Genomic DNA, 286,900 nt, shown 5'->3' with positions numbered 1-286,900 from the left:
AAGAAAGCACACTGCTGAACACATCACAATAAAACACTTGTTACATTGTGTGAGGAGCTTCACACAGATACACACAGATACATACGCAGCCTCACAAGGACACAAACAGAAACACAATACAGATGAATTATATGTGAAGATGGCTGCAGTGTGAAAATAATAGGTTGGATCCAATCCCAGGCTTTACAGTACAGCTGACAGCTGCTGATCTCTCACTACAACTGAAGGAGGAAGAGTGTGACTGTGTCCATTATAGTTAGAGACAGGAGTTTTTCCTGACAATGGGATTACGACCTGATCTCCATGATGTGCAGGCCTTTGTTTTATCCCAGCCCGAACACACTGGTTAAAGAAAGGAAAAGAGGAGCAAAACATGGCTTGCTGATTAGTTGGCTTGATGTATCAGGTGTGTTAGTACTGGGCTGGAACAAAAACCTGCACACCCAGTGGCTCTCCAATGTAACTCCTCCAGCCCTGCTCTGTCATCTCCACCTAGTGAGCCTGTTCCTGTTCCTCTGTAGACAGTGACCATGTTCCTCTATAAACAGTGACCCTGTTCCTGGTCCTCTATAAACAGTGACCCTGTTCCTCTTTAGACAGTGAACCTGTTCCTCTATAGACAGTGACCCTGTTCCTCTATAGACAGTGACCCTGTTCCTCTATAAACAGTGACCCTGTTCCTCTGTAAACAGTGACCATGTTCCTCTGTAAACAGTGACCCTGTTCCTCTATAGACAGTGAACCTGTTCCTCTATAGACAGTGACCCTGTTCCTCTATAGACAGTGACCCTGTTCCTCTATAAACAGTGACCCTGTTCCTCTGTAAACAGTGACCCTGTTCTTCTATAGACAGTGACCCTATTCCTCTATAGACAGTGACCATGGTCCTCTATAGACAGTGACCCTGTTCCTCTTTTGACAGTGACCCTGTTCCTATTTTGACAGTGACCCTGTTCCTCTTTAGACAGTGACCCTGTTCCTCTTTAGACAGTGACCCTGTTCCTCTATAGACAGTGACCCTGTTCCTCTATAGACAGTGACCCTGTTCCTCTATAGACAGTGACCCTGTTCCTCTATAAACAGTGACCCTGTTCCTCTGTAAACAGTGACCCTGTTCTTCTATAGACAGTGACCCTATTCCTCTATAGACAGTGACCATGGTCCTCTATAGACAGTGACCCTGTTCCTCTTTTGACAGTGACCCTGTTCCTCTTTTGACAGTGACCCTGTTCCTCTGTAGACAGTGACCCTGTTCCTCTATAGACAGTGACCCTATTCCTCTATAGACAGTGACCCTGTTCCTCTATAGACAGTGACCCTGTTCCTCTATAGACAGTGACCCTGTTCCTCTATAGACAGTGGGCTGAAAAGGAATTCATCGTGAGGTCAACACTCTTCCGCTAGAGCAGCCTTTCCTCTCTCTTGATCTTTCTCTCTGACCCTAACTCTCGCTTTATCCTCAGCCTCCCTGGTCTCTGTCTTATCTGTCTGCCTCAATTCAGTTTCAATTCAAGGGGCTTTATTGGCATGGGAAACATAGGTTTACATTGCCAAAGCAAGGGAAATAGATCATTTAAAAAAGTTAAATCATTTACAGTAAACTTTACACTTACAAAAGTTAAAGTACAATGGAGAAAATAAATACACATAAATATAGGTTGTATTTACAATGGTGTTTGTTCTTCACTGGTTGCCCTTTTCTTGTGGCAACAGGTCACAAATCTTGCTGCTGTGATGGCACACTGTGGTATTTCACCCAATAGATATGGGAGTTTATCAAAATTTGTTTTCAAATTCTTTGTGGGTCTGTGTAATCTAAGGGAAATATGTGTCTCTAATATGGTCATACATTTGGCAGGAGGTTAGGAAGTACAGCTCAGTTTCCACCTCATTCTGTGGGCATTGTGCACATAGCCTGTCTTCTCTTGAGAGCCAGGTCTGCCTTCGGCAGCCTTTATTAATAGCAAGGCAATGCTCACGGAGTCTGTACATAGTCAAAGATTTCCTTAAGTTTGGGTCAGTCACAGTGGTCAGGTATTCTGCCACTGTGTACTCTCTTTTTAGGGCCAAATAGCATTCTAGTTGCTCTGTTTTTTTGTAAATTCTTTCCAATGTGTCAAGTAATTATCTTTTTGTCTTCTCATGATTTGGTTGGATCTAATTGTGTTGCTGTCCTGGGGCTCTGTGGAGTGTGTTTGTGTTTGTGAACAGAGTCCCAGGACCAGCTTTCTTAGGGGACTCTTCTCCAGGTTCATCTATCTGTAGGTGATGGCTTTGTTATGGAAGGTTTGAGAATCATTTTCCTTTTAGGTGGTTGTAGAATAGAAAGTCTATTTTCTGAATTTTGATAATCAGTGGTATCGGCCTAATTCTGCTCTGCATGCATTATTTGGTGTTCTACGTTGTACACTGAGGATATATTTGCAGATTTCTTCATGGAGTCTCAATTTGGTGTTTGTCCTATTTTTGTGAATTCTTGGTTGGTGAGCAAACCCCAGACCTCACAACCATGAAGGGCAATGAATCCTATAACTGATTCAAGTATTTTTTAGCCAGATCCTAATTGGTATGTCACATTTTATGTTCCTTTTGATGGCATAAAAGGCCCTTCTTGCCTTGTCTCTCAGCTCGTTCACAGCTTTGTGGAAGTTACCTGTGGTGCTGATGTTTAGGCCGGAGTATGTATAGTTTTTTGTTTGCTCTAGGGCAACGGTGTCTCGATGGAATTTGTATTTGTGGTCCTGGAAACTGGACCTTTTCTGGAACACCACTATGTTTTCTCTATCTGATGATAAACCAGAGGAGGCCATGAAAACAGATCCCAGCATGCTTGTCCCAGTCTGCAGAACACACACACAATTACACTCAACTCACACACACACACACCGCTGCCTCAGTAACACACACACACACCGCTGCCTCAGTAACACACACACACACCGCTGCCTCAGTAACACACACACACACACACCGTTGCCTCAGTAACACAGGGGATTATTACGTAATACAGCCAGTGGGAAAAACAATTAGCTGCCTGACCTCTGTCTCTCCTTTCCTTTCTCCGTCTTCATCTTCATCCTCTCTCTCTCTCTTTCTCTTTCTCTTTCTCCCTCCCCTCTGAGCAACGGGAGACCTGTGTGTGACAGAAACACACACACATTCTCTAATTTAGGGTGCAGAACTTCTGAGCACAGAGTCTCAGGGACACAGCAATTGCGTTATTTCAGACTGGCCTTACCAAACTATTTTCATTATGATGACTAGTTTTGTTTAGACCCATGACTATAGTTACACATAATGTCATGTTAATGCATAGCCTCACAGATATGAATAGACTTTGTGTTGTGGTTCTCCTGTAATTACTTTTAACACCTAATGAGATTGTGTCTGATTTTGAAAACTCCAAACTGTTGACCTGTTGATGACCTCTTATCTGACCCTTTACCTGAGGGCCACGCCCCCAAGGTGAGAACCGGCGATGTCAGTTAAACTGGCCGTGTTGGTTACACTACTGTCACCATGACAATACCTTGTACTCATGACATCAGCAATGTGCTACTGCTGAGGGCACATTCACTCTGTGATGATTTGTTAGCCGTGATGTCACTAGGGGTTGTAGCGTGTTCTGTACTATTCTGTGCAGTTAGTGTCTTTACAGAAAATGTTACAACCCTTTCTCCAGTTGTACTTGAGGAGGAATACTTGCCATGGAAAGTGCAATGACAAGCTTGACTTTCAGGAATGACCTTAGGAAAACTCATATGACATTTTTGGTATTTTTATGGCCTAAAGGTGAGTGTGCGAGGCGTCTGTGTGATTTATTTTACAATGCATGGTTTTGAATTATAATGACCTAACCGAAGCCGGAAGGGCGGGTTGTCCGCTTTGATGCCTCACTCAATTACAACGTATCTCACTTTTTTGAACTGGAAGAGGTAGCTAAGTGTTGAGCCTTTACCATACATGGTACATTAGACCAATTCATCCACTAATGGAAACACAACATCACTATGAGATATGGACTATCCTGCTAGCATACAGCCTGTCCTTTCCACCCGCCTCGCTCTGTCAGCCCGCCCGCTTCTGGGCTGTTTTCCACTTTAGTCGAATGTTTCCATATACAGTATGTGTGTATCACAGGTGGCTACTTAGGGGAGGACGTCTCATAGTAAAACCATGTGCTTGATCTGTCAGATACCATTCCATTCATTCCGTTCCAGCCATTACTATGAGCCCAATGAAGGTGTTTATGATTTTCAGGACACACTGCATACACTAACCTTTAGGGCTCATAAGAAATGTGATCCTCTTCTCCAGAGGATATTGGGTTAGCATTAATCCCCTAATGGAAATCATACAGCTGAATACTTCGATGACAACACACACACACATTAGGGATTCCCCTACTAGGTTACAGATAAAGCATCACCACATGCACGCAGACACACACACACACACACTCTTGTAAAACTAACCTTGTGGGGACACCCAATTCAGTCCCATTCAATATCCTATTTTTCCTTACACCTAAACCTAACCCTTACCCTAACATTAACCCGATAACCTAACCTTAACCCCAAAACTAACCCTAGCTCCTAACCCTAAACTAACCCTAGCTCCTAACCCTAAAAAACTAACCCTAGCTCCTAACCCAAACCCCAAAACTAACCCTAGCTCTGAACCCTAACTAACCCTAGCTCCTAACCCAAACCCCAAAACTAACCCTAGCTCCTAACCCAAACCCCAAAACTAACCCTAGCTCCTAACCCTAAAACTAACCCTAGCTCCTAACCCGAACTAACCCTAGCTCCTAACCCAAACCCCAAAACGAACCCTAGCTCCGAACCCTAAAACTAACCCTAGCTCCTAACACAAACCCCAAAACTAACCCTAGCTCCTAACCCAAACCCCAAAACTAACCCTAGCTCTGAACCCTAACTAACCCTAGCTCCTAACCCAAACCCCAAAACTAACCCTAGCTCTGAACCCTAACTAACCCTAGCTCCTAACCCAAACCCCAAAACGAACCCTAGCTCCGAACCCTAAAACTAACCCTAGCTCCTAACCCAAACCCCAAAACTAACCCTAGCTCCTAACCCAAACCCCAAAACTAACCCTAGCTCCTAACCCTAAAACTAACCCTAGCTCCTAACCCCAAAACTAACCCTAGCTCCTAACCCCAAAACTAACCCTAGCTCCTAACCCTAAAACTAACCCTAGCTCCTAACCCTAGCTCCTAACCCTAACCCCAAAACAAATCCTAACCCTAAAACTAACCCTAGCTCCTAACCCTAAAACTAACCCTAGCTTCTAACCCTAAAACTAACCCTAGCTCCTAACCCTAACCCTAAAACTAACCCTAGCTCCTAACCTTAAAACTAACCCTAGCTCCTAACCCTAACCCCAAAACTAATCCTAACCCTAAAACTAACCCTAGCTCCTAACCCTAGCTCTTAACCGCAAACCTAATTCTAACCCTAACACTAATTCTAACCTTAACTCCCTAGAAATAGCATTTGACCTTTTGGGGACCAACAAACTGTCCCCAGTTGGTCAAATTAGTTTACTATTCTTGTGGGGGACTTCTGGTTCTTCTTCTGGTCCCCACAAGTATAGTTAAACACGTCCACACACACACACTTATAATACACCACATTCACACACATTCACTTCACACACACACACTGGCTGGCACAGTCCTGAGTAGTAGTACTAGACAGAGAGTCAATGATCCTTGGTAGTGACAGGGTTAACAGTGGTCATGATCCAACTATCCCAGCAGTCTCTTAGTGAATAATTCAACAACAGCACCGATCTCATTTCATCAACCACAAACACACGTACACAGCCAGTGGTCACATTTGAGAAAACACACACACACATTGACACATGCTCCATCATAATCTTACTCACACACACACACCACATACTGTACAGACACACACACACGCTGTACAGACACACACTCAGGGCAGGTTGACGTTTATTGGGATGAGTCTTGTCCTTGAGGCAGGACTGGGGGCCTCATACAGAGACACACACATCACACAGGCAGGCAGGCAGGCCTAGGCAGGAAAGCATACCAGGGCCTAGTTCTGTTCTAATACCAGGGCCTAGTTCTGTTCTAATACCAGGGCCTAGTTCTGTTCTAATACCAGGACCTAGTTCTATTCTAATACCAGGGCCTAGTTCTGTTCTAATACCAGAGCCTAGTTCTGTTCTAATACCAGGGCCTAGTTCTGTTCTAATACCAGGGCCTAGTTCTGTTCTAATACCAGGGCCTAGTTCTGTTCTAATACCAGGGCCTAGTTCTATTCTAATACCAGGACCTAGTTCTATTCTAATACCTTGGCCTAGTTCTATTCTAATACCAGGGCCTAGTTCTATTCTAATACCAGGGCCTAGTTCTATTCTAATACCAGGGCCTAGTTCTATTATAATACCAGGACCTAGTTATATTCTAATATCAGGACCTAGTTCTATTCTAATATCAGGGCCTAGTTCTATCCTAATACCAGGGCCTTGAGTTGTTCCTGGTCAGGTCATGTGGTCAGGAAAAACTCCTGACCCTACTTACAGTGCATACTGTTTCCTGACAATGTGACTTGACCAGGAAAAGCCCTGCACTCAGCCTGACTGTGTTGTATGGATATCATGGAGGAGGAAAACATTCTGTTTGGATTTTCCTTTAGGAATCATTAGGATTTATGCCTGTTAGTTTCCAATGGCCGTGTTCAGAACAGAAACGTAGCTCACACATATTGGAATGGGAGTGGAGAATGTCATTCTGTACAGAGTTCCTTAACAGAGCACTTGATTTTCCAAAACAAGGTTTGAGTTCTCACCCTGAAGTTATTTCCTGATTATAGGCTTGTTTGCCGACAGAAGGGAAAAAGCAAAAACTCGATTTTGTTCTGTTTCTCATCAAAATATCTAAATGCCACTGACCCATTAGACACTGACCCATTTTTTTTCATTATTCTAACATGGATCAAGCCAAGTCTTTTCTACAGTGATAGCGTTGGAATAGTCCATTTTTCCCTCATAAATAGGGGTGGAGGTTGAAATCTGCCTAACCCCACCTGAAAAAGAACTAATGAAACTACCACATGAACACTGGCTTTATATCCATCCAGAATTACAGATATCATCATTAACCTAGATAGGAAATACCTCTTATTCTTGTTCCCAGTTGGCTCCAAAACTCCCACACTGTTGCCAAGTGGAGTTGGAGGAGTGAAGCCTGGAGGGCGGCCATATTTGGCAGTGTTGTGATTTATATTCTCTATCTCTGCTGGCTGTCAGCTCAACTAACCAGTCCTTCCACACCCGCCACAGGTGTGAGAGTGACTAGAACTGAAAGATGTTGTAACACCAAGCTCAGTGCAGTACACCACATGTAACAACCACTTCTTTAATGTGTGTATAAGGTACATCGTCTCATAATGATCGTGTCATAACATACATCGTCTCATAATGATCGTGTCATAACATCGTCTCATAATGATCGTGTCATAACATCGTCTCATAATGATCGTGTCATAACATCGTCTCATAATGATTGTGTCATAACATACTTCGTCTCATAATGATCGTGTCATCATGTCATAACATTGATTATTTTTCTTTGTTTATTTCTCCTCTGTTTTTCCTCCTTTCCTTTAATATATGTTATCTTGCCCTTCAGAAACAGGAGAAAACAATGACATGAACAACTGGCTTGCAGAAACAGAGAAATCCCATTTAGATATACAGTATTGTCAGAGTTGTTATGACCACTTGGATTGGACAGATCCTCAAAAGGCTTCTCAAATCTTCCAAGTCCCTTCTTGTTAACTGATGCATTGTTTTTCCTCCAAGCCAATCACCACTCTTTAATAAGATGTCTCCTGTTTCGCTGCACCTCAGCCTAGATTGGCCCTCACAGATGGTGCTGGCTAAGGTAGAGCGAAGAGGGCCTTTGGCACAGAAAGAGGAAGACACACACACGTACAGAGGGACGATGACATGGGCCACCCTCCAGGGGGTGATTAGTGCTGTGTGGACAGGCATCTAGAGGCAGTCAGAGGTTGGGTTGGCAGGGACGGCCGTCTACCCTCGCTAATGTCTACCAGCAGGGCTGTTCACACTGTTTATCTTACTCTCAGACCTTCCAGAACTCACTCACTCTATTTCAACTCTCTCGTTTCTTCTTTCTCTTTCATACACACACAACCTCTCTCTTTATATCCTCTCTTTCTCTCAATCTCGTTTTCCCCCTCCTCCATCTCTCTCTATGTGGATCCAGGACAGATCCCTGGGTGCTAATAGCTAAGTGACCTCTCTGTATTAAGCCCCACCCCTTCCTCCTGGCCTTGCGGTCACTTCCTGCTTCTCCGCCAATAAGAATTCATTTGAATGAAATCAGTCTGAATCATTCCATTGTACTCCACATCAGGCCTGGATGACTTTCTTAGGGCATCCTTCCCGGAACGCTGTTGGTTTAAGCAATTTTATGGAATTCTGTCCATGAAATGGGCCATGTTTTATATTTTGGTGTTGAGGAGAGAGAGATTTAGTAAGTATTAAAACAGATTTTCCCTCCCCTATTAGATATCTACCTCGTAATACTTCTAAAAGTGACATCCATACATCTGCGTACTCCTTCCATCCTACACCCATCCCTCCCTCTATGCCCAGCGAATGGCCGACCATTGTTGTCGTCCCCCCATATGAGCCAACATAGTGCACCACACCCTGTGTGTCTGTCTGCTAAAAATACCTTGTCAGGACTGGATGTATTGTCTGATGACAGGCGATGTATAATGCAGATATTGTGTGATAGTACACACACACACCACACACACACACTGATAGCGTGCTGCAGGTATGTGTTCTTCATTGGGTGTTTGAGGGATAGGGTCCCATATGGGGGTTAGCCCAGACCCCCTACACCCCCTTTACCACTCCTTATCACCCCACAGTGGAGGTGAGGTTACACCATGTCATTAAGAAGTCGTGACACTAGATGCTCAATGTGGCGTTTTACACAGATACTCAACACAATATTTAGTCCGATTCAGATGTACAGTGTAGTCTACAGTCTTAGAAAAAGGTGCTATCTAGAACCTAAAAGGGTTCTTCAGCTAGAATCGTTTTAGTTCCAGGTTCCTTTCCACCAGGGGCTCTACATCAAACACAAAAGGGTTCTACCTGGAACCAAAACGGGTTATCCTGGAACCAAATCGGGTTATCCTGGAACCAAAAAGGGTTATCCTGGAACCAAAAGGGGTTATCCTGGAACCAAAAGGGGTTATCCTGGAACCAAAAGGGGTTATCCTGGAACCAAAAGGGTTATCCTATGGGGACAGCTGAAGAACTTGTTTGAAACCCTTTTATCTCAGATTGCATATCACTTTCCTGATAATCAGTTATGTGTGGCTGTGGTTGAGGTGAGTGTTATGATGTGGTGTTGAGATGAGTTAGTTTTATACAAGGGGAAGGTCTTTGAGTTGGAGATTGTCTTTCTATACCTAAAGTCCAAATCATTGACATTACAACTATAGACTCAGTATAGAGCAGCTGCTGAGTGTTTTTTCCACTGATAGGCTAGCAGTGTTAAGGAGATACAGGCCTACATACAGTATGGGCATTCCTGTGGTGTGATAACTATTTGATTTCTTTGACAGTCATCTTACTGTAATAACATCAGGATGATCTGTCACGGAGGATTTCTCTCTCTGCTCATATGGCCTTAGTACATGTGCTGGTGTTGTACATAATATGTGTGGGTATCTTCAATCTGTTCTGCTTCTCTGACTCAAGTTAAACAGAATATACAGTAGATAGGTAGGGGTTGGGATCAAACAGAAGACACATTTCATTTCCCTGTGATAATGAACAACAAATTAAACACATTAGTGGTGTTTGTTTGGTATAGACCACAAACAAGCAATAAAGACTATTGGAGGGATCCAAACTTCTTCCTTCTGCACTTACATCTGACAGGACTTCTTTGAGTACTCAGTAGTGTATATGACTCAACTGTAGATGATATTGTGTATCTTTCTCTCTGTTCACTACAGGAGGCTCTTGCCCATGTTAATGCCCATGCCCAGGTGGCGCGGCCACCAGTGGACCCATCGGAGCTGTTCCCCAGGCGGTGCCACCTGGTGCGGGCCGAGACTGGCTACGGCTTCAACCTGCACAGTGAGAAGTCCCGGCCGGGCCAGTACATCCGCTCCCTGGACCCTGGGTCTCCAGCCGACCACGCCGGGCTCAGACCACAGGACAGACTCATAGAGGTGAGGAGAGAGGGGATGGGTGAAGGAGGGGAGAGGAGAGGGGGATGGGTGAAGGAGGGGAGAGGAGAGGGGGATGGGTGGAGGAGGGGAGAGAAGAGGGGGATGGGTGGAGGAGGGGAGGATTGGTGTTGAAAGAGGGCAAGTGGTTAGAGACTGAAGAAGATGGGTGGGGGACTGTGGAGCTCCATGAAGGGGTTTATTTTTCATGAAGGTGAGGAGGATAGGTGTTTGAGGAGGAGGCTGGGAAGAGGGGCTAGTCCAGGAGGAGGATAGGTGTTTGAGGAGGAGGCTGGGAAGAGGGGCTAGTCCAGGAGGAGGATAGGTGTTTGAGGAGGAGGCTGGGAAGAGGGGCTAGTCCAGGAGGAGGATAGGTGTTTGAGGAGGAGGCTGGGAAGAGGGGCTAGTCCAGGAGGAGGATAGAGGTGCAGGGGATTGGTGGGAGAGGGAGGAGGGAGTCAGATGTATTAATAATCACGGAACTATGGACCAGTAGAGGCTTGGTTTGTAAACTTTAGACAAGTGGTGAGAGAGAAGGAGACAGGCTCCAATCAGCTAGTTTACATTGGTCCTAATGAGACCCTAATGAGGTGGGCTTTGAGAAATGGGGTTGGAACACCCTAATTAGGGGGGTTTATAGAACAGAGAGAGAGAGAGGGGGAGTGGGGTGATTGAACATGTGTCTGAGATAAGGGATACAGAGTGAAACCCCAAGAGGCATTTTACTCCCCTATGTACATGCAAATGTATGTGTGCTTGCTTGTGAATGTTTGGGTTTATCAGTGTGTGTGTACACAGGTGTGACCTCGTGTGGCAGAAGTCTCAATGCTCATCCTTCATGCGTGTGCAGGGCCACATGTGCCTGGTTTAACCCCTCTAACGATACCACTGCTATAACACGGCCTGGACCCCAGCCTCATCTCACACATGTTTTAGTTGAGATTAAGGAGGACAGGCTGATAGGGGGGAGAGGTTGTTCATCAGTCTGAAAGCAGGATACAGACGAGAGAGAAACATATGAGACCTGAATGTGTGGGAGAAAGAAGGGATGGTGGGATAGCAGAGGGTCAGAGATAGAGGGATAGAAGGAGACACAGGGGAGAAGCAGACGTGTGAATCATACTGATCCTGCTCACCATACACCCTCTCAATCAGACCCCCAGACACATTCCCATGAGCCCTGACCCCAGAGCAGTACATCAGGGCCTAAGAAGGCCGCACAGGGCCAAAACAGGGTCAAATACAGGGTTAGACAGGGCCAAATACAGGGTCAGACAGGGCCAAATACAGGGTCAGACAGGGCCAAATACAGGGTCAGACAGGGCCAAATACAGGGTCAGACAGGGCCAAATACAGGGTCAGACAGGGCCAAATACAGGGTCAGACAGGGCCAAATACAGGGTCAGACAGGGCCAAATACAGGGTCAGGCCAGATGTAAAATACACTGCATCAAAAACACAGGGTCAAATGAAAGTCACACAGAGCCAAACAGAATCTAGCTTGGTTTAACTAAAGCTAACCTGGCTCGTAGCGTTACTTTGACGTTATCATGGTGTTGTGGTGAAAACACAATGCTAGAAACAGTAAAAACAGTGTAATATGGCAGGCAGAGCAGTTGGATACAGTAGACCCCAACAGGGTCAAAGAGAGACTCACACACACACATGCACGGCTATACCATTCCAGTCCTGCCCATACAGTATGAGTAACACGGACGGCTGCACACACACTGGCACTAGAGGGAGGAGTTGCTTTCAATGCTTTGATGTGCCTCTGTCTGTCCAGCAACAGGAAACAGGGAGAGTGATCTGTAGCTATGGGAGCTAGCTTCCTGTGTCTATTAGATGACAATAACAGGCAAGGTCACTCCCTGTCTATGTGCTCTATGGTCCATAAATAGGTTTTATCATGTTTATATAGAGACTAAAGAGTCCCTGCCCTGCAACCGAAGACACACATCCAGAGAGAGAGACAGAGAGACCTCGATCTTCTGCACAGATTCTGTCAGACCTGGGCCCTGACAGTAAATCTCAGTAAGACAAAAATACTGGTGTTGCAACAAAGGTCCAGTTCCTAATAAAGCCCCTTAAATTGAAATGTAATTGACAGAGATGACAGAGATACCCTTCCCTGAACCTGAATACACACACGCCCAGGGAGAGAGACAGAGATACCCTTCCCTGAACCTGAATAGACACGCCCAGGGAGAGAGACAGAGATACCCTGAACCTGAATACACACGCCCAGAGAGAGAGAGACAGAGACAGATGACTACACAGGACAGTAAATACAATGGGCTCCATTGGGTTAATACAGGGTATAGTTCAATGCAGTACTGTAGGACATTCCACTGACTCCCCTCCACACTGCTTAGATACTGTAAGCACTCAGAGAGGCCAAATACTTGAGACAATACAGTACTCTCTGTCTCTACTGTGCTCTTCAATTCATAACAATAGAATCTCATTCTACGTCTATGCATTACCTTCCCCAATATGTCTGCAAAGCAACATTCAGCAACCAGCTGTGACATTCCACCACGTCATATTCAAGAAGGTATTTGTAGATCAAGAACCTGTATTGGTGTCCTCCTCAGAACACAACAGTTAAACGACTTGGCCTTCTTCTTTCCTGTATGAATGGGGCTCAACAGTATCAGCTGTGTTTTGACAGGACCGAGTGAAAGGGATTTCTAATGAACACAGTCTGGGTGTACAGTTTCAGCTCAGAGTGGTTCGTCTATAGTCATTGAAACCCTGTCTGTGTTAGCTAGATTAGCGCTAAGTGAAGTTACTCCCTACCCACTGATTCAGGGTCCCTATAATCAGTGGTGGAAAAAGTACCCAATTGTCATACTTGAATTAAATTAAAGATACCTTGATAGAAAATAACTAATGTAAAACTGAAAGTCACCCAGTAAAATACTTGAGTTAAAGTTTTAAAAAACGATTTGGTTTTAAATATACTTAAGTATCAAAGGTAAAAGTATAAATCATTTCACATTCCTTATATTAAGCAAACCAGATGGCACAAGTTTCTTGTTTTTAAATGTACGGATAACCAGGGGCACACTCCAACACTCAGACATAATTTACAAACGAAGCACGTGTGTTTAGTGAGTCGGCCCAGATCAGAGGCAGTAGGGATGACCAGGGATGCTCTCTTGATAAGTGCGTGGACCATTTTCCTGTCCTGCTAAGCATTGAAAATGTAATGACTACTTTTGGGTGTCAGGGAAAATGTATTAAGTAAAAGGTACATCGTTTTCTTTAGGACTACAGGGGAGGAACATTTAAAGTTGTCAAAAATAGAAATAGTATAGTACAGATACACCAAAAAAACTACTTAAGTAGTACTTTAAAGTATTTTTACTTAATTACACCATATATACAAAAGTATGTGGACACCCCTTCAAATTAGTGGATTTGGCTATTTTAGCCACACCCGTTGCTGACAGGTGTATAAAATCGAGCTCACCGCCATGAAATCTCCCTAGACAAACATTGGCAGTAAGAATGGCTTTATTTGAGAGCTCAGTGACTTTCAACGTGGCAGCATCATAGGATGCAACCTTTCCAACAAGTCGGTTTGTCAAATTTCTTCCCTGCTAGAGCTGCCCCACTCAACTGTAAGTTCTGTTATTGTAAAGTGGAAACGTCTAGGAGCAACGACAGCTCAGCCACATAAGCTCACAGAATGGGACCGCCGAGTGCTGAAGTGTGTGGTGCGTTAAAATCATCTATCATCGGTTGCAACACTCACTACTGAGTTCTAAACTGCCTCTGGAAGCAACATCAGCACAATAACTGTTCGTCGGGAGCTTCGTAAAAATGGGTTTCCATGGCCGAGCAGTCGCACACAAGCCTAAGATCACCATGAGCAATACCAAGCGTCAGCTGGAATGGTCTAAAGCTTGGACTCTGGAGCAGTGGAAACGCGTTCTCTGGAGTGATGAATCATGCTTCGCCAACTGGCAGTCTGACGGACGAATCTGGGTTTGGCGGATGGCAGGAAAACACTACCTGCCCCAATGCATAGTGCCAACGGTAAAGTTTGGTGGAGGGGGAATAATGGTCTGGGGCTGTTTTTCATGGTTTGGGCTGGGCCCCTTATTCTAGATGATTCTGGGCTTCCAACTTTGTGGCAACAGTTTGGGGAAGGCCCTTTGCTGTTTCACCATGGCAATGCCCCAGTGCATAAAGCGAGGTCCATACAGAAATGGTTTGTCAAGATCAGTGTGGAAGAACTTGACCGGCCTGTACAGAGCCCTGACCTCAACTCCACCGAACACCTTCGGGATGAATTGGAGTGCCGACTGGAAGCCAGGCCTAATCGCCCAACATCAGTGTGCAACCTCACTAATGCTCTTGTGGCTGAATGGAAGCAAGTCCACACAGCAATGTTCCAACATCTAGTGGAGAGCCTTCCCAGAAGAGTGGAGGCTGTTATAGCAGCAATGTTCCAACATCTAGTGGAAAGCCTTCCCAGAAGAGTGGAGGCTGTTATAGCAGCAATGTTCCAACATCTAGTGGAAAGCCTTCCCAGAAGAGTGGAGGCTGTTATAGCAGCAAAGGGGGGACCAACTCCATATCAATGCGCATGATTTTGGAATGAGATGTACAGTGAGCAGGTGTCCACATACTTTTGGTCACTTAGTGTACTTTACATCACTGCCTATAATCATTTAGGTTAGGATCAGGAGTAGGCTGATCTGGTCCTAGATCTGGGGTTAAGGACTACTTTTACCTTATGCAGTTTCCCCTATACAGGTCAGTGTCAGTAAACTGTAGTCAGTGAAGCCCTGTTTCAATCAGTCATTGGTTTTAATGCTGTGTCTGTTCGTTCTAGCTGGATTAGTGCTAAGTGGCTAGGTCACTGTACCTGCTGAAACTGCAGGCAGAGCCCCGGGGGTTTGGCCTAGGTAACCCCAGGCAGGTATGTGGGCTCAGCGGTTGACTAGAGGATGATTATGTGTGTGTTATTCTCTGTGGCTAATGGAGGATGTCTCTGACCAAGCAACTGTGTGGCACGGTGCACTGCTTGGTCCATCGTCAGCAGCTCGTTAGCAAGGTGAAGACCCATTCTCTCTCACACACACACACACACACAAAGGTAAACCAATGGAAACATTCCAGGGTGTACAACCTAAACAAACACTGACGATTATGATTGTACCTTGAAAACGACTGCTCTGTAAAGCATTCAAACAGCACTGTATTCCAATGAAAAACAGCTTTGGCCCACTGGCACTACACTGACTGTTGTATTGTGTGGGAGTCGCCTAACGAACAAGGGCCCTATTAATTAGCTTGAGTGGGCTGGATTGTTTTGTTGGATTGTGAAGGATTGCTGCTGCTATGAAACATGACACAACACCTGCTCCCCTATCCCAACACAAAGGGGGCTTGTTCCTCCTCATACACTAGGGCTGGTATGATGAGACGATTCTCTACCAATTAGTGTGTGATGACTCCACTGAGCCTTATGTTCTGACACCTACTCTAATGGCGAGAGGGAGAGAGACAGAGAGAGAGAGACAGAGCGAGAGGGATAGACAGAGAGGGAGAGCGAGAGAAAGAATAGATAGAGATGTGTTTCTGATAGTGAAGGTGTCCGCACCATAACAGTTATCACTGCTTAACTCTCACTCTCGCTTTCTTTCATGCTCTTTCTTTTTTCTCTTTTTCTCTCTCACACACACAATACACACAACTTCTCTTGGTTTTACACATTCTTTCCTCCCTTTCTCTCTCTCTTTCCCTCCTTCTCCTAGTCTCTCCCTAGCCTTAACAGGCACTCACTAGACTTTTACATTTCCTATGTAACAGTTAGTTATGAGATAGTAGGAGGGTATCTAGCCATGCTGTTACAGTGTATTAGACCAGTCTGGTACCTAGCCGTGTTGTTCCAGTGTATTAGACCAGTCTGGTATCTAGCCGTGTTGTTACAGTGTATTAGACCAGTCTGGTATCTAGCCGTGTTGTTAGTGTATTAGACCAGTCTGGTATCTAGCCGTGTTGTTACAGTGTATTAGACCAGTCTGGTATCTAGCCGTGTTGTTACAGTGTATTAGACCAGTCTGGTATCTAGCCGTGCTGTTACAGTGTATTAGACCAGTCTGGTATCTAGCCGTGTTGTTACAGTGTATTAGACCAGTCTGGTATCTAGCCGTGTTGTTACAGTGTATTAGACCAGTCTGGTATCTAGCCGTGTTGTTACAGTGTATTAGACCAGTCTGGTATCTAGCCGTGCTGTTACAGTGTATTAGACCAGTCTGGTATCTAACCGTGCTGTTACAGTGTATTAGAATAGTCTGGTACCTAGCCGTGCTGTTACAGTGTATTAGACCAGTCTGGTATCTAACCGTGCTGTTACAGTGTATTAGACCAGTCTGGTATCTAACCGTGCTGTTACAGTGTATTAGACGAGTCTGGTATCTAGCCGTGTTACAGTGTATTAGACCAGTCTGGTATCTAGCCGTGTTGTTACAGTGTATTAGAACAGTCTGGTATCTAGCCGTGCTGTTACAGTGTATTAGACCAGTCTGGTACCTAGCCGTGCTGTTACAGTGTATTAGACCAGTCTGGTATCTAACCGTGCTGTTACAGTGTATTAGACCAGTCTGGTATCTAGCCGTGTTGTTACAGTGTATTAGACCAGTCTGGTATCTAGCCGTGTTGTTACAGTGTATTAGACCAGTCTGGTATCTAGCCGTGTTGTTACAGTGTATTAGACCAGTCTGGTATCTAGCCGTGCTGTTACAGTGTATTAGACCAGTCTGGTATCTAGCCGTGCTGTTACAGTGTATTAGACCAGTCTGGTATCTAACCGTGCTGTTACAGTGTATTAGACTAGTCTGGTACCTAGCCGTGCTGTTACAGTGTATTAGACCAGTCTGGTATCTAACCGTGCTGTTACAGTGTATTAGACTAGTCTGGTACCTAGCCGTGCTGTTACAGTGTATTAGACCAGTCTGGTATCTAACCGTGCTGTTACAGTGTATTAGACGAGTCTGGTATCTAGCCGTGTTACAGTGTATTAGACCAGTCTGGTATCTAACCGTGCTGTTACAGTGTATTAGACCAGTCTGGTATCTAGCCGTGTTGTTACAGTGTATTAGACCAGTCTGGTATCTAGCCGTGTTGTTACAGTGTATTAGACCAGTCTGGTATCTAGCCGTGTTGTTACAGTGTATTAGACCAGTCTGGTATCTAGCCGTGTTGTTACAGTGTATTAGACCAGTCTGGTATCTAACCGTGCTGTTACAGTGTATTAGACCAGTCTGGTATCTAGCCGTGCTGTTACAGTGTATTAGACCAGTCTGGTATCTTTGTTACAGTGTATTAGACCAGTCTGGTATCTAACCGTGCTGTTACAGTGTATTAGACCAGTCTGGTATCTAACCGTGCTGTTACAGTGTATTAGACGAGTCTGGTATCTAGCCGTGTTACAGTGTATTAGACCAGTCTGTTATCTAACCGTGCTGTTAGTGTATTAGACCAGTCTGGTATCTAGCCATGTTGTTACAGTGTATTAGACCAGTCTGGTATCTAGCCGTGTTGTTACAGTGTATTAGACCAGTCTGGTATGTAGCCGTGCTGTTACAGTGTATTAGACCAGTCTGGTACCTAGCCGTGCTGTTACAGTGTATTAGACTAGTCTGGTACCTAGCCGTGCTGTTACAGTGTATTAGACCAGTCTGGTATCTAACCGTGCTGTTACAGTGTATTAGACGAGTCTGGTATCTAGCCGTGTTACAGTGTATTAGACCAGTCTGGTATCTAACCGTGCTGTTACAGTGTATTAGACCAGTCTGGTATCTAGCCGTGTTGTTACAGTGTATTAGACCAGTCTGGTATCTAGCCGTGTTGTTACAGTGTATTAGACCAGTCTGGTATCTAGCCGTGTTGTTACAGTGTATTAGACCAGTCTGGTATCTAACCGTGCTGTTACAGTGTATTAGACCAGTCTGGTATCTAGCCGTGCTGTTACAGTGTATTAGACCAGTCTGGTATCTTTGTTACAGTGTATTAGACCAGTCTGGTATCTAACCGTGCTGTTACAGTGTATTAGACCAGTCTGGTATCTAACCGTGCTGTTACAGTGTATTAGACGAGTCTGGTATCTAGCCGTGTTACAGTGTATTAGACCAGTCTGTTATCTAACCGTGCTGTTAGTGTATTAGACCAGTCTGGTATCTAGCCATGTTGTTACAGTGTATTAGACCAGTCTGGTATCTAGCCGTGTTGTTACAGTGTATTAGACCAGTCTGGTATGTAGCCGTGCTGTTACAGTGTATTAGACCAGTCTGGTACCTAGCCGTGCTGTTACAGTGTATTAGACCAGTCTGGTATCTAACCGTGCTGTTACAGTGTATTAGACCAGTCTGGTATCTAGCCGTGTTGTTACAGTGTATTAGACCAGTCTGGTATGTAGCCGTGCTGTTACAGTGTATTAGACCAGTCTGTGTCACAACCAACTCCTACTGCCCTCACTTCATAAGCAGCAGCGTTACTGAATTTTAAAACAAAATCCCCCTCAGGACACTGATACCTGAAACCCACACTATTGGTTCAGCAGAAGCTAGGCATCAATATTTGATGGTGTACCAACGTTAAGGCAGGCAGCATCGTGCAAAGCTACAGTACTCGCTGAATAGAGTTAATGGAATATACAGGAGTCTGTGGAAAGTCACAGGGAGAAACTCTCCAACAGAAACTTGCTGATGTGTTAGTGACTGGGGTGGAGGTGTGAGGGCTTCTTCTTACCTTTCAGACACTCTCTCGCTCCCCTCACACACTCCCCCTTCACTCTTTTCCAGCTGAATTCACAAGTTGCCGAACCAATTAAAGAGGGTTTACTATGACCAAAGAGAGAGAGAAAAAGTGTTTGAAAAGGAAACAAATAAACTATGTTCTACTGTTAGAGCCCATTAGCTTACATGCTCGTTCCATCCTTGTTGTAATGGGGTATGGAATGTAAAGGTATTCTGTTCAGTTTGTACGTCATTAAGGAAGGAATGCAGAATATTCTCTCTATGCACCATCTTGCAAAAATGTGTGTCTGATTCCTCACAGGTTTTGTCCTCACTCTTCATTGAGTCCGGTGGAAAATGATTGTTTTGGTGCATAGTACCCTCTACTGTTTGGATCACGTAACGGTTTGCATACTCAGTTGATCCTTGTCTGAATAAATAAGTATTTTAGTTTAGGCTATACCATGGTTCTGGACAGTTGTGAATGTGTTCTCTAAAATGCTGGGTCAGGTAAAGAGAATGTTGTTGGATTGAGACTGGTGACCTGCTGCACTGGTCCAATGTGGACGAATCAGAAATCAACTGTAAGTCAATCAGTGTAAAGTCTGCACACCAGTAATGACAGACGACCGACCAACCAACATCACTAGTGTGCTTTTTTTAGAACTTGTTTTGGATACTTAGTTGTTCCTGTCTGAACCAGCAGCAGGATCTACAGTTCACTCTTTCTTTCCTACTGTATCCATATTCACAACCAGACAGCCTTGAACGTCTGTCAGGCATTGAAACATTGAGACAGTGAGGAGGCCAGATCACAGAGTCACAGACAACAGTATAGATGGAGACATGTAACATCACTCACCCATAACACCCTTTCTTCCCCTCTCTCTCCCTTCAGGTGAATGGGGTGAACGTGGAGGGCATGCGTCATGCGGAGGTCGTGGCCTTCATAAAGAGAGGAGGAGATGAGACCAGGCTGCTGGTGGTGGACCCTGACACAGACCATCACTTTAAGAAGATGGGCGTCACCCCATTGGCCAGCCACGTTAAAGGTAGGCCTACACCCCTGTTTATCTGTTAAACAGAATATTCATTTCAAGTGTACTCTTATAAACCACGCAAGTCTCTAGTCTAATTGTACATCTACATTTAACATATTACATAATATTACATAATATTGCATAATATTGCATATTGAGAAGGCAGTAATGGTGTTGATGATCCTAATCTATAGTGAAATGTTACGGTGTTGTTCATCAAAACCAGCATCAGATTACTGACCTCCAAATCTGAGCCTGTAATTCTGGGTGAAGTTGCCCGTAGGGTGGATCAGTTTTGCATTTCCTCCACTAATGGTTCAGGTTAGGATTGGGGGGGAGGAAAGGGTAGAGAAGCTGATCCTAGATCTGTACGTAGAGCGTAATTCTGACCCTTCTTTCCCAGACTTTGACGGTCCGTCCATATCCAACGGCTCCCCCAGTCCTCAGATCAACGGCAGCTTCACCAGCAGCTCCATCCAGTCACACCACTCTGACCTGAGCAGTCCAGACAACAGCCTGCAGGTGAGACGTGTGTGTGTGTGTGTGTGTGTAGTGTGTAGTGTGTGTAGTGTGTACAAACATTCAAGAAAGCATGCAAGGTGTGAGTATATGTGTGTCTGCATGCGTGTGTAGACTATATTGGAGTGTACAGTATATAACCTCTTGTTATTTCATATAACACATGTATCACATTAACACAGATATTATCAGAATTACACATCAGGGTTCTATTTCAATTCATTACATTCAGGAAGTAAACTGAGGTCTACCAATTTTACCATTCACACATTTGACCAATTCCAAATCATTGAGCAAATTAGAAGAATTGGAATTCCTGTTTACTTCCTGAATTGACTGAATTGAAATTGAATTGACCTCAACCCTGCCATGCGTGTGATTGTCATCCACACTATAACTACCAAGTAGTCTCTTCTCTGATCTGATCTGATCTGATCTGATCTGATCTGATCTGATCTGTCTGTCTGTCTGTCTGTCTGTCTGTCTGTCTGTATCTAGCTGGGAGAGGACGAGGCGAGCCGTCTGATGGACCCGTTTGCTGAGATCGGCCTGCTCCTGAGTCCCACAGCGGCTGAGGCCAAAGAGAAGGCCCACGCCAAGAGAGCCAAGAAGAGAGCCCCTCAGATGGACTGGGACAAAAAACACCAGCTCTTCAGCAACTTCTGAACTTTTCTGCCACCCAATGAGAGAAGCAGAAAGACTGTCGAATTTGACATTTCTGAAACTTACCTTCAACATTCCTACCCGTTACCCCACCACCACTACCACCCAATCCAACAGAAGAGAATATGCAGATAGAATGTTGTTCTTTGAACGTTGGCCATCCAACACCCACTCCCCCCTGCTTCCAAAATGGACTGGATGGAATGATGGACATCTCATCCTTTACCCCTCCTTCAATCCTCCCTTCTTCCACCCTTCTCTATACCCTCATCCCACCCAGAGAGAGCTTGTCTGCTGGACTGGACTGGAATAAGAGACTCAAGATTACCAGCTTCTTCTGAATCCTCCCGTCATCATCAGTCTTTCCCTAAACCATCCAATGGCCCTCCTCTTCTACCACTAACTCCCACCTCCTCTGAGGACTGCTCTGGAGAGAGGAGGCACTTATTTTTGTATTCAGAAAGTAGAAAAGCACCATGATAGGTGTTAGCCAGCCCAGCTATAAGGAGTATGGGGAATATGGACTATGTGAGATGTTTGTGAACACTGTGACCTGATCTTAAACATTGGGGTTTGTTTTGACCCTGTAAGAGAAGGAACGTACGCCCAAAGATGGATAAAACTTTTCCTCCCATGATCCTCCTGTGATTTTATTGTGTGATCGATGCGCCTCAGACTTCACGGATTCACTCACCAGGAAAAGCACAAACTGGAGGCTGAATAGCATTGCTTCTGTATCATCTCTGTTTGTATTTGTATCAAAGCATCTGTTTTCTCACAATGTCATAACATTTCCACTTTGCTCCCTATGTTGGATATGAACTGGTATTCATAGATGGTGTTAACAATGCATAGACAATCAAAAGCCTTACTCCACCCATCCCTCCCTCTCAATATGATAGCATTTAAGATACATGCATTTAGTCAATGTATGCGTGCACACACACACAAGCCCCCTATGATTCTCTAGACTATAGGCCTGCTTCACTCATTCTAAGGCAGTTTTAGTTTATTTAAGGGACCCTTATCTTTATGACATCAATGACATCCTCTCCACCATTTCATATCCCAATGTCCCCGACATAGAAATAGAATTACTAGAATGGGAATTCCTCAATCAAGTTAAGAGTGAATAGATCAAGCGTTGAGTTTTTTTTACACTGCCTGTCTAGTACACCAGGGGGTGCTAATAAGACACACAGCAACATGAAGCCACTCCAGTACACTGCTCAGAGATGTATGAGGATTGGGACATGAAAGTACCATAGCAGGAGAAGATAGTCTGGGGATGATATGACCACTTTAAAGATGTATGAGATCTATGTAACACCTTGTAACATTTACATAAAGCCTGCAGGTATGTGTTATTACTAGTTATGAGTATCTATCATGCTTTACCTGTTATAAGCAAATATAATGCTGCATTACTTGTTATGAGCATGTATAATGCTATATTACTTATGAGCATCTATGTTTTATTACTTGCTATGAGCATTGATAATGCTGTATTACTTGTTATGAGCATCTATGTTTTATTACTTGCTATGAGCATTGATAATGCTGTATTACTTGTTATGAGCATCTATAATGCTGCATTACTTGTTATGAACATCATCTATGAGCCGAACACCTTTATATGCAAAAGTATAGATACAAATAATGTATGAAATAACAAGATGGATATTGTACGGGATTGAAAGTGAGCCCAGCGTATCAAAGAAAGCTTACATCATTCAGTGTTGATGTGATGTTGTGGTAATGTTCTGCTCATGTTGTGGTACAGTGATGACAGACTGACATAGTGCTTGTATCAGCTACTCCAGACTGGGCTGTCTTTCTGTTTCACTTCAGAAGGGAAGGACACAGTTATTTTTGTACAACATGCCTGAATGCTGTGGATTGTGGATCGGCTGTGGTATCAGGGGCTTTGGTATGTGAGTATAGCCTGGTCGCAGATCTATTTGTGCGATATTGCCAACTCCTATGGTTATTATCAAGAGGCGTCACACAACAATAGCCATAGGAGTTGGTAAGACAGCACAAACTGATCTCGGACCAGGCTATTCTGAGCTATGGGGCTAGGGGCTCTGATCAGTGGGCCTGCCCAGTGGGGGCTGGGGTGGTGGGGCAGTGGGGTGTGTGGGAGAGGCCTATCCTGGAGGTCAGACTCAGAGATGCTCTAATGAATGAGACCAGGGGAGCCACAGGACTTATAGGAGATTAGTCCTAGCATAGGAAAGCATGGGGACAGCTGTCCTGCACACAGACACAGACACACCCCAGACCAAACCACTGTCACGCCTCATAAGGGGGGTGAAGGTTATCTTACTGTGTGTGTGTCATCCACTGTTACGGATAGTAATCTCAGGTCCCCCCGGTCATTCATATTGTGGTAGGATCTACACAAAGAGAACACTCCCCAGACCAAACCACTGCTACATCTCATACGGGGGTGAAGGGAGATAGAAGGGAAAGTTTGTCTCTGTGTCATCCATTGTTACTATTCACCCAGGGTCAATATAGTGCTGATCTAGGATCAGTTTTGCCTTTTAGATCATAATTAATAAGATTATATGGACAGGAGGGACCTGATACTAGTTCAGCACTCCTACTCTGAGACGCTTTCTGAATACGGGCCCAGGTCCCCCCTGGAGGTTCATATTGTGGTAGGGTCTGAAATGCGGGTCCCTGGTTGGGCTCGGTCTGAGGTACAGGCCAGGGTCAGCTGTGCTATGCGGCGCCGACACCACACTTAGGACGGAGAGAAATGTCTGATCTGTTTTCATTTATTGCACAATTTATTTTTGTTAATACGCATATTGTCATTACTATTACTCATAATAGTACAGATAAAACCGTTTTTATTTCTCTGGTTTCCATTTGTGATCTAGCACCAATGTGTTTGCATAAGGGTTTTTACTATTGGTCCATATGATAAGCTGACCGTTAAACCCTGAGCAGAATGGTATATGACCCATGTATATTGACATTTTAGTCATTTGGCAGACGCTGTTATCCAAAGCGGCTTAAAGGAGCAATTTGGGGTTAAGTGCCTTGCTCAAAAGTTTGTTGACAGATTTTTCACCTAGTTGGTTTGGAGATTCCAACCAGTGACCTATCGGTTACTGGCCCAATGCTCTTAACCACTAGGCTGCCTGCCTCCCTACAGTATATATACGGCAGGTTGTATTTTTTCAATAAAGTGTGACAATCTCCTTCTGGTCTATATGACATCATCTCAGTGTCATCCCTTCTTCTTCTGTAAGTCTGTTGTCTTGTCTCTGATACTAGTGGGGGAGGGGGGGTCATCTGTTCAATGAGCTAATCTTCCCACAGCTGTGATCCAGGAGTTCTCAGAGATACTCCTCCTCTTCTCTCTCAAGGTCTATCTCCCTCCCTCACTATTGTCCCGGTCCTCCTCCTTGCTTGCGCTCTCTATATCTCTCTCTCTCTCTCTCTCTTCCCCCCTCGATCCCTAAGGATTATGTGAGTGTTGGCATACAGTTTCACTCTGTTTCAAGAATTCTCTCGTGCCTCCAGCTGCCATGAGTACTCAGGCCCGTTAGAGGTCACGCAGAGGTCCAGAGTGTGTGTGTGTGTGTGTGTCTGTCTTGTTCCGCCGGTTGGGTTTCTTCATGTTGACATCCGTTTGCGCCAAACCCGGCGAGATTGACATTTCTGTTTTTTTACCACCTTTTCTCCCCAATTTCGTGGGATCCAATTGTTAGTAGTTACTATCTTGTCTCATCGCTATAACTCCCGTACTGGCTCAGGAGAGACGAAGGTCGAAAGCCATGCGTGAGATTGACATTTCTACGTTATATAGGCTGCGCATCAGCCGCCTTCCTTCCGACCGGAGGCCTTACTTACTCCCCACAATGCAACACACTTGTGGTATTCAAAGTTCCCATACAACTCCTCATATCTAGCTTTAACCCAGCCTTGGTTGAATGAGACGATGTTTGGCGTAATCAGCAGACTTCCCTACTAACGGGCCCTTCGGTACGCTCCATATCGGTGATGGAAGGCGGGGTACACTGTACTTCAATGGGTCCCTTGACCCAGACTGTACTCCTTGGAGCTAACCGCGTTTGAGACGGTGTACGGCGGCCAGGAGCAAAAACTCCCTATTAGTCTGGCCCAATGGAGAAACCCTGGGAGGACCAGGCTCCTTGGAGTGGCCATTCCTCTGAGGCTGTACTGAGTCAAGATAAGAAGATTTCACCAGTGGAACCCAACCCACTGGCGGCACCTTTTTTTGGCTGTCAGGAGGTGCATCCTGTGTTACATAGCTCACGTCGCAACCTGCTTCACTTAGTTATCCGCTCAAGGTCGCATTTAATTGGGCATATATCTGTGTGCGTGTGGTCAGTCAAGTGTGAAAGAGTCTCATTATAGAATGTGTGTCCTTTGTCTGCTACGGTTCTTCAGCAGACTGGCATTCAGAGCTTCCCAGCCTGTTTGTCCCAGACTCAGCAGTCTGGCATTCAGAGCTTCCCAGCCTGTTTGTCCTAGACTCAGCAGACTGGCATTCAGAGCTTCCCAGTCTGTTTGTACTAGACTCAGCAGCGTCAGCAGTCTGGCATACAGAGCTTCCCAGCCTGTTTGTCCTAGACTCAGCAGTCTGGTTTTCAGAGCTTCCCAACCTGTTTGTCCTAGACTCAGCAGTCTGGTTTTCAGAGCTTCCCAGCCTGTTTGTCCTAGACTCAGCAGACTGGCATTCAGAGCTTCCCAGCCTGTTTGTACTAGACTCAGCAGTCTGGCATTCAGAGCTTCCCAGCCTGTTTGTACTAGACTCAGCAGTCTGGCATTCAGAGCTTCCCAGCCTGTTTGTACTAGACTCAGCAGTCTGGCATTCAGAGCTTCCCAGCCTGTTTGTACTAGACTCAGCAGTCTGGCATTCAGAGCTTCCCAGCCTGTTTGTACTAGACTCAGCAGTCTGGCTTTCAGAGCTTCCCAGCCTGTTTGTACTAGACTCAGCAGAGACACTGACTGGTGCCTAGTGTCTGTGTGTCCTCCTACGCTTTCCCAGAAAGCCAGTCATGCATAGGTCAGAGGTCTGCGACTGGTCAAGTTAACGGTCAGACAGTGAGAACACAGTGATGACATGGTTACATGGGTCGTATTCATTAGGGCACACAGTAGCAGAATATTTTGAAATTGTCATTTAGCAGACACGCTTATCCAGAGTGACTTACAGAAGCAATTAGAGTTAAGTGCCTTGCTCAAGGGCACATCAACAGATTTTTCACCTAGTCGTCTCTGGGATTCGAACCAGCGACCTTTTGGTTAATTGCCCAGTGCTCTTAACCGCTGGGTTACCTGCTGCCCCTCCATTTGGTCCCTGGTGAATACGGCCCTGTTGTGGGAGCACAGTGATGACATGTACACATACCTATTGTGTCATTGTTGAGGCTGTGTCTGAAGTGGAGGTGGTGAGGTCTTTCCAGAGTCAGGTCAACAAATAGACAAGACGTGGGCTGTCTAAGAGATTACTAAAATGTTATGTTGACTTTGTAAATCCTAATCTCAAGAAATAGGCAGCATTTTCAAAACATCCCTATATCAGCAGAACCATCGGAGTTACAGACATTGAAACCACCAGAAATCACTAAAATACTTTCTCTGGCCACATACAACTGTACACTAACTGTAAAAACTGTCAAAATAACTGTACAGTAACACTCAGAAAGACAACAATACACATTCAGTTAGCTAGGTGGAGCAATGGCAACAGTGCAAACTAGGCTGTGTGTGTGTGTGTGTGTACACGCATGCATGCTTGCCTTGTCTGCCAACATGTATGTTTGCGTGTGTGTGTGTGTGTGTGTGTGTGTGGAGCCCGGTACACCCAGTGCCATACCTGGTCTTTGTGGTAATGTGATGCCACACGAGGACAAATTAAGCCCCCCAGAGGTGCTGGTGGAGACTGACTACGTTCTAGATGTGAAGCCAGGCAACATCAAAGGATGGACAAGTTCAAAGCAGGCAGCAATTTATCAGAGCAGTAAAAACGGATAAAGGATCCACAGGTGATCATTTCTATTCAGTCTGTCTATACAGGCATGTTTAGCCTCTCCTATTCAGTCTGTCCTTGTCTATGCAGGCATGTTTAAACTCTCATTGTTGTTGGGTTTGATGGGGTATTGCGCTCTCTTTCCCTGTGTCTGTCTGTCCTTTTCTTTCTCTCTCTGTCTCTGTGCTCTCACGCACTCGCTCTCTCTCTCTCTCTTCAAGAACATCACTCTCCCGACTTGCTCACTCTTTGCCTCTCTATTTCTCTCTCTCCCCCATTCCTCCATTTATCCCTCCCTTCCTCCCTCCCTTCCTCTCCTGCCCTGCCCAGGTTGGAGTAGGGCCCCAGTAGGGCAGCTGTGCCCAAGAGGAGAAACCGGAGCCGAGCCACGGAAGCACACGGGTAGAGGAGGGGGAGAGTAAGGGGGGAAGAGGAGGCGGGAGTCTCCGTAGCCATGGTGACTGTGTGTTTTTGTTAGCGGCGCGTGAGTCAGCCGAGCGATGAGTCACAGTCAGGAGGAAACACACACAGAGGCACTACAGACACACTCACATGCACTCCCACTCACTGTGGAGCCAAACAAGGACAACTACACTAACATGCACACAGAGAGAGTAGAAGGAGAGAGAGGAGAGTAGAGAAGGAGAAAGGAGCATGAATGAAGAGAAGGAGAGGGAATAAGTCAATCTGACTATGAAAAAGAAAGAGAAGCGCTGAACAATTAAAAATAGAGAGACATGCAGAGAAAAATACAAAATAAGGGAGTAGAGAGAAGAGAGAAAGAGAGAGTGGAACCACAAGCAGACAAATGTGGATGGAGGGAGGAGAGGTTGGAAGAGGGCACATACCTACCTCTTCCCAGGGGCACACTTTATGAGGGAGTCAGGGCGGAAATGAACACACCCTGTTAGTGCACACCTTGGCTTAGCTGACTAATCCTACAGTTGACTTAGGCAGTGATTCCCAACTCCAGTCCTCCAGTACCCCCAACAGTGCACATTTGTTTGTAGCCTCAGACAAGCACACCTGATCCATCTTGTCAACTAATCATCAAGCCCTCAACGAGTTGAATCAGGTGAGTTTGTCCGAGGCTACAACAAAAATATGTACTGTTGGGGATACTGGAGGACTGGAGTTGGGAAACGCTGCCTTTAGGGATTGTCCTATATGCCTACACATATACAGTTCCCTCCTGAATTATTGGCACCCTAGGTAAATATTAACAAAAATGGCTGTGAAAAAATGTCATTGTTTGTCAGCTTGATCTTACACTCAAAATATAATATGCATCTAACCTTTGCTTAAAGAAAAAAATATATATATATTTTTAAACTTTATTCAAAAACATGCATGTCACAGTTACTGACACCCCTAGAAATGATTATGAACCAAATCTAATTGATGTATATTCCGATTAAGATTTTACTTTTTAAAGTTTATCTGATTCTATGGGAACTCTCAAGTGGTCATCCATGACTTCCTGTTTCACTGGGGAATAAATATGCGGTGACACACAGAGTAAACTCCCTTAGTCATCCTTCAACATTGGAAAGGCCAGAGAACACACAAATTAAATTATACAAAAGGTTGCTGACCTTCACAAATCAGGCAATGCCTATAAAAAGATAGCTACACACCTGAAAATACCCATCTCCACTATTAGGGCAATAATGAAGAAATGTTAAACAACTGGAGCTGTGATGAACCTGCCTGGAAGAGAACACAAGTGTGTTTTGCCAACACGAACAGTGAGAAGGATGGTTCATATTTGGAGAATTGCAGAAGTTGGTTACATCTTGGGGTCACCAAGTCTCCAAAACTACAATTAGACGCCACCTCCATGCCACCAAGTTATTTGGAAGGGTTGTCAGAAGAAAGCCTCTGCTGTCACCAAACCACAAGCGTAAGCGCCTGGAGTTTGTTAAATGTCATTGGAACTTTGATTGGAACCAGGTTCTATGGTCTGATGAGACTAAAATAGAGCGTTTTGGCAACAAACACCAGAGGTGGGTTTGGTGTAAAAAAAGATCCATGGTCATGCAGCAAAGAACCTAGTCCCCACTGTGAAGTATTGGGGTGGATAAGTGATGTTGTGGGGCTGTTTTACTTCCAAAGGCCCTGGAAACCTTGTTAGGATACCTGGCATCATGGACTCTTCAAGTACCAGGAGATTTTAGACCAAAACCTGTCTGCCTCTACCAGGAGGCTAAAACTGTGTCGTCGCTGGATCTTCCAGCAGGACAACGATCCAACACATTACCTCCAAATCCACATTAAAATGGTTCACTGACCATAGAATCAAGATTTTGCAATGCCAGCCCAGTCCCCTGATCTAAACCCCATTGAAAACCTGTGGGGGGTGAGCTGAAGAGGAGAGTCCACAAGCAAGGACCAAGGACTCTGAATGATCTGGAGAGTTACTGTATGGAGAGATGGTCTCAAATACCTTCCTATGTGTTCTCCCACCTCATCTAACATTATAGGAGACGACTTAGAGCTGTTATCTTGGCAGAGGGAGGGTGTGTTCTCCCACCCCATCTAACATTATAGGAAATGACTCAGAGCTGTTATCTTGGCAGAGGGAGGGTTCTCCCACCTCGTCTAACATTATAGGAGATGACTCAGAGCTGTTATCTTGGCAAAGGGAGGGTGTGTTCTCCCACCTCATCTAACATTATAGGAGATTACTCAGAACTGTTATCTTGGCAGAGGGTGTGTTCTCCCACCTCATCTAATATTATAGGAGATGACTCAGAACTGTTATCTTGGCAGAGGGAGGGTGTGTTCTCCCACCTCATCTAACATTATAGGAAATGACTCAGAACTGTTATCTTGGCAGAGGGAGGGTGTGTTCTCCCACCTCATCTAACATTATAGGAGATGACTCAGAACTGTTATCTTGGCAGAGGGTGTGTTCTCCCACCTCATCTAACATTATAGGAGATGACTCAGAGCTGTTATCTTGGCAAAGGGAGGGTGTGTTCTCCCACCTCATCTAACATTATAGGAGATGACTCAGAGCTGTTATCTTGGCAGAGGGAGGGTGTGTTCTCCCACCTCATCTAACATTATAGGAGATGACTCAGAACTGTTATCTTGGCAGAGGGAGGGTGTGTTCTCCCACCTCATCTAACATTATAGGAGATGACTCAGAGCTGTTATCTTGGCAGAGGGAGGGTGTGTTCTCCCATCTCATCTAACATTATAGGAGACGACTCAGAACTGTTATCTTGGCAGAGGGTGTGTTCTCCCACCTCATCTAATATTATAGGAGATGACTCAGAACTGTTATCTTGGCAGAGGGAGGGTGTGTTCTCCCACCTCATCTAACATTATAGGAAATGACTCAGAACTGTTTTCTTGGCAGAGGGAGGGTGTGTTCTCCCACCTCATCTAACATTATAGGAGATGACTCAGAACTGTTATCTTGGCAGAGGGTGTGTTCTCCCACCTCATCTAACATTATAGGAGATGACTCAGAGCTGTTATCTTGGCAAAGGGAGGGTGTGTTCTCCCACCTCATCTAACATTATAGGAGATGACTCAGAGCTGTTATCTTGGCAGAGGGAGGGTGTGTTCTCCCACCTCATCTAACATTATAGGAGATGACTCAGAACTGTTATCTTGGCAGAGGGAGGGTGTGTTCTCCCACCTCATCTAACATTATAGGAGATGACTCAGAGCTGTTATCTTGGCAGAGGGAGGGTGTGTTCTCCCATCTCATCTAACATTATAGGAGACGACTCAGAACTGTTATCTTGGCAGAGGGAGGGTGTGTTCTCCCACCTCATCTAACATTAGAGGAGATGATTCAGAACTGTTCTCTTGGCAGAGGGAGGGTGTGTTCTCCCACCTCATCTAACATTATAGGAAATGACTCAGAGCTGTTATCTTGGCAGAGGGAGGGTTCACAGTACTACATGTACTAAAAGCAGGGGTGGTAATCATTGTGACATTTGTTTTCAAATAAAATAATGATTTTTTAAACTAAATTAAAGGTTCAATGCAAATTATATTTTGAGTTTAAGATCAACCTGATAAACAACAATTACATGTATTTTTTCACAGTGTTTTTTGTTCATATTTACCTATCCTAATCTCTATAATAGAGTGGTATCTGCTTTTGTAATCATATAGGCAGTGTTTCATCCTAGTTAGGGATAGTCCTACACCTACACACCAAGAGATGAACACCATCATCTCTATAACAGACAGGTTTCTGCTTTTATCCTATAGACCCATCAAACTCAACTCTGGACCTCCAAGGCAGTTACACTCCTTATTTTCATTGTTCCCCTCTAATCAGGGACTGATTTAGACCTGGGACACCAGGTGTGTGCAATTAATTATCAGGTAGAACAGGAAACCAGACGGCTCCAGCCCTCATAGTTAAGAGTTGAATGCCATTGCTGTATAGACAGTGCTTCATCATATAGACAGTGCCACGCCTACACACCTATACAGAGATGTACACCATAATCTATGTGATAGATCTTTTAAACGTTCTACTCTATGAAGGGCTGTGTGGTAAGAGTGGTAGAGTTAAAGAGAGGCATTAGACACTGTCATTTTTATATCCTTGGTTCTTTTTGGATGTGTTTCTTTTCCCACGGCGTGTTGTTTGAGCAGAGGAGCCCGGCGCGCACACACACACACACACACATACACATAAACATCATCATCTCTTGTGTTTATTCTGAAGGGCTTGTGTAGGCTGAGGTTTATACATAAGGCCTATGGAGAGCAGAGCTGGCCCGGCGAGACAGAGTTGAATGTGTGTTTTGGCTGCTGTACCTCTGGAAGAGTGGCTCAGTACATACATCTCAGGGGGAAAGAGAGTGTTTCACATGTCTATGAGAGAGAGTGGAGATTGTGATGGAGGCCACACGGTACTACCATTTAATACATTTCATCTATTATACACACACAGTACATTAGCCCCTAGGCTTGGGAAGTATACCGTATATACCGTATACAGGGGTATTTTGAATTTCAGACAGTATGATTTTAAGTACTGATTTCTTTTCACAAAAATGTAATTGAGCCACATGGTATGTTAGTTTACAAAGAGCACATGGTATGTTAGTTTACAAAGAGCACACGGTATGTTAGTTTACAAAGAGCACATGGTATGTTAGTTTACAAAGAGCACATGGTATGTTAGTTTACAAAGAGCACATGGTATGTTAGTTTACAAAGAGCACATGGTATGTTAGTTTACAAAGAGCACATGGTATGTTAGTTTACAAAGAGCACATGGTATGTTAGTTTACAAAGAGCACATGGTATGTTAGTTTACAAAGAGCACATGGTATGTTAGTTTACAAAGAGCACATGGTATGTTAGTTTACAAAGAGCACATGGTATGTTAGTTTACAAAGAGCACACGGTATGTTAGTTTACAAAGAGCACATGGTATGTTAGTTTACAAAGAGCACATGGTATGTTAGTTTACAAAGAGCACACGGTATGTTAGTTTACAAAGAGCACATGGTATGTTAGTTTACAAAGAGCACATGGTATGTTAGTTTACAAAGAGCACATGGTATGTTAGTTTACAAAGAGCACACGGTATGTTAGTTTACAAAGAGCACATGGTATGTTAGTTTACAAAGAGCACATGGTGTTAGTTTACAAAGAGCACATGGTATGTTAGTTTACAAAGAGCACATGGTATGTTAGTTTACAAAGAGCACATGGTATGTTAGTTTACAAAGAGCACATGGTATGTTAGTTTACAAAGAGCACATGGTATGTTAGTTTACAAAGAGCACATGGTATGTTAGTTTACAAAGAGCACATGGTATGTTAGTTTACAAAGAGCACATGGTATGTTAGTTTACAAAGAGCACATGGCATGTTAGTTTACAAAGAGCACATGGTATGTTAGTTTACAAAGAGCACATGGTATGTTAGTTTACAAAGAGCACATGGTATGTTAGTTTACAAAGAGCACATGGTATGTTAGTTTACAAAGAGCACATGGTATGTTAGTTTACAAAGAGCACATGGCATGTTAGTTTACAAAGAGCACATGGTATGTTAGTTTACAAAGAGCACATGGTATGTTAGTTTACAAAGAGCACATGGTATGTTAGTTTACAAAGAGCACATGGTATGTTAGTTTACAAAGAGCACATGGTATGTTAGTTTACAAAGAGCACATGGTATGTTAGTTTACAAGGAGCACATGGAGCAAACGGACTGATGATCCCCCGTTGAGCAGCAGAAAGTTGATCAAGTTACACGTGAGATTCTCTTGTAATGTTTGCCAGCTAACTACAGAGCCTTCAGAAAGTATTCACTCCTCTTAACTTTTACCACATGTTGTTGTGTTACAGTCTGAATTTAAAATAGATTCAGTTGAGATGCTGTGTCACTGGCCTACACAAAATACCCCATAATATCAAAGTGGAATTATGTTTTTTACAAATTATTTTAATATGAAAAGCTGAAATGCCTAACTAAGTTCAGGAAAAAAGAATGTGCTTAACAAGTCACATAAGTTGCATGGACTCTCTGTGTGCAATAGTAGTGTTTAACATGATGTTTGAATGACTACCTCATCTCTGTACCCCACACATACAATTATCTGTAAGGTCCCTCAGTCGAGCAGTGAATTTCAAACACAGATTCCACAACCACAAAGACCAGGGATGTTTTCCAATGCCTTGTGAAGAAGGGCACCTATTGGTAGATGGGTAATGTTTTCCAATGCCTCGTGAAGAAGGGCACCTATTGGTAGATGGGTAATGTTTTCCAATGCCTCGTGAAGAAGGGCACCTATTGGTAGATGGGTAATGTTTTCCAATGCCTCGTGAAGAAGGGCACCTATTGGTAGATGGGTAATGTTTTCCAATGCCTCGTGAAGAAGGGCACCTATTGGTAGATGAGTAATGTTTTCCAATGCCTCGTGAAGAAGGGCACCTATTGGTAGATGGGTAATGTTTTCCAATGCCTCGTGAAGAAGGGCACCTATTGGTAGATGGGTAATGTTTTCCAATGCCTCGTGAAGAAGGGCACCTATTGGTAGATGGGTAATGTTTTCCAATGCCTCGTGAAGAAGTGCACCTATTGGTAGATGGGTAATGTTTTCCAATGCCTCGTGAAGAAGGGCACCTATTGGTAGATGGGTAAAACAAAACAAAAACAGACATTGAATATTCCTTTGAGCATGTTGAAGTTATTAATTACACTTTGGATGGTGTAGTACTACACCCAGTCACTACAAAGATGCAGGCAGATACAGAAAGAAAAGAAGGAAGCCTGTAAAGAATCAAAATATTCCAGAACATGCATTGGAATAAGGCACTAAAGTAAAACTGAAAACAATGTGGCAAAGTAATTCACTTTAAGTCCCCCTTTGTTTTTACACTGCTGCTACTCGCTGTTTATTATCTATGCATAGTCACCTTACCCATACCTACATGTACAAATGACCTTGACTAACCTGTAACCCCGCACATTGACTCGGTACCAGTACCCCCAGTATTTCCTTTTTTATTATTATTTTTTTACTGTAGTTTATTTAGTAAATATTTTCTTAACTCTATTTTTTAAAAACTGCATTGTTGGTTAAGGGCTTGTAAGTAAGCATTTCACAGTATTGTGAAAAAAACTTTTGATTTGATTTGAATACAAATCATTATTTTTGGGTCAAATCAAACTCAACACATCATACTTGCATCATGTTATGGGTATGTTTGTCATCAGCAAGGACTAGTGAGTTTTTTAGGATGAAAATAAAATGAATATAGAGCTAAGCACTGGCAAAATCCTAAAGAAAAACCTGGTTAAGTCTGCTTTCCAACAGACATTGGGAGACAAATTCACCTTTCAGCAGGACAATCATCTAAAACACAAGGCCAAATATTGCTTACCAAGATGACATTGAATGTTCCTGAGTAAACTAGTTACTGTTTTGACTTAAATTGTCTTGAAAATCTGTGACAAGGCTTGAAAAGGGCTGTCTAGCAACGATAAACAAATAAACTTGACAGAGCTTGAATACTTTTTTAAATAATAATGAGCAAATAATATATACAATCCAGGTGTGCAAAGCTCTTAGGGAATTACCCAGAAAGTCTCACAGCTGTAATCCCTGCCAAAGGTGATTCTAACATTCTAACTCAGGGGTGTGAATAGTTATGTAAATGAGCTATTTTGTATTTCATTATCAATACATTTTCAAAAATGTCTAAAAACATGTTCACGCATTTTGTGTAGTTGGGTGAAAAAAAGTGTTTTATCCATTTTGATATCAGGCTGTAAAATAAAATAAAAATGAATTAAGTCAAGGCTTATGAATACTTTATGAAGGCACTGTATCTTAGTTAACTATCTAAGATGTACCAAATACATTTTCTCCAGCTCAGGGCTCCAGCTATGCATTTGGTTTGCTAACTTGCTCGCTATAGGTGGCTAGCTTGCAAGATCAAGCTTCTTGTTTACAGCAGAGACAATCAATCCCTTGCAGGATCAGGTGTGAGTAGCCTTTTGAGATACTGTAGTTGTATAACTTTATGAGCTGGGTTGTCTATCCATGTATTAAATCAAATCAAATCAAATGTTTATTTATATAGCCCTTCATACATCAGCTGATATCTCAAAGTGCTGTACAGAAACCCAGCCTAAAACCCAAAACAGCAAGCAATGCAGGTGTAGAAGCACGGTGGCTAGGAACAACTCCCTAGAAAGGCCAAAACCTAGGAAGAAACCTAGAGAGGAACCAGGCTATGTGGGGTGGCCAGTCCTCTTCTGGCTGTGCCGGGTGGAGATTATAACAGAACATGGCCAAGATGTTCAAATGTTCATAAATGACCAGCATGGTCAAATAATAATAATCACAGGCAGAACAGTTGAAACTGGAGCAGCAGCACGGCCAGGTGGACTGGGGACAGCAAGGAGTCATCATGTCAGGTAGTCCTGAGGCATGGTCCTATGTATTTAGTTCATGTCTGCTTGCGCTAGTTAGCATTTAGCTAGCGTCATCTATAGCAATTCACTAGTAATTTGATAGCATTTGTTAGCATAAAAAAAAACGTTTGGAAAGAAATAGAGCCCATTTTTATGTTTGGAAAGAAATGGTGCCCCTTGTGTGCACTGCCGGTAATACTGTATACCACAGTATGGTACAGGAATGGTATGGAAATCTGGATACTGCTCAGCCCTAGTAAGCCCTGCTCTGTTCTGTCCTGTTCCCTCCAGTGACATACATCTCCTGTTTTTACACTATCATAAAAGCAGTGATACACTCAAGTACTCAACACTGAACATCATACATTTTTTCTCAGAGTGGCCCCGACTCCCCAACTGATGCTAAGATATGCTATACAACTGCTTTGCAGGACAGCCAATGAGATAGCAAGCTATAAGTCTTTACTATTTTCTGACCATGTGACCTGACCACCAAAAACTCCTATTAAGGCCCTATAAATAGTCTTCTAGCCCAGTCAGTATGGCATCGACAAGATGGCATTACATGTTCTACCGTATGGTCCATTAGATCAGAAGGCTAATTGAAATGTAAATATGTCATACAGAGTGTGCAACTGTTTGTTCTGTGTGGCCTGCCATCCATCTGTTGAATGTCATGGTCATGGTAAATCAGACAACTCTATTAATATGGGGTTGTCCATGCAGGACTGACATTGTTACAACGAAGACTTCTGACTGGAGTGGGAGGTCAGTGGGCAATGAGGAATAATACATGGATTTTAACACAGAGAGAGGTGGGGGCGGAGCAAGAATGTGACAGAGATCATGAGAGAAAACATTGTGTGTGAGGGACTTAGAGAGATAAGTGTGTGTGCCTATTTACTTGCATATATGCCTGCGTATGAGTGCGCCCGTTGTGTGGCACGCTCGTGTGTGTGTGTGTGTGTGTGATAGAGAGACCTTGCAAGAGCTATTTGATTAATGAACAAGAGGAAGTCACTGGACTTGTGTCATTACAGATGACCTCAGACAGTTGAATGGAGGAACAGAACACAGACTCCCCCCCCCCCCCCCCCCCCCCCCCCCTTACCTCAACAGTTTACTCACGCCCACACAGTTTAACAATTAACTCAGTCAGTTCACTAGGATACCACTGCAATACATTCAATACAACACATTTCACTTCCTTCCTTTTCATTACCGTCACTGCTGTTTCACCACGGCTTGCAACACTCCAATTGTGGGTTTGATTCTCGTAGGGTCATGGATATGGTTTCCACAAATAATAAAATACTTGTTGTTTGAAAAGAAACACAATAACTTTATATAAAGTCTTCAGCTAAATGACCATATCATCACCATCACTATCATGATCATCATTATAGTTGTCATTATCATCATCATTATCACCCTCTCTTCCCAGTGTTGTTCAGCTCTGCTGGAGTAGTCGACATAGAAATAGAATAAATAGACTAGACAGAGAATAGCTTCTCTAATCATTCCCAAAATTACCTCATCTCTGGAACATCCACACCACAGTGTCTCTATTAGTGAGCTGACATTAGTCTGTGCAGTGTTCATAACATGCAGTGTGTGTGTGTGTCTCGGGACTGGGTGGAAAAGCCTTTATCAGAGGGACAGGAGTCAATATCATTTAATTACAGATATTAACTAAGTAGAGAAGGAGACAGAGAGAAGGTGAGGGATACATGAGAGAGGAGAGGGGGAGCAGGATAGAGAGAGAAAGAGAAATATAACAAAGGCGAGGAGAAAGAGGGAGGAAGGACAGAGAGAGGGGAGAGGGGGAGGCAGAGAGAGGAGGGAGAAGAAGTAGAGGGGGGAGGGGGAGGCAGAGAGAGGAGGGAGAAGAAGGAGGGAGGAGGGGGAGGGAGAAGAAGGAGGGAGGAGGGGGAGGCAGAGAGAGGAGAGGGGGAAGAAGGAGAGAGGAGAGGGGAGAGGGAGAGTGGGAGGCAGAGAGAGGAGGGAGAAGAAGGAGGGAGGAGGTGGGGGGGAGGAGAGAGGAGAGGGGAGAGGGAGAGTCGGAGGCAGAGAGAGGAGGGAGAAGAAGGAGAGATGAGGGGGGGAAGAAGGAGAGAGGAGAGGGGAGAGGGAGAGTCGGAGGCAGAGAGTGGAGGTAGAAGAAGGAGAGGGGAGAGGGGAGAGGGAGAGTCGGAGGCAGAGAGAGGAGGGAGAAGAAGGAGAGAGGGAGGCAGAGAGAGGAGAGGGGGAAGGAGGAGAGAGAAGAGGGGAGAAGGAAAGGAGGAGAGAGGAGAGGGGAAGGAGGATGGAGGGGAAGAGATGAAAGGAGAGAGGGCAGAAGGATTGAGAGAGGGAGAGAAAAGGGGGACGAGGGAGAGAAAAGGGGGATAAGGGAGAGAAAAGGGGAATGAGGGAGAGAAAAGTGGTTATGGCAGGATATATTTAGCCAGTGAAGGGGTAGAGGGCGGTCTCTTCTCAAGGGGTTTTCCAGGGTATATTTAGGCTAGGCCTCCGCTAAAAGAGAAAGAAAAGGAATGATGTGCTTACAGTACAGAAGGACCACCAGTCTGATGTAACACTGTGCAATAAGGGACACGCCCCACTTTTCATCAGGGACACATGCTTTTGCTAACAAGTTAACAACACAAGACAGATTTTAGACTGCCAAATAACACAAGGCAACTGTGGACCCCATTTTATTTCAATATTAAAACTGCTTGAGACTTTTCAACACGTCCACCGACACTCAACTCCCAGACACCACAAACGGAGTGGACAGGGGGTACCGTCAGGAGCCAGTCCACAAGTCTGTTTTCCCCACACAAATGTAGCTAACGTGGTGAAAATGAGAGTAAGACAGACACAGCTGAAAAGTCATGCTAATAATAATGAGGCCAAAACTGTGCGGTCTCAGTAGCGATAATAGCATGCGTACTGGCCGGGGAGCGGTGAGTGGAGAGCGAGCACCGAGCCGCAGTGACGTCATTGTGGTTCCACAGCACTTCCTGTCTCTGCTCTGCTGCAATGTTTGTGTGTCTTGTCTCCATGGCGACTGCCAACACATAAATACCAGAGCGAGAGTAGACAAAAAGAGGGAGAGAGAGAGGGGGGGAGAGAGAAATGAGAAAGAAAGAGGGGGAAAGAGGTAAAGAAAGAAAGTATGAGCGAAAGAGGGCGAGGGAGAGGGAAAGAAAGAGAGCGAGGGAGAGAATAGGAAAGAGTGTGAAGGGAGAGAAATAAAGTGAGTGAAAGAAACGAAAAGAGACAGAAAATGAGGACAACCTCATTACCTACAAAAGTCAAGTGGACCCAATCTGGCCCTCAGTGACTGGTTAACTGGACCCAATCTGGCCCTCAGTGACTGGCTAACTGGACTCAATCTGGCCCTCATTGACTGGCTAACTAGACCCAATCTGGACCTCAGTGACTGGCTGAGTGGACCCAATCTGGACCTCAGTGACTGGCTGAGTGGACCCAATCTGTGTCCCTCAGTGACTGGCTGAGGGAGGCATGATGGTCTTGACTTTACTACCCTGCACTGAGCCTGGACAGCATTCTGTTGACGTAGTACCAAGAGAACAGAGACTGTGACCCCAAGTGCCCAGGTCTGGGTCTGTTCTGGGTCTGGTCTGGGTCTATACAGTGCCTTAGGAAAGTATTCAGACCCCTTGACTTTTTCCACATTTTGTTACGCTACAACCTTATTCAAAAAAAAATCCTCATCAATCTACACACAATACCCCATAATGACAAAGCAAAAACAGGTTTTTAGAAATTTGTGCTAATTTATTAAGAATAAAAAACTGAAATATCACATTTACATAAATATTTAGAACCTTTACGCTGTACTTTTTTGAAACACCTTTCGCAGCGATCACAACATCTCTCAACAAGTCTGGGCTCTGGCTGGGCCACTCAATGACATTCAGAGACTTGTCCCAAAGCCACTTCTGCATTGTCTTGGCTGTGTGCTTAGGGTCATTGTCCTGAAGGTGAACCTTCATCCCCATTCTGAGGTCCTGAGCGCTCTGGAGCAGGTTTTCGTCAAGAATCTCACTCTGTACTTTGCTCCGTTCATCTTTGCCTTGAACCTGACTAGTCTCCCAGTCCCTGCCGCTGAAAAACATCTCCACAGCATGATGCTGCCACCACCATGCTTCACCGTAGGGATGGTGTAAGGTTTCCTACAGACGTGATGCCTGGCATCCAGGCAAAATGGTTCAGTATTGGTTTCCTCAGACCAGAGAATCTTGTTTTCCATGGTTTGAGAGTCTATAGGTGCCTTTTGGCAAACTCCAAGCGGGCTGTCATGTGCCTTTTACTGAGGAGTGACTTCCGTCTGGCCACTCTACCATAAAGGCTTGATTGGTGGAGTGCTGCAGAGTTGGTTGTCCTTCTGGAAGGTTCTCCCATCTCCACAGAGGAACTCTGGAGCTCTGTTAAAGTGACCAAGGCCCTTCTCGCCCAATTGCTCAGTTTGGACGGGTGGCCAGCTCTAGGAAGAGTCTTGGTTGTTCCAAACTTCTTCCATTTAAGAATGATGGAGGCCACTGTGTGGGCTTTAGCCATTTAGTCCTCTGCATGACAACGGTAGTCAGAGGAAGTTGGTGAAAGCATGCATTCAGATCTGGGACCAGTCTAACAAAACCTTCAGAAGTTTGCTGAAACACATACAGATCTGGGTCCCATCCTCACTGAGTCTCAGTGTATTCCCAGTGTAGAGGGAGTGAGAGATGAGGGAGTGGAGTCAGGTTGTAGTTCGGTCCAGTGGAGGGACGGTCTCTCTCCACTCTCCCAGAGGAAGACCTATTTCCTCTCTGGAATGCTTGTATAATTAGATCCCTGCTGTCATGACAACCAAACGGGATCTTTTTTTTCGTATCCCGGGGCTGAGTTTAGAGTCACTTATAGTTGTGTGACTCACTGTCTGAGACACACTGACTCTGACACTTCACATGACTACCTCACACACACACACACACACGCACGCACACACACACACACACACACACACACACACACACACACACACACACACACACACACACACACACACACACACACACACACACACACACACACACACACACACACACACACACACACACACACACACACACACACTTACTCTCACATTCATTTTGAAGTCAGATTCGAAAAGATAAGTATTTTAATTTTGGAAAGTACTTGGAAATACACTTGGAAAGTATTGGAATGCATTTGAAAATACTAAAATACCCATGCATTTAACCCAGGTATTTGAAAATAGCACTTAAAATAAGTAACCTATTTATAGGAAATTATTTTAAAATACTATAAAATACTTCCAATAGAAGAAGTTGATTCGGGCCACATTATAAAAAAATGCTCAAATACACAGAAAATTTGTATTTAACTAACAAATAATCGAATACACATTTTAACCCAGGTCTGACACACACACACACACACACACACACATACACACACACACACGAAGAGTCATGTGTTACACATTTCTCTCAATAAACTGAGCTGAAGGTGCAAACTGACCCAGCGTGAACATGTACAGTAACATAACGTCCACATTCATTTCACTGCACTACGACCCCTACATGTTGCAAAACAGGCATTCCATTATGACCCCCCTACCCCTTACACACATACACACCACAGACACACACACTGACACACACATTGAGCACACAATCCCATGCATGCACCTTGCACTGTGAACCTGGACCCTCAAGGACACACTCACACTCTACTTGAGCTTTGTTCTAGATTATAGCTCGGCATTCTATATTAGGACTCACATGATTACTTTTTCTGTCTAGACCATGACATTTCATATGCTACGACAGAGGAGCCTTCTTAGTGCTGAGACACACCACTGATTCAGTATCAGGGAGACAATACAGACAAATACAGCCCATCTGACCCTGACACACTCACGCACGCAACAAGTTTTTTTTCAGACAGGTCTTACACACATACACTCACACACGTACACACACACACACACACACACACACACACACACACACACACACACACACACACACACACACACACACACACACACACACACACACGCACACACACACACGCACACACACACGCACGCACGTACGCACGCACGCACACACACACATTATTACTGACATACAGTGGGGCAAAAAAGTATTTAGTCAGCCACCAATTGTGCAAGTTCTCCCACTTAAAAAGATGAGAGAAGCCTGTAATTTTCATCATAGGTACACTTCAACTATGACAGACAAAATGAGAAAAAAAATCCAGAAAATCACATTGTAGGATTTTTAATGAATTTATTTGCAAATTATGGTGGAAAATAAGTATTTGGTCACCTACAAACAAGCGAGATGTCTGGCTCTCACAGACCTGTAACTTCTTCTTAAGGAGGCTCCTCTGTCCTCCATTCGTTACCTGTATTAATGGCACCTGTTTGAACTTGTTATCAGTATAAAAGACGCCTGTCCACAACCTCAAACAGTCACACTCCAAACTCCACTATGGCCAAGACCAAAGAGCTGTCAAAGGACACCAGAAACAAAATTGTAGACCTGCACCAGGCTGGGAAGACTGAATCTGCAATGGGTAAGCAGCTTGGTTTGAAGAAATCAAATGTGGGAGAAATTATTAGGAAATGGAAGACATACAAGACCACTGATAATCTCCCTCGATCTGGGGCTCCACGCAAGATCTCACCCCGTGGGGTCAAAATGATCAGAAGAAGGGTGAGCAAAAATCCCAGAACCACACAGGGGTACCTTGTGAATGACCTGCAGAGAGCTGGGACCAAAGTAACAAAGCCTACCATCAGGGACTCAAATCCTGTAGTGCCAGACGTGTCCCCCTGCTTAAGCCAGTACATGTCCAGGCCCGTCTGAAGTTAGCTAGAGAGCATTTGGACGATCCAGAAGAAGATTGGGAGAATGTCATATGGTCAGATGAAACCAAAATATAACTTTTTGGTAAAAACTCAACTCGTCGTGTTTGGAGGACAAAGAATGCTGAGTTGCATCCAAAGAACACCATACCTACTGTGAAGCATGGGGGTGGAAACATCATGCTTTGGGGCTGTTTTTCTGCAAAGGGACCAGGACGACTGATCCGTGTAAAGGAAAGAATGAATGGGGCCATGTATCGTGAGATTTTGAGTGAAAACCTCCTTCCATCAGCAAGGGCATTGAAGATGAAACGTGGCTGGGTCTTTCAGCATGACAATGATCCCAAACACACCGCCCGGGCAACGAAGGAGTGGCTTCGTAAGAAGCATTTCAAGGTCCTGGAGTGGCCTAGCCAGTCTCCAGATCTCAACCCCATAGAAAATCTTTGGAGGGAGTTGAAAGTCCGTGTTGCCCAGCAACAGCCCCAAAACATCACTGCTCTAGAGGAGATCTGCATGGAGGAATGGGCCAAAATACCAGCAACAGTGTGTGAAAACCTTGTGAAGACTTACAGAAAACTTTTGACCTCTGTCATTACCAACAAAGGGTATATAACAAAGTATTGAGATAAACTTTTGTTATTGACCAAATACTTATTTTCCACCATAATTTGCAAATAAATTCATTAAAAATCCTACAATGTGATTTTTTGGATATTTTTTTTTCTCATTTTGTCTGTCATAGTTGAAGTGTACCTATGATGAAAATTACAGGCCTCTCTCATCTTTTTAAGTGGGAGAACTTGCACAATTGGTGGCTGACTAAATACTTTTTTGCCCCACTGTACACAGACAATACATGCTTCCCACAATTCAAAAGTTCTATGACAACATAACAAATCCACACAAATACATGAACACTATCAAATTTATCAGCTGTAATGTCATCCAAAAGACCCATTTCAAGACAAATATATCTCGTTTATCATCTGCCTTACGGTAAGAATCATTACATATGCCTTTGTTAGTGTTGCTTAGAAACAACCCATGTGTGTGTATATGTGTGTGTATATGTGTGTGAGGAATGTGTAACGTACACACTGTGCTTACTGGGGCGTGGTCATCTAAGTAAGGCTCTTTCCTCACACAGTACCCAGCCTGAGACTTGTGGCGGTAGGGGAGGAGTGGATGGAGGGAGTAAGGAAAGTCGTAAAGTCTCTAATAGCCTCTCTCAGAGGCTCGTCTTACCCGGGGGTGAGGAGAGGAAGGAGCAGGCAGGGAGGGAGGCTGTGTGGACCAAACCACACAGGCCCTCTCCTTCCCTCCCCGCCCCCCCAAGAGTTACCAACCACTGAGCCTCACAGAGCCATGAGGACTCATAAAGATAGTGGTCCCTAAAAAAATCTAAACGAGCACCTGTTGCTTCACAACAAAAACAGAAAGTGAAAACACATTATACTTAATTGGACAGCTTTAAAATAACAGAAAGAAGGGCCTCCTGAGTGTCGCAGTGGTCTAAGGCACTGCAGCGCTAGCTATGCCACTAGAGATTCTGGGTTCAAGTCCAGGCTCTGTCACAGCTGGCTGTGACTGGGAGACTCATGGGGCGGTGCACAAGTTGTCCAGGTTAGGGGAGGGCTTGGCCGGCAGGGATGTCTTTGTCCCATTGCACACCTCTGTGGTGGGCCGGGCACAATGCACTCTGACATGTTCACCAGGTGTACAGTGTTTCCTCCAAACACATTGGTGCTTCTGGGTTAAGTGGGCATTGTGTCTAGAAGCAGTGCAGCTTGGTTGGGTGGTGTTTTGGAGGACGCACGGCTCTCGACCTTCGCCTCTCCCGAGTCCATACTGGAGTAGAAGCGATGAGACAAGACCGTAACTACCAATTGGATACCACGAAATTGGGGAGGAAAAAGGTGTACGTTTTTAAAATAATAAATAAAAACAACAAAAAAGACAAAAATACGAGGCTTATTGAATTTGTGGACTTTGGTTCATAGTTTTCCACCTCGAGCATAATCTGTTACTGATGCAGTAACACAAAATGAAGAGCATAATCTGTTACTGATGCAGTAACACAAAATGAAGAGCATAATCTGTTACTGATGCAGTAACACAAAATGAAGAGCATAATCTGTTACTGATGCAGTAACACAAAATGAAGAGCATAATCTGTTACTGATGCAGTAACACAAAATGAAGAGCATAATCTGTTACTGATGCAGTAACACAAAATGAAGAGCATAATCTGTTACTGATGCAGTAACACAAAATGAAGAGCATAATCTGTTACTGATGCAGTAACACAAAATGAAGAGCATAATCTGTTACTGATGCAGTAACACAAAATGAAGAGCATAATCTGTTACTGATGCAGTAACACAAAATGAAGAGCATAATCTGTTACTGATGCAGTAACACAAAATGAAGAGCATAATCTGTTACTGATGCAGTAACACAAAATGAAGAGCATAATCTGTTACTGATGCAGTAACACAAAATGAAGAGCATAAGTCAGTGATTTCCATTGCAAAGAAAACAGGTCAACCTAAAACAGTAAAGTATGTTAAGCATGGTCCAAGACATTACACAATAACACCCCATAAAATGTTATCAGTCTCGGTGAAATAGCATTGCCCCTTTATTACCAGCATTACAGCTAATTGCCTCCCTGCCCCCTTTCCTGTGTGTTACAGCGATGTGGGGAAGGGGTGGACCCAAGCTTTGACGTTTACAAAAAGGAATCCCCTCAATGGCTGGGGCTGGGCTGCCCGACTCACTCAACCCGTCTGGCTCCCAGACACACACGCACTCACACACTGTCTGTTCTGGGAGAGAGACAGAACAGAGAGAGAGAGAGAATGAGAGACACTACAACCTTGAAGTTCAACTCAGTCTCTGGGAGAGAGAGAGAGTAAGAGAGTGAGAGAGAGGCAAACAGTCTCCTCTCAGGTATGTAACACTTCTATCTTCTATCACATAGGATGTTCTTTTTTTCACCATTGTCCCAGATAATGGTCTTATTGGATTATTGACGACTTTAGCTTTGTTTTGTTTTTTAAGTGAGGATATAGGCCTAGGTGTATGTTCCAAACAGGGGAGGGAACCACTTCACTTTTCACCAGCTGTTTGTACAACAACCTGTGGATCAGGCTTTTTACTTTCTCTAGTGAACAGTGGATATCTTTATCTGGATCTGCTACTCAAGTGTCGTTTGGATATGCGACATATCGCCCTGATCTAAGAGTAATCTCTGCCGCCAATGTGAACATCCACCCAAAGGTCATGCTGTAAATAGTTTCATTGTCTGTGACAGTCTGTCTAGTCTGTCCGTATGTCTGTCCGTCTATCTATCTGTCCGTCCGTATATCTGTTAGTCTGTCCGTCTGTCTGTCCGTCTATCTATCTGTCCGTCCGTATATCTGTTAGTCTGTCTCTCGCTCTCTCTTGTTGTAAGCCTGTCTGCCTATCTGTCCGTCTGTCTGTCTTCGTCTGTCAACCAGGCCTGAGTTAGTTGGGGGCTGAGAGACAGAGCACAGCGGATGTCATAAAAAGTTTGTTGGAAAAGCAGGCGAGAGAAGGACGTGGAGCAGAGAGAGAGAGGGAGAGAGAGGGGGAGAGAGAGGAGAGCTCTGAACATTCCTGTCATTGTTCAGAAGTCCTGTAAGTCTGCTACAGCGGCCCAGAGAGGAGAGAACCTCCATGAAAGGGAATTATACAGATCACGGTTCTAGTCAAGGGTTTAACCAGCCAGGATGTCTGTCTCTGTCTCTCATTGCTTGGGTCTCTACTGGGCCTCCAGTCCTAGACCTCCAGGCAGAGGGAGTGGTGGGGGGGTGATCATTTATCCTCTCACACTGTGCTCATTAAGACTGCAAGTGTCACCGGACATTGGGGAGAGGGGTGGAGGAGCGGAGAGGTGGGAAGGTGGAAGGGCGGATGGTGACAAAGAGGAGAAAAATAGATGGAAGGAAGGGAGAGAGAGAAGAGGGAGGTGGAAGAGGGCAAGGAGAAGGAGAAGAGGTGCCGGACAGGAAGGTGGAAGAGGGCGAAGAGAAGGAGGAGAAGTAGAAGAAGTACTTTGGGGCATCTGCGTGTGCGCGTGCGTTTGTGTGTAAGGCGGCGTGGGCGTCCGTGGCTTGGTACGGTGGTGGTGGGGTTTGGCAGGGGATAAGGCCCAGGGTAGGGTTACAGCCGCTGGGCTGAAGGGAGAGAAGGATTGGCCGTGCTGAGCTGGGCTGGGTTCTGGGCTGGTACGGCCATCAAGCTTTTTGTCTGGAAATACTTTTTATTTTCATGCTAGTGTACCATTTGTGACGTGTTCCCTTGGTTGTTGGTTCGACTTCCAGGGAACTTTGAACTTTGATTCTGTTACCGCTGTTAAACATAACAATGACATTGACATCTTTCTGTGAATGTCATTGAATGTCACGGAATCAGCACTAACTATGCCCTCACGCATGCAAACACACACACACACTTACTAGGAGGAAATGGAGGCAAGCACACACAAAGGAACGGGTGTGGTAGTGTATCAAGGTGTGTAGGTCTACAGAACTAGGTTAAAGCGAGTGTGCCACACAGTGATTCTGCTGTGTCACACACACTACTTCAGCTCTCTTGATTGAAGGACTGATTGAAAGGCTTAAGAGGATTCATAGTAAATTACGGTAGGCCTCATCCAGTTTGTGACGATGTCATCTTAGCAACACCCCTGATCCCTGCTTATTTACAGTATTGAGCATCATGTAGATCATGGCAATACAGTAGTTTTCCATAGTAACACATAGAAATATAACTAAACTAGACATTATGTTCCAGTCTATATTCATCTGTCTATGTACAGCAGTGGAGGCTGTTGAGGGGAGGACGGAGCATTCACTCCATTCCAGACATTATTATGAGCCGTCCGTCCTCCCCTCAGCAGCCTCCACCGATGTACAGTATGCTGTAGTCTGTAAAAACACAGTATTACACTTAATGGTACGGTTGGTCCAGTTGGTTCTGTATTAGGCTATGGGAGCCAGTCCACACCACCAAGTTGAGTATGATGTCAGGCTGCTACAGTATCGCTTTGGATTCTGTTCTCCTTTTATGAGTCGCTAAGGTCAGAGTGCTGCTAACACCTCACTGTGTTTTCTCTAAAGGACATTGTGAAAAAATGCTGTTTGTATATTGATTATATGCATACTGTGTGTGCATTGTACTCTGAAGTGTACTCAGCAGCGACTGTGTGTGTGTGTGTGTGTGTGTGTGTGTGTGTGTGTGTGTGTGAGATAGGCTGATTGGATAGGCACATAGGGAGAAGATATGTTTAGAGACAACACACATTGAGATCCAGCTGTCTTCACAGAGTGTTTTCCACTTAGCGTTATGCCCTTGTGTAAATGGCTGTGTAAATGCTACTGCTCAACTCACACACACTACCCAAATATCTGAGAACAGAGAGATTGGTGGCAGGAGGAGTCCACGTCTACACATAGAGAAACACAGACACACACACACACACACACACACACCCTATACTCTCTTTTCCATAGAACACACACACACAGCTTGTCATTGCTAAGATACATCTGCTTCTGAACATCACTCAGTCAGTGATGACATTTTCCTCCAATTCTCCGCTTCGCTCGGGATTCACAAATTACCAAATTATGATTAGTTGAGAATTAGCCAAAAACTCGTTGACTCAGAAGGAATGAGAGGGGGAAAGCAGTGAGAGATAATAGCCGTCTATCCCTTGAATAAGTGTTTGAGGTGAGGCGGCAGGGCGGCGTGCGTCACCAGCCATGCTGTCATTAAGAGGGGAAGAGGGAAGGAATGAGCTCATAGGTACTAACGGCTGGGGGTTAGAATGGGGAAAAGAAGGCCATAATGGGGGGGGGGGGGGAGAGAGAGAGAGAGAGAGAGAGAGAGAGATAGAGATGAAAGTACATATGGGTACACAGTGTAACTGACTGATATGCTGCCAGAGAAGAGGTTCAGTTATGGTCTTTCTTATAAGGGCGCTGACTTTGAATGACCTTCTGTCTCCAGGAGACTAAAGCTTTAGTAAATGTTATGAACATGAAACTGTCTTGACGGCAAAGTTATTCATATGTAACTCATACAGTTAGAAGCATAGATGCAATAAAAGACATCAGATACAACTCAATGATAAAAGGCTAGACATACTGTAGCCTAAACTGTGAAGAAATGTTTGTATTTCTCTAAATCAACTTGCAGCATCCCTGTGTCCACTGAAATGTGAACCAACAACAGGGCTCTCAATGATGCAAAAACGATAACTCAGCAGTTAATTGAATCTGTCCCCAAATTGAAGTCAGTCACACTCCATACTGTAAGCAGGGAGAGCCAGAGCTAGAGAGAGAAGAATGACAGACAGAAACTTCTAGTTGCTCGGTTTCTTCCCAGCAGCCACCCGATCACGTCTAGTCCTGCGCTGTTAATCAAGCTTTGATTGGTTAATTGACCCACAGAGAGCAGCAGTGGTGGGACAGAACGTTGGTTTGGCAGAGCAACCCAGGTTTTGGTCAGAAAGAGAGAAGCTTGTTAGCATTAGCATGTACTCATAGGGCTGTTATGCACCAGTACAGAGAGAGCGAGAGACGTTTGTTAGCATTAGAAGCGCTCATAGGGCTAGTCTGTCCCATCAAGAGATATTATTAGCATGTGCTGGGCTGGTCTGTCTGTAGGCTACCCAGAGATAAGAGAGATACGTTTGTTAAAGTTAGCATTAGCATGCCAACCTGCAGGCTACACAGAGATGTTTGTCAGCATTAGCTAACAATGAGCACTCATAGGGCTGCTTTACACACAGTTCACAGCGTGACCCGGTATGGAGTATAGAATCTTTATCTCTGTGGAATCTTATCTCCGAGGGACCATTTAGTCCGGGTAGTTCAAATACATACAAGTTACATTTAGACATAAATAGTAACTGTATAACAACATTTTGAACACAATCAAGTGAGCTGTGTACACATTTTGTAGTGAGTGTTTATTTCACTGTTTATAATCTTTGTGTTTGTGTTAAAACCGCCGGTCTGTTAGACATCAATGACACACTACATTAGCTAATTATAGTCTGACACTACTCTTCATTCACAGATCCAGCTTGGTAAAAGTATATTAGGAACTTTACAGCTTTTAGTGCTACAGCTAGCATTAGCATCTGCCTATACAGACGACAAGTTAGCATTAGCGATGCTAACACGGGTGTACTTTGGCTGGCACAGCAGGCCTTGTGTACAGACACCAGACTAACTTATTTAGGGCCTGGAATTCCCCCCAAAAGGTGCTCTAATACTGACTCATATGGTGTGATCCAGAATCACTAGACTAGAATAAAACAGCTCTCTAAAATTGATATCCGTCCATTAGGTAATGGTTAAATATAGCACTTTGTTAATACTGGATGTACCAAACTCAGTCTTGACGTGTCATTCACTGTGGCAGAGGAAGAACCCAGCTCCTGTGAGGTTTTGTTGGGACAGAGTTATGACAAAACCCCAGCTCCTGTGAGGTTTTGTTGGGGCAGAGTTAGGAGTAAAGTCCCAGATTCTGTGAGGTTTGGTTGTGACAGAGTTATGATAAAACCCCAGCGCCTGGGAGGTTTGGTTGAGGCAGAGTTAGGACAAAACCCCAGCTCCTGTGAGGTTTGGTTGAGGCAGAGTTATGACAAAACCCCAGCTCCTGTGAGGTTTGGTTGAGGCAGAGTTAGGACAAAACCCCAGCGCCTGGGAGGTTTGGTTGAGGTAGAGTTAGGACAAAACCCCAGCTCCTGTGAGGTTTGGTTGAGGCAGAGCTATGACAAAACCCCAGCTCCTGGGAGGTTTGGTTGACGCAGAGTTAGGACAAAACCCCAGCTCCTGTGAGGTTTGGTTGAGGCAGAGTTAGGACAAAACCCCAGCTCCTGGGAGGTTTGGTTGGGACAGAGTTAGGACAAAACCCCAGCTCCTGTGAGGTTTGGTTGAGGCAGAGTTAAGAACAAAACCCCAGCTCCTGTGAGGTTTGGTTGGGACAGAGTTAGGAGTAGTCCTGTCCATTGTGAGGTATGGTTAGGGCAGAGTTAGGAGTAGTCCTGTCCATGGTGAGGTATGGTTAGGGCAGAGTTAGGTGCAGATCCACTATGAGGTATGGTTGGGGCCGAGTTAGGAGTTAAGAGCAGCGTACACTGAGTCAGTTTCCCCAGTCAGGGGCACAGAGAGGGGCACAGAGGGTACTGTATAACATCTTAATGGGAGTGACAGAGAGAGGGGCACAGAGGGTACTGTATAACATCTTAATGGGAGTGACAGAGAGAGGGGCACAGAGGGTACTGTATAACATCTTAATGGGAGTGACAGAGAGAGGGGCACAGAGGGTACTGTATAACATCTTAATGGGAGTGACAGAGAGAGGGGCACAGAGGGTACTGTATAACATCTTAATGGGAGTGACAGAGAGAGGGGCACAGAGGGTACTGTATAACATCTTAATGGGAGTGCCACTTGGCTATACATCCTTCTGACTGAATTCTCTACACTATCCTTGAAAAGCTATTTTTAAGAGGCCACAGGAAGCTGAGTCTTCAAGAAGCCACAACACACTGCTGAAAAAGGATATCAACAATGACCTGTGAATGACGAAGATATGACAGTGCTGAAGAAACACACACACACACACACACACACACACACACACACACACACACACACACACACTGAGCTGGCTGGAGTTGTAGACAGTGTGAAAGGAGGGACCAGAGGAAGATCCAGAACAACACCCTCATGGACTTAAACAGAAACTATCTGTGGGTTTTCATCTGGTGTCTTTTAGGATAGCACATCTTAGTGTGCCATGGACCTACACTTTTACCACAAGTTACCATGGACACAGACACACACCTCCACCACAAACGCCTCAAGTCTAGTCAACCATGCTGCCGGCCAGGGGAATTCCTGGTAGAGTGATTTTTAAGACTAAAGACTGAATCACATTGCCAGGGATTTCCAATGGCCGGCATGAAGTATGCAACCTGGATCTATTGGGAATAAAGGTGTGTGAACAAACATTTATATATATACACACACACACACACACCTGGTTGCGCGGCGGCAGGACTTAGCACACATGTGAACACTGTACGTTTACCTCCATGTTCACAGTGGTTAAGTTCTGCCGCCCTGGGGCCACAGCCTGTATGTCTGAACCCAGGAGAGGAGAGGGGGCACTGGGGAGGATCACTGGGACCCTTACCCCAGCCTGGATCTCTGAGAATGGACTTTAGTATTGCCAAAGTTCAACCAGTTAGTGTTTACGCCATTGTAACAGCACACATTGATGGACCTATTTGAAGCATGACATTAGGTAACACTTCATTTGGTATGTAGATGTTCAATAACTGTCAACAACATTTCAGCTAACTATCCATCACCCGTAACCATCTACAGATCATCTGTTTGGGACTCTGTAAATAAAGTGGGGCCTGACATTATCATGGCTGTTTATATGTCTGTCTGTGATTCTGATGGTCGCTCCTTTCTCTCTATCAACTGGCTGTGTGACCAGGTGGGAAGTCTTTCATCCTCTCCAGGTGCATTAATGCTTCTCGGACTGTATTCATGCATGAATAAAACAAGACTTCATAGTCATCCATCACAGTTTCTATTCTCTGTGTGTGTGTGTGTGTGTGTGTGTGTGTGTGTGTGTGTGTGTGTGTGTGTGTGTGTGTGTGTGTGTGTGTGTGTGTGTGTGTGTGTGTGTGTGTGTGTGTGTGTGTGTGTGTGTGTGTGTGTGTGTGTGTGTGTGTGTGTGTGTGTGTGTGTGTGTGTGTGAGAGAGAGAGAGAGACCCCAGTGCTTGTAATAGAAGTGTTGGTCTTACTTGTGGTTTTAGCAGGGAGTGTTTGTGTACCCACTGTTTCCTGTCATCCAAACAATACAAATTGAATGCTTTGATCTCTCCGTGTGTAACTAAAACTGTGTTTGGTTACTAGTCTCCATTTGTACAGTTTAGGACATGTAGTGTATTCAAAGAACTGTGAAGGTCTCTCTCTCTCTCCTCATTAAGAGTAGTAGGTCAGCTATCTCACTGCTGTATCTTCCTGCTGGGGTAGCTACTGTATGTGTTAGCATATTAACTACTCTGTGTGTGTGTGTGTACATCCGTGCCTGCATGAATGTGTATTATGTGTGTGTGTGTGTGTGTGGTCTCTCTCTGCCCCCTCACTGGGCCTGTCTCCCGTGCCTGCTGTGCTGATAATCAGTGTGTGAGGTTAGCTGGCTCAGTTCAGCAGGAACAGGGGCCTGGCCCATCCACAGTGGCTGGAGGCCAGAGAGAGACATACTAGAACAGGTGAACCATCCCGACCTGAGACCAGTGTTTCACTCCACTAAACCATCGGCAAGAGAATACAGTGGTGTATTCATTAGTGCAAAACATTTTGCAACAAAAATGACAATTTCTTATAGAACAAATTCAAGGTTAGTCCCTCTCAATTTGTCCAGTGTACTTGTTTGGTTCCTAGTGAATACACCCCCGTCTTCCTCCATCATATCATCTCCATCAACAAAAACATAGCCATGGTTCTTGTATTGAAGTACAGGACAGGTGAACAGAAAACAGATTGAATTGTTGCATATGTTTTAATGTTATATTACATCAAATATATAAATGTGTGTGTTTGGTATGAAAGTATGCAAATAAAAGAATACTCTAAAATGCATGATGTTTTTCTTTGTGTTATTTCTCAAGTTGGTTATTTCCAATGAATACCACGGTAACAAAACCTATTCTACAGGTTTATAACAAGATGTACTATCTCTATTTATCTCTCTCAATCTCTATGTTCCTATCCCTGTCTTTCTTTATCTCTGTGTCCCTCCTCTTTATCTTCCCCAATGTCCTCCTCCTGTTTTATGATGGTATTGTCCTTGTACTGTAAACTCTCTCAGCCCTCACAGCAGATGTGATGTGGATTGAGTAACAACGGCAAAATGGAAAACTTCACATAATGCGCTTTCAGTTACATGTGCAAGTTGTGAAACTTCCTAACTTAGAAAAAATGTTTTTTTTATTGTCACATATACCAGCTAGGTGCAGTGAAATATGTTGTTTTACAGGGTCGACCATAGTAGTACGGCACCTCTGGAGCCATTTAGGTTTCAGTGCACATTGACAGATTTCTCCCCTTGTCGATTTCTGTAAAGGAACCAGCGACGTTTCGGTTACTGGCCCAATGCTCTAACCACTAGGCTACCTGCCCCCTGAATAGACTAGTACATGTCATAATGTACTAACTACATTGGTGAGCTATATTTCTCCATTGGGACTTAATCTGTAAATATCTCAATATATTTGTGATATTAATCAATATTGTAATGATGAATAAAGGTTGCTAGAACAAAATAACTCACAAATATTAAACAAAACACCACACACTAAAGACGATGCCTGCAGGCCACACCCTTCTAGCGCAAATCATTTGCAATGATGAAATGACTGAAGCTTAGCTATCTGAACACATCATATAACACTTGTGGTGAACTAGAACATGGTGAACCGTGTTGTGAACCAAAAGGCAACATGTCTCAACTGAATATCACACCACAATATTACATCACAATCATCTTTTCTGACTTGAGGCTAACGTTTGTAAAAACGCTGTCTCTTTTACGTATATGGAGGTAGTGTTGCCAGATTTCATGACACTTTACAGATGAATCTGAGCCAAAATCCCACCAAGTCCATTAAAGGGAGCCCAGTTGCAGGTGAGGAAAACTGCCCAATCTGGCACCACCATATGGGGTAACAAAAGACAGATGAGAGGGTGACAGAGTCCATGTCTTCTTGTATGTAGAGAACTTGATGGCTGTCTATTTTTTTATTTTTAAATTGAACCTTTTAACTAGACAAGTCAGTTAAGAACAAATTCTAATTTACAATGACGGCCTACGCCAGCCAAACCCGGATGACGCTGGGCCAATTGTGTGCCGCCCTATGGGACTCCCAATCACGGCCGGTTGTGATACCCTGGTTCGAATCCAGGCTGTATCTGTAGTGACTAGCTAACTGTGGGAGGTTATCCACAGCAGGTGAGACAGGGTCAACCAAATGATCTATATCAATGGGGTCATATTATCACTGACTTCTACAACCACCAACCAACCCCACCCAGGCGCGCCAGCTGTCGAAGCTAATGACCATAATGGGAAAGATGATAATGACACCGATTATAGCGGCAATGACGATAATGCTGATGATGGAGGTAAAGAGTTTAGCATCGGTCCAGATGTTTGTATTTTCTGAGTCGTTGCCGGGCCAACGGAGAAAGTCTCCGTCAGCAGCGGCAGCTGGCTGCGTCAGCGGTTACACCGCATCAATCAACTTCCTGTTTCTAAGAAAGCAGTTTGTAGGTGAGGCTAAAGCTCTCTCTCTTTTCACTCTCTAGGTTGACTCCCTCTCTCTCTCTCACTCACTTTCTCTCTCTGTTATTTATTTTTATTAAAAAAATGTACATGACAAATCAAGTGCCCCCCGCACTCCCTCACCTGCTGCCACCTCTGCACGTAGAGGCATCATGCCCATAGGGGGCACAGGGGCACATGCCCCCTCAGATTTGTCCTGTAAAAATAAATGTATAATGAATAACAGGGTTTGTATTACAAATATAAAATACAAAATGGAGAGGGGAAAAAGTTACATTTTTGGTTGTTGTTTCTCTGTAATACTACAAGCAACCTAGCAATTTTATGAATTTGGCTTTAACTAGCCCAGATAGGTTCCCAATCTCCAAATCTCATAACTAGCTACCAAGAAGCCATTTCAGGCTGTCACTCAAGTTAGAGTAGCTAGCTTGTCAAACTATCTACGATGGGATGCCTGCTAGCAAGGTTGGTAGACTTTAGAAAACCAAGCAATTACTGAATAAAACTCACATTCCTTTCAATACCAAAAAATATATAACCACCAGTCTGGAGGACACAGACAGCTCAAGAGATATGCTTAGAAATGCAGAAAAACAACCTTTTTTTTTTTTACATAGAATTAAGCATAATGATTATGGATCTATATTGCAGGAAAAAGCTGTTTAAGATGTTTGAAAAATGCAAAATTCTCCAACTTCCAGCAGGAGGCCTATCCCCTGTCCGAGTCACCCCTCAGCCATCCTCACATACTTTGTGCCCCCTCAGATTTTGGGGGTGAATGACGCCCCTGTCTGCAGGTTAGCTTGGCATGGATCCAGGGTGTGAGTCCCCATGGCAACATAACAGGTAAACAGTGAAGCAGATAAGGGCATGAGGATGAGGGCATGAGGATGAAGAGTGTACAGACAGGACATACACACACTACATACATAGAAAAATACGCATAACAACACACACACACACTACATACAAACAGAAAATGCACAACAACACACATACACATACACACTACATACATAGAAAAATGTGCACAACAACACACACACACACTACACACATAGAAAAATGTGCACAACACCACACACGCTGCACTAGACTCCCGACAGGCTCAACCCACCCTGCAGCTGTGCAGCCAGTCATCTTTCACTTTCCCTCTTTCTTTTTTCCTCCTCCCTCTCCCTTTCTTTCTCTCTCTCGCTCTCTTCTCTGTCTCTCTCCCCCCTCTGCACTCTCTCTGTCTCTCTCTCCCTCCTTCCCTCCCTCTCAGCAGATATCTGCCAATCTGGCTGCTGAACAGACATAATTGCCATTATGACTGTTGTGGCCCCCACATCACACAGAGTAGTGATTGTTCAGCGAGAGAAGGTCCTAACACTGTCCGCTCTGTGGAGACGTCACACAACATTATCATAGCGTGACTAGATAATGCACACACACACAGCCCTGAGCATGCACGTGCATTCACACACACACTGCCGTGAGCACACATGCCCACACACACACACAAGACAACTATCCACGCAATATCTTCTCTCTCTCAGACTTTCTGTCTCCTCATCATCCAATAAAGCGCTAAACAAACATAAGCATCTAAACGTGATGGAAAATCCATACAGTGTGGCCTTTGTACTGTCAATCTAATGTCTAGCCCTTGGTAAACACACCCTACAGCACACCGTGCCACACACACCCTACAGCACACCGTGCCACACACACCCTACAGCACACCGTGCCACACACACACACCATACAGCACACCGTGCCACACACACCCTACAGCACACCGTGCCACACACACCCTACAGCACACTGTGCCACACACACCCTACAGCACACCGTGCCACACACACACACCATACAGCACACCGTGCCACACACACACACCATACAGCACACCGTGCCACACACACACACCATACAGCACACCGTGCCACACACACCCTACAGCACACCGTGCCACACACACCCTACAGCACACCGTGCCACACACACCCTACAGCACACCGTGCCACACACACACACACCATACAGCACACCGTGCCACACACACACACCATACAGCACACCGTGCCACACACACACTACAGCACACCGTGCCACACACACCCTACAGCACACCATGCCACACACACCCTACAGCACACTGTGCCACACACACCCTACAGCACACTGTGCCACACACACCCTACAGCACACCGTGCCACACACACCATACAGACACCGTGCCACACACACCCTACAGCACACCGTGCCACACACACCATACAGACACTGTGCCACACACACCCTACAGCACACCGTGCCACACACACACCATACAGACACCGTGCCACACACACCCTACAGCACACCGTGCCACACACACACCATACAGCACACCGTGCAACACACACACACCATACAGCACACCGTGCCACACACACACACCATACAGCACACCGTGCCACACACACACACCATACAGCACACCGTGCCACACACACACACCATACAGCACACCGTGCCACACACACCCTACAGCACACCGTGCCACACACACCCTACAGCACACTGTGCCACACACACCCTACAGCACACTGTGCCACACACACCCTACAGCACACCGTGCCACACACACCATACAGACACCGTGCCACACACACCCTACAGCACACCGTGCCACACACACCATACAGACACCGTGCCACACACACCCTACAGCACACCGTGCCACACACACACCATACAGACACCGTGCCACACACACCCTACAGCACACCGTGCCACACACACACCATACAGCACACCGTGCAACACACACACACCATACAGCACACCGTGCCACACACACACCATACAGCACACCGAGCCACACACACACACCATACAGCACACCGTGCCACACACACACCATACAGCACACCGTGCCACACACACACACCATACAGCACACCGTGCCACACACACACCATACAGCACACCGTGCCACACACACACCATACAGCACACCGTGCCACACACACACACCATACAGCACACCGTGCCACACACACACCATACAGCACACCGTGCCACACACACACCATACAGCACACCGTGCCACACACACCATACAGCACACCGTGCCACACACACCATACAGCACACCGTGCCACACACACACCATACAGCACACCGTGCCACACACACCATACAGACACCGTGCCACACACACCCTACAGCACACCGTGCCACACACACACCATACAGACACCGTGCCACACACACCCTACAGCACACCGTGCCACACACACACCATACAGACACCGTGCCACACACACCCTACAGCACACCGTGCCACACACACACCATACAGCACACCGTGCAACACACACACACCATACAGCACACCGTGCCACACACACACACCATACAGCACACCGTGCCACACACACACACCATACAGCACACCGTGCCACACACACACCATACAGCACACCGTGCCACACACACCCTACAGCACACCGTGCCACACACACCCTACAGCACACTGTGCCACACACACCCTACAGCACACTGTGCCACACACACCCTACAGCACACCGTGCCACACACACCATACAGACACCGTGCCACACACACCCTACAGCACACCGTGCCACACACACCATACAGACACCGTGCCACACACACCCTACAGCACACCGTGCCACACACACACCATACAGACACCGTGCCACACACACCCTACAGCACACCGTGCCACACACACACCATACAGCACACCGTGCAACACACACACACCATACAGCACACCGTGCCACACACACACCATACAGCACACCGAGCCACACACACACACCATACAGCACACCGTGCCACACACACACCATACAGCACACCGTGCCACACACACACACCATACAGCACACCGTGCCACACACACACCATACAGCACACCGTGCCACACACACACCATACAGCACACCGTGCCACACACACACACCATACAGCACACCGTGCCACACACACACCATACAGCACACCGTGCCACACACACACCATACAGCACACCGTGCCACACACACCATACAGCACACCGTGCCACACACACCATACAGCACACCGAGCCACACACACACCATACAGCACACCGTGCCACACACACCATACAGCACACCGTGCCACACACACACCATACAGCACACCGTGCCACACACACACCATACAGCACACCGTGCCACACACACACCATACAGCACACCGTGCCACACACACACACCATACAGCACACCGTGCCACACACACCATACAGCACACCGTGCCACACACACCCTACAGCACACCGTGCCACACACACCCTACAGCACACCGTGCCACACACACCCTACAGCACACAAAGCCAATAGAAAATGAAAGGAAGATTAAATGGATGGAAAAGCAGTTTGTGCAAAAAGAGGAACTGCAGAGTGTGGGGTGAGGACACATTGAGGCTGAGGTTTGGGAAAATGGACCTTGTCCCAAAATTCTATTCTGTTTTGTTTTATTCCCATCTTGGAAAGGTCATATACATTTTGGGCAAAAAATAAATAAAACATTCCTGACGTCACTGTGGCTTTTCATGAATAAACACATTTGTTTTTGTTTGCAAATGTTCCATTTAAAAGGTTGGAATATAATGGGTCTGCATGGTGATGTGTAGAGTGGAGATTTGGGTATATGGAACTACGATTAGACACTGGAAGGCTCAACTCCCCTTAGGAGAACACTGATGGTGCTATTTCAATGAGAGAAGAGTACATACTCTCTCTACTATTGAGGTGAAGTATATAGTGTGACGTGACTGATGTCAGACTCATAAAAGCTGAGAATGTGCTGAAAATTATTTCATCGTTATGTAATACAGGTTTTTGGTTTTACTATCCTTGTGGGGACCAGAAGGAAAACTATCTGTCCTCCGGCTACACCATGGTGCTACTCTACAGAGTGCGGTTGAGACTACTGTACACCATGGTGCTACTCTACAGAGTGCGGTTGAGACTACTGTACACCATGGTGCTACTCTACAGAGTGCTGTTGAGACTACTGTACACCATGGTGCTACTCTACAGAGTGCTGTTGAGGCTACTGTACACCATGGTGCTACTCTACAGAGGGCTGTGGAGGCTACTGTACACCATGGTGTTACTCTACAGAGTGCTGTTGAGGCTACTGTACACCATGGTGCTACTCTACATAGTGCTGTTGAGGCCACTGTACACCATGGTGCTACTCTACAGAGTGCTGTTGAGGCTACTGTACACCATGGTGCTACTCTACAGAGTGCTGTTGAGGCTACTGTACACCATGGTGCTACTCTACAGAGTGCTGTTGAGGCCACTGTACACCATGGTGCTACTCTACAGAGTGCTGTTGAGACTACTGTACACCATGGTGCTACTCTACAGAGTGCTGTTGAGGCTACTGTACACCATGGTGTTACTCTACAGAGTGCTGTTGAGGCTACTGTACACCATGGTGCTACTCTACAGAGTGCTGTTGAGGCTACTGTACACCATGGTGTTACTCTACAGAGTGCTGTTGAGGCTACTGTACACCATGGTGCTACTCTACAGAGTGCTGTTGAGGCTACTGTACACCATGGTGCTACTCTACAGAGTGCTGTTGAGGCTACTGTACACCATGGTGCTACTCTACAGAGTGCTGTTGAGGCTACTGTACACCAAGGTGTTACTCTACAGAGTGCTGTTGAGGCTACTGTACACCATGGTGTTACTCTACAGAGTGCTGTTGAGGCTACTGTACACCATGGTGCTACTCTACAGAGTGCTGTTGAGGCTACTGTACACCATGGTGTTACTCTACAGAGTGCTGTTGAGGCTACTGTACACCATGGTGCTACTCTACAGAGTGCTGTTGAGGCTACTGTACACCATGGTGTTACTCTACAGAGTGCTGTTGAGGCTACTGTACACCATGGTGTTACTCTACAGAGTGCTGTTGAGGCTACTGTACACCATGGTGCTACTCTACAGAGTGCTGTTGAGGCTACTGTACACCATGGTGTTACTCTACAGAGTGCTGTTGAGGCTACTGTACACCATGGTGCTACTCTACAGAGTGCTGTTGAGGCTACTGTACACCATTGCAAAACAGTGTTTTTATCAATTATTTGGAGACGTGAATATATTTAGTAGTTTTATCTAAAAAGGATAACTTTGTTTCACTATTTTTATGAAATTCATTGAGGAGGATGTTCCTCCCCTTCGTCCTCTGAGGAGCCTCCACGGCTCATGGTTAAATTAAGACACCCGGGAGCTGGCGGAGATATGGGTTCGAAAACATACCTCAATGCAGGGATGGGATATGCCAATGTACTCCAAATTTAACCTTTATCCACACTGATAGAGGAGATTGAAATACTGCTAGTTTTCCCGGAAAACTGTATTTTTCGTCCATATGCTATATGAAGTGCCATTCCATAATGGCTGTTGTGGCTACTGCTAGCCAGCATGAGGACAAAAAGGGCAGTTTTCCAGGAAAATAGGCAATATTTCAATCTTTTTGATGGACCAGTGTTGTAGAGTAGTGGTTAGTTTTAGTGTTAAGAGTTAGGGTTCTAATCAAGTCAAATCAAATTTTATTGGTCACATACAGCAGATGTTATTGTGGGTGTAGCAAAATGCTTGTGCTTCTTGTCCCGACAGTGCAGCAATATCTAACAAGTGATATCTAACAATTTCACAACATGTACCCAATACACACAAATCTAATTTCACAACATATACCCAATACACACAAGTAAAGGAACGGAGTTAAGAATATATACATATTTGGACAAGCAATGTCAGGGCGGCATAGACTAAGATACTGCATTCTATACTTTTCTACTGTATCTAAATATGAGATGAGTAATGCAAGAAATGTAAATATTATTAAAGTGACTAGTATTCCATTTATTAAAGTGGCCAATGATTTCAAGTATGTGTATGTAGGCAGCAGCCTTGAGATAGAAGCTGTTTTTCAGTCTTTCGGTCCCCGCTTTGACGCATCTGTACTGTCCTCGCCTACTGGATAATAGCAGGGTGAACAGGCAGTGGCTCAGATGGTTGTTGTCTTTGATGATCTTTATGGCCTTCCTGTGACATCGGGTGCTGTACTGTAGGTGTCCTGGAGGGCAGGTAGTTTGCCACCGGTGATGCGTTGTGCAGACCTCACTACCCTCTGGAGAGCCTTACGGTTCTGGGAGGAGCATTTGCCGTACCAGGTGGTGATACAGCCCGACAGGATGCTCTCAATTTTGCATCTGTAACAGTTTGTGAGGGTTTTAGGTGACAAGCCAAATTTCTTCAGCCTCCTGACATTGAAGAGGTGCTGTTGCACCTTCTTCACCACACTGTCTGTGTGGGTGGACCATTTCAGTTTGTCAGTGATGTTTACGCCCAGGAACTTAAAACTTTCCACCTTCTCCCCTGCTGTCCCGTCGATGTGGATAGGGGGGGGGGGGGGGGGGGTGCTCCCTCGGCTGTTTTCTGAAGTCCACGATCAGGTTAGGTTAGGGGAAAATAGGATTTTGAATGGCAATCAATTGTTTAGTCCCCGCAAGGATAGTAAAACAAACGCATGTGTGTGTGTGTGTGTACAACCGGTAACAACAGACATTTCCACAGAACAGCCCACACGCGACGCATACTTCCTTCATTAACTCTTCAGGGGAACTGGGAGGGGCGGAACCACACAGACAACAGCAGTGATTGATGGAATGGTTACCTGACATGGCCTCTTGGATCTGGAAACGCATTCAATAACACCCACCAACTGAAAACAATACACTACCACACATCTCACCCCACAGTAGCATGTAATTGCAGTGTTAATGCCAATATCCTCTCACTGTCAATAACTATACCCTTGACTTGTTTTGAGCTTCATAACTTCCTACGACTGTGATAGCCAGGTGAGACAACAACCTATCTTAAGATGAACACACTAATGTAAGTAGCTCCGGTTGCCAGAAGATACTGACCCTACCATTACGCTTGTTTACACTGAGCTGCACTGGGGTCAGAACACAATCATGGTTAGGAGCTGGCGCCAGATACGGGGTTGAAAATGTGCGTCAATGCAGGGATATGCCACTGTACTACACAGTTTACCTTTATCCACACTGATACATCGAGAAGATTGAAATACTTCCCTTTTCGTCCCCATGCTAGCTAGCAGTAGCCACCGCAGCTATTTTGGAATAGTGGTGTCAGCCAATCAGTTCCTTTGTTGTTCAACATGACATGCCTTTCCATAGTGGCTACTGGTAGCTAGCAAGAGGACCAAAACAGCTATTTGGATAAAGGTACAATTTGGAGCATAGTGGCATATCCCATCCCTGCATTGAGGTACGTTTTCCAACCCATATCTCTGGCCGGGTCCATGGTGTCTTCATATAAAAACGATTGTATTCCGACCCCAGTGCTGCTCAGTGTAAAGAAGCATAATGGTCAGCACACATTCAACTCAGAGGGCTTGTTGATTAGTTAAATCAGGTGTGATTGTCCAGGGCTACAATAAAAATGTGTTCTGTAGGGGGACTTGAGGACTGGAGTTGGTAAACACTGTGCTAAATTACTAAAATGTAGTGTTGCTGGTTTCTGGTTATTACTTTAATCTAAGACCTAGACAACCAGGTCAGGGGAGTTCCTTACTAATTATTGACCTTATTTCATCAATGAAGTACAAGGGAGGAGCGAAAACCCAGACACTCAGCCCTCTGTGGAATGAGTTTGACATATGACGTAACTGTTGTGCTGCTGTCATGTGTTGCTCCCATGTTGTTATGTTGTTGCAACCATGCTGTTGTTTTAGGTGTTTCCTTAATGTAGTGTTGTCTCGTCATGTGTGTTTTGTCCTATATTTTTATCTTTAATCCCCAGTCCCCGCTGGAGGCTTTTTGCCTTTTGGTAGGCCGTCATTGTAAATAAGAATTTGTTCTTAAGTGACTTGCCTAGTTAAATGTTCAATAAAATATTAAATGTATAACGGTGCACAGCAAAATTGGGCTGCCCAATTTATTTATTTATACACTTGGACTTTTAACCAATCAGATCAGCGCTTTCTACAATATTTGGGCAAAATATCAGAATTGAGCTGCCTGTACTCAGCTGTAGATTTGCTCACATGATGCTGATTCATGTAAAGTATAAACATTCTGACTGATTGGCAAGTACATCCATGTACACAATGGTAGCTAATGCCTCCAGATCACTGTCAGAGATGATATGCACTGTAGCTGGAAGAGTTGCGGTCAAGGACTATTGTATATGTGCGTGCCCAAAGTGGGTGAGGCAGGGGAGACCCCTTATGGTCATTTCAAGTATTGCCGAACATTTTTGGGAGAAGAAAACAAGAGGTAGTAAGACAACATCAGATGTTTTATTCTGTAATAATGGAAACATTGAGGTTGTTTTTATTAATTTACTGAGATATACATGAGTAGGTACTAGGTAATAAATAAATACATTTAACCTCAGTAAGCATTTCTTTGAATAACAGTGCATGCTCCCCTAAAGAGACCCTCTCACTAACTTAAAATAACATATCTTATAAGTTTACCATATAGTAATGTCTCACTCAGCAATGTCATTCTCAAACGTGCCAGTATGCACGCATACACACACACAACTCATTGGTACATGGCAATTCACGTCATTCAACAACAAAAACACTTACGCGAAATGTACCCCGTAGCAAATAGTTATTTCAGAAAAAATGGCGAGAGAAGTCCGTAAACAGAACATCATGTCTAAAAATAGACGCAGAGACAGATCACTGTCATATGATGCATCATCATGATGAGGCAAGTGAACTAACCTTCTGAAAGGTCTATATCTTGAAAACTTGATTGCTGACATGCAAAACATTTTGGGGCTGTATCAACAGTTGACTAATGAAACAAAAAACGTGTTTCTTTGTGGATTATTCCTTTAAGTGTGGAGTGGGAACACCTTGGTTAGTTTGGTTATTCTTTCTTGTCAGGAATCAGCTTGTCAGCATGGTGGGCAAACGTCTCAGCTACCAGCAGTGGGAAGACTATGGAAGCATCAGCGTACACCTGGAGAGAGAAACAAAACACAGAAAGGAAACAGAAGCCCAAACATACAGATCTCTAAGAGAAATCTCTGGAGATGGGAATGGAAAGAGCCATTGGAAAAGGTTCAACGTGAGTTTGTGTTTTATCTTTGGTCGATCTAATGCATCTATCAAGAGTTCTGGGGGCGCTGCTCTCCTGCTTGACCCCAAGTTACACTTTCACTTCATCTATATTAGCATAAGGTGAGGCCAAAAGCACATTTCCATCTTCGGATGGCCAAATAAGTTAGATTATTTTCTATTCCATCCATTAACCTTCAGACTGGGGATAAGATAGCTGGTGAGTTACCTTGACTGGCTTGGCATCCATGCGGATCTTCCCCCAAGACACTGCCTCATCAGGCCTGGCCCCTGAATCGGAACCATCAAACTCCTGCCCAGTGTTCACAAACACTGCATAGTCCGCTCCATTCCTCTGAGGAGGGAGGGGGGGTTACATTATAATAAAATGGTTTGACCTGGTTGGTTAGTTAAGGTTGCTAAGCACCTGTGTTGGGGAAGCTACTCTGAAAATATAGTTTACCAAGCTATCAACTACTTTGAAAAAGTAGTTCACTACATCCAAACTACTACATGATAAACTATAATATCTCAATCTGAAATGTTCTGGACTACAAATGGTAAGAACAGTAGTTCGCTACACCACTACATGGCAGAAAAGTCATTAACTACTGGAAACACTACCAATATTTTAATGTAGTTCAACTACCACCAAGCTACTGCAAAATGTACTTACATTACTACATGTAATTTACTACCAACACTGCTAAGCACGTCAACTTTCTAACTGGTGAGTTGCGACAGAACAAAATGATAGGAAAATAGGTGAATTGAACAGTTCATCATTTACACCAACATTATAATTAAGGAATATGATCATAGAGAACATTTTATAGTTGTAGTAATAGTAGTTACTTACCATCAGATTGGCATTGGCTATATGGTGTTTGACCAGGCCCCCACCCAGAATAATCATCCCTGTCCGTTTGGCAAACACTGCCTTGCTGTTCAACCTGCGGATATCTACAACACAGACCGTGTTATCAGCACAATACATTACATACCACCCTTCAACTACAAAACCAAGCACACAACCCTTCAACTACAAAACCAAGCACACCATCCTTCAACTACAAAACCAAGCACACCACCCTTCAACTACAAAACCAAGCACCAAAACAGTGACACATACTATTGAATGCATAGATATCTGGAATGAATGTCACCAAGTGGCAAGTTTGTGATGGATGAGATATGTACAGTAGAAGTCGGAAGTTTACATACACCTTAGCCAAATACATTTAAACTCAGTTTCACAATTCCTGACATTTAATCCAAGTAAAAATTTCCTGTCTTAGGTCAGTTAGGATCACCACTTTATTTTAAGAATGTGAAATGTCAGAATATTAGTAGAGAGAATGATTCATTTTAGCTTTTATTTAATTTAAATCAAATTCCCAGTGGGTCAGAAGTTCACATACACTCAATTAGTATTTGGTAGCATTGCCTTTAAATTATTTAACTTGGGACAAACGTTTCAGGTAGCCTTCCCAACTTCCAATAAGTTGGGTGAATTTTGGCCCATTCCTCCTGAGAGCGCTGGTGTAACGGAGTCAAGTTTGTAGGCCTCCTTGCTCGCACATGCTTTTTCAGTTCTGCCCACAAATTTTCTATAGGATTGAGGTCAGGGCTTTGTGATGGCCACTCCAATACCTTGACTTTGTTGTCCTGAATCCGTTTTGCCACAACTTTGGAAGTATGCTTGGGCTTAATTGTCCATTTGGAAGAACCATTTGCGACCAAGCTTTAACTTCCTGACTGATGTCTTGAGATGTTGCCTCAATATATCCACAATTCTCCATCCTCACTCAGGACTTGAATGCCGGAGCGTTTGGTAGGTGGAGGTGCTCAGAGTTGACCCATTTTGCATACCATGCCATGGGACATCCGTGTCTACATCTGCCATCTATTTAGTGAAGTGCACCAGTCTCTCCTGTTGCAAAGCACCCCCACAACATCATGCTGCCACCCCCGTGCTTCACGGTGGGGATGGTGTTCTTCGGCTTGCAAGCCTCCCCCTTTTTCCTCCAAACATAACGATGGTCATTATGGCCAAACAGTTCTATTTTTGTTTCATCAGACCAGAGGACATTTCTCCAAAAAGTACAATCTTTGTCCCCTTGTGCAGTTGCAAACCATAGTCTGGCTTTTTTTATGGTTGTTTAGGAGCAGTGGCTTCTTCCTTGCTGAGAGGTTTTTCAGGTTATGTCGCTATAGGACTCATTTTACTGTGGATATAGATACTTTTGTATCCGTTTCCTCCAGCATCTTCACAAGGTCCTTTGCTGTAGTTCTGGGATTGATTTGCACTTTTTACACCAAAGTACGTTCATCTCTAGGAGACGGCGGCGTGCGTACTATTGTTTGTACAGATGAACGTGCTTCCTTCAGGGGTTTGGAAATTGCTCCTAAGGATTAACCAGACTTGTTGAGGTCGACAATTGTTTTCTGAGGTCTTGGCTGATTTCTTTTGATTTTCCCATGATGTCAAGCAAAGAGGCACTGAGTTTGAAGATAGGCCTTGAAATACATCCACAGGTACACCTCCAATTCACTCAAATTATGTAAATTAGCCAATCACAAGCTTCTAAAGCCATGACATAATTTTCTGGAATTTTCCAAGCTGTTTAAAGGCACAGTCAACTTAGTGTATGTAAACTTCTGACCCACAGGAATTGTGATAGTGAATTATAAGTGAAATAATGTGTCTGTAAACAATTGTTGGAAAAAGTACTTGTGTCATGCACAAAGTAGATGTCCTAACCGACTTGCCAAAACTATAGTTTGTTAACAAGAAATTTGTGGAGTGGTTGAAAAACCAGTTTTAATGACTCCAACTGTATTTACAATGTAAAGCAAGGCAAGTGTGTGGTCTCACATCACCAAAGGAAAGAACTGGCAGCAGCTAGCCTAGCGGTTTGAGCTTTGGGCCAGTAACCAAAAGATTTGAATCCCTGACACGACAAGGTGAGAAATCGGTCAATGTGCCCTTGAGCAAGGCATTTATTCCTAATTGCTTCGGTAAATCGCCATGGATTACAAAAATTGGAATGTACACAGACAGAACCCCAGTCCTCATGTCTCCTCTCTCTCTCTTACCATCTACTATATCCAGCACCAGCCCAGGGTTTTTATATGAGTGGAAATAGATCATGTCCCCAATGGATCCATCTGTCAGAGCAGGGCTGAACACTGGGATGTCATTCTGCAACAGAGGTTGAAAATCTATTGATTATATGAACACAGCCTATTGTAACTCAATGAGGGCTTCAGGGAGGGAGGGAGGCAGAGAGAGAAAATGTGCACGACAATTTAGTATATTAGACAGTACCCACAAACAACTGATACAGCAACAAATATGAACAATAATATTATGATCCGTTAACCTTGTAGAGGTCATTGTGATAGTGTAAGGTGAGGCCAATGAGGGGCTTGAGCCCCCTACTGTACATTATACTGGTGAGTTTAGAGAGGGGAATGATAAAGATACTTCACAAATGGAGAGATAGGGCAAAGAGCACTGGTTTCAATTCATTCCACTGATATCACCTGTTCTATATCAAGGACAGGCTGATGAGAACAGTAAGCCCCTCCAGTCCTCACCTTATAGGCCCAGTAGTAGACAGACTCTGGGTTGTTGATCTCTTTGCCCAGACGGTGGATCATCTTGGACGGGGTCCAGTGGGTGCCCTAAAGGGTTAAGAGGTCAAAGGTCAAATGAATGTGACAATACCAGCAACACCAGGATGATAAACTTTTTTGATACATTTTACCCCAATGAATACAACCCAGACACGGAAGATGACATTTCCTGTACAAAGGGTTAAATTAGCTCACCTCATCTTTCTGCTCCTGCACCATCTGGTCCAGAATGGGCATCAGCCAGTCCTCAAACTTACAGTAGTTATCATTAGGTACCAGGAGGTTACCTATCCTAGAAAGAGAGCGACAGCGGAGAGAGGAGAAAAGAGAGAAAAGATTAGTGACAATTTAGTGTATTAGACAGCACCTACAATAATAACAACTGGGTGGTTTGAACCCTCTTCACCGTTAACTCAGACACCAGCCAGCTTCAGCTCGGTCAATCCCTGCCAGTCTGCACAGCGCGATATCAACCCAGAACATATCAGACTTTTTCTCTACCAGATCACCGGATTCCTGCCGCAAGCTCTGGATCATTACACCGGAGCTAGCTAGCTGCAACCGAGTGGCTACTACTGGCTAACGCCTCTGTCCCGAAGCAAGCACCGAAGAGGTCTACCAGCTAATTATTGGGCTACAATGCTTACTTTGTCAATTGGCCTGGCCCCTTTTTGCCGACACGGAGCACCGCTTGATCCATTACAACTGGTCTGCAGACGTAATCGTCCGAGGTGGTTTCAACAGGCTTTTCCGTTGCGATGCCGCTGAAGACCATCTGCTAGCTTTCTGAATCGCCGTGTCTCCAGCTCACCAAGTGTAGTAGCGACTACCGAATGGCTCCCTGACTCACCTATTGCTGCTCATTGGACCCTATGATCACTCAGATACACATGCCTCTCCCTAATGTCAATAAGCCTTTTCTACTGCCATTTCGGTTAGTTATGATTGTCTTATTTAACTGTAGAGGCCCCAGCCCCGCCCAACATGCCTTAGATAGCTCTTTTGTCCCAGCCCCACACATGCGGAGACCTCACCTGGCTTAACATGTGCCACCAGAGACACAACCGCTCTCATCATCACTCAATGCCTAGGTTTACCTCCACTGTACTCACATCCTACCATGCCCTTCTCTGTACATTATGCCATGAATCTATTCTAACATGCCCTGAAATCTGCTCCTTTTATTCTCCGTTCCCAACACACTAGACGACCAGTTCTTATAGCCTTCGGCCGTACCCTTATCCTACTCCTCCCTTCCTCTGGTGATGTAGAGGTTAACCCAGGCTCTGTAGCCCCCAGAATCACACCTACTCCCCAGGCGCTCTCATTTGTTGATTTCTGTAACCGTAAAAGCCATGGTTTCATGCATGTTAACATCAGAAGCCTCCTCCCTAAGTTTGTTTTATTCACTGCTTTAGCACACTCCGCCAACCCTGATGTCCTAGCCATGTCTGAATCCTGGCTTAGAAAGCCCACCAAAAATTCTGAAATTTCCATCCCCAACTACAACATTTTCCGACAAGATAGAACTGCCAAAGGGGGCGGAGTTGCAATCTACTGTAGAGATAGCCTGAAGAGTTCTGTCATACTGTCCAGGTCTGTGCCCAAAGAATTATAGCTTCTACTTTTAAAAATCTACCTTTCCAGAAATAAGTCTCTCACCGTTCCCGCTTGTTATAGACCCCCCTCAGCCCCCAGCTGTGCCCTGGACACTATATGTGAATTGATTGCCCCCCAGAGTTCGTACTGTTAGGTGACCTAAACTGGGATATGCTTAACACCCCGGCCGTCCTACAATCTAAGCTAGATGCCCTCAATCTCACACAAATTATCAAGGAACCTACCAGGTATAACCCTAAATCCGTAACCATGGGCACTCTCATAGATATCATCCTGACCAACTTGCCCTCTAAACACACCTATGCTGTCTTCAACCAGGATCTCAGCGATCACGGTCTCATTGCCTGCGTCCGTAATGGGTCCGTGGTCAAACGACCACCCCTCATCACTGTCAAACGCTCCCTAAAACACTTCAGCGAGCAGGCCTTTCTAATCGACCTGGCCCAGGTATCCTGGAAGGATATTGACCTCATCCGGTCAGTAGAGGATGCCTGGTCGCTATTTAAAAGTGCTTTCCTCACCATCTTAAATAAGCATGCCCCACTCAAAAAAATGTAGAACGAAGAACAGGTATAGCCCTTGGTTCACCCCAGACTTGACTGCACTTGACCAGCACAAAAACATCCTGTGGCGTACTGCATTAGCATCGAATAGCCCCAGCGATATGCAACTTTTCAGGGAAGTTAGGAACCATTATACACATTGAGTTTGAAAAAGCTAGCCTTAACTTTCCTAATTGAAATTTGCATCCTGCAGCACTAATTCCAAAAGGTTTTGGGACACTAAAGTCCATGGAGAATAAGAGCACCTCCTCCCAGCTGCCCACTGCACTGAGGCTAGGAAACACTCACCATCGATAAATCTACGATAATCGATCATTCCAATAAGCATTTTTCTACAGCAGGCCATGCTTTCCACCTTGCTACCCCTACCCTGGCCAACAGCTCTGTTTCCCCCGCAGAAACTTGCCCAAGCCCCCCACCCCACTTCTCCTTCACCCAAATCCAGACAGCTGATGTTCTGAAAGAGCTGACAAATCTGGATCCCTACAAATCAGCTGGGCTAGACAATCTGGAACCTCTAAAATGATCCACCGAAATTGTTGCAACCCCTATAACTAGCCTGTTCAACCTCTCTTTCGTGAAGTCTGCGATCCCCAAAGATTGGAAAACTGCCGCGGTCATCCCCCTATTCAAAGGGAGAGACACTCTAGACCCAAACTGTTTATAGACCTATATCCATCCTGCCCTGCCTTTCTAAAATCTTCAAAAGCCAAGTTAACAAACAGATCACCGACCATTCGAATCCCACCATACCTTCTCCACTATGCAATCTGGTTTCCGAACTGGTCATGGGTGCACCTCAGCCACGCTCAAGGTCCTAAACGATATAACAGCCATCAATAAAAGACAGTACTGTGCAGCCGTATTCATCGACCTGGCCAAGGCTTTCGACTGTCAATCACCGCATTCTTATCGGCAGACTCAATAGCCTTGGCTTCTCAAATGGCTGCCTCGCCTGCTTCACCAACTACTTCTCAGATAGAGTTCAGTGTGTCTAATCGGAGGGCCTGTTGTCCGGATCTCTGGCAGTCTCTATGGGGGTGCCACAGTGTTCAATTCTCGGGCCGACTCTTATCTTTATATCAATGATGTCGCTCTCGCTGCTGGTGATTCTCTGATCCACCTCTAAGCAGACGACACCATTCTGTATACTTCTGGCCCTTCTTTGGACACTTAAAACCTCCAAACGAGCTTCAGTGCCATACAACTCTCCTTACGTGGCCTCCAAATGCTAGTAAAACTAAATACATGCTCTTCAACCGATTGCTGCCTGCACCCACCCGCCCGACTAGCATCACTAAGCTGGACGGTTCTGACTTAGGTATTTGTAGTTGTCCACATATTCTAGGTGTCTGGTTAGACTGTAAACTCTCCTTCTAGACTCACATTAAACATCTCCAATCCAAAATTAAATCTAGAATCAGCTTCCTATTTCGCAACAAAGCCTCCTTCACTCATGCTGCCAAACATACCCTCGTAAAACTGACTATCCTACCAATCCTTGACTTTGGCGATGTACTTTACAAAATAGCCTCCAACACACAGCAAATTGGATGCAGTCTATCACAGTGCCACCCGTTTTGTCACCAAAGCCCCATATACTACCCACCACTGTGACCTGTATGCTCTCGTTGGCTGGCCCGCACTACATATTTGTCGCCAAACCCACTGGCTCCAGGTCATCTATAAGTCTTTGCTAGGTAAAGCCCCGCCTTATCTCAGCTCACTGGTCACCATAGCAACACCCACCCATAGCACGCGCTCCAGCAGGTATATTTCACTGGTCATCCCCAAAGCCAACACCTGCTTTGGCCACCTTTCCTTCCAGTTCTCTGCTGCCAATGACTGGAACGAACTGCAAAAATCACGGAAGCTGGATTTATATCTCCCTCTCTAACGTAGAGCATCGGCTGTCAGAGCAACTTACCGATCACTGTACACAGCCCATCTGTAAATAGCACATCCCCATATTGCAATTTATATATATTTTTGCTCTTTTGCACCCCAGTATCTCTACTTGCACATCATCTTCTGCACATCTATCACTCCAGTGTTAATGCTAAATTGTAATTATTTCGTCTCTGGCCTATTTACTACATTTGCACACACTGTACATAGATTTTTCTATTGTGTTATTGACTGTACGTTTGTTTATCCCATGTGTACCTCTGTTGTTTTTGTCGCACTGCTTTGCTTTATCTTGGCCAGGTCATAGATGTAAATGAGAACTTGTTCTCAACTGGCCTACCTGGTTAAATAAAGGTGAAATTATTACTATTATAAAAAAATATATACATTTTTAAATATGGTCAATATACCACGGCTAAGGGCTGTATCTAGGCACTCCGCGTTGCATCATTCATAAGAACAGCCCTTAGCCGTGGTATATTGGCCATACCACACCGCCTCGTGCCTTATTGCTCAATTGTATTATGATCTGCGATCCATAGTAGAGGTGATAGTGCTCTACCTGTTGATGCCTCTCTGTCTCAGCTCCTTGCCAGACAGGCTGAACTCCCCCAGGTAGGTGGGGGCCAGACACTTGATGAAATCCTCCTCGACTCCCCCCGCTGTAGTCACTATCACGTCCACCTGTTGGGAAGGCCCACAAACACATGTAGCATTTTACTAGTGTATACGATCACCTATATGCACTGGCATCTTGAAGTGAGTGTTTATGTTGTAGGGGTGTCAAACTTCATTCCTGGAGGTCTGCAGTCTCTGCTGGTTTTTATTTTCCATAGGTGTCCAATTAAGACCTAGATAACCAGGTGGGGGCAGCTCCAACTAATCAAACACCTTCATTGATCAAGTAGATCAAGTACAAGTGAGGAATGACAGCCAGCAGACACAGTGCTGGAGGACTGGAATTTGACACACGAGTGTGGGATGTTTTATAGGACTGTACCATTTTGTGCTGTGCCAGGTAGCGGATGGACTCCCTCACTCCAGAGCTGATGAGGTTGGAGGTGTACCCCAGGAAGATGGTACAGCCCGAATGGGAAAGGGAGGAGCCGCATCCTTCCTCTTCCTCCAGCGGCTCCAGACGCTTCTCAATCTGTGGTTATAAATAGATGACAGAAGGAGAGAAATATAGACCACATACAGTATGATAAAAGCTCTCTCTAATAAAGGGCTTTAAACATTTCTCCCTCTTCTTATTCCTCTCCCAATCCCTCAAAAAGCAAAGCCTAGAATCAGACAAGGAATGTCTTATGTCTACATAAATGGCAACAACTTGGATGCTAACATAACTCTCCACATCCCCAATTACTAGGCATCTTATCCCCTTATACGTCCTGGGATGTTTGGAGTAGGATCCGTAGTTCCCTCCTGTACACTGATCTTAGGTCAGCTGATTCTAGATCTGTACCTAGTAGATCAACTCCTACACAGAGCGGGACATCCTCTGACCCAATGACAACACTAGCCTGCTCCCAGATCTGTTTGTGCTGTGTTGTCAACTCCTATGGTCATTGTGAGTTGTCAAGACAACACAAAGAGATCTGGGACCAGGCTCTGAGAAGGCATCTGAACTCCCTAACCTCTAGAGATGGATATCATCTAGCCTGGAATACAACCTTTTATGCTCCGTTTCACCATAGTTTTACTGAGCATATCAGTTAGGATTCCAGGCTAGATGGCCTCCAGTGAGTCTCACCATCCTGTTGATCTCCTGTATGGCATGGGCCACACTGCTAGCCTGGAAGCCTGTGGTGAGGAAGGACTGGAGCAGGGCATGGTGGTCCACTCCCTGGTTGAAGTCATAGCCCTTGATACGGGGCATGTCGTCTGGGAGGGCCGTGCTGGGCATCAGCACCGCATCCATGGCCACGAAGGGGGCGTGTTGTTCCGCCATGCCGTCTGTCAAACACAAGGAAACAAATCAAAAAGGTATGCAACGGTTGCATAAAGAGTGCTGAACATTAATGTTACCTAAGTGTATGCAAAGATCGTTTTAGTGGCTTTCAACCTAGAATAGCTACAAGCAAAATGATCTGACCGCTGGAATCCTGTAGTTCATGTTGAAAAGGTTTGCAAAGTGTCAGCACCATTATCAACTCCTTAAATCAACAGTCAACTCTCTTCAGTAGCTAGCTAAATCAACTGTCAACTCCCTGAACGATTCTGATTCTACTGTATAGCTGGTGGCAAGCAACAATATTAGGATCCTGCCTTGTATTGTGCTTAGTAGCAACTTATAGAGACAGCATTCTAATCAAAGTATAGCAGACGTTAGTTAGCAACTAACACTCCAATGCCTGCGGACTGCCTGGCTTGCAACTAGCTAGCAGCTAGCTAGCTATCCATTCTCTATTGGCTTAAAAACAATTACACCCACTGACAAATGAAGCAACATAACGTTTTTTGAATTAGAGAATGCTGAAACTAAAAAGGTATCATTGTATAAAGACACGCAAAACATTAGCAACACACCACAGGTCTAGAGCTCTGACATTCCCCATGTAGCACACGAAACAATTACGGAAAGCGCAAAGGTTCAAACGTAGCAACGCATTCTGGTGAAAGATTGTCTTCTGTATGCATCCTTCCTATGCTTATCATTATGTGTGTCAACATTAATCTCACTCACACAGTCTCTTTTATTATCAGTGAGGGATGTGTGATGTTGATGTGACATTTCCAGGACTGTGTGTGTAACCTTTAAACCTGACACACATCACAGCAGCTTTGAAGTGGCCTCCACACTAACCACAAAGAGCAGAGGGGGAGACCAGAGGTTAAAAGGGAGGCCAGATCAAATCAAATGGATTTATATAGCCCTTCGTACATCAGCTGATATCTCAAAGTGCTGTACAGAAACCCATCCTAAAATCCCAAACAGCAAGCAATGCAGGTGTAGAAGCACGGATGCCACTGACAGAAATTGGGACCTCGGTTGGACGTAGGCTCACATAGCCTAGTGTTAGAGTATAACAGCAACTTTCACATTATTATTTCAAATCTAAATCCATATTTGGAGGTGGAACAGGTTTCTGTGTGTTCGGCAGGTTTAACATTTTCAACTCAACAATTGATTGCAATTCCATTAATTTATTTCTCTCACTTTGGAGTGGAAAGAGGTGGAGTTTCAGCTTGCTGTCTGGGACTAAAAGTGGGAGTCTCTCTGGAGGAGGAGATGTCAGGGAGGGTGTGCAGCAATAACAGTGTGATGCAGGCACGGAGGACTGTGGAACAACTACGAGTGGAGGCAAGCATGGAGAGGATCAAGGTGAGAGTACACTAAAGTAGCCTGTGTGTAATGAATTAGTTGGAAGTAGAATTTCAAATTAATTTGGAGAATGACAATTTTGTTGATCAATACTTTCATTTGATGAATCAAAAATAAGATAAATTGTGGGAGCAGTGCAGAGCAGTCTGATGCAGAACGGATCAAGGAAAATGTGAACTTACCCCCACACTCGTCTTAGGACACATCAATAACTCTGTATTGGGCATCACCTTTCTTCTGAATGTACAATAACCTCAGCTTTGAGACAAGCTTTAAGTTATGGCTGTTCCTTACTTCTTCCTCCCAGATCTCCACAGCAGCTGCCCAGCTGGTGCAGTACTGTCAGGAGCACAGTCGCAGTGACCCCCTCCTCACCGGCATCTCTGCCTCCTCCAACCCCTTCAAAGACAAGAAGACCTGTGTCCTGCTGTAGAAAGGCTGCCCCGGGACACCGCTCTCTGGTGCTGCATTCAACAGTGCTTCATCATCAACAACAGTGAAACGTTTTGATGCCAGGCTACTTCATCATGTCCTACTTCAACATGTCCTACTTCAACATGCCAGACAAGACATTAACATGTTGGCTAAAGCATAAACTGACTGGTTGGTACAGTATTGGTCATGCTGTAACTTCAGCATGTGGCTTGCAGTCCAGAATGTCTCAATAACAAAAGGAGCAAACTGTTCACATCTTCTTCTTGACATTACAGAACCACAGGGTACACTGGTAAACAATGAATTGATTGAGTGTAAACATTTTATTCATAACAAAAGAAATCACACATCGCATATTCACAAAAGCATATTTACAAAATCTGAATCATTTGGGTATTTTTATGCAGTCAGAGGACTATCTTGCAGCAGGTGAAGAAGGGTTGCAGATAAGGAGTTGTCATGGAGATTGATTGTTGCTAAGGACAGACACTGTTGCCTCAGACTATCAGTGTGTGTAATAAAAAAAACTTGTAACAAATAATTAGTGAACAATGCAGTACTATTGGGTTTTGCACTCAAATGAGCCAGTTGAGCGAGGTTGATGCTGGGACACTACAGATTCAAATCAAAGTTTATTTTGTCACGTGTGTAACAGTACAGCGCTTTCCTCAACAGTGCAGAATTAAATAAAAACGTTAAGAGTTGGTAAAGTAGTTACCCTAAGAGAGAATGACAAAGAGGAAGAACTCAAAACAGTGTAATTGACAAACAAGTGCTGTGGTACTGAGTATAAGAACGCCACTACACACATTATGACAGTTAGACCAAAATACTTTACAATCAGTGTGTCAGAACGACTTGAATCATTCTTTCCATTGTGTTTCCGAATCTGTTTCAATTGTCAGAGAAAAATACTTAATCTGTTTTCTAGAGACCAACTGTCTGGAATGCTGGTGGTGGAATGTCCTCATTTTAATTAACAAGCTAAAATCAGGCCAATGAAAAATCAAATCATGTACAAGTGTTTAAAACCCTTCAGTAGTGCTGTGCCTCAAATTAACTCCCAAATCCAGTTTATGTGAAATCGTTTGAACGAGTGCTGGGTCAACAACACAGGGACTCACAGACAGAACTACACTATACCATGAAGTGCTATTATCTTAGGCCTTTTCTTTTACATTTCTGTACATTAGTTAAGGAAGCCTTTGTGTGTTATTTTCTTATTTTCTTTGATAAAATACACGGGAATCACACAGACACACTAAATATGTTTGGCTTGTATATAGTTTTTGGGGTAAAGCTAAGAGCACTGGTCCTTCACGGCAACATTCTCACAGCATACAGTATGAGAAAGTAGATCATTTAAATGACAGACCATTATACGTCAGTCATCTTGCATCACTTCAGGAACGTAAGTAGATTAGGGTGGGTGTGGCCCCCCTCACCTCCTGGCCCTCCACACCTCCACACACATTTCTCCTGACGCGATCGCCAGCACTCCTGCTTCGACACTCAACTACAGAGACAGAAAGAGGACAGAGAAGAACAGAGACCGAGCGAGAGAGAGGAGAGAGGAACAGAGACCGAGCGAGAGAGAGGAGAGAGGAACAGAGACCGAGCGAGAGAGAGGAACAGAGACCGAGCGAGAGAGAGGAGAGAGGAACAGAGACCGAGCGAAAGAGAGGAGAGAGGAACAGAGACCGAGCGAAAGAGAGGAGAGAGGAACAGAGACCGAGCGAGAGTAAAACAGATCTTTCTTCAATCAGATCAAGGTAGGAGGCTAAGGAGAGAGGCTATCAGCCATCAGAATCTCAAAAGGAAAAATGTGATGCGAGAGACTCACCCCATTGACGCCTGCCTGGTGGTGCAGTGTGCACAGCGTCCTTGGAGGGGCACAGGGGAGGTGCACCTGGAAGATGAATGGTTGATAAGATAGGAACAGGGATTGAAGAAACATGGATGTGTTCATTCATGTCATCAATGCACACGCTCTTTGATAATGGTTTAATGTTGTTTGTAACCGAATGGGCAGTGAAAATGATTTTCCTCTTTGAGGACAATAAAGTAGCCTAACCATGCATTTAAAACCCCCAAACAGAACACCATTACAACAGAGCTGAATAGATATTACTACACATGTTCAAACAATTATTGTACGGTGAGACCAAAGAAAAAGAACCATCCTCAGATGGACAATAAAGACATTGTATTGTCGTGGGCTCCAGGGTGTAAGCCTGACTAATACTGGGCTTACACCACACAGGTTCTAAATCTTAACTTGGACCCGTTCTTTTATTCCACCCATCCTCAACCCCGGGACGTGGGTGCTCACATTACTCGATGATTCCTTAACTGACCCAACCCTGCGTTTCTCGGTTGTCGTAGGAAGAAAATGCTGACGCGCAAACAGTGAGCTGCTTTACAAGTGTGCACATTATTATGTGCAGAAACTGAGGCCCAGAATATGGACTTAATATGAAATTCTCTTTTTGGTTTCTGTCATGGTAGGACGCAGATATAATATTTATGGAATTTGTTTTGCAGGGGCCTGGCCACTCCCAGGTGGGTGGAGATTTCACTTAAGGACCAATGGAATGGTCGGAAATAATCAAACTCCGCCCAACCGGGGCACCGAGCCATGTAAAACATCACCACGGTCCATGTCGCTGTTGCTTTCGGTCTCACATACTGAATGCTCTGGCTATTGGCAGCCGTCCTCGCCCAATCGCGTTGTAGCACTGCTCATACTACAAGATACACAATCAACATTTCTGACGTCAAAATTGATTGGGTCCTCCGACAGGGGTCTGGAGAACGGAACAGCAATCATTGGTGAGTCCTTGACCCGCTCAAACAAACTACATGAGTCCAAATTAATACGATTTCACCCCGATCGTGAAAATTATTCTGGGACAGCAAAAACGTGGCGAATTCATGGCAAAATCGTGTAGTGTATGCCTGGCATAAACCAGAAAGAATGCCATGCCCACCATTGTTTCACAGCATTCAGACTGGTTTAACCAGGCTAACAGGACGTACCTTGATGGTGCGGTCAGCGGAGCAGGTGTAGAGGCTCCCAGGGGACCTGTGGATGCCAGTGACCAGTGAGGTGTGTCCCACGTCGAACTGGGAGAGGGGCTTGAAGAAACCGGCCTGCATGGAGAAGGCATGGAGAATGCCCCGGTTGTCCCCCGCCCACACCTCACTGTCACTGTAGCACATTGACAGCAGGTAGGAGCCCAGCTGGGAAGAGAGAAGACAAACCAGAATGAAGACACACATACTAACATATTATAGCCTGGTCCTGGATCTGTTTGTGCCAACTTGCCAAATCCTGTCACTGTTGAACCAAATAAGACAAAACAGCACAAGCAGAAGGGTGAGAAATGAAGGAACTTGTCTGTCGGCCCTGCATTAAAGACCAAAATGAGTTAAAGAACATTTTAATAAATAAAGTATACCAGTTTAAGGACCAAAAACTTGACAGCTGTGACAGAGATTTGCGATGTACACGTGGTTTATGAACTGATATGCAAAACGACACCGGATTCAAAATGTAGAATGTTTTAACTATTATACAAACGTCTTGCAACCCATAGAATGTTAAATATATGGGGGATTCAACCATTCCAGCTCTGTAGATGTTGCTGTGACGAGAGAGAATCTTTAGATCACTTGTTTTGGTACTATCCACATGTAGCTTGTTTTTGGTCGCAGGTTCAGGAATGGCTGAAAAAAAGTTTACCTGGAGCTAACTCTGCAAATAGCACTGCTGGGTGGTTTGAGGAGTTATAGTCAATCGATCAACAATATAATACTTTTAGTAAAAAATCTTTAATTTACAATCTGTAGAAACTATGATAACAGAAAGGTTCAGAACTTTTGTGAAACATCACAGCACAGTTGAAAACTATATGGACAGAGTTAAGAGATAGATGGGAGGGATTGAGTGGAGCTGAAGGGTGGGACTAAAAACAACAAGATAGCTAATGTCAAATCATATGTACCTGTAAAATGTATATAGGTTCAGAACTTTTGTGAAACAGCACAGTTAAAAACATATGGCAAATAGAAATCAAACTGGATGGTCTTCAGATATAGATGGGAGGGGTTGAGGGTAGCTGAATGATGGGATTAAAAACAAACAAATAAGTTTGGACACACCTACTCAGTAAAGGGTTTTTCTTTATTTTTAATATTTTCTACATTGTAGAATAATAGTGAATACATCATAACTATGAAATAATACATACGGAATCATGTAGTAACCAAAACAAGTATTAAAAAAATCCAAATGTATTTGAGATTCTTCAAAGTAGCCACCCTTTGCCTTGATGAGAGCTTTACACACTCATGGCATTCTCTGAAACAGCTTCATGAAGTCACCTGGAATGCATTTCAATTAACATGTGTGCCTTGTTCAAAGTTCATTTGTGGAATTTCTTTCCTTCTTAATGAGCCAATCAGTAGTGTTGTAACAAGGTAGAGATGGTATACAGAAGATGGTCCTATTTGGTAAAAGATCAAGTCCATATTATGGCAAGAACAGCTCAAATAACCAAAGAGAAATTACAGTCCATAATTTCTTTAAAGACATGCAGGTCAGTCAATACGGAACATTTCAAGAACTTTGAAAGTTTCTTCAAGTGCAGTCACAAAAACCATCAAGCACTATGATGAAACTGGCTCTCATGAGGACTGCCACAGGAAAGGAAGACCCAGAGTTACCTCTGCTGCAGAGGATAAATTCATTAGTGTTAACTGCACCTCAGATTGCAGCCCAAATAATTCTTCAGAGTTCAAGTAACAGACACATCTCAACAGCATCTGTTCATAGGAGACTGTGTGAATCAGGCCTTCATGGTCAAATTGCTGCAAAGAAACCACTACTGAAGGATACCAATAAGAAGAAGAGCATTGCTTGGGCCAAGAAACACGAGCAATGGACATTAGACTAGTGGAAATCTGTCCTTTGGTCCTATGAGCCCAAATGAGTCTAACCGCTGTGTCTTCGTGAGACGCAGAGTAGGTGAACGGATGATCTCTGCATGTGTGGTTCCCATCGTGAAGCATGGAGGTGGTGGTGTAATGGTGCTTTGCTGGTGACACTGTCAGTCATTTATTTAGAATTCAAGGTACACTTAAAACTTAAGGCTAGGGGGCGGTATTTTCACGTCCGGATGAAAAGCATGCCCAAAGTAAACTGCCTGCTACTCAGGCCCAGAAGCTAGGATATGCATATTATTAGTAGATTTGGATAGAAAACACTGAAGTTTCTAAAACTGTTTGAATGTTGTCTGTGAGTATAACAGAAGTTATTTGGCAGGTGAAACCCCGAGGACAAACCATCCAGGAATTTGTTTTAGGTCAGGTTTTAGGTTTTGTTTTGGGTCGAGTGAAGTGTACTGTTTGATAGAGGCGTGTGACCTGAAAAGCTCACTCCACTTTGTTTTCCTCCAGTATTGAACACAGTTTATCCTGTCTTAAATTGTATTGATTATTTACATTAAAAAAATACCTAAAGTTATATTAGGAAAGTTGTTTGAAATGTTTGGACAAAGATTACAGGTAACTTATGAGATATTTTGTAGTCATGTTGCACGAGTTGGAACTGGTGTTTTTCTGGATCAAAAGGGCCAAATAAATTGACATTTTGGATATAAAACGACGGAATTAATCAAACAAAAAAGGACCATTTGTGATGTTTATGGGACATATTGGAGTGCCAACAGAAGAAGCTTGTCAAAGGTAAGGCATGAATTATATCTTTACTTTTGAGTTTCGTGTCACGCCTACCGGGTTGAATTATGATTGTCGGTCTTTGTTTGATGGGGTGCTGTCCTCAGATAATAGCATGGTTTGCTTTCGCGGTAAAGCCTTTTTGAAATCTGACACGTTGGTTGGATTAACAACAAGTGTAGCTTTAATTTGGCTTATTGCATGTGTTATTTCATGAAAGTTTAATATTTATAGTAATTGAATTTGGCGCTCTGCCATTTCACCGGATGTTGTCAAAAATCGATCCCGCTAAAGGGATTTGATCCATAAGAAGTTAAACATGGCTACCATGGCATTCGGCAGCGATACGCCATCCCATCTAGTTTGCGCTTAGTGGGACTATCATTTGTTTTTCAACAGGACAACGACCCAAAACACACCTCCAGGCTGTGTAAGGGCTATTTGACCAGGGAGAGTGACGGAGTGCTGCATCAGATGACCTGGCCTCCACAATCACCCGACCTCAACCCAATTGATATGGTTTGACATAAGTTGGATCGCAGAGTGAAGGAAAAGCAGCCATCAAGTGCCCAGCATATGTGGGAACTCCTTCAAGACTGTTGGAAAAGCATTCCAGCTGAAGCTGGTTGAGAGAATGCCAAGAGTGTGCAAAGCTGTCAAGGCAAATGCTGGCTACTTTGAAGAATCTCAAATTTAAAATATATTTTGATTTGTTTTACACTTTTTTGGTTACGACATGATTCCATGTGTTATTTCATAGTTTTGAGGTCTTCACTATTAGTTTACAATGTAGAAAATAGTAAAAATAAAGAAAAAACATGGAATGAATAGGTGTGTTCAAACCTTTGACTGGTACTGTATGTATATTATTATATATAAATAACAGTATTCATTTTTATATCTGTGTCTACACATACCTGTGATGACTTGAAGTACCCAAAAATACTTTGAAAGTCTCCAGTAATATACCCTCCCTTTGCAACCCTAAATATAATAATATTCTTATACTGTGTGTATGTATGCGGGTTTGTACCTGTAGTTTCTGTAGGGTTTTCCCAGCTCTTCGGTCGTAGATGACCACAGTGCGGTCTTTACTCCCAGAAAGGATGTACTGCTCGTCCGCTACCAGGCACAGCACCGCGTTGCTATGGAGACGCAGGCTCTTTACCAGAGGCTCCGCCACTGCAGTGCAGACAGATCATGACCTCATCATCCAGCGACATCTGACAATGTTAGTCTGTCAAATTCCATAAACCTATTGATAGTTTCTGGATTTGCTCTAATCAGATGATATATTCTGAATGGGCAGTTCATTTGGCCAACCAAAGGATAACACATAGAAATATAAATTACTAGAACAGGTAAAGGTCCTTAGTCCAATTACCCCTCAGTAAGTCTATTTCTATACGATAACCATTAGTATTGTTTGTGTTCACTTTTATTGACTGATATAATCTAATTTAATAGAACAGAGACTACAAGTACCCATCTTATGAATCACTCACCTCTTGTGTCGTAGACGCTGACCTTCTTGTCGTAGGTGCCGGCCAGCAGCACGTCCTTCTGGGGGAGGGCCAGGCAGAGCACGGCAGCCCGGGCCCTGATTAGGCCTCTCTCAGCTCCTTGGGCCCCCAGGTCCCATAGCCTCACTGTGCTGTCGAAGGAGCCCGAGGCCAGCAGGGGTCCCCGGGCCGCCAGGCACCAGACCCAGCCTTTGTGGGTGCTGAAGAGGCCCTGGCCCCCCAGTGTATGGAGCAGCCTGCCCGTGGAGCCCCCGTCCCGTAGGTCCCACAGGTTCACGTTCCTGTCACGTGAGCCTGAGGCACACAACGCCCCGTCGCCCCCTACCAAGAGGACCGAGTTGACCTCAGCGATGTGACCCGAGGGGAGGGAGAGGCGCTCCAGGGCTGGGGGAGGACTGGGAGCGCGGCTGGACCTGTTTCTCTCCCCCTCGCTTCCCAATCTCGGGCCCGCTATGTTATCTTGACCGTCTCTATCCGCCAAAACTCCCACTCTCTCCTCCACTTCGATGGCCTCCAGGACACCTTGTTCATCATCTCTCTCCTCCTCCATCATGGCCTCGGCTGCAGCCTCCTGCCTCTCCTCTCCCTCCCCAACTCCCATCGGTAGATCCCCTTCCCTATCTTGCGGCATCTCTCCCTCCTCCATCAACTCCTCCCTATCCCACGCTACCGCCATCACGCCCTCCACTTGAAAACCCACTTCATCTACCCCTTCATCCACTTGGGGTCTGCCCTCTTCCACCTCCTCCCACTCTCCAATCCCTTCCTCTGCCAGGGCCTCTCTATCCCTTTCCCTCTCCTGGACCCTCTCCACCTCTCTCTCCCGCTCTGCCTGCTCGGCTTCCCTGGCAGCCCTCTCCCCCTGGCCCGTCCAGCAAGCGATCAGCTCCTCCATCTCCAGGCAGGCCGAGGGCCAGTCGAAGCCATCTCGTGGCCCCACAGGGAAGGAAGCTCTGGGGCCAGTTAGCCTGCGTGCCCGCAACTGCCACGCCGTGCTGTCCTTACCCACATTTCCCAGGGCGTGACACACCTGTAGAGGGAGAGACATGGACCTGATTCACACTATAGGACTGGCCTGAATAGTACTAGGCTGGCTTGGAAATTGTATTTTCTCAAGATCCTTTCCAGCAGCTATGATGGATGTGTAACCAGGTCATGACAGCCCAGTACCGCCCTCAAACATTTATTTTCTCAAATGTCCCTAGCCTAGCATGGTTTCCAGTCTTTTATGGCATTAGCCAACTCTGTCATCAAGGGAAACAGATCTGTTATCAAGCAGAAACAGATTGGCATCCAAGAAAGGTATGACGCTGTCCACTGACACACACCTGTGGCAGGACCGTGATGACACACTGTGCCGGGAGGTGCGAGGCGATGCGAGCCACCATCTCCCACGGCAACGACAGCAAGCCGCTTCCTTCAGCAGACGGGGAGGGGCTCGGTTCAGTAGAAGGGAGCTGAGAGCCTGGGGGCAGCCTGTGAAAAATAATTGTGTGTTATACCCTTCTTACACATCCGTGTCAACCCAAACTGTACAGGCGCTGACACATTGTCACATTGTCTTTTCCAGCACGGTTCCAGCTACTATGGCGGGTGCATCAAAACCAAGCCAGCAGTGCTCATTAGTGCACTACTAAGTATAATGGAACTGTTCTGAAAGCAGGAAGACTGTTGTGAGGGTCATCAGAGGTACTAACCCCAGCTGTCCAGGCCTGGAGGCTTCATTGGAGGGCTGTTTCAGTGGTGCCGATTTAGCTTCTTTCTCCCCTCTCCCGGCCCCTGCCTCATCTTGCCCCACAGTGACCCGAGGCTCGGACATCCACTCCACTTACTGCAGGAGAGTGCATCATACATTCGTTTATCTCAGACTCTCAGCTAAGGCGGTCCATCATTGACTGGCACAATCAAATTGTCAATAGGGTCATGATTGTGCATTCATTGCTAACAAACAGAATACCTACAGTAAAAACAGTAAAATCTATACACCACAGTGGGAACGGAACTTTATAACGTTAATTGCCCTTGTAATTTGACAGATACCGGCAACAAGTGTAATGCTAGCAAGCTAGTTAGATGATGCACTTACCCACACTTCCCTATGTCACTTATGGGGAGGTCCGACAGACAGTTCATTTGACAGCAGTAGCCTTAGTCAGTCCTCGTATGCCTTCTCTTGTTTTAATTGTATAATGAATATTTTCAATATGAGCACGGTGCGAGACGAAAAAGCCTAACAGCTAGACAGCGACGGTTACTACCGGGCGTTGGCTGGTACTATACTATCAGCGTCAAGCACGCTAACTTGCAAGATGGTCTTTGTTTGCCAATCAAGCGAGTAATCCTGGAACTGATCACATGTACAAGTTCACAACTGTGCTAATCAGCTCCTCGATATTTAAAGAAAACACTGACCGATTCTTCTTCTCTAAAAAATCAGTTAGAAATTAGTTGCTAGCTACAGTAAGAAGTTGATCCTTCATTCAAATTAGGTTTCCACTAGCTAGATAGCTGTATTGTAAAAGCAAAAACGAGCATTTGGATCTCAATTCAAGGTGAGCAGTGTGGTTAAGGTTACGTTTAAAATGAGATTTTAATAAGATAAATTCTAGAAATAGGTACGGTTTATGACTGCCAGTGACGCGACGACCCTAACAAATGGGGTTTCTTTTCCGGCGCATTCGACATTTCGTCATTGGCCTAAATTGTAAACAAAACACAATGTTTTTTTGCATGGTTATTTGTTTGTACACTAGCTGTTTATTGACTTTGTAAATTGTATTGTTAATTTAAGTTTTTAAAAAATTAAGTCAAAAGGATCAGCATTGGATCAGTTTTGACAATGGTTTACAATAATTGCATTCATACATTGAATGATAGGTCTGCACATTAAGCATAATCCATAGATTGTCAGGCAGCTGTCGGAAGGTTGTAGAACAAGCTGAGTTCAGATCCTCTTTTTATTTTATTTCACCTTTATTTAACCAGGTAGGCTAGTTGAGAACAAGTTCTCATTTGCAACTGCGACCTGGCCAAGATAAAGCATAGCAATTCGACACAACAGTTATACATGGAATAAACAAAACATCAATAATACAGTAGAACAAAAAAAACAAGTCTATATACAGTGAGTGCAAATTAGTTAAGGCAATAAACAGTCCATGGTGGCAAAGTAACTACAATATAGCAATTAAACACTGGAATGGTAGATGTGCAGAAGATGAATGTGCAAGTAGATACTGGGGTGCAAAGGAGCAAGATAGATACAGTATGGGGATGAGGTAGGTAGATGGGCTATGTACAGGTGCAGTGATCTGTGAGCTGCTCTGACAGCTGGTGCTTAAAGCCAGTGAGGGATTTGTGAGTCTCCAGCTTCAAAGATTTTTGCAGTTCATTCCAGTCATTTATTTTATTTATCCGTTATTTTACCAGATAAGTTGACTGAGAACACATTCTCATTTGCAGCAACGACCTGGGAAATAGTTACAGGGGAGGGAGATGAATGAGCCAATTGTAAACTGGGGATTATTAGGTGACCGTGATGATTTGAGGGCCAGATTGGGAATTTAGCCAGGACACCGGGGTTAACACCACTACTCTTACGATAAGTGCCATGGGATCTTTAATGACCTCAGAGTCAGGACACCCGTTTAACGTCCCATCCGAAAGACAGCACCCTACACAGGGCAGTGTCCCCAATAACTGCCCTGGAGCATTGGGATATTTTTTTAGACCAGAGTGCCGCCTCCTACTGGCCCTCCAACACCACATCCAGCCGCATCTGGTCTCCCATCCAGGAACTGACTAGGACCAACCCTGCTTAGCTTCAGAAGCAAGCCAGCAGTGAACTGGAAGGAAAGACGACCAAAGGAGGAATTGGTTTTGGGGGGCGACCAGTGAGATATACCTGCTGTAGAGCGTGCTATGAGTGGGTGCTGCTATGGTGACCAGTGAGCTGAGATAAGGCAGGGCTTTACCTAGCAGAGACTGGTAGATAACCTGTAGCCAGTGGGTTTGGCGACGAGTATGAAGCGAGGGCCAACCAAAGACAGCTTACAGGTCACAGTGGTGGGTAGTGTATGGGGCTTTGGTGACAAAACGGATGGCACTGTGATAGACTGCATCCAGTTTGTTGATGTTTGTTTCTGATGGAAACCATGAAAAAATGTGACAGGGCGCAGCTTTAACTTGGTCCAGCCAGACTCAATAATATGTCAGCAAGTTGGTACATTAACAGAGAAATGCTATAATCAGAAGTTCTTCTAAATAAAAACAGTCCACATCAGTTTATTCCCAGCTTGATAGAAAACCTTTTATTTTCCCATTCACAAAAGTCAACTAGAAAGCGATACATCAGTTAACATCCCACCTGCACCACAGTTGAGGAAAAAAATACCAGTACTACATGAAATTCATTCCTCAAGGCTGATATCTAGATTGAAACAAAAATACAGTTTTCACAATTCTTCCCTTCTTTCCCCAGGTATGCACCACGCTCTGTCACCCCTTCTCAGTACTACCACTTTACATTAAAATTGACAAAATCAAATGGTCCGCTATAAAACAACGAAAACAAAAAAATTCTTTAAATAAAAAGAACATTACAGGGAAAAAACTTTTAAAGTCTAAAAAAAACTTTGTGCGCTTCTGCACAAAAACAAAAAAAAGTAATTTAAAAATTAAAAAAGAACATAAATAAAAAAAACAAAATGAACATCTCAGCCTTGGAAAAAAGTAAAATGCCTCAACTTGTGGAACACTAAACTTGAGAATAATAGATGGTTTTGAGATCAATGTTTCGTTACTACGATTTAAGAGGAGATTTAACACCGTTCAACATTTTGACCCAATTCTTCCTGATAGGACCAGTATCACATTGGGAGCATTGTGCAAGGACTGTGGCAATTAGCCAGTCTCTCTGTGCACACCTATCCTACTCTCAACCTGCATTTCAGTTTACCCCTTTAGGATATGATTAAAGTGTCACCCTCTAAGGGTGGAAGTGGTTTACAAAAGTGTGTAAAGATTCAAAATACTGTCCAATCAACCACTTATGTACAAGTGGGTTAGTGTTAAAATCCACGTTATATGGATAAATACACGTCTGTATACAGCTTCGTTGAAATTGCATTTTCACAGGTACGCCTGACGCTTAAGGCAGTGTTTTCTTCACATTCTGAATATCTATTTTCGTGGTGCGGCGTAAGATAAAGACTTCCATAGTTTCATTGACTCGCTAAATCTCAGCTAAGCTTTGAAAGAGAACTGATGTACGACTGGCAATCACAAACTGAGATGGTAAAATATGACAAGTGTTGATGATACACAGGGTTTCTCCAATATCTCAGGTGTGAGCTACATGTCCATCACCTTGCGGGAGGGCCGGTGCAAAGTTGAGTCTAAACGGTACACACACTTACAGTAAAATACAGACACGCAACGAAATAGTCCGACGTGACAGACCGCCAGACATTGACAAAATACCAGACAATCACTCCCTCACGAATGTTAATGTATCCAACCTCAGGGGAAACAAAGATAATTAGGATCAGTATAATACCCAGACATATCCTACACAGTATCAACGGGTTGAGGAAAACAGCAAATGGCAACAGCCACCACCAACTGGACTAGAGCCAGTTTTACCTGGACTTTTCATACTTCTACTAAAGATAGCCGCCCACTTTTATTATCACAGCATGCGTGGGTGCGTTGCAATTGATGAAGCTCTTAAAGACGCCCCCCTAGAAGGGCCTTTAATAAGATGATAGTCAAATAAAGCGATTATGGAAAAGCATGCAACTCAAGGTTGTTCGGGACCATGGACGAGATATGTATTATGTATTATTATGATAGCCGACTGACTAGTCAAGGTCTTTTTCCATCTTCGTGGACTCATTTCATTCCCCCCTACATACTCATCATTCTGCTCACGTAGAAAAGGCTGGTCAATTTTCTGTTGGACTGTCTGGAAACACTGGTGGGAAGTACATTTGATCTAAAATACTTGATGTCTGTCAGTCCTTCCCCTTTAAAAGGGCTTTCAAATTAAATGATACCCATTGATTCCTGACTATAACATATGCCTAATGCGTTTAGCTCAACTGCCAGAACCCAAAATAAGCTTTTTTAGTTTTGTTTGTTAATAATGTATACAAACACTGTATAGGCTCAAAACATGGTTAAAACGATAATCTTGATATAATGGACAGTCAGTCCCTGTATCCATTACTCTGTCCATGAGGTTGAGAGTCGTTACATTTCTCCAGCCTCATCCCTCAGCTGTTTACCACATCAGAGGCCGATTAGCCGTTTGGTATTGTTCAAAATGCTGATTGACCCTTTACATCTATGGTCCTCTCCTTACCCTTTAAATCTATGGTTTTCTCCTTACCCTTTAAATCTATGGTCTTCTCCTTACCCTTTAAATCTATGGTCTTCTCCTTACCCTTTAAATCTATGGTTTTCTCCTTACCCTTTAAATCTATGGTTTTCTCCTTACCCTTTAAATCTATGGTCTTCTCCTTACCCTTTAAATCTATGGTCTTCTCCTTACCCTTTAAATCTATGGTCCTCTCCTTACCCTTTAAATCTATGGTTTTCTCCTTACCCTTTAAATCTATGGTTTTCTCCTTACCCTTTAAATCTATGGTCCTCTCCTTACCCTTTAAATCTATGGTTTTCTCCTTACCCTTTAAATCTATGGTCTTCTCCTTACCCTTTAAATCTATGGTCCTCTCCTTACCCTTTAAATCTATGGTCTTCTCCTTACCCTTTAAATCTATGGTTTTCTCCTTACCCTTTAAATCTATGGTCTTCTCCTTACCCTTTAAATCTATGGTCTTCTCCTTACCCTTTAAATCTATGGTCTTCTCCTTACCCTTTAAATCTATGGTCTTCTCCTTACCCTTTAAATCTATGGTCCTCTCCTTACCCTTTAAATCTATGGTCTTCTCCTTACCCTTTAAATCTATGGTTTTCTCCTTACCCTTTAAATCTATGGTCTTCTCCTTACCCTTCAAATCTATGGTCTTCTCCTTACTCTTTAAATCTATGGTCTTCTCCTTACCCTTTAAATCTATGGTCCTCTCCTTACCCTTTAAATCTATTCCATCTGATTGCATGCCTTACTTTTAAACCAAGCATATGAGCGGCGGCGTTAGGCTTATCCTAAAATTCTCATTTTGACCATTGCTTATACAATATCTTATTTATATCGTCTCTTACTTCAGCAAGCCATAAGTTGTAAAAAAACAAGTGCATAATATCAATTAGAACCAGCAACTGATTTCTTCTAAAGTTCTTCCTGAAGCCTTGATGCTCTAGACCATTGTAAATACTAGAAAAACAAGAGTAGCAGCAAACGGGAGTATGACTGGTTGCAGGGATGTGATTCTTCCAGAAGATGGATTGAATCTTGCGTCTCTGAACTATGGCATCGCTGGATCTCCACCCTATAGAAAGCCACCCGTCCGGTTTGTTAGGTCTGGCGACGGGGAGGGCTGGTCACAGAATAAGTACGATGGGGGTGGCTAAATAACCTGGTGTCGTGACGTTAGAACGATAAGCTGACTACCATTGTTTCTAAATGTAAAAATCTACTTGTAACAATGAGATCCACGTCACTTAAGAGGTTATCATGGCCATGCAAACCAATCAATCCCTTATTGGAAAAATGACCTTTGTCAGCACTACAATAAAATGATTCCTGGAAGGATTGTGTCTGTTGTAGTAAAAACTATGAAAGGAAAAAAAAGACTACATTTAAATTAGAATTTCTCTAAAAAAATAAAATAAAAAAAGTAGTAATTTCAAAAAGTAAAACGAATTCAGCAAATGTGGGAAAAGGAAGAAAAACTGTGTAAATAGACCTATGTTTAATAGAGAAGTCCCAATATGAACAGGTATGGTACTGTACTGTCTATGAACGCTTGAGTAGTAAAGGTGCAGATGACTCTTCTAGAACTTTCCCCGTCATTACGTTGAAAAGCATTTCATGTTTCCCCTCTGAGGCTAGCCTTCGGGAAGCTATTATAAAACATTAGCGCTACTTCAGTATCCCGCCCACAGCCTTTGTATAGATTATCAAATGACTACTGTAGAATGAATGCAAAGTGCTTGTGCACCGATTGGTCGTTCGGGCCAGGGCAACTACCTTCCCTTCCTGAACTAAGTCTAAGTGTGCCAGTCTACTTATTATGTGAGTTGTGGTTTTAAACTGTGGCTCCTGGGCTGGTTTTTAGATTTCTCCTTAATTTATTTATTCCGGGGTTGCTGCCACCCCGCCCGCCCTCCCACCACAGCTCTCCTCTAACCTTGGTTTCTAAAGAGTTATCGAATGGATTTAGGGCCGTTCGCAGCCGACCCCTGCATATGCTTATCCTACCCTCCCTCCCCCTCTTACAGAAACCTGTGGCTTTGGTTACATCGGAGTATGTCGTCGGATTTAAGTTTGGCGTTTGAAATCCAGAGGCTTTCTCCCCAGTTTCCCTCCCAGTAACCCTCCCTCCCACCCACCCTCACAGAGACACACAGGGTCGTGGGACTTGTAGTCTGAATGGACAGGAGCCAGGGCCAGTCCCTCTCCTCCTGCCCCCACGATCAGGGCAGTGCAGTAACACAGATGGATGAGTTCCCCCAGTAACCCTCCCGTAGATTAAACCTGGAGAGAGGAGAAAGTGGGAAAGGGGGAGAGAGGAGGAAGAGGAGTGAATAAGAAGAGAGAAGAGGGAATAGGAAGAGAAGGAGAGAGAAGAAAATGTTTTTATTTTATTCAGGTGAACAGAGAGAACTTGGACTAAACATAACATTAGGATTTGGGGAAGGGAAGCTGATCCTAGATCAGTTCTACCTAAAGTGTGTCAATACCTGACAGGCGTGTCCTGTGTCGGCGAGGGGAACTACACGCCATAGCAGGCCGACAGCCTCTCCTTCAGCAGAGGGGGGAATTGTTCTGAGAACTGCTGCCAGTTCTCCTCGCCCACCTGGTCCTTGAAGCCATGGAGGATCTACAAAAACAACAAAGCTTGTAAATCAAGGTGAGGTAGGACTTCAGCGACTGGCAAAGCTGGTTCTCTTTTGTTTTCTTAGCACCACACGTCTCAGATTCTAAAATATCCACAAGATATGTTCAGATTTCGAATGTCTGTAGAGAAAGATCATCACAGGCTGTGGAGAAAGAGGAGCACTAGGTCGACTTAGAACCCAAGTCTAGACCCTTCGTATTCTGAGGATCAAACATACGGGTGAGATTTGTTGAGGCTTACCTTGTAGAACATGTCTCTCAGATCGTCCTTAGGACTAACCCAGGAGGCCACAGCATCACAGAAGAAGATGAAGTCCTGAAGAGACACCAACGTTAATATGACAACATCCAACATTCATCCACATTCCCTTATCGCTCATTTAGCATCCAATCATCCTTCAATGACACCAAACGCACTAGGTTGAATACAATGAGTCTTCTCTCACCAGTTATCTGAGAGTCTAAACTATATCCACACTAGTTATTTAGATTCCGAATGTCTGTTTAGAGTTCATCATAGACAAGAGCAGAGAGGCAACACACTCAGGGAATAAAAATAGAACCAGTCCCAGACCCAGTAAATACATGTTCCTGTGTGGAACAGTGTTCAGAAGCCCCTCCCCCCTCACCTGAACCACTCCAGCGGGGTTGACTCCAATCATCATGCAGATTCCACGGAACGCAGAGTCTTTCTCCTCATTGTCCCTGATGTTCCTCAACGATGTGCACCAGGGTCTGATAAACTGTTGCAGCATGGGAGACACCTCCTGTGGACACACGTAGCCCAGCCTGCCGATCGTAATGGCTGTCCCAAGTGAAACACAGGAGTGATGATTTATGTGGCAATAACTACAGGGCCATAACAACAGGGTTTAGAACAATCACTTCAGTGTCAGTCACACACTCAGACCTTAAACTTCCACATAGAATATTTCAGATTTCGAATGTCTGTTAGAGAGATCATCATAGGAGTGGACTGGAGCCTAAATAGTGGTTTTGTCTATGGGGGTGGGAGGTTTAAGCATGCGTGTCTGTGTGAGTACCGTACCTGTATTCTCCAGGAGGGTCTTGGGTGTGTTAGGTCTGTTGATGATCTCCACCAGGTTGTTGAGGACCAGCCCAACATAGGGTTGCATGTCTGCTCCTACAGGCACAGAGGAAAACACCACAATCAACCAGCTGGAAATTATGGCATTGCTCGCCATACATGGGTTCAATTACTATTGGAAATCTTTCAGATATTTTGAGTATTTTCTCAAGCCTGCCTGGAGCGGCAAATTGACAGGGTTTGAACTTTAGGGACTTTTCTCTTGGTTCCTTTCCAACACAATCAAGCAGAGCTTAAGTATTTCAAATGATTTCAAATAGAATTTGAAGCCAGGTCTACAATCAATCCCCACATCAGCGCTGTCAAGTATTCACTGTCATTGAGAGTATTTATAGTGTCATTACAATCATTCCTATCAAATCACCACTACCAACATGATTTACTGATGGAGTTGCTACAAAAATAGGGTTCCCGTGACAATTTCCCAAAATGGCCGCCATCTGTAAGCAATGGTTCCCCCTAGCTCACCTGAGCAATCTCCTTCATCCTTCTTGTCAGTTCTCCCTGTAGAGGTATTATAGCACAATGTCACTACACTGTACTACTGCTGGTTGGCCTGCCATGCTTGCACACACCTGCAGGCCTCACTGTTACAGAGTCCAATGGTAGCAGGACCCATCACTCAGGCATCTTGCAGCACACTGTAGTCAAGGGAGATTGGCTCACTCGTATGACAGAGGGTCATTGAGTTCATGGGTTATAGAGCAAGAGCAGCGAATGAAATCGGACAGAGTTAGCTACATGCTCCATCCAAAAGACACCAAACCCTAGCATCACACACCGTAACACACACAGCACCATAATCATCTGTGTGTTCATCCCTATGTTGTGACCTCAGTCACACTCAGACCTTCAACTTCCACATAGAACATTTCAGATTTCAGACAGTCTTAAGAGAGATCATAGGAGTGGCTGGTTGTTGGTGGTCTGTGTGTGTTATTATGAGAGTTAGAGGGAGAGGAAAAGCAGAGATAGTGAGAGACATTTTAGAGTGGTTGTGAGGTAAAGGGTGGGTGTGTAAGAAATGAAGACTGCAGTAAGGACACACAGCAAGCAGTAACTCACCCATCTGCATGGCGATCTCGCCAATGGCCCAGGTAGCATTGTTACACACAGAGATGAACTCTGGGTTCAGGTTCAGGCCCAGGATCGGCATGAACTCGGCTAGAGGGGAGAGACAAGTTTATATACAAACACTAAACACAACTAGTCACACAATCACTGGTATACACACACTCCCACAAACACACAGGTTCATTAAACACACCAACATACAAATAATACATAAACTACTAGCCACTCCAACACACACCTCAGCACCAGTACCTTTTCATGACATTGACAGTGAATGTCTTCACTACTATGGTTGACTCACCAATGCAGGGTTTGACATGAGGGAAGCAGGCCTTGGTCAGGTCACCCAGCAGGGCAAAGGAGCTCTGTCTTACCTCTGGCATAGGGTCCTGGAGGAACACACAGTTAGTCTCAAACTCAGACACATCTGGTTAAAACAACTATTTTGAACTTTTCTTGACACTCCAAAAAGCAAGAATATCAACTTTAATTTAAAAAATTGCGAACGGCAACATATACTCCTTCAAGTTGACTAATTTCACATTTTCAAAATGGCCGCTGACAGTTGACACTTGGAGGCCCCGGTGTACCTGCATGCACTGGAAGAGCAGGGTCATGATGTTGCTGCGGGCCACCAGCTGGTCCACACTGCCCCCCAAGCCCTCGGCCAGGCCACTCAGCAGGTCCAGGGCCACAATCATGAAGTCCTTGTCAGGAGCTTCGTACTGGTCAGGGTGCTGGTTGTACATCTGGAGAGAGAGGAGACGGACAGAGAGTCAGTGGGTTTTTGGTCACAGTTAGGATATGAAGCCAAAACGTACGATTTGTTTAATAAACCGGTCGTGGCTGCCTGCGACAGAGCCTGGGTGCAAACCTACAGTCTCTGGTGGCTCAGCTAGCACTGCCATGCAGTGTCCTAGACCACTGCATCGCCCGGTACATGGAAACTGAACCACAAAAGTTACGTGCACGACGTCATCACAGCCTTTAATTTAAATGTTTACATTTTATTCCTGTAGCAGACGCTCTTATCCAGAGCAACTTACGGGAGAAATTAGGGTGAAGTGCCTTGATCAAGGGCACAGACTATTCACCAAGTCGGCTCGGCCATTCAAACCAGCCACCTTTCGTTTAGTGAACCCAACATGTTTAACCACTATGCTACCTACACGCAACAAGTCAATGGGATGGAACCATCTCATGTGGGAAAACGCACATAATGTTTTTATGGCGCCTGTCGAATATTTGCATGAAAATCTGGTCACCAATTGGAAGGAAACCTACCTATAGCTGGCTTATTTTGTAACAGTTTGTTGCTATACATTAACATGGTTCTTCACTGAAGGCATGTCTGGTGATTTAATGTGTATAAACTGTACTAGAGAGAGCAATAGTAATGGTGTCTTTTTGTAGGTACTAACTCCACCAGGGTAGCCTAGTGGTTAGAGCGTTGGATTAGTAACCGGAAGGTTGCAAGTTCAAACCCCCGAGCTGACAAGGTACAAATGTGTCGTTCTGCGCCTGAACAGGCAGTTAACCCACTGTTCCTAGGCCGTTATTGAAAATAAGAATTTGTTCTTAACTGACTTGCCTGGTTTAATAAAGGTAATCTAAATAAATAAAACCATGTCTCATTGGACAAAGCCTATGGGAAAATGTATCATTTTTGGGGGATAAAAGCCAAAAATAAGGTCTCTGGTAAACACAGGCTTAGGAGATGTTCTACATTTAGTTTTATGAGAATCTTCAACTAACGTCACTTATTGTGAATTGAACTATTAATGTAATGAAAACAAGCACATATAGGCTTCAGAATTCATAAAGGTCATGTAATTAACCGACTCAGTAACCCGGGGTAACTCATATCCAGTTTTTAGGATAACAAGCGGTCGAGCTCTATAGGTTCTTACCATGGCCTGAGCGAGGGTCTTCTGGACCAGGGTTACACAGCGCTGGTAGACAGGCTCACAGTAGGGCAGGAAGCCACTTTGCAGGGCCGTGGCCACCGACGACAGGCACTGGGGAGGCACAGGGAGAGACAGGGTTAGTTTGGTGGGCGGGGGACGGAAACAACAAAAATACAGCCTGCATATCAACAGGTCAAAGTAGTGTCCTGTCAATTTGAAGAAAAAAATATTCAAGTTCTTAAAATTCCCTTTAAGAAATAGCATTATTTTACCGTTCCTGTGATTTCATATCAACAAAAGGAATGGAGGGAGTGGATTTATAACTTCTCAGATACAGAAGTCAGTCAATCCCCGTTTAGATCTCATGAGCTAATGACATTTTTTGCAAAATCACATCTGGACGTTAACATTTTTTTATTTTTATAAACAAACCCAAAATCGACCAGAGCCTGTCATTTCCAATGGGAGGAAATCAATCATAGTGGGCAGAACAAGCAAGGAGGTGGGTAGCGCCAAGCACCAGCTAGTGAGATCCTATTGTCACATTCTTGTACATATTTGCACATTTTCACATTTCACATTTTTTCAGAGTAGGAATGCCTACTCTGAAGTGAGCGTGTGCAATAAGTAAATTTGCCCTTGTACTCCTAAACACACATTTGTTTTACTTTGGCAACAGGTAAAGTCTCAAAAACACAGTCCAGTCTGTTACAGATTCTAGTTTTAGAAACAGAAAACTGTACGGAGATCAAATGTTGCATCGATGAGAACATGTCAGACTAAATACATGTTGCTCCATCTTTTCTCCCACGGCCGGCCACTGGGCTTCCTCTCATCATATCTGGTACGGAGTTGAAACGCCAAGCGGATGCTTCACACTGATACATCCGGTGAAATATCAGTCTTTGTTCTATCCAACGCTTCGAACCTTAAGATGTGTGGTACAATAAGATGTGTGGTATAATACAGACCAATGGAAGCACAACAGTCACCCGTTTCCATTGGTATGCTTTGAGTGGCTCTAAGAGCTAAAGATCATTTTAAAAATCAATAAAAAAGGACCTACAACAAAAAACCAGCCTAATGCCCGATCTCCGGCACCAGTTATTTGTCAGATGAAGAGGTTGAGACCAGTCCTACCACCAGTCCTACCACCAGTCCTACCAATATGCTGCTGTGGATCAGAAAACGATCTCTAATTAGCATCATATATGTTCAGATGAGAACATGTCATCACTTCCACAGCAGCAGCTAAACACACACACACTAGCAACAGTCTACCAGCCACTTAAGGAGTTCTAGGCTTTTCCCCAACATACCAGAATGTCCTTCAGCAGAATGTCATTATTTTTGGTCTCTGGCTCAGGAGACTAGCAACAGCCCTGAAGCAATGACGGCAAATACCACAAAATCAAAACTAAGAATGATCCACCTCGTGATGCACCAAACATGGTTGTATATAATGTATATATGTATATAATAATGTATAACCTCCAGAAGTGGAAAGAGATCCTTGTCCTCGTCCTTCAGCTCATTCCATTTGGCAATAAGGGGAGGCATCAGCTTCTGGATGTACTCCTGTAGGGGCAGAGAGGAGACAGTCATTATACAGTCCAGTAATATTGTGTCTCCTCACCATAAAGATGAAACCTGTGTAAACCAACCAGGGTGAGGTTGTGACGTAGCGACAACCTACATGTGACATGATTTATTCACTAAACAACCTCACTGTAAAATACATCCACACTGGTGATTCAGATTTCCAATGTCTGTTTAGAATTCATCATAGAGGAGAGCAGAGAGGCATAAAGATGAACCTATGAAAAGTAACCAAGGAGGTTGTGATACAGCAACAACGCACCACAACAGAGGATGTAAGGCGGTAAATTAAGCTGATCCAGCTTGCTGATGTTTCTAAGTGCTAGTTTGCTAACTAAGTGAAGATCCAGACTCACAGGCTGGTTGAGGTGGTGTCCTACGGAGTCGGCGAGCGTTCCGATGGCGTCGTAGAGGATGAGCAGGTTCTTGTGCTGGTACTTGCCGAAGGCGAACACCAGCGTGTCCAGGATGAAGCTGAGGTAGGGCACCAGCTCTGTACATGCCTCCTCCTCCAGGGTGGCAAACGCACTGAGGGACACAAAGGCCAATGGGTCAGAGCACGAGAATGGACACGTCACACACACAGACATTAATACAGTGGACACTCAATAACATCTGCTGTAACTTCTTGGTGACAGGGGGGGCAGTATTGAGTAGCTTGGATGAATAAGGTGCCCAGAGTAAACTGCCTGCTACTCTGTCCCAGATGCTTATAACATATGCATATTATTAGTAGTATTGGATAGAAAACACTGAAGTTTCTAAAACTGTTTGAACGATGTCTGTGAGTATAACAGAACTCATATGGAAGGTGAAAACCTGAGAAAAAAATCCAAACAGGAAGTGGAAATCTGTGGCTTGTAGTTTTTTAGCTCAGACCCTATTGGAGATAGTGGGATATTGGTTCTGTTGCACTTCCTAAGGCTTCCACTAGATGTCAACCGTCTTTAGAAACTGGTTTGAGGCTTCTACTGTGAAGTGGGACTGAATGAGAGCTGAATGAGTCAGGTGTCTGGCAGAGAGTCACGGGCTGGTCACTCGCATTCCACATGAGGTAGCTCCGTTCCATTGCTTTTCTACAGACATAGGAATCCTCCGGTTGGAACATTATTGAAGATTTATGATAAAAAACATCCTAAAGATTGATTCTATACTTAGTTTGAAATGTTTCTATGACCTGTAGTATAACTTTTTGAACTTCTCGTCCGACGTTCGGCTGGACCTGAACGCGCGTTTGGATTTGTGTACTAAATGCCCTAACAAAAGAAGCTATTTTGACATAAATTATGGACATTATCGAACAAATCAAACATTTATGGTGGAACTGGGATTCCTGGGAGTGCATTCTGATGAAGATCTTTAAAGGTAAGTGAATATTTATAACGCTATTTCTGACTAATGTTGACTACCCAATATGGCGGATATCTTTTTGGCTGCTTTGTGGGTCTGAACGCTGTACTCAGATTATTGCATGGTCAGCTTTATCCGTAAAGTTCTTTAGGAATCTGACACAGCGGTTGCATTAAGGAGACGAATATCTCTATTTCCATGTGTAACACTTGTATTTTCATCAACATTTATGATGAGTATTTCTGTAAATTGATGTGGCTCTATGCAAAATCACAGTGTTTTAGAACTACTGAATATAACGCGCCAATGTAAAATTAGATTTTTTGATATAAATATGAGCTTTAGCGAACAAAACATACATGTATTGTGTAACATGAAGTCCTATGAGTGTCATCTGATGAAGAACATCAAAGGTCAGTGATTAATTTTATCTCTATTTGTATTTTTTGTGACTCCACTCTTTGGCTGGAAAAATGGCTGTGTTTTCCTGTGACTTGGTGGTGACCTAACAATCGTTTGTGGTGCTTTCGCTGTAAAGCCTATTTGAAATCGGACACTGTGGCTGGATTAATGAGAATTTTATCTATAAAATGGTGTAAAATACTCGTATGCTTGATTAATTTTAATTATGAGATTTTTGTTGTTTTGAGTTTGGCACCCTGCACTTTCACTGGCTGTTGGCGAGGTGGGACGACATTTCCCAGAGAGGTTAACAACCAAGCTGGCCTATACACAACCCTTTGGGAGACCAGTCCTACCAATATTCTGCTGTGGATCAGAAAACGATCTCAAATTAGCATCATATGTTCAGGTGAGAAACATGTCATCATTTCCACAGCAGAAGTCAAATGCCCAGTCATTCTGCAGTCTCTGAACACACACCCCATCTTGAGCGTTTAAATTGAGCTTGCTTTGAGTGCCAGGGTCGAACTTTTGGGACTATTCCATTGGTTCCATCACAGCAGGCAAGCTCAGTCAAGCACAGCTTAATTAATTGGGGGGGGGGGGGGGGGGGCAGGTATGACTGTCATAGCTGAAACACATTGACAATGCCAAAAGGACACTCCCACACACACAGTACACACCTGCAGGCGGCCTCCTGCACCCTCTTGTTGCCGTCCAGTATCCTCTTGAGCAGCTCGGTCATCAGGGGTTTGAGGTGGGAGTCTGGTGGCTGGCTGACCACCCAGTGGGCGTAGCGGGACAGGGTCCAGCAGGCGATGGAGCGCACCAGGGCCTTCTTGTCACACAGGCATGCAATGAGGTGGGGGAGGAGCTCCGGGAGGTAGGGCACCATGCCCTGCATACAGCCTGGAGGAGAGGAGGGGTTAGAGAGAGTGTTTTTGTCAGACACAGGATGAGGTGGGGGAGGAGTTCTGGGAGATAAGGCAACAATGCATGGAATTTTACTTTACCTTTTATGACGCTATTTTAATATTTGGTTTGTGATTGGGGGTGGGGATCAGTTTTGTAGGGAGGGTATGAGGTCAAAGCACATATTGGAGATAAAACCTCAATATTAAGTGATCAGTTTAACCATGACACATTGTCTTCCCCTGGTGTATTTGTGAAGAGATTCAATTGAATATTGCCATCTGTGTATCGCTTAGGCAACATTCAATTCCTCCTTTCATGTCGATAAAGTTGGATAGAATTTGAATCTAGCTAGCCTGAGGCAAATTCTTTATTGACAACACTCAATTGTTGGCCAAGTCTATTATCAACACAAAGCCACGTGAAGGACAGCCAGTCACCTGGCTTAGTGTTTATACCTTTTAATATAAAATATACTCTCAGATGGAATCCAATTAGTGTACATCCTATTAGTGACGTGTTAACTGGGTCAGCCCAGCGGAAAATATATGGCATTACACCTACTCTGCATTAGGACGTCTCCCTCACTGTCAACAACTGCTGTCTGCCGATATTAGTGTGTTACTGACTAACAGACAGGGGTCATAAAGGGCTGAAGAATGAGAGAGAGAGACAGAGCCAAATCACAGTGGAGAGAGAGAGACAGTAGAGCCAAATCACAGTGGAGAGAGAGTGAGACAGTAGAGCCAAATCACAGTGGAGAGAGAGTGAGACAGTAGAGCCAAATCACAGTGGAGAGAGAGAGAGACAGTAGAGCCAAATCACAGTGGAGAGAGAGAGAGACAGTAGAGCCAAATCACAGTGGAGAGAGAAAGAGAAAGTGTAGCCAAATCACAGTGGAGAGAGAAAGAGAAAGTGTAGCCAAATCACAGTGGAGAGAGAAAGAGAAAGTGTAGCCAAATCACAGTGGAGAGAGAAAGAGAAAGTGTAGCCAAATCACAGTGGAGAGAGAAAGAGAAAGTGTAGCCAAATCACAGTGGAAAGAGAAAGAGAAAGTGTAGCCAAATCACAGTGGAGAGAGAGAGAAAGTAGAGCCAAATCACAGTAGAGAGAGAGAAAGAGAAAGTGTAGCCAAATCACAGTGGAGAGAGAAAGAGACAGTGGAGACAGACAATAGAGCATCCACTGACAAAAAGGACCGACAGCACCCCTGCTAAGTCAATCTGAACTGACCTAACGCAACAAGGAACTAGACAGATATTAGAGACTAGCAGAGTCCACAGGGACAGAGAGAGCAGTGTTCATTTCATTGACACCTACAGTGGGGCAAAAAAAGTATTTAGTCAGCCACCAATTGTGCAAGTTCTCCCACTTAAAAATATGAGAGAGGCCTGTAATTTTCATCATAGGTACACTTCAACTATGACAGACAAAATGAGAAATGAATCACATTGTAGGATTTTTAATGAATTTATTTGCAAATTATGGTGGAAAATAAGTATTTGGTCAATAACAAAAGATTATCTCAATATTTTGTTATATACCCTTTGTTGGCAATGACAGAGGTCAAACGTTTTCTGCAAGTCTTCACAAGGTTTTCACACACTGTTGCTGGTATTTTGGCCCATTCCTCCATGCATCTCCTCTAGAGCAGTGATGTTTTGGGGCTGTTGCTGGGCAACACAGACTTTCAACTCCCTCCAAAGATTTTCTATAGGGTTGAGATCTGGAGACTGGCTAGGCCACTCCAGGACCTTGAAATGCTTCTTACGAAGCCACTCCTTCGTTGCCTGGGCAGTGTGTTTGGGATCATTGTCATGCTGAAAGACCCAGCCACGTTTCATCTTCAATGCCCTTGCTGATGGAAGGAGGTTTTCACTCAAAATCTCACGATACACGGCCCCATTCATTCATTCTTTCCTTTTCACGGATCAGTCGTCCCTTTGCAGAAAAACAGCCCCAAAGCATGATGTTTCCACCCCCATGCTTCACAGTAGGTATGGTGTTCTTTGGATGCAACTCAGCATTCTTTGTCCTCCAAACACGACGAGTTGACTTTTTACCAAAAAGTTCTATTTTGGTTTCATCTGACCATATGACATTCTCCCGATCATCCAAATGCTTTCTAGCAAACTTCAGACGGGCCTGGACATGTACTTGCTTAAGCAGGGGGACACGTCTGGCACTGCAGGATTTGAGTCCCTGGCGGCGTAGTGTGTTACTGATGGTAGGCTTTGTTACTTTGGTCCCAGCTCTCTGCAGGTCATTCACTAGGTCCCCCCGTGTGGTTCTGGGATTTTTGCTCACCGTTCTTGTGATCATTTTGACCCCACGGGGTGAGATCTTGCGTGGAGCCCCAGATCGAGGGAGATTATCAGTGGTCTTGTATGTCTTCCATTTCCTAATAATTTCTCCCACAGTTGATTTCTTCAAACCAAGCTGCTTACCTATTGCAGATTCAGTCTTCCCAGCCTGGTGCAGGTCTACAATTTTGTTTCTGGTGTCCTTTGACAGCTCTTTGGTCTTCGCCATAGTGGAGTTTGGAGTGTGACTGTTTGAGGTTGTGGACAGGTGTCTTTTATACTGATAACAAACAGGTGCCATTAATACAGGTAACGAGTGGAGGACAGAGGAGCCTCTTAAAGAAGTTACAGGTCTGTGAGAGCCAGAAATCTTGCTTGTTTGTAGGTGACCAAATACTTATTTTCCACCATGATTTGCAAATAAATTCATAAAAAATCCCATACAATGTGATTTTCTGGATTTTTTCTCCTCATTTTGTCTGTCATAGTTGAAGTGTACCTATGATGAAAATTACAGGCCTCTCATATTTTTAAGTGGGAGAACTTGCACAATTGGTGGCTGACTAAATACTTTTTTGCCCCACTGTATTTTTCAGTGGCAAAAGACAAGACGATAACTGACTAAACAGACCCAGAAAACATTACAATTCACCAAAATTATTTTTCATTTACGTTGATGAAAATGAGACTAAATACTGACTACAATCACTTGTTTTTTTGCCAATTGGGCTATTGGGAAGAGAATCATGTGATAGGATGTTATGCAGAACGATATGTTGGTAGGACAAGGCTATGTATGTTTGTGCACATGGAAGTCAGTGATGTGTGTTAACTATCGGTTAATGAGGCATGAAAAATGTGATGACTAAAATAGGACTACAATATAAAGACATTTAGTGGGTTAGAATGGCCCACTATTTCCCTAATTTTAACAATGGCTACACTAAATCATTATTCAAATGACAAAAATGTGACTTCGTAATATTTTAGTCAAAAGACTAAGACTAGACTAAATCTAAAAAAAAGTGGCAAAATGTAGTAGAGAAGTCTGACTGAAGGAGAACTCTGGATCAGACAGAGTAGAGAAGTCTGACTGAAGGTGACCTCTGGATCAGACAGAGTAGAGAAGTCTGACTGAAGGAGACCTCTGGATCAGACAGAGTAGAGAAGTCTGACTGAAGGAGACCTCTGGATCAGACAGAGTAGAGAAGTCTGACTGAAGGAGACCTCTGGATCAGACAGAGTAGAGAAGTCTGACTGAAGGAGACCTCTGGATCAGACAGAGTAGAGAAGTCTGACTGAAGGAGACCTCTGGATCAGACAGAGTAGAGAAGTCTGACTGAAGGTGACCTCTGGATCAGACAGAGTAGAGAAGTCTGACTGAAGGAGACCTCTGGATCAGACAGAGTAGAGAAGTCTGACTGAAGGAGACCTCTGGATCAGACAGTATGAATACTAACACCATCATTAACAGTCAGGAGTTACATAGAATGCATCATATCCAGAGGGACAGTCAACTCAATGGAGTGAGAGGAGAAAGAACCACTGTGTACTGAAGGAGAGAAAGAAGAGGAGAGCAACAGAGCAGAAAGTAGCAGACAGAGAGAGATCTGATAGAGATGGTGTCAAGAGAGAAATAGTCCAAAGTGTGGAGAGGGAGACACACAGAAGGAGAGAGACTGAGCAAGAGATCTATGTGTAGTGTCAACAGTGTGATTGATTGATTTCCTAGTCCTTACCCTCAGCGATGGCCCCCAGCACCAGGATGCCAGACTCCTTGGTGACCCAGTCAGGGGAGAAGAGAAGGCCCTTGAGCAGGGGCAGCAGGTGAGGCAGCAGCTCGTCTCGGAACACATTGGCCAGCACATCCAGCGCTGCCGCCGAACACTTGCCTACGGGGAGATAAGAGGGACAAACCGTTAAAGGGATAGCTCACTCAAACTCTGCACCAAAGTGCTCAATGTTGAAAACTTGACTGCAGGGATTTTATTAACAGTGGACTAATGAACAAAATACTAAAGATGGTTTTAGAGTGAACTAGCCATTTAATATCATACTCTTTTCACACTACTGAATCTGGACCAGGCCAAGTTGTACAGGACTGACCAGTAACAGACTCTCCAAATAAACCAAAGGTGTTGAAGGAGACCAGTCCTACCACCAGTCCTACCACCAGTCCTACCACCAGTCCTACCACCAGTCCTACCACCAGTCCTACCACCAGTCCTACCAATATGCTGCTGTGGATCAGAAAACGATCTCTAATTAGCATCATATATGTTCAGATGAGAACATGTCATCACTTCCACAGCAGCAGCTAAACACAATGTCTTTCTGCAGTCTCTAAACACACACACACTAGCAACAGCCTACCAGCCACTTAAGGAGTTCTAGGTTTCTCCACAACAAGTCAGATTGTCCTTCACCAGAATGTCATTGATGGTGCCGTCTGGCTGACGAGACTAGCAACAGCCCTGAAGCAATGACACAGCAATTTCCATAAAATAATGTCTAAGAATTATCCACCTTGTAATCTAGTTATGACACCGCTAATAAGCTAAATCATTTGGGTAAAGGCTACGTGAAATAACACTCATATACAGAATACCACTTCCATGTTGTTTTATTTCTATAGACACCATTGTGATAACAGGGGTCTCCACCGTTCTGGTGCATCTCTGCATGCCAATCACTCCATTTCCAGACAGCAGCAGGGAGCGTCACTGATGTCAGTAATCACTACTCTGGCTGTTCAGGGTTCACACTGTCCAATCAGCACCTCCAGCTCTACTGCTAATGAGACGCTGGGGAGCAGTGCACTAACAGTGGAGAGAGCAGCCAAACAGGGAAGTAACCGAGCCAGTGCTGTCAGGATGGTGTGAGAACTTTGTCATTGTCCCACAGGAATGACTATCATATGTATATTACACCATTTAGCCAGCACACGCAGACAAGACTGACGTAGAGCCTGCAGCAGACACAACCCTCCTGCTCCTTTCATCTACTCAATGTGTTTTCTCTAACGCATCTCCACCCTGGCTGCGGTGGTTTCAGTAACTGTCGGCTTTAAGTCAAGTCCGACTGACGTAGAGCCTGCAGCAGACACAACCCTCCTGCTCCTGTCATCTACTCAATGTGTTTTCTCTAACGCATCTCCACCCTGGCTGCGGTGGTTTCAGTAACTGTCGGCTTTAAGTCAAGTCCGACTCACGTAGGTTCCAGTCAGATAATGTATCGTCATCATCATCGTCGTCTTCATCGATGTCCTCTCCCTCCTCGCCCTCTCCTCCCTCGTGCTGCAGGGTGACGGTGCGGGACTTGTGGAAGCGAGGCTTGATGTCCTGCTCACTGTCTGGCACAGCCTCGTCCTCCTCCACATCACCCTGGAGAGAGAGAGAGATGTATCATTGCTGTGTGTTTTATTTTTCTGGTCCGAGGTCTGTGCTGTGAAACATGACAGTACGCATAAGAGATGGCTATTCAGCACAATAATATCTGGGACCAGGCTAATATTTAATAACTTAGGCCAAATGTGGTTTCAGTTCAGGAGGCTAAGACATTCTCACTCTAAAAAGCATGCTGAACCATGGACATATGGACACAGCTTAGTGCCAGAAACAGCCAGAAGGGTATTAATGCAGTCAAATGAGTAACTGTGTGACTTTATGACCGAGGACTAGGAGTCAGAGTAAGGAGTGCCTAGCAGGGGAAATCCCCCGTGGGTTAGCCTGGGTGTTGTGGAACTGGGAATGTGTGGACAGTTGACAGAGGGAAAACTGTGCTACAGTATTAACTGGCATTAACCAGATACAACACTTAGGTCAGAGAGCACGAATACGTCTAACATCAGTCGAGTCTCAAGCATAAAGCTGCCATCACACCAAGATTACCAGTAAGAAGAGAGGAGGGGGAAGGGGGGAGGAAAGACTTCTGGGTCATGTTCATTAAGCACACAACTGAACAAATGGTACGAAACAGGGAGGCACTGTCTTGACTGGTCCTTTTCATTTCCCCGTTGCAAAACGTTTTGCTAGTGTGCCCTAATGAACACAACCCTGGTGGGGGGAAATAGGTGTGGTGTCATCATTCACACCCAGAACTGAGACAGGCTCACCTTCAGCAGGATAATGTCTATCTCAGAGTACTTCATGCCGTTCACCAGGATAGGAATGAGCCTTCAGGAGGAGACAGAACAGACACCATTAGTCAAGCCGTCTTCCTACTGTTGGTCAATCAGCAACACTGCAGTTCTTGGTTCCATATAATAATTGATTGAAGTTACAGAGCGTCAGATGTGGCAAGTGGGCTGCAGCTGTCTGGATCAGACAGTATGAATACAACAGGCATCACTGACCATCACAGTTAATGTGTTATGCATCATATCCAGACAGCATGGGAAGGGCAGAGGTTAAACATCATGAGATGTCTGTACTGCAGCTAGCCAACCCTTTAACTGTCATCAACATTCTGTTCCTCTGAACATCACACCTAATAGAACACAGTGAAGTGTGTAAACAGAATGAAACACACTAGGAAGTATAGGACCTCTATGGGAATGTTACTCTTACATGTTGTACTATTGACTAACCTCTGTCCCCCTCTACACCTCTGACCTGACCGTGCCCACTCTCTCTACATCAGGTCCAGGTGATGCTGTATGTTACAGGTATGTTTAGGATTACTCACTGCACCAGGTGTCCAGAGAGCACCTCTTTACAGATGGGCTGCTCAGCCAGAGTGAGCCAGAACTCACAGGCCTCCAGAGAAACATTCTCATCCGGGTCCTGTGTGCGCTGCAGCATGTACTGGTGGGGGAGATAGACACAGCAGTGTCAGGGATTGGATGATGGGGTATGACAGTGTCGGACATGCTGATTGGTCAGTGGGAGAGTAAATAAGGAAGTGGTGGTCTCACCTGTATGATGCTGTGCATGTGAGGGATCAGCCGGTCGATACGGACCTCCAGCAGCATGACCAGAGCCCGGCACACGTTCTTCCTCACCTCAGAGTCCTCGTCTGTAGCCAGCGCAAACAGGCTCTGAGAGACAGAGACACGAAGAGAGAGAGAGAGACCAGAGAAGAAAATGAGAGATGTCAGTCTTGAATCTACAGCCATCCTCAACACCATTGATTACAGTACACACCATTGTCTAGACGATGGACATGTAAGAGGCTGTAGAGTCTGGATTAGACAGTATGAATACAACAAGCGTCAATAACCATCACTGTCAAGGTGTTCTGCAACATAGATGAGCCAGATGAGCAGATCAGTGTTCTTCAGAGTCACCACCATAGAAGTAGAACTACTAGAATGGGAATAGCCCATCTGACCACGGTGATTATATTTCTATGGTCAACAGTGTTGTGCGTTGCCTGATGCTCACCTCAATGAAGGTGTCGATGTTGTCCATCAGGGCCTGGGCTCTGCCGATGATGAACTGGTTCACACAGGCGATGGCATGAGATCTACAGGCATAGAGAATAGCACCATGAGTAACAGAGTTTTACAAACAGTGGGATAGTAGGTGGAAAACGTTTTGAAAATGACAAAGGTTCCATGCAACTACCTAAGCTGGTCCAATAAGAACACAGATGTGTAATCTGGTGCAAAACGTTTTGAAAATGACAAAGGTTCCATGCAACTACCTAAGCTGGTCCAATAAGAACACAGATGTGTAATCTGGTGCAAAACGTTTTGCTATGGTGGACACAACAGTGAGAACAGAGAAACAACCAGTGGCGTCTGGTTGTAGCCTGTTCCCAGATCTGTTTGTGCTGTCTTGCCAACACCTAGTCACTGGCATAACAATGAACATAGGTGTTGGCAAGACAGCACAAAGTGATCTGGGACCAGGATAGTCTGGCGGTACAGGGGACCTGGGACTGGCCTGATCTTAGGGCTGCAGTGCTTGAAGAACTGCAGGAACTTGGGGATCATGATGTTGAGCGGGCGGTTGAGTGCGTCGCTCTCCAACAGCTCCGACGAGTCCTCGCAGATCTTCTGCAGGGCTCCAAACGAGCCCTGATCAAGAGAACACACGCAGACAGACCGAGTCAAACTCAGAGTAACAGACGGAAATGAAGTAGGATGATTGGAGACAATAGGCTACAGGTCTGGATCAGACAGTATGAATACAACAAGCATCACTGGCAATCACTGTCAAGGTGTTCTGCATCATATCCAGATGGCATGGGATGTGGAGAGAACGCTACTGAAACATTTAGAGGTAGAGAGCGGTAAAGGAGAAGGGATATGAAGATGGAAGGAAGAAAAAAGGGACAGGGGAGGTAAGGGGAAAGAGTGTGGCAGGGAATGAGGTGAAAAGAGAAAAGACAGGGAGGACAAAAAAAATGAAAGAAAAATTAAGGGTGACAGACGGAGGAGGAAGGAGGAAGAGAAAGGGGGAGAGGCTAGAAAAAGATGTGAGTGTGTGGTAGGTAGGAAGCTCTGACCTCACAGGTGTTGTAGTCCTCAGAGTTGAGCAGGTTACACAGCTGGGGCAGCAGCTCTGGCCAGGTCTGCAGCTCCCCTTTAGAAGTGATCGTAGTGATCAGGATACCTGCGAGAGAGGGATAAAGAGAGGTTAGGAACCAACAATCATAGGGTGGTCTGGTCTTAATACTCTCTTGGAAGGGACACTGCCATTCTCACTGGGCACGTTCGTTTTGCATTGCCCAGTGACTAGGGTGGGCGGAGTTTACACATTTTAGACCATTCCATTGGTCCTTACGTGAAATCTCCGCCCATCCAGGGCACCAGGTGAAGCAAAACGTTTGTGCCCACTGATCTGGAAGAAGTGGGCAGGTGAACGTAAACCCTCCTGAAGGCTTCCACCTATGCTGTCTTGTCAGACCAGATGTAGGGAAACAGGGATGTACAAGAGAGTTAAGGAATCCAGAGACCTCTGGATCAGACAGAGAAATACTGACACCATCATTAACAGTCAGGAGTTATAAAGAATGCATCATATCCAGAGGGCAGGATAGGGGGGTGAGACAAATTTATTTTTGGGGAGATGAGGTGAAGATAGAGTTGAAGTCATAAGTTTACATAGATCTTAGCCAAATACATTTAAACTCCAGTTTTTCACAATTCCTGACATTGAATTCCAACTTCAACTGTAGCTACTAAAGGGAGAGACAGTGAGAAAAACTAGCCACATTAAAGCCACAGGACAGCAGTTACCTGAGACAATGACACAGATGTAACGCATGTCAAGACCCCACCCCAACCCACCCAGAGCTCACACTGACTCACCGATGGTGGCGCGGATGAGGGGCGACGGGTCGCCTATGTTGTTGAGGCATTCCTGCTTGATGAAGTCAGCCACGGCCGGGGGGAAGTTCTGGTAGTGGGCCTTCACATTGTTCTTCAGGATCAGACCACTCAGAGAACGAGTGGGTTCATCTGGAGAGGGAGAGCAGGAGAGGATGAGGTGCGGGGAGGAAAGGATGAGGTTGGGGGGGAGAAGGAAGGAATGATGAGGTCATGGGGTAGAGGAAGACAAAAAGAATGTCAGAGATGCAGACGAAGGCCACAGCAACGTGCATTCAGAATGACACGCAGCAGCCTAGAGAACCACTAATAACAAGGCTAGCAGACAATGACGGCATGCTGACCAAAGAATGGAAACAGACAAAGAGACCCCAAACTACTTTTTGAGCTCAGAAGTAATGTGTGTGCCCTAATGAACACGACTCAGGCTACCAGATGCTCAACTAGAACATATAAACTCAGACAGACAGGGCTCTCACCTTCAGTTTTCAGTCTTGTGAGCACAAATATTAGATAGTTGTTGAAGTCGGGGAACTGGTTGAGCTGTTCAAGTTTCTGACAGAGCGGTTAAGGGGAATATGACATCACAGACATCTCACATGATGCTCAACTCAAACAAATACCTAGGGACTACACTTTCACTGCAGCACTAATCTACGGGTGACATTTAGACAGAGGAAAAATACCACTTGTTGAAATACTAAGTGAGGCGCTTATTTCATAAGTTAGGAATGCGACAGAGTTTGGAATGCAAACGGATCTGTGATTTTGTCACATACCGGCTAAGTTTAATTCTAAAGCTACAGAAATGGTTTCCGCACCTTTGTATAGGTTGTACCATATGAACGGTTGTGAAATAACTGCTGTTATAAGTAGCGTTACCCACGGTTCCTAATGAGGAACGGGTTTAAGTAAGTAATAAATTGGCTAGTGGGAGTTATGGATTGGAGGGTTAAGATTATATGCGATCCTAACAGAGGCTAAATCTATAGGACCAGACAGAGTAGAGAAGTCACTGTAGGAGACCTCTGGATCAGACAGTATGAATACTAACACCATCATTAACAGTCAGGAGTTACATAGAATGCATCATATCCAGAGGGGAGGACAGTCCGTGTGACTGTCTTATAACACCATCTCCACTTTAATACATTGTCAATACAGGCCCCATAGACAGATCAATGCAAACTGAACTAGATGCAATAACCATAGAATAATATGCCATTTAGCAAGCACTTTTATCCTAAGCGACGTACAGTATTGTGTGCATATATTTTACATATGGGTGGTCCCAGGAATCTAACCAACTATACTGGTGTTGCAAGCACAATGCTCTACCAACTGAGGACCACAGAAGAGCACACAGAAGTACCACTGCCATTCCACTAACCCCACCCTCTGGTCAGTGTCTGTACAAGAGGATACTTGTTGCACGGCTCTCTGTGTGGCCGTGTTGGGGGACTGGGAATCCTTGAGGAGCTGGAGGACCTGCTGGAGTCCCTGTTCGTCCGGCTGCCACTCCATCCTGCATGGGGAGCACACACACAAAGTTACAGATATTGGAATTATGTCCCCAGTTACTGATAAAAGATACTACACAAGGAAAAGTAGAGATAGAGTTCTACTAGAAGAGAGTCAGTCTGCAGGGACAGAGAGAGTATAGGAATATGACTGTATGAGAGACCTCTGGATCAGACAGCATGAATACTAACACCATCATTAAGTTATGCATTTTAAGTGTGCATCATATCCTGTGGGTCAAGTGGTCTCAGAATTCTACAGTAAACTTAGTGTAATTAGCATTGCCAAAATGAGACAGGGTTGCATCATACATGGCACCCTATTACTTACTGGTACATTACTTTTGACCATGGCCCATACAGATCTGACCAACATGGTGCACCATGGGGAATAAGGTGCAATTAGGGAAGTAACCATGGGCTGACTGACCTTTCTATAGTTTAAATAATGTATGAGGGTTTATAAACACATGCTTATTGTGGTGTGGCACAGATTGGCACTGGGATATATGACAAAACAAATCAATAGATGTATATGTAATGCTAAGAAACAGGCTACAAAATCTACATGCTCTTGCAGCCAGATTCCCAAATTGAACATTGAAGAATTCTATGATTAAAATATCGACTGCCAGACTAAACGCCATGTGCTCACTAATGATGTGGAATTCAGTGGCATTATGCGATTGAAGGTGAGCCATGCACATGGCCAGAGCAGGGCAACAAAAAAAGCGCCATTTGCACTCGTTGCCAGGAGCATGAGCTTGCTTCTACCCGGAAACGGGTCTATAAGGCTGTGCAAACAGAGCACAAAATGTGTGGGAGCTGGAGTTGAAATTTGGAATCAGATTGTGGCAAATAAAACGAGGCGATGCTCTACTTTAGACAAGGAGTAAAATATCTCCGTGACCCAGCTTAACCGCCCTAATCCTGCCCCACCCCCCACGACACCCGGTTCCCTTCTGCCGGTGTGCTGCAATATAGTTAGTGATCCTTGGACTTGGGCGACTTGAAACAATTGCCGCCCTACAACTTTCTTTGGACACAACACAAGTAACGCTAACAAGCGGATATTAAACACCAAAAACGATCTGATAGTGGGAAGTTTAACAAACCGGACAACCATCCGACTAACGTTGGCTCTATGGTTATTTTCATTACGACGTTCTAACTATAACTAGTCACGAAAAAAAACAAAGTACTGGCCATTCGGTAGCTATTCGGATCAACGCCACTGAATTTAACCCTTCTCACCACGGCAGTCCCCGGCTTCAGCCACACAAATGCAGTAAAAAAAAAGGCCAAGTATGCGGCCTCGACAATACCAAGCAGTACAAAGACGGGTTAGTTAGCTAACGCTATAAAACTAAGGCAGTCGATATATTATTCGATTTAACATGGCAGAGAAATAACAACGACTGAGAAGTAATCTAAACAAAGTTACTAGCTCCTAAGTTTAGCTAGCTACTTTACTGCTAAACATGGCTACAAACGTTAACCAAACGAAATAATAACATATCTTTCCAAATTTGGCCAGTGGGCTACTTTGATTTTGTTAGTAGCCAACTTCACAAGAATCCCTAGCTAAATCCCATCGAGTATCGACAAACGGTAAATTCGTTGATGTTGCGATTTCTTGCTAGTGTGGCCCAATGCATTCATGTGCTCTCACTAGCTAATAAGCTAACGTTAGCTAGCTCACTAGCCGAAATTGTTTGTTAGCTAGCTAATGCTAACTAAGCTATTTCGATTCCCAACGCTTAACGTTACCTGCTTGCTAATGTGACCAATTATTCAGATATCAATCATATTTCGTCTTATTTTATTTAATATACTTAGATAAACACATTACATGCTACGTACAATGTTGATTTGTAGACTGAAGTTTCTCGACGGGGAAGCTTCTTTCTCGTGCTCGTCCTCTCTTGTACTACAGGTTTGAAATGAACACGCCGATTCTGTAGGACCCACTGACCCTTTCCGGTTTCCGTTCACTTTCTTCTTCTTTGGTGGGGTTTAACGGCGGTTGGCATCCGATATAATGTTCCATTACCGCAACCAACTGAACCGGAGAATAAAGTCATTATACTTTGTGATATAACAAATAGAAATTATCCCGCCAACTTTTAATCCTACTCATAAAAAGAAACACCATCCCATTCCGTTAATTTAACCTGATCTAATCAACACCAGGCCAACGGCCTGGGAGGACAGGACACTACCATTCAACACCCCCTTTAACTCTTCTGCAGTAAAATATTGTAATCCCAAATACTTCTCCGTAACTGCCACAGCAACACTTGTTTCTGTGACTTTACGTTCCATACCCAGGTGGTGAGGGTAGGTAACAACATCTCCACCCCGCTGATCCTCAACACTGGGGCCCCACAAGGGTGCGTTCTGAGCCCTCTCCTGTACTCCCTGTTCACCCACGACTGCGTGGCCATGCACGCCACCAACTCAATCATCAAGTTGGCGGACGACACTACAGTGGTAGGCTTGATTACCAACAACGACGAGACGGCCTACAGGGAGGAGGTGAGGGCCCTCAGAGTGTGGTGTCAGGAAAATAACCTCACACTCAACGTCAACAAAACTAAGGAGATGATTGTGGACTTCAGGAAACAGCAGAAGGAGCACCCCCCTATCCACATCAATGGGACAGTAGTGGTGAGGGTAGTAAGTTTTAAGTTCCTCGGCGTACACATCACAGACAAACTGAATTGGTCCACCCACACAGACAGCATCGTGAAAAAGGCGCAGCAGCGCCTCTTCAACCTCAGGAGGCTGAAGAAATTCGGCTTGTCACCAAAAGCACTCACAAACTTCTACAGATGCACAATCGAGAGCATCCTGTCGGGCTGTATCCCCGCCTGGTATGGCAACTGCTCCGCCCACAACCGTAAGGCTCTCCAGAGGGTAGTGCCCTCCAGGACACCTACACCACCCGATGTCACAGGAAGGCCATAAAGATCATCAAGGACAACAACCACCCGAGCCACTGCCTGTTCACCCCGCTATCATCCAGAAGGCGAGGTCAGTACAGGTGCATCAAAGCAGGGACCGAGAGACTGAAAAACAGCTTCTATCTCAAGGCCATCAGACTGTTAAACAGCCACCGCTAACATTGAGTGGCTGCTGCCAACACACTGACTCAACTCTGGCCACTTTAATAATGGGAATTGATGGAAAATGATGTAAAATATATCACTAGCCACTTTAAACAATGCTACTTAATATAATGTTTACATACCCTACATTATTTATCTCATATGTATGTGTATATGTATATACTGTACTCTATATCATCTACTGCATCTTTATGTAATACATGTATCACTAGCCACTTTAAACTATGCCACTTTGTTTACATACCCTACATTACTCATCTCATATATATACTGTACTCGATACCATCTACTGCATCTTGCCTATGCCGTTCTGTACCATCACTCATTCATTTATCTTTATGTACATATTCTTTATCCCTTTACACTTGTGTGTATAAGGTAGTAGTTTTGGAATTGTTAGGTTAGATTACTCGTTGGTTATTACTGCATTGTCGGAACTAGAAGCACAAGCATTTCGCTACACTCGCATTAACATCTGCTAACCATGTGTATGTGACAAATACATTTGATTTGATTTGATACCTATGGTACAGTTAATAACCATAGCAATGAACGCTAAAAGGCCAACCTTACTGAAGCACATTTAATTCGTATGCCTATCACTCTGTACTGGCAAAATTCTACTACTCACTGGGAGCCTCTTAGTATCTTTCACCCCTGACCCAGCTTCCTCTACTTTCTTCACTGCCTCAGCATACAACACTTTCTCCACAACTCTGACCATGGCAATCTCAACCCGCCTCTCTCGCACCGGACACTTCTGATCCCCAGCAACATGGTCCACCCTACAGTTTACACACACCACTTCTTTCACTGATATTACACAATCCTTTGACTCAAGCCCTCCTGTATGTACACTTCTCACACCTAGGAATCTTCCTCCTACACACTGCTGCAACATGACCATACACATGGCACCTGAAACACCGTAGTGGGTTCGGCCCTAAAGCTCACACAGGATAACTGATATATCCTACCAGTAATTTGTCGGGTAAAGACTCAACATCAGACAATCAAATTACATTTTATTGGTCACATACATATGGTTAGCAGATGTTATTGCGTGTGTAGTGAAATGCTTGTGCTTCTAGTTCCGACAGTGCAGCAATATCTAACAAGTAATCTAACAATTCCACAACAACCACCTAATACACACAAATCTAAGTAAAGGGATGGAATTAGAATATGTACATATAAATATATTGATGAGCTACCTAAGGAAAACCAGCTACATCGAACTACAAAAGGAAAACCAGCCACATTGCTGACACCGACATCCTGCTTCTGGACAAGCTAAACACCTTCTTCGCCCGCTTTGAGGATAACACAGTGCCACTGACACGGCCTGTTACCAAGGACTGTGGAGCTTTCCTTCTCCGTGGCCGCCGTGAGTAAAACATTTAAATGTGTTAAACCTCGCAAGGCTGCCGGCCCAGACGGCACCCCTAGCCACATCCTCAGAACATGCGCAGACCAGCTGGCTGGTGTGTTTACGGGCATATTCAATCTCTCCCTATTCCAGTTTGCTGTCCCTACATGTTTCAAGATGGCCACCTTTGTTCCTGTACCCAAGAAAGCAAAGGTAACATCTCATATGTACTGTAAATGACTTTCGCCCAGTAGCACTCATCTTTGTCATCATGAAGTGCTTTGAGAGACTAGTCAAGGATCATATCACCTCTACCTTACCTGCCACCCTAGACCCATTTCAATGTGCTTACAGCCGCAAAAGATCCACAGACGATGCAATCGCCATCACTCTGCACACTGCCCTATCCCATCTGGACAAAAGGAATACTTATGTAAGAATGCTGTTCATTGACTATAGCTCAGCATTCAACATTATAGAACCCTCAAAGCTCACCATTAAGCTCAAGAGGCTGAAGAAATTTGTCTTGGCACCTAAAACCCTCACAAACTTTTACAGATGCACAATTGAGAGTATCCTGTCGGGCTGTATCACCGACTGGTACGGCGAATGTACCTCTCGAAACCGTAAGGCTCTCCAGATGGTGGTGCTGTATGCCCAATGCATTACCGGGGGCAAACTACCCGCCCTCCAGGACACCAACAGCACCTGATGTCACAGGAAGGCCAAAAAGATCATCAAGGACATCAAGTACCCGAGCCACTGCCTGTTCACCCCGCTATTATACAAAAGGCGAGGTCAGTACAGGTGCATCAAATCTAGGACCAAGAGACTGAACAACAGCTTTTATCTCAAGGCCATTAGACTGTTAAACAGCCATCACAAGCACATTAGAGGCTGCTGTCTATAGACATAGACTAAAAATCACTGGCCACTTTAAGAAATGGAACACTAGTCACTTTGATCATGTTTACATATCTTGCATTATGCAACTCATATGTACTGTTGAAGTCGGAAGTTTACGTACACTTAGGTTGGAGTCATTAAAACTCGTTTTTCAACCACAAATGTTTTGTTAACAAACTATACTTTTGCAAGTTGGTTAGGACATCTACTTTGTGCATGACACAAGTCATTTTTCCAACAATTGTTTAGACAGATTATTTCACTTATAATTCACTGTATCACAATTCCTGTGGGTCAGAAGTTTACATACACTAAGTTGACTGTGCTTTTAAACAGCTTGGAAAATTCCAGAAAGCTCAGAAGCTTCTGATAGGCTAATTGACATAATTTGTGTCAATTGGAGGTGTACCTGTGGATGTATTTCAAGGCCTACCTTCAAACTCAGTGCCTCTTTGCTTGACCTCATAGGAAAATCAAAATAAATCAGCCAAGACCTCCACAAGTCTGGTTCATCCTTGGGTGCAATTTCCAAACGCCTGAAGATACCACGTTCATCTGTACAAACAATAGTACGCAAGTATAAACACCATGGGACCATACAGCTGTCATACTGCTCAGGAAGGAGACGCGTTCTGTCTCCTAGAGATGAACGTACTTTGGTACGAAAAGTGCAAATCAATCCCAGAACAACAGCAAAGGGTGTATTGGGTATATGTTGTGAAATTGTTAGAATTTACTGCACTTTTGGAGCTAAAAGCAGAAGCATTTTGGTTTGCTTAATATAAGGAATTTAAATTGACTTTGATATTTAAGTATATTTAAAACCAAATACTTTTACTCAAGTAGTATTTTACTGGGTGACTTTCACATCTACTTGAGTCATTTTCTATGAAAGTATCTGCACTTTTACTCAAGTATGACAACGGATACTTTCCAAACCTGTTTCCCACCCATCCTGAAACCACATATGGGTCCGGTAAAAACAGGTCCACTTTCTCCAAAAACGTCAGTCCGACTGGATCAAATTCATCCTTATCCTGAACATCGGTGCAAGGCTCAGGCTTCAATATCTTCTCCATTCACTTTCCATAGACGTTTGTCCAAGTAAGGGAACTTCAAGTTGACCATGGTGAGAGGCCAGTTTCATTTTTTTTAAGGCGTCTCAAAAGGGACATAGTTATTATTTAGCTAGGTATAAAAATAACAAAAATAAATAACAGCAATTAACTTTCAAAAACAGTTTTGTATAAAAAAGTTAAACTATGCTATTCTGAAATAGCATTTCATCTGACCTAATGAGCAGACATGATTGACAGTTGTAGTTCAAACTGAACAATGTAGACATTGTGTTGTTGTGTCTTTGGCATCATTAAATTGAAGACTGTTATTTTATCAAATCAATTCTCTGTAATTATTATTATGTGATTAACTAATCATGTAAATGTAATTAACTAGGAAGCCGGGGCACCAAGGAAAATCTTCAGATTACAAAGTTATCATTTTCCTAATATAACTTTTCAGATATTTTCAATATCTGGTCAATTAGTCTTCTAATTAATGAATTATTATTTATCTCACGTTAGTCTCATTCCAAACATTGTAAATGGTTGGTTATCTGCACGAACCCAGTCTTCACTATGAATCATCCATACATCAATTGTCTTAATAATTAAGTTACTAACTAAATAATCACAGACATGCATAACAAACAAACAGTAGATACGGTTACAAGGAAACGATAAGGGATGTGCCCTAGTGGGCTAAACCGGTATCGTGGCTTGGTAGACAAAGGGACTGAGAAGGGCACGAAAGACAAAAGACACTACAAAGTTGATAATTATAATAATTGGAATGCTAATTCTTTGCACATGAACGCCCACTCATTCGGGAATAATTGCAATCAATATATATATTTATGTTCAGTGTGTCGTCATGATCTCTGTTGGAATCGTCTGTCTTTCTGTTGGAAAGTTTATCCGAACTTCTCTTTGCATCCCTGGAGTCTTTTGTGGTTAGAATGGATACTTCAGAGTCCCATTCAGAAATGTTCTTATAGAATAAATGTTTTGGCAGTTGTCTTCGCATTCAGTCGACATAAATTCTAGCTGCAAACTAGTAATTAGTATCAAAGATTTGCTCTTATTCTGTCGGTATCAATAGTCTCAGAGTTGAACCATTTCCACCAGTGTAGCCAATGCTCCACGTGGTTTGATTAGGAATTCAACAATCGAGGAATGCATGGTCTCTACTCAAACCTTAGCCCTCTCGGTAATCGAGGTACGCATGGTCTGCAGTGGGCTTCTCCAGGTGGGGTTTATATTCGGAACAGCAGAAAAGGGCTGTCCCATGAAGCCAGATCAATGTCTGTGCTCATGTGGCGGGCCAATGACTTAGTTACATTTTAAAGGGAATTGGATTCTCTTTCATTAAACAGTATAAAATCACATTACATAATTTCACAAATAGTTTAATCTTTACTCATTCATTTTATACAATAATTAGATGCAAATCTCATAACAGAGACTCTTGTTTAAACAGAGTTATGGTAATGTGGCTGTATTGTCTCTCATGAGGTCACAACATTAGACAAAATGGACCGGTCGTAGCTGGATTCTCCACCGACCGTTTACACATTCTCCAAAACATGGATATTGTTCAGTTCTCAAGTTCTGTGAGGTAGAAGAAGTTCCTTTGTTCTACTGTGAACCCTCTCTCTATACTGCATGGCCGGGGGGGAGGGGGAGTCTGAGATAAACCTGAGATAAAAGAGCCTGGGTGTAGGGGGAAGAGAGAGGCGGTGTGAGAGAGTTGGTGCTTGCTATATCTAAAGAGGGCCACGTCATGACAGTGTACACCATAGGCAACGTGGTTTTTCACACAGGTATACATTTGCTGTATAAAAAGGTTTACTGTTCCTAAACAACATTCCTTGTAGTTGGAGCATGGAAAACAAACGGTCAACTACATCCCTTTTCCTTTTCTTGAAAACAAGACGAGTGGCGTATTTCAACCCTTTCCAACGAATCAGTGATCTGCATCTAGATCAACAAGCACAATAGCCCACAATTGACCTGTTTGGCCCTTGGGGTTCCGACTGAACAATGGCTGTCTTGTCGTTGCAATGAGGAGAACATACACACACCAAAAGAGTTGATCGGTAGCACCACACCAGACAGACAGTAGGGTCATACAACCACAGGCATGAAATGCTTCTCATAGTCCGAAACAGTCTGATCGTCCTCCAACAAGCTCCCGGACTCTCCCCCATCCCTCTCCTCCTCGTCAGTATCAATAATTTTACTGTAACCCTCGTCAGCATCCTCCTCCTTTTCCGCCTCTTCATCAGTCCTTATGTGGGTGCGCTCCTCTCCCACCACCCCCTCTGTCTGTCCATCAGGGCTGGACCTTTTCCTAGGACAGGCATTGGCATCCCAGAAAGGGTTTTCCACCACCTCCAGCTCAGAGATCTTTGGGTTAGACTCCAGAGGAGAGAAGATCGCCGTCAAGGAGCTGTTAAACTGGAGCAACGACAGGCAGGGAGTCAGAAACATTCATTTATTCCTCTATGGTTGTATGTTATGCCTCTGACTGGTGATAATATTACTCAAGGGAATGGTATATTACTGGCCCAATTCAGCCCCTGCTACTGTATGTGGTATAATCAACATTTAGGTTCATGTAGTACGCACATTCTTTATTTTACAACAGGTTCTTACTGGAACATTACAAATAAGATACCATCCATATCTATAGGTAGTGTGTTCCCTTGACCTAAATGGCTGAAGAAAAACCAGGCAGGAAGACATGATGAACTCTGGGCCTCTCCCTGGGGCTCTGTCCACCACTAACTAGAATACTATAAGACTAACTACTATCAGACTCACTGATACTAGATTAGTCAGTCACAGCCACATAGTGATGGTCTGCCCTGCACTCACCTGCAACTTCATCTGTTGGAGCAGTTTGCTGTTGCTGGGGTCAGGCACTTTCGCACAAGTCTTCATTTGTACACTACAGAAAATACACAACAGTATCATTCACATACTGCACACCAAAAGAGTTGTGTTCCTTCAATTGACATGTCCATTTGTATATCACCCTAAAAGTGGTAGAAATATTTGATCCATTGTTTTAGTTGAAAGGGGTATAACATATTGTTTGTTTTATGTTTTTGATCAAGACCATTGTTATGGAGGGCACAGTTGAAAGCCCAACTCAACTGCCCGATCTCATTTCCACTTCCTCAAGTGTTTCCCCTTTTGTAAACCTATTTCTGGCATGGGTGAACTTTCAGAGAGAGAGAGGAAGGAGACATGAGAGAGCACCACACCCTGTATGTGTTCAGTCGGCACGAAACGTTGCAAAGCCTTTTAAAACATTTTGCATCAGTGTGCCCTAATGAACATGGCCATGGTTCAAAACAATGAGAAAATAATCAGAATCAGGCTATTTGGGTTGAAGTATGGGAATCCAGTTTCTCACATTATGATGATCAATAGCAACATCCCTGCTATTATTCCTGGCACCAGATATTTGAGGAAACCTGTGGCAACAAAGGGAGAGAGATGGGGGAGGTCAGAAGGCAAAATGACCAATTAGACCGCAATCCATGTTCATAATCACATACTGTAGCACAAAGGTCTATTTCAAACAAAGCATGCATTCAATATTACACTGTTATTATTTTCTAAGGAACTTCAGGACCCTTTCTGTTTTAAAGGTGATGTTATATACAGTATTATAGAAATAATATAGAAATAATAATATTTCTAGTTTGTTTAATAATAAATAATAATTAGTGTTATACATGACCTCAGTGTCACCAGTTAGGTACGTAAGCACTTAATACATCTCATCACGGTTGTTAGAGAACCTATAACAGCTATACGCTTCTTGTCATCATTATGAAATTACTACATGGCATAGTAGTAGAATACCATGGCTGTTCTCAGTAGAGAAGTTGATGGTTTCACTGGGTCCCAGTCCAGCCTTAGTCTCAGCCCTGATCCAAACCTGGTGGTGACCAGATGTAAGTCCTAACAGATGGAGGCTGTTCTGGTCCCTACTCACGTTGTACACTGCAGATGAAGGAAAGGTTTAATGATTGGGAGCAAGGCCACTGATGTGTGGGAACGAGAGTGTGCAGCACGGTAGCCTGTGGACAGTCTGGTCCCAGATTTGTTTGTGCTGTGTTTATTTAACTAGGCAAATCAGTTAAGAACAAATTCTTATTTACAATGACGGCCTACCCCGGCCAAACCCGGACGACGCTGGGCCAATTGTGCGCCGCCCTATTGGACTTCCAATCACAGACAGATGTGATACAGCCTGAAATCGAACCAAGGATGCCTCTTGCACTGAGATGCAGTGTCTTAGACCGCTGCGCCACTCTGGAGCCAATAATGACAATAGGAGTTGGCAAGACAGAACAAACAGATCTGGGAACAGGCAAAAATATTTCATACTATTTAAGCTACTACAATGTAATGCTGTAGTTTATGCTAACGTACACAACGGGCAGTGGAGACTGCACTTTTATTATAACAATATAGCATTGTAGCAACAAAAGATTTATCCCAGTTTATCCACTGTCTTTGTGTTGTTTACCTGTAACGTTGTTTAAGACCAGCTGATAGCACAGTATGAGCCCCTTACTCTGGGTCAGGGAGATGTGTTGCCAGGACAAAGTCACATGAGAGTCAGAGATGCGCTGAACCTTGAACTCAGTCACTTTGGGTGGGACTGAGGAGTGATTGAGAGAGGAAATGGAGGTGAAATGGGTAGAGGAATAGTCAAAATTAGCAGAAAAATAAACAATAAATAAAACATTTTACAGTGAGTTAAAAGGCCGGACAAATTAACATTAGGTAAAGACGTGATATTTCAAGTTAGTTAACTCCACTGAAAATCGGTCATGTGCACTAATTGCACTGATTACATACTGGCAAGTACATTATAAAGACTTGTATTTCCATGCTCTAATATACTTACGTCCATGAAGAGAATACGAGATTGCAGACGCAAGCAGGCAGCTACTGTTGATGAACACTGCAAACAATGACACATTGTAGGCAGTGTGGTTCTCAAAATCACCTGTAGGTGGAGACAGAGACAAAAGCGATGCTGTCATCTTGAAACCACTTTGAACCAATTACAAAATATCAATAAATATGTTCAGAAAGAAATGGTATCATAGATCAGTTTAAGCCACACAAACCTCTTAAAATGACTGACGTATGATTTTGGTGCACTATAATCCAATCAAAGCCCTGTGTCGGAGGAAGTCCCACCTGCTTGTACTGCACCACATACTCATGCATGTTTTCAATGGGCTGGGGTGGCAGGGACCAGGACACATTGAGGCTCAATATATCCTGGTTCACAGTGAAGGATAGCTCTGGCACCTGTAGACCTAAGTGAAAGAGAAACATACAAACCTACACTATTATCACACTCACACACACCATTCAAATCAAATAAAATTGTATTTCTCACATGCGCCGAATACAACAGGTGTAGGTAGACCTTACAGTGAAATGCTTACTGACAAGCCCTTAACCAACAGGTGTAGGTAGACCTTACAGTGAAATGCTTACTGACAAACCCTAACCAACAATGCAGTTTAAAAAAATAACAATAAGAAATAAAAGTTACAAATAATTAAAGAGCAGCAGTAAAATGACAATAGCGAGACCATATACAGGGAGTACTGGTGCAGAGTCAATGTGGGGGGCACAAGTTAGTCGAGGTAATTGAGGTAATAGTTATTAAAGTGACTATGCATAGAGCAGCAGAAAAGAGAGGGGGGGTGATGTGAAAAGTCTGAAGCCATTTAATTAAGATGTTCAGGAGGCTTATGGCTTGGCGTTAGAAGCTGTTTAGATGCCTCTTGGACCTAGACTTGGTGCTCCGGTACCACTTGCCGTGTGGTAGCAGAGAAAACAGTCTATGACTAGGGTGGCTGGAGTCTTTGACCATTTTTAGGACCTCCCTCTGACACCTCCTGGAATAGAGGTCCTGGATGGCAGGCAGCTTAGCCCCAGTGATGAACTGGGCCATACGCACTACCCTCTGTAGTGCCTTGCTGTCGGAGGCCGAGCAGTTGCCATACCAGGCAGTGATGCAACCAGTCAGGATGCTCTCGATGGGGCAGCTGTAGAACCTTTTGAGGATCTGAGGACCATTTCCAAATCTTTTCAGTCTCCTGGGGAATAGGTTTTTGTCATTCCCTCTCCACGACTGTCTTGGTGTGCTTGGACCATGTTAGTTTGTTGGTGATGTGGACACCAAGGAACTTGAAGCTCTCAACCTGCTCCACTGCACCCCCGTCGATGAGAATGGGGGCGTGCTTGGTCCTCTTTTTCCTTTAGTCCACAATCATCTCATTTGTCTTGATCACGTTGAGGGAAAGGTTGTTGTCCTGACACCACACGGCCAGGTCTCTAACCTCCTCATAGGCTATCTCGTTGTTGTCGGTGATCAGGCCACTGTTGTGTCATCCAGAAACTTAATGGTGGTTTCCCTTACCTGATGTGGGTAGAGCTAGGGGAGCAGGTTTGCTGGCACCCTGGGAATTGTAGACGGACACATCCACCCCTGATACACCCCACAGAGAGGGTGTGAAGCGGCATCTCTTCTCTTGACAGACACAAAGGCCACCAGGCTTTGACATGGGCACGTTCACAACCGCCACTGTCCCGTTACTGTATGATAATGTTACCACGTACCCCAGCACCTTCCCCTGAGCCAACCAGGTGGGCATCTCCTGAGGATAGATACCAGACAGGGGTATTAGTTATAGCAGGCTATAGGGAAGGGGGTGTTTTGGGGAGGCAGGTAGCCTAGTGGTTGAGAGCATTGGGCAAGTAACCGAAATGTTGCTGGTTTGAATCCCAGAGACGACTCAGTGAAAAGTCTGTTGATGTGCCCTTGAGCAAGGCACTTAACCCTAATTGTTCCTGTAAGACGCTCTGAATAAGTTCTTATGATTAGAAAATGCAGAATCTTTTGAAACATCAATCACTTGCCTAACCGGAATATATGGTACAGTTTGAGAGATATATACATATACACACACACACACACACACAAACACACACACACACACACACACACACACACACACACACACACCACATAAACACACACTACCGTTCAAAAGTTTGGGGTCACTTAGAAATTACCTTGTTTCTGAAAGAAAATTTAAAAAATTGTCCATTAAAATAACATCAAATTGATCAGAAATACAGTGTAGACATTGTTAATGTTGTAAATGACTATTGTAGCTGGAAACGGCAGATGTTTTATTAAATATCTACATAGGCGTACAAAGGCCCATTATCAGCAACCATCAGAGACAGTTTGAGCTGTTCTGTGAAAGGAGTAGTACACAACGTTGTACTTGATCTTCAGTTTCTTGGCAATTTCTCGCATGGAACAGCCTTCATTTCTCAGAACAAGAATGGACTGATGAGTTTCAGAAGAAAGTACTTTGTTTCTGGCCATTTTGAGCCAACATGCTCCAGATACTCAACTAGTCTAAAGAAGGCCAGTTTTATTGCTTCTTTAATCAGAAAACATTTCAGCTGTGCTAACATAATTTCAAAAGGGTTTTCTAATGATCAATTAGCATTTTAAAATGATAAACTTGGATTAGCTAACACAACGTGCCATTGGAACACAGGAGTGATGGTTGCTGATACTGGGCCTCTGTCCAGCCCTCCTTCACCCGGTCCAAGCGGGATTCGGCTCGCGCTCCCGAGGGAGTATGATGGGACGGCTGCCGGATGCCAGGGGTTCCTACTACAGCTGGAACTCTACCTGGCGACCGTCCACCTGGCTCCTTCGGGACATGAGAGCATGTCCACCCTCGTCTCCTGCCTCTCAGGCAAAGCACCAGGTTACCATATTAATCTCTCGTTCCATGTGTCTCTCCTCAGGCCGGTGGTGGCTGGTCCACTCCAGGAGTCTGGGCATCGAGGTATGCTGTTCGAGCCATCCTGGACTCGAGGCGTCGGGCGAGAGGTCTTCAGTACCTCGTGGAGTGGGAGGGGTACGGTCCGGAGGAGAGATGCTGGGTGCCGGTGGAGGACGTCTTGGACCCTTCATTGCTACAGGAGTTCCACCGTCTCCATCCGGATCGCCCTGCGCCTCACCCTCCGGGTCGTCCCCGAGGTCGGTGTCGGCGGAGGCTACTGTCACGACTTCCACCGAAGTCCCTCTCCTTGTTCGTTCGGCGGTCGGCGTTACATTTTCCATTTGTTTTACACACCTGGTTCCAATTCCCAAATGACATGTTCATTATTTAACCCTATGTTTTCCCCAAGGTTTTTGTGCGTGTGTCACGACTTCCGCCGAAGTCGGTCCCTCTCCTTGTTCGGGTGGCGTTCGGCGGTCGACGTCACCAACCTTCAAGCCATCATTAAACCATTTTTAATGGTTTAAAGTTTTGTCTTGTCTTCCTGCACACCGGGTTCCAATCCCATTCATTATATGTTGTGTATTTAACCCTCTGTTTCCCCTCATGTCCTTGTCAGAGATTGTTTGTTTGTGTGTTTGTGTATTATGTATTGGCGCACGACGGGTTCTTGTACCCACTTTTATTTATCTTGTATTTTTGGTTATGGAGTTTTGTTAAGTCTACTAAACGACTCCATTTATACTAAGTTGGATTCTCCTGCGCCTGACTTCCCTGCCACCTACACACACGCTATTACAGAGTGATTGTTTCTTGTATACGGTTCGTTATTGTTGGCCAGCATTATTGCTTTGTATTTGTAATACTTTTTGAGTAACTTACGTTTTATTACTCATATCTGCTGTCCTGCGCCTGACTCCTCTACACCAGCTTCACACAGGATTGATTACAAACAAGGACATTTCTAAGTGACAACAAACTTTTGAATGGTAGTGTGTGAACATATATAATATATATATATATGACCTATTATGATGGGATGTTGTGTTAACATACCTTCCACATAAGGGCACATTGAGAAAGCTCAGAGGTGACTCCACAGTCACTCCACACATCCAATGCTTTCACAGGCGCTGAGAACGAGAGAGAAATAGTTTAATCATCTATCACCACAGAATAAGTGAACAAATATTTTCAAGCTGTGGAAACCACAGGATTACATTACCCATCAGCACCCACTGACAGACCTGACTCAGAACTCCATGCTTTGTAGACTGAGCTCCAGTCACTCATCAGGGCCTGTGGGCCCTCACAGGCACAGCGGACCTGGAACTCATAAACAGTGTAGGGCCGTGGAGTCAGGAGGAGGAAGCTGCGTAGGATGTCCTCTTCCTGAGCAGGACATGAAAGAATGACAGACAAAAGAACAGGGATGGGGGGGGGATGAGGGATTATTTTGGATTAAAAAGCAACTCCAGGCTACATTGCACATTTAATAGCTTAAAGAAAGTACAATTATAATGGAGCTTATTATTTTGAAATAGCTGGCCTTTTCTGCACGCAAATAGATTTTGACAAATAAATTGGTCCCAAAAGAATCTGTGCATGCGGCCCTCGAGCCTCAAAAAGTTACCCATCCCTAACTCAGAAGGACAACATTCCCAGTACGAAATTCCCACAGATAATCGAGAGACAGTGGTATTTCAATGTTTCATTCCCTACATCTAAGGGACTGAATATTTGAAAAAATAAACAAGTGACCCTCCCCTATACCCAAAATAATAATTACAACAAAGTGGATAGCAGAGAACATGATTATCATTTACCCTCACTCCTAGGTCAGGCCAGAGCCTTAGATATGCAGTTTTAGAAACTGTTCTTAGTTTTGTAAGCATTACATGGCAAAGTAGCCAAAGTTGTCTATCAACTGCAAAAATTGAACGCAACAGAACCAGTTACAACCGGAATACCTGATCATCAATGAAGTACAGAAAAAGCCATTCATTTTTTTAACACAGCATTGTTTTAACCACATATCATCAGGTTGGCCTATTTGTATTTATTATGGATCCCATTAGCTGCTGCCAAAGCGGAAGCATACTAACTTCCTGGGGTCCAGCAAAATTAAGGCAGTTTATACAAGCTTAAAAACATTCCAATACATTCACGGATCTCAAACACACTGTGCCTTCAGGTCCCTACTCCACCACATCTACAGTACTAAATCCATGTGTATGTATAGTGCGTATGTTATCGTGTGGGAGCATGTGTCTGTGCCCATGTTTGTGTTGCTTCACAGTCCCCGCTGTTCCTATATGCACTAGTAACTTTTCTTCATTTGGTAAAATATAATTTTCTAATAGATTCTATTTTATTCCATGATATTGTTGTTCCAAAATAGATGTGTGTTGACTGTGATTAGGGCATGGGAATAGAAGACCACTGCTAGGCTAAATGAACAAACTAGCCATGGATAGCTCATCGCATGATCCTCAAACCAACAAGACTGGCCAAACTCGTGGTTGTAAAAGTGAATTCAAAGGCAGTGTAGAATGACTGCATAGCCTAATAAGACATTTTTGGTTAATTTATTTTTTAATTCAAAGTATTTTTTTCCACATTTTCATAACCTAATTGGTCCCAAATAATCTGTGTAAATTATGGCTTATTGGGAGGTCAATAACTCTATAAATACCTTCATTATGGGCAACGAAACATATTGTTTTTATTAGAATCAATTCTAGCAGTATAGCAGTCCTCCTGCCCTCTCCCTCTCAAACAGGACATCAGTAGGCCTAGTAATGCAGTGTAGGCTAGTTTTATATACACCATCCCAGCAGCAGATAAACTCAGGAAAAATAGTACATTTTCTTAGAAATATAACTTTGCCCTGTGCTTCTCCAAGCATGCTCTTCGTATAGCTTAGACCTACAGCATAGGCTATGGATCATTTGATTGAGACCACACTAGTTGCACTTGATATTGCGCGCCCAGCAGAGAATCAGGGATGAGGGGCAGCATCGAGCACACATCGAGATATAATAAGCAACTCATTCTCAATATGACATTTAATTGATTACAAATTACATGACCCTCCCCTGGATTAAATAAAAAAAATACTAAACCCTCCCCGACTGAAATTGAAAAAACATCATTGGGTACATTTCGACCGCTCCCAAAATACCCTGTCTTCTGTCCTGAAGTGCATTGGTGTAGGTTTGGGCGGGAGGGAGTTTCCAAAATATTTCTTATACCGGTCATTTTACTTTAAATCCATGAATGGAAGTGAAAAAGTGCACACTTGGGGAAATGAACAAAACCCCAGCCGTGCTCAGCTCACTCACCTGAGTCCAGCCCTGCTGGTCCTGGGGGCGATACTGGACCTCACAATGTTGGTCAGAGCTGCCTTGATCCTCACACTGCACAATCCAGTAGATCTCCAGAGGCTGAGGGCAATGGTGAGTGATTTCAGGGGTGGGTGGCTTTTCTGGTAGAGGAATGGATAGGGAAGAGAGGACAGAGTGGGAGAGTGAAAGAAAGAGAGCAAGAGAGAGAGCAGGAGATAGAGAGAGGGTGGGGGAGATAGAGAGAGGGTGGGGGAGATAGAGAGAGGGTGGGGGAGATAGAGAGAGGGTGGGGGAGGGTGGGGGAGATAGAGAGAGGGTGGGGGGAGAGAAAGAGCACAAAAGAGAGTCAGTAAGACAGCTGGAGAGAGACAGAAACTGAAAGTGTCATGTCTGTCCCTCTGAATAAATAGGGAATGTACAGAGAAGAGTCATCCCTGACTGACTCACTGATATCTCCAGTGTTGAAGGCAGCCATTGTAGACGTGGCAGAGCCATGCTGGTTCGCAGCTTTGACCAACACAGTCAGGTCACTATAACTGGTGTAAAGTTCACGAGGGATCACACCACTCACATTGGTGCCCTCCACCACGCTGCTAATGCTGAAAAGGAAGTTGCAGGACACATAAATACACACCACTCAAACACCACATCTGACAGCACTGTGCAGACATACAGTCTTACAACACAGACCTAGCTCCAACACACCGAGCATGCCAGAGGGCTGCGGGTAGGGCTGTGACAGTCATGGAATTTTGGATGACGGTTATTGGCCAGTTAAATGACTGAGGTCACCGTAACAACTGTTCACATAGCAAAAGACACACATTTTGTACTCTCCGCTGCTCCTGACTGCAGGCGCTGCCATAGAAATATAATGAATAAAACGGGCGTCCCCATCAAGTCAATGATGACATAATGGGTGGACTGGCGGACATTGTGAGTGTAAAGCTAGGGGTGTGTTCGTAAATTCACTCTGGAGAGCAAGAGAGCGCGCCCTGGGCGTTTGTAAATTCAAAGTGTTGTCAGATTGTCAGTTCGTAAATTCAGAGCATTTCGCTCTCCAAGCATTCCGAGCACACACTGGACGCTCTGGCGGAGGAGTTGGTGATCCGAGCCTTCTGGCCTCACAATGGCAGTCAAGCACCCAAGCTAACTGGATAAAGTTAGCTAGCTTGCGAGCTACTTCCAGACAAAAATGAGAGAACACCTCACTGACCATTTTTTCCATGTTATCCAAAGCATTGGTGACTGTAACTGTGCTGCTGGCAACACTTTAATCACGCTTAATTACACCGGCAATATTCAATGCTGTAGGGCGTTCGTAAATTGGTCAGTTATTCTGCGCTCTAGGCACACTGAGATGAGAGCGCTCTGAAAACGGAGAAGATGGCCAGAGCAAATGTACGAATTTAACATGTGTAAATATTTGTATGAACATAACAAGATTCAACAACTGAGACTTAAACTGAACAAGTTCCACAGACATGTGACTAACAGAAATGGAATATGTGTCCCTGAACAAAGGGGGGGGTCAAAATCAAAAGTAACAGTCAGTATCTGGTGTGGTCACCAGCTGCATTGAGTACTGCAGTGCATCTCCTCCTCATGGACTGTTCTTGCTGTGAGATGTTACCCCACTCTCCCACCAAGGAACCTGCAAGTTCCCATACATTTCTGGGGGGAATGGCCCTAGCCCTCACCCTCCGATCCAACAGGTCCCAGGCGTGCTCAATGGGATTGAGATCCAGGCTCTTCGCTGGCCATGGCAGAACACTGACATTCCTGTCTCGCAGGAAATCACGCACAGAACGATCAGTATGGCTGGTGGCATTGTCATGCTGGAGGGTCATGTCAGGATGCAGGAAGGGTACCACATGAGGGAGGAGGATGTCTTCCCTGTAACGCACAGCGTTGAGATTGCCTGCAATGACAACAAGCTCAGTACGAGGATGCTGTGACACACCGTCCCAGGTTTTATTGTCCAAAGCTGAAGGGTTATCCAGATCGGTTTATGTCTCGTTATCACTTGACTTACCCCCTAAAATTGTAAAGGACTTAGATAAGATTCTTTATAATTTTTGGGGGAGGAACAAGCCTCACTATCTACGGAAATATATTCTCACTAATACCCAAGAACAAGGAGGTCTTGAGGTTTTAGATTTCAATACTCTAAATTATACTTTAAAAATAAATTGGATCCTGAAGTATGTTTAGAACCAGAACAGTATTTGGAATGTCTTCCCTAAGTATTTATTTGACTCTGTTGGTGGTTTAGAATTTTTTGATTCGATGTAATTTTGATGTTGATAAAATCCCAGTAAAGTTGGCCAAATTCCATGAGCAGGGAATTTTAGCTTGGATGTTAGCGCATAAACACAAACACATACTTTATATGGAACAACAAAGTTATACGATTTAAAAATACGTCTCTTTTTTCGTAACTGGTTTGAGAATAAAATTATTTTGGTTGGTCAGTTACTGAATGAGGATGAATATCTACTCTCATATGGGGAATTTCTTGATAAGTTTAAAATTCCAATAACCCCAAAAGAATATGCAATTGTTTTTGATGTGATTCCAAGGAGGGTTGTATCTCTTTGAAATTCCTCTGGTTGATGTAACATAGATTTACATGAAAATATATGCATTGGCAATATTAACATCAAAGATAAATGTAGTAATAAACAGATTAGGAATATTGTTTGTGATACTACAATTCCCCCAGCAAGATTATTTTGGTCAAATATCTATGGTGATATACATCGGGGGAAAGCATGGAAAATTGGTAACAAATATTGTATCAGCAACAAAGTAAAGAAAGTTTCATTTAAAATGTTATATAGAATTTATCCTGTGAAACATGTTTTGGAAAGATTCAAGCTAAATATTGACTTTAACTGTGATTTCTGTGGAATGGAGAAAGAGACCATTTTGCATTTGTTTTTTGCCTGTATTTATAGTATAATTTTTTGGATTGACATAAAGAATTTTGTTACAAAAAAAAATAGGAAAGGTTGTACTATTTAATGGTTTTGATACAATGATTTATTTCAGAAATTGTGACATAGATAAAGATGTAGTATATTTAATTCAACTGCTAATAATAGTAGGCACATTTCATATTCACAAATGCAAATGGTCTAATTCAAAACCAAACCTTTTTCACTTTATAAATGAATTGAAACAATATGGCACGACTTTAACTAAAAGGAAAAACAAAAAGGCAAATAAAACTTGTTGTATTATTAATGAATATGATTTGTGTCACGCCCTGACCTTAGTATTCTTTGTTTTCTTTATTATTTTGGTTAGGTCAGGGTGTGACATGGGTGATGTATGTGTTTTTGTTCCTGTGTAGGGGTTTGGGGATTTTTTTGGGGGGGGGGGCACACGAGGAGATTGGCTGAGTCAGGTCGGAGACCTAAGCCAACTCCTAGTGCTTACCGTGGGGAGCGTGTTACTGGTCTGGCACCGTGAAACTGAAAACGCAAACCACTGCTTTTAATCAGGGCAAGGTGACCGGAAACATGACCGAATACAAACAGTGCAGCTATTCCCTCCGCAAGGCTATCAAACAAGCTAAGCGCCAGTACAGAGACAAAGTAGAATCTCAATTCAACGGCTCAGACACAAGAGGTATGTGGCAGGGTCTACAGTCAATCACGGATAACAAAAAGAAAACCAGCCCAGTCACGGACCAGGATGCCTTGATCCCAGGCAGACTAAATAACTTTTTTTGCCCGCTTTGAGGACAATACAGTGCCACTGACACGGCCTGCAACGAAAACATGCGGCCTCTCCTTCACTGCAGCCGAGGTGAGAAAAACATTTAAACGTGTTAACCCTCGCAAGGCTGCAGGCCCAGACGGCATCCCCAGCCGCGCCCTCAGAGCGCGGCGGGTGTGTTTAAGGACATATTCAATCAGTCCCTATCCCAGTCTGCTGTTCCCACATGCTTCAAGAGGGCCACCATTGTTCCTGTTCCCAAGAAAGCTAAGGTAACTGAGCTAAACGACTACCTGTAACTGAGTAGCACTCACTTCCGTCATCATGAAGTGCTTTGAGAGACTAGTCAAGGACCATATCATCTCCACCCTACCTGACACCCTAGACCAACTCCAATTTGCTTACCGCCCAAATAGGTCCACAGACGATGCAATCTCAACCACACCATCTGGACAAGAGGAATACCTATGTGAGAATGCTGTTCATCGACTACAGCTCAGCATTTAACACCATAGTACCCTCCAAACTCGTCATCAAGCTCGAGACCCTGGGTCTCGACCCCGCCCTGTGCAACTGGGTACTGGACTTCCTGACGGGCCACCCCCAGGTGGTGAGGGTAGGTAACAACATCTCCACTCCACTGATCCTCAACACTGGGGCCCCACAAGGGTGCGTTCTGAGCCCTCTCCTGTACTCCCTGTTCATCCACGACTGCATGGCCACTCACGCCTCCAACTCAATCATCAAGTTTGCGGACGACACAACAGTGGTAGGCTTGATTACCAACAACGACGAGACGGCCTACAGGGAGGAGGTGAGGGCCCTCAGAGTGTGGTGTCAGGAAAATAACCTCACACTCAACGTCAACAAAACTAAGGAGATGATTGTGGACTTCAGGAAACAGCAGAGGGAACACCCCCCTATCCACATCGATGGAACAGTAGTGGAGAGGGTAGTAAGTTTTAAGTTCCTCGGCGTACACATCACAGACAAACTGAATTGGTCCACCCACACAGACAGCATCGTGAAGAAGGCGCAGCAGCGCCTCTTCAACCTCAGGAGGCTGAAGAAATTCGGCTTGTCACCAAAAGCACTCACAAACTTCTACAGATGCACAATCGAGAGCATCCTGTCGGGCTGTATCACCGCCTGGTACGGCAACTGCTCCGCCCACAACCGTAAGGCTCTCCAGAGGGTAGTGAGGTCTGCCCAACGCATCACCGGGGGCAAACTATCTGCCCTCCAGGACACCTACACCACCCGATGTCACAGGAAGGCCATAAAGATCATCAAGGACAACAACCACCCGAGCCACTGCCTGTTCACCCCGCTATCATCCAGAAGGCGAGGTCAGTACAGGTGCATCAAAGCAGGGACCGAGAGACTGAAAAACAGCTTCTATCTCAAGGCCATCAGACTGTTAAACAGCCACCACTAACATTGAGTGGCTGCTGCCAACACACTGACTCAACTCTGGCCACTTTAATAATAGGAATTGATGGGAATTGATGTAAAATATATCACTAGCCACTTTAAACAATGCTACTTAATATAATGTTTACATACCCTACATTATTTATCTCATATGTATACGTATATACTGTACTCTATATCATCTACTGCATCTTTATGTAATACATGTATCACTAGCCACTTTATACTATACTATGCCACTTTGTTTACATACTCATCTCATATGTATATACTGTACTCGATACCATCTACTGCATCTTACCTATGCCGCTCTGTACCATCACTCATTCATATATCTTTATGTACATATTCTTTATCCCTTTACACTTGTGTGTATAAGGTAGTAGTTTTGGAATTGTTAGCTAGATTACTTGTTGGTTATTACTGCATTGTCGGAACTAGAAGCACAAGCATTTCGCTACACTCGCATTAACATCTGCTAACCATGTGGATGTGACAAATAAAATTTGATTTGAGATTTGATTTGATTTGTGTTATGCGTTGGAATGCACGGTGTCTCCAGTGCGCATTTCTAGCCCGGTGCGCTCTATTCCAGCTCCTCGCATTTGCTAGAATGGGCATCCAGCCAGGAAGGAGGGTGCCGGCTCAGCGCTCCTGGTCTCCAGTATACCTCCATGGACCAGGATATCCTGCGTCGGCTTTACGTACTGTGAGTCTGCACAGCCCTGTGCGTCCTGTGCCAGCGCGCTGCATTTGCAGGGCAAGCATAAACATCCAGCCAGGACGGGTTGTGTCAGCTCTACACTCCAGACCTCCAGTACGCCTCCACAGCCCAGTACTTCCTGTGCCTGCTCCCCGCACTTGCCCTGAGGTGCGTATCCCCAGCCCAGTACCACCAGTGCCAACACCACGCACCAGGCTTCCTGTGCGTCTCCAGAGCCCTGTACGCCCTGTTCCTCCTCCCCGCACTTGCCACGAGGTGCGTGTCTCCAGCCCGGTACCACCAGTGCCGGCACCATGCACCAGGCCTATAGTGTGCCTCGACAGTCCAGTACGACCTGTTCCTCCTCCCTGCACTCGCTATGAGGTGCGTGTCCCCAGCCCGCTACCACCAGTGCTGGCACCACGCACCAGGCCGACAGTGCGCCTCGCCAGTCCAGAGCGTCCGGCAACAGTACCCAGTCCAGAGCGTCCGGCGACAGTACCCAGTCCAGAGCGTCCGGCGACAGTACCCAGTCCAGAGCGTCCGGCAACAGCACCCAGTCCAGAGCCTCCGGCAACAGTACCCAGTCCAGAGCTTCCGGCAACAGTACCCAGTCCAGAGCGTCCGGCAACAGTACCCAGGCCAGAGCCTCCGGCAACAGTACCCAGTCCAGAGCGTTCGGCGACAGTACCCAGTCCAGAGCGTCCGGCAACAGCACCCAGTCCAGAGCCTCCGGCAACAGTACCCAGTCCAGAGCTTCCGGCAACAGTACCCAGTCCAGAGCGTCCGGCGACAGTACCCAGTCCAGAGCGTCCGGCAACAGTACCCAGTCCAGAGCGTCCGGCAACAGTACCCAGTCCAGAGCCTCCGGCAACAGTACCCAGTCCAGAGCGTCCGGCGACAGTACCCAGTCCAGAGCGTCCGGCAACAGTACCCAGTCCAGAGCGTCCGGCGACAGTACCCAGTCCAGAGCGTCCGGCGACAGTACCCAGTCCAGAGCGTCCGGCGACAGGGCCGCAGACCGGAACCTCCTATGACGGGCCGCAGACCGGAACCTCCTACGACGGGCCGCAGTCCGGAACTTACCACGACGGGCCACAGTCCGCAACCGCCAGAGTCTCCCTCCAGTCCGGATCCGCCAGAGTCTCCCTCCAGTCCGGATCCGCCAGAGTCTCCCTCCAGTCCGGATCCGCCATAGTCTCCCTCCAGTCCGGATCCGCCAGAGTCTCCCTCCAGTCCGGATCAGCCAGAATCTCCCTCCAATCCAGAGGCACCACTCACTCCAGACTCGACCATCAGTCCAGTGGCGTCCTATAGTCCGTGGTCGGCGGTGAGGGTTCCCGCTCCAGAGATATTAAGTAAGTGTGACGAGTCATAAGTGGAGCGGGGTCCACGTCCCGAGCCAGAACTGCCACCTCGGAGTTATGCCCACCCAGACCCTCCCATATAGGCTTAGGTGTGCGGCCGGGAGTTCGTTTTGTTGTTTTGTAAGTTTGTTTAAGTGTTCTTCGTCTTCCTTAAAGAAGATGTATTCAAATGACGCAGCGCCTTGGTCTCCTCCATTCAACGAATGTGACAATTTGTTTGTTTAGGATTCCTGGAAATGTAAATAGATTTGTATGTATGCTTGTTTGCATGTGACTATCCCTCTTTTGTTTGTTGATATTTGTTAATAAAACAAAAAATATATATATATATTTATTTTTAAACGCGGTCGTCTCGCGTCGAACTGCGCATGTGCAAGCCATCAAATCAAAGGCACTCCTTCAATATGAAGTCGTTTTTGACAAAAATTAAAAAGTGTCAGTTTGCCACCTTCACGAGGTTTGCGTAATAACAAGTTCAACTACTTAAAGCTACAATATGTCATTTTTTGGCAACCGGATCAAATTGACATAGAATTTAGTGTTATAGATCTGTCATTCTCATCTAAAGAAAGTTTAAGAAAAAGTACATATGTTCTATGTGCGCTATTTCTTTGCTTCCCGGTCTTAAGTTTCATTTTTGAGTCTTTTACTTTCGGTTTTGTACACAAGCTTCAAACAGCTGAAAATACCATATTGTTGGTTGTGGAAAATATATTAGATATTAGATATTAGGTACAATGATTCTCCACACTATAATTGCTTGTTTTGTCACAAACTGAAATTAGGCGAGCTATTAGAATTTTAGCAAACATAGTGCATCTTTAAGACATTGGCTCGAATCTAGGTTGTGCCTTTCGATTTCAATAAAATTAACAACTAAAGGAAGAATTTGTCACTTCTCTCATTGACTTCTCAAACCCCACGCCTAGTCTGTTTGGTTTGTTTCTCAAGCGTTTCCGGAAGTTTACGATATTGTGGGTCTGGGTTTAGAAACTCTGTGCTTGTATTTTCTTTTTAACCTAGACTGCTAGACTAGGTAAGAAAATACAAAGATTAAGGCATCGTAATAATTCCATGCAGAAGCATTTGAAAAGAAAAATTCATGGGATCAGCGCCATTGCTAACTAGCAACACTGTGTCACGTTCTGACCATAGTTATTTTGTGTTTTCTTTGTTTTAGTGTTGGTCAGGACGTGAGCTGAGTGGGCATTCTATGTTGTATGTTTAGTTTGTCTATTTCTATGTTTGGCCTGATATGGTTCTCAATCAGAGGCAGGTGTTAGTCATTGTCTCTGATTGGGAACCATATTTAGGTAGCCTGTTTTGTGTTGGGTTTTGTGGGTTCTGCAAGGAGCCGCCAGTCTGCAAGGAGCCGCCAGAGCTGCCAGTCTGCAAGGAGCCGCCTGAGCCGCCAGTCTGCAGGGAGCCGCCTGAGCCGCCAGTCTGCAAGGAGCCGCCAGAGCCGCCAGTCTGCAAGAGCCGCCAGGAGCCGCCAGTCAGCCAGGATCCGCCAGAGCCGCCAGTCAGCCAAGAGCCGCCAGAGCCGCCAGTCAGCCAGGAGCCGCCAGAGCCGCCAGTCTGCAAGAGCCGCCTGAGCCGCCAGTCTGCAAGGAGCCGCCAGAGCCGCCAGTCTGCAAGAGCCGCCAGGAGCCGCCAGTCAGCCAGGATCCGCCAGAGCCGCCATTCAGCCAGGATCCGCCAGAGCCGCCAGTCAGCCAGGATCCGCCAGTCAGCCAGGATCCGCCAGAGCCGCCATTCAGCCAGGATCCGCCAGAGCCGCCATTCAGCCAGGATCTGTCAGAGCCGTCAGTCAGCCAGGAGCTGCCAGAGCTATCTCTCAGTCCTGAGCTATCTCTCAGTCCTGAGCTACCCCTCAGTCTGGAGCTACCCCTCGGTCCGGAGCTACCCCTCGGTCCTGAGGTGCCCCTCGGTCCTGAGCTGTCCCTCAGTCCTGAGCTACCTCTCAGTCCGGAGCTGCCCCTTGTTTAGTCCAGTGGGGCCCTTTAGTAGGGTTGCCAGTCCAAGGTCGGTGGCGAGGGTCGCCGTTCTAGACTATGGTGGAGTGGGGTCCACGTCCTGCGCCAGAGCCGCCACCGCGGACAGATGCCCACCCAGACCCTCCCCTATAGGTTCAGGTTTTGCAGCCGGAGTCCGCACCTTGGGGGGGGGGGGGGGGGGGGGGGGGGTACTGTCACGTTCTGACCATAGTTCTTTTGTGTTTTCTTTGTTTTAGTGTTGGTCAGGACGTGAGCTGAGTGGGCATTCTATGTTGTATGTCTAGTTTGTCTATTTCTTTTTTGGCCCGATATGGTTCTCAATCAGAGGCAGGTGTTAGTCTTTGTCTCTGATTGGGAACCATATTTAGGTAGCCTGTTTTATGTTAGGTTTTGTGGGTGGTTGTCTTCTGTCTTTGTGTTTATGCACCAGATAGGACTGTTTTGGTTTTTTCACATTTGTTATTTTGTAGTGTTCACGTTTATTGTCCTTATTAAACATGTTGAACACTAACCACGCTGCATTTTGGTCCTCCTCTCCTTCAACGGAAGAAAACCGTTACACACTGGTTCCATGAATTGCAAAGAGTTATGGTAAATTAGTACACTGTTGTCCTAACCTTGAAATCTTCAACCTATATGTTGGCTAGATGGTTGTAGTATGTTTTTCTTGCATTAGCATAAAATGCTTATTTTTTCACCAGCCTTATGATATGCTTCAGACCGGTTGCCTTCTGCCTAGGCACCGAAGCTACACTACTTGAGTTGGTCCCATGGTTGATTCAGAGCGGTACAACTTTCGCATTATTGTGACGTTATCCTTCCCATCTTCAACCTAGGAGCAAAGCAGGAAGCAGGACGCGTACCTATCAGTATGTGCTGTGATTTGTTGATTAAACTCAACTGACATTCCAATGTATGAGCCACATCAGTTAAAATCATTAGAATAAAAATGTTACATTACCATGGAAATTATTGCATCACAACAGAAGGCAGCCATTGCGAGAGTACCCATGAGTTTCCCAGTCAAATTGCCAGGGTTAGTGGTTCCAAGCCTGTTTTATTCATTCCACAGTATTTATGTGTGTGCTGCTGCTGCAGGGAGAAAGGTTTTGCCAAGGCAACCGAAGACTTGTTTGCTACAACACCTTGCTTGTTTCAGCAAAGAACAATGACGTTTCATGCTGTCAACCACAAGAATGCCCAGCCGTCCCATCTTCAGTCAGTTGTTTGTTCCACAACATGGTTATGACAGTTAACTGTTGATTACACGGTTATACAGTAATTATGCCAGCCCTAGTTGCAGCTTAGCATTGTGAATGCACATTACCCCACCACAGCAGAAAATAAAGCAAAATTCCCACTTCCCACTTGGTTATGAACGCAGCATAAGAGTCTGCCTCTTATGCTTCATTTGTAACCAAGTGGAAAGTGGGAATTTACCACCATAGGGTTAGATATAGGAATCTTGATGCATTAAACCAGTTTTTGGCATGGACATTGCCAATGAGGGCTTAGAAAAGTAATGACACGTGATAATAAAAGTGATAATAAATACAAAATGAGTAACAACAACTTGGCTATATACACGGGGTACCAGTACTGGGTCGAGCGCTCACAGATGCCATAATGGGACATATATAAAGATAATATCTCTATCATTCTCTGTATTCGCTTGCTTGAATGCTTTATCTGAGATTGATACGTATTTCTGTCCGTGGCCTCTTTGTCAAATAAAGGCACATAAGCCGGGCCCTGGCACGGGCAGAACCATTGAGCCATCTCCAGTTTGAATAAGTCAATTTTCTTCTTCTACTACTTTTATGAGTTGGCAAACAAACTGAAAGGGTGCATACTGCCACCTAGAGTGTGTTGTTTTAACAGGTATAAAGCCAAGGATGGTGATTTACTACCACCTACAGTTATGGAATGTTTACTCATGAGTATAATTCATTGGCTGATCCCTCCTGATGACCCGGATGGAATCATGTGATCCTTCCTTCACCCATAGGAAGTCCCACCCAGTTGACTACTTTAAAAGGGTGAATCCTTTGATGACAATGTCCATGCCAAATGGGTTTTATCCATATAGAGTGCTCTTTCTAACATTTTGGTGGTAAATTCCCACTTCCTGCTTGGTTACAAACGCAGCATTAACCCATCGGTTTCTAAACACCACGAGTCACCGCGGGTTTCCAAACACAGCGAATAAAAAGCTATTCTTGCATCTGTGTAGGAACAGTATATGATAGTTATGATAGCCTATGTCTGGGTCATTTGTGAAGATGATTATAGATGTCCTGTATATACTGTATTAAGATGGGATGTATACAGGCTATAGTAGACATGTCTTTACCCCTCTGTAGAATTCCAGTGCAGGCTGTAGGAGGTGGGGATCTGTGGGTTCTGTCCTGGATCCCAGAAACAGTGGATATCTGCCTGTCGTCCCTCCGTATAGGGGATGTGACACTGGGGAGCGGAGGGAGGAGATGGAGGGCCTGCAGAGAGTGAGGGAGACAAAGTAGAAGTGAATTTCAAGTGATAGAGAAAAAGAGACAGGCAAAAAGAGACAAATCCAATCAAAGTTTATTTGTCATGTACACAGTTTTGCAGATGTTATCACAGATGCAGCAAAATTCTTAAGTTTCTATCTCCAACAATGCAACAATATCTAGCAGTACAATAATAATACACACATAATCCAAAAGCTAAAAAATGTAGACATATCAGAACGAGCAATGTCAGAGTCCGGAGTATAAATAATATATATATGAATGTGATGGTGTGAATAGACAGTATGTACAGTATGTAAATAGAAAAGGTCTGTACAGCAGTAGTTTTGTATTTTTTTTTTATTTCACCTTTATTTAACCAGGTAGGCCAGTTGAGAACACCTTTATTTAACCAGGTAGGCCAGTTGAGAACAAGTTCTCATTTACAACTGCGACCTGGCCAAGATAAAGTAAAGCAGTCCGACACAAACACAGAGTTATACATGGAATAAACAAACATACAGTCAATAACACAATAGAGAAAAAAGTCTATATACAGTGTGTGCAAATGAGGTAAGATAAGGGAGGTAAGGCAATAAATAGGCCATAGTGGCGAAATAATTACAATTTAGCAATTAAACACTGGAGTGATAGATGTGCAGAATATGAATCTGTAAGTGGGGTGCAAAGGAGCAAAAAAATAAATAACAGTATGGGGATGAGGTAGTTAGGTAGGATGGGCTATTTACAGATGGGTTATGTACAGGTGCAGTGATCTGTGAGCTGCTCTGACAGCTGCTGCTTAAAGTTAGTGAGGGAGATATATGCCATTCAGTGATTTTTGCAATTCATTCCAGTCATTGTCAGTAGAGAACTGGAAGGAATAGTTATATAGGATGAGCCATGACTAGAATACAGTATATAAATATAAAGTGGGTAAACATTATTACAGTGGCCTCCCGAGTGTCGCAGCGGTCTAAGGCACTGCCGTGCTTGAGGCGTCATAAACAGATCCAGGTTCGATCCCGTGCTGTGTCGCAGCTGGCCGTGACGGTGAACAATTGCTCCAGCGTCGTCCGGGTTAGGGGAGGGTTTGGCCGGCCGAGATGCCATTGTCCAATCGCGCTCTAGAGACTCCTGTGGTGGGCCGGGCGCATGCACGCTGACACGGTCGCCTGTTGTACTGTGTTTCCTCTGACACATTGGTGCGGCTGGCTTCCAGGATAATAGAGCAGTGTGTCAAGAAGCAGTGTGGCTTGGCAGGTTTGTGTTTCAGAGGACGCATGGCTCTCGACCTTCGCCTCTCCCGAGTCCGTACGGACGTTGCAGCGATGGGACAAGACTGTAACTACCAACTGGGGAGAAAAAGGGGTAATTTAAAAAAAATAATAATAACATTATTAAAGTGGCCAGTGTTCAATGACTCTATGTACATAGGGCAGCAGTTTCTAAGGTGCAGGGTAGAGTACCAGGTGGTAGCCGGCTAGTGACAGTGTCTAAGGTTTAGGGCAGGGAACTGGGAGGAGGCCGGCTAGTGATGACTGTTTAACAGTTCGAGATGGCCTGGAGAAGCTGTTAATCAGTCTCTCGGTCCAGGCTTTGATGTGCCTGTACTGTCTCCGCCTTCTAAATGGTAGAGAGGTGAACAGGCCATGTTTCGGTGACTGAGGTCCTTGATGAGCTTCTTAGCCTTCCTGTGACACCGGTGCTATAGATGTCCTGGAGGGCATGATGTGTTGATGTGATGTGTTGGGCTAACTGCACCACCCTCTGGAGAGCACTGCGGTTGAGGGTGGTGCAGTTGCCGTACCAGGCGGTGATACAGAACACTTAGGTGGTGCATCTGCAGAAGTTTGTGAGGGTCTTAGGGGCCAAGCTGAATTTCTTCAGCCTCCTGAGGTTGAAGAGGCGTTGTTGACCATTTCAGGTCCTAAATGATTTGCACGCTGGGGAACTTGAAGCTTTTGATCCTCTCCACTGCAACCCTGTCAATGTGGATGGGGGCGTGCTCTCTCCGCTATCCTTTGTTTTGTTGACATTGAGGGAGAGGTTATTTTCCTGGCACCACTCCACCAGGGCCCTCACCTCCTCCCTGTAGGCTGTCTCGTCGTTGTTGGTAATCAGGCCTACCACTGTTGTGGTGTCTGCAAACTTGATGATTGAGTTGGAGACATGCGTGGTGGTTTCACATAAACAGATAGTGAGAGAGAAAGAGAGAAATAAAATCCAGATGACATTCACCTTTAAAGGAACTGTGCCAGTTTAGCGTTCCTTCTGTTGTTATTGGCATCCTCTTTACCCTAGACCCCCCCTCACACACACACAACGTTGAAACCACAAGCACACAATGAGAGCGTTTCAAGGAACATGAAGCCCAAACAGGAAATGATAACAAGACAGAGATCTTGCGAGGTGGTGACACCCTTCCTCTCGCAGAGTTCCTCTCCTCTTCTAGTATCAGTATGAAACATAAAATCATAACCACACACCAAGGGTTGTGTTCATTAGGCAGCAAACAGACGAAAAACGTCTGAAACAGGGAGGAACTACCTGGACTTGTCCAATAAGAAACACTCATAAACGTTTTCCATTTCAAAAAGTTTACCATTGCCTACTATAATGAACACAACACAAGGTCCATAGCATATGTGATATGACTAACAGGGTGGTGATTAGGAACCATTTACCTCTTGGTCCCCTACGCATTAATTAAGACTGATACTGATATGATCTCTATGGAAGGTTGTGTTGAATAAAATTAAGGAAATGGGGATGCATAAAGTCTAGCAGATGTTATAGCGGGTGCAGAGAAATGCTTGTGTTACATTGCATGTCAGAGCAAAAACCAAGCCATAAGGTTAAGGAATTGTCCTTAGAGCTCCGACTGTGTCGAAGCACAGATCTGGGGAAGGGTACCAACACATTTCTGCAGCATTGAAGGTCCCCAAGAACACAGTGGCCTCCATCATTCTTAAATGGAAGAAGTTTGGAACCACCAAGACACTTCCTAGAGCTGGCAGCCCGGCCAAACTGAGCAATCAGGGGAGAAGGGCCTTGGTCAGGGAGGTGACCAAGAATCCGATGGTCACTCTGACAGAGCTCCAGAGTTCTTCTGTGAAGATGGGAGAAACTTCCAGGAGGACAACCGTCTCTGCAGCACTCCACCAATCAGGCCTTTATGGTAGAGTGGCCAGACGGAAGTCACTCCTCAGTAAAAGGCACATGACAGCTCTCTTGGAGTTTGCCAAAAGGAATACTTTCCAAATGCACTGTAAATACACAGTATGTTTAAACAGTACAACAAAAATGCAATGTACAGTAGTAGATATATTAAAATGAGATATGTGAAGAATACAGTACATGAATACACAGTGTGAAAAACAGTATAAAAGATACGGGCCAGTGTTTAATAATAAGAATGAACTAATAACATAGACAGACAATCAGATCAAACATATAGATCAGCATTACGGTTTAGTCCATCTGAATTATTTGAAGAAACCCCAGAGCTGATCAGTGAATGGTGGATCTGAGGGTGTGTTAAATAGAGATTATAAATAGTCACAAGGAGAATTTCCTGGTCACATGACTTTACCAGGAAAAAGATCTGGGATCAGTCCAGTGTGAAGGACTCACCTGGTTGAGGTAAGCAGGTGTGTAGTAGGAGCAGCAGGATCAGCAGGAGGCATGGGACTCTGGGCCATGCCATTACTCACACCACTATCCTATAAGCACCTATGGAAAACACACACACACCAAATGAGTGGTGAATGGCAGGTGTATGAATGTTTCAGAATTCTCACACGCACAGATGCGGACACACACGCACAGACAAAACTTTTACACACACACACACACACACACATCCGTAAAGGTCCAATGCAGCCAGATTTAATATCAAAATCAAATAATTTCTGGGTAACAAATAAAAAGTACCATACTGTGATTGTTTTCAATTAAAACGATCAACAACAGCAGCATAGCTTCTTAGCAAAGAGCGATTTACAAAGCAAGAATTTTGCTAGGACTGTCTGGGAGTGATCTGAGTAGGGAATGGAAAACTGAAAACTAGCTTTTATTGGCAGAGAGGTTTGAAACTCTCTTTCTTATTGGTCTATTAACTCATTTAACGCCAGGTAATGTCACCAGGCAGGCCAAATCTCCATCCCACCAAAACAGACTGAAATGTCAGGTGGCCTTTTCAAACAGCTAAAATGGCACTAAAATGGCATTATCATAATTTTCCCAATTTCACAGTATTATTCCAACCTCATAGTGTGGAAATATACTTAAAACACAGGAGCATAACTGCACTGGGCCTTTAGTCCTTAATTGAAACAATAACAAAGTGGTCAACCGCCTCTGTTTTGGTAAAAAGATGAGGGATGGGCCTGGAGAAATGTAACCACTCTCAAATTCATAGACAGTGCTATGGATGCAAGGACTGACCATGCATGATATCAACATTACAGTTTTAACCATGCTTTGAGGCTAGACAGGGTTTGTTTACATGTACATTGTTTACAAACATTGGAGTAAAACAAGACTGATCTTTGGTGATAGGTGTTGTTCACACAGTAACTTGCAAACCTTTTCAGTGTTACAGCCAATGATTTATATATACACTAGATGACTGCTAGGGGGCGATATGTTGAAGCCAATGTGCCTCCAGCTTGGCACTCCCTCCTTTACTGTTGTAAAAAATACTTTGGAAGCCATAAAAATGTATGTATTAATGTCAACATTCGTTTTTGCCACATGTATTCTATTATAGACTCCTTAGCTGACAAGGGAAAAATCTGTTGTTCTGCCCCTAAACAAGGCAGTTAACCTACTGTTCCCCGGTAGGCCGTCATTGAAAATAGGAATTTGTTGTTAACTGACTTGCCTAGTAAAATAATACATACTTTAAAATGATATTATGTGTGCTTAACATAAACATTTGAAATATATACAAATGTTTTCCTTAAAGTACAATTTTTAGATTACTAATGTTACTGACCCACTACAACAACAAAAATTACACAAATTACATGTAATTTCGTCCTTGAAACATTTAATGGAAATACTGTAGAATTTCATTCATTCCTATTGATTGATGTTCCTACCATTGAGTGGCTTCACTCAGTGGCCAATACGTAACAATCAGCAATCCAGGGTTTATTATATACATCATTGGTAACGTATCTGTCACTGTCTTCGCCACTGACATATCTGCCACTCTGTGTATTGTGTAGCCTACATACATGTTTTTAAGCCAAAAGCACAGGATGATAAAAGCATCTGGTTTCTATTAACCATTGTTGTCATGTTATGATGCAAATTAACTTGCCATAGCCATAAGAATAGAGATGAGAGTGAACATTCAAAGTCTTGTATCATTTAAAGTCTAAAAATGTTATACTGGTAGGCCTAATGATCTATAAGATTTCGGCAAACTGTAAGTTAAGTTGAAAAATAAGTGGTTCGAAAAATAAGAGCTATTACCTAGTCGTGAAGAAAGACTTCAAAATAACGGAACTTCCATCTTTCGCCAGCATTCTATTGTACATTGAATAAATGTTTGCGATGTTTACGTGCGCAGAAGTATGGGAGCTTTTCGAGACACACTGACCGTATTTCATTCCAAAGCGATGCTTCCTCCTTTGCCTCCTCGCTCACTCCCTTTCACCGAAATGATCAGGCTGAATAGGTGAAAGCAATACGGCAGAAACTAGATTGGATGTGTGTGGAGACCTAACTATTTCTCACACATCCAACTTGTCTATGATCCGCAAAGCGGAGTGTAATGAGCCCGGAAGAGGTATGGACACATTTCTAAAAAGCTCTGTGATCTGTCTATGTCCCGCCTACTATGACCCGCCTAAATTGCCTTTGGCAGGGATCCTCTATTGCATCAATTTTAACCCTACATTATAATGGTGTTTTCACATATAGTCAGTCCTCTTTAAAATAACTGATTTCAGTCCTCTTTAAAGTGAACTCTGGGGTAAAAAAAAGCTAAATATCTCAGTTTTCTTTGTTTTCACACTGCGCTTTCCTTTGTATGAGAAACTCTTTTGTCAGTTCACTTCACCTATTTTGTGGCCGAATCCGTTCTGCATTCACATTTCTATGTTTAGAAGGGAACCAATATCTTTTTCCAACATTCACTTAATGCACTGTGGGTTTTTCAAAGTGCAGGCGGAGCCATTCAATCAGAAGGTGTTATCAGACAGCTAGATATATACCTTATACCTACTTACATTTTGGAAGCTAATAGATTGCATTTAGTGAAAAGATGAGAGATAGTAATTGTAATCAGAATTGAATTTTAACATGAAAATAGTATTGGTAACATAATAAATAGTAGAAGAACAACAACAGACTAAATGATGCTGTAATTTATGTAGGCCACTGCCACTTCCAGATTGGATCCGTTTTGTTCAGTTCCCTTATGGGCTCTTTTGAGGGGTCAATTGTGTGTTATTCCTGTGGGATTGTTCTCCATTTGAATAAGTCATTTTATTCAAAACGCAATATTTTTGTGCAGTAGATTTAAAAGTTCCTTTACACATGTCATAGGCCAACTCCATTATGTCCTATGGCTCTATGTTTTCCTATGTCATGATTCTGGCATTGGCCGTATCTGTGGCTGGTGGGAAAACATACCAAGAGTCAGAATGTTAAGCAAATCAAATCTTTATTAAAACCTTTATAACAGGTTCATAATCCAAAATTAAACAGATTTGACAGATTTAAAAATAAAAATAAGGGCCATGTGAATGACGACAGTGAGACAAAAAGTAGGAAGGATCCAAAAACAGCAATGGAGAAAGTGGTCTGGAAACCACATTTCATCACAGGTAGCCAAATTCCACACGTATAGAGACAGAAAGATATCGGTATTCAGTCCCAGTCGGTAATGACATAATAATAAGGAATTCCCCTAGACCACGCCCATAAATTGGGGAAAACCCGCTGAAATTCCGACCAATGGTTCGCAATGGTCCCACGTTGGGAAATAGAGCCTGGGAGAAGAGCCCTGTGGCTTCAGGCTATTCGGTGTGGGAAATGTGGGGACGCGGTGTCCAAGTAGGCTATACGTAGGTATGTGTGTGGAAAACATTTCATCACAGTTAACACATTTAACTTGTTTAGCTCATACTGTCCGTTGGATAGTAGCTGGATAGTCAGTAGCTGGATAGTCAGATTGTTTGTGTTGTTGGTCTTGGCTAGCTTAATGTTCCGGTCAGTAACTCAAGTTGCTGCTAGCATTGTCATGGAAAAGGGCATAATAAGGGAAGCCCTACAATATTACGTTTTTCTAAGTAGTGAGAACGCTATGGAGAAGCAATATTGAAAAGTCATCTTTAGATATGTTGTACTTTTCGTAAATGGAGTTTTGTAATTGACTAAAACAAGCAGACAATAAGAAAATTGCATTTGAAAAAGATAACGTTTTTGCTGTGAGCCAATGTGGAAACCTAGGTAAACACAAGTTGTTTTACAGGCAGGTAGGGTCATGACGTTCAATCTAATACCGACTAGGTTTATATGGAGAATAAGGTTATATTCTCCCTGCACAGTTAACATGATACTTTAACTCGGAAACACTCTGGAGAGCAGTTAGAAAAACCGAGAGAGAGAGATATGAGAAAATACCAGGTATGTGTAGGGCTATGTGTGTGCATGGGAGGATAGAGAATGGGGTGGATTCTCAGCAAAGGGAGCTGATGTCTCCCTTGCTGCAGCCCCACTTGCAGCAGGCGTTGGACAGGCCCACCACCACATCACGGCCCTTTCGGTCTGACATACGGAGAGCCTCCAGTATCTCCTCTGAGATGAGGGAGCGGGCTGGCCTGCTGATGAACACCCCACCCTCCTGGACATGCTGGAAGGGACCCTCTGGGACCTGGGAGTCTGAGTTCCAGCCTTCAGACGAGTCCTCGTCATGGGAGCTGAAAGGGTCCTGAGGGAAGTCTCCTGAAATGCAGTTTATGGTAGGAGTGTTGAAATGTGATATTGACTCTCAGTGCTGCTCAATTTATACATTCAAAAGTCAAAGATTACTGTGTTTCTATTTCAAATAAAATGTTATTTGTAAAGTGCCAAATACAAGTACAAAATAGATAAGTAAAAAAAATGTAATAAAAGTAACAAGTAATTAAAGAGCAGCAGTAAAATAACCCTAGCGAGGCTATATACAGGGGGTACCGGTACAGAGTCAATGTGAGTAGCAGTAGCGTAAAAAGGGGGGGCAATGCAAAAAGTCCGGGTAGCCCTTTGATTAGCTGTTCAGGAGGCTTATGGCTTGGAGGTAGAAGCTGCTTAGAAGCCTTTTGGACCTAGACTTGGTGCTCCGGTACCGACTGACACTCGGTAGCAGAAAGAACAGTCTATGACTAGGGTGGCTGGAGTCTTTGAGACATTTTTGAGCCTTTCTCTGACACCGCCTGGTATAGAGGTCTCGGATGGCAGGAAGTTTGACCCCAGTGATGTACTGTGTCGTACACACTACCCTCTGCAGTGCCTTGTGGTCGGAGGCCGAGCAGTTGCCATACCAGGCAGTGATGCAACCAGTAGGATGCTCTCGATGGGGCAGCTGTAGCACTTTTTGAGGATCTGAGGACCCATGTCAAATACTTTCAGTCTCCTGAGAGGGAATAGGCTTTGTCGTGCCCTCTTCACTACTGTCTTGATGTGTTTGGACCAATGCACAATACATTTAAATGAAAAAAATGTAATCGACTGGGTGGACGTAATCGACTGGGCGGATTTAATACATTCCAATGGACAAAGCCAGTGGTGCAAAAAAAGCCTTTCCCTTTACTCAACAAACCATAAATCACTGATATATTGAATCAGCTGCATTACTGCTTGGCTAGAATCAAAATGTGCACAATTTAGAAACACAATGACCCAATAAAAGGATTGTCTAGCCGGCATGCCTCACCTGCACTCCCAAGTGACCGTCTCCAGCGAGATCCTCCACAGGTGAAGATGACCGCCCGGATGAACTCCCGGCCACATAGCTTCACTCCATACGTGGGGCGCTCCATCCCCTGCACCCCAGCCACTAACAAACACACAGCTAATACCAGTGGTTTCCACATCATGTCCCAGGAGGTAAATGAATGAGTGAGCAAAAAAGGAGGAGAGAGAATAGATTCTTCAATGGTAGACTGGGCTGTTTGGAGCAGGTGTTTTTCTCTGTCTCTCTGTGGTCGCGAGTGTTGTGTGACTTCCCCAATGACCTGGTATTGGTTTATAAAGGGGTCCTCAGCCATACGAGGTAGACATGGAACTTGCACATGCACACCCTCCCAACCAGGACAGTCATAGATAGGAGAGAGAGATAGACCCAGAGACCTTTATGGAGACAAAGCACTGACCAAAGGTGGCATAATTAGCCAATACTGCTCAAACGCGACGATGATGTCAGAGTAGTTTGTAATCTGATTACAGGAAAAAGTCATTTTCTGGATGTCAAACCCACGTTTCATTTGAATCCTCACCTACACCTTTTTTTGTGGTCATCATCATTAATGTGCAGAGCCACGGTGTAGTGGTAACACTCCCTAACACATGTTACACACAAATCCCATCCGGAGACCAGGGTTCAATACCTGTGTCCACCCTTCCCACTGTTTCTCCCTCTGGTCTATTTCCTCACTATCTGAATAAAGTGTCAAAACACCTTAAAAATACATATTTAAACTTGATCAAATCTTCTACAGAGGTACAGTAGGAATGTTGGGTATGATGACACAGTTCAGAAGTGTGATGCCACTGTGTCAAAATGTCAGTATCAAGAACATGTTTTCTCAAACACAAATACCCAGTTTAGTACATACAGTATACTACAAATGTACATATGTGCTACATTTCAGTAGTGGAAGATCCAGCCTACCGACGGAGGAGGAGCTGTGACTGTGGACGACGACGAGGTGCCCGTTGAGGTGTTCCATGGCCTGTCTGTCAGATATCTCTACATCTATGCTCCCTCCTCTCAAGATACTACCTTTCTGAACTGCCTATCATCTAAAGTTGACCATCGCCAACATACTGACAGATCCCTACCTTTGTTTTGTTAAATAGTTTCTGGTTACATTTTGTTTTCAAAGTGACTTTGAGATTCAGCTTGTAATGAAAAGCACAAAATAAAATACATATTTTTATTATTATATAGAACTTACTTTCAAGTAGAACTTAAACTCTTCTCCTATACCACTTCACACCTTTTCAGCGCTGATTCTGTAACCACAGCTGCTCTGATTATTCTCCCATGACTTGCTTCTCCCCTCATATTTCTCCATCTCTCTCTCTCTGAAAAAGAGGGATGAAGTCACAGGTGGGGGGTTCACACAGCAAGGAGTAGGGCAATGAGGCAAAGCGGGTGACATTTTCAAAGGCAGATAACATGGAAGTCATCATCTGAGTCAAACAAAGGCTGGGACCCTATCTGTGTCAACGCATAGGTAAAGGTCTCCCGTTTCAGAATTGACAATGGATTTGTGAATTTGTAATTAATAGGTTGATAACAATGCGAACAACATGGTATTTCAGGGGGACGTTGGAGACTCATTTGCACATTGTCTAGTGGTGAGTGACCAGGTGAGCAGGTTAAGAGAGCGACATTGATGGCGACTGAATGTGTTGCTTTTTGAATAATTTGTTTGTTGCCAGTATGTAGACTGTCTGTATACGTGTGTGTATCGCGGTTTTGTCTCACCAGGGGTGATGGTCAGATTCGTGTTACAACGAGGAATGAGCGTTACACCGAGGCCTGTGCTCTGGAGCAGGATCGATTTGGAGGTGGAGGGTCCGTCATGGTCTGGGGCGGTGTGTCACAGCATCATCGACTGAGCTTGTTGTCATTGCAGGCAATCTCAACGCTGTGCGTTACGGGGAAGACATCCTCCTCCCTCATGTGGTACTCTTCCTGCAGGCTCATCCTGACATGACCCTCCAGCATGACAATGCCACCAGCCATACTGATCGTTCTGTGCGTGATTTCCTGCAAGACAGGAATGTCAGTGTTCTGCCATGGCCAGCGAAGAGCTCGGATCTCAATCCCATTGAGCACGTCTGGGACCTGTTGGATCGGAGGGCTAGGGCCATTCCCCCCAGAAATGTCCGGGAACTTGCAGGTGTCTTGGTTGAAGAGAGGGGTAACATCTCACAGCATGAACTGGCAAATCCGATGCAGTCCATGAGGAGGAAATGCACTGCAGTACTTAATGCAGCTGGTGGCCACACCAGATACTGACTTACTTTTGATTTTGACACCCCCTTTGTTCAGGGACACATATTCCATTTTTGTTAGTCACATGTCTGTGGAACTTGTTCAGTTGATGTCTCAGTTGTTGAATCTTGTTATGTTCATACAAATATTTACACATGTTAAGTTTGCTGAAAATAAACGCAGTTGACAGTGAGAGGACGTTTCTTTTTTTGCTGAGTTTATGTTTGTGTGTGTACAAGACATAACTACTGCAAAACAACCAACAAAAATTGGTCACAGTTCTTGCAGCTATGTTGGTTGCTGGGCCTGTACTTAGTCACTGGTAAGCTTTGAGGTGACTCCTATGGTAAGTACACCTACAGTTCATCCCTTGGCAGTGGTACTGTAGATTGCTTTATCACTGATCCCAACCGAGTCTCGCAGAGCATTCACAGTCAGCCCACTGACACACCTACACCTGTATCAGATCACAGCAAAATCCCAGTCTATTTGAAAAGCTCAATATTCAATCATGAGGCATCAAAGCCAAAGGGACTGCATAATACTAAGACATGCTATCGATGGAAGGAAAGTAGTGTAGAAACCAACCCCAAAAAATTGGGCAACAACAAATTCAATCCCTTTTAGAAAACGTTTCACTGAAATAGTTAAACTTGTTATTACAAAGCCTAAAGTATATTCGACCTTTCAGCAGCCTTATCAAATCTAAAAATGTCAAGCAGACAACCTAAGGAAATGAACAACAATGACAAATGGTTTGATGAAGAATGCAAAAACCTAAGAAAGAAATTAAGAAACCTATCCAACCAAAAACATAGACCCATGTATTTCACTGTTTCCCACGCCAATAAATCCCTTTACATTAAATGTGTGAGAGAGAGCAGGATAGAGAGAACAGAATCCATGTTAAACTACTCATTTTCATTCAGTGTTCATATACAGCGTTGTTGTTTTAGACAACTAAATTCACTGATCACTCATCTGCAATATAATAATTATGTCACTTTCACTTAACCTTATTGCTCTAAAAGAGCTTGCTACACTAGGTCTAGGCCTACACAATAATAAGGTTGCATGCTTGCAGACCAGGTGACATTGAGGTCGCATTGTCTAACTTAATGTTACATTTTATTTCAACATATATGATCAAATAAAACGGCGATCAAACTGAGATACAGTGTTACTACCAAATCACTAGTGGGTTGACATTAGAATAATCAAATTTCTATCCCGGATTTGGGATCCGCCTCCGTTGTTTAATTTCATGTTCAAACTGGACATGGGTTTCTCACAGATGTGAAGAAGTGCTTTGTATCGACAAATGATGTGGTACTACCACTTTAAAACATATTGGGAGTTGTCTGCCAATCAGCGCGAATGAGGGGGAGGGAAGAAAGCGGGTGGGTAGCAACAGTTGCCCCGGTGAGGACGAAGCGCCATAGCCACGGTAGCCCTGGCGACAAGAACCCAGCAACGAGAATCAACAACAACAGCCTGAATCCTTGAAAAAAATAAAAACAAAAATACCGGTGGGAAATTCACTTGGAATCAGAGGTGAAACTCTAAACATATTAGATAGTTTACGTGTGCTTCTAACATTTCAAATGAAACATTATGTTGGATGCTGCTGTTTTTCTTTGCCTGTTTCAGTAGCCATTTATAGCAAACTGGTTGCCAACGTCTCTAGCTAGCTAACTTGCTTGCTGGCTCATCAATAGTGTCTCTTGAAACGCGGTGTCTGAGTACATTATGCCTGACATGACGCTTTAATACCCAGGCCGTTGTTATGGCGATGTCAAATGCACGATATGGGTACAAAATGGCGGGTGTTGTAGATACGCGAGACAAGCTAACGACCGTTAGCTAGCTCTGCTGTTGACATGCAGCTTGCTGACCAGCTCGAAGCTAATGTTAGCTAGCCAGGCTACGTGAAAAACCACAGTGGCATCTGTCAAATAATGTTCAAACTTTACCCATCTTATCAGCTTTAACGCAAAATGTCCTTCTGCCTGGCTGAGACAGAGGTTGACTCGTTAACCAACGTTAGCTAGCTAGTTGCTGCTAGCCAATCTCACTGCGAGCTGATAGTAGTAGCCTGGATAAAACAAATTAAAAAGCTAACTAAAGATGCATTGTAATTTGGTAAATAAGAAGAAATAGCCGGCCAGAGGTTTTAGTTCTCAAGCCAGTACGAGGGCAAGAAAGGTGGCACTGGGAAGTGAAGTCAAGCAAGCAATGTGAAGAGGGGCGTGTCAGTGAGGGGCGCGACTGACTATATTATGCAGATGTCAGTTACAGTGACAAGGACCTTGAAACATGGGGGGGCATTTGCGTTAGTAACTCATTCACTTGGATAGCTAAACTGAATTTTGTCCAGTAATGTATATCTTCGTCTCATTTTGGCAACCGCAAAGGTCATATATAGTTATTTGCTGAGTATTGGCTACTCAATAAAACCCATACTATTGAATAGGCTAAAAAGGGGTGAAATGGTAGTATTCTTGAAAACATTTTGCTTCACATCTGTAAACCTGCTATACTGTTATAAATTCCACAGAGCAGTGTCTCTTCTGTATATGAGAGAGTGCGAGGGAGAGAAGGGTTTGGAGAAATAGACATGTCAAAGCTAGAGGCTGGATATTCTATTCTAAAAGAGTGGCCTAAATTCTGTAGTTCGTCCAGACACCATGTTATTACCCCTTTAATAACCATGTAAATTACAAGTGAACTAAAAGTAAAAACAACACCAATGCTTTACGCAGTGTCAATAGACAAGCAGAATGGAGACTGGCTTCCCCACTTTACTCATGTTGCAGTCCCGTGAAGATCAGTTGGTGTGTTCGATTCCCACGAGGGACCAGTACAAAAAAAGCATTAAAATGAATGCACTCACTACTGTAAGGCGCTCTGGATATGAGTGTCTGCTAAATCACAAAAATGTCAATGTAAAAAGCCTTCTGGCCTGTAGCAGCAGCAGTCACATTAGAGATGACTGATCACATTACAGGTAACGGGACACCAAATGCATGCCTTTCTTTCCCTTCAAGCCTTCTCCTTCCCCACACCTCTTCTCTAGTTGTACCACTAACAGTCTTTGGAGGGGAAATCTCAGTCATAAGTGAATTGACTCATTAGGCCCAGACAGAATATGTGTAAAGAAGCAGAAGTTCCCCATGTGTATAGCAATTTCAATTATGGAATTAATTAGAGGCAGTGCTACAATACATTAATTACGGTGGTATAATTGTTTAAAATGTTTGTAAACTGTGTTTAAACTTCTCTGTCTGTATTCGGTCTCTAAATGTTTTCAATCACGAGCAGCACCATATCAACAAGTACAATTCAGAGTATGTGCAAATGCACATGGCGAATAAAGGTGATTCTGATTCTGAGACAGCGGTAAAAAGCCAGGTGCTGATAAGAAACCTCTCCTGCTGGGTTCCATCTGGCCTCACTGACTCAATCATTATCACGTTAAGGAACAGTCTGGATGATGATGATGATAGGGCCCCATCAAAGATAAAGCAACAATTTAACAATTACTATCTATAGCTACACTGAACAAAAATATATACACAACATGTAAAGTGTTGGTCCCATATTTCTTGAGTTGAAATAAAAGATCCCAGAAATTTTCCATACACACAAAAAGCTTATTTCTCTCACCTTGTGCTGGGGACAATGAAAGGCCACCCTAAAATGGGCAGTTGTATCACACAACACAATGCCACAGATGTCTCATGTTTTGAGGGAGCGTGCAATTGGCATGCTGACTGCAGGAATGTCCACCAGAGCTGTTGCCAGAGAATTTAATGTTCATTTTTCTACCATAAGCTTATGAAACTGTGGGTTTGCACAACTGAAGAGTTTCTGCACAAACTGTCAGAAACAGTCTCGGGGAAGCTCATCTGCTTGCTCGTCATCCTCACCAGGGTCTTGACCTGACTGCAGTTCGACTTCGTAACCGACATGGGAAAATTCTCACCTTCGATGGCTACTGGCACGCTGGAGAAGTGTTCTCTTCATGGATGAATCCCGGTTTCAACTGTACTGGGCAGATGGCAGACTGCGTGTATGGCATTGTGTGAGCGAGCGGTTTGCTGATGTCAAAGTTATGAACAGAGTGTCCCATAGTGGGGGTGGGGTTATGCTATGGACAGGCATAAGCTACGGACAACGAACACAATTGCATTTTATCAATGCCAATTTGAATGCACAGATATAATGTGAAGAGATCCTGAGGCCCATTGTCGTGCCATTCATCCGCTGCCATCATGTTTCAGCATGATAATGCACAGCTCCATGTCACAAGGATCTGTACACAATTCCTGGAAGCTGAAAATGTCCCAGTGTTTCCATGACCTGCATACTCTCCAGGCATGTCACCCATTGAGCATGTTTGGGATGCTCTGGGTTGATGTGTACTACAGTGTGTTCCAGTTCCCGCCAATACCCAGCAACTTCACACAGCCATTGAAGAGGAGTAGGACAACATTCCACTGGCCACAATCAACAGCCTGATCAACTCTATACGAAGGAGGCGTCTCAATGCATGAAGCAAATGGTGGTCACACCAGATACTGACTGGTTTTCTGATCCACGCCCCTACCTTTTAAAAAATAGGTATCTGTGACCAACGAATGCATATCTGTATTCCCAGCCATGTGAAATCCATAGGGCCTGGTGAATTTATTTCAATTGACTGATTTCCTTATATGAACTGTAACTCAGTAAAATCTTTGAAAGGGTTTTATGTTGCTTTTATATTTTTTATTCATTGTAGATTAGCCTGGTCCCCAATCTGTTTGTGCTCTTGCCAACAACATTGCTGTCATTGTCAAGCCAAACACAAGAATTCTGTCAGGAATTGGCAAGAGAGCAGAAAAAGACTGGCACCCAGGCTTCAGCTAGATCTCTCAGCTAACAAGATTTTATTTTATTTTTCACATATTCAGTGTCTGAGTCCCAGTTCTCGTGATGGCCACGACAGGCTACGTTGGGGAGTTGCAGCCCGTGACGACCCAGCCCCAAGGGGCAGCGAGTGGGAGTGTGACGGTGGCTGGACAGTCCTCAGCATCCGCTGCCCCACACACCGTGGTAGCTCCTACGCAGCAGTTCCTGGCTCAGCTTCAGACCACAGTGGGGGCTCCTGCAGCCGCAGCAGGACACACCACACCCCCTGCACAAGCCACTCCCACAGCGGCACAGAAGACAGCAGGTATTGTTTCTGCCAGTATAATTTTTCATTTGATTGTAATACATTTATTAATTGCGATGTATAAATAAATATTTATATTGTTTCATTGATATATTTATGTACTTTTATGGCATTTTGAGTCATGTCTTATAGGTATGCATCCATTCAGATGCTTATGACAATGTGTATCATGCAATAAATTAACCCTAGTGTCTGTATCAGTTGTCCAGGTGGCGCCCACACAGGTTCCTCCCCCCCAGACCCAGTATGTGACGGCTGAGATCCAGGGTTCCTCATCACAGGCCAACAACGCCCAGAACGCCCCCCAGTACATCGTAGTCACCGTCACAGGTGAGCCGTGCTCAGCATCACATCACATGCTACTGACTGTAGACTTAATTTATCTGAAGTCATGACCGACACTAGTAACGGCATTTCATTCAGAAACCTGACAATTTGTATTTATTTTATTTTATTGACCCGTTATTTAACTAGGCAAGTTAGTGAAGAACAAGTTATTATGTACAATGACGGCCTACCAAAAGGCCTTCTGCGGAAATGGGGGCTGGGATTAAAAATACAATTAAAGCACAAAACATGGTGCAAACATTATTTTAGCTTAGAATAGGTATGATATGCTTTACAGAGATTATAAATTATAAAACTAAAGATAAATTAGAATCAGATTACGTTGGTGTCACGTTCTTAGATGGGCCTGAGAGAGAGGAAGTAACAAGTCTCATAGCTTCCTGTTCAAGCTCTGTTCTTGATCTTAAGAGAGCCGTTCTGATTCACAGTTTCTACCAAATGAATCTAAAAACCTGCAATGAGGGGAATGTCTCTGATTGCTGTGAACTCTGTCCCTGTGCTCTTGCTTATCACGAAGAGGTTGTGTACTGTAATATGTGGGTGTAGTGGCTCCGAGAGAAGTCACAATTTCATATTAACAGGTCTTGCTCTCTCTCTGTTTTTCTCTCTCCATTTCTCTCCCTTTCTGTCTATCTTTCCCTTTCTCTCTCTCTCTCCCTTTCTCTCTCTCTCTCTTTCCCTTTCTCTCTCTCTCCCTTTCTCTCTCTCTCTCTAACCCCCCTCTCTCGCTTTCTCCCTTTCTCTCTTTCTCTCTCTTTCTCTCCCTTTCTATTTCACTCTCTCTACACAGAGGGCTCTCTCCATTCAAGTGACTCTGTGTCTGACTCGAGCCCTCCTCCAGCTGTGGTACAGCAGACTGGGGTTCCCACACAGGTGGTGCAGCAGGTGCAAGCAGCACAGCAGGTAGAGGTCCCTTCCCCTCTCTCATTCACACCCGGGTCATGTTCATTAGGCACCAAACAGAAGAAAACAGATTAAAACACAGCAGGTAGAGAGAGGTCCCTTCCCCTCTCTCATTCACACCTGGGTCATGTTCATTAGGCACCAAACAGAAGAAAACAGATTAAAACAGAGAGGTGACTATCTGAACTTTTTTCTCTTTCATGCCCTAATGAACATGATCCTGGTAGACACATGATATTGCAACAATTGCAACTTGAAACCACACAGAAAAAAAACTGTTTATTATTTGCAACTTATCATAAGACTTGGTGAAGCCAAAATAGTGCTGACAAAGTATTTATGCATCCCTTCGGTATTTGGTGTCCAGCATTGGTGCACTATTATGTGGAAAATGAGAAGTGATAGTCTCAGCAGTTATGGGTTTTACGATAACAACCTCTGAACAAACCAAGAATTGAGGAAAAACTATCGAAACTAGCATTTGCTGTTCCCCGAGAGAACTTGGCCGGAAATAGCTCAAAATACTTACTAGTCTCTCAAGCCTATGGTGTCTAACTGATCTCAGATGGCAAAACAGTATCTCAGATGTTTTATTGTCCCACACTGGATAGGTGCAGTGAAATGTGTTGTTTTACAGGGTCAGCCATAGTAGTACGCTGTGAAACATGTGTTGGACAAGTCAGGACATGGGAAGCATGAGGAAAAAATGTTCAGTTCTCGTCACACCCAGTTTGAGCTGATGTAACAGGGCTATTATCTTAGCTACCAGACGCTATTGTCTTAGCTATACACTGTGTGAATCTATCTGTGTTGTGTTTTCTGTCCTTAGAGGTCAGTGGTGCAGGCAACGTCCCAGATCACAGCCAAGACTGAACAGGGTATCACCACCCAGCTGAGTGTCACCAACCTGCAGCCTGTCCACCTCACTCAGGAGGTAAGACACACACACACACACACACACACACACACACACACACACACACACACACACACACACACACACACACACACACACACGCACACTCTCTCTCAAAAATGCATAACACACATGTACAAGACATAAACGGAACACCACACATAACACATAAATATACACACACACATAACCATCCTTTGAGCTAAAGATAGTATATATAATTCAACAACCACACGCTGTAATGCATTGTATTATGTATTCATTTGGTCCTGCTGAGCCAGATAAACATCACAACATTTCCCTCCTGGTTGGTTGGTTCCAGAGTTCGCATAGCAAACAGAGAGAGAGGGATGAGACAGACGTAGGGAGAGACCGAGAGGTAGAGGAGGAGTGGACAACAGCAGAGCAGAGCAGGACAGACGCACAGTACTTTGCATGGGTGCCGTCAGACAGACACCCAGACATGCAGACAGACGGACACAGCCTCCAGGAGTACCCCTCCTACTTCCCCCTCTCCCTCCCCCTGACCTTCCCTCCCTTCGCCTTGTCCCTGTCGGTGCTCTCGCTGGGCTGGGAGGGGATGGAGATGGGAGGCTACCCCACGGTCACCACAGCCCAAGGACAGCCACTCCTGTTTGACACAGCCTCTGCCCTCAGAGTAGGTCAATTAGGTGGAATTTCTGCCTTAGTCTCCCACTACTAAGTGCAGTTTTAACTTAAAGATGCACTATGCAGAAATTGCTCCGCCATTTCCGGGCTCCCGAGTGGCGCAGCGGTCTAAGGCACTGCATCTCAGTGGAAGAGGCATCACTACAGTCCCTGGTTCGAATCCAGGCTGTATCACATCCAGCTGTGATTGGGAGTCCCATAGGGCGCTGCACAATTGGCCCAGCGTCGTCCGGGGTAGGCCGTCATTGTAAATAGGATTTTTTTCTAAAGTGACTTGCCTAGTTAAATAAAAGTTAAATAAAAAATAGCTTGCGTGATTTCAGTTTATGTGACAAAACAAGCAGGTATTAGTGTGGAGAATCATTGTACCATCTAAACCGCTGTGAAATGTTTTTTACATAACCAGAAATATGGTATTTTCAGCTGTTTGAAGCTGGTGTACAAAACCTAGTAAAAGACGCAAAAACGAAAATGATGAACAGGAAGCAGAGAAATACATAGAACAGATCTACCACTTCTGAGACTTGTTTTCAGTGAGAATGACAGATCCATAACACACACATGTGAATGGAATCGGGTCGCCCCAAAATGACTTATTGCAGCTTTAAATGGAAGTTAGGTGTCCTAGAGAGGCTGTCAGTGGGTAACAGAGTGGAGTGGGATTAAGGCAGAGACAACACAGTAGGTAGGGAAGAGCAATGTGAAGGGTAAGGGGAGCAGCCTGCAAGTCAAGGTCATTTTCCCATTGAAGTGAATGAGCCCGTGATTGATGTGGTATGCCTCATGATTGACTCCTGTTGAAATATTTGGACACACTTCAAAGGAAATTGGAGGAGGGGGAGTAGATTAGTGTTTTGACCGACTCTGTGTGTGTACTCATGCCTGCATGTGTGTGTGTGTGTGTGTGTGTCCCAGGTGCAGCAGCAGCTCCAGCAGGTGCCAGTGCAGCATGTGTACACCAATCAGGTGCAGTATGTTGAAGGGGGAGACAACAACTACACCACCAGCACAATGTAAGCTTTCCTCTCCACTACTCTCTCTGAACACTGTCTATGGTGATAAAATGCTATGCCACTATGCTTATATAGTTTGTTAACTGTTGCTAACTAGCTAGCTTGATCACCTCAACTTCTAAAACTAGACAGTGGAGTAAGCCAGACAGCACAGACAGATCTTGGACTGCTATTTTTGTGATGAAGTGGTTCATCTTTCAAGACAAAAGTTATACTGCTGAATTTGAAAATAACTGTCCTTCACTCCTCCCCTGCTCCCTTCATTCCTCCCTCTTCCCACCTCCTCCCTCACTCCAGTCGTTCAGGCAGCTTCACCTACACAGACACCCCTCTGTACACTCAGACCACCGCCGCCCCTTACTACGAAGCCCCTCCCACCTCTGGCTCACAGGTCCCCACCACCGGCACACCCCTGACCGTCTCCGTGACAACGGGCTCCACCGGTGGAGTGTCTATGTACGTGGCTGGCACAGGCCAGATTGTGGCCAATCCGGCGGCCGCCTCTGGGGGTGGGGCGACGGTGGTGGCGACAGGGGGAACAGCCAATGGGACTGGGGAAGGGGCGGGGGCTAATGGAAGCGGGGGCAGCTATGTGATCCAGGGGGGGTACATGCTGAGTGGCAACAGTCAGGGGGGCTACTCCACCCACAACGCCCGCTCCTCTCCTGCCACCGTCAGTACAACAGAGGGCGAGGAGGGTAGTGGCGTACCGTCGGCAGACAAAAAGGTATGAGACAGAGACGCCAATCTCAATACTATTCTCTCACACACACCTTTCAGTGTTCTACTAGTCTCAATACTATTCTCTCACACACACCTTTCAGTGTTCTACTAGTCTCAGTACTATTCTCTCACACAAACCTTTAGGTGTTCTACTAGTCTCAATACTATTCTCTCACACACACCTTTCAGTGTTCTACTAGTCTCAGTACTATTCTCTCACACACACCTTTCAGTGTTCTACTAGTCTCAGTACTAGACTGTAGGAGGGACATGGTTGTTCTACTAGTCTCAGTACTAGACTGTAGGAGGGACATGGCTGTTCTACTAGTCTCAGTACTAGACTGTAGGAGGGACATGGCTGTTCTACTAGTCTCAGTACTAGACTGTAGGAGGGACATGGCTGTTCTACTAGTCTCAGTACTAGACTGTAGGAGGGACATGGCTGTTCTACTAGTCTCAGTACTAGACTGTAGGAGGGACATGGCTGTTCTACTAGTCTCAGTACTAGACTGTAGGAGGGACATGGCTGTTCTACTAGTCTCAGTACTAGACTGTAGGAGGGACATGGCTGTTCTACTAGTCTCAGTACTAGACTGTAGGAGGGACATGGTTGTTCTACTAGTCTCAGTACTAGACTGTAGGAGGGACATGGCTGTTCTACTAGTCTCAGTACTAGACTGTAGGAGGGACATGGCTGTTCTACTAGTCTCAGTACTAGACTGTAGGAGGGACATGGCTGTTCTACTAGTCTCAGTACTAGTCTGTAGGAGGGACATGGCTGTTCTACTAGTCTCAGTACTAGACTGTAGGAGGGACATGGCTGTTCTACTAGTCTCAGTACTAGACTGTAGGAGGGACATGGCTGTTCTACTAGTCTCAGTACTAGACTGTAGGAGGGACATGGCTGTTCTACTAGTCTCAGTACTAGACTGTAGGAGGGACATGGTTGTTCTACTAGTCTCAGTACTAGACTGTAGGAGGGACATGGCTGTTCTACTAGTCTCAGTACTAGACTGTAGGAGGGACATGGCTGTTCTACTAGTCTCAGTACTAGACTGTAGGAGGGACATGGCTGTTCTACTGGGCTCAGTACTAGACTGTAGGAGGGACATGGCTGTTCTACTAGTCTCAGTACTAGACTGTAGGAGGGACATGGTTGTTCTACTAGTCTCAGTACTAGACTGTAGGAGGGACATGGCTGTTCTACTAGTCTCAGTACTAGACTGTAGGAGGGACATGGCTGTTCTACTAGTCTCAGTACTAGACTGTAGGAGGGACATGGCTGTTCTACTAGTCTCAGTACTAGACTGTAGGAGGGACATGGCTGTTCTACTAGTCTCAGTACTAGACTGTAGGAGGGACATGGCTGTTCTAGTCTCAGTACTAGACTGTAGGAGGGACATGGCTGTTCTAGTCTCAGTACTAGACTGTAGGAGGGACATGGCTGTTCTAGTCTCAGTACTAGACTGTAGGAGGGACATGGCTGTTCTACTGGGCTCAGTACTAGACTGTAGGAGGGACATGGCTGTTCTACTGGGCTCAGTACTAGACTGTAGGAGGGACATGGCTGTTCTACTAGTCTCAGTACTAGACTGTAGGAGGGACATGGCTGTTCTACTAGTCTCAGTACTAGACTGTAGGAGGGACATGGCTGTTCTACTAGTCTCAGTACTAGACTGTAGGAGGGACATGGCTGTTCTACTAGTCTCAGTACTAGACTAGGAGGGACATGGCTGTTCTAGTCTCAGTACTAGACTGTAGGAGGGACATGGCTTCATCATGTTATATTGTTATATCGTTGTCACTGCACTACAGCCCCTCCCAAGCTTACTTCTGCCCCCCCTCATGTCTCTATTATAACGAATGATTGATAATATATAACGCTCAGAAACCAAACCGATCAGTCGTGTGTGTTTGTTGACTAACCCATCCATTTTTCCCTTCTCTCTGTGTGTCCCTCTCTGCCAGGTGCAGTGGCTGCTAGATAACTATGAGACAGCTGAAGGGGTCAGTCTGCCTCGCTCCACCCTCTACTGCCACTACCTGCTGCACTGCCAGGAGCAGAAGCTGGAGCCCGTCAACGCTGCCTCCTTTGGGAAGCTGATCAGATCCGTGTTCATGGGGCTACGCACGCGCCGCCTGGGCACCCGGTGAGACGGGTTATATCATACAGACACACACATGCAGCCTGGGCACCCGGTGAGACGGGTTATATCATACAGACACGCACACGCCGCCTGGGCACCCGGTGAGACGGGTTATATCATACAGACACGCACACGCCGCCTGGGCACCCGGTGAGACGGGTTATATCATACAGACACGCACGCGCCGCCTGGGCACCCGGTGAGACGGGTTATATCATACAGACACGCACACGCCCCAAAGGTTAGGCTGAATCAGAGGCTGAATTGTGTATGTGTTCCAGGGGGAACTCCAAGTACCACTATTACGGCCTGAGGATCAAGGCCTGCTCCTCTCTGATCAGACTGATGGAGGACCAGCAGCACCTGGCCATGAGACAGCAGCCCTTCTCTCAGAAACAGAGGTGGGCTATCAGCCTCTGTCTCTCTCTGCGTCTCTCTGTCTCTCTCTGTGTCTCGCTGTCTCTCTCTCTCTGCGTCTCTGCCTCTCTCTCTCTGCGTCTCTCTGTCTCACTCTCTCTGTCTCTCTCTCTCTGCGTCTCTCTGTCTCTCTCTGCATCTCTCTGTCTCTCTCTGCGTCTCTCTGTCTCTCTCTCTGCGTCTCTGCCTCTCTCTCTGCGTCTCTCTGTCTCACTCTCTCTGTCTCTCTCTCTCTTTGCGTCTCTGCCTCTCTCTCTCTGCGTCTCTCTCTCTTCTCCTCTTTCACTCTCACAGTGCCTCAAACACTGTCTCCTTCTAGCACTCTAACAGTTGCTCTCTTTCCTACCCTCTCATTCTTTCTCTCTGTCTCTCACTCTCTGTCTCTCTCACTCTCTGTCTCTCTTTCCTACCCTATCTCACTCTCTCTCTCTTTCCTCCCCTCTCTCACTCTCTCTCTTTCATACCCTCTCATTCTTTCTCTCTCTCTCTCTCTCTCACTCTCTCTCTCTCTGTCTCTCTTTCCCCCCTCTCTCACTCTCTGTCTCTCTTTCCTACCCTCTCTCACTCTCTGTCTCTCTTTCCTACCCTATCTCACTCTCTCTCTCTTTCCTCCCCTCTCTCTCTCTGTCTCTCTTTCCTACCCTCTCATTCTTTCTCTCTGTCTCTCTGTCTCTCTCACTCTCTGTCTCTCTCTCTCTCTCTTTCCCCCCTCTCTCACTCTCTGTCTCTCTTTCCTACCCTCTCTCACTCTCTGTCTCTCTTTCCTACCCTCTCACTCTCTGTCTCTCTTTCCTACCCTATCTCACTCTCTCTCTCTCTTTCCTCCCCTCTCTCTCTCTGTCTCTCTTTCCTACCCTCTCACTCTCTGTCTCTCTTTCCTACCCTCTCACTCTCTGTCTCTCTTTCCTACCCTATCTCACTCTCTCTCTCTTTCCTCCCCTCTCTCTCTCTGTCTCTCTTTCCCCCCTCTCTCTCTCTCTGTCTCTCTTTCCCCCCTCTCTCACTCTCTGTCTCTCTTTCCTCCCCTCTCACTCTCTCTGTCTCCCTTTCTCTCATTTCATTTCTGTATTTCTGTCCTTATTCCTAGAACTTATTGTGCCATTTTGTTGTATCTCTCTCATTGAAGCCTCCCTGCTGTATAAAGGATCTTCATTATTTTCATCATGAACCCCTCCTCCCTAGGATGAAGCCGGTGCAGAAGGTGGAGGGGATGACCAATGGCATGGCGGCAGGCTCGGGCCAACAGCAGCAGCAGCAGGGGGCGGGGCTCTCTGACATCAGCGCCCAAGTGCAGCAGTACCAGCAGTTCCTGGGTGAGAGGGTGGGGGGTGTCAGGTCTGTCAACACTAGGGGGAATTGGGGTAACACCTTATTGTACCATCTTGGTGTTTACAGTATATGGTACCAATAAGGACTGGAGTCAATGAGTAGCTACTTCACTTAGTGTTTATATGACCACCAAAGAAAAGGAAGAGTGTTTAAAATGTACCTACTATGTAATAACATTTGACCATATTTTACCAAATACAGTAGAGAAATACAAAGACACAAATCTCAGAGTTATAGACTGACTGATTAACGGAATGGACAATATCGAACCGGGACATTTATTAAACACTAACAAATGAACTTCAGTAGGTTACAGACAGTGATAAAACAGGTCAGACATTTACAGTATCTGGCTTGTGTAAATACACAATTAATATTGTCTTCCGTCCCCATGCAGACGCGTCTCGGACCCTCCCAGAGTTCCCTGACCTTGACCTGCAGGGGAAGGCCCTACCGGAGGGCATAGAACTGGAGCACATCAAGAGCTTCCAGCTGCTGTATCGGGAACACTGTGAGGTGCCTGTCTGTATGTCACACTGGTTGTTTATATGTACAGCATGTTACTGTCTGTCTGTCTACCCCTGTCTGTCTGTACAGAGACCTACCCCTGTCTGTCTGTACAGAGACCTACCCCTTTCTGTCTGTACAGAGACCTCCCCCTTTCTGTCTGTACAGACACCTACCCCTTTCTGTCTGTACAGAGACCTACCCCTGTCTGTCTGCACAGAGGCCTCCCCCTGTCTGTCTGTACAGAGGCCTCCCCCTGTCTGTCTGTACAGAGGCCTCCCCCTGTCTGTCTGTACAGAGGCCTCCCCCTGTCTGTCTGTACAGAGGCCTCCCCCTGTCTGTCTGTACAGAGACCTCCCCCTTTCTGTCTGTACAGAGACCTACCCCTGTCTGTCTGTACAGAGACCTACCCCTGTCTGTCTGTACAGAGACCTACCCCTTTCTGTCTGTACAGAGACCTACCCCTGTCTGTCTGTACAGAGACCTACCCCTGTCTGTCTGTACAGAGACCTACCCCGGTGTATGTGTCATTGTTCATTCATCAGTTCTTGTATAGTCCTGTTATGTACATGTCATCTGTACATCTCACTGTTGTTTCTGTCGGTCCAGCTGTCCTGTGCATCCTTTGCATAAAGGGAGGAGCTAAGCTAGTTGATACTGATGGTGCTGGTGTTCCCTCTTTGTTTCCAGGCTATTCTGGACGTGACGATCAACCTGCAGTTCACCCTGGTGGAGACCCTGTGGAAGACCTTCTGGAGGTTTGAAGAGAGCCAGAGTGGAGACACTGGCACACTGGCTGTGTACGTCTTGTCCTGGGACTTCAATATGCTACTAAAGCAACTGTCTTTCTTTTTTTTTTGGAATATCAAGTCATTTTTTCAAGAATCCTGTGTCATTTTCTAACGTATCTGTATTGTTGTAACAGACATGATGAGTCTGAGAAGCGCCTGCCTAAGGACTGTCTAGTGATCCTGTGTAAGTACGACCCTGTGCTCCGCTGGAGCCGCGACTGTGACAACACCCTGTACCAGGGCCTGGTGGAGATCCTCATCCCCGATGTGCTGCGGCCCATCCCCAGTGAGTTAGAACGTACTACACAACACCACATAATACTGATACAACTACAGAGCAGTATAGAGAGCCTTCAGAAAGTTTTCAAACCTCTTGACCGAATTTTAAAATGGATTACATTGAGATTGTTTGTCACTGGCCTAGACACAATAGCCCATAATGTCAACGTGAACTTATGTATTTAGACATTTTTATAAATGAAAATCTGGAATGTCTTGGGTCAATAAGTATTCAACCCCTTTGTTATTGCAAGCCTAAATAAGTTCAGGAGTAAAAATGTACTTAACAAGTCACATAAGTTGCATGGACTCTGTGTTAAACACGATGTTTGAATGACTACCTCCTCTCTGTACCCCACACATACAATTATATGTAAGGTGCCTCAGTCGAGCAGTGAATTTCAAGCACAGATTCAACCATAAAGACCTGGGAGGTTTTCCAGTCCCTCACAAAGAAGGGAACCTATTGGTAGATGGGTGAATATCCCTTTGAGCTGAAGGTATTAATTACACTTTGGATGGTGTATCAAGAAGCCGCTCTGGATTTCACCATGAGGCCAATGGTGACTTTAAAACCATTACAGAGTTTAATGGCTTTGATAGGAGAAAACTGAGGATGGATCAACAACATTGTAGTTATTCCACAAAACTAACCTAAATGACAGAGTGAAAAGAAATAAGCCTGTACAGAATAAAAATATTACAAAACATGCACTAAAGTAATACTGCAAACAAATGTGGCAAAGCAATTCACTTTTTGTCCTGAATAGAAAGTGTTATGTTTGGGGCAAATCCAATACAACACAGTACTGATTACCACTCGCCATATTTCCAAGCATAGTGGTGTCTGCATAATGTTATGGGTATGCTTGTAATCATTAAGTACTTGGGAGTTTTTCAGAAACAGAATGGTGCTAAACACAGTCAGAATCCTAGAGGGAAACCTGGTTCAGTCTGCTTTCCAACAGACACTGAGAGTTGAATTCACCTTTCAGCAGGACAATAACCTAAAACACAAGGCCAAATCTACACTGAAGTTGCTTACCAAGAAGACAGTGAATGTTCCTGAGTGGCCGAGTTACAGTTTTGACTTACTGTAAATCTGCTTGACAATCTGTGGCAAGACCTGAAAATGGTTGTCTAGCAATGATCAACAACCAATTTGGCAGAACTTGATGAATTTGGAAATGAATAATTGGCAAATGTTGCACAATCAATGTGTGGACAGCTCTTAGAGACTTACCTAGAAAGACCGACAGCTGTAATCACTGACAAAGGGGATTCTAACATGTATTGACTCAGGGGGTTGAATACTTATCTAATCAAGATATATTAGTGTTTTTATTTATTTATTTTTACAAATGTTGGAATTTTTCTTCCACTTTGACATTACATAGTATTTTGTGAAGATCGTTGACGGAAAATGACAATTAAATCTATTTTAATCCCACTTTTTACACAACATGTTGTGAATACTTTCTGAAGGCACCTTATAATACTACATAGCACAACATTACACTATACTCAGCGACCTTTTACGCTACTGCTACTCTCTGTTCATCATATATGCATAGTCACTTCAACCATATCTACATGTACATACTACCTCAATCAGCCTGACTAACCGCTGTCTGTATGTAGCCTCACTACTTTTATAGCCTCGCTACTTTTATAGCCTCACTACTTTTATAGCCTCACTACTGTTATAGCCTCGCTACTTTTATAGCCTCGCTACTTTTATAGCCTCACTACTGTTATAGCCTCGCTACTTTTATAGCCTCGCTACTGTTATAGCCTCGCTACTTTTATAGCCTCGCTACTGTTATAGCCTCGCTACTTTTATAGCCTCGCTACTGTTATAGCCTCGCTACTTTTATAGCCTCACTACTGTTATAGCCTCGCTACTTTTATAGCCTCGCTACTGTTATAGCCTCGCTACTTTTATAGCCTCACTACTGTTATAGCCTCGCTACTTTTATAGCCTCGCTACTTTTATAGCCTCGCTACTTTTATAGCCTCGCTACTTTTATAGCCTCGCTACTTTTATAGCCTCGCTACTGTTATAGCCTCGCTACTGTTATAGCCTCGCTACTGTTATAGCCTCGCTACTGTTATAGCCTCGCTACTTTTATAGCCTCGCTACTGTTATAGTCTCGCTACTTTTATAGCCTCGCTACTTTTATAGCCTCACAACTGTTATAGCCTCGCTACTTTTATAGCCTCGCTACTGTTATAGTCTCGCTACTTTTATAGCCTCACTACTTTTATAGCCTCACTACTTTTATAGCCTCACTACTGTTATAGCCTCACTACTTTTATAGCCTCACTACTTTTATAGCCTCACTACTTTTATAGCCTCACTACTGTTATAGCCTCACTACTTTTATAGCCTCACTACTTTTATAGCCTCGCTACTTTTATAGCCTCGCTACTTTTATAGCCTCGCTACTTTTATAGCCTCGCTACTGTTATAGCCTCGCTACTGTTATAGCCTCGCTACTGTTATAGCCTCGCTACTGTTATAGCCTCGCTACTTTTATAGCCTCGCTACTGTTATAGTCTCGCTACTTTTATAGCCTCGCTACTTTTATAGCCTCACTACTGTTATAGTCTCGCTACTTTTATAGCCTCGCTACTTTTATAGCCTCACTACTGTTATAGCCTCGCTACTTTTATAGCCTCGCTACTGTTATAGTCTCGCTACTTTTATAGCCTCACTACTTTTATAGCCTCACTTCTTTTATAGCCTCACTACTTTTATAGCCTCACTACTTTTATAGCCTCACTACTTTTATAGCCTCACTACTTTTATAGCCTCACTACTTTTATAGCCTCACTTCTTTTATAGCCTCACTTCTTTTATAGCCTCACTACTTTTATAGCCTCACTACTTTTATAGCCTCACTTCTTTTATAGCCTCACTACTTTTATAGCCTCACTACTTTTATAGTCTCACTTCTTTTATAGCCTCACTTCTTTTATAGCCTCACTACTTTTATAGCCTCACTACTTTTATAGCCTCACTTCTTTTATAGCCTCACTACTTTTATAGCCTCACTTCTTTTATAGCCTCACTACTTTTATAGCCTCACTACTTTTATAGCCTCACTACTTTTATAGCCTCACTACTTTTATAGCCTCACTTCTTTTATAGCCTCACTTCTTTTATAGCCTCACTACTTTTATAGCCTCACTACTTTTATAGCCTCACTACTTTTATAGCCTCACTTCTTTTATAGCCTCACTTCTTTTATAGCCTCACTTCTTTTATAGCCTCACTACTTTTATAGCCTCACTACTTTTATAGCCTCACTTCTTTTATAGCCTCACTACTTTTATAGCCTCACTTCTTTTATAGCCTCACTACTTTTATAGCCTCACTACTTTTATAGCCTCACTTCTTTTATAGCCTCACTTCTTTTATAGCCTCACTACTTTTATAGCCTCACTACTTTTATAGCCTCACTTCTTTTATAGCCTCACTACTTTTATAGCCTCACTTCTTTTATAGCCTCACTACTTTTATAGCCTCACTACTTTTATAGCCTCACTACTTTTATAGCCTCACTACTTTTATAGCCTGTCTTTTTTTTTACTGTTATTTTATTTCTTTACTTACCTATTGTTCTCATAATACCTTTTTTGCACTATTGGTTAGAGCCTGTAAGTAGGCATTTCACTGTAAGGTCTACTACACCTGCTGTATTCGGCGCACGTGACAAGTAAACTTTGATTTTATTTTATTTTATTACAGTACACAAGACATAGCGTTATACTGCACTACATTATACTATGTGACATGACAGAGCTGTAATACAGCCTGTGTGTAGCTGGTGTAGAGGAGTCCGGTGCATGACAGCAGATATGAGTAATAAACGAATTTACTCTAGATTCCACAAATACAACACAAAATATTCGAGGCCACAATAACGGACCGTATTACAAAACAAACAATTACTCACAAACAAACATGGGGGAACAGAGGGTTAAATAATGAACAAGTAATTGGGGAATTAAAACCAGGTGTGTAAGACAAAGACAAAACAAATGGAAAATAAAATGTGGATCGGCGATGGCTAGAAGGCCGGTGACGTCGACCGCCGCTCGAACAAGGAGAGGGACCGACTTCGGCGGAAGTCGTGACAATAGCACTATATTACACTAATTATCTACATAACATGACATAGGCCTGGTGGAGATTCTACATAACACAATAAAACACAGGTTGTTTGAGTTCAAGGACATTCTGTTCACCACCACATAGGAGAGCACATTTAGTTCAGCCCTGTGTCAACCCCTCTCCCTCTCCTGTCCACAGGTGCCTTAACTCAAGCCATCCGCAACTTTGCCAAGAGTCTGGAGAGTTGGTTGACCAACGCTATGATGAACATCCCAGAAGAGATGGTCCGCATTAAGGTGTGTGTCTGCTTTCATGTGTGTTGGGCAGCATGTGTTGGTTTCTGCGGTGTGTGTGTGTTCTTGGTGAGGTCTTGTCACGCTCTCTTTTCTCACTTCCTCCTCTCATCCTCCAGGTAACGTCAGCCAGTTCGTTTGCCCAGACGCTGCGCAGGTACACCTCTCTGAACCACTTGGCCCAGGCAGCCAGGGCCGTGCTACAGAACACAGCTCAGATAAACCAGATGCTCAGCGACCTCAACCGCGTGGACTTCGCCAATGTTCAGGTCCGTCTGACCTAAGACCTGTGGTTACAGTGTATAGTAACAGTCAGACACTGTCCAGACCATAGACGTGTCATTATATTCATATGATGCAGACCATCACTGATGGTGATCCCTGTAGTGTTTGTTTGGTAGATGTAGTATAATGTCCTAAAGCTCTGTGTGTTGCTGTTGTTGTTGTCGTACTGACATAACACAGGTGGCCTATGTTACCTTGTCATTCAACTACTATATTTTGTAATTGTGAAGTGACAAAAACATAAGAGGCATGATACTGACGACTCTCTCTCTTTCTCTCCCCTTCCTCCCCTCTTTCTTTCTCTCTCTCACCCCCTCCTCTGTCTCTTTTCCTCTTCCCCTCCTCTCTCTCTCCATACAGGAGCAGGCGTCGTGGGTGTGTCGCTGTGAGGACCGTGTGGTGCAGCAGTTGGAGCAGGACTTCAAGCTGACCCTGCAGCAGCAGAACTCTCTGGAGCAGTGGGCTGCCTGGCTGGACGGGGTGGTCTCCCAGGTCCTAAAGCCCTACCAAGCCAGCGCCGCCTTCCCCAAAGCAGCCAAGCTCTTCCTGCTCAAGTGGTCCTTCTACAGGTGAGAATGGGATTAGTCCCATCTATTCCCACGACTGCTAAATACGGTTGAACATTTCCGGTAATTTCACACATTTTCAACTAGAATCAAATAGGAATAGGCAGGGAGGGAATCCTCCAACTGGGAAATTTGGGGAAGGTCCTAACATTTGACAACGCTACTGCTCAGAGACGTTTTTTTCCTGGTTAGTCAGGAAATCCAGATTTGTTTATCCATGCCAAACCAAACTCTTCCTCCTCCTCCTCTCCATCCAGTTCCATGGTGATTAGAGACCTGACTCTGCGTAGTGCTGCCAGCTTTGGATCCTTCCACCTGATCAGACTGCTGTATGATGAGTACATGTACTACCTGATAGAACACAGAGTGGCCCAGGCTAAAGGAGAGACACCCATCGCTGTCATGGGAGAGGTACACACACATATACACACATTTACACACGCGTTCACAGTGGCCTAAGCCAAAAAAGCTAATGTGTTGTTGATATTAGTTACCATTGTTTAGTTGTTACCATTCAATTGTTACTGACTCATTTCCTATGTCTCTCAGTTCGCCAGTCTTGGCAGGAGTTTGAACCCACTGGATCCAGACAAAGGTAACTACCATCCATGTTGTTTGATACAAAGCACATGGCAGCCAGACATAAAGCTACTTATTGAGGATTGCCCAATCCCAGATCAATCCCTACCCCTTACGCATTTGTGGAGATCTGAGAGCATAGGGGGTAGGGGTTAGGGGTTAGGGACTCATTTGGGATTGGGCAATCTATTCCTATAACCATGGTTTCTGATATTAACCTTCATCCCACTTGTGTCTGTCTTCCAGAAGAGGAAGAGGAGGAGGAAGAGGAGAGCGATGACGAGTGTCAGGAGCTGTCTCTGCCCTCTGACGGGGCGGGGCTGGGGGAGGAGTCTCTGGAGCCGCCTACCAAGCTGGCCAGAACCGACCAGAGAGTACTCTTCACCACGGGCCAGGACTGAACACACACACTGATACACACATGCACAAACACACTTCCATTCACAGACTGACTTACACAAATACTCACACATAACTGCATTGATTGATAAACATTTGTATACACACATACACCAAGATACCCTTGTATACACTAATATGTACACTAGAGGTTGACACGGGAGTGAAAATTCATTCCTGTTCTGTCTTGTCCTGTAAAAAAATGTTTCCTGTAATGCCCAAATCCTGCAGCGTTTCTATAACCCCGGAACTTTCCTGTCCCATTCTGATAAATATCACTCCCGTCCCATGCAGATTTTTACACACAGAAATCATTTCTTCCGTTACGCCTCGATCACACCAATAGCGTCATTGCATTTTGGTACACCAGATGTACATTCATTTCCACTGGAACACTGTGTTTGCCTTGCAGCATTTTGTTGCAGAGGCAGTTGCAGTGCGTTCTGTGTGGTGGAAACGTTGGATTTATAGAACGTATACATCAGACTGTATGTGAAGACGTTCTGTGTGGTGGAAACGTTGGATTTATAGAACGTATACATCAGACTGTATGTGAAGACGTTCTGTGTGGGGGATACGTTGGATTTATAGAACGTATACATCAGACTGTATGTGAAGACGTTCTGTGTGGTGGAAACGTTGGATTTATAGAACGTATACATCAGACTGTATGTGAAGACGTTCTGTGTGGGGGATACGTTGGATTTATAGAACGTATACATCAGACTGTATGTGAAGACGTTCTGTGTGGTGGAAACGTTGGATTTATAGAACGTATACATCAGACTGTATGTGAAGACGTTCTGTGTGGGGGATACGTTGGATTTATAGAACGTATACATCAGACTGTATGTGAAGACGTTCTGTGTGGTGGAAACGTTGGATTTATAGAACGTATACATCAGACTGAATGTGAAGACGTTCTGACAGAAATGGTAGCAGAAGGTGAAGGTTGAACTGTTGTTGAACACATCCAGATGATGCTGCGTACCATTTTGCGTAATGACGCTATCATGTGATCGGGGCGTAGAGTAGTGACTGGCTCCAACTGAAGCGAGGCGTGAGAGTGAGCTGGAAGGAAGGAAATTATCATTAGATTTAGATTTTTTTCATTAAGTGAACGATATCAGGCCTACACAGTTTATTTTAATTAAATGGTCCACACATTACCATCCTGTGGATTGTCGATCCTGTGTTGTCCTGAACATGACTCTAGAACTTATTCCTGACAGACCTGTTCCCATGTCAACCTCTGATGTACAGTTTCTATATACATTTGAGTGTAGATACTGTACACACACACACATGTTCATACACTCAATAAACATTTCTGCAGTCTCTACACATAGATGCTGACCCAACAGTACACAGACACACACAGACACAGTCCCAATAAGGTCTGTATGGCACAAGTCTGCTGTAAGCACAGATACCACACATGCATGGATGGGCACACAATCACCGGTCCGGCATTGCTGCACAAAGGACACAGGGTGAACTTACACACACACACACACACCCGACCCATGGAGTGAAGAGTGTTTGTTGTCACTTGAATGGATCTGTGTATTGAACAAGGACCTGCCATGTTTCTCTGTATTGGTGTCACTGGCTGACAACAGGGCAGCACAATGTACATGCCAACCTAAACTACCCTCCAACAACGGTCTGCTGTACCAAGGTGGTCCTGAAGATGTGACGGTTAACAGTTTGTCCTCCCTTACCCAACCCTTCTGTATAGGGAGGAACGGAGGGAGGAAGAGGAAATGGCTGCTTACGATTCTGCAGTTCTAAATTGTTCATTTAGCTCTCACTCTCATGTCAATCAAAGCCCAAGAGCCAGTCAGAAGGAGATGGGGCATGTGGGTGACAGCAGATAGACTGTAAAGAGAGTTGTTGTGTGTGTTTTTGATGCTCGTGGTGTGTGCGTGTGTGTGCTGGGGTCCTACTGCTGTGCTGTATTTTTAGGGTGCGATTGAACATGCGTGGATTTATCTGATTGTGTGTGTCTTGTAACGTGTGTCTGGTTGTACGATTGTTGAGTCTGTGCTTCAGAAGAAGTGTTGACTGTATATTTGGTGGATATTTTCAAAGGCATTCAAAATCATTTTGGGTGAATGTTTTTATTGGTTCTTTTTAATTTGATTTGTTCCTTTCCTGAAAAAGAGTGTCATGGTTTTGGGGGTTCCTGTTACAACCACTCACACACGCACACAAAAGATAAAACCCTGGTTTAAAGGTGTTTCCATGTCAACCCCACAGATGTGGAACAGTAGTCCCACCATTTCTCTCCACTGCAGCGTCCATCTGCCTCTGCTGCTGAATGTGCAGTTCTGTACAGAGAGATCTGTTCAATATATATTCCTGTTTGTGTTTTCAAGTGCTTCATTGCCATCTGTTTTATTGGTTTCTGTTGAGACCTTTGTGGCCTCTTGTCGTCCACACGTCATTGCGCCAGCCTTATTTTTTATGTTTGTTTATCTTTTTCATTTCTGCACCAGACATTTCTGATTTCAAATAATTACTTTGTTTACATATTCCAAGAAGGACTGTGCTGGACTGAGTTAAAATGCGATAATATAATTATATATATGTGTGTCACTCTATTTCCTTTTCATTGTCACAAAGTGAACCTTTCTTGTCTGGTGATGTGGTGTCAATCTGTCACACACTAAGTATATTTTGTGTGTATGTGTATTTACTGAGAGTCGTTATTGAGTGTGAGTATGTATGTTTGATTTCAGTTCTCCTCAAATGAGCTCTCCATACATACACGCGCCAAGGGTCCTGCTTCGTTTGCACAGTCACAGTCAATGACTGTCCTTTTATATGGTGAGATGTCAGTAGCCTGATCCCAAATATGTTTGTACTATCTTGCCAACTCTTGGTTTGACAATGACCATATAAGTTGGCGAGACAGCACAAACTGATCAGGTACCAGGCTAGAATATAACAGTTCTGCCTATTTATCACAGACAGTCTCCACTTGGAGATCCCTATAGATCTCTTTCATGTACAGTACTGTATATCTGTGTCTGATGGAATCGCAGCACACAGGTGTAAGGTATTCTGAGGAAAACCCTTACAGTCGGTGCCATTGTTGTATGGGTTTAGCATGGTCCCAGATCTGTTTGTGCTGTCTTATAGAAGTTGGAATGACAGCACAAGCAGATCTGGGGTCAGGCTCGATGTGAAACGAGACAGGGGAATCAGACACCCTATCTTCCTCTACATCTCTCATTCTGTCTCACTCGTTTCCTTCCTGCTAAAGTTTTTCTGCTGTTGTTTTGTTGTTGAAGCCATTTTCATAGAACATTGTCCACCACGATCAGTTCGGTTGTTGAACATGTATTGTATGAACATTTCATTGCATTTAAGTGTCCCAAGAATGTTTTCAAAGGCAGCAATGCATATCTTGAGCACGCAGCGTGGACCTCTAAACCAGCATGTTTAACACTCTGGGGCGTCTGCTACTACCACAGCTGATGATATATCCTCCCATGTCCTGCGGATCTCCCGATACGATGGCCATTCTTTTCCAGACAAAAATGTTTGTCATTTTTATAGAGTTCAGTTTCTTACTTCTAAAAACGGTATTGTGTGGCAGTGTTTTATGAATTTGGTCAAATACACGTATGACTGTGCCTTTGGGAGGTTGTAGAATGCACTTCAAATGTTTTTAATTTTAAAGATATAAAATAAATTAAGAATTTTTTAAGTTGTCACACCCTTGCCCTTGTTTTCTCCTCTGAAATGTACAGACTAGTTTCCGTTGGAGCAGGATGTGGGGACTCTACACTGTGATGTACAAAGACTGTACTTTCCATCACAGTGGCTGTGGTGCATTCATTAGTGCAAACTGTTTCAGAAAATAAATGTTTATATTGGACAAATTTATGTAGGTCCCCACCCATTTCGTCCAGTTTAATTCCGTTTGGTTCCTAGTAAATACACCCCTGGTCTGTCACATAGTCTTTGTGGTAAGCACTGCTCAGAATCAAATAAAATTGTATTTTTCACATGCTTACTTACAAAAGAGCTCAGGTTCAGCTTCCTGTCCCCTTTCGGTGTGACAGGAATTGAGAAACTGTAATACTAACACACACACACCACACACAAACGACCACAGTAAATACATTTTCCTGAAAACAGACTGTGGTCAAGTTACGTTGGGGTCTTAACCTACATTGTAATAGACTGTGGTGAAAGCACAGGGCTTTAAGTGGTTTACTTACTCTTTGATAGGCATTTAGTTAATGTGTTGTTGTTGTCTACATGCTGATACTACTACAGTTAAGGTAGTCTCGCTGCTCTCGCATAGCCAAACAGGCACTAATTAACCTAGAACTCTGGAAGTAAATAGGAATTTTTTCTTAACTGACTTAAAGGTTCAATTAAAAGGTGAGGCTACATGAGGCAGCTCTCTAGTGACCCCTAGTGGTAGGAATGGGATAGTAATTTAACTAGGCCTACTCCAGCCAAACCCGGACGACACTGGGCCACCAACTCCCAATCACGGCCGGATGTTATACAGCCTGGAATCGAACCAGGTACTGTAGTGACGCCTCTTGCACTGACCAACTGGCAGGTGTCTTCCCTGACATTTTCAACATGCCCCTGATTGAGTCTGTAATATCAACATGTTTCAAGCAGACCACTATAGTCCCTGTGCCCAAGAACACAAAGGCAACCTGCCTAAATGATTACAGACCCGTAGCACTCACGTCTGGAGCCATGAAAGGCTGGTAATGGCTCACATCAACACCATTATCCCAGAAACCCTAGACCGACTCCAATTTGCATACCGCCCAAACAGATCCACAGATGATGCAATCTCTATTGCACTCCACACTGCCCTTTCCCACCTGGACAAAAGGAACACCTATGTGAGAATGCTATTCATTGACCTCAGCTCAGCGTTCAACACCATAATACCCTCAAAGCTCATCACTAAGCTAAGGATCTTGGGACACCTCCCTCTGCAACTGGATCCTGGACTTCCTGACGGGTCGCCCCCAGGTGGTGAGGGTAGGTAGCAACACATCTGCCACGCTGATCCTCAACACTGGAGCCCCCCAGGGGTGCGTGCTCAGTCCCCTCCTGTACTCCCTGTTTACTCACAACTGCATGGCCAGGCACGACTCCAACACCATCATTAAGTTTGCAGATGACAAAACAGTGGTAGGCCTGATCACCGACAACAACGGGAAAGCCTATAGGGAGGAGGTCAGAGACCTAGCCGGATGGTACCAGAATAGCAACCTATCCCTCAACGTAATCAAGACTAAGGAGATGATTGTGGACTACAGGAAAAGGAGGACCGAGTACGGCCACATTCTCATCGACGGGGCTGTAGTGGAGCAGGTTGAGAGCTTCAAGTTCCTTGGTGTCCACATCACCAACAAACTAGAATGTTCCAAACACACTAAGACAGTCGTGAAGAGGGCACGACAAAGCCTATTCCCCCTCAGGAAACTAAAAAGATTTGACATGGGTCCTCAGATCCACAAAAGTTTCTACAGCTGCAACATCGGGAGCATCACTGCCTGGCAATTGCTCGGCCTCCGACCGCAAGGCACTTCAGAGGGTAGTGCGTACGGCCCAGTTCATCACTGGGGCTAAGCTGCCTGCCATCCAGAACTTCTACACCAGGCAGTGTCAGAGGAAGGCCCTAAAAATTGTCAAAGACCCCAGCCACCCCAGTCATAGACGGTTCTCTCTACTACCCCATGGCAAGCCGTACCGGAGTGCCAAGTCTAGGACAAAAAGGCTTCGCAAACAGTTTTTACCCCCAAACCATATGACTCCTGAACAGGTAATCAAATGGCTACCCAGACTATTTGCATTGTGTGCCCCCCCAACCACTCTTTTACACTGCTGCTACTCTCTGTTTATCATATATATATATATATATATATATATATATATACCATACCAAGATGGCATAGCAGTCAGACGTCCTTTGTCCTCGTCTTGTCGTGTCCCGTGTATATATATATATATTTGCATATTTTCTTCGCATATCTTTTCATATATTTTTTTCACAAAATGCTCAACTTCAAAACACTCTCCTGCAACCCGCCTCACCAATAAAAAAAAATTAAAAAAGTATTATTCACCTCAAATCTGAAATCCGCAATAGAAGCTAGCCAGTTTACTGGCTAACGTTAGTATTCAGCTAACCACGGTTGGTGGTCATCAGTTATCCTTTAGCTCGAAAAGCTATCGCCAGTTTTGTACAACGAGACTCAGACCAGAGCATACCGGACATATTTTCTCTCCATATCCCCGGATTTCTACCGCAAGCTCTGGATATTTACACCTGGATCTTGCAGCTAGCTAGCTGCTATCCGAGTGACTATTGGCTTACGTCGGTCCCGGAGCAAACATCAATTATTCCGGAGCTAGCCAGCTGAAGAGTTCCATCAGCCACTTCTGGGCTACAATCACCTATCCGGACCCGTTTTACTGCCGATGCGAGCCCCACCGGGCCTTCACGACTCGACTACCGACGTTATCTGCCCGATTGAATTATCCAACTGGCCCCTCCGTCGCGACGTTACCTGAATGCCCATCTGCGGCCCGCTGTCTTATCGGCTGCTATCTGAATAGGTCTATCGAACAATTGTCTTGGGTCACTATAACTACAACATTTTCAGACAAGATAGAACGGCCAAAGGGGTGGTGTTGCAATCTACTGCAGAGATAGCCTGCAGAGTTCTGTCCTACTATCCAGGTCTGTGCCCAAACAATTTGAACTTCTACTTTTAAAAATCCACCTCTCTAAAAACAAATCTCTCACCGTTGCCGCCTGCAAAAGACCACCCTCTGCCCCCAGCTGTGCTCTGGACACCATATGTGAACTGATTGCCCCCCATCTGTATTCAGAGCTCGTGCTGCTAGGTGACCTAAACTGGAACATGCTTAACACCCCAGCCATCCTACAATCTTGATGCCCTCAATCTCACACAAATTATCAATGAACCTACCAGGTACCACCCCAAAGCCGTAAACACGGACCTCCACTCATCACTGTCAAACGCTCCCTGAAACACTTCACCGAGCAGGCCTTTCTAATCGACCTGGCCCGGGTATCCTGGAAGGATATTGACCTCATCCAGTCAGTAGAGGATGCCTGGTTATTAAAAAAAAAAGCCTTCCTCACCATCTTAAATAAACATGCCCCATTCAAGAAATGTAGAACCAGGAACAGATAGAGCCCTTGGTTCTCTCCAGACCTGACTGCCCACCGATAAATCCGCTATAATTGATAATATCAATAAGCATTTCTCTATGGCTGGCCATGCTTTCCACCTGGCTACCCCTACCCAGGTAAACAGCACTGCACCCCCCACCAGCAACTCACCCAAGCCTTCCCCATTTCTCCTTCTCCCAACTCCAGTCAGCTGATGTTCTGAAAGAGCTGCAATATCTGGACCCCTACAAATCAGCCGGGCTAGACAATCTGGACCCTTTCTTTCTAAAATTATCTGCCGAAATTGTTGCAACCCCTATTATTAGCCTGTTCAACTTCTCACGTCGTCTGAGATTCCCAAAGATTGGAAAACAGCTGCGGTCATCCCCCTCTTCAAAGGTGGGGACACTCTTGACCCAAACTGCTACAGACCTATATCCTACCTTGCCTTTCCAAGGTCTTCGAAAGCCAAGTCAACAAACAGATTCCCGATCATTTCGAATCCCACCGCACCTTCTTCACTATGCAATCTGGTTTCAGAGCTGGTCATGGTGCACCTCAGCCACGCTCAAGGTCCTAAACAATATCTTAACTGTCATCCATAAGAAACAATACTGTGCAGCCGTATTCATTGACCTGGCCAAGGCTTTCGACTCTGTCAATCACCACATCCTCATCGGCAGACTCGATGGCCTTGGTTTCTCAAATGATTGCCTCGCCTGGTTCACCAACTACTTCTCTGATAGAGTTCAGTGTGTAAAATCGGAGGGCCTGTTGTCCGGGCCTCTCTATGGGGGTGCCACAGGGTTCAATTCTTGGGCTGACTCTCTTCTCTGAAAACATCAATGATGTCGCTCTTGCTGCTGGTGAGTCTCTGATCCACCTCTACGCAGACGACACCATTCTGTATACTTCTGGCCCTTCTTTGGACACTGTGTTAACAACCTTCCAGACGAGCTTCAATGCCATACAACTTTCCTTCCGTGGCCTCCAACTGCTTTTAAATACAAGTAAAACTAAATGCATGCTCTTCAACCGATCGCTGCCTGCACCTGCCCGCCCATCCAGCATCACTACTCTGGACAGTTCTGACTTAGAATATGTGGACAACTACAAATACCTAGGTGTCTGGTTAGACTGTAAACTCTCCTTCCAGACTCACATCAAACATCTCCAATCCAAAGTTAAATCTAGAATTGGCTTCCTATTTCGCAACAGAGCATCCTTCACTCATGCTGTCAAACATACCCTCGTAAAACTGACCATCCTACCAATCCTCGACTTCGGCGATGTCATTTACAAAATAGCCTCCAATACCCTACTCAATAAATTGGATGCAGTCTATCACAGTGCCATCCGTTTTGTCACCAAAGCCCCATGTACTACCCACCACTGCGACCTGTACACTCTCGTTGGCTGGTCCTCGCTTCATACTCATCGCCAAACCCACTGGCTCCATGTCATCTACAAGACCCTGCTAGGTAAAGTCCCCCCTTATCTCAGCTCGCTGGTCACCATAGCAGCACCCACCTGTAGCACGCGCTCCAGCAGGTATAGCTCTCTGGTCACCCCCAAAACCAATTCTTCCTTTGGCCGCCTCTCCTTCCAGTTCTCTGCTGCCAATGTCTGGAACAAACTACAAAAATCTATGAACCTGGAAACACATCTCCCTCACTAGCTTTAAGCACCAGCTGTCAGAGAAGCTCACAGATTACTGCACCTGTACATAGCCCATCTATAATTAGGCCCAAACAATTACCTCTTCCCCTACTGTATTTATTTATTTTGCTCCTTTGCACCCAATTATTTCTATCTCTACTTTGCACATTCTTCCATTCCAGTGTTATACTTGCTATATTGTATTTACTTTGCCACCATGGCCTTTTTTGCCTTTACCTCCCTTATCTCACCTCATCGCTCACATTGTAAATAGACTTATTTTTCTACTGTATTATTGACTGTATGTTTGTTTTACTCCATGTGTAACTCTGTGTCGTTGTATGTGTCGAACTGCTTTGCTTTATCTTGGCCAGGTCGCAATTGTAAATGAGAACTTGTTCTCAACTTGCCTACCTGGTTAAATAAAGGTGTTCTCAACTAGCCTACCTGGTTAAATAAAGGTGTTCTCAACTAGCCTACCTGGTTAAATAAAGGTGAAATAAATAATAAATAAAATATGCAAAGTCACTTTAACTATACATTAATGTACATACTTCCTCAATCAACCCGACTAACCGGTGCCTGTATGTAACCTCGCTGCTGTTATTTTTCAGTCTTTTTATTTCTTGACTTAACTATTGTTCACCTAATAGCTTTTTTGCACTGTTGGTTAGAGCCTGTAAGTAAGCTTTTCACTGTAAGATCTACACCTGTTCTATTTGGCGCACGTGACACACTTTGATTTATTTGACCGATGCGCCACTCAGGATCCCAAACACTAGTCTTGCACCTTCATAAAGCATTATGGAACACACTAACAGAAACAAAACTGGACACACAAGTAAAAAAAATGTTGACTTTTCACCCTTTTAATTCAACAGAATATTGCTGCTGGTGGTCATTTTATTCACAAAACCAACACTGTGCCTTGCAAAATGCAGACTCCAATACAGTGCCCAAGCTGCCATTCTTCCTCAAGAGTTAGTGATTCAACAGGTCTGGGTCATGTTCATTTGGGCACACAGTACCAAAACCTTTTGCAACAGACAATTTGTACTTATTGGACAAGTCCAGGTAGTCCCTCCCTGTTTCAGTCTGTTAGTCCCTTATGAATACAACCCTGAGGTTAACAACCTCAACAACCATAAATTGCCATCTTACTCATGACTTCAACCATAGCTTATTCCAGTGCAACCTTAACTCACTCTGAATAGGGCCAGGAGTTTTTCCCTGACCAGGGACCCTAGTTAGGGTTGCAAAATTCTGTGAACTTTCAATAAATTCCCTGGTTTTCCAGAAATTCGAGTTGGAGGATTCTGGATTTCATGCTTATTTCCTCCTGATTCTGGGAATCCTCCTACTGGTATTTCAGGGAATTTATTGAAAGTTCCTGGAATTTTGCAAGCAGCCCCGTTTAAAGCCTATAACTATGGCCACAGGTTTTTCCCTGGGCAGGGATAACGTCTGTCCCCAATGACCATCAGAAGGTGATCTAACTGGTGGGAGGTCAGGACATCTTTTATTGGAACTTTATTCAAAACAATTGAAAAATAAAAAACAAAAACATACAATGTAGAAGACCATGTCACAGATCAAGGAAAACTAAAACTTCTAACACCATTCGTCTCCCGTGCAACAGGTTGAGTTAAACAGACTAGTGTTATGTGATGTATGCAGTAGGTAACTTCCCACTGTAGATGTACCCGTGGTTATGTTAACTAGCATTCCACAATCACTGAAGTCTTCCGCTGTGCAAACACACAAAGACACTCATACAGACACTCACGTTTATCGTAAGTTGTGGGGTCACACACACACACACAGTGAGAGAGAAAACAAAAATATAATTCACAGAACATAAAATCAAAACCAAAGCTCAAAATGTATGAAGACCAAGCAACTTAGGCGATGGGAATATTCCAAATGAAGGAGAAATCAAACTACCAAGCAATTAAAATAATCACCTTTAAAAGCAAAACCTCCCACTCTTAATCATTTTACCATTAACGTAATTGATTGTAATCTTTATAAATCAATGTTAATTTCAGTAAATGCAGTATTAGTAGTGTAGGACTAGAAGTAAGTCACTTGAATAGACAGTTTGGCTGTGGTAAATACAATTAAAAAGGGGAAAGTGGGATTTCATTGGGTGAGTGATGAGCATTTCCGGAAGTAAATCTGTCTTTCATGGTTTCGAGTTCAAATCTCCCAAGTTCATGTTTTTATTGACAGATAAAACAAGGGAAGATTTCAGGGAACCAAAATGAAAGATAACAGTCCCTAGAAATCCATCCCATTATTCAGCTCACAGGCAAAGCAATAGTTTGTTCTCTTCGCATATTTATTTAAACAAGTGGTGAGTTGGACAGGGAAAGGGGAGGGACAGGGAAAGGACTGCCAGCTCAGAATCCCTTCAGAACAAAAAATATATAATTTTTTATTTATTTTTTTAAATGGCCCGGATTCTGTTGACTGGTTGGGTTAAGTGGTAGTAGCTTTTCTTTATTCTCACTCTTTATGAGTCTCAGCCGAGCCTCTCACTGTGTCTGGAGAGAAAGAACAGAGTAAGAGTACAGAGTCAGAGAACCACAACAACCAGTAACATCTTCAGCCTGGATGCCAAAAACAGACTGCAACCCAGGCCAGTACAACCTCAGGACAGAACGCACACACCTAGGCAACATACAACTTGTTAGACATACACATCTGAGAACTGTCACAGTACACTCAGGGTGTAACTTTACCTGCTGGCCTTGCTGAGGGGTAGCAGGCTGTCCTGGGGCCTGTCCTGTTTGGCCGTAGTAAGCAGCCTGCTGCCTGTAGTACTCTGCCCAGGCTGCACTGTAGTCCTGCTGGCCTCCACCTGGGGCTGCTGGGGCACCTGCTGCTCCTGGCCCTGCTGCAGAGCCTCCTGCCTGGGCTAGGGGAGCAGAGGAGAGGGGTCTTATGGATGAAGAAGAGATATGCTATGATCGACAAGGTTAACATGATGAAAGATTCATGTTCTTAAAGCACTGGTTCACTTCAAAATTAAAGTTTGTCAGATGATTTTAGACCTTGAAAGTAATCTAAAGTCAAGCGTAGTCAACATCCCACAACAGTAGAAACAGCTATACGCCTCGATACAAAATTACATGGGAAAGATAGACACGGTCTAAAATGACTAAATTAGACAGTGCCCATCTTTCCTATTCTAAGAGGGAAACAACTGCCGTCTTTCCTCCTGTGGTGTTATACTAGTAACTATAGTGGACCAGTGGTCTCACCAACACCCATCTTCTTGTAGTATTCTTCCCAGGCCTTGGTGTAGTCAGGCTGGCCCCCAGGGGTCTGGCTGGCCTGGGGCTGGTCTCCAGGTGCTGGGCCACCAGCGGTGGGGTTGGTGGGGGGCTGGCTGGGCCCTGCTCCCCCTGGCTGCCCTCCCTGGTAGTACTGGCCATAATAGGCTGCCCAGGCTGCGTTAGGGTCCGCGGCACCGGCTGCCTTGCCTAAAAAAGATGGCAGTTGGAGGTGAGGTCCTCATAGGGCTGAGCGTGCCCTGCTATCTGCCTGTGCTTAGAAACCAGGGGACAGAGAGAGATAGGGGGAGTTATTATCAATAGCCAACACAGAAAGACATTCTCCCATCACAGATGATTTTGATAATAGTTGCAGGGTTATGTACCACTAAAAGCTAGCCTGGCCCCAGTTTGTGCTGTACTCCTATGGACATTGTGACACCAGACAATGGAGTTGGCAAGAGAGCAGAAACATATCTGGGACCAGGCTAACTAAAACCTGCTCTCTGTTGTAACCACTGTTTTGAGATGACAAGGAGATAAAACTATATAGTAGGAAACCCCAAAAGAGACCACTGGTAGGCTGGATGGAGTTGACTCCATATTGCTTTCCCTTTCTCAGTCTTTTCAAATAAGTGATTACAGCGAGAGAAAACATTGGGAGGCCATTGAAAGTTATAGTTCCAATGTAACCATTTCCTGTCCACAGTGAGGGTCTGAAAGTTCAATGTTGCAGGTCACTCACTGGGGTCGTGGGTTACTTGGGGCTGCCACTGCTGGTAGGTGTTGCCCCAGCCCTGTGGGGGGTAGCCATGAAGACCTCCACTTGAGAGGGATAGAGAAAACCCAGTTACTACTCAGTAGACTTCCATTGGTCCAATCAATGATTGTATCGTTGTAATGTAACATTTTAGCCAGTAGAGGCCTGTAAAAGCCAGAGTTTGGGATGACTACATTTCCAGTCTCCACTCACTGTGGTCCAGGGGCTCCTGGGGGTCCTGGGTTGTAGGGACCAGGATTATAGGGACCCATGGGGCCTGGTCCGCCAGGACCTGGACAAACAGGGCAGAGGGGACCCTGGAAAGCACAACCAGTTAGATGCATAGACATTATGTTCACATCTATGGTGAAAAGACTGAAAGCAACTCAATTGCCAGTTTGACTCCATTGATTGTGCGTTGAAGCAATCATGTCCATTTCCCCAAATGAGTTTCCCAACACCACAAACCCATCCATCCATCCTTCAGCCCTTTCCTCCTTACCCTGAGCAGGAACCCTGCATACCTCGATCTTGTCCTCGATGAGCTGCTTGGCGTGATCTATCTGCTGCGGAGAGCCTCGAATGACAAAGAGCTTGAAGTTAGGGTCCCCGTTGGGGGGCAGCTGGCGGGAGATCTCCACAAAGGCCCCAGTCTGCTGGTTGATGGCCTTGATGTTCTCCCCGCCCCGTCCGATCACCAGGCCACACTTGTGGGCCGGAATGGAGAAAGTCATCTCCCCTCCTCCACCACCAGGGGGACCCCAGCTCCCCTGGTCCCCTCTGCTGCGGCCCCTGCCGCCACCACTCGGGGACATGCCTGGAGGCCCGGGAGGACCCTGAGAAGGAAGGAGGGTGGAAGAGAGAGAGGAAAAAAAGAGGGTGGAAGAGAGAGAGAAAAGGAGGGTGGAAGAGAGAGAGAAAAGGAGGGTGGAAGAGAGAGAGAAAAGGAGGGTGGAAGAGAGAGAGAAAAGGAGGGTGGAAGAGAGAGAGAAAAGGAGGGTGGAAGAGAGAGAGAAAAGGAGGGTGGAAGAGAGAGAGAAAAAGAGGGTGGAAGAGAGAGGGAAAAAAAGGAGGGTGGAAGAGAGAGAGAAAAAAAGGAGGGTGGAAGAGAGAGAGAAAAAAAGGAGGGTGGAAGAGAGAGAGAAAAGGAGGGTGGAAGAGAGAGAGAAAAGGAGGGTGGAAGAGAGAGAGAAAAGGAGGGTGGAAGAGAGAGAGAAAAGGAGGGTGGAAGAGAGAGAGAAAAGGAGGGTGGAAGAGAGAGAGAAAAGGAGGGTGGAAGAGAGAGAGAAAAGGAGGGTGGAAGAGAGAGAGAAAAGGAGGGTGGAAGAGAGAGAGAAAAGGAGGGTGGAAGAGAGAGAGAAAAGGAGGGTGGAAGAGAGAGAGAAAAGGAGGGTGGAAGAGAGAGAGAAAAGGAGGGTGGAAGAGAGAGAGAAAAGGAGGGTGGAAGAGAGAGAGAAAAGGAGGGTGGAAGAGAGAGAGAAAAGGAGGGTGGAAGAGAGAGAGAAAAGAAGGGTGGAAGAGAGAGAGAAAAGGGTCTTAATACAATTTATATTTAAGTTCTGGTCCTGGACATCAGAAAGTCAGTTTGTTTAAAATTAGGATATTTACCTCCTAATAACAGTAATGTACTGAATGGGGAATTATGGGAATGCTCTAGGACTATCATTTGTCTAGGTTATGGAGTCCATTTGTTTACAATGTTCCATTTGTTTACAATGTTCCAGTGGTTCACTAAATGTGTTGAATGTTGTATGTTCCACAAGGCACGGCATCATGGCAGCTCTAATACACTTGTATGTAAACAGTTCCAAGCTGGCATGTGAGCAGTGGCTGTTTTTCAGATACTCTACGTGTGTGTGTGTGTGTGAGGTATGTACCCCCTGTCCTACCTCCTCTCTGACCCTGATGCTCTGCAGTAGCTCCTGGATGATCTGGGCAGCATTGTCACAGCAGTCTGGTGGGCCCATGATGTGGGCCATCTTATCAGGACCTGTGCCATCATCTGCAACGACAGGACATTTCCTCTGAGACTTGTGCAACACCACAACCAGAATGTAAAGCTTGTTAGTAGACACCACACAACTTGTGAGTAAACCGTGTAAATGAGTCAAGTAGAAGTAGTTCATATGACACGACTATGAAACGTTATATACCTGGTTTAAACTGTATCCTAACTCCTGCGTCGTTCTGAATCTTCTTGATCATCTCCCCGTTGCGACCAATCACCACCCCGACAGAGTGTCGTGGCACTGGAACCTAGCCAATCAGAGAGCAGGTTAGACAGCGCCAAATAGATTAGACTGATAGCTATAGGAAGGTGCTCACTCTCATACAAATAAAACCTGTGATGGGGAATGTGAGTCCCTCTCCACACACACACACACACACACACCTCCCTCTCACTTACGTCCATGGCTCCCCCACCTCCCCCCATGCGGGAGCCATACTCGTTCCTGTCTCCGAAGCCAGGCTGATCCCTCTCCCTCAGTATCTCCTGCACCAACTCCATGGCTTGCTGAGCAGACCCACAGGACACATTTTCTAATTCAAACAACTTTATGAAGTCTCCTTAGGGAGAACAGCATTAGCACATCAAAAGTTGCTACCAAATCCCCCATCTGCAGAGCTGCAGTACAGCATGCCAATTCAATATGGGATGCAGATTGTAGCAAGGCCTTGTGTTACCTCCACTTTGTATGGCTCCCCGATGATGCGCAGGGGCTTGTCCATGTTGGGTCCCTGAGACGCGTCCTGAATCAGGATCATCTTCACTCCTGCTCGCTCCTGTCAACGCCGCAGACAGACAGCATGGTCAGCTCTGCTCAACCAACTGATGGCAATGATTCACTCAACTCTCACTCACATGGCCCATGAAACACTTGTGTAATGCGATACGAGATTTTCCTGCTTATATTTCTTTCTTGCGCTGTAGATTTAACAACCCAAAAAATGATTTGCATGACTGCACACATCAGCCTGTTTGCGATGAAACTGTCAATATCTCAAAACACACACGTCAATGTGTTGTGGAACACTTCTCTGGCTACTGGTGAGGCCGACTGTTTGTATATACCTGTAGCTGTTTGATGGTCTCCCCTCCCTTGCCGATGATGAGGCCAGCCTTGCCTGCGGGAATCATCATCTCCTGCCCTGAGCCACTCTGTCCATTGGTCGCCTCGTGGAAGGATGAGGGGGGCGTGCCCCTCCCCCGAGACACAATCTCATCCAATAAAATCTTGGCTTTCCTAGTCAGAGGGGAAGAGCGAGAGGGGTGGGTCAGCTCAACTGATGAGTGCAACAGCACACATTAATAGTGGAACTACAGAGATATGCCATACATAAAGATAGCGCTGTGTAAATTCAGTGGCTAGAGGTGAACAGCATCTTGTGATAACAATACAAAATGTCACAATTAGCTAGTAGGATCTCACTTACTGTATGGAGTCTGGGGACCCTGTGAGAGAGACACTCCTCTCTGGTAAACCTCCACTGTCTGAAAACAACCAACAGTCAATTACACACACACACGAAGAGAGTTCAACTATAGCTCTGGTTCTAACCATTGACTATAAAGGCCACACTTGCCAGTCCCTCACCTGAGGCTATCTGAACCTTGCAGCCTGATTCCTGCTGGATCTTGTTGATCTGTTCTCCGCCCCGGCCAATGACTGGAGGAGAGGAAGAGGGGGGAGCTGTTAGTTTTATTGATTCTGATGTTCATGATGAGTCCAGTAATGTTCAAATTCAACACATGAACACAAAAAAACTAATCCGGTGACCATGTTGGAGAAAGTGCACTTACTGAGTCCCACCATTCCATCAGGAACACTGTACTCCTCTGAGGTGGTTGTGAGCCTGGCACTGTGGGAGAGAGAAGCCAAGCACAACAGTTCGTTATCCAAATCGTCAACATATTGTCACCATTAATCTTCTGCTGAATAACTAATTCCAATCACCTATTTCACTTCATTTTAGAGAGCTACTTGGATTGTTATGGATTAATTATGCTAATGACTTACCTCTGCTGGGCCAGTGCTGCCAGTTGGGCTCCGATAGCTATAAAAGGAAAGAGAGAAAGAAAGATATATAGAGAGAGGACAGGACTCAGATTACTGACACACTGAAAAATGAGGACAAGACAAACACAGGTGATGCTCACAGTGACAGACCAGGGGAGAGGGGCCGGATAGTACAGACAACGACCAGGGGAGAGGGGCCGGATAGTACAGACACCGACCAAGGGGAGAGGGGCCGGATGGTACAGACACCGACCAGGGGAGAGGGGCCGGATGGTACAGACACCGACCAGGGGAGAGGGGCCGGATGGTACAGACACCGACCAGGGGAGAGGGGCCGGATGGTACAGACACCGACCAGGGGAGAGGGGCCGGATGGTACAGACACCGACCAGGGGAGAGGGGCCGGATGGTACAGACACCGACCAGGGGAGAGGGGCCGGATGGTACAGACACCGACCAGGGAAGAGGGTTTGGATAGTACAGACACCGACCAGGGGAGAGGGGCCGGATGGTACAGACACCGACCAAGGGAGAGGGGCCGGGTAGTACAGACACCGACCAAGGAAGAGGGGCGAAACAGTACTGACACAGAACAGGGGCCGGACAGTACAGACACCGACCAGGGGAGAGGGTTTGGATAGTACAGACACCGACCAGGGAAGAGGGTTTGGATAGTACAGACACCGACCAGGGGAGAGGGTTTGGATAGTACAGACACCGACCAGGGGAGAGGGGCCGGGTAGTACAGACACCGACCAAGGAAGAGGGGCGAAACAGTACTGACACAGAACAGGGGCCGGACAGTACAGACACCGACCAGGGGAGAGGGTTGACATTCCTGTAAGACATAGAGCAGGTTTTGTAGGTAGTAGGAGACATGAGGAAGAGCAACTTACAGAGAGCTGTGGCTGAGTCCACATCACTCTGTGGAGCCATTTTCTTGCTCTCAGGTTGATCTGTGGGAAGAAAAAAACAAGTAAACAAAGGTTGAATCTGATCTCACAATAATCTGTGTGCACACACTCCAGTTATCAGACGTTCACATGGGCAGTGGCCCTTTCACAGTCCCCAGCAGTGTGTGTGTGTGTGTGTACCTGGGTCCTCCAGCTGTCGTTTCTGTGCTGTGAAGGGAAAGACGTCTGGTGCATTGGTGTTGTTCATAGGGGCTACCCCTGCACATTCACCAATCTTGGCAGCAATCTGATGCACAAAAGTTGAAGTCACTTGAACACATAACAGATATTCAAAGTGCGATGACATGATGAGAATGTCTGATTTATTTGTGCTGGTCCTGGGTATTAACTAACGTTGATAAGCAACTTCAAATATTACATGAGATGCTAATTGTTTGTTAGCGGAATGATGGTAATTCAACTCAAGCGGGCAAACTTAACAGTGTTGGCTGGCTAGCTGAGGATATATACTTTGTTGGGAATGCACTCAAAAACACAGACACGCTGAGGGCTCGAAGCCTGCTTGTCCATCATCAGGACTTTGTCTTTGCATGCAGCAGAAGCAGCCAGCTCTCAACAACACAACAACATTGGGAGACGTCGAACAGCATGCATGCATTGGTAACAACATCATAACGGTATTTCTGCAGTGGCACGTCAACTGGGTCTTCAAATTCACTTGACTTATAAACGTTAACTAGAGAGCTATAATGATCATAACTGCCAACAGTATTGATTGGTCGCCAAACATAGTCAGCCAGCTTTGCAAGCTAACAACCACGAAACAAGAAAATAGTCACATTTTCTTCACCCCTTCCCAGTAGCTCTCACGCGCATAGCTACACTGCCTCCCGCTTCTGTCTCACCTGCCGGGCCCGTTGTACTGCGTCTGCAAAGGCATCTTTTTTTATTCCACCACCGTTACCGATAGCTAGATGTCCGCCGAGAGGAGCTCCAGCCCCGGGTGCCGGTACCGAGCTGTACTCCGACATATTTGCGGAGGGAAGATAGAAGAAAATACGAAAGTTAAAGTGGTGTTTAGGCCAGGACAGACTGCGCAGGAGCGGAAAGTCAGACGATCAAATATTCCGGAGGGGAAAGCAACCGGAGATGGAACACTGAGAGCGGGAACAAGGTTTAGATGACTTTTCTACAAATAATGTAAAAACATAAGGTTATAATTACATTATCTTAAGACACTTTATTACAAAATATGAGTTTCAACCCCCAACGTTTCGGAAAATTTTGAAGATAACTTTTGTCAAAGGCAGTCAAAATAACCTTCACATCTTCCGTCTGTGCCTATACGGTTTATGGTCTGTGCACTGATCAGAGTATGCATTTGTAGTAGCTGTCATAATTTCCACCTGTACAGTACATTTATTAGCAAACCTTGATGGATCATCACTAATACAAGCAATGAATAACATCTACTTCACTCTCATTTATTTCAAAACTAGACAGCAGTGGGTTGATCTTTGATCTGCTTTTGCTGTATTTGTTTAGAAACAGAACTGCTACTTATTTACAATATCACGTGGGGTGGAGCCTTGCAGTCCAAACATCAACAACTGTTCGTGACGTGTACATGTTCTGCCACTGTGAGTGGTGGAGTTGGTGACGCTAACGCGCAAGTCAATTTGGCGCCCTTTGGGCTAGACGAGTCAGGCGGGATTTTTGGAAGACTGAAGCTAAACTACCAGTGTACCCAAAATATGGAATTATTGTTTATATGTGTGTTTAATTCGTCGTTAATATCTAGAATTTACTTTGCAGTTACATGTTAAAACTTCGTTGTAGTTTCGTTAAGCGTTTTGGGCAGCTTGCTAGCCGACTATTTTCCAACTAAGGTTAGCCATGTCATCCAACAATAGTCGGATATAGCTAGCTATCTAGATAGATATTATATTAAGATATTTATTTCCCTAGACAGACAGTTAGATAGCAAGCTATCAACTTTGCCACACAATGACAGTTCGCGTAGCTTAGAGGTTGTGTCTTCTAGAGGGATCAAGGAGAAGAGCTGGTAAGTTGTGTTCTTTTGTTTTAGCTTACTACCACATCCACCATTGATCTACAGTTGCCGCTTTTCAGGTTAACTGACTACTACTAGTTAGTAGGTAAGTTACCTAAGTACTTAACTGAACCAGAATGCCCCAACTAGTTAGTCACTGCAACTAAAACCATTTAATTATTTTAGGTCAGTGAAATTATGGCTGGTGTCGTTGCTATGGCATCTGTCATTGAAGATTTTGAAACTCAGGTATGTCCAACCAAATTCCATCTGTCTACACTAGCCTGTGTCAACGCATTGGATATATTTTTTAAATTGCATAGTTTTAATAATAGAGAGCGTAATTGTCGCACCTTGTTTTACAGCCATGCAAGAGATCATGCAAAGATGCCCATGCTCCTCCTGTCAAGATGATCACAAACTACTTTTCCCCTGTGCCCAAGCCCATGGAGAAACCATTCTCCCCACCCAGGTCCAACAACATCATGGATTACTTCAGCCGGAAGACCACACCAGTTAGAGAGAAAGGTAGTACCCCAGAGCAGACTAAGGAGAACCGCCTGGGGCCCCAGCCCTCTGAATCACCAGCCAGCCTAGACAGCCCTGTGAGGCTGCCGGCCAAGCCCCGTCAGAAACAGGGCAGGAAGCCCAGCAAAGTTGCCCGGCAGTTACAGGAGACTGATGCTGATGTAGGTTCCACTGAGACGGAGGAGTGTGTGGTCTTAGAGGGGCCAGGAGATGAGGGCAACGTAGTGAGCAGCAGCTGTGGCTTCCTGGGTAGTGACACAGCTGCCCTGCTGGCCCAGTTCAGTGCTGATGCTGGCATGGCTGGAGACACCTGTGGTAAGAATGACCATGGCGCGGCATGTCTTGAGAAGGCTCAGAAAGACAATCATCCCAAGGTGTACTCTAAAAAAAGGGCTCCTCTGAAGAAAAAGGAAAGTCGCGACGGTTCTCCTAAAATTCCTAGAAAAGACAAGGTGACTGTCAGTAAGGCTAAAGCCAAGCAGCAGGAGGATAAGGAAACAGAGGAGTATGTGCCCGAGGTCCAGGAGGCTGAGCTCTCTTTGTGTGATGCAAGCTTAGAGGTGAACGTGGGAGAGGCGTCTCAGTTGAACGGGAGCACCGTCACCATCTCCTTTGAGGACTTCCTGCAGACTCAGGGCCAGGGAGAGGAGAAAGTGGGAGAGAAAAGCAGAGTCGACCCGGAGCCAGAAGACACGTTGGATGTACCCAAAGCCAAAGAGCTTTGTCCCCTGCAGATATCTCCTCGAACCCTCACCATCCAAGCTGAGGTGCACACCATTTCCCCCGGCCACGAGCCAGTCCTGGTTGCAGAGAAAAAGATTGCCTCCATCTTCTCCAGGGAAAAAGAGGGGAGCCTAGCACCTGTAGTGGTGAAGACTGCTTCCTTTCCTCATCCCCAGTCTAGACTGGAGCTGCTGCCTGCCCCCAAAAGGAGGTCCAACGTGGTCCTGCAGGAGGAGGACCTGGAGCTCAGTGTCGTTGAGTCTGAATCATCCACTCCCAAGTGCAGCCAGACTGAGCGGAAGCAGTTCATGAGTGCTTTCAAGCAGCCAGCCAAGCCCGGCAAGGGCCCTGGGAAGCAGCCTGTGGACAAGGCCTTGGGGGAGGCTGTGGAGGAGGAGAACCACTCTGCTGCCCCAACAGAGGAGCAGCCAGGTAAAAATGCAGCTAAGAAGAAACCGCAGAGACGAGGGAGGAAGAAGGCCTTGGAGCAGGAGTCAGTTCCCTCACCCACGGCACAAGAAGACCATGTTCCCATGGAGACTGACGCTGTGGAGACTGATTCTAAACCCAAAGGGGAGTCCAACACTGAGGCTAAACCTGGAGCAGAGCCCACCCCCTCCACACCAACAACAGTCAGGAGGTCCACCAGAGAAGCCCCTTGCAGGCAGACACCTGTTGTTGATCCAGTAACCCCAGTGAGGAAAACAAAAAAAGAAAGGGTGAAAGATGTTGCAGCAGTCACCGTGGACTGCCCTGTCCAGATGTCCACCCCGAAGTCAGACAAGTCCAGACACAGGCTGTTCAGAGCACAGATGGTCTGTCCACCAGACAAGACAGGAAGTCCCATCAGGTGAGGGATGGCCAAGATATCTTTAAGCATAGTTTTTAATTGTCTCGTTTGTGCATCCTGTTGGTCAGTAACAGAGAGGCAATAGGTTTGGACATAGATTGACTCGTCCACAATGGAGGCCTGTCCCTAGTCTGGACACTGTTTTAAAGGCAGGACGATACATTACTACAGAGTCAGACAGTAGTGCCTTAGCTTCATGCTGACTTTGTAATATCTAGTTTGCATTGTATATGTTTGAAAATAAAAAAATTGGGCATTTCATTTGTTTTTGCTGTTTTGACTACCTTTGCAGAAACTATTATCATTTTATTCTTACCTTGAACCTTCAGGATGAAATTTACAAGAGTCGTCTTCCGAAGCTCTGCATCAAAGTCTGAGGGTGGAAGTGATTTTGAAATATTAAGTCCCCTAGCCACTAAGGTAATTATAGCCTCTGTTTTTATCAGTTGGAATATGAAACCGATGTTTTGAATTAGCAACTATAATTCAGCACACACTTTCCTTTCACTTGTAGTTTTTCTTCTTAAACCCATTTGAATCCTCTTGATCAGGAATCCAATGCATCGAAAAAGAGAAAAAAGGCAAAGAAGTTGGTGAAGAAAGCCCGGGAGATACAGCAGAGTAAAAAGGCCTCAGCGGATAAGGAGGGTCAGAGGTCTTTCCGACGCTCCACCCGGAGCCAGGGCAAGAAGAGCTACATTGAAGATGAGGTACACTACAGTTCTAATGACATTTCAGTTAAAGATTGTAGGCTTTTCCTTACTTGGGAGAAGATGTTCTACTCTGGCTCAGTATGTAGTTGTACTCTACAATTCATGCTCCATTGATAACAATTGTCATATTAGAGATGATGCATGTACTTTTCAATACACCTGACTATCTTGTTTCCTGTCAATTTCTCCAACTGTGAGACGAAGCACAAGTACAGAAAGGTTTTGTTTCATAGATAACCCTCTAAACCTTTATTTTTGCGAACCACTGTTTGTGCAGAACTCAGTGGTTTGGGTGGAGGATAGCCAGGATGGCTCTGCTCTGACTGCCAAGGAGAAGGGAACAGCTCAGAAACGCAGTCTAAATGATGTATTGGGGAAAAAAGCACCTGCCAGCAAGGGGGCCAATAATCCAGCAGGTACTTTATCACTGTTAACTGAAGTCGTAACATGATTATAGAAAACATCTATCATTTGCTCACCCTGAAGTGTTCTGGCTACAGGATGTACACAGGCTGTAGTTATTTTTTAGAAAGGGAATTTTTGACATTGCACAATTTATTTTCAAAGCCTGGAGGAGAAGGGGAAGTGTATTATTTGTGTAGCGTGACAAGGTGAAAGCTGTACTTTGTTATGATTGTTAATTAAGCATTTCATTGTTTGAAGCATTACATTTGTTAAATGTAATTTGTATTTTGTGTACACATACTTGATGAAATCTTGTCTTATACGGGCTGAGTACCAATTGCTGTATGACTATGATTTTATTTATTTTTGGTATATGTATGTATTGAAGGACACTAACATTAATGTTTTGTGTATTTTTTTTTTTACCTTCCAAAGTGGCTCCCATGTTCCTTGGGAAAAAAGCACAGAGGACATCAGTCATATCCATCTTTGATGATCGCAGGTACACTTATTACAGACTTGCAGCTTATTACCAATAACACTGTTTGGTCTATAGTCAACATTTTTGCAGACCTCAACAAGACCTTTGACCTTACACCCCTAATGTGGCTCTTACCCCTTCTAGCTGTGATGCTTCAGAGAACTCTCAGGATGATGAACAGTTCCGAGCCCGCAGAGAGTTCCTGAAGAGTGGCCTCCCAGAGTCCTTCAAGAAGCAGATAGCCAAAACCGTTGCCACCAATGAGGCCTACGCAGTCTCCTGCTCCTCCTTCCAGCCCGTAGTGCACGTGCTGCAGGCGTCACAGGGTGTGTGTTTTCTCCTTGCTAGCTCTGTCCCTTCCATCCAAGTGTTCTTATTAGTTGTATAAAGCAGAAGGGGTGCCACTCACTGATGTTTAGATTTTTTGAATGGACATTTTTACTAAGGTAAATCTTAAGCAACTGATAGGTAATGAGTGCACTGCACTGAGATTTTTATTAAATCATTAGTGTGCCATAACTGGGATTTGAACTGGAAACCTTAGCCTTTTCAGCGTGCTTCCTGCTCAAGTGTTCCCTCTGTGTTCTCCATCTAATTATGTTTTTCTTGGACCTTGGACAGAGTGTCCTCTCTGGAGTCTACCATGGCCTGTTTCTCCTCGCTTACACTTCCTGAAGGAGCTTCGATGTCTACCATCAAACCAGCTTACATCCCTCGATAGTTCCACTTGCTGTAAGACTGAGCCAGCATCCAGAGCGCACACTGAAAGGGTATGTTGTAATATTATTTTACACATTTCATATTTCACTGGTAATATCCCATGTAATATTTACTGGTGTAGTTTTGTTTGTTAATCAACTTTAGATAACTGAATAATTTGTTCTGAACAGGGGTCTGGCTGGCGAGAAGATTTCTCTGAGCCCATTCGTAAGCTCCTAATGGAGGAGATCAGTGCATCCAACCCTCCTTTCCCCGTCCAGCGGTTTCTCACACGCTTTCTGAAGAGGCGGGCGGACCACCTCCAGGAATGCACAGCTTCAGAGGCAGACCCCAGTACCAAACTCGCCAGCAGTGCCCCAGCATCAACAGAGCCTGTGGGGAGAAAGAGGAAGAGAGTGGAAGAGGGTGAGGGGGCCGTGGGAAAGGTGGCCAAGAAGCAGATGTCCAGGAGGTCGGAGAAGAAGATCATTGTGATCGACGGGGGCACCATCTCCCCCGAACCTGAGCCACCCAGGAGGGGAGGGCGAGGGAGGAGGCGCAAGCAACAGGAGAACGAGGAGATGAAAACACCACTCCCCTACCAAAAGGACCCTGTGGGACTCCTGGAGGATTCGCCACTGGCTAGCAACTCTGTCAAAGATGGTAAGAGGGCAAATAAGAAATGATTTCTCTGTAAAAACCTCTTCTCTGTAAAAACCTCTATCTGTGGTAGCTGAAACATGGCCTTTCAGTTAGATGCTTAAATGTGCTTCCTTTTCATAACATTACAAAATACATTTTTGAATAGTCTTTAGTACTGTAATTGCTGGACTATAAGCCGCTACTTTATTCCCACACTTTGAACCTCGCGGTTTATACAATGACGCGGCTAATTTATGGATTTTTCCCGCTTTTGCAAGATTCATGCCGCCAAAAAACTGAGCACCGTCACATAATGTGACGTAAATCGAGCGCGCTCAAACTTCCCATCATTCTGATTACGGTAGTCATTTTGTCACCCTCATCATGGCAAAGACACGGAGAAATGCATATGATGCAGCTTTCAAGTTGAAGGCGATCGATCTGGCTGTTGGAAAAGGAAATAGAGCTGCTGCATGGGAGCTTGGCCTTAATGAGTCGATTATAAGACTTTGTAAACAGCAGCATGAGGAACTGACTCAGTGCAAAAAGACAACAAACCTTTCAGAGGGAAGAAAAGCAGATGGCCCAAAGTATTTGCAGCCACTCGACATCAGCGTAAATCGTGCATTTAAGGTGGCGCTCCGTGTTCAGTGGGAGGCTTGGATGACAAGTGGGGAGAAATCCTTCACTAAAACTGGCAGACTTGATCATAAGTTGCTCTTCGCAGTGGGTCCTGACAGCGTGGAGCATTGTCAAAAAATCCACTATCATCAACGGGTTTCGAAAGGCTGGACTGCTGCGTGTTGAAGAGGGCAGCATGAGCTCAGCGGGGTATTTGTCTCCGGATGAAAGTGACGAGAGCGACAATGAAAACGATCCAACATCGGATGAAGCAATTCTGAGGCTATTCAACTCCGACACCGAAGGAGATGACTTCAGTGGTTTCAGTGCACAGGAGGAGGCTTGGTAGGCTACTGTTTTAATTTTTGTTACAAGCCGTGTTTCGTTAAAGCCTATTTATTTTTGTTACAAGCCGTGTTTCGTTTAAAGGCTGTGTAAAGTTAATTTGTTTCAATGTACCGGTAGGCACCTGCGGCTTATAGACATGTGCGGCGTATTTATGTACAAAATACATATTTTTTAATAATTCAGTGGGTGCGGTTTATATTCAGGTGCGCTTAATAGTCCAGCAATTACGGTAACTGCTTTTTTTATTCCACCAGACTCCGTAAAAGAGGATATGTTGTGGACAGAGAAGTACCAACCACAGCACTCCAATGACGTCATAGGCAACACTGCCTCAGTGAGGAGGCTGCACAGGTAAGGGATTGTGGTGTATCTACTTATTGACTCAACTGAATAGCTCAGTAGCTAGTTGTACTAGACACCCAGCAGGCTCTACACAGGTATTACAGATATACAGTACATGGACACCTGCTCGTCAAACATCTTGTTCTAAAATTATGGGCATTAATATGGAGTTGGTCCCACTTTTGCTGCAAAACAGCCTCCACTCTTCTGGGAAGGCTTTCCACTAGATGTTGGAACATTGCTGCGGGGACTTGCTTTCCATTCAGCCACGAGCATTAGTGAGGTTGGGCACTAATGTTAGGCCTAGATCGCAGTCGGCATTCCAATTCCTCCCAAAGGTGTTTGATGTTGTTGAAGTCAGGGCTCTGTGCAGGCCACTCAAGTTCTTCCACACCGATCTCAACAAAACATTTCTGTGTGGAACGCGCTTTGTGCACGGGGCATGCTGAAACAGGAAAGGGCTTTCCCCAACCTGTTGCCACAAAGTTGGAAGCACAGAATCGTCTTGAATGTCATTGTATGCTGTAGCGTTAAGATTTCCCTTCACTGGCACTAAGGGGCCCAAACCATGAAAAACAGCCCCAGACCATTTATTCCACCTCCACCATACTTGACAGTTTGCACTATGTATTCGGGCAGGTAGCGTTGGCATTGCGCATGATGGTCTTAGGCTTGTGTGCGGCTGCTTGTCCATGGAAACCCATTTTCATGAAGTTCCTGGCGAACAGTTATTGTGCTGACGTTGCTTCCAGAGGCAGTTTGGAACTCGGTAGGGAGTTTTGCAACCGAGGACAGACGATTTTTACGCACTTCAGCACTCGGCGGTCCTGTTCTGTGAGCTTGTGTGGCCCACCGCTTTGCGGCTGAGCCGTTGTTGCCCCTAGACGTTTCCGCTTTACAATAACAGCACTTAGAGTTGACCAGCGTAGCTCTAGCAGGGCAGAAATTTGACAAACTGACTTGTTGGAAAGTTGGCATCCTATGATGCTGCCATGTTGAAAGTCACTGAGCTCTCCCATAAGGCCATTCTACTACCAATGTTTGTCTATGAAGATTGCATGGCTGTGTGCTATGGCTTTATGAGCTTTATTGAAAGCCATTGTGTGTTACATGCCATTAATTCAATGAATCTGTCATGTAATTTTGCATAAACCAATCCGTTTGCAGTTGGCTGAGGGAATGGAAGCTCAGAGCTGACAGGGAAGAGAGGAAGAAACAGAAGGAAAAGAAACAGGAGGAAAAGAAACAGGATGACGACAGCAATGGTAAGAGACGGTCACCTTGGAAAAAATGGCTGAGCCCTCTATTCTAAGATTTTGCTCTTGTATTTTCAGATAGCACTATGACTGTTTAAGCACGAACACATTTTTCCCTCCTTTGAAATGGTTACATAATCCTATATAAAAGTAACTTTTTTTCAAAGTTACCACAGAGTAAACTTAAAGCAGCCTGCTGTTCCCCTCTTGGCTACACAGACTCATGGGACACTAAAGACGGGGACTCTCAGGAGGGGGAAGACTTTATGTGTAACACCCTGCTGATCACTGGTCCCACGGGGGTCGGCAAGACCGCTGCCGTTTACGCCTGCGCCCAGGAACTTGGCTTTAAGGTCTGTTCATTCTTTACTCCACTTGCCTAACACAGCAGTCACCAACCTTTTATGCTTTGTGACCCACTGGCCGATCACAAGCCAATTTTTTATATTTTTTATCATGTTTCTGCATACAAATTTCAATGCACTCACTTTACACTCTGAATCAATCAATCAATCAAATATATTTATAAAGCCCTTTTTACATCAGCAGATGACACAAAGTGCTGTACAGAAACCCAGCTTAAAACCCCAAACAGCAAGTAACGCAGATGTAGAAGCACAGTGGCTAGGAAAAACTCTCTAGAAAGACAAAAACCTAGGCAGAACAGTTGGACCCGGAGCAGCAGCAGCAGCAGCACAACCAGGTGGACTGGGGACAGCCAGGAGTCATCAGGCCAGGTAGTCCTGAGGCATGATCCTAGGGCTCAGGTCCTCCAGGAGGGAGAGATACAAAGAGAGAATTTGAGGAATCATACTTAAATTCACACAGGACACCAGATAAGACAGGAGAATACACCAGATATAAGACTGGCCCTAGCCCCCCAGCACATAGACTATTGCAGCATAGATACTGGAGGCTGAGTCAGGGGTGGGGGGGGACACTGTGGCCCTGTCCGACAATACGGACAGGACCAACCAGGCAGGATAACCCCACCCACTTTGCCAGAGCACAGCCCCCACCCCACTAGAGGGATATCAACAGACCACCAACTTACTACCCTGAGACAAGGCTTAGTATAGCCCACGAAGATCTCCCCCACCACACGAGCCCGAGGGGGCGCAAACTGGAAAACAGGACGATCACATCAGTGACTCAACCCACTCAAGTGACGCACCCCTCCTAGGGATGGAATGGAAGAGCACTAGTAAGCCAGTGACTCAGCCCCCGTAATATGGTCAGAGGCAGAGAATCCCAGTGTAGAGATGGGAGCTGGCCAGGCAGAGACAGCAATGTCGATCCGGTGCCATGCTCTTCACCTTCGCACCCCTGGGCCAGACTACACTCAATCCTAGGACCCACTGAAGAGATGAGTCTTCAATAAAGACCTAAAGGTCGAAACCGAGTCTGCGTCTCTCACATGGATAGGCAGACTATTCCATAAAAATGGAGCTCTATAGGAGAAAGCCCTACCTCCAGCTCTTTGCTTCGAAACTCTAGGGACAATAAGGAGGCCTGCGTCTTGTGACCATAGCGTACGTTTAGGTATGTACGGCAGGACCAAATCAGAGAGATAGGTAGGAGCAAGCCCATGTAATGCTTTGTAGGTTAGCAGTAAAACCTTGAAATCAGCCCTGGCCTTAACAGGACCCTGTATAGAGAGGCTAGCACTGGAGGAGTATGATCAAATTTGGGGTTGCATTGATCCTGTGCAGGTGTTGTTACACGTGGTCTGCCACTGCAAGGATGATCAGCTGTCCGTCCTGTCTCCCTGTAGCGCCGTCTTAGGCGTCTCACAGTACGGACATTGCAATTTATTGCCCTGGTCACATCTGCAGTCCTCATGCCTCCTTGCAGCATGCCTAAGGCACGTTCACGCAGATGAGCAGGGACCCTGGGCATCTTTCTTTTGGTGTTTTTCGGAGTCAGTAGAAAGACCTCTTTAGTGTCCTCGGTTTTCATAACTATGACCTTATTTGCCTTCCTTCTGTAAGCTGTTAGTGTCTTAACGACCTTTCCACATGTGCGTGTTCATTAATTGTTTATGGTTCATTGAACAAGCACGGAAAACAGTGTTTATACCCTTTACAATGAAGATCTGCAAAGTTATTTGTATTTTTACGAATTATCTTTGAAAGACAGGGTCCTGAAAACGGGACGTTTCTTTTTTTGCTGAGTTTATTTACCTCAGTTACGGTACCTTGTTCCCTCTAAGCCCGCACGAAGCTCCCAAGTGGTTTCTTGCATCAAACAACAGTTTCAGTCACCTTATCTGAAGGACAAGTGGATAAACAGGTTAATGTCAAGCCCTGCATGTTTTTTTCAAAAGTCTCATAGAATGTAGGCAGGCCTACATTGAACACCACATTTGCTGTTACTGTAGGCTGAATGATAGAACAGCTATTTCCATGTTAAGTGTTATGGGATGCATTTTTTTGGTGGTGGGCCACTCTGGTAGGTCTACATTATGATCAAATAGCCACAGCCTACTCAGTGTTGACAGTAAACGCGCTGGAAGTTGCACAGCATTTTGTAGTTTGCGCTCAGCAGACCTGAAATTTGATCTGTGACAAAAATTTTTAGAGGGAACATTGATTGTATCCCTGCACATCGTCTGGGTACTGGTACCCTGTGTACGTAGCAAAGTTATCAGTACTCATTGTGTATTTATTCCTTCTTATTGTCTTTCTATTAATTTTCTATTTTTCTCTCTGCATTGTTGAAGGGCCCATAACTTAGCATTTCACTGTTAGTCTACATCTGTTGTTTACGAAGCATGTGACATACAATTGGATTTGAAGTGTCCATATATTTGTACCTTATTTTACCAAGTAAGTTGACTAAGAACACATTCTAATTTACAGCAATGACCTGGGGAATAGTTAGGGGAGAGGAGGGGGATTATTGAGCCAATTGTAAACTAGGCATGATTAGGTGGCCATGATGGTATGAGAATTTAGCCAGGACACGAGGGTTAACACCTCTCCTCTTTCGTTAAGTGCCATAGGATCTTTAGTGACCACAGAGAGTCAGAACACCCGTTTAATGTCCCATCCGAAAGACTGCACCCTGGGGCATTGGGATATTTAGACCAGAGGATTTTATTTATTTATTTAACCTAGGAAAAGGAAAGAGTGGCTCCTACTGGTCTTCTGACACCACTTCCAGCAGCATCTGGTTTCCCATCCAGGGACCGGCCAGGACCACCCTGCTTAGCTTTAGAGGCAAGCCAGTAGAGGGATGCAGGGTGGGATTCTGCCGGGTGCCATCAAATCTTTTAACATCTGTCTTAACTGTCTGTGTAATATATTATCTATGTATGCTACTTTGAAGGCAGGAAGTGTAATCTGTCATCCTTCTCCAGGTGTTTGAGGTGAATGCGTCGTCCCAGCGGAGCGGCCGTCAGATCCTGTCCCAGCTGAGGGAGGCCACCCAGTCCCACCAGGTGGACATCCAGGGGGTCAACACCCATAAGCCGTGCTACTTCAGTAGCTCCACCGCCAGGCCTGGATCCTCACCACGTAAGTTTAGAAGAAGTTTGCCTCTCTTCTTGCAGCCCAGTGTTTCTTTGAACAAAATCATCTCTTAGGACTGTTTGGATAGAAAGTAGATAGTTTGACACTGATAAAAATCTATAAGAGATAAACGGGTAACAAACCTGAGCACCATCTCCCATTGGCCTAAATCTATGGTATCTTCAGGTTACATGCCAGTTTCATTTTACACTTACATGTTAGTCATTTAGTGGACGCTCTTATCCAGAGCGACTTGCAGGAGCAATTTGAGTTAAATATCTTGCTCAAGGACTCATAGACAGGTTGTTCACCTAGTCGGCTTGGGATTCAAACCAGCGACCTTTCGGTTACTGGCCCAACCGTCTTAACCGCTATGCTACCTGCCGCCAGTTTCTTGAGTTATGTGAAAAGTAGGATTTCTAAAGATCCAGGTTGACAGGTGAAGATTCTGCTGTCCATCTCCCAGGGAAAGTGTACTCTCCTCGAAGGGTGGTGTCCTCCCCCAGGAAGTCCCCCCGTGGAGCCACGAGGGGAGGCCTGGCCCCCACCTCCCTGGCCAACTTCTTCAAAACGGGCCGACCTGGTCCCACCAACAAGGAACCTGCCAGTGCCAGCCAAGACCAGAAACAACCAACCGGTTAGAATGAATTCCTTGTCCTTCTTCCTCCCTAGCTTGAGGTTTCTGTCAGTTTGGTGTTAAACAGTCTAGGTCCTAAATTAAACACAGCAGGGAAGCTTTATTCCCTTCAGTTACTATTTTGGATAAACCCTAGTCTAGTCTGCATACACACGTCAGAACTAAATATCAGTGTTATTCTCTTCCAGCTGTTCCCAAGAAGACCAGTAAAGCCAAGGAGAGTTCCAGTAAGACTGAAGAGCCTCAGAACAGACCAGCAGCAGCAGCAGCCATCACCAAGGACTCCTCCAGTGAAGAGCAGAGCAAGAAGACAGCCACGTCACTCATTCTCTTTGAGGAGGTGGATGTCGTCTTTGATGACGACTCTGGGTTCCTGGCTGCCATCAAAACGTTCATGACCACCACCAAGAGACCGGTGATCCTCACCACCAGTGGTGAGTGGGGGAGCAATCCACATTTCATGGTTGGAAGACTTAAGTTGTGGTCCATGGTTGTAGGTTTGTACACTGTGTCAAATGAATAGCACAGACCATAAGGTGACATGCACTGTGAGTTGAACCTGTTTCTCTCTTCTAGATCCCACCTTCAGTACCATGTTTGATGGCTACTTTGAGGAGATCCATTTCAAAACCCCCTCAGTGGTAAGAGAACCAATAAACTACAACCCTTTTTTTTTGCTGGATGTTTTGTTGTCATGTACTCAACAGAGTAACGTTGGAGGTATATTTTAAGCATACTTTCTAGTTGCACAGGAAGAATGTTCATTTTATAATAGGAAACTTGTATTGTCATTTGCGTATGTTAGTGTGTAACTCCTTCATACAGGTGCATGAGTGTGTGTGGTTGTAACACCTCTCTTTCTCCTATACAGGTGAAGGTGGGGAGCTACCTGCAGCTGCTGTGCCTGGCTGAGAACATGCGTACGGACGCCCGCGACGTCTCCTCTCTGCTCCACCTGAACGGTTGTGATATCCGCCAGAGCCTTCTGCACCTGCAGTTCTGGAGCCGCTCCACAGGGGGGCGGAAGCTATCCCGTCCCCTCCCAGACTCAGCCCCCACAGGTGAGGACAGAGTAATGTTCACTAAATAACTGTATAAACAACGTTGCCAATTAATACTGATGGTATAAATTTTGTTTTTATGTTGCATATTCAGTGACACAACTCCAGCCAAAGACAGAGGAAACTGCAGGTGGCTCTGTGGTGAGTGAGGGGGGGACCCCAGCAGGACCCCTGCCCCCCTGTGACACAGGCTGCACAGAGAGCATGCTGGGGCTGCTGAACATAGAGCCAGAGAGGGAAATGCAGGATCTGTTCAAGGTTGGTTGTCAAAAGTCCATCTCTTTCCTCCTTGTTGTCTTAAGAGGACACTCGAGATCATTTTTGACCGGTCTCTTGTGGTATGATCTCACATAATTACAATCCCTATGTCAAACCACCTTCTCAGGGTCACTTTATTATCTGTAAGTTAGTGTGGAATGATTGAAGGTTAACCACAATCTATTGTCTCCTCAGAGCCAGTCCACAGTGGAGCCAGGTTGCTGGGAGCTGCTGACCACCAGCAAGAGGAGAGGAATGGACCTGCTCTACTCCAACATGGAGGCCCTGCTTCCCCTACCCACCACACACCTCACTGTCACAACCCACAGGCGGCCACAGGAAGTGAGCAACCGGACACAGGAAGAGTCCAGCGCTGATCCACAGGAAGTAGCCACTAGTATGAATAGTATAAAGCCAGAGATTGATCCACCACTACCACTTCAGACTGAGGTTGATCCACTGCCCCACGCCAGGGTCCAGCAGGTGGCAGAGGGGTCAGAGACAGACGGGAGCCCGGTGAAGGTGTCCTCTAGAATGAAGAAGAAGAAGAAGCAGCTGGGTACCCGAGAGAACCTGGACCCCTTTCACTCAGACTCTGATTCCGACGACGCCTTCCTCTCCCTCCACACTAAACCACCTCCCAACCCCCCTCAGACACAGACGGAAGGGGAGGACAGTCAGGACGATTCTACCAGCAACAAGGTTGAACTAGAATCTGTGAAGGCCAGAGAGGAAGGGGTAAAGGAGAAGGCCCCTCCCCCTGTGAGGATGAGGGTGCCGCTCACCCCGGAGCAGAGGATGAAGAGTGAGCCTGTGTCCCACTGCCTGGGCTCTCTGGCAGAGTTCCTCGACCACATGTCCCTCCTGGACTCCTCCCTTTGCCGCCACACCTCACCTGTAGGTGGCGCCAGATACACACACAGGACATTCGGCCTGAGAGTCGAGATTAAAGACGGGATGAATGACGAGCCCGAGGAGGAGTGCCATGGAGGGAGCTGGGTAGAGGGGGAGAGAGCGGGGGAGATCCAGGCTGCTGTGGAGGCTCTGAGCTTCCAGAGGTGCAGGGCTGGGGTGGAGGAGGCGTGGGGTACAGCTCAGGGTCTAGAGGGGGAACTGGGGAAGGAGGCTGTGAACGAGCTCACACTCCCTGTGGCCCCGCACAGACGGGGCTTCAGACTCACCCAGGACAGCCCCTGTGAACCAAAGTGAGTCGTCTTGTCTGTTTGTCCTTCACTGTATGGCTTATAATGATCAGTTGACAGGGTATTGCTTACTGAGTTTATAATTTATATGTAAAATATTGTATTCATGTATTAATTCATTATTTGATCAGTGAGTATAATTTTAGTATTCAACATCTCAAAGAAAAGTTTAATTTGGTAGATATATGTATTTATGTATTACGCCCCTTCATCAGAAGTCAGAATCAGAAGTCGTCACAAAGTGCATTTTAAGGAATCTAACCTATCCTGTTTGCTGCTGTTGTTCCTCCAGAGTTCTCCAGAAGAGGAGGGAGGTGATGGACATTCTACCCAGGCAAGTGGCAGGGACGCTGGGTAACAGACCTGCTGCAGCCCTGGACTTCCTTCCCTTCCTACGGACCATCTGCCGATCAGAGACGCTCAAGGAGCAGTTCAAGGTTAAACGCAGGTGAGAGGTCAGGGGTAAGGTTAAATGGAGGTGAGAGGTTAAAGGTTGTGGATGTGGAAATCAGGATCAGAGTTAAACAGTGTTTTAGGGGGACACCCAGCTTTGAACCACCTAAAATCTGTCTCATTCTGTATAGATTGATATCTAGAGACCAAGCTGCTCTCCATTCAGTATAGATTGATATCTAGAGACCAAACTGCTCTCCATTCAGTATAGATTGATCTATAGAGACCAAACTGCTCTCCATTCAGTATAGATTGATATATAGAGACCAAGCTGCTCTCCATTCAGTATAGATTGATATCTAGAGACCAAACTGCTCTCCATTCAGTATAGATTGATATATAGAGACCAAGCTGCTCTCCATTCAGTATAGATTGATATCTAGAGACCAAACTGCTCTCCATTCAGTATAGATTGATATCTAGAGACCAAGCTGCTCTCCATTCAGTATAGATTGATATATAGAGACCAAGCTGTTCTCCATTCAGTATAGATTGATATATAGAGACCAAGCTGCTCTCCATTCAGTATAGATTGATAATTACATACTTTTTAGTTTTTGTCTGTATACTGTGTACAAGACAGCCTAACCAATACTATTAAATCATTGATATTTATACAATGCCTTTTGGGAAGGTATTCAGACACCTTGACTTTTCCCACATTTTGTTAGGTTACAGCCTTATTCTAAAATGTATGAAAAAATATTTCCCCTCATCAATCTACACACAATACCCCATAATGATCAAGCAAAACATTTTTTTTTACAAATGTATACAAATAAATACACCTTTACATAAGTATTCAGACCCTTCACTCAGTACCTTGTTCAATAACCTTATGGCAGATTACAGCCTCAGGTCTTCTTGGGTATGACACTACATGCTTGGCACACCTGTGTTTGGGGAGTTTCTCCCATTTCTTCTCTGCAGATCCTCTCAAGCTTTGTCAGGTTGGATGGGGAGTGTTCCTGCACAGCTATTTTCAGGTCTCTCCAGAGATGTTCGATCGGGTTCAAGTCTGGGCTCTGGCTGGGCCACTCAAGGACATTCAGAGACTTGTCCTGAAGCCACTCTTGCATTGTCTTGGCTGGATGCTTAGGGTTGTTGTCCTGTTGAAAGGTGAACCTTCGCCACAGTCTGAGGTCATGAGCGCTCTGATGAAAACCTGCTCCAAGGATCTCTCTCTGTTTTTTGCTCCGTCCATCTTTGCCTTGATCCTGACTAGTCTCCCCCAGTCCCTGCCGGTGAAAAACATCTCCACAGCATGATGCTGCTGCCACCATGCTTCACTGTAGGGATGGTGCCAGGTTTCCTCCAGACGCTTGGCATTCAGGCCAAAGAGTTCAATCTTGGTTTCATCAGACCAGAGAATCTTGTCTCATGGTGTGAGAGTCTATTAGAAGCTTTTGGCAAACTCATAGCAGGCCGTCATGTGCCTTTTACTGAGGAGTGGCTTCATTCTGGCCACTCTACCATAACGGCCTAATTGGTGGAGTGCTGCAGAGATGGTAGACTAGTGGTTAGAGTGTGGGGCCAGTAACCGAAAGGTTTAATCAATTTTAGAATAAGGCTGTAACGTAACAAAATGTTGAAAAAGTCGAGGGGTTGGCACTATTAAATTACACCCCCTTTTGCCCTCAGAACAGCCTCAATTCATTGTGTCAAGTTGGATGTCCATTGGATGGTGGACCATTCTTAATACACACTGGAAACTGTTGAGTGTGAAAAACCCAGCAGAGTTGCAGTTCTTGACACAAACTGGTGTACCTGGCACCTACTACCATACCCCTTTCAAAGGCACTTACATTTGTCTTGCCCATTCACCCTCTGAATGGCATGTTACACAATCCCTCAGGGGTTAAAAATACTATTTTAACCCGTCTCCCCCCCCATTCATTTACTGATTTGAAGTGGATTTAACAGGTGACATAAATAAGGGATCATAGCTTTCACCTGGATTCACCTAATCTGTCATGGAAAGAGCAGGTGTTCCTAATGTTTTGTACACTGTTTTGTTATTATTCAGGCATAATGTAAGGGTGTATCATTTTGATAGGGCTGGACATGGTATTTGAGTTATGTCATGCTCTCACTCTGTTAATATAATGGAATAAGGAAGCTGTCCGTTTTAATAATTCAAATCAAATGGGTCCTTACATGTGTCCTATTTCACACATGTACAAGCACGTGTGAATTGGATATTTGTTTTTTGCTTATCACACCCCTGAGGGTGGGGTTGGAGCCAGGGATAAGCCATTATTGACGGTGATGCATGTTTCCATTCCTCACTTCTGTTTCATACCCTAGGCTGTGGGTCTGAGGTATGTTTCAGAATGACAGTAGTTATTTTAATCTAGTTGTTAGTTAATTCCATAGAAACCCACAGGTCAGTGAGGTCACTTATCTTCATGCTCACTCAAAGAATTGGAAGCTTTCCCATTAGATCTAGATTCCTGAGAACAACTCCAGCTGCTGTCGCACACTTCAAAATAATTTATCCAGATACCTTGACAAAATACTGTAATCATTTAGTTTGAGATGGATGATAGATGGACAGATGTAGTCTCAACAAGAAAGGTTGTGTGCTTTGGGTTTGCTATTGTACCCGGTGGCACCGCTTACGTGTAGTTTAAGCTGAGGGTGGAAATGGGTAGAAGGATATCTGTTTGGGGCTCCCGAGTGGCGCAGCGGTCTAAGGCACTGCATCTCAGTGGAAGAGGTGTCACTCCAATCCCTGGATCAAACCCAGGCCGTATCACATCTGGCCGTGATTGGGAGTCCCATAGGGCGGCACACAATTGGCCCAGCATCGTCCGGGGCGGGCCGTCATTGTAAATAAGAATTTCTTCTTAACGGACTTGTCTAGTTAAATTTAAATGTAAGTAAAATGTTAGTCTATGTGGTGGGTTAGTGCATTTCTAATCACCCCCAGAATGGCTTTCTCTGTAGCTCGTGTCGATAAGTCTGTGGTGTGAGGTTGTGTATAGGATAAATATACAGTTGAAGTCGGACGTTTACATACACTTAGGTTGGAGTCAATAAAACTTGTTTTTAAACCACTCCTCACATTTCTTGTTAACAAACTATAGTTTGGCAAGTCGGTTAGGACATCTACTTTGTGCATGACACAAGTAATTTTTCCAATAATTGTTTACATACAGTGAATTATAAGTGAAATAATCTGTATCACAATTCCAGTGGGTCAGAAATTTACATACACTAAGTTGACTGTGCCTTTAAACAGCTTGGAAAATTCCCCAAAATGATGTCATGGCTTTAGAAGCTTCTGATAGGCTAATTGACATCATTTGTGTCAATTTGAGGTTTTCCTGTGGATGTATTTCAAGGCCTACCTTCAAACTCAGTGCCTATTTGCTTGACATCATGGGAAAATCAAAAGAAATCAAACAAAAAATTGGAGACCTCCAAGTCTGGTTCATCCTTGGGAGCAATTTCCAAATGCCTGAAGGTACCACGTTCATCTGTACAAACAATAGTACGCAAGTATAAACACCATGGGACCACGCAGCCATCATACCGCTCAGGAAGGAGATGCGTTCTGTCTCCTAGAGATTAATGTACTTTGGTGCAAAAAGTGCAAATCAATCCCAGAACAACAGCAAAGGACCCTGTGAAGATGCTGGAGGAAACGGGTACAAAAGTATCCACAGTAAAACGAGTCCTATATCAACATAACCTGAAAGGCCGCTCAGCGACTGCACATGGGGACAAAGATCGTACTTTTTGGAGAAATGTCCTCTGGTCTGATGAAACAAAAATAGAACTCTTTGACCATGATGACCATTTAAGTTTGGAGGAAAAAGGGGGAGGCTTGCAAGCCGAAGAACACCATCCCAACCGTGATGCACGGGGGTGGCACCATCATGTTGTGGGGGTGCTTTGATGCAGGAGGGACTGGTGCACTTCACAAAATAGATGGCATCATGAGGCAGGAAAATTATGTGGATATATTGAAGCAGCATCTCAAGACATCATTCAGGAAGTTAAAGCTTGGTCGCAAATGGTTCTTCCAAATGGACAATGACTCCAAGCATACTTTCGAAGTTGTGGCAAAATGACTTAAGGACAACAAAGTAAAGGTATTGGAGTGGCCATCAAAGTCCTGAACTCAATCCCATAGAAAATGTGTGGGCAGAACTGAAAAGGTGTGCGAGCAAGGAGGCCTACAAACCTGACTCAGTTACACCAGCTCTGTCAGGAGGAATGGGCCAAAATTCACCCAACTTATTGTGGGAAGCTTGTGGAAGGCTACCTGAAACGTTTGACCCAAGTTAAACAATTTAAAGGCAATGCTACCAAATACTAATTGAGTGAATGTAAACTTCTGACCCAATGGGAATGTAATGAAAGAAATAAAAGCTGAAATATATCATTCTCTCTTCTATTGTTCTGACATTTCACATTCTTAAAATAAAGTGGTGATCCTAACTGACCTAAGACAGAGAATTTTTACTAGGATTAAATGTCAGGAATTGTGAAACTGAGTTTAAATGTATTTGGCTAAAGTGTATGTAAACGTCTGACTTCAACTGTATATGAATTTACATCACTTTTTAGTAATTTAGCAGATGCTCTTATCCAGATGGATTTACAGTTGGTAATGTATTCTAGTAACCCTGTGTGCTGCACTGAAGGCCATTTAGGAACATGCTACAGTATGCCTGTCACTTATCTAAACAATTTGACTAAAGTTTGAAAATGTCTTTCTCCCCCCACATTAGGTTCCTCCACTACCTGGATGCCATTCACCTGGGCCTTCCCAAGAACACTCTGCAATACCTAGCAGAGGACTTCCCTTGAACTAGAGAGAAGTGCACTGGTGTTTCTCAAATAGGGGGTTTAAGGACATTCAGGTCGCCCAATTTGAGGCTTGATGACCGTATGAAAGCAATCCATTAGGTACCGAATGGAAGAAATCTGACACAAGGACGGACTGACTACCTGAGAGTGTCGAATTAGAAGGCTAGTTTTTTCTCTTATGCCATTGCAAAACGTTTTTGCTACGGTGTGCCCTAATGAATACGACCCCTCAATTGCTACTAAAAGTCAATGACCAGAAATCTGCGGATCAATTCCCTCTTGGGACCTGGAGTGAGGTTCATCATGGATCCCTTTGAAGAGTGCTGAAACACTATTCACCTCTTCAATATGTATTTGTACTGTAATATAAAAATGGGAGTGTGTAAATGTGTATCAGTACATTTTATAGTTGTGGCTTTAACGAAGATGTGCCTGTTTTTGTATTCTGCTGTGCATTTGGCAAAGTGTTTCATGAACTAATAAATTCCAATGTTATATGCTGAGAGATCATTTGTAAGATTTGAATAACATACTTGTAGAAATTGTCAGTTTAAAAGGCTGTGTTTTTGTTGTCAAACTACACAATATTAACACAATCCTGTTCAAGCACTTCATATCACTTTTTTTACTGTTCGTATAATATAAATCCCACACACTTTACTAGTCCAAAGTGTTATTCTCTCATGAAATACAATGGCTTCATTATCTAATTGCAGGGAAGGATCAGTGATGTGTATATGTAAATCATTGGGTAGGATGTCTTTTTAAATATATTAACATTAATCAAGTCGGGTTAGATTGAGCACAACAATCTAATGTAACAGAAGTGATTATTAAATATTTTTGTATTGTTTACATCTTTTGGTAAATTAATGTAATAAAACTTGGAAATAAAAAAGGACACGTGTAATAAGCCGCAGACGCTGCGTATCAAACAAAACCACACGCGTCATGTTTTCATTTCTGTAGTGGGAGGTTACAAAATAAAAATCACAAGCATTTTACGTTCGTGGTCTTATGTACTGTAACACGTTCCAGTTTTCGTCCAAACAGAAACGTCAACATTTGTATTTCGTTACGTAAATGGCTAATTACAACACTCATATTTAACCAAAATATTTCCTACATTCGATACAGATTTATATTCGCAAAATAATGGCAAACAAGGACAGAAACAAAACGATTTTGCTGGAATTGGGGAAACTGCCAGAAAACAACCAATGCGCAGACTGTAGCGCGCCGGGTGAGTGACAATGTAGTTCCATTTAAATCCTAGTAAATTCAAGAGTTAGGGATGAAGTTGCCAATGAGTGTACAATTTCTTCACATTAATTAATTCAGCCCATGTTCTGACTTGTATGTGTGTGGTGTGTTAAATAGTCATGTATAGGGTAAATGCTTGTGTGTGTCATGTAGACATCGCTTTCTCACTACTCAACAATAACTTCTACCTACAAGGCTTGCCCGCTCATTAAGCGACCGCCAATGGCGGAAGATTGAAGAGGGTGTCATTTTCTGCGCTAAACTGACCAAGACGCACCTCCAACCTCACGTAATTCTAGCCCCAAAACAATGTCAATTTCTCTCAACCAGTGTCATATGGGCTTTTTAGGTGGGCGCTGATGCCGCCCTGTGATAAGAAGTGCCCACTTTGTTATAGGCAGGGGCGCAAAATATTTAGCTTGACTATTCCCAGCGCCTTTCTGGGGTGCTGTTGGAGAGACTGCCATACTCCACCAACTTTCCGTCCAAAAAAATGATTAACATAAATCATATAGCAGATATCGTAGTGTATATGGTATGTGACCTTTTCTGTAGCCCACAGGCTGGATATAAAAGCTATGACAATGTAGTGAGACATCATGCAGGTTTCTCCGATCAAATAGCCTAACTAAATGACGCCCAATCAAATAAAAAAATGTGCTGACATGTTAACCAACAACGTATTAGGTGCGTTCGTAAATTCACTCTGGCGATCTACTCCCATTTCAGAGCACTCTCGTCTGTGTGTCAGAGCGCAGAGTAACATGCATTTTCCAACGCGCAACACACGTTGAATATGACAGTTGTCAGTAAACGTCGGCAAAAACAAGTTATTAAATTGTTGCCAGCAGCACAGTTAGTCGCCAACGCTCTAGATAACATGAAAACAGCCTTACAATTGCCAGAATGAGGTGTTCTCTCATTTGTCTGGAAGTGGCTAGCTAGCCAAGTTAGCTTGAGTTATGAGGTCAGAACGCTCGGATCAACCCTACTCCTCAGCCAGTGCTCTCCGGGAGCGAAACGCTATGAATTTATGAACAGACAATCTGACAATGCTTTGAATTTACGAACGCCCAGAGTGCACTCTGGCACTCCAAAGTTAATTTATGAACATACCGTTGTAATGCGCTTACACATTCGAGCGTCTCTCAGCCTATGTTATGCAAATTAGTTGCTGTATGTGATGATGACGCTGGGGCATGCTGAGGGAGAGTTTTTCGAGAGGCGCTTGTGTGTTTCCGGTTAGTGCTTGGGTGCACTGTGTTCATCCAAGTAAATTACAACTTGATCATTTTATGGGAAATAATCGTACTCGAATGTTTGTGAGTCAACAAACTACATGTGAGTTTCGGTGGCCTTACAGGCTCATTACAATATCCTAAAAACAGGACCGGTCAAATTAAAATGGGAAATATGAAATGGATAATCAGGCTACAACTGCTGTCCAGGACTTTCACCATAGGAGCTAAATTGTCATGATCTGTGGTTTCAAGTTTGTTTTTGATGAGCTGATCATAGTGAAAAATAAAATACTTCTGCATTTCCTGCTGTGTAAACCAGTGGAGGCTGCTGAGGGGAGGATGACTCACAATAATGGCTGGAATGGAGCAAATGGAATGGCATGGCATCAAACACATGGAAACCGTGTGTTTGTTGTATTTGATACCATTCCACCTATTTCGCTCCAACCGTTACCACAACCCCATCCTCCCCAATTAAGGTGCCACCAACCTCCTGTGGTGTAAACACATTGCAAATAGGCTCAGGATAACTCCTGATAAAGTTAGGTAGCTGATATTTAGAGCTTAAATAGCCTAATTGATTAGTCACAGGAATCAGGACTAATAAAGCAAATGCAACAGCCTGTTTTACAAATGGTGGGCCTAACACATGGATGGGCATTCATAAAATTACGTTGCAAGTGGACAGGGTAGGCAACACCCCAGTAAGCACGGACCAGCAGTTGTTTTTTGGTGCAGTCCAGCCCGGCCTTGATTTCCACTGACGTTGGTTTTTGATCCGGCCTGGATAAGCGTTGATTTGGCCCAAACATAGACATCTATAAATGATGTCTTTTCAACTTTAATTCCGAACGGAAAATGAACCTGATTTCAATGTCCGGACAATACGTCTTTTCATCTTTCATTCAGAACCTAACTTCAACGTCTGGACAATACGTCTTTTCATCTTTCATTCAGAACCTAACTTCAACATCTGGAAAATACGTCTTTTCAACATCAGTTTGCTTACTGGTACTATTTTTAGTTTTACAGGGGCAGCGATATTTTTGTCTTGCCTAGGTGACAGAATAACCAGGACTGGCCCTAGCACCATTTGACTATTTTGAAAGATATCTGTGATTTTCAGTGCTGAGTGACACCACACAGAGATGGTCATTCATTCTTTGATCTCTGTTTTTCCATGAGTTTTGAGTGATCTTGAGTCTTGTCTCTTTCTGGTGATCCTCCCGTCCTCTGCATACACTGTATAGATCCTGACTGGGCGTCCTATAAGCTGGGTGTATTTGTGTGTCTGAACTGCTCTGGAGTGCACCGCAACCTGTCCAACATCAGCCGCGTTAAATCCATACGGCTCGACTTCTGGGATGACGAGCTAGTGAAGGTAATGAATGGATCTCTTACAGCAGGGGTCAACACCAACCCTGGTTCTGGAGATCTTACAGGGTGTTCAGGTGTCTCGTTCCAGCCCAACACTAACCAGATCAATCCATCAACAAATGATCATTAACTTTGTGCTGGGGTGGAATAAAAGCCTTCACAACCAGTATCTCTTCAAGACCAGGTTTTGTGACCACTACATGTCAATTTCACTCCTGGTTCTCATCTTGGAGGACCACTTTGGGTACTGGTTTGGTTTGCAATTTTAATCAATACAATGTATTTATGTCCTCTGTCAATTTCCTTCTTTTGGGGTGTTTGTTTGGGTACAAAGTTCATGAAAACCAATGGAAATGCCACAGGCAGAGCCATCTATGAGAAAGCAGTCCCAGCATTCTACTACCGGCCCCAGCAAGAAGACTGTGCGTAAGTATTGCCATCCCAGGTAATTTCACTACTTCACTGACAAGTGCTCTTGGCACTGGGCACTCGTTTTTGTACAAACGAATGGCAGGATTTAGGGAAGTTGAAGGATGCTGACTTTGCGCATCAATGTAGGAAGGGGAAGGAAAGGATTGTATTGTTTAAAAAAATAAAGAAGTGGAACTTCTGACAATGGAATTATAAATCATTTAACCAGTCAGTCCATTGTTGTCTCTCCCTCCCAATGAAAAATGATTTGTCTTTTGAAGGTTTAAGAAAAACAAATGCAATGGACAATACTTAGGGTTTCTATTCACCCTGTCTAAAACAATGCAGGAGAAACTGTGGACTCAAGGATCCGATAAGCCTGTGAAACTGTAGAACATTTCATCTTTTTTACCCCCAGCGTCTTAAGGGAGCAGTGGATAAGAGCAAAATATGAGAGGATGGAATTTACCGGCGAGACAAAGTATCCCCCACTGGCCTACACGACAGGTGAACGGCTTTACTGCTTGTCTGTGGACGTTCAAATCACATGTTATAACACAGAGAACCTCTGCCATTTCTTCTATATTTCTGTATTATTTTAATTGTGGTCTTCTGTATCTCAGTTGGTAGAGCATGGCTCTTGAAATGCCAGGATAGTAGGTTTGATTCCCAGGGCCACCTCTACATGACAAATATATGCGCGCATGATTGTACTTCGGGGTTGGATAAAAGCGTTTGCTAAATGACATACATTGAAATATTGTCCACAGTGAGGCATTTTGCAGGGTCAATGTAGTTTGTTCATCGTACACTGACAAGAAAAACCTATTCTTGTCACACTGACACTTCTGTGGACCTACAGCAGAGCATTGTTCACTTGAGTAAAAACCACACACAGAGACATGAGAGGCATACCCACATGTATTGATGAGTTACGGAGACGTAACAGAGTACACTTCTGTGGACCTACAGCAGAGCATCGTTCACTTGAGTAAAAACCACACACAGAGACATGAGAGGCATACCCACATGTATTGATGAGTTACGGAGACGTAACAGAGTACACTTCTGTGGACCTACAGCAGAGCATCGTTCACTTGAGTAAAAACCACACACAGAGACATGAGAGGCATACCCACATGTATTGATGAGTTACGGAGACGTAACAGAGTACACTTCTGTGGACCTACAGCAGAGCATCGTTCACTTGAGTAAAAACCACACACAGAGACATGAGAGGCATACCCACATGTATTGATGAGTTACGGAGACGAAACAGAGTACACTTCTTTGGGTTTCCATTCCAGGTTTCTATGAAGGGATGCTGTGGAAGAAGGGGAAGGAGAAGGGACAGTTTCAGAGAAGGAAGTTTGTTCTGTCTGAGAAGGAATTCACCCTGGCTTACTACAACAAGGAGGATGTAAGTGTGAGGTCATTGACATGCTGGGTAGCTTTGCTGCACGGCCAAATTTCTAAACTGTTAATGGTCACATACTTTGAACGTCTGACTACTGAAAGGTGAAAAGAGTGCAGTGCCTGTCGTGGTCATTTCCTGTATTACTAAACATTGAGAGAGCAAACCACACACAAGTCAGAGTATGTTATAAAGTCCATATTTAATGATATATGAGCTTCACCATAGCCCTGTGACTCTCAGATCAATTCAGTGTCTATAAATTAATTCTCTGAGAGTGCTTACAAAACAGTTCTTAGTATCAATTATAGCCAAGACACACCCATCTCAACTCACATGACAAATAACAGATCTTAGGAACATTACACAAAGAACATTTTACTTGAAAGAGGAGTATCCCATAGCTAGATAGCATTAGCTATACATTATTGTTCAGTTTGGTCTCCTAAATAAAGTTCCTATCTCGTTCTTGGTACCACGTAGGACCAAAACATTACCTCATCCAATGGCATTTATCAATTGTCAATTCTAGATACTCCCATCTCAAATACACCCCCTCCTGGACATGTGTCTACTGAAAGGTGAAAAGAGTTCAGTGCCATAGCTCTGCTAATATTTACAGGGGTTCACTTGTGAATCATCTTAACATAATTTGACTATGACATATGTTCAGTTTTCTCTCAAGTCAGGCTTACAAATAGTTAAGCCACATTGTTGAATTTTCACTGGGCTTGCATTGTACACATCATCACTCTGCGCCCTCAGCCGTCCAAAGGGCCCAAAGCGCTCATCTCCATCAAAGACGTGAATGTGACCTTTCAACCTGAGAAAATTGGTCACGCCCATGGTCTGCAGATTACCTACCAGAAAGACAGCCACACCAGAAGTATTTTTGTCTACCACGAAAGTGGAGAGGTGGGCATTTTTCTCTGTATTTCGCTCTTTATTATAGAAGAGTAGCTTTTGTATAGCCTGGTGATCAAAGATCTGTCACTGTGTTTTATACAACTCCTTTGCCATATGTTTGTTATGAAAGTGAAAAGTACAGAGGAGTTGGATAAATCACAAACTGATCTCCTGGTACTACCAGTTGAGATAAGAGAAAGACGTTTGCCGTCACATGGCCTCATCCAAAACACGAGGAAGTGGATAAGTGAGCAAGAAGCCATGCTAAAATATTTACAACTTTGCAAAACAAGCTTTTGTTAGTATTTTTGTCTGAGATCTTTGTTGATCTGCTTGTATTCACAGTTGGTTGGAGATTTTATGGCATCCTCCTGTAGCAGATTATGCTGTATATCAGTGTGTAAAGCTTACTAGTCTTCCCTGCTTAGGAGATTGTCAACTGGTTTAATGCCATTCGAGCTGCTCGCTTTGCCTACCTGAAAACAGCATACCCCACAGGAAGTGATAAAGAAGTAAGTGTTTGTTAGACTATATTTCAGTAAAGTTCTCTCTGGTATATGCCCTTCTTTTCAACCATGTTTGTACCGGCACAGTATCTCTATTTCCGTCAAATCAGAGGCTACCAATGTCTCCCCCACATGAATTTGGTATTTTTATTGTCCCCTGTAGACCATTCACTTTAGGGTGTAAACATACTATAAATTCCATTATTATACTTATGATAAAATGTCTTATATTCTACTGAGCCATTTACTTTATGCTGTTAATCTTATTTCTTATAGTTGTTGCATTGTCGAGAAAGAACTTGCAAGTAAGCATTTCATTGGACGGTCTATACCACGTGTATCCTGTACATACGACTAATAAAACGTGAAACTATAGGGTGTTGTTATGCCGTGTGAAGACATACTTCAATGAATCAATGCATTAGAGGAAGTTCAACACGTTTCAACTTTGAGAGGGTGTCACAAGATAGTATTTCCAGTAACTATTGGCTTGGTTTTATGTTGCAGAATACCAGTACATTTAGATGTAAATATTTCCTAAAGAACAGACAGTGGTTCCTAGTGCCTAAGGACATATTCAGCAACCATAGCAATCAATAACTACTGTTGCAATTAGCAATAAATGAATTGATGCTTATAAATGCTTCTTCTGTATTCCTCTTCATTATGTGTATTCTGACAGTTGAGGACTAGAATTACCAGAAACTACCTCAAAGAAGGATACATGGAGAAGACAGGTCCTATGGTAGGTAGTTACTTTGTGATTATCATACTAAATAATGACATTGGATAGAAGAAACGTAAAGTGACCTGGTTGTTACAATGTAATCGCATTATGAACACTGTGACAATAAAGTGTATTTGTTGGGAAGCAAAAGGAGACGTTCAAAAAGAGATGGTTCATCTTGGACTCCCAAGACAGGAAGCTCCTTTACTTCAAAAGACAGCTGGTAAGAAAGGAGTCCACCTCCTCATTATCTCAAAAGGGTGTGTGTGTGTGTGTGTGTGTGTGTGTGTGTATTCGCTGTGTACCTGTGTGTATCCCTCGAATCCTAATCTCTACACTATCAACATGTTGTGTGTGTCTGTTTACTACAGGATGCTGAGGAGCTGGGAGTTGTGTTCATCGGCACAGAGACCAATGGTTACTCAGTGAGTGAGTGCATTCCCAAAAGGACCAGAGGCAACCGGTGGAGGTGTGGAGTCACAGTGGACACGCCGGACCGCCAGTTTGTCTTCATGTGTGAGCAGGAGAGGGAGCAGAGAGAGTGGGTGGAGGCCCTCAGAGAGGTCATCTCTAAACCCATGCAGCCCCAGGACTACACCAGTAAGAGCCATGTCACCAGTATTCACACCACAGGAGACTCCTGAGGGGAGGACGGCTCATAATAATGGGCAGAACGGAGTGGATGGAATGGCATCAAACACATGGAAACCACGTGTTTGATGTATTTGATACCATGCCACTGATTCCGCTCCAGCCTATTCCACGAGCCCGTCCTCCCAAATGAAGGAGCCACCAACCTCCTGACACACACTATGCACGTACTGTACATAGTATATATTCATACACCATATGGTGAATAACCTAATATACGCTTTTCTGGCTTGTCTTGTTTCAGCTGAAGCCAACATCCGAGGGAAGAGTTGACTTTAGAGAGAGAGCTGAGGGAAGAGTTGACTTTTGAGAGAGAGCTGACTTTCGAGAGAGGGATTCCACCAACATTGGCTGCAAAACCCACTCTGAAGACTCATCTACACTGAACAAATATATAAACACAACATGCAACAATTTCAAAGATTTTACTGAGTTACAGTTTAAATAAGGAAATCAGTCTGTTGAAATAAATTAATTCAGACCTAATCTATGGATTTCACAACTGGGAATGCAAATATGCATCTATTGGTCACAGATACAGAAAACCAGTTAGTATCTGGTGTGACCACCATATGCCACATGCAGCGTGACACATCCTCTTCGCAAGTTGATCAGGCTGTTGATTGTGGCATGTGGAATGTTGTCCCACTGCTGTTCAATAGTTACTGGATACTGGCGGGAACTGGAACACGCTGTCGATCCAGAGCAATCCCAAACATGCTCAATTAGTGACATGGTTGGTGAGTATGCAAGCCATGGAAGAACTGTGATTTTTTTGGATTCCAGGAATTGTGTACAGATCCTTGCGACATGAGGCCGTCCATAATCAGGCTGAAACTTAAGGTGATGGCGGCTGATGAATGGCACGACAATGGTCACGACAGGATCTCGTCACGGAGTCTCTATGGAGTCAAATTGCCATCAATAAAATGCAATTGTGTTCATTTTCCGTAGCTTTATGCCTTCCCAAATCATAACCCCACCGCCATGATGGGGCACTCTATTCACAACGTTGAGCTTCCCTGAGACCGTTTCTGGCAAGTTTGTGCCGAAATTCTTCAGTTTTGCAAACCCACAGTTTCATCAGCTATCTGGGTGGATGGTCTCAGATGATCCCCCAGATGAAGAAGCCGGATGTGGTGGTCCTAAAATTTTAGAGAAATAAATTTTTTGGTGCATCTGGAACATTTCTGGGATCTTTTATTTCAGCTCATGCAACATGGGACCAACACTTTACATGTTGTGTTTCTATTTTTGTTCAGTATATAAGAAAACTTCCAGTATCACTGCATTGAATGTATCCCCCTTAGTGACAGCAGGCCTCTAAATATATTACTTCTTGGAGGACAATGTCTAGGACTGTGGGTTGTTTATTTACAATGCAGATACATGGTTCTACTGGAATTATTGAAAAATGAATTGGGGCAGTACTGTCTCACCACAAATGATGGACAAACTAGATGCCTTGCTCGGCATGGAAGGTAAAATTGTTATTCTCAAACCTTACCTATTAAAATGGCAGAGTTGTGTGTGTGAAACCAGGTCAATTCTGTTGCTATGAGAAAGGAAGTGAGTGTGCGTACATGTTATAAAATGAATATCAACTGGAATAATATCTAATACCAACTGTGATTACTAATAAAAACTGTGATAATATAACAACTAAGTATTAGAAGGGTATGTTTTTAGCCCTTTTCTTTAACAAAGGGTATGCCATACCCTCACATACCCCCTCAATTCGAGCCCTCAGCGTCTTCTGAGTTGAGAGCAATTGAATCCCTGCCTCCTTTATCATTTCACAATACAATCAAATCAAGCCACTACATTTGAATTCCAAGCCAATGTCACCACATGAGCGCTAGAGGGTAGCAGATGCGTTGTCTAGTATGTTTCGACAGCGTTTGTCTGCTACTGTTTGCCGTAGTTGCCGGGTATTGGAGGTCAGCTTGGAGGAGGCGTGCGTCTGAAATATTTCGTGCAAAATGTCATGAAAGTACAGAAAATAAAGGAATATAGCGTTTTAAACAATTATGTAATTTACAAAAATGTGTATCGCTGTTGAGCGTGAAACTTCAATTGTACAAGAAGCGAGAGAAAATATAACAAATTAACGGATAAATTCCTCCGTCCGTTTTGTCCTACAAAGAAAGAGGCGCAGACCACAGTTTGACAGCGCAGTCTAAACTGCGCAGGCCTGGCATTAGATAAACTGCTGTAGGGCGGCATCAAAGAATATATGATATTTATGAAAGAACAAAGACTTTATTGATTTGTGAATTAAAAAAACAGTTGCAAATATGAGGAAGGACGTGAGGATATTACTCGTTGGGGAACGTAAGTGGCTGATTCATTAAATATAGCTGGCGCTTGATGCCTACACAGTAATTAGCTAGCATGCTAGCTAGCTTAACTCCGCGAATACATTCAATTAATCAAAATACAGGGTATATACGAATGTACACCTAGGTTGTGTTTTGTACTTGTATGACCGCACAACTAAGAATACCATTGCATCGAACTGATTCAATGTGACATTGTGAAGATGTTAAGCCAACAACATACCTCGCTAACTAGCAAATGCCGCAGTCAAATGTGAATGGCTAGTTAATAAAGACTGTTGGTTCGTTCACTTAGTAATACGCACACTGTAGCTGTAGTTATTTAAAGTATGTTTGGTGTAACTTCTAGCCACAGTAATTAACTAGTTAGCTAGTAATGTAGGTTAGGATCGTATCAATAGAACACTCACTCAACCTTGCACGCGCTTTGCACTATCGATCTGTCCTCGTGCACACTGTCAGCTTGACATTCCATGGAACCAGTAGAAATCATGTTCTGCTCAGATTTGTGTATTTTAGCCATTTGGCCACATTGCAACTTTTGACCTCCACAATACACTTCTCCCAAATCCCCATTGCCACATCTAGTGCACTTTGCAAATTAGGGCCCTATTTCATTTACATTCATCTTCTCCCATATCCACAATGCATATATTTTTAAGCTATGTAATTTAAAAAAAAATTGAGAGCGACTATTGTCAATGATCACATTGGTACATTGGGTAGAATGTGATAGAACTGAGACCTTTAAAGGAACTTGTGACAACATGCTGGTTGTCCTCCTTTCTGCCCTGTGTTCTTCACTCACATCTGTTTATCAGATGCAACTGGCTGGCTGACCTACATTGACACATTCTCTTTGGCGTTGCTGACAGGTCCCTTGAGAGGGCAGCCAAAACCGTATGTGTGTATGCTAACGTTGGTGATATCACTCTGCAACCAATGATGCATTTACACAGACAGCCCACTACTGATCTTTTTCACAATTACTGGAAAAGGAGCTGAACTGATTGGTCAAAAGACCAAGTAGTAGTCTAAAAGGATCAGAATTGGGCAGCCAGACTGTAAACACAGCTCAAGTGTCCATAGATACAAGTCCTTTCCATGCACCTGCAGAGGCTGCCCCTGTTCTTGAACTTGGTGAACTGTCCTACCGCTCTTGAAGCAGGAGCCCATTCACTGATCTGACTCAACATAATAAGCTACTGCAGGCTAATTGAACCCGGCTTGATAAAACCCCTCCATCGGCGTTAGATCAATGGTTATGGTAGGAAAAAAGGATGCATGTTGAAACGTATCAGAACTGCAACTCTCTGTGCAGTATCTGCAGCCCTGTGTCCTCTGGCTGTGCACCATATCAGAACTGCAACTCTCTGTGCAGTATCTGCAGCCCTGTGTTCTCTGGCTGTGCACCATATCAGAACTGCAACTCTCTGTGCAGTATCTGCAGCCCTGTGTCCTCTGGCTGTGCACCATATCAGAACTGCAACTCTCTGTGCAGTATCTGCAGCCCTGTGTCCTCTGGCTGTGCACCATATCAGAACTGCAACTCTCTGTGCAGTATCTGCAGCCCTGTGTTCTCTGGCTGTGCACCATATCAGAACTGCAACTCTCTGTGCAGTATCTGCAGCCCTGTGTCCTCTGGCTGTGCTCTATGGTGCTGGATTCAATCAAGTCATGGAATTTAATAAGACACTCCAACACTTAACTAGTCCCTGTTCATGCTTGCCAGCTGCTCTTATCTTCACACTTCAGTCACTCAACACATCAGTCTAACAGTCTGTAATGTATGCAGAGCCGTAGCCGACACAATCTCAAATTCATTCTACACTGCCTTCACCCACCTAGATAAGAGGAATATCTATGTGAGAATGCTGTTCATTGACTACAGCTCAGCGTTCAACACCTTTGTCACCTCCAAACTCGTCACCAAGCTTAGGACCCTGGGACTGAACACTTCCCTCTGCAACTGGATCCTGGACTTCCTGACGGGCCACTCCCAGGTGGTGAGGGTAGGCAACATCACCTCCGCCACGCTGACCCTCAACACGGGGTCCCCACAGGGGTGTGTGCGATTAGTTCCGTCCTGTACTCTGCACATGACTCCAACACCAAGTTTGCTGACGGCACGATGGTGGTAGGCCTGATCACCAGTGACGATAAGACAGCCTACAGGGAGGATGTCAGTTACATGACAGTGTGGTCCCGGAGCAACAACCTTTCCCTCAATGTCAGTAAGACCAAGGAGCTGATCTTGGACTACAGGAAACGGGGGAGGGGGCGAGCACTCCCCCATCCACATCCCTGGGGCTGCAAATATTTATACTGACTCTACGCACACGCACTCGCATACATTCATCATATATGCTACTCTTTTTATCATATTTCCTGATGCTTAGTCACCTTACCCCTATACATATATACCCCTATCAGTATCTCTGCACATTGTAAATATGCTATTGGAACTGACCGTGTATATAGCATACTTACTTCATGTTCTTATTTCTATTTCTCATGTTTTTGCTCCACCTTGTTCGTTTTTGTTCAACATTGATATTGATTACTGCATTGTTGGGGTTAGAGCTGGCAAAGAACAGCATGGCACTGTACTTGTCCACGTGACGTTGTCCACGTACCTTGAAACCTGCACATTGAATGGTACAATGTTGAGAGGTGACACTAAAGCTCAATTGATGATGTCTCCCTGTGTGAGATGATCTCCCATCACAGGGAGTATCTCCTCATTGTAGCCTGGTTCCAGATCTGTTTGTACCGTCTCGCCAACTCCTATGGTCATTGTCATTGTCATTGTCACATGACTATAGAAGTTGGCAAGACAGGACAAACAGATCTGGAATCAGGCTATCCTGATTGCAATCACACACTGATGCTTATGTCTGACTCACACACTTGTCCTCTCGTCTCCACAGCCAAAGTGGGGAAGACGTCTCTGATCATGTCACTGGTCAGCGAGGAGTTCCCTGACGACGTTCCCCTTCGAGCAGAGGAGATCACCATCCCAGCAGACGTAACTCCAGAGAGAGTCCCCACACACATAGTGGACTACTCAGGTAACGCCACAGACCATACAGCCTGAACGTCAATCAATACTGAATGTTTAATGCTGAACACTGTTCAGTGTTACTAGACTGCCCCTACAGACAGACTATTATTTTTCGGAACTGGGATTCAGTCAATGCATGTTATGGCTGGAAACTGTGCTCTACTGACAGTACTTACGACAGTGGAGTAGGAGACGTGTCAGATTGACAAGACAATATCATACTGTCTTTGATGTTGTTGTCTTGTGTCTGTAGAAGCAGAACAGTCAGACGAGCAGTTGTATCAAGAAATATCAAAGGTTGGTAGGATACCATTTTAACCCTGTATTATCCCCATAAAGTGAACATCTATCCCCACCAAGGTAGAATAACATTCTCTCTTTTTTACAGGCAAATGTTATTTGCATAGTTTACTCAGTCAACAACAAGAAGTCCATTGAGAAGGTCAGTTTATAAACCAAGCATTCTCTCTGACATTTTATGTCTTGATTTAGTAACAGCCCACTGCCTACACGTTGTTAACTCTGTTCACCATGTCGGCCATATTGAATTAAAGAGAGCGCAGGGCAGGCCTGTGTTCTGAGTTTTGGCAGTGCAGCTGTAACAGGGTTTGATACGTGTTTTCTCTCTTCTAGGTGACAAGTCATTGGATTCCCCTCATAAACGACAGGACGGACAAGGATAGCAGGTGTGTGTGTAGTGTGCTTGTGGTGTGTGTGTGTGTGTCTCCCCTTGGTCAGGGACAGTGGGGGTATACAGTCTGTTACTAAATCCCCGGTGCATTTGGAAATGATTGCACCAACACCTAAAGTGCTGGTGTAGTTTTTGACAGCTTTGCCACATTTCACTTAGTAGATTGAAACGGGTGTCAAGTCATTTCAATGACATGCCATTCATTATAAGACCAGCCTGCTATATGGACCAGTTATGTCATAGACAAGGGAAAGTACAGTACCTTGTACCTGTTTGTGTAACCTACTCCATATCAATGTGATAATAGAGGAAAGGTTACTGAATGACTAATGGCTATGTAATGTAATACTGTGTGATACGGCCTCCCGAGTGGTGCAGTGGTCTAAGGCACTGCATCGCTGTGCCACAAAAAATCCTGGTTAGAGTCCAGGCTCTGGCGCAGCCGGCCAGGACCGGGAGACCCATGGGACGGGGCACAATTGGCCCAGCGTCGTCCGGGTTAGGGAGGGTTTGGCTGGAAGGGATGTCCTTGTCCCATCGCGCTCTAGCGACTCCTGTGGCGGGCCGGTGCGCAGTGCACGCTGACAAGATCACCAGGTGTACGGTGTGTTTCCTCCGACACATTGGTGTGACTGGCTTCCGGGTTAAGTGGGCATTGTGTCAAGAAGCAGTGCGGCTTGGTTGGGTCCTGTTTTGTAGGACGCACGGCTCTCGACCTTTGCCTCTTCCTAGTCCGTACTGGAGTTGCAGCGACGAGACAAGACTGTAACTACCAATTAGGATACGAGGAAATTGGGGAGGAAAAAGGGGTCAAATGAAAAAAGACAGTTTTCAGTTTTCCATATGGGAAGCAGAAGGTCATGGACATTGTTGTCACCTCTTAGCTGTAAGTTGAATTGCAGACAGCCAAACAACATTGATTTAATCTACCATTATACAGTATGTTGAGTGTTTGTATAGCAGCAGACAGCCAGACAACATTGATTTAATCTACCATTATACAGTATGTTGAGTGTTTGTATAACAGCAGACAGCCAGACAACATTGATTTAATCTACCATTATACAGTATGTTGAGTGTTTGTATAGCAGCAGACAGCCAGACAACATTGATTTAATCTACCATTATACAGTATGTTGAGTGTTTGTATAACAGCAGACAGCCAGACAACATTGATTTAATCTACCATTATACAGTATGTTGAGTGTTTGTATAGCAGCAGACAGCCAGACAACATTGATTTAATCTACCATTATACAGTATGTTGAGTGTTTGTATAGCAGCAGACAGCCAGACAACATTGATTTAATCTACCATTATACAGTATGTTGAGTGTTTGTATAGCAGCAGACAGCCAGACAACATTGATTTAATCTACCATTATACAGTATGTTGAGTGTTTGTATAGCAGCAGACAGCCAAACAACATTGATTTAATCTACCATTATACAGTATGTTGAGTGTTTGTATAGCAGCAGACAGCCAGACAACATTGATTTAATCTACCATTATACAGTATGTTGAGTGTTTGTATAGCAGCAGACAGCCAGACAACATTGATTTAATCTACCATTATACAGTATGTTGAGTGTTTGTATAGCAGCAGACAGCCAGACAACATTGATTTAATCTACCATTATACAGTATGTTGAGTGTTTGTATAGCAGCAGACAGCCAGACAACATTGATTTAATCTACCATTATACAGTATGTTGAGTGTTTGTATAACAGCAGACAGCCAGACAACATTGATTTAATCTACCATTATACAGTATGTTGAGTGTTTGTATAGCAGCAGACAGCCAGACAACATTGATTTAATCTACCATTATACAGTATGTTGAGTGTTTGTATAACAGCAGACAGCCAGACAACATTGATTTAATCTACCATTATACAGTATGTTGAGTGTTTGTATAGCAGCAGACAGCCAGACAACATTGATTTAATCTACCATTATACAGTATGTTGAGTGTTTGTATAGCAGCAGACAGCCAGACAACATTGATTTAATCTACCATTATACAGTATGTTGAGTGTTTGTATAGCAGCAGACAGCCAGACAACATTGATTTAATCTACCATTATACAGTATGTTGAGTGTTTGTATAGCAGCAGACAGCCAAACAACATTGATTTAATCTACCATTATACAGTATGTTGAGTGTTTGTATAACAGCAGACAGCCAGACAACATTGATTTAATCTACCATTATACAGTATGTTGAGTGTTTGTATAACAGCAGACAGCCAAACAACATTGATTTTAGGGTTGTCACAATACCAGTATCACGATACTCTGAGGTATCGTGGCAAGGGAACAAAACATGAAGCGGACTATATTCTCTGAGGAAAACAGTCCTAATGTTTTTAGCCTTATGTTGTCACCTAGAATCACATGTTTATTTTCCATATAGAACACTGCATTTTACATACAGTAGGTTTTAAAGGACCATAGTGTTCATTCTGCTTTGTGTGTTCCGGCAGACTGCCAGATAACGTTGTCTTGGATTGAGCCTGGATTTCTTTAATAGGATCCGGTGTCAAGGCTAAGTCTGCCTGGATTACTGTTAGAGTTTAGTATAACATACTGTAGTTTGAAGGTTTGATCTGTTAGGTGACACTGACAATCTATTGGAGTCTAGAACCCCTGAGGACAAAATATTCCTTTTTGAGACATTCTCAGACAATGAATTCTCATGATTGTTTTCTCAGAGCCCTAACTGTGCCTTTCTCCTCCAATGGTCATGACAATGAAATTCACCTTCCTTTTGAATGAATGGATACATTTTCAATGACAGAGGGTTAACTGCCTGTTCAGGGGCAGAACAACAGATATGAACTTGCAACCTTTCGGTTACTAGTCCAACGCTCTAACCACTAGGCTTCCCTGCCGCCCCATATAAGATCATGTATGATGTTGTTGCAGGGTACCACTGATCCTGGTGGGGAATAAGTCAGACCTGGTAGAACACAGCAGTATGGAGACCATCCTGCCCATCATGAACCAGTACTCTGACATTGAGACCTGCGTGGAGGTAAGAGAACACTGACTGGTGACTCTGTTTACCGCCTCCATTTTGAGTGCCTAGCAAGAGTACATTGAGAATGACCATATAGCTAGGCTAATGAAAGTTGTTGTGTTACACTTGCGTCGAGGCTCAATCAAAATGGTATTGAACTACTAGAAATGTATTTTAAGGGTCTCTGATCATCTGATTAATTGAATTCAGGCCTGCAGAACTTTGATCAACAATGGTTTCATATTCTATCCCGGTTCTGAAATCCCAACAGCTGAAAACAGCATAAAAAAATCTAATTGATGCATTGACCTTGTGATGTAGGTTGTCTGCTGGCCCTGGGCTGGGAGACTCCTAATGTTTCAGCTAACCCCTGACTTCAGTTAGAATGTTATCTGTTGGCGGGTAAATGAGTCTGTCTTTCTGCTGCAGAGACCCTGGCAGTATTCATTATGGCACACAAAATAAAACATTTTGCAACGTAAAATAAAAATAAGCATTTATTGGCCAAGTCCACATAGTAAATTAGCCCTTTTCAGTCAGTTTCTTTGTTCTATTTGGTGCCTAATGAACATGACCCCTCTGTGTCTTTCTACTGACTGACTGAGTGTGTGTGCTGAGATGCATTTCTATCATGGAGGAAAGTAGTTGGCTACATCACTCTTCCATTGGTCTCATGTGACAACCCAGTCACATGTCCTCTCTGGCTAGATTCATTACAGGATAAAAGTAGTGGAGGTGGAGGGGACGACGTGTTGGAACACACACACACAGAGAATACACACACACAGAGAACACACACACACAGAGAATACACACACACAGAGAATACACACACACAGAGAATACACACACACAGAGAACACACACACACAGAGAACACACACACACAGAGAACACACACACACAGAGAATACACACAGTCAGATGTGTTAAAGTGACAACCTGGTCAGGATCCGTTATGCAGTTGTACTGCACAAGGTTCATGGGTACTTGTACGTGATGCAACACTGTTCAGTCTCTACATATTTAACATCTGTACACTCTCTTCCCCCCTGTGTGGAATCAGCCCCTTGTCATGGCAACGCCACTGGGGTTTATAGCCAGGCTGTTTCTGGACCCTAGTTTCACATTGAGAGATGACGTTCTGCTTTCCATGACCTCATTTAGACCACTAAGAGGTTGGTCTTGTGGCTTGAGTGTTTTTTTCACTGAAGCACCATAAATCTGCAATGCACAACTCAAGCTGATTGAGAACCAATTGATGTGTAAGTAGTTAAAGAAGTGGGATAGGTGATGGTTTGTCATATACACATGGTTTAGTACAATGAAATGCCGGCTTAACCCTTTATTTCAACAGTGGCTGCTGATGTCCTACAGTACCCATAATGGTTTTAGAATTTGTAAATGTAACCTTTATTTAACTAGGCAAGACAGTTAAGAACAAATTATTATTTACAATGACGGCCTAACCCGGATGACCCTGGGCCAATTGTCCACAAGTGGGACTCCCAATCATGGCCGGATGTGATGCAGCCTGGATTCAAACCAGGGACTGCAGTGACGCCTCTTGCGCTGAGATGCAGTGCCTTAAGACTGCTGCGCCACTCGGGAACCCTAAAGATGTTACTAAAGTGAACATAATGGTTTCCTGTCTACTTGCCAATACATGGTTGTTAGACCTCAGCAGGGGTCTTTTTGTCTGTGTATTGTTCCAGCTGGTTTTGAGGTTACCGTGTCTTTGTGTTTTTCAGTGTATTGTTCCAGCTGGTTTTGAGGTTACTGTATCTTTGTGTTTCTCAGTGTATTGTTCCAGCTGGTTTTGAGGTTACCGTGTCTTTGTGTTTTTCAGTGTATTGTTCCAGCTGGTTTTGAGGTTACTGTATCTTTGTGTTTCTCAGTGTATTGTTCCAGCTGGTTTTGAGGTTACTGTATCTTTGTGTTTCTCAGTGTATTGTTCCAGCTGGTTTTGAGGTTACTGTATCTTAGTGTTTCTCAGTGTATTGTTCTAGCTGGTTTTGAGGTTACTGTATCTTTGTGTTTCTCAGTGTATTGTTCCAGCTGGTTTTGAGGATACTGTATCTTTGTGTTTCTCAGTGTATTGTTCTAGCTGGTTTTGAGGTTACTGTATCTTTGTGTTTCTCAGTGTATTGTTCCAGCTGGTTTTGAGGTTACTGTATCTGTGTGTTTCAGTGTATTGTTCCAGCTGGTTTTGAGGTTACTGTATCTTTGTGTTTCTCAGTGTATTGTTCCAGCTGTTTTTGAGGTTACTGTATCTTTGTGTTTCTCAGTGCTCTGCCAAAAACCTGAAGAACATCTCAGAACTGTTCTACTATGCCCAGAAGGCAGTGCTCCACCCTACAGGACCCCTGTACTGCCCAGAGGAGAAGGAGGTGAGGAGGGCAGAGGGAAAACTCCAGGTCCCTAGCTACCCTAACTATGTAGTTACTTTTCCTGGTCAGGTTACGCAATCCAAACGTTTCCTAGCGCTACCATGGGTACACAGGCAACATCTACTTTTTAGCTCTCCAAAAATATCATATTTTACATATTTCAAATGTATACTTTGTGTTTATTCAGATGAAGCCGTCTTGCATCAAGTCTCTAACTCGCATCTTCAAAGTGTCGGACCTGGACAACGATGGCATCCTCAACGACAAAGAACTCAACTTCTTCCAGGTAGGAGCCTCACTGTGGGAAAATAAACCTCGTGGGAAAACCTTTCTTGGCTGTAGCTGCAGGCTTGTGTGCTTTATCTGGCTGAAGTGAAATAACCTGATTTACTTCCTTTTCCAATGGCAGTTTATTTGAACGTGAGTGGAAGAGAGGGGGAGGGATAGGTTATTAGTGGGTTCACCGGTAGCCTGCAGACAGGTTGTTGATTTAGAAACCCTTTCAGAGCATCTTTTGTCCTCTAGTAAATGGTGCAAAGCTGTATACATATCTGCTTGTGACTTCATATATCCCAAACCACGTTACATTAGTAGCTGTGTCAGATTTGTTGGAATAGACTGGTTCTTTCCCATTTTGGTCTCACCAGACGTATGTTCAGTTGTGTTTAGGTGATGTGTGTTGAGTGATTTATTGTTGAAGCACTTGGATGCAGCATTGTGCTGTCTGTAGACTTTCATTCTTCACTCTAGTTCTGTGTGGGTATAGTAGTTCTGTGTGGGTATAGTAGTTCTGTGTGGGTATAGTAGTTCTGTGCGGGTATAGTAGTTCTGTGCGGGTATAGTAGTTCTGTGTGGGTATAGTAGTTCTCTGTGGGTATAGTAGTTCTGTGTGGGTATAGTAGTTCTGTGTGGGTATAGTAGTTCTGTGTGGGTATAGTAGTTCTGTGTGGGTATAGTAGTTCTGTGTGGATATAGTAGTTCTGTGTGGATATTGTAGTTCTGTGTGGGTGACACATGTGTTGTGTGTCTGGTAGAGGACGTGTTTCAACATGCCCCTGGCGCCCCAGGCCTTAGAGGATGTCAAGAACGTGGTGAGGAAGAACATGACGGACGGAGTTGAGGACAACGGACTCACTCTCAAAGGTGAGACTGACCACATTGTAGGCCTTCCCTTCTTTCAGTCAGTTTCTCTATAATCTCTCTCTCCATCTCTCTCATTCAATCTCTATTGTCTCTCCATCTCTCTCAATCAATCTCTCTATTGTCTCTCCATCTCTCTCAATCAATCTCTCTATTGTCTCTCTATTCTCTCTCCATCTCTCTCATTCAATCTCTCTATTGTCTCTCCATCTCTCTCATTCAATCTCTCTATTCTCCATCTCTCTCATTCAATCTCTCTATTGTCTCTCCATCTCTCTCATTCAATCTCTCTATTGTCTCTCCATCTCTCTCATTCAATCTCTCTATTCTCTCTCCATCTTTCATTCAATCTCTCTTTTCTCTCTCCATCTCTCTCATTCAATCTCTCTATTCTCTCTCCATCTCTCTCATTCAATCTCTCTATTGTCTCTCCATCTCTCTCATTCAATCTCTCTATTCTCTCTCCATCTCTCTCATTCAATCTCTCTTTTCTCTCTCCATCTCTCTCATTCAATCTCTTTTCTCTTTCCATCTCTCTCTCTTCTCTGCCCACTCTCCCTTGTACTCTCTTCTGTAACCTTCACTAAAGGTCATGCATGAATAACATATTTAATAACCCTTTACCAGTGTACTGTGTCCATCTCTAACGTTGTGTCTGGGTGTATCTCTGACGTGTGTCCATTCTTCTCCCTGATTGGCCACTAGGGTTCTTGTTTCTGCACACGCTTTTCATCCAGAGGGGGCGTCACGAGACCACCTGGACGGTGCTGCGGAGGTTTGGGTACGACGACGACTTGGAGCTCCACCAGGAATACCTGTTCCCCCTGTGAGTGGACACTTGAACCCTCCTGGACCAGGGTCATGTACATTAGGGCACATCGTAGTAAAACGCTTTACAGCGGAAACAAAAACCACCTGTTCTGGACATGTGTAGATGGTGATAACTTTCACTCTGTGTTTTAGCACTTTCTTCCATTTCGCGCCTACAGAACACAACCCTGCTGTACGTATGGGCAACTCTTACCTCTGGGCAGAAAGAGGGAGATATACACCTGTTTATGTAAGGCTGGACGAGCATAACAATGACTCTCTGGCCCCAATTCAGTTTCAGTCAATAGCAGATAAAGGACATCTTCTCTGCAGGCTCTCACTTTCTTTACACTGTGTCAAAGATGTTAACGTTGATGAAACCTACTGAACCATCAAGCTGTCTGTGGGTGCATCTTACACTACTTGTTATGACTTGCAAGCAGCACTAGGTCTTTCCCAGGGTGAGCCTTTTGAACAATGCCAGTTTAGCCATAGCACTTTTAATGAGATTAATCTGGAATGTTCTCTTGTCCGTGCCAGGCTAAAAATACCTGCTGACTGCACCACCGAGCTCAACCACAACGCGTACCTCTTCCTCCAGAGTGTCTTCGACAAGCACGACAAAGTAAGTCTTGGATGACATAACTCCTACTGTTGTGTTCCCTTCTGCCTCACACACACAAACATTCACAGGTTTTCCCAAAGTCCCAGTTGGAAGTTTCCCGGAATCAGGAGGGAATAAGCAGGGAGGGAATCCTCCAACCGGCTTTTGGGAAAGTTACCGAAATATTGCAACCCTACACAAAGCTATCATATTTTTAGAACAGTGGTCCTAACCTGTGTGTGTGTGTGTCAGGACAGAGACTGTGCCTTGTCTCCAGAGGAAGTCAAGGACCTGTTCAAAGTGTTTCCCTACATGCCTTGGGGTCCCGACGTCAACAACACAGTGTGTACCAACGACCAGGGCTGGATCACCTACCAGGGTTATCTGTCACAGTGGACGTGAGTTAGGCCAGCATACCTGGACTACACTACCTGTTACCTCTGTCTAATTTGAATGATTTGGTAATGCAGTTAAACAGCGCTTTGCTGAAACTCAAACTTCTTCACTTTCGTATGGTAACAGGCTTTCAATTGTCTGATTGGCCAGGTTAACCACGTACCTGGATGTGCAGCGCTGCTTGGAGTACCTGGGCTACCTTGGCTACTCAATCATCTGTGAGCAGGAGTCCCAGGCAGCAGCCATCACAGGTAATGTGAGCGTGCGTGACTGGGTTTATATGCTTGTCATGTATTGGTGTTAATTATTGTGGCCTCTCTGTTTGTGCATTTGAAACATAATTAGTGGTGAGTTACTATAAATCTACAGTCACTGTATTTGTATGTTTGCGTGCACATGCATCTGTATATCTGTATATGTTGTTCCTCACCCGTCTCTCCTCCCTCAGTGACCCGTAACAAGCGCATCGACCTGCAGAAGAAGCAGACGCAGCGCAGCGTCTTCCGCTGTAACATTCTGGGAGCCAGGGGGAGTGGCAAGACCAGCTTCCTGCAGGCCTTTCTGGGTCGCAACCTGCTGGTGAGTCCCTGGAGCTACCGGACAACTGGGGTGTATTCATTATGGCACACCCCAGCAATATGTTTTGCAATGCAAAAATATATATGTTTTTTTCTTATTGGACAAATTCAGGTAGTCCCTCCCTGTTTCATTCAGTTTTTTTTCCGAATTTGGTGCCTAATGTACATGATCCTGGCTTTTCCATGGAAGGCTCACTGCTACCTGCTAAGCACACATTTCTGTTTCATAGCTACTTTTAAGTAGCCAGGGTGACTTGGGCAGTCTGTTACTGTGTTACCAACTCCTTTAAGACATAGCAAACTATCTATGATTATTATTATTATTATTATTGTTATTATTATTATACAAACTTAACTATTTAGCAGTGAGGAATAACATGTACTGTTGTATCAATGTGGAGTGGTGAATGTGTGTTTTTCTGCGTTACTTAACAGAAACAGCGGAAGATCAGAGAAGACCATAAATCGTTTTACTCCATCAACACCACGTATGTCTACGGCCAGGAGAAGTACTTACTGGTGAGGCTGTGCATCTCTCTCCCCGTATCCATGCTTTCTGCCCGGTAACAAGATTAAAACCCCGGGAGATGGATTATAATACAGTTGTATCATTTATAATACTGTGTTTTATGTGTCCAGCTGTCTAGCAGTAAATCATAAGTGTTTTCCCCTCGTATGTTTTGGAAACTAATATGTTCAGTGTGACACAGTGAATATTAGAGAGGCCTTTCTGCTGAAACGTTGACATTGAACGGTCTCAACTATTTCCCCCTTCTCCCCTCTTCACCCCTCTCTCCTCTTCACCCCTCTCTCCTCTTCACCCCTCTCTCCTCTTCACCCCTCTCTCCTCTTCACCCGTCTCTCCTCTTCACCCCTCTCTCCTCTTCACCCCTCTTCACCCCTCTCTCCTCTTCACCCCTCTCCCCTCTTCACCCCTCTCCCCTCTTCACCCCTGTCTCCTCTTCACCCCTGTCTCCTCTTCACCCCTCTCTCCTCTTCACCCCTCTCTCCTCTTCACCCCTCTTCACACCTCTCTCCTCTTCACACCTCTCTCCTCTTCACACCTCTCTCCTCTTCACCCCTCTCTCCTCTTCACCCCTCTCTCCTCTTCACACCTCTCTCCTCTTCACCCCTCTCTCCTCTTCTCCCCGCTTCTCTCCTCTTTTGTCTCCCTGTAGCTTCATGAGGTGATGCCAGACTTTGACTTCCTCTCAGAGGAGGACCTGGCGTGTGACGTGGTCTGTCTGGTGTATGACGTTAACAACCCGCGCTCCTTTGAGTACTGTGCCAAGGTCTACAAGGTGTGTACAGTACCTAACTGACAAACTGTATCAAATCCATCAGTCCTTAGTTTAGTCCTGGGCCTGTATTCACCACATGTCTATAGTAGGAGGACTGATCTTGGATCAGGTTCCTCCCTGTCCATGTAATCCTATTCGTTATGATCTAAAAGGCTAAACTGATCCTAGATCAGCACTCCACTTGAGATGCTTTGTGAATATGGGCCCTGATCCTTGATTCACTAACCTGGAATAGAGGGACTTCTCAGCTTTCAGCTTTTCACCTTCTGAAACTGTTTACCAAAATGTTATGATAGCAACAATCCTTATCTCGTCTTGCTCTTATAACTAACCTCTGAACTTGAACCTTTTGACCCATGACAGCAATACTTCATGGACAGCAAGACGCCGTGCATGATGATCGCCTCCAAGTCAGACCTGCACGAGGCGCGCCAGCACTACAGCCTGACCCCGCTGGACTTCTGCCGCAAGAACAAGCTGCACCCGCCCCAACCCTGGACCTGCAACACGGTGGACGCCCCCAACAAGGACCTCTACACCAAACTCACCACCATGGCCATGTACCCGTGAGTATAGTCCCCTCAAAGACCTCTACACCAAACTCACCACCATGGCCATGTACCCGTGAGTATAGTCCCCTCAAAGACCATAGTGGTCCTAATTCCATCCTCTGACTTCACCGTCACCTCGTAGTCTTTTCCTCCAGCCAGCCCTCTGTGACCTCGTTACGTCCTGTATGACGTCTCCAGACACCCCTGGCTTTCTATTGATCCCCTTTGAATGAGCAGGGGTGAGCCCAGCCCTCCACTGTCCTCCATGTATCCCTTCCTCTCTAGTCCTACATTAAGCTGCTTCTTCCTGAGAGGGTGAGATATTTTAGGTGCTGTTTTATTTCAGTTCCTTAGCGTTGGCAACTGTCAATGTGTTGTGGTACGATAAGTTTAACTGTAAGGTGATGACTAGGCCATTTGAAGTCCCAAAACGAAGGTAATCCACTGAAAATCCTTTGGCCTTGAAGGAAGTCTCCCCAGTCAGCTGTACTGAATGGGTGTTATTGACTTGTTGACAGTCTTAGCCATTCATTCTCTATGAGAGGTGGAGTTGTTGACAGTCTTAGCCATTCATTCTCTATGAGAGGTGGAGTTAGAGATTATCCATTGGGTTAGATTAATGTCCATTTAATTGAGCCTTAAATCTCCGCTATACAGGGAAGAACTCCCGTTATCTAATGTTAAAAGCATTGTCTTTCCCAAGGCATAGAGGCCTATAGCTAAGAATCCAGGCCCTCGCTCTTCAAATGACTGGACTCTAGGATGGAAATCATTTGACAGAAATCATCAGCAGCTTCTGCTCTATACACTACAGTGCTTCACCTGTTTCAGACATCTCTCTTGATAGTGAACAGAGTTCTTTATGTAGTTAGGGCACTACTATTATTCTGCGTTCGTTGGGGATTTGGTACGGACTGTTTCAGACATCTCTCTTGATAGTGAACAGAGTTCTTTATGTAGTTAGGGCACTACTATTATTCTGCGTTCGTTGGGGATTTGGTACGGACTGTTTCAGACATCTCTCTTGATAGTGAACAGAGTTCTTTATGTAGTTAGGGCACTACTATTATTCTGCGTTCGTTGGGGATTTGGTACGGACTGTTTCAGACATCTCTCTTGATAGTGAACAGAGTTCTTTATGTAGTTAGGGCACTACTATTATTCTGCGTTCGTTGGGGATTTGGTACGGACTGTTTCAGACATCTCTCTTGATAGTGAACAGAGTTCTTTATGTAGTTAGGGCACTACTATTATTCTGCGTTCGTTGGGGATTTGGTACGGACTGTTTCAGACATCTCTCTTGATAGTGAACAGAGTTCTTTATGTAGTTAGGGCACTACTATTATTCTGCGTTCGTTGGGGATTTGGTACGGACTGTTTCAGACATCTCTCTTGATAGTGAACAGAGTTCTTTATGTAGTTAGGGCACTACTATTATTCTGCGTTCGTTGGGGATTTGGTACGGACTGTTTCAGACATCTCTCTTGATAGTGAACAGAGTTCTTTATGTAGTTAGGGCACTACTATTATTCTGCGTTGGGGATTTGGTACGGACTGTTTCAGACATCTCTCTTGATAGTGAACAGAGTTCTTTATGTAGTTAGGGCACTACTATTATTCTGCGTTCGTTGGGGATTTGGTACGGACTGTTTCAGACATCTCTCTTGATAGTGAACAGAGTTCTTTATGTAGTTAGGGCACTACTATTATTCTGCGTTCGTTGGGGATTTGGTACGGACTGTTTCAGACATCTCTCTTGATAGTGAACAGAGTTCTTTATGTAGTTAGGGCACTACTATTATTCTGCGTTCGTTGGGGATTTGGTACGGACTGTTTCAGACATCTCTCTTGATAGTGAACAGAGTTCTTTATGTAGTTAGGGCACTACTATTATTCTGCGTTCGTTGGGGATTTGGTACGGACTGTTTCAGACATCTCTCTTGATAGTGAACAGAGTTCTTTATGTAGTTAGGGCACTACTATTATTCTGCGTTCGTTGGGGATTTGGTACGGACTGTTTCAGACATCTCTCTTGATAGTGAACAGAGTTCTTTATGTAGTTAGGGTACTACTATTATTCTGCGTTCGTTGGGGATTTGGTACGGACTGTTTCAGACATCTCTCTTGATAGTGAACAGAGTTCTTTATGTAGTTAGGGCACTACTATTATTCTGCGTTCGTTGGGGATTTGGTACGGACTGTTTCAGACATCTCTCTTGATAGTGAACAGAGTTCTTTATGTAGTTAGGGCACTACTATTATTCTGCGTTCGTTGGGGATTTGGTACGGACTGTTTCAGACATCTCTCTTGATAGTGAACAGAGTTCTTTATGTAGTTAGGGCACTACTATTATTCTGCGTTCGTTGGGGATTTGGTACGGACTGTTTCAGACATCTCTCTTGATAGTGAACAGAGTTCTTTATGTAGTTAGGGCACTACTATTATTCTGCGTTCGTTGGGGATTTGGTACGGACTGTTTCAGACATCTCTCTTGATAGTGAACAGAGTTCTTTATGTAGTTAGGGTACTACTATTATTCTGCGTTCGTTGGGGATTTGGTACGGACTGTTTCAGACATCTCTCTTGATAGTGAACAGAGTTCTTTATGTAGTTAGGGCACTACTATTATTCTGCGTTGGGGATTTGGTACGGACTGTTTCAGACATCTCTCTTGATAGTGAACAGAGTTCTTTATGTAGTTAGGGCACTACTATTATTCTGCGTTCGTTGGGGATTTGGTACGGACTGTTTCAGACATCTCTCTTGATAGTGAACAGAGTTCTTTATGTAGTTAGGGTACTACTATTATTCTGCGTTCGTTGGGGATTTGGTACGGACTGTTTCAGACATCTCTCTTGATAGTGAACAGAGTTCTTTATGTAGTTAGGGCACTACTATTATTCTGCGTTCGTTGGGGATTTGGTACGGACTGTTTCAGACATCTCTCTTGATAGTGAACAGAGTTCTTTATGTAGTTAGGGCACTACTATTATTCTGCGTTCGTTGGGGATTTGGTACGGACTGTTTCAGACATCTCTCTTGATAGTGAACAGAGTTCTTTATGTAGTTAGGGCACTACTATTATTCTGCGTTCGTTGGGGATTTGGTACGGACTGTTTCAGACATCTCTCTTGATAGTGAACAGAGTTCTTTATGTAGTTAGGGCACTACTATTATTCTGCGTTCGTTGGGGATTTGGTACGGACTGTTTCAGACATCTCTCTTGATAGTGAACAGAGTTCTTTATGTAGTTAGGGCACTACTATTATTCTGCGTTCGTTGGGGATTTGGTACGGACTGTTTCAGACATCTCTCTTGATAGTGAACAGAGTTCTTTATGTAGTTAGGGTACTACTATTATTCTGCGTTCGTTGGGGATTTGGTACGGACTGTTTCAGACATCTCTCTTGATAGTGAACAGAGTTCTTTATGTAGTTAGGGCACTACTGTTATTCTGCGTTCGTTGGGGATTTGGTACGGACTGTTTCAGACATCTCTCTTGATAGTGAACAGAGTTCTTTATGTAGTTAGGGCACTACTATTATTCTGCGTTCGTTGGGGATTTGGTACGGACTGTTTCAGACATCTCTCTTGATAGTGAACAGAGTTCTTTATGTAGTTAGGGCACTACTATTATTCTGCGTTCGTTGGGGATTTGGTACGGACTGTTTCAGACATCTCTCTTGATAGTGAACAGAGTTCTTTATGTAGTTAGGGCACTACTATTATTCTGCGTTCGTTGGGGATTTGGTACGGACTGTTTCAGACATCTCTCTTGATAGTGAACAGAGTTCTTTATGTAGTTAGGGTACTACTATTATTCTGCGTTCGTTGGGGATTTGGTACGGACTGTTTCAGACATCTCTCTTGATAGTGAACAGAGTTCTTTATGTAGTTAGGGCACTACTATTATTCTGCGTTCGTTGGGGATTTGGTACGGACTGTTTCAGACATCTCTCTTGATAGTGAACAGAGTTCTTTATGTAGTTAGGGCACTACTATTATTCTGCGTTCGTTGGGGATTTGGTACGGACTGTTTCAGACATCTCTCTTGATAGTGAACAGAGTTCTTTATGTAGTTAGGGCACTACTATTATTCTGCGTTCGTTGGGGATTTGGTACGGACTGTTTCAGACATCTCTCTTGATAGTGAACAGAGTTCTTTATGTAGTTAGGGCACTACTATTATTCTGCGTTCGTTGGGGATTTGGTACGGACTGTTTCAGACATCTCTCTTGATAGTGAACAGAGTTCTTTATGTAGTTAGGGCACTACTATTATTCTGCGTTCGTTGGGGATTTGGTACGGACTGTTTCAGACATCTCTCTTGATAGTGAACAGAGTTCTTTATGTAGTTAGGGCACTACTATTATTCTGCGTTCGTTGGGGATTTGGTACGGACTGTTTCAGACATCTCTCTTGATAGTGAACAGAGTTCTTAATGTAGTTAGGGCACTACTATTATTCTGCGTTGGGGATTTGGTACGGACTGTTTCAGACATCTCTCTTGATAGTGAACAGAGTTCTTTATGTAGTTAGGGCACTACTATTATTCTGCGTTCGTTGGGGATTTGGTACGGACTGTTTCAGACATCTCTCTTGATAGTGAACAGAGTTCTTTATGTAGTTAGGGTACTACTATTATTCTGCGTTCGTTGGGGATTTGGTACGGACTGTTTCAGACATCTCTCTTGATAGTGAACAGAGTTCTTTATGTAGTTAGGGCACTACTATTATTCTGCGTTCGTTGGGGATTTGGTACGGACTGTTTCAGACATCTCTCTTGATAGTGAACAGAGTTCTTTATGTAGTTAGGGTACTACTATTATTCTGCGTTCGTTGGGGATTTGGTACGGACTGTTTCAGACATCTCTCTTGATAGTGAACAGAGTTCTTTATGTAGTTAGGGTACTACTATTATTCTGCGTTCGTTGGGGATTTGGTACGGACTGTTTCAGACATCTCTCTTGATAGTGAACAGAGTTCTTTATGTAGTTAGGGCACTACTATTATTCTGCGTTCGTTGGGGATTTGGTACGGACTGTTTCAGACATCTCTCTTGATAGTGAACAGAGTTCTTTATGTAGTTAGGGTACTACTGTTATTCTGCGTTCGTTGGGGATTTGGTACGGACTGTTTCAGACATCTCTCTTGATAGTGAACAGAGTTCTTTATGTAGTTAGGGCACTACTATTATTCTGCGTTCGTTGGGGATTTGGTACGGACTGTTTCAGACATCTCTCTTGATAGTGAACAGAGTTCTTTATGTAGTTAGGGCACTACTATTATTCTGCGTTCGTTGGGGATTTGGTACGGACTGTTTCAGACATCTCTCTTGATAGTAAACAGAGTTCTTTATGTAGTTAGGGCACTACTATTATTCTGCGTTCGTTGGGGATTTGGTACGGACTGTTTCAGACATCTCTCTTGATAGTGAACAGAGTTCTTTATGTAGTTAGGGCACTACTATTATTCTGCGTTCGTTGGGGATTTGGTACGGACTGTTTCAGACATCTCTCTTGATAGTGAACAGAGTTCTTTATGTAGTTAGGGCACTACTATTATTCTGCGTTCGTTGGGGATTTGGTACGGACTGTTTCAGACATCTCTCTTGATAGTGAACAGAGTTCTTTATGTAGTTAGGGCACTACTATTATTCTGCGTTCGTTGGGGATTTGGTACGGACTGTTTCAGACATCTCTCTTGATAGTGAACAGAGTTCTTTATGTAGTTAGGGCACTACTGTTATTCTGCGTTCGTTGGGGATTTGGTACGGACTGTTTCAGACATCTCTCTTGATAGTGAACAGAGTTCTTTATGTAGTTAGGGTACTACTATTATTCTGCGTTCGTTGGGGATTTGGTACGGACTGTTTCAGACATCTCTCTTGATAGTGAACAGAGTTCTTTATGTAGTTAGGGCACTACTATTATTCTGCGTTCGTTGGGGATTTGGTACGGACTGTTTCAGACATCTCTCTTGATAGTGAACAGAGTTCTTTATGTAGTTAGGGTACTACTATTATTCTGCGTTCGTTGGGGATTTGGTACGGACTGTTTCAGACATCTCTCTTGATAGTGAACAGAGTTCTTTATGTAGTTAGGGCACTACTATTATTCTGCGTTCGTTGGGGATTTGGTACGGACTGTTTCAGACATCTCTCTTGATAGTGAACAGAGTTCTTTATGTAGTTAGGGCACTACTATTATTCTGCGTTCGTTGGGGATTTGGTACGGACTGTTTCAGACATCTCTCTTGATAGTGAACAGAGTTCTTTATGTAGTTAGGGCACTACTATTATTCTGCGTTCGTTGGGGATTTGGTACGGACTGTTTCAGACATCTCTCTTGATAGTGAACAGAGTTCTTTATGTAGTTAGGGCACTACTATTATTCTGCGTTCGTTGAGGATTTGGTACGGACTGTTTCAGACATCTCTCTTGATAGTGAACAGAGTTCTTTATGTAGTTAGGGCACTACTATTATTCTGCGTTCGTTGGGGATTTGGTACGGACTGTTTCAGACATCTCTCTTGATAGTGAACAGAGTTCTTTATGTAGTTAGGGCACTACTATTATTCTGCGTTCGTTGGGGATTTGGTACGGACTGTTTCAGACATCTCTCTTGATAGTGAACAGAGTTCTTTATGTAGTTAGGGCACTACTATTATTCTGCGTTCGTTGGGGATTTGGTACGGACTGTTTCAGACATCTCTCTTGATAGTGAACAGAGTTCTTTATGTAGTTAGGGCACTACTATTATTCTGCGTTCGTTGGGGATTTGGTACGGACTGTTTCAGACATCTCTCTTGATAGTGAACAGAGTTCTTTATGTAGTTAGGGTACTACTATTATTCTGCGTTCGTTGGGGATTTGGTACGGACTGTTTCAGACATCTCTCTTGATAGTGAACAGAGTTCTTTATGTAGTTAGGGCACTACTGTTATTCTGCGTTCGTTGGGGATTTGGTACGGACTGTTTCAGACATCTCTCTTGATAGTGAACAGAGTTCTTTATGTAGTTAGGGCACTACTATTATTCTGCGTTCGTTGGGGATTTGGTACGGACTGTTTCAGACATCTCTCTTGATAGTGAACAGAGTTCTTTATGTAGTTAGGGCACTACTATTATTCTGCGTTCGTTGGGGATTTGGTACGGACTGTTTCAGACATCTCTCTTGATAGTGAACAGAGTTCTTTATGTAGTTAGGGCACTACTATTATTCTGCGTTCGTTGGGGATTTGGTACGGACTGTTTCAGACATCTCTCTTGATAGTGAACAGAGTTCTTTATGTAGTTAGGGTACTACTATTATTCTGCGTTCGTTGGGGATTTGGTACGGACTGTTTCAGACATCTCTCTTGATAGTGAACAGAGTTCTTTATGTAGTTAGGGCACTACTATTATTCTGCGTTCGTTGGGGATTTGGTACGGACTGTTTCAGACATCTCTCTTGATAGTGAACAGAGTTCTTTATGTAGTTAGGGCACTACTATTATTCTGCGTTCGTTGGGGATTTGGTACGGACTGTTTCAGACATCTCTCTTGATAGTGAACAGAGTTCTTTATGTAGTTAGGGCACTACTATTATTCTGCGTTCGTTGGGGATTTGGTACGGACTGTTTCAGACATCTCTCTTGATAGTGAACAGAGTTCTTTATGTAGTTAGGGCACTACTATTATTCTGCGTTCGTTGGGGATTTGGTACGGACTGTTTCAGACATCTCTCTTGATAGTGAACAGAGTTCTTTATGTAGTTAGGGCACTACTATTATTCTGCGTTCGTTGGGGATTTGGTACGGACTGTTTCAGACATCTCTCTTGATAGTGAACAGAGTTCTTTATGTAGTTAGGGCACTACTATTATTCTGCGTTCGTTGGGGATTTGGTACGGACTGTTTCAGACATCTCTCTTGATAGTGAACAGAGTTCTTAATGTAGTTAGGGCACTACTATTATTCTGCGTTGGGGATTTGGTACGGACTGTTTCAGACATCTCTCTTGATAGTGAACAGAGTTCTTTATGTAGTTAGGGCACTACTATTATTCTGCGTTCGTTGGGGATTTGGTACGGACTGTTTCAGACATCTCTCTTGATAGTGAACAGAGTTCTTTATGTAGTTAGGGTACTACTATTATTCTGCGTTCGTTGGGGATTTGGTACGGACTGTTTCAGACATCTCTCTTGATAGTGAACAGAGTTCTTTATGTAGTTAGGGCACTACTATTATTCTGCGTTCGTTGGGGATTTGGTACGGACTGTTTCAGACATCTCTCTTGATAGTGAACAGAGTTCTTTATGTAGTTAGGGTACTACTATTATTCTGCGTTCGTTGGGGATTTGGTACGGACTGTTTCAGACATCTCTCTTGATAGTGAACAGAGTTCTTTATGTAGTTAGGGTACTACTATTATTCTGCGTTCGTTGGGGATTTGGTACGGACTGTTTCAGACATCTCTCTTGATAGTGAACAGAGTTCTTTATGTAGTTAGGGCACTACTATTATTCTGCGTTCGTTGGGGATTTGGTACGGACTGTTTCAGACATCTCTCTTGATAGTGAACAGAGTTCTTTATGTAGTTAGGGTACTACTATTATTCTGCGTTCGTTGGGGATTTGGTACGGACTGTTTCAGACATCTCTCTTGATAGTGAACAGAGTTCTTTATGTAGTTAGGGCACTACTATTATTCTGCGTTCGTTGGGGATTTGGTACGGACTGTTTCAGACATCTCTCTTGATAGTGAACAGAGTTCTTTATGTAGTTAGGGCACTACTATTATTCTGCGTTCGTTGGGGATTTGGTACGGACTGTTTCAGACATCTCTCTTGATAGTGAACAGAGTTCTTTATGTAGTTAGGGCACTACTATTATTCTGCGTTCGTTGGGGATTTGGTACGGACTGTTTCAGACATCTCTCTTGATAGTGAACAGAGTTCTTTATGTAGTTAGGGCACTACTATTATTCTGCGTTCGTTGGGGATTTGGTACGGACTGTTTCAGACATCTCTCTTGATAGTGAACAGAGTTCTTTATGTAGTTAGGGCACTACTATTATTCTGCGTTCGTTGGGGATTTGGTACGGACTGTTTCAGACATCTCTCTTGATAGTGAACAGAGTTCTTTATGTAGTTAGGGTACTACTATTATTCTGCGTTCGTTGGGGATTTGGTACGGACTGTTTCAGACATCTCTCTTGATAGTGAACAGAGTTCTTTATGTAGTTAGGGCACTACTATTATTCTGCGTTCGTTGGGGATTTGGTACGGACTGTTTCAGTACCGTCTCAGGCTGCAGATCGACTGTAGGTCAGAGTGATTCATGCTATATAACCCAGGCCAACAGGTACGATTATAATGGTTTAGTTCCATGTATTTTTAATGGTCAATCTGGAGATTCTGAGATGGGTTAGCTGTTTTTATTGAATTACCCTGAACTTTCTCATCACTTTGTCACTATTTCCTTCATTCTCTGTGGCTTTTCCCCTCTTCTACCTAAGGATGATTGTGGTATTACCACTAATGAAAGGTGTATGTTATTACAGAGGACATGTCTCCTTCTGTATGTTATTACAGAGGACATGTCTCCTTCTGTATGTTATTACAGAGGACATGTCTCCTTCTGTATGTTATTACAGAGGACATGTCTCCTTCTGTATGTTATTACAGAGGACATGTCTCCTTCTGTATGTTATTACAGAGGACATGTCTCCTTCTGTATGTTATTACAGAGGACATGTCTCCTTCTGTATGTTATTACAGAGGGCATGTCTCCTTCTGTATGTTATTACAGAGGACATGTCTCCTTCTGTATGTTATTACAGAGGACATGTCTCCTTCTGTATGTTATTACAGAGGACATGTCTCCTTCTGTATGTTATTACAGAGGGCATGTCTCCTTCTGTATGTTATTACAGAGGACATGTCTCCTTCTGTATGTTATTACAGAGGACATGTCTCCTTCTGTATGTTATTACAGAGGGCATGTCTCCTTCTGTATGTTATTACAGAGGACATGTCTCCTTCTGTATGTTATTACAGAGGACATGTCTCCTTCTGTATGTTATTACAGAGGGCATGTCTCCTTCTGTATGTTATTACAGAGGACATGTCTCCTTCTGTATGTTATTACAGAGGACATGTCTCCTTCTGTATGTTATTACAGAGGACATGTCTCCTTCTGTATGTTATTACAGAGGACATGTCTCCTTCTGTATGTTATTACAGAGGGCATGTCTCCTTCTGTATGTTATTACAGAGGACATGTCTCCTTCTGTATGTTATTACAGAGGGCATGTCTCCTTCTGTATGTTATTACAGAGGGCATGTCTCCTTCTGTATGTTATTACAGAGGACATGTCTCCTTCTGTATGTTATTACAGAGGACATGTCTCCTTCTGTATGTTATTACAGAGGACATGTCTCCTTCTGTATGTTATTACAGAGGGCATGTCTCCTTCTGTATGTTATTACAGAGGACATGTCTCCTTCTGTATGTTATTACAGAGGACATGTCTCCTTCTGTATGTTATTACAGAGGACATGTCTCCTTCTGTATGTTATTACAGAGGACATGTCTCCTTCTGTATTTATGTATGTATGTATGTATGTGAAGAATGTTCCTCAAGCTATGTAACTTTCATAATGCTCAGTACTTAGTTCTTACCACTTTCTCTGTATTACAGTACTTAGTAAAGTAATAACCAATCTTCTTTGCCTTTGTTAGTGATGGAGTTCTTATTTCATAACTCAGTCACCCAAAGTCCAAGCCCCCCCATCTGGTGCTAGAACAGGGTCTGTCTTTCAGGGTTCTGCCATCCCACGGTGATGTTTCCATGGAAACGTGTACTAATGTGGATCTGACTTCATCTTTGTGTGTTTGTATGTGCGTGCGTGTGTTGTGATTGTGTCTCCTCAGCCACGCCAAGCTCCGCTGCATGTGTACCTGCAACAGGTGTACCTTCTGCATCTGTCAGAACATCCTCCGGTCCCAGCTACTGACAAATATCAAGGCCAAATTCTACAGTGTTGTTCTGAACAGGTCCATACTGTAAATACTGTAGTGTTTAACAGCCCGTCCTCTCTCTCTCTCTCTCCCCCATGAGGCGGGAGACCCTAGCTTTCTAACATGGGTGAAGGTTTTTCTCCTCTTCTCCCTCAATGCTTCCTCATAGTCAGGTTTACACTGCATATCCACAATGGAAAACTGGAAAAAAGTTTAAATTCTGAGATCTTATTTCGATCTCCAGGCCTGATTTGCACATCTCCATTGAATTTCATATGATTCTATGGGTGGGTTTATAAGACTGTATTCCAAGTACTCATATCGGCTATAGAGTTGACAAGGAGGTTTCAAGACTCCATTTATTTGCTCTCCTTATTTGTTTTAACTCAATCAAGTGGATTGTCCAAGCTGCTTCTATCCCCATCTCTCTGTCCCCATCTCTCTGTCCCGATCTCTCTTACAACGAGAGCTCAGTAACAAGAGAGCTCAGTCCAATGCAGCCAGTGTTGCCCCTCAATGTTAATTCTGTGTTCTTATACTCAAACAAAATAAATGGGTATCCAAATCAGGGCCCCTGGGCATGTGCCCGATTGGTAATCCAGCCATGCCTAAAGTACTCCAAAATTAGATCAAGCTTTTATTTTGTTGATTTTCTAGTTCTCAAAGATTATATTATAAAATAAATATAGGTCAATTATCTTTTCTACAAACTTTGTCTGGTTTTAGTCGTTTTTAAGTTTAAACCGAAAGCGTTTTTCAAAAAAGTGTGTGTGTACATACATACATACAGTTGAAGTCAGAAGTTACATACACCTTAGCCAAATACATTTAAACTCAGTTTTTCACAATTCCTGACATTTAATCCTAGTAAAAATTCCATGTCTTAGGTCAGTTAGGATCACCACTTTATTAAGAATGTGAAATGTCAGAATAATAGTAGAGAGAATTATTTATTTCAGCTTTCTTTCATCACATTTCTTTCATCACATTCATCACACATTTCTTTCATCACATTCCCAGTGGGTCAGAAGTTTACATACACTCAAATAGTATTTGGTAGCATTACCTTTTAAATTCTTTAACTTGGGTCAAACGTTTCGGGTATCCTTCCACAAGCTTCCCAAAATAAGTTGGGTGAATTTTGGCCCATTCCTCCTGACAGAGCTGGTGTAACTGAGTCAGCTTTGTAGGCCTCTTTGCTCGCACACACTTTTTCTATGGGATTGAGGTCAGGGCTTTGTGATGGCCACTCCAATACCTTGACTTTGTTGTCCTTAAGCCATTTTGTCATATCTTTGGAACTATGTTTGGGGTCATTGTTCATTTGGAAGACCCATTTGCGACCAAGCTTTAACTTCCTGGCTGATGTCTTGAGATGTTGCTTCAATATATCCACATAATTTTCCTGCCTCATGATGCTATCTATTTTGTGAAGGGTCCCTCCTGCAGCAAAGCACCCCCACAACATGATGCTGCCACCCTCGTGCTTCACGGTTGGGATGGTGTTCTTCGGCTTGCAAGCCTCCCCCTTTTTCCTCCAAACATAGCGATGGTCAATATGGCCAAACAGTTCCATTTTTGTTTCATCAGACCAGAGGACATTTCTCCAAAAAGTACAATCTTTGTCCCCATGTGCAGTTGCAAACCGTAGGCTGGCTTTTTTATGGCGGTTTTGGAGCAGTGGCTTCTTCCTTGCTGAGCGGCCTTTCAGGTTATGTTGATATAGGACTCGTTTTACTGTGGATACTTTTGTACCTGTTTCCTCCAGCATCTTCACAAGGCCCTTTGCTGTTCTGGGATTGATTTGCACTTTTCGTACCAAAGTACGTTCATCTCTAGGAGACAGAATGCGTCTCCTTCCTGAGCGGTATGATGGCTGCGTGGTCCCATGGTGTTTATACTGGCGTACTATTGTTTGCACAGATGAACGTGGTACATTCAGGCTTTTGGAAATTGCTCCCAAGGGTGAACCAGACTTGTGGAGGTCTGCCATTTTTTTTCTGAGGTCTTGGCTGATTTCTTTTGATTTTCCCATGGTGTCAAACAAAGAGGCACTGAGTTTGAAGGTAGGCCTTGAAATACATCCACAGCTACACCTCCAATTGACTCAAATTATGTCAATTAGCCTATCAGAAGCTTGTAAAGCCATGACATCATTTTCTGGAATTTTCCAAGCTGTTTAAAGGCACAGTCAACTTAGTGCCTGTAAACTTCTGACCCACTGGAGTTGTGATACAGTGAATTATAAGTGAAATAATCTGTACGTAAACAATTGTTGGAAAAATGTCTTGTGTCATGCACAAAGTAGATGTCCTAACCGACTTGTCAAAACTATAGTTTGTTAACAAGGAACTTGTGGAGTGGTTGAAAAATGAGTTTTAATGACTCCAACCTAAGTGTATGTAAACTTCCGACTTCAACTGTGTGTGTGTGTGTGTAGCAGTGGTGGTGCGCCGCGGCAACAGTTTAGCAGTGGTGGTGCGCCGCGGCAACAGTTTAGCAGTGGTGGTGCGCCGCGGCAACAGTTTAGCAGTGGTGGTGCGCCGCGGCAACAGTTTAGCAGTGGTGGTGCGCCGCGGCAACAGTTTAGCAGTGGTGGTGCGCCGCGGCAACAGTTTTGCAGTGGTGGTGCGCCGCGGCTAAATAAATACTGGGGAAACACTGTAGGTAGTGACACTGTAGGTAGCTAAGGTAGTGATCCAAAAATAAAGGAACTCAGTCCGGCTTTAAACTTACTCTTGAAAGTTGTAACAGTAGAATGCACAAGGTACATTTTCAATATTGGGTAGGTCATCATCAGTTCCTCTTGTCATGTTAGTCATTGCATAACTTAGAGCTATTTATAACTTGTCAGAAATATCCAGATCAACTAGCCCATGTCAGATGTGTTTTTATTTAGGTTTTTTTTGCCCATAGATATTGTTCAATTTTTTTGCCACTCAAATATCACAGAAATATACATTAGACATGGCAAAATGTTTAGAATTGCAAGAACATTTGCTTTAAAACTGCAAAATGTTCTTTGAACACTATGACAATTTTTTTAGAATTGCAGGAAATAAGCTTTAAACTTGCAAAATTCTCTCCACCAACAAGAGAGGTGTGAACAGTTTGTGTCATGAACAGTGCTTGTGCCCTTAGAAATAGACATGATGTTGGAAGGGGCCCAGAGTAAAAAAGTTTGGGAACCCCTGGGCGACGGTATAGGTCAGCTGTAAGGTAACATAATACTATAGGTCTACTGTAAGGTATCATACATAATACTATAGGTCTACTGTAAGGTAACATAATACTATAGGTCAGCTGTAAGGTATCATAATACTATAGGTCAGCTGTAAGGTATCATACATAATACTATAGGTCAGCTGTAAGGTATCATACATAATACTATAGGTCTACTGTAAGGTAACATAATAGTATAGGTCTACTGTAAGGTAACAGAATACTATAGGTATGCTGTAAGGTAACATAATAGTATAGGTCTACTGTAAGGTAACAGAATACTATAGGTATGCTGTAAGGTAACATAATAGTATAGGTCTACTGTAAGGTAACAGAATACTATAGGTATGCTGTAAGGTATCATAATACTATAGGTCTACTGTAAGGTAACAGAATACTATAGGTCTACTGTAAGGTAACAGAATACTATAGGTCAGCTGTAAGGTAACATAATACTATAGGTATGCTGTAAGGTAACATAATAGTATAGGTCTGCTGTAAGGTAACAGAATACTATAGGTATGCTGTAAGGTAACAGAATACTATAGGTCTACTGTAAGGTATCATAATACTATAGGTATGCTGTAAGGTAACATAATACTATAGGTCTACTGTAAGGTATCATAATACTATAGGTCTACTGTAAGGTAACATAATACTATAGGTCTACTGTAAGGTATCATAATACTATAGGTCTACTGTAAGGTAACATAATACTATAGGTCTGCTGTAAGGTAACATAATACTATAGGTCTGCTGTAAGGTATCATAATACTATAGGTCTACTGTAAGGTAACATAATACTATAGGTCTGCTGTAAGGTAACATAATAGTATAGGTCTACTGTAAGGTAACATAATACTATAGGTCTGCTGTAAGGTAACATAATACTATAGGTCTACTGTAAGGTAACAGAATAGTATAGGTCTACTGTAAGGTAACATAATACTATAGGTCTGCTGTAAGGTAACATAATACTATAGGTCTGCTGTAAGGTAACATAATACTATAGGTCTACTGTAAGGTAACATAATACTATAGGTCTACTGTAAGGTAACATAATACTATAGGTCTACTGTAAGGTAACACTGCACCATCATCTAACACCTGTGGTGCTAGCCAGGGAGGTAACCGTGTGTTGTGGTCGACCCCACCGTGTGGTTGTTGCTTTCCGTTTGAGCCAGTCTGACCTGAAGATGCATGTGTGCAGTCTGTTGGCGATGGGTTGTGGGTAGATTACCCTCCTGTAGCAACACGGTGCAGTCTATCATCAAGTAACTAATGCATGGATTTTTAAGATATAAAAAATGTCGAAGTTATTGGCAAGTCATTGATCTTTGGAGAGTTGAGCATACAAGTGGATGTTGAAGCCAACTTGGCCATTTCGTTTAAGAATGGTGTTTCTATCATGTTAAGTGGATATGCAAACCGTAAATCTGTACTAAAGACTACTTTACATAGTGAGTGAGGGAGAAACGTCACCTTGCAGATCTTTCTGTTTTGGTTACATTTCGCCCCACTGAAGCTGTTGGTGAAACTGAAAGCCTCATAGAAGTCAGCTTGGGTTGACTGGCTGGTTATTCTCCTCTTCACGAAAGTAGATGTTAATATTTGCTTCAAATGGCATTTTCTAAATGTCTATCTTTTTTAGTTGACCGTTTCCACCGCCAGAGATGTGCATGGTTTGATTTCTATGATGATTTCAGTTTGATTGGTTGTTGAGTGATTCTCACTTCTTAAGTTTACACCCACAAGATACAGTTAGTCTATATAAGGTCCTATGTTAGGCCCTAAATTCATTCTCAAACGTGGCACATACTGCAGCCCTAGTGTTATCACAACCTAATTCATCTACACAGTTTATAAGACTTCTATAAGATCTTCTTTACAATTCTGCTTCTCTTGTGGTTGAAACTTTATTTTTTTACTAACAAAAACATTTTAATTTGTATAACAACAAATGTTTTTCTTCCACAAAGTGATTTTACACTGTATGGATCACATGTAATTTCATTGTGTTTCCGTTGTCTTGTTTTCATCCTATAGGTGTTCATACACACGTTTTTGGCTGCCCCTCTTTCTGTTACTGTTGCATGTGTTTACTTCTTGTTAGTTGCATGCACCTGTCTGTCTGGTCTGTCTGTCTGTCTCGACGCTGTCTGTCTGTCTCGACGCTGTCTGTCCGTCTGTCTCGACGCTGTATGTCTGTCTCGGCAATTCCAGTCCTCGGGGGCCTGACTGGTGTCACTCCCCCCCCCCCATCCCTAGCAAACACAGCTGATTGAAACTAATTGCATTGTAAACTGAAGATCATGATTATGTGATTATTGGAGTCGGGTGTGTTAGCTGGGACTGGGGAAAAAGTGTGCCACCAATCAGACCCCGGGGACTGGAGTTGGCCTGGTCTAGACGCTGTCTGTCTCATCTTCCAATAGGCTTGCCTTGGTCTTCAGCTCACCACTGCCCCCCTATGGACGGCTATGCATAGGCTCCACTCAAATCAGCAGTCTGTTTTGAGCATTGGGAAGTATGGGAACTAGCCTAGTGCTTGGGGTTTGAGTGCGTGTGGTTTATGATGTGCAGGGTTTGGATGGCTTGTGGTGGCTCACCATTGAAGGGTTGACATTTCATTGTGCTTGTATATGCTTGTACAATAGAGTGTGTGATGTGTGAGAGTGTAGATTACTGTATGTATTGCTATGGTTTGGGAGGGTTACAATGGTTCCTAGTAAGTTTACAATGGTTTCTGGGGACCCAGGCATGCCTGTTATAACACGATTGTGTTACATGCTAACTCCTTTGTCAATGCCTGTTTAACCTTGGGAGAAGAGAATTAACGCACCAGAAAGGGTAAGCCACTAATACAGAAGTTATTGAAGGCGGTCACACCACATTGACTAGCTGAGATACTATAGTATTTAACACCTAATTGGTTTGAATCTTCGCTGTTTTTGGTTTACCTCAGATATATATATATATATCTCATGTAATGACTCAAAGTAGCCTATTTCAACAAATTCGGAGAACAAACTGAATGTAAAGTATTTTCTAACCCTGTATCTTCATCAATCTTATGATTGAAGCCTGTCTTCTTTTTGGCTGGCATTTTGCCAACTCAGCCACCGCATTGGACAAGATTCTTTAGCTGCAAGGTGTGGTGTGTGTGACCTGGTGTGGTGTGTGACCAGGTGTGGTGTGTGACCAGGTGTGTTGTGTGACCAGGTGTGTTGTGTGACCAGGTGTGGTGTGCTGTGGGGTGAGTTCTGCGGTGTTGTCATGTCCCGTTGTGTGTGGGGTTGGCGTTGAACTGCCCTACTGTGTGCACGTGTGTGTGTGTGTGTGTACACAAGGTTACATGATGTTGGAGCCTATCTGTTGGCTGACGAGGAGTGCAGTCTGATCCAGCAGGTTCACGCCATCAGTAATGTAGAGGAGTCTATCTACATGGAGTCTTCTGTCCAGCCCTATGGGCCCCAGGCCAGGTAAAAACACAGCATGGAGTCTTCTGTCTAGTCCTATGGGCCCCAGGCCAGGTAAAACACAGCATGGAGTCTTCTGTCCAGCCCTATGGGCCCCAGGCCTGGTAAAACAAAGCATGGAGTCTTCTGTCTAGTCCTATGGGCCCCAGGCCAGGTAAAACACAGCATGGCGTCTTCTGTCTAGTCCTATGGGCCCCAGGCCAGGTAAAACACAGCATGGAGTCTTCTGTCCAGCCCTATGGGCCCCAGGCCAGGTAAAACACAGCATGGAGTTTTCTGTCTAGTCCTATGGGCCCCAGGCCAGGTAAAACACAGCATGGAGTCTTCTGTCTAGTCTTATGGGCCCCAGGCCAGGTAAAAACACAGCATGGAGTCTTCTGTCTAGTCTTATGGGCCCCAGGCCAGGTAGAACACAGCATGGAGTCTTCTGTCCAGCCCTATGGGCCCCAGGCCAGGTAAAAACACAGCATGGAGTCTTCTGTCTAGTCCTATGGGCCCCAGGCCAGGTAAAACACAGCATGGAGTCTTCTGTCTAGTCTTATGGGCCCCAGGCCAGGTAAAACACAGCATCTGACAAACTGGGGGCTAAGGGACAGCTGTTTGTCACTGGCTGGGTAGATGCAGGTATGGTGGACGTTGATGTGGCAACGGCAAGCACTGTTAGGGGAGGAGATTGCTGTAGCCTCCCTTATTATATGAAGAGGAGATTATAATGAAGGCTACAGACATAACGAGCTACATCTAAGTACTTTGGCCTCAACCTTTAATAAACACCAGCCTTTGATCTGTTTTCACCCAGTGTACCTGATGGAACTCACTGACTACCTTTTTAATGGGCATCTATCATTACTTTTGAAGGTCAATGTCTTAGTCCTACAAATAGCTGGTTGGTCTGGTTTGTGTGTGGCTGCTTGCTGAATAAGCTTTGTTGTGCAGTATGCTGGTGGGAGGAAGGTATTTCTCTTCCTCTGAGGTACAGGTCATAGTTAAGCAGGATGGCAGTTGTCTATCTAATGGACTCTTCCTGCTAAACCTGCTTGAATGGGTTAGGGTTTCTGCTGCTGTGTCAGATATCACTGTGAAGATTAATGGGTTGTTGAGCTGTGTGTGAGTGTGTGTGAGAGAGAGTGTGTGTGTGTGAGAGGGAGAGAATGTGAGTGTGAACACGAGATTGTGTGTTTGGCAATTTATAAGTTAGAGCTTTCTGCTAACCTCTGCACTTCAGAAATTCCTCTCGCTTCTAGAGCCTCTCCCCCTCCCCTCTCCTTCTCCCCCTCCCCTCTCCTTCTCCCCCTCCCCTCTCCTTCTCCCCCTCCCCCTCCCCTCTCAGCCTCCTGTCTTCCCTCCATGTTGTTGTCTCATACTGTTGGTACTGTATGTTATAGCCAGGGTTGTGCTCAGTGGACCTAGAAACTGAGGCACTATATTAAATCAGTACAGTCAAAATGCTTGTTCATTTCCACCTCGTGTACCTATTGAATGTGACCCGGACTTAGGGCTTTTGTCTTGTTTCTGTTTCCCAAGCAGAACCTCCTCCGCATCCCTCACTCTTTCTGTCCATAGCCAATACTTTCCTCGCCTTTGAGGTTTCACCCAATAAATAGGAGTTATTGTCAGATTGACCAAACAAATTTAATGTTCCAGTAACAGCCACTCACATGTTAGTGTATGCGGTACTGCTCGCATCACAGACTTAGCCTGGTTAAACTAGCCTGAACGCTGAACTCCCCATTCTAGGGAAGTGAAACAATGGTGTGCGCAGCATTCAGTCTGGTTTAACCAGGCTATCACAGACTAGCTCATTTTCAGAAGACCGTTTAACTAGGCTGTCTTCTGAAAATGAGCTAGTCTGTGATAGCCTGGTTAAACAGGATATACTATCTCATTTTCAGAAGACAACCTCATGTAAAGAGGTTGTATTGGTTCTACAACATTGGTACTATCGAACAGTTGGACTGTACCTCTGTTTTTGTAGAGATTTGTTTAGGAAGCTCAGAGAACATAACTTTGGTTTGTAATTTGTCAACATGTCCTCATGTGATTTGGAAACGAGGCTGTATTGTTGTATTCATTTCTTTATCCCCCCACTCCCTCTCTTTCTCCCCCCTCTTCTCAGGCACATGGCTCAGGCAGACCTGAAGAGCTCTACGTTTTGGCTAAGGGCAAGCGTGGGGGCAACTGTGTTTGCAGTCCTGGGCTTCGCTATGTACAGAGCTATCCTCAAACAACGATGATCAAGACAGACACAGGATGCATGAGATGACCCGCCCCCCCACCGCCTAGTCTCTGCCCTTTGACCCCTCACCCCCTCCCTGAAAGAAAACATGACCTCCAACATCCCACAATCCTCTGCTCCCCTTCCCCAAAAAAGAGACAACTACTGAATGAAGCGGAACTTCCAGCCCATCTGAACCAGCCCTGATCCCACATCCACCCTACCGGAGAAGGAACAAACCGGAGAAACCATAGATTGATTTTATATATTTGAAACAGAGAAAAAAACTTGTCATCAACTGTTTTTTGTTTTTCTTCGGGGGAAAAAAATGTCACCACAAACTCACATTGTTTTTTGAACACCATCTAATCAATCTACTGCAGGCATTCTGGTATCGTGTGATCTGGTCTAGTCTTGGGCTATTTTCTTCTCCAGGTCAGACAGTAGTAGTTGCTGGTTGTTTTTAAATCTGTGTAGAACCCGGCCTTTTTTCTCAGGTCAGTATTATAGCTAGCTGGTTTGACCCCCAGAGCCCAGGAGAAAGCAAAGAAGGCAGCCGCATACAACTCACTACAAAAGGGACTGAAAATATTTGTTTATAGATGTGTGTGTATATATAAATATATATATTTGCTCGGGTACTTAGAGAAATACCCAACTAGATTACGGCGTGAACAAAGCTTGCCAGGATCAAAGCATTCAGTTCTGTAACACCTCAACAGTGAGCCTACAGGAAGAGCTGCAAAGTCAAAGCCATTTGTAACGTTGAAAAGGTCATGGGTTTCGTGCACGCGTTTCAATTGCTATTAATTTATTAACCTGTTTTATTTGGTTTATCAGTTTGGAATGGTTTGTTCAGCATCGCATGAAACAGACGCACTTCAAGAGGATAATGCGTTCATTTCCCATGTGTTTTTGTATATCTAGTATTATCAAAGCCGTTATTAATAATGACATCCATCATTCACTTACTCTGAAAGACAAAAGACTACAACATTATCATGACTGCTTCTTCCTCAACTTGTTTTATTTGTATTTTTCATATTATGATTCTATTGGTCTGTTCCACTGTTATGCCTCCAGGTTACACTATGTTATTAACAGCCATGCAGTGCACCTCTGACTCCCTCCTTGGACCATGGACGGAACTGTTTATTCTCATTGACTTTTCCAACATTTACAATAAAGAACTGTGTGATCTGATACAGGTGTCTGCAATGTGATTTGATACATTCATATAACATACACATTATCCCCCCTCAAACTATTCCCTATCTTTTAGCAGTGTCAGAACAGTGTGTAAATGTTGGAGTCATCTGATTTCTTCAAATCCACCATACTTACATTTTCATTGTACAACATGTCACGAAGTGTAGCCTGCTTTTACTAACATTGAATCCTTTGAAGAATAATGTACTCTTCATTGAGCTCAAAATTCTCAGTGGACAAACACCTGAAATGTGGGTACGTATAATGGCTAGGCAGGCGCGTATAGTTCACCACACACAGTCAACGTCAACTTGACCTTAATATCCCATACGTTTCTATACCGAGTGATTGAAGACAAACATGGGGACAAACAAGCATTTTGTGGGTCAGAATGGAGAAGTGTGCAGGTGATGAAGCCAGTGATATCCCAGTTCTCAGTGAAAGGGGGAAGTCACACATCGACTAGTGATACTGAACAAGAACTAATAACAGGATTTAGTATAAGTGTTAACTTCTGAAACGATGTCAACGGAGAGGCAACAGCTGCTTTTCGAGGGCTTCCTGAAGAAAAGGAAAGATACAATGGTAAGACAAATATGTAGAAATAATTGTCACATCAACAGCTCAATTACTGGACTCAGTTTACTTGGTAGTTGTTGGGGAATTGTTAGATTACTGCACTGTCTGAACTAGAAGCACAAGCATTTCGCTACACTCAAATTAACACCTGCTAGCCACGTGTATGTGACCAATAACATTTGATTTGATGTGTTGATGAATACTTACAAGTGATCACTTTTCCAATATTTTTGTCAACTGCTTTCTATATATGCCAATATATTCCATACTACTGTGTTTTACTCTGTTATTGCCAGTCAGTCATGGTTTGTATCCAGAATCAAGTCTTCACTATCTGGAGGGACACTGAGTCTGGAGGGACACTGAGTCTGGAGGGACAATGAGTCTGTAGGGACACTGAGTCTGGAGGGTCACTGAGTCTGGAGGGACACTGAGTCTGTGTTTTACTCTGTTATTGCCAGTCAGTCATGGTTTGTATCCAGAATCAAGTCTTCACTATCTGGAGGGACACTGAGTCTGGAGGGACAATGAGTCTGTAGGGACACTGAGTCTGTAGGGACACTGAGTCTGGAGGGACACTGAGTCTGGAGGGACACTGAGTCTGGAGGGACACTGAGTCTGTGTTTTACTCTGTTATTGCCAGTCAGTCATGGTTTGTATCCAGAATCAAGTCTTCACTATCTGGAGGGACACTGAGTCTGGAGGGACACTGAGTCTGTAGGGACAATGAGTCTGTAGGGACACTGAGTCTGGAGGGACACTGAGTCTGGAGGGACACTGAGTCTGGAGGGACAATGAGTCTGGAGGGACACTGAGTCTGGAGGGACAATGAGTCTGGAGGGACACTGAGTCTGGAGGGACAATGAGTCTGGAGGGACACTGAGTCTGGAGGGACACTGAGTCTGGAGGGACAATGAGTCTGGAGGGACACTGAGTCTGGAGGGACACTGAGTCTGTGTTTTACTCTGTTATTGCCAGTCAGTCATGGTTTGTATCCAGAATCAATTCTTCACTATCTGGAGGGACACTGAGTCTGGAGGGACACTGAGTCTGTAGGGACACTGAGTCTGTGTTTTACTCTGTTATTGCCAGTCAGTCATGGTTTGTATCCAGAATCAATTCTTCACTATCTGGAGGGACACTGAGTCTGGAGGGACACTGAGTCTGGAGGGACACTGAGTCTGGAGGGACACTGAGTCTGTGTTTTTTCTCTTTTAGAAAATGAAGTGGTCAACCTATTGGTTCAGGCTCCAAAACACAACATTATTCTTCTTCACTAAGAAACATGGGAGTGCTGTGAGTATCAGCTGTGAGAAGTCCAACGTTTTCAGGGGAAGTTGAATGTTATTTACACTGTTCAAAGTAGTAATAGTCTTCTGATCTTCTCTGTCCCCCACAGTCACACCTAAGAGGCCTGTACTACATCTACACTGTAAGTCAAACTGATTTGATTTGATTTGGTCTGAAAGCCTTCCTGGTCCTTCTAGCCGGACAGACAGGAACAATTGTCCTGGACTTCGTTTTACTTTCCCTTGTGTTCAATGAACATTACCCACTATTCCATATGCCCTAGTTACAGCTGCTTAATAGTATACTATTTACAAGTATGTATAGCAGTTTATGTCTGAAATAGAAGTGTTGTTGTTGGGTCAGGTGCAGTCTGTGCGTGAGATCCAGAGGGAGAAGCGTAAGCACTACGTGTTTGAAATCACCATGAAGAATGGGAAGAGGAAAGTACTGGTGAGTCACACAGACAGCTCCACTCCCACTTCAGGTGTACAGAACCGTGTGGTGTGGGCTGTGCAGGCTGCCCTGTTGTTTCAGGATGTGGTCTGTTACTAGTGTCATTACAGAACCGTGTGGGCGCCGATGCCTGTGTAGGTTTAACATGTGGTTTCAGGATGTGGTCTGTTACTGTCACTTCATACTCACTGATGGGAATTTCCCAAATGAAAGTAGCAGGTGAAGAAGCTGTCCATTGTTGAGAAAGATAAATTCAACTGTATTAAAACATTTTATCAGCTGTTTACGTTTGAGTCATTTAGCAGACACTCTTATCCAGAGCAACTAGGGTTATAGGTGCTTCACACCTAGATGTTGGACCTAGTCATCTTGGGGAATAGAACCAGAGACCTTTTGGTTATTAACCCAACACTCTTAACCACTAGGCTAACTAGTACCCAGCTGTGTTCTACAGTACTTGGATTGCTTAAAGTCATTTAACACTTCCTCTAACAACTAAGGATGATCTTTTTAACTCAGACTGTAACAATGTACTAAATGCATCCCTGCTACCCCCTGACCATGTGTCTGCAGTCTGCAGAGACAGGGGATCTGAGGAGGGAGTGGATTGGCCAGCTGTGGAGGGCCATGCATCTCTCAGGCCCAGGGGGTACAGACCCAGGCTGCATACGGTAACAGAAAGCTCAGGATTATTGAGACACTACTGCACTGTTTGTCATTACATTACACTAGTAATTTATCAGGAGCTCATACCTAGAACGACTTCCAAAAGGTTCATTCAAATTAGGCTAAATAACCTATGAGCATCGTAAGTTAAACCTTAAAAAATAACTGTTTGTAACAATCACAGTGCTAGAATAGATGAAATCTGTGCAGGTGTATTTGAAGCCTGAAACTACTATATAGATATGGGAGGATTTGCTATGCAGACAGCACAGGAGGTTGGTGCCACCTTCATTGTGGAGGACGGGCTCGTGGTAATGGCCGGAGTGGAATTTGTGGAATGGTATCAAACACATGGTTTGCGTTCCAGCCATTATTATGAGCCGTCCTTCCCTCAGCAGCCTCCAGTGGCAGACAGAGCCTATGCAACAGCTGTCTAAGATAATGCTTTATGTATTCCTGGTCAGCATTTGAGTGCCTTGGAATGCATTATCTGCAAAAATGTTGGTTTAATAAAATATAGTGGGGAACAGTTTTATTTCTGTCCATTTGAGTGTTGCCTGTCCATCTGTTTTGTCTCCAGACAGCAGGATGTGAGGTCTGATGACCTGAAGGCCAGAGGTCGCTTCAGCACCTATAACAGCTCAGAATGTGACAGCATGATGGAACCACTGGGGGTTCATCGACCCCTCTATGCACCCCTCAACCCCTCCACCCCTGACCAAGACCTAAACCAGGGACACAGGATTACCCAGTGCCTCTCTGGCCCCCTCACCCCTGACCAAAATCTGGGGCACAGGGCTACCCTCTCTCTCTCCCTCACTGATGAGCCCAGTAATGAGGAAGCCATATACCAGAACACCATCTCACATTGTAAGTAGAGCATCAATCCTCTGTAAACTCAGCAAACTTAAGTGGAAATGTGTTTGTTTTTTCATTCACATTTGCTGTGCCAAGCAGTTGGAGGGAATCAATGGTTTGGTTGTCTAGTGGAAAGAGGAAATGGGCACGTTGTGGCATTTAATGCTTTGGTGGTGAGGTGGGGAGTGTTACAGGAATTAAATTCCTCTATGTTTTAATACCCAATTAAAATTAAACACTCTGTCAATTCATAAGAATTTGTAAGACCCTTATTTGTATAAAATGGACAGAGACCAGTCTTTGAAATCAACCAGCTGTGTTTATTCTCGAGAGTACTGCCCATGATACATTTTATCACAGGTTATAAACTGAAAATGACATCAGCGTTTTCTAAACTGTTCCGTCTCTTCTTGACACTGGTACAAAGGCTGTATAGTTCTCAAGCCTTCCCACATCGTCTAGAGCCAAGGTCAGCCTGTGTAGATAAGCATTCTAGCCAGTCTGGCGATATAGTTCATTCATTTCTACCAATGAACAGACAGTCGTTGTTCTTATTCTTGATTATATTTACACACATTATATTCAGTACTAGGATTAAAAGAACATTCATACATATACAGTAACATAATAGTATTCTGATTAGTCAGTCCTGATTGAAATGTATACATAATTAGTCATTATTGATCAAATTCCCTTAACAGGGAGCCAAGCTGTATCTTCAGCTCTGAAATATGGCAACATCTTTTCACTGTAATTTCAGATGGAGAGGAGGATGAAGACAGTGTCCATAGATTTAGAAGGAGATGTGAGGAGGAGAGAGATGAAGAAGAGGAGGAAGAGTGTAAGGAGGAAGAGGATCAGTATGACATTCTACCAGCCCCCCGGAACTGTGAGTACTACCCTCATGGTCACATCAGTGTGTTGTTATATGTCATAAATCAATAAATTATCCATCATAAATGTCATAAATTCTTCCATTATGGAGACCACTGTATAGGATATAAAATACAAGTAGATATCATCATATTACATGATAATGACTTATGTTAATGGTCTGTGTTTGATAAATGACCAAAAACCTACCTGCCATTTCCTCTGTAGCTGAGTATCACATCAACCAATCAGATGAAGACTTGACTGATGGAGAGGACCTCTATGACTTCCCACTGTCCAATAGGAGGGCAAGTGACCGCCATGGTGAGATTATGAAAATGTTTATTTTTCAATTGATTGGGTTTTAAATTAATTCAATATTTTTCATTTGTTTACCAGCAAATTAAAGTGTATTTGGGTTTATTTTCATGTTCTATCTCAGATTATAGCGAGATGACAGAGAGCATCTATGACGTCCCCAGTTCCCTAATGAGGAAAATGTCTGAACACACACTTGGTGAGTATGACAGCAGCGTTCTAGTTCTAATTCCCTTTTCATACATTTCTGTTTTCTGCTAATTTTATAGACACACAAATATAAGGGCCCTTTCAATCTATATCCTTGAATAGCACGGTGTAAAGGTCATTTACCGTTTTAGTTTCTATTTATCCTTTATTTAACCAGGCAAGTCAGTTAAGAACAAATTCTTATTTACAATGACGGTCTACCCCGGCCAAACCCGGACGACGCTTGGCTAATTGTGCACCGCCCTATGGGACTCCCAATCACGGCCAGATGTGATACAGCCTGGATTCAAACCAGGGACTTCAGTGACGCCTCTTGCACTGAGATGCAGTGCCTTAGACAGTTGAGCCGACATATGCAGTCTCCGCTAAGAAAGAAACATTGCCTTTAAATGTAAATCACGCTGTGAGGCTGAACTCCCGCGATACGGATTGAATAGATCCCTAACATATCCTGAGAATGGTATACTTTTATTTAAAGGAATGTGTAGAACCAGAAGTAAAGTAGCCACTATTTCCCCCCTATCTACCCCATGAAAATCCTAACCAGACTCATCATCAGTATTAACAAAAACACACACGTCTTTATCCCTCACTCTCATAGCAGAGCCTTACCCTGGAGGTGAGATACTGGTGGAGGACAGGGGCCTCCTGGATGACATGATGGCCAGTCTGGGTGGAGGGACGGTGGGCTGGATAACAGGTGCTTCTACTGTGGAGACCTACGGGCTGGCTCGTCATGGCTCTTAGGACTGGTATATAGTATAGACTCTGGATAATATAGACTGAATGAGTTTTCCTCATTCAAATTGTTCTATAAAGCTTGACGCATTCTGTTAGAGATTTAAATATGTTTACATTTTATGAAAAAAAAATCTCATTTGTCATGATATTCTATTCTATTGACTTCTCTTTTAATACAATCTACTGTCAAGGAAATACCATATTAAATAACTAACTTTATACTGTCAAAGTGTTCCACTTAGTATATAATGTCAGGAGAGAGGTACTATAGTATTCAGGCAGACCCTATCCTTCTTTTTTAGAAGGTAGATCAGATTTAATACTGCAGATACATTGTGGCATCATTTCCAATCACACATGTATATTTTTTGTAAATATATAGAGTATATATTATTTAAATATATATACATTTTAAATATATTTAGCTTCTTTATTATGTTCCCCTCACCCTACCACCCCTCCCTTAATTGGAGTAAACAAATGAAATAGATTTGACTTCTTTATTATGTTCCCCTAACCCAACAATACTTAGGCTTCCACTTCCAGGTTATACATACTACATACCTTTAATAGAAAATATATTTTACATTAGTTATCTTCTGTTTGTTTTTAGTCCCAGCCTTCAGCTACCATCAACCCCTCCCATCTACAGTGAGGGGAAAAAAGTATTTGATCCCCTGCTGATTTTGTACGTTTGCCCACTGACAAAGAAATGACCAGTCTATGTTTTGCAGAGGGGTCAAATACTTATTTCCCTCATTAAAATGCAAATCAATTTATAACATTTTTGACATGCATTTTTGTGGATTTTTTTGTTGTTATTCTGTCACTCCCTGTTCAAATAAACCTACCATTAAAATTATAGACGGATCATTTCTTTGTCAGTGGGCAAACGTACAAAATCAGCAGGGGAGCAAAAACTTTTTTCCCTCACTGTATCTTTGAAGACCATCCAATTTAGATTTTTTGATTTCACCTTTATTTAACCAGGTAGGCTAGTTGAGAACAAGTTCTCATTTGCAGCTGTGATCTGGCCAAGATAAAGCAAAGCAGTTTGACACATACAACAACACAGAGTTACGCATGGAATAAACAAACATACAATCAATAATACAGTAATACAATACATTTCTGGCTGCCATATATTTTTCAACTGTGCTTTGATTTTTCATAAAAGTTCTGAACCTTTCTATACTCATAGTTTCTACAGATTGTAAATTAAAGATAAACACCTTTGCTAAGAGTATTATTATACTATTGATCGATTGACTATGACTTTTTAAATCACCCAGCAGAGCTATTTGCAAAGTTGGTTCCGAGTAAATTTGGCAATTTTTCTGAACCTGCGACCAAAAACAAGCTACATATGGACAGTACCAAAACAAATGATCCAAATATTCTCTTTGCAATAAAATCTGCAAAGCTGGGATGGTTGTAGCCCCATATATATAACATTCTATTGGTTGCAAGAATGTTATAGAATATTTTAAATGGAAAAACTCCGGCTGTGTTTTTTGGTCCTTAAATGAAACTGGTATACTTTGTTATTTATCACAATTTTCTTTAGAAAAATGTTGGTATTTAATGCAGGGCCGACAGACAAGTTCCTTACCTTCTCCCCTTTCCACTTGCCTCCGCCATTTTTGCGGTAATGCTGCAATCAGTTGGTTGTAATTTTGGATAGAGCAGACATTTCCATATATTTTTTGTTAACTGCATGTATGAAATAACTCCACCAGTCCTATTTCTGATATAATTTACAAAGATTATACTGTCTTTTTTTAAATCAATTAGTATATTTGAGTTCAACCATAGTATTTGTTCTAATATTTGTACTGTCTTTTCTGGTGGATTAAACTGAAATTGCAACCAGCTTTCTATTGCTTGTTTTAAAAATAGACATATTTTGGAGATTATTTCATTTTCAAATAACTGAAAGTGAGAGGTTGTAATCTGGATGAAGGTAAAAAAAAGGCCATTCTTGAACACGGGGTGATTCACTCTTACTAATCTCCTAGAGCAGGTATTCTACTAGAGCAGGTATTCTACTAGAGCAGGTATTCTCATAGAGCAGGTATTCTCCTAGAGCAGGTATTCTACTAGAACAGGTATTCTACTAGAGCAGGTATTCTCATAGAGCAGGTATTCTCCTAGAGCAGGTATTCTACTAGAACAGGTATTCTACTAGAGCAGGTATTCTACTAGAGCAGGTATTCTCCTAGAGCAGGTATTCTACTAGAGCAGGTATTCTACTAGAGCAGGTATTCTACTAGAGCAGGTATTCTACTAGAGCAGGTATTCTCAAACTGGGGTACTACGCGCAATGCCGTCGCCAAATAAAAATGTGATTCACATAATTTTGTAAAACATTTTGTTTATCATAATTACTATTTTTTTTTTATTCACATTTTCAAACAGTCCATTTAGTAAGGCCCACGTCCATAGAGACACATACCACCAGTTACTACCATCAGTACGACACCTGCACCTGTCGACGACACAAGTTGTTCTGCTTCCACGAGCACATCCAATGCTAGCATCAGTAATTCTACATTTGTTGTAGCCCAGCTTGAATGGTCACTGACAGTTGTGAATCTGATGCAGCCGAATAGCTACTGCCCCTTACCCGGGAAAGCACAGAACAACAGACAGGGACGTTGGACCATCGAAGAGGCGCAAATATGATGAGAACTACGTTGTTTTGGGGTTCACTTATATTGGGAGTAGTGCCTTTCCTCAGCCACAGTGTGTTATATGTGTAAAAGTACTATCTCACAACTCGATGAAACCTTCACTCTTGCACCGACATTTAGAAACAAAACATGCCAATTTGAAAAATAAGGAATTTTTTGTCTGAGAATTAAGACGACTTTCGAGTCGTAAGACATGTATAAAAACAACAGATACCATTAATAAGAAGGGGCTAAAATAGTCTTATATGGTGAGCTACCGAGTGGCTAGGACAGGCAAGACCCATACTATTGTGGAGGAATAAATGGGACAATGCTGGGTGGAAAAACTATACATACAATGTCTTCATCAAACAACACTGTTTCACGATGCATCAGTGACATGGCAGGAGATGTGTGGAAACAATTACTGCTTCGCATACAAGCCAGTGAATTACATGCGTTACAGCTGGATGAGTCAACAGACGTGGCGGGACAGGCACAGCTCCTGGTATATGTCTGTTACGTTTATGGGGAGTCAATTAAGGAAGACATCCTCTTCTGCAAACCACTGGAAACCAGGACAACAGGAGAGGATATGTTTAAAGTATTGGACAGCTTTGTGACATCAAATGCAGTTTGGTGGTCAAGATGTGTTGGTATCTGTACTGATGGTGCAAAAGCCATGACAGGGAGACACAGTGGAGTTATAACACACGTGCAAGCAGTTGCTCCCGACGCCACTTGGGTACACTGCAGCATCCACCGAGAGGCTCTTGCTGCCAAGGGAATGGTTTCTCACACGACTGTCCTATCTGGGTGATGTTTTTTCCTGCCTGAATTATCTGAATCTAGGAATACAGGGACTCTCCACAACTATAATCAATGTGTGAGGCTATAATTAAGAAGTTGGAGCTCTTCTCTGTCTGCATTAACAAGGACAGGTCTTTCCAAGGTCTTTCCAAGGTCTTTCCATCATTGCATGATTTTTTGTGTGCAAATGAACTCAAGCTTACGGACAATGTCAAATGTGATATAGCGAAGCACCTGAGTGAGTTGGGTGCGCAATTACACAGGTACTTTCCCAAAACGGATGACACAAACAACTGGATTAGTTATCCCTTTCATTGCCCTGCCTCCAGTCCAGTTAGTGATATCTGAACAAGAGAGCCTCATCGAAATTGCAACAAGCAGTTCTGTGAAAATGTTATTTAATCAGAAGACACTGGCAGATTTCTGGACTGGGCTGAGCTCAGAGTATCCTGCTTTGGAAAATCGCGCTGTTAAGACACTGATGCCCTTTTCAACCACGTACCTATGTTAGAGTGGATTCTCGGCCCTCACTAGCATGAAAACTAAATACAGGCACAGACTGTGTGTGGAAAAAGATTTAAGACTGAGACTCTCTCCAATACAACCCAACATTGCAGAGTTATGTGCATCCTTTCAAGCACACCCTTCTCATTAACCTGTGGTGAGTTATTCACCATTTTCGATGAACAAATAAGGTTTTATATGTAAGATGGCTAAATAAAGAGCACAATTATTGATTATTATTATTTGTTCTCTGGTCCTATAACAGCTCTTTGTCACTTCCCACAAGCCGGGTTGTGACAAAACTCACACTCATTCTTATCCTTAATAACTGTTTTGTATAGTGTGTGTGTGTGTGGCAGGCTTAAAATGATGGCAAAAAAGTGCGCTGACCCTGGTGCTAGAGGGGGTACAGCTGACCCTGGTGCTAGAGGGGGTAGAGCTGACCCTGGTCCTAGAGGGGGTACAGCTGACCCTGGTGCTAGAGGGGGTACAGCTGACCCTGGTGCTAGAGGGGATACAGCTGACCCTGGTGCTAGAGGGGGTACAGCTGACCCTGGTGCTAGAGGGGGTACAGATGACCCTGGTGCTAGAGGGGGTACAGCTGACCCTGGTGCTAGAGGGGGTACGCAGCTGGAGGTTGAATGTGTGAAGGGGTACGGGACTATAAAAAGTTTGGGAACCACTGTACTAGAGAACCAGTTCGGAATTAAGTAAAGTTGTTGTACGATTGAAGCCTTTAGTGAGGTCTAATGCTCTAATATTTAATCATTTCTGCCCGTCCAAATTCATATTCATTATATAAATAGGCTCGTTTAACTTTGTTTGGCTAGACACTCCAAATAAAATGGAATATTTTTTGCTCATGTGATTTTTATTTTTTTAATCGTTAGGTGTAGGCAGGGCCATAATTACATAGGTAAACTGGGACCCTATTGTTTCATATGGTCAGAAATCAGATTTCATATTCATGATTCAGTCCACACAGAGGATTCACATGACTATTTATACAAGTCAAACCACAGATCAACATGATAGACACCACATTAATAGACATTAACTTGTACAGGAGATTTAAATGCACAGTTAAAAGGTTGAATGATCATTCACCATTGTCCACTACAATAGATCACCGACTAACATGTCACTTGGTTCACAGTTTAAAGGACACACTTTCACAGACAATATTGCTTCATTTTCACCATAATATACTTTTTAGAGACGTCGACACATTGATAGGAAAATAGAACCTACGTAGTTGCTGTCATACAGGCACAATAAATCATGTGGGTTATTTAGCCCTGAACACACTATCATTACAATAGGGCTGGTGAAGAGTAGTGAAGGTCATTTTTGTAACTTAACATACAGTGACAGTAGATCACAGGAGGTTGGTGGCACCTTCATTTGGGAGGACGGGCTCATGGTAATGGATGGAGAGGAAAGGGTGGAATGGTATCAAACACATGGTTTCTATGCGTTTGATGCCATTCCATTCACTCCGTTCTGGCTATTATTATGATGAGCCGTCCTCCCCTCAGCAGCCTCCTGTGAAGTAGATATACAACACGTTGGCCTCTACAACACTAATATTCCCTACTAAGGAATGTAAGGATTAACCACATTAACGAGTATCTTTAGATAAGACGAAGACAGCAGTCAGCAACAGAAATACAAAAACAAGCAGCGCATGAATTTAGTCACTTAGCAGAAGCTCTTATCCAGACACATGCAGTAGTGAGTGCATGCATTTTCATACTGCTCCCCCTTAGGAATCGAACCCACAACCCTGGTGTTGCAAGCGCAGTGCACTACCAACTGAGCTACGTGGGAATGTCAGTGTGTTGCAATTTCTTTACTGGTGAAATTGAGTAAGTAACAAAAGCTGATTAAAGTGATTTGTGCATTGTTCCACTGTGCAGAAAAGCAGGATTGTACTGTAGTATGTAGATAGCATACTGACATGCAGACAAAAGGCAAGCAACACTAATCATTTAAAAGATATACAACATGTGGACATGATGTAAGACAAGCAAAACAAATGATTCACATGTTGAGATGTATATTCTGGGTTAAACATACTGATTGTGTTTCCATTCGTTTATAGTACTGCGTGTTTTAATACCAGCAAAGAAATCACTAGTGTTAACATGACTTTGGATATGTTTGTTTTTAGAGTTAATTCTGATCCAGATACAACATACTTGGTCTGTTTCTTCTGGGTAAATGCTATTCAATCACACCGCAAATGAAGACAGGGACCACTGTAAAACACCATTGGTAAAGGAAAGTGCCAAAACAGATACACACTGACAACTAGCATGGAAGAGTTCCCGTGTGAGGAGACCTGGGTCAAATACTTCCACATCCTTGTGCTGTGCTTGATTTAGTTAGTCTGGTACAACAATTTAACAAAAGAAATGAACCCAAAAGTGGCCAACTCAAATCAAGCGCACCCCTATTTCACAGAGGTCTGGGCCTGTATTCACAAATTCACATCTCAGAACAGGAGTTCTGACTTCTATAGGATAATTTATAAATACAGGCCATGGTGTTGAGACTGGGTAGGTTAGAGTTGAACTATCGCCGCCCTCGAGGTGTCACTGCCAATTCGAGGTTCAACTATCGCCGACCTGGTGGCTGCGGTGTGTCAGTGTCCCTCATCCCTATCCTCATCCCTGGGCCTGCTGTTCGCCGAGGAACTCATCCAGCACGCGGATGATGCTGCAGGCCTCAGGGAGGTCCCGGTGCTCGGCGTGGGCGTTCTGGAGCAGCACGTCCCCATTCCCACAGCCCTGCAGGAACTGGCAGCAGCGGAACAGAGCGTAGTGACTCGACTCAGCCTGGCGGATGAACCGCTTCAGACTGTTCATGTCCTGGATGGCCTGGAGAGACAGGGGGAGGAGAAGGAGAGAGGGGGGAGAGAGAGAGCATGGATGAGAAAGCAGTCAGCCATTTTAAACATGGCCTGGACATACAGTATTTATATAATGGTTTAAAGTGATCCACTTGTCTGTGTGCTGTGCGTTTGCCCACCTTGAGTTTGAAGTTCTCCAGGATCTGTCTGAGGAGGAAAGGGTTACAGCGCTCTGCTGCGTTCAGGAATGACTGGATCCAACCGTCACAGAAACGGTTACTGACTGGAAAAAGGTGTGAGAGGGATGACGGAGTGATTAGTCAGTGTGTATTCTGTGACGATCATTAATGGGAAATGTTTTGGTGATTCTATGTCTGTGTGTACATGTACTGTGCCTTCGGAAAGTATTCAGACCCCTTGACTTATTCTAAAATGGATTAAATAATTGTTTTTCTTTAGCAATCTACACCCAATATCCCATAATGACGAAGCGAAAACAGGTTTTGTACATTTTTGCAAATGTATTAAAAATAAAAAACAAATACCTTATTTACATAAGTATTCAGACCCTTTACTATGAGACTCGAAATTGAGCTCAGGTGCATCGCTATTTCCATTGATCATCCTTGAGATGTTTCTACATCTTGATTGAGTCCACCTGTGGTAAATTCAATTGATTGGACATGATTTGGAAAGGCACACACCTGTCTATATAAGGTCCAACAGTTGACAGTGCATGTCAGAGCAAAAACCAAGCCATGAGGTTGAAGGAATTGTTCGTAGAGCTTCGAGACTGGATTGTGTCAAGGCACAAATCTGGGGAAGGATACCAAAAAATGTCTGCAGCATTGAAGGTCCCCAAGAACACAGTGGGCTCCATCATTCTCAAATGGAGGAAGTTTGGAACCACCAAGACTCTTCCTATAGCTGGCCGCCAGGCCAAACTGAGCAATCACGGGAGAAGAGCCTTGGTCAGCTAGGTGACCAAGAACCTGATGACAGATCTCTCGAGTTCCTCTGTGGAAATGGGAGAACCTTCCAGAAGGACAACCATCACTGCAGCACTCCACCAATCAGGCCTTTACGGTAGAGTGGCCAGATGGAAGCCACTCCTCAGTAAAAGGCACATGACAGCCGGCTTAGAGTTTGCCAAAAGGCACCTAAAGACTCTCAGAACATGAGAAACTAGATTCTCTGGTCTGATGAAACCAAGATTGAACTCTTGGCCTGAATCCCAAGCGTCACGTCTGGAGGAAACCAGGCACCATCCGTACGGTGAAGCATGGTGGTGGCAGCATCATGCTGTGGAGATGTTTTTCAGCGGCAGGGACTGGGAGACTAGTCAGGATCAAGGCAAAGATGAACGGAGCAAAGTACAGAGAGATCCTTGACAAAAACCTGCTCCAGAGCGCTCAGGACCTCAGACTGAGGTGAAGATTCACATTGCAACAGGACAATGACCCTAAGCACACAGCCAAGACAATGCAGGAGTGGCTTCAGGACAAGTCTCTGAATGTCCTTGAGTGGCCCAGCTAGAGACCGGACTTGAACCAGATTGAAAATCTCTGGAGAGACCTAAAAATAGCTGTGCAGCATTGTGCTCCATCCAACCTGACAGAGCTTGAGAGGATCTGCAGAGAAGAAACGGGAGAAACTCCCCAAATACATGTGTGCCAAACTTGTAGAGTCATACCCAAGAAGACTTGAGGCTGTAATCGCTGCCAAAGATGCTTCAACAAAGTACTGAGTAAAGGGTCTGAATACTTATGTAAATGTGATATTTCAGCTTTATAGATTTGTAGAAATGTTTTGTAGAAAAAGTTTTTGCTTTGTCATTATGAGGTATTGTGTGTAGATTGATGAGAGAAAGAAAACGATTTAATACATTTTTTGAATAAGGTTGTAACGTAACAAAATGTGGAAAAAGTCAAGGGGTCGGAATACTTTCTGAATGCACCATACAAAGACCTGTTTTGTAGAGTGGTGTGGCTACAGCTGTAACACAGATCTGTATTTGTGACTGTGGGAGAGTGTCTGTTTGTTAGAGTCGTTTCAATAGGCCTGTGTGTGTGTGTATGTCCACAGGTTAGAGCAGTCACACAGACCTGTGTGTGTGTGTATGTCCACAGGTTAGAGCAGTCACACAGACCTGTGGGTATATGTCCACAGGTTAGAGCAGTCACACAGACCTGTGTGTGTGTATATGTCCACAGATTAGAGCAGTCACACAGACCTGTGTGTGTGTATATGTCCACAGATTAGAGCAGTCACACAGACCTGTGTGTGTATATACAGTGCCTTGCGAAAGTATTCGGCCCCCTTGAACTTTGCGACCTTTTGCCACATTTCAGGCTTCAAACATAAAGATATAAAACTGTATTTTTGTGAAGAATCAACAACAAGTGGGACACAATCATGAAGTGGAACGACATTTATTGGATATTTCAAACTTTTTTAACAAATCAAAAACTGAAAAATTGGGCGTGCAAAATTATTCAGCCCCCTTAAGTTAATACTTTGTAGCGCCACCTTTTGCTGCGATTACAGCTGTAAGTCGCTTGGGGTATGTCTCTATCAGTTTTGCACATCGAGAGACTGACATTTTTTCCCATTCCTCCTTGCAAAACAGCTCGAGCTCAGTGAGGTTGGATGGAGAGCATTTGTGAACAGCAGTTTTCAGTTCTTTCCACAGATTCTCGATTGGATTCAGGTCTGGACTTTGACTTGGCCATTCTAACACCTGGATATGTTTATCTTTGAACCATTCCATTGTAGATTTTGCTTTATGTTTTGGATCAGTCTTGTTGGAAGACAAATCTCCGTCCCAGTCTCAGGTCTTTTGCAGACTCCATCAGACTCCACCAGAATGGTCCTGTATTTGGCTCCATCCATCTTCCCATCAATTTTAACCATCTTCCCTGTCCCTGCTGAAGAAAAGCAGGCCCAAACCATGATGCTGCCACCACCATGTTTGACAGTGGGGATGGTGTGTTCAGCTGTGTTGCTTTTACGCCAAACATAACGTTTTGCATTGTTGCCAAAAAGTTCAATTTTGGTTTCATCTGACCAGAGCACCTTCTTCCACATGTTTGGTGTGTCTCCCAGGTGGCTTGTGGCAAACTTTAAACAACACTTTTTATGGATATCTTTAAGAAATGGCTTTCTTCTTGCCACTCTTCCATAAAGGCCAGATTTGTGCAATATACGACTGATTGTTGTCCTATGGACAGAGTCTCCCACCTCAGCTGTAGATCTCTGCAGTTCATCCAGAGTGATCATGGGCCTCTTGGCTGCATCTCTGATCAGTCTTCTCCTTGTATGAGCTGAAAGTTTAGAGGGACGGCCAGGTCTTGGTAGATTTGCAGTGGTCTGATACTCCTTCCATTTCAATATTATCGCTTGCACAGTGCTCCTTGGGATGTTTAAAGCTTGGGAAATATTTTTGTATCCAAATCCGGCTTTAAACTTTTTCACAACAGTATCTCGGACCTGCCTGGTGTGTTCCTTTTTCTTCATGATGCTCTCTGCGCTTTTAACGGACCTCTGAGACTATCACAGTGCAGGTGCATTTATACGGAGACTTGATTACACACAGGTGGATTGTATTTATCATCATTAGTCATTTAGGTCAACATTGGATCATTCAGAGATCCTCACTGAACTTCTGGAGAGAGTTTGCTGCGCTGAAAGTAAAGGGGCTGAATAATTTTGCACGCCCAATTTTTCAGTTTTTGATTTGTTAAAAAAGTTTGAAATATCCAATAAATGCCGTTCCACTTCATGATTGTGTCCCACTTGTTGTTGATTCTTCACAAAAAAATACAGTTTGATATCTTTATGTTTGAAGCCTGAAATGTGGCAAAAGGTTGCAAAGTTCAAGGGGCACTGTATATCCACAGGTTAGAGCAGTCACACAGACCTGTGTGTGTGTGTATATGTCCACAGGTTAGAGCAGTCACACAGACCTGTGTGTGTATATATCCACAGGTTAAAGCAGTCACACAGACCTGTGTGTGTGTATATGTCCACAGTTAGAGCAGTCACACAGACCTGTGTGTGTGTGTGTGTATATATATATCCACAGGTTAGAGCAGTCACACAGACCTGTGTTGGAGAGTGTAGGAGGGCTGGTGGAGCAGTCTATGACCAGGTCAGTAAGAGCCTCTGAGGCCTTATACAGAGAGGCTGTTGTAGTGTCCTCCTGGACCAGGCCCTGCAGACTGGCTGCCTTAATGAACCTACACACACATGAACCATATTCATTCATATTCACAGCACATACTGTATATTCTTATAGTTTAACCACAGGAATAAAGACCAGGTGTTTTCAGATTATTTTCAGAAGTGATACTCATTTATTAAACAGAATTTGACCGAAAACCCAATTTGGACTGGACTGGACCTTTAAAGTAACTCACCTAGCAACATCAGCCTTGGTCCTGTCATCTGCATTGGTGACCTCCACGTGTATGTGACTCAGAGCCTTGAAAACAATGACATGGGCCTGATCAGCGCTGCATATTAAACTAAACTTTATTCTACAATGACACGGGCCTGATCAGTGCTGCATGTTAAACTTTATTCTACAATGACACGGGCCTGATCAGCGCTGCATATTAAACTAAACTTTATTCTACAATGACATGGGCCTGATCAGTGTTGCATATTAAACTTTATTCTACAATGACACGGGCCTGATCAGTGTTGCATATTAAACTAAACTTTATTCTACAATGACACGGGCCTGATCAGTGCTGCATGTTAAACTTTATTCTACAATGACACGGGCCTGATCAGTGTTGCATATTAAACTAAACTTTATTCTACAATGACACGGGCCTGATCAGTGCTGCATGTTAAACTTTATTCTACAATGACACGGGCCTGATCAGTGTTGCATATTAAACTAAACTTTATTCTACAATGACACGGGCCTGATCAGTGTTGCATATTAAACTAAACTTTATTCTACAACGACACGGGCCTGATCAGTGCTGCATGTTAAACTTTATTCTACAATGACATGGGCCTGATCAGTGTTGCATATTAAACTAAACTTTATTCTACAATGACACGGGCCTGATCAGTGTTGCATATTAAACTTTATTCTACAATGACACGGGCCTGATCAGTGTTGCATATTAAACTTTATTCTACAATGACATGGGCCTGATCAGCGCTGCATATTAAACTAAACTTTATTCTACAATGACACGGGCCTGATCAGTGTTGCATATTAAACTTTATTCTACAATGACACGGGCCTGATCAGTGTTGCATATTAAACTTTATTCTACAATGACTTGGGCCTGATCAGTGTTGCATATTAAACTTTATTCTACAATGACACGGGCCTGATCAGTGTTGCATATTAAACTTTATTCTACAATGACATGGGCCTGATCAGTGTTGCATATTAAACTAAACTTTATTCTACAATGACATGGGCCTGATCAGTGTTGCATATTAAACTTTATTCTACAATGACATGGGCCTGATCAGTGTTGCATATTAAACTTTATTCTACAATGACATGGGCCTAATCAGTGTTGCATATTAAACTAAACTTTATTCTACAATGACACGGGCCTGATCAGCGCTGCATATTAAACTAAACTTTATTCTACAATGACACGGGTCTGATCAGTGTTGCATATTAAACTAAACTTTATTCTACAATGACACGGGTCTGATCAGCGCTGCATATTAAACTTTATTCAACAATGACATGGGCCTGATCAGCGCTGCATATTAAACTAAACTTTATTCTACAATGACACGGGCCTGATCAGTGTTGCATATTAAACTAAACTTTATTCTACAATGACATGGGCCTGATCAGTGTTGCATATTAAACTAAACTTTATTCTACAATGACATGGGCCTGATCAGTGTTGCATATTAAACTAAACTTTATTCTACAATGACATGGGCCTGATCAGTGTTGCATATTAAACTTTATTCTACAATGACATGGGCCTGATCAGTGTTGCATATTAAACTTTATTCTACAATGACATGGGCCTGATCAGTGTTGCATATTAAACTAAACTTTATTCTACAATGACATGGGCCTGATCAGCGCTGCATATTAAACTAAACTTTATTCTACAATGACACGGGTCTGATCAGTGTTGCATATTAAACTAAACTTTATTCTACAATGACACGGGTCTGATCAGCGCTGCATATTAAACTTTATTCAACAATGACATGGGCCTGATCAGCGCTGCATATTAAACTAAACTTTATTCTACAATGACACGGGCCTGATCAGTGTTGCATATTAAACTAAACTTTATTCTACAATGACATGGGCCTGATCAGTGTTGCATATTAAACTAAACTTTATTCTACAATGACATGGGCCTGATCAGTGTTGCATATTAAACTAAACTTTATTCTACAATGACATGGGCCTGATCAGTGTTGCATATTAAACTAAACTTTATTCTACAATGACATGGGCCTGATCAGTGTTGCATATTAAACTTTATTCTACAATGACATGGGCCTGATCAGTGTTGCATATTAAACTTTATTCTACAATGACATGGGCCTGATCAGTGTTGCATATTAAACTAAACTTTATTCTACAATGACACGGGTCTGATCAGCGTTGCATATTAAACTTTATTCTACAATGACATGGGCCTGATCAGCGCTGCATATTAAACTAAACTTTATTCTACAATGACATGGGCCTGATCAGTGTTGCATATTAAACTTTATTCTACAATGACATGGGCCTGATCAGCGCTGCATATTAAACTAAACTTTATTCTACAATGACACGGGGCTGATCAGCGTTACATATTAAACTAAACTTTATTCTACAATGACATGGGCCTGATCAGTGTTGCATATTAAACTTTATTCTACAATGACATGGGCCTGATCAGTGTTGCATATTAAACTAAACTTTATTATACAATGACACGGGCCTGATCAGCGCTGCATATTAAACTAAACTTTATTCTACAATGACACGGGTCTGATCAGCGCTGCATATTAAACTAAACTTTATTATACAATGACACGGGCCTGATCAGTGTTGCATATTAAACTAAACTTTATTCTACAATGACACGGGTCTGATCAGCGCTGCATATTAAACTAAACTTTATTCTACAATGACACGGGTCTGATCAGCGCTGCATATTAAACTAAACTTTATTCTACAATGACACGGGTCTGATCAGCGCTGCATATTAAACTAAACTTTATTCTACAATGACACGGGCCTGATCAACGTTACAACCAGTCAAAATGATTCTTGGAACCTTGTTTCTGCTCTAAGCTACACAGTGGCAACATTGATGGCCATCAAAGAAAATGATGCGTTTTGAACTATGCAATTGCGTGACTGACGCCAACAAATGTGAAGATGTTTTGTGACAATACAATACGCTGGGAATATCTCATTGTTAGAGTGGATGTTTTGTGACAATACGCTGGGAATATCTCATTGTTAGAGTGGATGTTTTGTGACAATACAATACGCTGGGAATATCTCATTTTATATTTGAATGTTTCCACTTCCCATTTGTTTTGTCAAGCAAGATGGCTACTAGTCAGTAAAGACTAAATTATAGCTTTATCTAGTAGACACAGCCCAAGTAAGTAACTAGCAAAAACATAACATAGTGAAGCATGGAGGGGAAGTAAATGTATTGAAACAATGAGGGGGAATCACTGGTACAGGGGGAATTAATCACTATGGTAACGGTCAAATGATGGGTCAAAGGTGACTCACAGCATATAGCAGGAAGCTGATGCTCCCCTGGACCATCTGCACCACTCTGTGGATGTGCATCACAGACTCCTCGTACCACATGCTCAGGTAGGGCCTGATCTCAGTCTCTAGGTTCACCAGCTATATATATATATATATACACACACACACACACACACACACACACGGAGGACAGAGAGGGAAATAACACTTATAACCCTACACAGGGGACTACCTATTTGTGTAGTCATTTTAGATTTATCTATCTAGGGTGGGGTTAAATAGGTCACACTGATAGCAAAACATTTCACAATGGAGAAGAAAAATCTGTGTTCTTATTTGACAACATCAGGTAGTACCACCCCATTTCAAAACATTTTTTTCCCTCTTGAACACAACCTAGGTGAGTCCCCTTCAGATAGTGTTTATTACAAAGGAGCCCTGTCCAAGAGATGATGGAATCCAGTACAATTATATTATTTTGGTGATTCCACTTCCTGCTTACCTCAGCAGTCTGTAGACTGCTCTGCAGGCCTTGCACGTACTTGTCCAGTTCAAGTCTAAACGTACAGTCGATTAAGGAAATGGTTTATAGTTTAATGATGAATGGTTTATGAGTTTCAGTACCCATCTATACATCTAGACTGACTCTACATTAGTATGATTCAGAAAGACCATGTTAGCCTATAAAGGATATAGGTTGAGGCCTTTCTCAGAGCCTCCCATCAGGCAGATTACATAGCCATTGCCGTCCGCGTCGGGCTGCTCTGGGGATCTCTCCTGCTCCAGGAGACAGCAGTAACAGCCCACCGTTGCCTCTGGGACACTGGGATGGGACAACAAACACATATTTATTATGAATGTAAAACACTGGCTTTACACTACTTTAGAAGTGTGCAGGCTAATTGGTGCCACATTGCTTCAGATGTATACATAAGGAGAGAATACTTCGGTCTGATTCCAAATTAAGACCTTGCTTAGCTAGATAGAGCCAGAGACACACAGGCCTGTATATACACTGCTCAAAAAAATAAAGGGAACACTTAAACAACACAATGTAACTCCAAGTTAATCACACTTCTGTGAAATCAAACTGTCCACTTAGGAAGCAACACTGATTGACAATAAATGTCCCATGCTGTTGTGCAAATGGAATAGACAACAGGTGGAAATTATAGGTATTTAGCAAGACACCCCCAATAAAGGAGTGGTTCTGCAGGTGGTGACCACAGACCACTTCTCAGTTCCTATGCTTCCTGGCTGATGTTTTGGTCACTTTTGAATGCTGGCGGTGCTTTCACTCTAGTGGTAGCATGAGACGGAGTCTACAACCTACACAAGTGGCTCAGGTAGTGCAGCTCATCCAGGATGGAACATCAATGCGAGATGTGGCAAGAAGTTTGCTGTGTCTTTCAGCGTAGTGTCCAGAGCATGGAGGCGCTACCAGGAGACAGGCCAGTATATCAGGAGACGTGGAGGAGGCCGTAGGAGGGCAACAACCCAGCAGCAGGACCGCTACCTCCGCCTTTGTGCAGGGAAGAGCAGAAGGAGCACTATCAGAGCCCTGCAAAATGACCTCCAGCAGGCCACAAATGTGCATGTGTCTGCTCAAACGGTCAGAAACAGACTCCATGAGGGTGGTATGAGGGCCCGACGTCCACAGGTGGGGGTTGTGCTTACAGCCCAACACCGTGCAGGACATTTGGCATTTGCCAGAGAACACCAAGATTGGCAAATTCGCCACTGGCGACCTGTGCTCTTCACAGATGAAATCAGGTTCACACTGAGCACATGTGACAGACGTGACAGTCTGGAGACGCCGCGAAGAACGTTCTGCTGCCTGAAACATCCTCCAGCATTACCGGTTTGGCGGTGGGTCAGTCATGGTGTGGGGTGGCATTTCTTTGGGGCGCCGCACAGCCCTCCATGTGCTCGCCAGAGGTAGCCTGACTGCCATTAGGTACCGAGATGAGATCCTCAGACCCCTTGTGAGACCCTATGCTGGTGTGGTTGGCCCTGGGTTCCTCCTGATGCAAGACAATGCTAGACCTCATGTGGATGGAGTGTGTCAGCAATTCCTGCAAGAGGAAGGCATTGATGCTATGGACTGGCCCGCCCGTTCCCCAGACCTGAATCCAATTGAGCACATCTGGGACATCATGTCGCTCCATCCACCAACGCCACGTTGCACCACAGACTGTCCAGGAGTTGGCGGATGCTTTAGTCCAGGTCTGGGAGGAGATCCCTCAGGAGACCATCCGCCACCTCATCAGCATGCCCAGGCATTTTAGGGAGGTCATACAGGCACGTGGAGGCCACACACATTACTGAGCCTCATTTTGACTTGTTTTAAGGACATTACATCAAAATTTGATCAGCCTGTAGTGTGGTTTTCTACTTTAATTTTGAGTGTGACTCCAAATCCAGACCTCCATGGGTTGATAAATTTGATTTCCATTGATAATTTTTGTGTAATTTTGTTGTCAGCACATTCAACTATGTAAAGAAAAAAGTATTTAATAAGAATATTTCATTCATTCAGATCTAGGATGTGTTATTTTAGTGTTCCCTTTATTTTTTTGAGCAGTGTAGTTACTATATTGCTGATACCATACCTAAGCCACCCAATCAGATCTGTGAGATGGGCTCAACAGGTTCCTAAGGATATTAAAGCTGGATTGGTTTGAAATTAGGTTCAACAAGTTCTTAAGGAAAGGAGAGATGAGTTGGTTTGGAATGAGGCCCTTAGTTTAAGTTCGTTAAGGTCACCTGAGCTCCACGGCGGCAATGTTTCCCATGCCCCCGAGCAGGGCTCCTTTGCTCAGCCTCCGGGAGATGTAGCATCGTAGCTCAGGCTCTGCCTCTACCGGCAGGCTGCTGTCCACTAGGGTGAGGCTGTTGGTGGGGCAAGAGTCAGTTACCATGGAAACAGAGTGACAGGCAACCAATCCGATCTGATGAGAAAGTGGACAGCCAAAGAGGTGATGAAGAAGGAAGCCGACGAATAAAAGCCACATCAACACAACATGAAGGCTAGATACAGATATAGTGAAACAGAATCTTCCAGTTTCCATGTGAGTCACAGAGCCTATTTAAATCCTTCCTTCCCACTTCTCTTTCCTTATGGTCACTATGTAAGATGCATGATGTGACACTGAAATATCACATTTTAATAACATAACAATATCATATCACATAACTATATCATCATCGATATAGAATCTGAGGCTGAAACAACTTGACGTCACAGAAAGACGACATCCCAAAAGAAGTAGGGTGAACAGTGTGTACAGAAGGAGGTAGATAGATACTAGGCTTTGTGACTCCATATCCCAGATAGCCGGAAGCACACTGATGACATCATGACAGGAAAGAAACAGTGTTGATTCCAGGTTGATAGGTTTCCAGCAGCAGGCCCATGGATACGACAGAGAAGGACAACACTGAAAGCCACAGAAATAAAACCACTAGAGAAACAGACAGGTCACGGGGAGACCTTGGTTACCTAAAGTCTTCCTGACTGGTACTGGCTGTGGAATCTGTTCTTCTCTGGCTCCATGCCACGTTGCCCTCTGCAGCTGCCTCAGATCTAGACAGGTACTGTAGGTAGTTACTATACTCATGACTTGGTTAGTTAGTGGAGAACAGAACAGCAAGTCTGAACTGACAGTACAGTAAGTCAGCAGCAGGATCCACAGTTGATGTCCACAGAGAACCAGTGAATTTGGGAGAAAGTGGTTATACAGTGACAAAGAAATTGGCCTCAATATGCAGCTGGACTAGCTTGATGATGTTATCACAGTCAGTGGAGACTGGTGAGTTGAGCTATAGGAGGATGAGCTCATTGTAATGACTGGAATGGAGTAACTGGAACGGGGTCCAACATGTTGTTTCCATATGTTTCATACCGTTCCATTGGTTCCATTCCAGCCATTACAATGAGCCCATCCTCCTATAGTTCCTCCCACCAGCCTCCACTAATGACAGTGTATGTATAAAGACTGTCCGAGCATGAATACTGTACATTGTGAGAACCTCCAACCTCCAATGAGTCTAATAATATCAACAAAGTGAGACATTGGTGTGATTGGTAATGCATTTCCATTCATCCCTATGGAGAAGGGTGAGGGACCGAGGTCCATAGATTCTCTATAGCCTAGTAGCTAAGGCAAGTAAACATTCACGTAATCTGCAGATATTTGCATACCAAATAATGCCCTAGTTTAGGTCATTGTGTACTGTCAAAACAAATTGCTTGATGTAAAGTTAGATAGACTCAAGCAGAACATTCAGATGGAGAAGATTACCTGGTGCCTTGGTAGAGATAAATGGTATAGTAACAGTTCAACTGTATTTTCTGATTATATCCCATCTCTTCGTTATCATAATCCGTATCCTTTTCTTCCACGTCAATTGAATCTTGGAAGGAGGACGTTTGCATGGAAGTTTGCGAGGTAAACATGATTGCTTCGCACGTATCAACAAATGACAGATACCGAGAAATGACGTTCAGTTATTTAGGATGCAGGTTGAACTGGATAAGAAATAATAACAATACTAGGCATGTGAATAGACTAACAACTTCCTTTACTGAAGAGACGAGTCTATCATTATTTCTAAAGATCCATGATCTGATTCACGCATGCGCCGTGTAATTCCATGAATCCGTCGTTGTTTAAGGTCCGTGTAAAATTTGCTATGACATGATTTGGTCCAGGAAATAAACTGAACACATCAGTTATTATAATAGCTAAATTATGCCCAAATTATCAGAGGTCGTTGCCTTCTTATAGCCACGTATCAATGGGTAAAATTAAGCTAATGTTTCTGAATATACAAACAATGCCATAATAACTTTTGGGATATTGGCGTTCATTAGCCTGAACAGCCGCTAGTGGTCACTGTTTACCGGTCTTTTGAAGGTTTACTATCCGATGACCGATGGACTGTTTTGTATTTCGATTCCACAGCCACAAAGTCAAAATGGTCTATATAGTAAAAATTCATGTAAACAAACAAATGATTGTTGGTCTTAATTTAAGATTAGGCATAAGGTTAGCTGTGTGGTTAAGGTTAGTATTAAAGTTAGGGTTAGGTATAAAATACTCCGGAGTGGCGCAGCGGTCTAGGGCACTGCATCTCAGTGCTAGAGGCGTCACTAAAGACCCTGGTTTGATTCCAGGCTGTATCACAACCGGCTGTGATTGGGAGTCCCATAGGGTGGCGCACAATTGGCGCAACATCGTCCGGGTTAGGGTTTGGTCGGGGTAAGCCGTCATTGTAAATAAGAATTTGTTCTTAACTGACTTGCCTGGTCAAATAAAGGTTAAATACAAATAAAATATATACATTTTACAAATGGGCGGGGTTTAACCATCATTTTTACTTTGAGGATGT

The 286,900-nt window shown here is 44.1% G+C and overlaps 14 protein-coding genes and 4 non-coding genes across 34 annotated transcripts in view; 7 read left to right on the top strand and 11 right to left on the bottom strand.

Moving 5' to 3' along the window:
* Positions 1–24,489, top strand: part of LOC110486921 (Na(+)/H(+) exchange regulatory cofactor NHE-RF2) — a 49,311-nt gene extending 24,822 nt beyond the window's left edge. Inside the window, exons 3-6 of the mRNA XM_036939026.1 lie at positions 10,065–10,283; positions 19,935–20,088; positions 20,480–20,598; positions 21,094–24,489. Coding sequence (XP_036794921.1) covers positions 10,065–10,283; positions 19,935–20,088; positions 20,480–20,598; positions 21,094–21,261 — 660 coding nt within the window. The 3' untranslated portion in view covers positions 21,262–24,489. The remainder of the gene's footprint in view (positions 1–10,064; positions 10,284–19,934; positions 20,089–20,479; positions 20,599–21,093) is intronic.
* A 40,370-nt stretch (positions 24,490–64,859) lies between these two features.
* LOC110537861 (deoxyhypusine synthase) lies at positions 64,860–76,059 on the bottom strand. The gene is made up of 10 exons (XM_036939023.1): positions 75,918–76,059; positions 75,142–75,344; positions 74,389–74,538; positions 73,951–74,072; positions 69,493–69,589; positions 69,259–69,345; positions 68,755–68,860; positions 66,515–66,618; positions 65,885–66,010; positions 64,860–65,557 (listed from the first exon to the last, which is right to left on the bottom strand). The coding sequence occupies exons 2-10, from the start codon at positions 75,337–75,339 to the stop codon at positions 65,465–65,467; spliced, it is 1,083 nt and encodes a 360-aa protein (XP_036794918.1). The 5' UTR covers positions 75,340–75,344; positions 75,918–76,059; the 3' UTR covers positions 64,860–65,464.
* LOC110537863 (guanine nucleotide-binding protein G(I)/G(S)/G(O) subunit gamma-12) lies at positions 65,551–77,675 on the top strand. Of its 2 annotated transcripts, XM_036939025.1 has the most exons (3): positions 65,551–65,665; positions 76,556–76,713; positions 77,021–77,675. In XM_036939025.1, the coding sequence occupies exons 2-3, from the start codon at positions 76,621–76,623 to the stop codon at positions 77,144–77,146; spliced, it is 219 nt and encodes a 72-aa protein (XP_036794920.1). In that variant the 5' UTR covers positions 65,551–65,665; positions 76,556–76,620; the 3' UTR covers positions 77,147–77,675. The 2 variants fall into 2 exon arrangements, with proteins under 2 accessions (XP_036794920.1, XP_036794919.1); XM_036939024.1 differs by lacking the exon at positions 65,551–65,665 and having other exon boundaries at positions 76,151–76,713.
* Positions 77,460–87,077, bottom strand: LOC110538917 (F-box/WD repeat-containing protein 9). Its single transcript, XM_036939022.1, has 8 exons — positions 86,497–87,077; positions 86,108–86,241; positions 85,739–85,886; positions 84,393–85,440; positions 83,921–84,069; positions 80,188–80,391; positions 78,992–79,057; positions 77,460–78,664 (listed from the first exon to the last, which is right to left on the bottom strand). Exons 2-8 carry the CDS (start codon positions 86,227–86,229, stop codon positions 78,590–78,592), a joined length of 1,812 nt encoding a protein of 603 aa, XP_036794917.1. The 5' UTR covers positions 86,230–86,241; positions 86,497–87,077; the 3' UTR covers positions 77,460–78,589.
* A 4,367-nt stretch (positions 87,078–91,444) lies between these two features.
* On the bottom strand, positions 91,445–114,902 carry LOC110537851 (transportin-2). 2 transcript variants are annotated; one of them, XM_036939020.1, is made up of 25 exons: positions 114,747–114,902; positions 112,789–112,888; positions 111,843–111,918; positions 111,346–111,495; positions 110,541–110,647; positions 109,976–110,109; positions 109,472–109,553; positions 109,003–109,125; positions 108,774–108,892; positions 108,202–108,262; positions 107,299–107,470; positions 105,827–105,979; positions 101,556–101,781; positions 99,477–99,648; positions 99,013–99,099; positions 97,525–97,632; positions 96,205–96,363; positions 95,916–96,003; positions 95,606–95,704; positions 95,009–95,044; positions 94,481–94,576; positions 94,062–94,237; positions 93,674–93,748; positions 93,276–93,415; positions 91,445–93,069 (listed from the first exon to the last, which is right to left on the bottom strand). In XM_036939020.1, the coding sequence occupies exons 2-24, from the start codon at positions 112,885–112,887 to the stop codon at positions 93,308–93,310; spliced, it is 2,706 nt and encodes a 901-aa protein (XP_036794915.1). In that variant the 5' UTR covers position 112,888; positions 114,747–114,902; the 3' UTR covers positions 91,445–93,069; positions 93,276–93,307. The 2 variants fall into 2 exon arrangements, with proteins under 2 accessions (XP_036794915.1, XP_036794916.1); XM_036939021.1 differs by lacking the exon at positions 95,009–95,044.
* Positions 105,522–105,592, bottom strand: LOC118937932. The gene has a single exon (XR_005035340.1). It is a non-coding gene; the product is annotated as a small nucleolar RNA SNORD41 (small nucleolar RNA).
* Positions 108,404–108,474, bottom strand: LOC118937930. Its single transcript, XR_005035338.1, has one exon. It is a non-coding gene; the product is annotated as a small nucleolar RNA SNORD41 (small nucleolar RNA).
* LOC118937933 lies at positions 110,202–110,272 on the bottom strand. Its single transcript, XR_005035341.1, has one exon. It is a non-coding gene; the product is annotated as a small nucleolar RNA SNORD41 (small nucleolar RNA).
* Positions 112,392–112,462, bottom strand: LOC118937931. The gene has a single exon (XR_005035339.1). It is a non-coding gene; the product is annotated as a small nucleolar RNA SNORD41 (small nucleolar RNA).
* Positions 114,903–120,740: 5,838 nt separating the features above from the next.
* On the bottom strand, positions 120,741–148,096 carry LOC110537852 (interleukin-6 receptor subunit beta). 4 transcript variants are annotated; one of them, XM_036939017.1, is made up of 15 exons: positions 147,757–148,096; positions 145,906–146,004; positions 142,134–142,275; positions 131,001–131,152; positions 130,551–130,693; positions 128,454–128,598; positions 128,263–128,339; positions 125,817–126,054; positions 124,507–124,701; positions 124,281–124,382; positions 123,897–124,031; positions 123,227–123,367; positions 122,772–122,832; positions 122,228–122,300; positions 120,741–121,807 (listed from the first exon to the last, which is right to left on the bottom strand). In XM_036939017.1, the coding sequence occupies exons 2-15, from the start codon at positions 145,976–145,978 to the stop codon at positions 121,475–121,477; spliced, it is 2,010 nt and encodes a 669-aa protein (XP_036794912.1). In that variant the 5' UTR covers positions 145,979–146,004; positions 147,757–148,096; the 3' UTR covers positions 120,741–121,474. The 4 variants fall into 4 exon arrangements, with proteins under 4 accessions (XP_036794912.1, XP_036794913.1, XP_036794911.1 ...); XM_036939018.1 differs by having other exon boundaries at positions 147,884–148,096; XM_036939016.1 differs by lacking the exons at positions 145,906–146,004; positions 147,757–148,096 and adding an exon at positions 144,511–145,159 and having other exon boundaries at positions 123,945–124,031.
* An 830-nt stretch (positions 148,097–148,926) lies between these two features.
* On the bottom strand, positions 148,927–151,478 carry LOC118936253 (relaxin-3-like). Its single transcript, XM_036939019.1, has 2 exons — positions 151,205–151,478; positions 148,927–150,234 (listed from the first exon to the last, which is right to left on the bottom strand). The coding sequence occupies exons 1-2, from the start codon at positions 151,365–151,367 to the stop codon at positions 149,969–149,971; spliced, it is 429 nt and encodes a 142-aa protein (XP_036794914.1). The 5' UTR covers positions 151,368–151,478; the 3' UTR covers positions 148,927–149,968.
* A 3,405-nt stretch (positions 151,479–154,883) lies between these two features.
* On the top strand, positions 154,884–178,721 carry LOC110538912 (MHC class II regulatory factor RFX1). The gene is made up of 19 exons (XM_036939014.1): positions 154,884–155,050; positions 158,452–158,714; positions 158,916–159,044; positions 159,853–159,965; positions 160,795–160,899; positions 162,466–162,563; positions 162,861–163,290; positions 165,255–165,436; positions 165,715–165,834; positions 167,033–167,163; positions 167,577–167,695; positions 168,377–168,486; positions 168,612–168,763; positions 173,075–173,172; positions 173,289–173,438; positions 173,815–174,023; positions 174,278–174,431; positions 174,570–174,615; positions 174,846–178,721. The coding sequence occupies exons 2-19, from the start codon at positions 158,474–158,476 to the stop codon at positions 174,998–175,000; spliced, it is 2,742 nt and encodes a 913-aa protein (XP_036794909.1). The 5' UTR covers positions 154,884–155,050; positions 158,452–158,473; the 3' UTR covers positions 175,001–178,721.
* Positions 178,722–184,705: 5,984 nt separating this feature from the next.
* LOC110538913 (far upstream element-binding protein 2) lies at positions 184,706–193,961 on the bottom strand. 3 transcript variants are annotated; one of them, XM_036939011.1, is made up of 18 exons: positions 193,729–193,958; positions 193,004–193,109; positions 192,806–192,865; positions 191,910–191,946; positions 191,693–191,751; positions 191,487–191,558; positions 191,326–191,383; positions 190,964–191,135; positions 190,576–190,674; positions 190,298–190,405; positions 190,044–190,146; positions 189,780–189,892; positions 188,415–188,726; positions 188,104–188,207; positions 187,876–187,955; positions 187,119–187,340; positions 186,597–186,772; positions 184,706–186,398 (listed from the first exon to the last, which is right to left on the bottom strand). In XM_036939011.1, exons 1-18 carry the CDS (start codon positions 193,852–193,854, stop codon positions 186,390–186,392), a joined length of 2,016 nt encoding a protein of 671 aa, XP_036794906.1. In that variant the 5' UTR covers positions 193,855–193,958; the 3' UTR covers positions 184,706–186,389. The 3 variants fall into 3 exon arrangements, with proteins under 3 accessions (XP_036794906.1, XP_036794908.1, XP_036794907.1); XM_036939013.1 differs by lacking the exons at positions 184,706–186,398; positions 186,597–186,772 and having other exon boundaries at positions 187,263–187,401; positions 193,729–193,960; XM_036939012.1 differs by lacking the exons at positions 184,706–186,398; positions 186,597–186,772 and having other exon boundaries at positions 187,286–187,406; positions 193,729–193,961.
* Positions 193,962–194,427: 466 nt separating this feature from the next.
* On the top strand, positions 194,428–215,363 carry LOC110538914 (ATPase family AAA domain-containing protein 5). 2 transcript variants are annotated; one of them, XM_036939010.1, is made up of 23 exons: positions 194,428–194,888; positions 194,957–194,982; positions 195,063–195,125; positions 195,242–196,977; positions 197,307–197,397; positions 197,529–197,687; positions 197,968–198,106; positions 198,531–198,597; positions 198,721–198,902; positions 199,198–199,346; positions 199,467–199,938; positions 201,141–201,237; positions 202,396–202,493; positions 202,704–202,837; positions 205,846–206,002; positions 206,463–206,633; positions 206,822–207,067; positions 207,210–207,274; positions 207,505–207,694; positions 207,789–207,952; positions 208,148–209,157; positions 209,447–209,602; positions 214,350–215,363. In XM_036939010.1, the coding sequence occupies exons 3-23, from the start codon at positions 195,075–195,077 to the stop codon at positions 214,426–214,428; spliced, it is 5,613 nt and encodes a 1,870-aa protein (XP_036794905.1). In that variant the 5' UTR covers positions 194,428–194,888; positions 194,957–194,982; positions 195,063–195,074; the 3' UTR covers positions 214,429–215,363. The 2 variants fall into 2 exon arrangements, with proteins under 2 accessions (XP_036794905.1, XP_036794904.1); XM_036939009.1 differs by lacking the exon at positions 194,957–194,982 and having other exon boundaries at positions 194,430–194,888.
* A 64-nt stretch (positions 215,364–215,427) lies between these two features.
* On the top strand, positions 215,428–223,008 carry LOC110537857 (arf-GAP with dual PH domain-containing protein 2). The gene is made up of 10 exons (XM_021624282.2): positions 215,428–215,671; positions 218,183–218,313; positions 218,644–218,735; positions 219,139–219,227; positions 220,028–220,140; positions 220,900–221,049; positions 221,469–221,552; positions 222,229–222,291; positions 222,419–222,496; positions 222,645–223,008. Exons 1-10 carry the CDS (start codon positions 215,584–215,586, stop codon positions 222,915–222,917), a joined length of 1,161 nt encoding a protein of 386 aa, XP_021479957.2. The 5' UTR covers positions 215,428–215,583; the 3' UTR covers positions 222,918–223,008.
* Positions 223,009–224,831: 1,823 nt separating this feature from the next.
* On the top strand, positions 224,832–260,934 carry LOC110537856 (mitochondrial Rho GTPase 1-A). Of its 6 annotated transcripts, none has more exons than XR_005035182.1 (20): positions 224,832–225,258; positions 228,194–228,334; positions 228,581–228,624; positions 228,716–228,769; positions 228,961–229,013; positions 231,948–232,056; positions 234,330–234,431; positions 234,619–234,717; positions 235,466–235,574; positions 236,277–236,397; positions 236,922–237,006; positions 237,238–237,383; positions 237,532–237,632; positions 237,830–237,960; positions 238,395–238,478; positions 239,138–239,260; positions 239,624–239,826; positions 250,729–250,851; positions 256,473–257,519; positions 259,633–259,647. XR_005035182.1 is itself a non-coding variant. In XM_036939005.1 (20 exons), the coding sequence occupies exons 1-20, from the start codon at positions 225,222–225,224 to the stop codon at positions 259,748–259,750; spliced, it is 2,115 nt and encodes a 704-aa protein (XP_036794900.1). In that variant the 5' UTR covers positions 224,832–225,221; the 3' UTR covers positions 259,751–260,934. The 6 variants fall into 6 exon arrangements, 4 of the variants coding, with proteins under 4 accessions (XP_036794900.1, XP_036794901.1, XP_036794903.1 ...); XM_036939005.1 differs by having other exon boundaries at positions 257,388–257,519; positions 259,633–260,934; XM_036939006.1 differs by lacking the exons at positions 256,473–257,519; positions 259,633–259,647 and adding an exon at positions 256,084–256,234.
* Positions 260,935–261,359: 425 nt separating this feature from the next.
* LOC110485248 lies at positions 261,360–267,566 on the top strand. Of its 2 annotated transcripts, none has more exons than XM_036939004.1 (10): positions 261,360–261,525; positions 262,738–262,815; positions 262,919–262,951; positions 263,173–263,259; positions 263,836–263,933; positions 264,509–264,798; positions 265,547–265,675; positions 265,888–265,983; positions 266,102–266,176; positions 266,792–267,566. In XM_036939004.1, exons 1-10 carry the CDS (start codon positions 261,463–261,465, stop codon positions 266,932–266,934), a joined length of 1,092 nt encoding a protein of 363 aa, XP_036794899.1. In that variant the 5' UTR covers positions 261,360–261,462; the 3' UTR covers positions 266,935–267,566. The 2 variants fall into 2 exon arrangements, with proteins under 2 accessions (XP_036794899.1, XP_021411981.2); XM_021556306.2 differs by having other exon boundaries at positions 261,361–261,525; positions 266,789–267,566.
* A 4,337-nt stretch (positions 267,567–271,903) lies between these two features.
* LOC118937770 (protein Njmu-R1-like) lies at positions 271,904–286,181 on the bottom strand. 3 transcript variants are annotated; one of them, XM_036939002.1, is made up of 10 exons: positions 285,811–286,181; positions 285,009–285,092; positions 284,273–284,398; positions 282,201–282,329; positions 282,009–282,069; positions 281,525–281,644; positions 278,187–278,251; positions 277,873–278,006; positions 273,948–274,051; positions 271,904–273,796 (listed from the first exon to the last, which is right to left on the bottom strand). In XM_036939002.1, exons 1-10 carry the CDS (start codon positions 285,963–285,965, stop codon positions 273,584–273,586), a joined length of 1,191 nt encoding a protein of 396 aa, XP_036794897.1. In that variant the 5' UTR covers positions 285,966–286,181; the 3' UTR covers positions 271,904–273,583. The 3 variants fall into 3 exon arrangements, with proteins under 3 accessions (XP_036794897.1, XP_036794896.1, XP_036794898.1); XM_036939001.1 differs by having other exon boundaries at positions 285,009–285,116; positions 285,811–286,128; XM_036939003.1 differs by lacking the exon at positions 285,009–285,092 and having other exon boundaries at positions 285,811–286,129.
* Positions 286,182–286,900: the final 719 nt, after the last annotated feature.

The sequence above is a fragment of the Oncorhynchus mykiss genome, chromosome 12, assembly GCF_013265735.2.
Source record: "Oncorhynchus mykiss isolate Arlee chromosome 12, USDA_OmykA_1.1, whole genome shotgun sequence".
NCBI lineage: Eukaryota > Metazoa > Chordata > Actinopteri > Salmoniformes > Salmonidae > Oncorhynchus > Oncorhynchus mykiss.
The sequence above is the reverse complement of the archived record's forward strand: the minus strand, read 5'-3'. Positions and strand labels throughout refer to the sequence as shown.

Bases quoted from the DNA above. Each gene is read 5' to 3' on its own strand.
- LOC118936253 (XM_036939019.1), bottom strand. From the start codon at position 151,367: ATGATGTGGAAACCACTGGTATTAGCTGTGTGTTTGTTAGTGGCTGGG. The intron at 150,235-151,204 runs GTGAGGCATGCC...ACTGCATTTCAG, and splicing joins ACGGTCACTTGGGAGTGCAG to GAGACTTCCCTCAGGACCCT.
- LOC110537851 (XM_036939020.1), bottom strand. From the start codon at position 112,887: ATGGAGTGGCAGCCGGACGAACAGGGACTCCAGCAGGTCCTCCAGCTC. The intron at 111,496-111,842 runs GTGAGAGCCCTG...CTCCCTCTCCAG, and splicing joins CACAAGACTGAAAACTGAAG to ATGAACCCACTCGTTCTCTG. The intron at 108,263-108,773 runs GTGAGTAATCCT...CTCCTCCTGAAG, and splicing joins CTCTCTGGACACCTGGTGCA to GCTCATTCCTATCCTGGTGA.
- LOC110537863 (XM_036939025.1), top strand. From the start codon at position 76,621: ATGTCAGGGAGGGTGTGCAGCAATAACAGTGTGATGCAGGCACGGAGG. The intron at 76,714-77,020 runs GTGAGAGTACAC...TCTTCCTCCCAG, and splicing joins CAAGCATGGAGAGGATCAAG to ATCTCCACAGCAGCTGCCCA.
- LOC118937770 (XM_036939001.1), bottom strand. From the start codon at position 285,965: ATGTTTACCTCGCAAACTTCCATGCAAACGTCCTCCTTCCAAGATTCA. The intron at 285,117-285,810 runs GTAATCTTCTCC...TCATGAGTATAG, and splicing joins TATCTCTACCAAGGCACCAG to TAACTACCTACAGTACCTGT. The intron at 284,399-285,008 runs GTAACCAAGGTC...CCCCACCAACAG, and splicing joins ACCAGTCAGGAAGACTTTAG to CCTCACCCTAGTGGACAGCA.
- LOC110537852 (XM_036939015.1), bottom strand. From the start codon at position 144,877: ATGGTAAACTTTTTGAAATGGAAAACGTTTATGAGTGTTTCTTATTGG. The intron at 124,383-124,506 runs GTTTGTGTGGCT...CTCCACCTACAG, and splicing joins TACGTCAGTCATTTTAAGAG to GTGATTTTGAGAACCACACT. The intron at 122,833-123,226 runs GTATTCTACTAC...TTGTTGCCACAG, and splicing joins CTCTACTGAGAACAGCCATG to GTTTCCTCAAATATCTGGTG.
- LOC110537856 (XM_036939005.1), top strand. From the start codon at position 225,222: ATGAGGAAGGACGTGAGGATATTACTCGTTGGGGAAC. The intron at 228,335-228,580 runs GTAACGCCACAG...TTGTGTCTGTAG, and splicing joins ACACATAGTGGACTACTCAG to AAGCAGAACAGTCAGACGAG. The intron at 236,398-236,921 runs GTGAGTGGACAC...TGTCCGTGCCAG, and splicing joins CAGGAATACCTGTTCCCCCT to GCTAAAAATACCTGCTGACT.
- LOC110538913 (XM_036939011.1), bottom strand. From the start codon at position 193,854: ATGTCGGAGTACAGCTCGGTACCGGCACCCGGGGCTGGAGCTCCTCTC. The intron at 191,384-191,486 runs GTGAGGGACTGG...GGTTGTTTTCAG, and splicing joins CAAGGTTCAGATAGCCTCAG to ACAGTGGAGGTTTACCAGAG. The intron at 190,406-190,575 runs GTAACACAAGGC...GGGTCTGCTCAG, and splicing joins GGGAGCCATACAAAGTGGAG to CAAGCCATGGAGTTGGTGCA.
- LOC110538912 (XM_036939014.1), top strand. From the start codon at position 158,474: ATGGCCACGACAGGCTACGTTGGGGAGTTGCAGCCCGTGACGACCCAG. The intron at 160,900-162,465 runs GTAAGACACACA...TGTGTGTCCCAG, and splicing joins CTGTCCACCTCACTCAGGAG to GTGCAGCAGCAGCTCCAGCA. The intron at 173,173-173,288 runs GTGTGTGTCTGC...CTCATCCTCCAG, and splicing joins AAGAGATGGTCCGCATTAAG to GTAACGTCAGCCAGTTCGTT.
- LOC110538914 (XM_036939010.1), top strand. From the start codon at position 195,075: ATGGCTGGTGTCGTTGCTATGGCATCTGTCATTGAAGATTTTGAAACT. The intron at 199,939-201,140 runs GTAAGAGGGCAA...TTATTCCACCAG, and splicing joins TAGCAACTCTGTCAAAGATG to ACTCCGTAAAAGAGGATATG. The intron at 209,603-214,349 runs GTGAGAGGTCAG...CCCCCACATTAG, and splicing joins CAGTTCAAGGTTAAACGCAG to GTTCCTCCACTACCTGGATG.
- LOC110538917 (XM_036939022.1), bottom strand. From the start codon at position 86,229: ATGTCCGAGCCTCGGGTCACTGTGGGGCAAGATGAGGCAGGGGCCGGG. The intron at 85,887-86,107 runs GTTAGTACCTCT...TATTTTTCACAG, and splicing joins TCCAGGCCTGGACAGCTGGG to GCTGCCCCCAGGCTCTCAGC. The intron at 78,665-78,991 runs GTGAGTCTCTCG...CTGTCTCTGTAG, and splicing joins ACCAGGCAGGCGTCAATGGG to TTGAGTGTCGAAGCAGGAGT.
- LOC110537857 (XM_021624282.2), top strand. From the start codon at position 215,584: ATGGCAAACAAGGACAGAAACAAAACGATTTTGCTGGAATTGGGGAAA. The intron at 218,736-219,138 runs GTAAGTATTGCC...TTTTACCCCCAG, and splicing joins CCCCAGCAAGAAGACTGTGC to CGTCTTAAGGGAGCAGTGGA. The intron at 220,141-220,899 runs GTAAGTGTGAGG...CTGCGCCCTCAG, and splicing joins CTTACTACAACAAGGAGGAT to CCGTCCAAAGGGCCCAAAGC.
- LOC110485248 (XM_021556306.2), top strand. From the start codon at position 261,463: ATGTCAACGGAGAGGCAACAGCTGCTTTTCGAGGGCTTCCTGAAGAAA. The intron at 262,952-263,172 runs GTAAGTCAAACT...TTGTTGGGTCAG, and splicing joins GCCTGTACTACATCTACACT to GTGCAGTCTGTGCGTGAGAT. The intron at 263,934-264,508 runs GTAACAGAAAGC...TTTTGTCTCCAG, and splicing joins ACAGACCCAGGCTGCATACG to ACAGCAGGATGTGAGGTCTG.
- LOC110537861 (XM_036939023.1), bottom strand. From the start codon at position 75,339: ATGGCGGAACAACACGCCCCCTTCGTGGCCATGGATGCGGTGCTGATG. The intron at 68,861-69,258 runs GTGAGGACTGGA...CCTCTGTTGCAG, and splicing joins TCTACTACTGGGCCTATAAG to AATGACATCCCAGTGTTCAG. The intron at 65,558-65,884 runs GTAACTCACCAG...TTCTCTCTCCAG, and splicing joins TGGATGCCAAGCCAGTCAAG to GTGTACGCTGATGCTTCCAT.